Here is a 288,358-nt window from a genome sequence, read left to right as displayed (position 1 = left end):
GGTTTGAACAACTGTTTACTTGGTTCATTGTTATAGTTGTTCCCCTTAATTTGTGTTTAGTTAAAATAGAAGAATTTTGGTTATAGGTTTTGACTTATACAAATTCATTGTGTAAAATCCTGTTTTAAAACAATAAGTATCGTGTTCCAACAGATGGCAGTAAATAAACTAATGGATGAAAAATAAACGATTGTTGTATGATTTGTGTTACAGTGATTATACAAATCCTACTATTGTCATCTATGAAAGATAATATGTTCCTGTTTTTCTGAAAATGGTTTGCGTCTTGTAACTTGTAAACACTTGTCTTGGCGTCGCTCAAATAACGGATGTAACTTCAACCTGAATTATCATTATACCATTATTGCAGCTAATTATTAAGTAAAAACCATACAAGAGGAATATAATGATAGATTTATTTTTAGGTTGTTTAACATTTTGCTATATATTGTGTTTGTGGTTGTTTATTAAAAAATAATAAAATGATCAACAAAACGTAATGCAAAACGACACAAAAGATAAATATATAGTAAAATAAACGGTATCAGCATTCTGACACATACTTTCTCCCATAAGTTTGTCAACAACCAATCATGTGTAAGCAGTGAGAGTAAATATACGGAAATGGGATTATAGTACAATTTTGATCAGAATTTAAAGGACTATAACATACTAAATTTTTATCAAATTCGTTCGGGCCATTTTTTGTGAAAATCCTATTTTTCCGTTATTTTATGGGATTTTTATGGGAAAATAACATAATTTACAATAACTTTTGCGCCGTATTTTTTACAGAAATGGGATTTGTACCATTTTCTTCAGAATATAAAGGACTATATTATACTAAATTTTTATCGAAATCGTTCTCGCCGTTTTTGGGAAAATCCTATTTTTCCGTTATTTTATGGGGTTTTATGGGAAAATCATTATTAAAAATCAAAATTTCTAAAAAAAAATAGAAACTTAAAATTTTAAGGACCATAACATACTATGTTAAATAAAAACCAAATTTTTGTTCTAAAATCCTATTTTTCATTATTTTATGGGGTTTTTATGGAAAAATAACATATTTTACCATAACTTTTGAACCGTAATTTTTAGAGAAATGGGATTTGTACCATTTTGTTCAGAATTTTAAGGGCTACAACATACTAAAGTTTTATCAAAATCGTTCGGGCCATTTTTGAGAAAATTGGATATTTCCTGTTTTTTATGGGGTTTTATGGGAAAATCCTCATTAAAAATCAAAATTTCAAAAAAATGAAAAAAACGCCTGGAGATACCATGGATTAGGACCTACATACCAAACTTCATCGAAATCGGACCACAGGTGTAGTCTCTAGCTCTGTACACATCCAGACACACAGACACACACACACACACACACACACACACAGACATCACTTAGAAAACCACTTTTTTGGGTCCAGGGGGACCCAAAACGAATATATCCACTCAAAACTCAAACTCGAAAATTTTGACGAAAACAATACTTTCTCCATATACTATGGTATAGGGGGAGAAAGTAAAAAGGACGTTGCAGTAATTACTAAACAATTCTAATAACTTACTATTAAAATACAAAATAAATAATATAACCGATGGCTTGTTGTTATTTGATAACCATTGTCATTTATCAGATAACTTATATATCTATGATACAATTGTTAACATTTTTTTGAAATTTTGTGCAGCTTGGGGTTATACAAAATACTTTTCAGGTGAGAATGAAACGATGGTTATTAGTATGATGGCTCCTGTGAAAGTTGGTTAGTGTAATGACTTGTTTTAACGCGATTGCTTGGTTAAATCTCACGCAACGTGAAAACCTTTGAACTTCATTGGTGGAGGTTAGCTTTTCTGTTGAATTTAAACCCTACAATGAAATTTAGAATTGAATAGTAATTAACAAGTTATATAAAATTATATTTATTATTGTTTTTTCTTATTTATACTTAAATACATTTATAGGCCACTCAGGCATTTGTGATTTTCTTATCAAAGGTATACGAGATAGGTTTCATTTTATTGTTGTTTTAAGATGGGGTTTATCATTCTCCATTTTAAAATTTGAATGAGACACAACATACAAAAACTAATTCTGTACTTTCATCATCACAAGACAGTCTTTGCTTGTGTAAAACAAATCACTTAGAACTAAATTACAAAAGTCCTTAAGCAATATATTTTTCTAGTAATCTCTGTGCGTTAGTTTCACACCTATCTCAGTGTTTAAAGTGCATTTAAATGGCTTCTTACAGATCAGTGATTATATACAATCATTAAATAGCTTGAGTTATTTCATTGTAATTTGAAAGATAATCTAAGTACTTTTGTATGTGCAACGTTTCGATATCTGTATACAATCTTTGAAATACAAAATGGTTGTCTTCATTCTTTATGATTGTAGATGAGGAGTTTTGTTAACTTATTTCTTGCCAAATTTAAGATTTCAGAAGCATTTACACTTTAACTTACCATTGAAAAAACTCATTTAAAACCTCAAATTGAAAACGCTCTTTTTAAAATTTTCTGTCTCAAATGAATATAAATATTTCAAGTAAACTCAAAGTGGTGTTCTATTTTCCCTTTGCTATACACATTAGGAATGTGTTTTGGTGTCTTTTATTTAAAATAAACAAGCATTTACACTTCATCAACGATACTCTTCTGATTAAAGAGATTGAAGTAAAAACCAACTAGAACTTATTTCAGGTCATGATAGACCTTAAACAGAAAATTGACTACACTGCAAATATAATTGTAGGCCTTAACGGATTAAAATCAATATAAACAAATAATAATATATATTTCTGGTTTGGGTCGTGTTTAAAAGACCAGTTCAATAGGATATTTGCCAAGCTATAACGGATACAGCGAACGTATTGTACCCAAGTGATCGCCCGGGTGTGACTCTAACATTGTCGTTCCAGCGGTTGGTTTGACAAATACGTCCATACTTGGTGTATTGTAGATTTGACTTTGTAGCCTAATTTAGCATGAAATATGGGGAAATGTATAGTAAAAACTGTGGCAATGTAACAAGAGCGTTACAAGTATTATTTTAAAAGAATTTATTAGTTAATAACATTTGTAAACTAGTTATAAACACAGCAGATTGTTAGTGTCTGTTTCAACTATTTCGTGAAGAAGGTTTTTTACTAATATACAATGTTTTAAATCCTAGATGACAAAACCCAACGATAGGAATGAGCATTCGTAATTCATCATTTAAGATGATAATGCTTTGAAACGTAACTAAATAGCCTTATTATCATATTCCTAGAACAATTTCATTTCTAATCCTTAGTTGGAAAAGGAAATTTCTCATTTAAAACAATCTTTTTTCTGTTGGAAGATGATCAAAGGCAGGAATTTAATAAGTTTAGTGAAATAAAAACGAATTAAAGTCTTTAAGCTGGTTGTGAAACGTTGCAAGTTTTCGCGATAACACGATTCATCTGCTATCACGCGATCCCAGTTTGCGTTCTGAAAACTCTTTAAAGTATGAAATTAGTAAGACAGTTACCTAAAATGGAATAACTAAGCTATCTAAAATAAACATTGTCCTAAATATGCAGTACTTTTAGAAAAGTCTGCTATTTTTTAAAATCTATAATGATTGTGACAAGCTTTATAAGACAATCTGTGAACCATTGAAGTATATATCCGTAGAGTGAGGTGAAGGGTGGGACTATTGGAAATATTGCTATACATAAAATTTTAAGCTACTTAGAAACCTTTTGAAGAAGGTGTTTCGATATGAGCATTTTAATGATAGTTACAAGTATTAACTGTAGTATTAGGCCTACTATTTTTAGTAATTAATGTTAGGTTCATGCCTGCGCAATAACTGTTTAGTTGTACTGTATACAGGGGTTCTCTTATTAAATGAACCAATAGCCAAGATTTTTACCATAAGAAGGACAGTTAACTTAGTTGGACTGTTTTTACTCTTGACATTTCTTTTCTCTAAAGCTACTCGTTTGGGAGTTAAAGTATGTTGCACCTACGAAAAAATATCTTTTGGTGTACATTCTGCATCCTGTAGCTCCTAAACGACTAAATTTGGTGAGGAATTGCAAAGAAGAAGAATTTTAGTTGACTTTTAAGACTGATTTATTTGTTGCATATTATCTCTGAACTTAATTGCGTAGGAGCTAGAGGATGCATAATTTCCACAAGTTTTTTTAGCACTTAAGGTTAGACAATCTGTATGTATTCTATGGTATTACTACGTATATGTATGTGAGTTCTAAGCTACAACACCCATACCTTACATAAGGTTACTGGTATCTTCGGTAGTTCGAAGCATTTGTGATGAAGCCGTCACGAACCCTAAAATTTATATTTAAACAAGATTAATACATTGTAGACAACTCGGCCTCATAACATTTTTTTTCGGGTAAAGACTTTAACTTGAATTTAATCTTAGGTAAATAACTTAAAATTTATATTCAAACTTATAATAATAATAAGGCAAGTTAGTGAATATGCCACATCAGAGTAAACACAGATTGTTTTACATATTGGTGAATCATAAATATTTGTATAGAGTGATCATTTTATTTAGATTTCTTTTTTACTTGGAGAAGAATTATTGATTTATTTTAAATATACTGGTTATAAAGTCAATGTTTTTTAGATCTTAACTAGTATGACTCCGAAAACAATTTTCAAATAGGTAAAACATTTACGTCATAAAATCTCGAAAACATAAAAAACTGATAATATATTCTGAATAAAACCTATTATAAATGGCTTAAACAAAAGCTTGCAAACGTTACAGATAATGGAACTTCATTATTCAATGAAAGATAAAATTATGTAAAGCTCTTTAAACCCTTTTCAAGTTCAGCATTTAATATGCTCAGCCTATGCTATACCTCCCTTTATATCTACTGCATTTTTATTCAATCCTTATTATTTAAATTTAATGTTGCTTAATATTTATGAATAGGTCATTTAGTATACACGATACAACTAGTAGAAGAAACATATATTTCACAAATAAGTTACTTCTATTTTAACCATTTAATGTTTATTTTATATGTAAAATAAAAGTGTCTCTACTTAAAAGCCCTCATGAAAAATCTCCAAAAATTGGAAAAACGTCTGAATACTGGACACCTTAATTATCCAATAATTGAAATGTGTTTGGTCTTCGTGATTTACTTATCTTCTAATTAAAAGAATTATAATATGTGATTACTAGTGAATTATGCAATTTTTATAGAATTTAATTACTAAATCCTATTATTCATTGAGAAATTCTGTTGTTTTTGTAGTTATCAGGGAATCTCAAAACTAGAATACCTATTAGTTTTTTGTTATGTTTTGTGATGTGTTTGATGATGGCTGGCGAAAGGCCTCATTAAATTAAAAAAAATCATTAAATATTGGTATTGTTTTTTATTTAAAATTGAATAGAAAATTGTTTGATAAGGTGTAACATAATTAAAAGTAAGGGTTTGAAATTTACTCAGTCATAATTCCGGATACAAATTTAAAACTTTTTTCATTTACTATGTCATACATAGTAAATGAATATATATTCGAATATCAGTCTTGGTGGCAAAAATGTTTAAATTAGACGCCAGTCAGGCTTCCATTGCCAACAAATACAAAAACATCAAATTGAAGCTAATGAATACATGTCAGAACATAAAGTTTAATAAGACCTGCATTGACTTGAACATCATACCTAATTATGTTAAGGTAAAAATAAACAATAAAAGCATAGCAGCCAAAAAAGCTATACACATTGCCGAATTAAGCTGGATTAGAAATGAAATAAAATTCCTTTACAAAAAGAAGAACATGTTAAATACCTTACTTCTAAGAAAGCATATTGACCTCTTGAATACCATACACCCAGCTCAAAGTAACAAGGTCCTTTCCATCATTGATAATCAAATCAACAAGATAATTTTAAGGAAAACTAGCACACAGAAAAATAAAATAGACAAACTAGTCCAACAACAAAGCACACCTGTCGAAAAGTTCATAATAAACCATCAGTTTTTTCCAAGAGTGAAAAATTGCACGAACATTTATTTTACAGATGATGAAATGAATGTCCTAAATAAAGGCCTAAAACATAACCTCCAACAGGGTAACTGGAGTAAAAACCTAGTTTCAGAAATACTCAATGCCGAAATAGCGATTGACAAAATCCAAGATGAAAATTCCAAAAAATTTTTTAGACACATTATTGATCAAAAGATTCGTTCCATACTAACTAATAAAACACACAAGAAAAAAGTTTTGAAACACGATTTAAACACCATTAAATGCATTAAAGAAAAGTTAGTAACTAACGATTGTTTGATAACTAAATCAGATAAAGGCCAATGCATTGTCATTATGAACAAAAATGTATACAGTGACAAAGTTATAGATTTTATCAAGAACAATAACATAACTGAAGTATCTAAAGACCCGACAGACACATTCCAGACCAGGTTAAAAAATGCATTGAACAGAACCAAATCAATTTTGAACGGCGACCGTTGCAATCATCTAAAAATGATAAAACCTACAGCTCCGATACTTAGAGGTCTACCGAAAATCCATAAAGAGCAATTGCCCATAAGACCCCTAGTCAACTTCACGTCAGCCCCTACTTATAAAATTTCCAAATTGCTTGACAAACTGCTGAGAACCCATGTAAAACTACAGAATAACCATAGCTTAAAAAACAGCATAGACCTCGTAGAACAACTTTCCAATGTAAAAATACAAAATAGACACCTACTGGCTTCACTAGACATTGTAAATTTATATACCAACGTCCCAATCAAGAAGACATTAGATATTACTCGAGACAACCTGTCAAAAAACTCCGAACTTAGCCCCGAAGCAATTGATGAATTGATTACCTTACTCATAATCACCTTAGAACAAAACTATTTTTCATTTAACGACAAATTCTATTTACAAAACGACGGCTTGGCTATGGGCTCTCCCCTGTCCAGCATATTATCGGAAATTTACTTGAACCACTTCGAGAATGAATCCATTTTCTCCGACAGCAATAAACTCAGCAATAATATAATTTTTTACAAAAGATATGTGGACGACATATTCTTGGTTTTTAAGGGCAACTCTAGACAACTGCAGCTTCTGAAAAATTATTTAAATAACATATCTTCTAATTTGAAGTTTACTTTGGAAGTCGAACTAAACCAATCTTTAAACTTTCTGGATTTAACGCTTACCAAAGACAATGACAACATAAAATTCAAAATATACAGGAAACCAACTACTACCGATCACACCATTCATGCCTCGTCTAATCATCCACAAGCTCACAAAATGGCAGCTTACAACAGCTTCGTTAACAGAATGTTAAGAATCCCAATGTCACCAGAAGACTACAACTCTGAGTACCTCATTCTGAAACATATAGCTGTTAGCAATGGCTACCACAGCAGTATTATTGATAGATAATCAACAAACAAAAAAACAAAATTAGTAAACCGATTGATAAATCCAGCAACTTTGTATCTGTCGAATTCGGAGCCAACCTACACCATACCTTAAAAAACGAATTAAAGAAACATAAAATCACCTTAGCCAGTAAAACGTCAAACAAACTACAACGTCATTTGAGCCAAAACAGCCGTAAACAAAATGCTAATGATTTAGATGATACAGGTGTTTACAAACTTTCGTGCAATGACTGCTCAAAATTATACATAGGCCAATCGGGACGTTCTTTTAACACCAGGTTTAAAGAACATCTCCCTAAACCAAAACTGTCACTACAACGTTCCAAATTTGCAGAACATTTAATTAATACCAATCACAATGTCAATAGTTGCCGAAATAATTTACAAATCTTGCACAAATGCAGTAAAGGCCCTCTCATGAATGTCTTAGAGAGTCTAGAAATTTATAAAGCCAATAAAAAATCCCCTCAAGACGTCTTGAATGAAAAACTGAATTTTGGTTCAAATATTTTATTCGATAGAATTGCAAGCATTGACAACAGAGCTAATACAAGTCTTTATCAGCTGACATACCCCCTCCCCCAAGGTCAATGTCACCAACTGGACAATGGTTAGTTCTGTCGTGTCCGCCGTGTAACCTGTGTCGGTTTGTCCCGTGTTAAATGTGGCCGGCCTATCAATCGTCTTATATGTTCCGTAACTTGTGTTTTTTAAATAATGAACTTTATGTGTCAACTTGTATTTATATATTGATGAAGACTTCCGTCGGATTTTTGACTAGCTTCTACATGATGTTTTGAAAAGGATTTGACAATGGGTCTTTGTACCCGAAACTAGTCATCCATTGACTAAAATAAGACTGAAGACGGACCAAGGTACGTAACCTATTATATATGTCATACATATTTAATTATAAATATAATTACGATTATTTATAAAGCTCGAAAAATAAATGCCAGTAGTTGGATTGTATAATTCCAATGAGATCAATGCGGTTTCCATGCTCATAGCACCCTAATCATTTTAATAAATACAGAGTGATACCTTATTATCATTAGTGTGTTTCAATATGCCTGATTACAAAAAACGAATTAGGTGCATCAATTTATTTGTACTATAGCATTACAAAATTAAGGTTATAACAATACCTAAACCAATTAAAATTACACTTCATGCGTATAAGTAGTATTTATTTGTATGAAACATGGAACTAATTAATGTAATTTGTATTTAAATAAATCTAAACTATTCAGAATTAATTGTTTTAAAACCCGCACAATAATAGTGTTATGTTCCATTCAGTAGATTTTTGTTAATAGTGTTGTTGTTTGTTGTCACGATGGAAACAATGAAAAAAATGTTTAATACCTGGCCTAAACTCTAGTAAAAAATATAAGTATTCAAAAATATTTACTTTGGTGATTCTAAAACCTTCTCCTAACAAGTTGCTTGCTTGTTTCAGTTAATACACATTTTTAGTATTTATATTAGAACTATTTGCTTACTACAGTAAGAACCATTCTCATGAAAAGGTTATTTCCCTTATAAAATCTTATTAGTACTAATAAGATTTTATTTATGTTTTACACTTTATAAAGTTTCTTGCAAATAGAAATTTACTATTGTGTAATTATTTGCCAATACCTACAGTGCTTCCAGCATGATATATTTACCAAACCATGTAGAATCGATTGTTTTAGTCATATTCAGTTTCTCACAGTCGAATGGTCATAACCTGTTTAGACCGGTATTATGCAATAATTATATTGGAGTGCGTTCGACCGAAGCTACATACATCAGTAAGCTACACTATTATACGTTGTTTCCTCATACTTCTAACCAAATGAACAGCTACTATTGAAACCTATTGCTCTAGGATTTTATAGTTAGCTTTGCCTATATGGTGTACCATCTATTTTTAAACACATTTATTGGTTAAGATTTAAAAAATAATTTGCTGGATTGGATCGCGGAACAAATATACTTTATACTAGATATAATTGAAAAATGTCTTTCCTTATAAAAAAACTGATTTATGTCTAAAGTTAGTTTTCGTAATATTATCAATCAAAGTGTTCAAATAAAATGATTTAAATTATTAATTTAACAAATTAACAAAGTGTTTGTTTTGTTATTTAGGACACAAGGTAGAGTATCAGGGTTGAAAAAACTGCACTAAATTTATTTACATGAAAGTGTCATGTATTTATGTTTGTATTATGTTCCTTTCGCTAAAAATACATCAAATGCAACTTCTGGTAAAGTCCATCAATACCTGGACAGTTTCACTGTTTTGCGATTTTGATTAGAAATCTCGTAAGAAGTTAAGTTAGGCATAAATGATCAATTTTGTGACAAAAGGACAAATATGATTTTGCAGTACGTCATCTTTGGTTTTTAATTAAATGATACGGTGTTAAATGACTAAAACTTGCATAACAACAACAAACAAATTTACACTGTTATTTTACATCACGGTAAAAAAGTCATTACTTTGTGATCCAATTTTAATATGATAAGTGACAATTTGTCTCTATTTAAACCCTATGTAAAACTTGGTACTAAAAAAGCAAAATTCACAAATTAAGTACAATTATTTGATTTAAATTGAGTTAAAGAGTAACAGACCAATCCATTAGATTAAATAGAATAATGAATTTATTTCAAAATTGGATTTACACAAGCTGTGTGCATTAACCTACGAATCTCATATTTATTCAGCCGTTAAAACATAATATTAAATTTATCAAATGCTGATGAATATGAAGGTTTAGCTCAGTGTATCCACATTTTCAAATATTGTGTCAATAAACTCAGATACCATGAAAGCTTTTGTATCTGATTTAATTTCAATTTTTAAAATATTCCCTTATTCCCTCGATTGAATTTTGAGCGTTCCCTTTAATTGTGTCATCTATTTACATAAAAACTAGCGTAATGCAACTGTTATGACTGACCAGTTTTGAATAAATAAATAAAATACATTTTTTATCCAGGGTTATGGGAACAACTTTTTTGTCTTCACTAAATAACAAACATGTTAAATGATGAACAAATTTGAAACAATCTACCTAATAGCCTCTAAATGTATTTCTACATTTTTTGTCACCCCCAAGGCTAGCATATGTACTATGTCAATTAATCTAAATCGAAAGCCCTGTTATAATTTAAGTAGTTTCTAAGATTTACCCGACTGTTATTTTTATCACTGAACTTCCTATAATTATTAAACCTAGTTAACAATTCTTCAAGTTATAGTCGAAATGTATACAAAACTCCCACAAAGCACCCAAATTATGTAAGTTAGACTTATCATTTTTCAGTATCTGTGGTTGAGTGATGTGTGTCAAAAAGGATTTGCTCAAAATTCGCTCCTGTAGTAAAGCTAAATATAGTATTCTAATCCAAATAAGCCCAGTTTCATTTAAGCTGTTTCGTTGAGAAATTCACAACATAAAACCAGTTAAATCAATCGTTCACCATATAACACATAAATAAGTAGGTGTATGACCTGACCATAGGCAAAATACATGTGTACCATTCACTAGTAATAACCAAGCTCAGAAATAACTGGCTTGGACATCAAAATAGTATTAAAATATTTAAAGGCGTTTTTTTTTATTCATTTATCTCTTTAAAACCAGCTTGAGCAGCATATTATACTAAAACATTTAAGTGAGAAGGAGAAAAAACTTATAAGTTGGTTTTTTTTTCAAATGGACTGTCTACAGATGATTATTTGAAATGATTGATTGACAATTGGTTCTATGAGGGTTTTGAATACCTATTAAGTAATGTTTATCTAAAATTGACGAATTTCGTTTATAGTTTTGACTTATACAAATTCATTGTGTAAAATCATGTTTTAAAGCAATAAGTCTCGTGTTCCAACAGATGACAGTAAATAAACTAATGGATGAAAGATAAACAATCGTTATATGATATGTGTTACAGTGATTATACAAATCCTCCTATTGCCATCTATGTAAGATAATATGTTCCTGTTTTGCTGGAAATGATGTGAGTCTTATAAATTGTAAACATTTGTCTTGGTGCTGCTCAAATTACAGATGTAACTTCAACCTGAATTATCATTACACCATTATTGCAGCTAATTATTAAAGCCTCTAGTAGAAACCGTACACGCGGAATATAATGATAATTCTATTTATTTTTACGTTTTCTATTTTGCTTTATGTTGTAGGTTGTTTCAACGCGATTGCTTGGTTAAATCTCACGCAACGTGAAAACCTTTGAACTTCTTTGGTAGACGTTAGCTTATCTGATGAATTTAAACTCTAAGATGAAATTTAGAATTGAATAGTAATTAAAAAGTTATATGAATTTATATTTATTATTGCTTATTCTTATTTATTCTTAAATACATTTATAGGCCGCTCAGGAATCTGTAATTGTTCTATCAAACATATACGAGACAGGTTACATTTCTTTTTGTTTTAAGATGGGGTTTATCATTCTCCATTTTAAAATTTGAATGAGACACAACATACAAAAACTAATTCTATACTTTCATCAGTACAAAACAGTCGTTGCTTGTGTAAAACAAATCACTTAGAACTAACAAACAAAAGTCCTTAAGCAATATATTTTTCTAGTTATCTCTGTGCGTTAGTTTCACACCTATCCCAGTGTTTAAAGTGCATTTAAATGCCTCCTTACAGATAGGAGATTATATACAATCATTAAATAGCTTGAGTTATTTCATTGTAATTTGAAAAATAATCTAAGTACTTTTGTATGTGCAACGTTTAAATATCTGTAAAATCTTTAAAAAAAAAAAGGTTGTTTCCATTCCAAATAATTTTAGATGAGGAGTTTTATTAATTTATTTCTTACCAAATTTAAGATTTCAGAAGCATTTACACTTTAACTAACCATTAAAAAAACTCATTTAAAACCTCAAATTGAAAACGCTCTTTTTAAAATTTTGTATCTCAAATGAATATAACCATTTCAAGTGTTTAAAAGACCAGTTCAATAGGATATTTGCCAAGCTATAGCGGATACAACGATCGTATTGTACCCTAGTGATCGCCCGGGTGTGACTCTAACATTGTCGTTCCAGCAGTTGGTTTGACAAATACGCCCATACTTCGTGTATTGTAGATTTGACTTTGTAGCCTAATTTAGCATGAAATCTAGGAAAATGTCTAGTTTACACTGTGGCAATGTAACAAGAGCGTTACAAGTATTATTTTAAAAGAATTTATTAGTTAATAACATTTGTAAACTAGATATTAAACAGCAGTTTGTTAGTGTTCTGTTTAATCTATTTTGTGAAAAAGGTTTTATACTAATATACAATGTTTACGTTTCTAGATAACAAAACCCAACGATAGGAATTAGCATTAGTAATTCATCATTTAAGATGATAATGCTTTAACAACGAAACTAAATAGCATCATTATCACATTCCTAGAAAAATTTCATTTCTAATCCTTAGTTAGAAAAGGAAATTTCTCATTTAAAACAATCTTTTTCTGTTGGAAGATGATCAAAGGCAGGAATTTAATAAGTTTAGTGAAATAAAAACGAATTAAAGTATTTAAGCTGGTTGTGAAACGTTGCAAGTTTTCGCGATAACACGGTTCATCTGCTGTCACGCGATGCCAGTTTGCGTTCTGAAAAATCTCTAAAGTATGAAATTAGTAAGACAGTTACCTAAAATGGAATACAATTTTAACTAAGCTATCTAAAATAAACATAGGCCTAAATATGCAGTACTTTTAGAAAAGTCTGCTATTTTTTAAAATCTATGATGATTGTGACAAGCTTTATAAGACAATTTGTGAACCATTGAAGTATATATCCGTAGAGTGAGGTGAAGGGTGGGAATATTGGAAATATTGCTATACATAAAATTTAAGCTACTTAGAAACCTAATGAAGAAGGTGTTCCGATATGAGCATTGTAATGATAGTTACAAACATTAACTGTAGTTTTACTATTTTAGTAATTAATGTTAGGTTCATGCCTGCGCAGTAACTGTTTGGTTGTACGGTATACAGGGTTTATCTTTTAAAATGAACCAATAGCCAAGATTTTTACCATACGAAGGACAGTTAACTTAGTTGGACTGTTTTTACTCTTGATATTTCTTTTCTCCAAAGCTCGTTTAGCTCGTTCTTTTCCTAAGCTACCCGTTTAGGAGTTAAAGCATGTTGCACCTACGAAAAAATCTTTTGGTGTACATTCTGCATCCTGTAGCTCCTAAATGAGTAAGTTTGGTGAGGAATTGCCGAGAAGAAGAATTTTAGTTGAATTTAAAGACTGATTTATATTTTGCATACTATCTCTTAACAGATACAGACTTACCTACTTAACAGTAGCTCATATCGGAACACCTTCTTCATTAGGTTTCTAAGTAGCTTAAAATTTTATGTATAGCAATATTTCCAATATTCCCACCCTTCACCTCACTCTACGGATATATACTTCAATGGTTCACATATTGTATTATAAAGTTTTTCACAATAATCATAGATTTTAAAAAATAGCATACTTTTCTAAAAGTACTGCATATTTAGGCCTATATTTATTTTAGATAGCTTAGTTAAAATTGTTAGAAGCATTTGTGGTGAAGCCGTCACGGACGCTGAAATGTATATATAAATAAAAGTAATGAATTTAAGACAACTCGGCTTCATAACATTATTTTCAGGTAAAGACTTTGGCTTGAATTTAATTTTATGGGCACAACTTTAAGTTTATATTAAAACTCATATTATTAGTTAGGCGAGTTAGTGAATAAGTCACATCACGGTGATCACAAATTGTTTTACATATTAGTGAATCATAAATATTTGTGTAAAGTGGTAATTTTATTTAGATTTTCACTAAAAACTTGGAAACAAATTATTGATTTATTTTTATTATATTGGTTTAAAGTCAATGTTTGTTTCGATTTCAACTAGTATGACTCTGAAAACTTTTTGAAAACTACTTATTTGAAAATTCAAATAAGTAAAACATTTACGTCATAAAACAAATCTGGAAAACATAAAAAGCTGATAATATATTCTGAATAAAACCTATTATAAATGGCTTAAACAAAAGCTTGCAAACGTTACAGATAATGGAACTTCATTATTCAATGAAAGATAAAATTATGTAAAGCTCTTTAAACCCTTTTCAAGTTCAGCATTTAATATGCTCAGCCTATGCTTTACCTCCCTTTATACCTACTAAATTTTTTATTTAATCCTTATTATTTATAATTTAATGTTGCTTTATATTTACGAATAGGCCATTTAGTATAGACGATAGAACTAGTAGAAGAATCATATACTTCTCAAATAAGTTACTTCTATTTTAACCATTTAATGTTTATTTTATATGTAAAATATACCCCCGCCGCAGCAAACCTGCAGACTAAGCGAATTTCAACTTGTCTGATTGCATTTTTACTAAAATATTTCCATAAATAAGACTTATTTATTCCCTATTTAAATAACATTATATTTAACGAGTGCTTAGGTTTGCTGCTACGGGGAAGGTAAAAAAGTGTTTTTTGACCATACGTCAATAGTAAAGGATGAAATAAATAAATTGCCAAATTTTATCAATATATAACCATAAACAAGTAAACTACAATAATTTTCATTTTCTCCATAAGAATAACATGGGAATTTTAAATTACACTATTTTTGAATTTTCTCCGTGACCGTTAGGCATACAACAGTGCTTCAATATAGTAAATTATTTCTTTTTTTAAGCTCTACAAAACGGTTTAGGAAGAAATTGCAAAATCTTTTGTTTTTAGGGTCAAAAATGGGAAAACCCCATTTTTACCCCATAAAACCCCCCATAAACCCCCGTTCCCATGGTCCGATTATGCTGGATAGCAAACTCGTTCGAATAAACGTAGGATTACACGTTTGTACCAAATTTCATCAAAATCGGATCATTTTTGCTCGAGTTATCGCGCTAACGGACACATATATAAATATATATATATATAAATATATATATATATATGAATTTAAACGGATGGTGTTTTTGGTCTGTAGGGACCTCAAAACGAAAAAGTAAATCGGTCCCGCGTCCAGGTCTTACCATGAGTACTACGGTAATAGCTTATTCCCTATATGGGAAATTCGCTAAAAAGTGTCTCTACTTAAAAGTCCTCATGAAAAATCTCCAAAAATTTAAGAAACATCTGAATACTGGACACCTTAATTATTAGCCAATTATTGAAATGTGTTTGGTGTTCATGATTTACTTATCTTCTAATATAAAAAATTAAAATGTGTGATTATTAGTGAATTATGCAATTTTTATAGAGTCTCAGTACTAAATCATATTATTCATTGAGAAATTCTGTTGTTTTTCTAGTTATCAGGGAATATTAAAACTAGAGTATTAGTTTTTTTGTGATGTTTTGAGATGTGGGTGATGATGCCAGCATAGCTGGCGAAAGGCCTCATGAAATTAAAACATTCATTAAACATTGGTATTGCTTTTATTTTAAATTGTATAGAATATTTGTTGATAAGGTGCAAGATGGGTAATAAGAAAGAATTTGTTCAATTTGTTGTCAGAGATTTGATGATTGTATTGTACAGTCATAGATACAATTACAAATTTCAAACTTTTATTCATTTACTAGGCCATACATAATTATAAATATAATTACGATTATTTATGAAGCTCGAAAAAGAAATACCATTAGTTGGATTATTATTCGTAATGAGAGCAATACGGTGTTTATACACATAGCAATTATAATCATTTTAATAAATACAGAGTGATGCCTTATTATCATTAGTGTGTTTCAATATGCCTGATTACAAAAAATGTATTAGGTGCATCAATTAATTTGTATTATAGCATTAACAAAATTAGGGTTATAACAATACCTGACCCAATTAAAATTACACTTCATGCGATACTTCTTATTTGTATGGAACATAGAAATTAATGCAATTTTAGTAATTAGATTTTTGTATTTAAATAAGTCTAAACTATTCAGAATTAATTGTTATATAACACGCAGAATATAGTGTTATTTTCAACTGAGTCAATTTTTGTTAACTTGGTACGTCTGATTGAACACTAAGTACTCTGTGTCGGTGTGTTTAAAATACTTTTTAAAGCACTTTCTATTTCCAATTGAAGTAAAAGTCTATTTTTTTCACGATGAAAACAATTACAAAAGTTTTTTTAACACCTGGCCTAAACTCTAGTCACAAATATAAGTGTTCATACATATTTACTTTGGTGATTCTAAAACCTTCTTCCAAGTTGCTTGCTTGTTTCAGTTTATACACATTTTTAGTATTTATAGTAGAACTATTTGCTTATTAAAGTAAGAACCATTCTCATGAAAAGGTAATTTCCCTTATAAAATCTTATTGGTACGAATTTTATTATATTTATGTTTCATACTTTATAAAATTTCTTGCAATTAGAAATTCACTATTGTGAAATTACTTGCCAATACCCACAGTGCTTCCAGCATGATATATTTACCAAACCATGTAGAATCGATCGTTTTAGTCATATTCAGTTCCTCACAGTCGAATGGTCATCACCTGTTTAGACCGGTATTATGCAGTAATGATATTGGAGTGCGTTCGACCGAAGCTACATACATCAGTAAGCTACACTATTATACATTGTTACCTCATAATTCCAACCAAATGAACAGCTACAATTGAAACCTATTTCTCTAGGATTTTATTTATTGTCTATTATGATGTAACATCTATTTTAAACACATTTATTGGTTAAGATTAAAAAAATTATTTTCTGGATTGGATCGCGGAACAAATGTACTTTATACTGGATATAATTGAAAAAATTATTTCCTTATAAAAAAAACTGAGTTATGTCTAAAGTTTGTTTTTGTAATATTATTATCAAAGTGTTCAAATAAAATGATTTAAATTATTATTTTAACAAATTAACAAAGTGTTTGTTTTGTTATTTAGGACACTAGATAGAGTATCAAGGTTGAAAAAAACAGAACTAAATTTATTTACATGAAAGTGTAATATATTTATGTTTGTATTATGTTCCTTTCGCTAAAAATACATCAAATGCTTTAACTTCTGGTAAAGTCCATTAATAGCTGGACAATTTTACTGTTTTGTGATTTTGATTGGAAATCTCGTAAGAAGTTAAGCTAGACATAAATGATTAATTTTGTGACAAAAGGACAAATATAATTTTGCAGGTACGTCATCTTTGGTTTTTAATTAAATGATACGGTGTTAAATGCCTAAAACTTGCATAAAAACTATGTTGATTGTATAAAACTTGGTAAAACCACGTTTGGATCAAGTACATTACACGTTTAGTTGACTGTAAGCTCCACACCCACCCTACATCTCGGTTGTCTGAAGTAATTATTGTGGTTGTTTAATTATCCTTTGTGTCTCTAACATCATGTTAGTCCTACTTCTAATGTAAGGACATAAAATACATGTGAATTACAAGTGTCGCGTACTTTAAACTTACCACACACTTACTTAAGTCCTCGGTTGTCTGCAGTAATAATTGTCGTGGCTGTTTTAATATCCTATGGAAAAACTTTAATAATTATATAACAGGGCTTGATTTATACATTACTCTCATAATTATTTAATTGCTTTTAAAACAAACGGGTAATACCTCTTTGTTAAGAATGTCTCTTATTTATCGATAATAACTGTGGGAGTTTTTTAAGTACTTTAGAGATGAAGTTGAGTTGAGTTAACACAAAATCAGCAGAATAATGTAGTTCCGTAAATGACTATACGTTATAAACCGTCATATCCCTCGATGATACCATAAAATATGAGTAGGTACCCAGTTAACCGTTTAGCTCTAATGGAATAGGAAACATCCAGTTGTTACTATCAGCTAACCTAATGGAATTCCACTATAAAGTAACATTGAAACTAGTAAAACTGAGTTGTACTACGGCTCTACTACATTTAGTCTTTTAGTTATGAGTTTCGGTTTTATAGAAAATAAAATGATTTCAAACTTTGATACTAAGAATATTACACTGGTCCACGTATACATGTAGGCATATAATTTGTATACAATCGTAATCGTTTGATGCATATGTATTTAAACTATCATAATATAATGTGACACTTTACTAGGAATTTAGGATATAAAAGTAACCAACTTACTAACAGTGGTACGACTGTTAAAAAATTGTTATTTATTTATAATGGTTTAAGTACCTGCAATCAGTAATCCAAATTGCTGCTTGTGGCAACTAATGTTTCGGTTCTGAGGGAACCATCTTCAGCCCGTACAAGGTGTCGTTCAGGATATTTACCTCATCTCTAGGTCGTTATTGATTATAAAAACGCATATAAAACACATACGAACATGCACATTGGTAGATAAATGTGAAAACATAAAACTAATACAAACATAGCACAAAAATAATACAACAAAGGTATTATATAGCCAGAATTCACCTTATATGGCCTACAGATGATTCCTAAGCAGAACCGAAACTATAGTTGCCACAAGCAGCAATTTGCATTTGGATTACTAAATGCATGTACTTAAACTAATATTCAAAATGTTCAATAGTATAAATATTCAAAATAAATATAAATAAAAAACATACAAATAAATACAAAATAAAGATAAATATTCAAAATCAAAATAGTCAAAATTCGTTTCCATTCCATTATTTTACAACCACTTCCGTTAACTTTTAACATAGACTGTAATGCACAGAAGAAGAAAAACACTAAACACACTGCAGCAAAGTGTCCTACAAGATATTTGACTCTTCAATTCAACGACCAATAGGTTTTGAGTCTACTACTAATAGCCTTCGTATTTTTATTATAATAAAAAGAGTCTGACACTATTTTGTAAGATATATTAATATAATTAGAGAAGTATTTGGTCTATTAATTACCGGAGTAAATAATAGAAATCAAACGCAATTGAAACATATTTCATACTCACACATCACCATCTTTCTGTTTACTGGATAGGTGTAGATATTTCGAGGAATACTTTGAGACTTGTTTGATTGCATTTGTATCATAGATTTTCTAATATTTGTTTAAATACATTTTCTCAAATGGTTGCTTAAAGTTATCTATTTTGTTATCCGTCATACTAGACCTAATACAAATATTTTTTTTATTAACAACCTAGTTACTTTTGAGCAACGACCTTCCAATTACTGAAGACGTTGTAACTAATATGACATTATTTACAACTATAAATGCCCCTTAAATGCTTATTTATTTAATCCAATGAATAAAATCAAAGTATTTTAATACACGAGTTTGACGCTTTTCTATCTTTAGCAGCAAAGTTTTGTAGGTTAAAATAACCAAACGGCGTGCAGTAATAAAAATAAAATATGCAGTAATCTTGAGATAACTATTTTTACGTTTCCTAGTTTAAATTTTACTACCGTATCTTTGAAATTTGCATAAACCATTTACAAGACAGGTAATGATATAATGGAAATGTAAATAGCAAGAATAAATAACACAAAGACAGAAAGATGATCCTTAAAAGGAAACAAAGCTTCTGCATTACGATGAATAATGAAGTTCCATTATCTGCAACATTTTCAAGCCTCTTCCCTTAGATATTTAATATGATAAACAGTAAACACTTTCTCTCCAAATAAATATTAATGATTTTGCTCCATCAAAGTGTGAATTAGTGTTCGTTATTTTATTGTAAACCTGACATTAGTTGTGTTTGCCTTTTACTTTCTAATATACAGTTAAGGACAATGCTTTGTGTAGTTCCCGAAGGTATCTAAAAAATCTCTTTAAGTTCATACCACAGATTCAAGTTAGCTCAGTGACCTCCAAGTAGATTTATGACTTATCCTTCTGATAATTGATTAACTTTGAAACTTTGCTTGTTAAAAGCTACTTAAATTTGACATTTAAGACGGAACTAAGCCTAAGAGTTTGCAGTGCAAAAGACTGTTAGTCATTAATGACAAAGTCATTTAATGAAATTGTATTTAAAATTAACTTGGTTACATCAGTTTATCAAGTCCAACCTACAATATTGGTGGAAGTAGTCCGACCACAGTTCCTTCAGATTAGGTAGTTTTGAAATCAAATCAAATCAAATCAAAATAGCATTTATTCCACCAAAATATTTACAAATTACAAATCATGTTAGTACCATACAGAAATGTTTACAATATTGTTTGGTATTTTAATAATATAAAATTTAATATAAACATAAACATATAAAAAAGCTTTTTAAATTAGCGAAATATCTTCCACAAAGAAGGAATACCTCTGTGTGTGGAAGAGAGTCGTATTGTATATATTTATAAATTTTTTAAGTTAAGTGATGAAGAAAAAAAAAAGTTATTTTAGAAAAAAAAATGATTTTGGAATAATAGATACGCTGGAGGACTTAATGGTAAGTGAGTGTAATACTATATTAGACAATTAGTGAACCCTTCCCCCCTCCCAACGCCCAATCACCCTCCCCCCAAAGATAACCTATCTACTTCCCAATACACACACACATACAAGCTCACACACACAATCACACACACACTCACACACACTACCACACACTGATACGCTCAGCTGTCCTCGTCCCAACACCAACAAGCGGCTGGTAGCCCTAGGGTACTAGGGCCGTCAATGCTCTGTCCCTGTGGCTCAGAATCGAGAACTGCACACACACACACACACACACACACGCTCACAAAGACGCGCGCGACGTTTACGCTGACATTCAATCGTTCTTTCACCTTATCAGCTGATGTGAGTTTAGTTGTCTGACTGTAAGTTGGTCATTGTCTGTAGGTTGAGATCATTACATTTTGAGCAGCTGATCTCTCCATATTTTGTAGCCATAATGTAATTTGTTTTTTGTATTTAACTAGTGATCCAAAATAGTTTTCCCGTAAAAATACAAACATAGATTTCATTTACTATCAGTCGAAATGAATTGACTGTTACGATAGTACATTTTGAGAAGTTTTACCAATTATTTCGAACCAAGAAATAATATAGTCTAAATTGAAACGGCAGAAAGTATTTGGTCCTTTGCCATTCCAACGTTGGCTTGCAACAAAGATGTACAATAAATTTAATTTAAGTTAACAAATACAAATTAGTTTAATAGTCAGATTTTCCTAATACTGTACATATATACATAAAAACTTCTATTCAAAAAATGTTAAGACCTAGTGGTGCTAGATGCAACGCTGTTAAGAAAAACTACCACGATGACGTTTGCCACACTTTATAAGCCCATCCCGGTCAGAATGTCTATCGCAAGTAATGAGATTTTTGGCCCCTGTTTTACGTCAAAACCCTTGCACATGGCTTGCATGGGTAATTGGAGGGATGATCAAAAAACTTAATGAATTTTAGTAAAAACATTTTACCACGTTATAAGAAGAAAGGTAGTCAGGATTTCAAATAACAGAAAAAGCTCATTATGACAAATTAAACCCTTAAAAAACCGTCGCACCAAACCTACAGATAAAGCATGGATGGATTTAATCTAGATAAATTTTCACAAAGATATTCTCTTGAAAATTGCAGATAAATTTTCTGAAAGGCATTTCAATATTTTATATTTAAGGGTTAAAATTGGGAAACTTAATTTTTACCCCATTAAATGTCCTCCATAAAACCCCGTTCCCATAGTCCGATCATGCTGGTTCGCATGATTTGCTCTCTTATAATTGATGTACTGTATCACTTATTCAGTTAAGTCTTAGGGCTTACGAAAAGTGGTCATACAAGGTCTTAAGAGTGCATGCGTTTTGTACCTTAGGTTATATCTACGATTACAAAGCTTAACAAATTAAAGTGATGCAATAACGTTAAATAATGTCACATTAGTTAAATGATTTATAAAGCCTCGACACCAAACTGACGCAGTCATTCACTGCTATCCTGATAATTACCTCTGCAGTGACTCACTGAAACTCGTTAATTACATTGTTATAATTATTCTAAACATTATTTATGGCCTGGATGTAGCTACTACTGAAAATACTACGATTAAAACTTCATCATGCTACAACCACCGATGAAATAGTGTTCACTACACTACTTGTTTATGGCTTTACTAAAAGGTCAACCCTGACCAAAATCCTAGTGTCTGTTCAAGCGCTTTATCTTTCATTCTAGCTGCAATCAGATAATAACTTTATCCTATTGAGATGAATAATTGATTTCATTTATTTATCTAATTCACACATTATTGAATCCATCCCATATTTACATGCATGAGTGGATCTCTGGCATTGTAAAATTGTATAGAATAACAATTGTTGTTAAAACACTATATTATAGTTTATATGGTGTAGATATTGTATATTGAATAAATTTTAAATTATGTTTATTGTTTTATTAGATGAAAACTTATTAGGAAACACTTAACCTATTATAGTGGTACAAATATATGCAGTGGATGTTTTCAATTTGTAATGCTAAGGTTTTGTTTTATTAAACTAATATTATTACTATGAAAATAAGTATTTATCACCCTAAGATTAAATGGATTACCCGGAGTACATTTGGAATTATATTAGAGATGCACAAGTATTTCACGTATTAAATTCTTGTGGCATTCAATCCCGGCAAGTTTAAATACATCTAATTTTTAAACAAGAGGCTGTGGCGTCGAGTTTGTTAATATTGTTTTCGCTCTCTTGAACAAATGAAAATGTTTATCCTTATTTCATCTATATAATTATTCGTCTATTACTCTAATGTATAATAATATTATCTTTCGCTATCTTTAACTCTACACCTTATTTTTTTTATTTTAAATACCTACCACATTTTGGTTATTTAAATCAACGCTTCTACTCGGCTGAGGATTTCCTCGTAAAAGATTACCTATTGCTGATATGCAGGGTTTTGTTACATTTAAGTTCATATTTAGATATAATATAGGCTTATACCACTTTAAAACTAATTACAATTATAACAAGTAACTGGATAAATAAAGTGAGTATTTTAGAATGAAATGGAAAGCTATATTTGTATATTGTTCCTGTGTTCAGTTGATTTAAACTATTTGGTACATGTATGTTATTTGTAATGAAACAGTTTAGCTAATATTTATTTCAAAACTGTATGATATAAAATATTTTAAATTGTTGCTAGCTAATCGTAATAGCCAGTTGCCATTCTTTAGCGGCAATTATTTAGATTTGGAAACTAATCAATACCCCTATTAGTAATATTACCTGTCAATGCTTACTACATTTAAAAATACAGTACCTGGGGACCGAGCTTTGCTCGGAAAGTATACTCTGAGAGCTGTCTTTGCTCAATTTCGTCTATACAAATAGTTTTATTCTGTAATTAATATTTATGTTAGGTAGTATATTGTAGTTAACTTTGTTTGTATAAGCTGCAGTTATGATTTGTATGTAATGTATACATTTTGTTGTTATTTTTTTACCAATGTATTCTATATTATAAATATTTGAAAATATATTACAGTTTTTAAATTTTTGGAACGATAATATTTAACATTCCATAAACCCCTTTCGGATTTTATTCTTGAATGGTAAGGTCCATTTCAAAGATAGTCAGACTAACATTCATAGGTGAGGTATCATAAGAGGTCAACTTTGCCTAAGCAACTTTAATGCAATTTTCATACGTGAAGTATTAAAAAATTTGGTCTCCGCATTACTATTTTTTGAACATCGGAAAACTAGTGATCTAGAGTAAGAAAGTTGATTTGAAAGTTTATTTGGTAAAATCTGAAACTTGCGGAGTTGTCTCGCGTTCGAAGTTTAATACACAAAATAGAAATATAGTTCGTCCTACTCACACCTCTTTGTTCCTTTTTGTTACTACTTAATCCTCTGTATTTCTTCCGTAAATAAACACAGCTCATGTCAATTAAAAACTTGTCAAAGCTGAATTATAATGCTGTCAATCAGCTGATCGATTAAGTTTCCCACCATCCGATCTCCCGTCATATTACTCTGATAACTTTCGTTCGCACCTCGTTCGTTTTGTTTGTTCCCACCAACATTTGATTTCGAATTAAACCAAAATTTGTTTTGTAACATCATTATTTTACAAAAGCAAATTAGTTTATCGAAAACGTTTTCCGTGGATAGCGATTGTGAAATAATATTTTATCCACATTAAAAGATTTTGATTCTGATGTTTGTTTAAAAATAAACTGTAGCAAGAATTCACTTATACAGAACACATCAAATATTGGAAGAAAAAGAAAATAGGGTTGAACTAATGATTAAACATGAGGTATATAATTTGTTATTTTAGCAAATCAAACAGTATTTTATTTTACTGCGCTGTTGTAATTATACACACACACATGTGAAATGTATACTCAATTATAATATTTTGTTGTTGTAAAATTTACCATAAAATCCATCCAGGCTCTTGTGTCATGTTAGACGTGAGAGGTAATACAAACTGACCAAACAAATTACACAATCTCAGCACTAAGCTACTTCTAACTTGAGCCATTTGTATCCTTACTTTAGTACAACTCGACTTTGAGCTTATTTAGAGTGATTGAGCTTACTTATACAAGTGATAAAAGTGTGAAAAGGTTACGTCACACATCATGTGTAGTAAAAAAATATTAAATAAAAACCAAAGACACTTTTATGTTTGAATATTATTATGTTAAAACAGATAAAACCGAACAATATTTTAAACTCAAAAGACGCTTTTGTTAGTTTCGCCGCTGTTAAAATTGAAGATATTAATGTAAATTGCTGGATACAATTTTTTAATAGTTTTCACTAGATTCGGGTAAAACAACAAGTGCGAATAACAAGCGGTAAAATAGTGTAAATATTTTCCTCTAAAATCAGTACGATACTCGAACATATAAATTTAAGCTTTTCTATAATACGTTCAGCTTTTCACAAAGTACTGTATCATACAATTTTAGTCGCAACGAAATTATCTTTTACTTGATTATAGTGGTTTCTTTCGTTTGTTGGACTTAAAATTAATTGGAACATTGTTGTAACCAGATAGTACTTAAACGGATATTGATACAGCAACTAAACATGTATACATTATACAGGTAACAAACACATAGGTTCTGTTTCAGCTACAGCTTCTCGGGTTCCGGATGTTAGCTTTGACCATTGACTATATAATATACAGTCAATGCTTTGTCGAGACTCACAAGCTATAGATTTTTTCAAATGGACTGTCTACAGATGATTATTTGAAATGATTGATTGACAATTGGTTCTATGAGGGTTTTGAATACCTATTAAGTAATGTTTATCTAAAATTGACGAATTTCGTTTATAGTTTTGACTTATACAAATTCATTGTGTAAAATCATGTTTTAAAGCAATAAGTCTCGTGTTCCAACAGATGACAGTAAATAAACTAATGGATGAAAGATAAACAATCGTTATATGATATGTGTTACAGTGATTATACAAATCCTCCTATTGCCATCTATGTAAGATAATATGTTCCTGTTTTGCTGGAAATGATGTGAGTCTTATAAATTGTAAACATTTGTCTTGGTGCTGCTCAAATTACAGATGTAACTTCAACCTGAATTATCATTACACCATTATTGCAGCTAATTATTAAAGCCTCTAGTAGAAACCGTACACGCGGAATATAATGATAATTCTATTTATTTTTACGTTTTCTATTTTGCTTTATGTTGTAGGTTGTTTCAACGCGATTGCTTGGTTAAATCTCACGCAACGTGAAAACCTTTGAACTTCTTTGGTAGACGTTAGCTTATCTGATGAATTTAAACTCTAAGATGAAATTTAGAATTGAATAGTAATTAAAAAGTTATATGAATTTATATTTATTATTGCTTATTCTTATTTATTCTTAAATACATTTATAGGCCGCTCAGGAATCTGTAATTGTTCTATCAAACATATACGAGACAGGTTACATTTCTTTTTGTTTTAAGATGGGGTTTATCATTCTCCATTTTAAAATTTGAATGAGACACAACATACAAAAACTAATTCTATACTTTCATCAGTACAAAACAGTCGTTGCTTGTGTAAAACAAATCACTTAGAACTAACAAACAAAAGTCCTTAAGCAATATATTTTTCTAGTTATCTCTGTGCGTTAGTTTCACACCTATCCCAGTGTTTAAAGTGCATTTAAATGCCTCCTTACAGATAGGAGATTATATACAATCATTAAATAGCTTGAGTTATTTCATTGTAATTTGAAAAATAATCTAAGTACTTTTGTATGTGCAACGTTTAAATATCTGTAAAATCTTTAAAAAAAAAAAGGTTGTTTCCATTCCAAATAATTTTAGATGAGGAGTTTTATTAATTTATTTCTTACCAAATTTAAGATTTCAGAAGCATTTACACTTTAACTAACCATTAAAAAAACTCATTTAAAACCTCAAATTGAAAACGCTCTTTTTAAAATTTTGTATCTCAAATGAATATAACCATTTCAAGTGTTTAAAAGACCAGTTCAATAGGATATTTGCCAAGCTATAGCGGATACAACGATCGTATTGTACCCTAGTGATCGCCCGGGTGTGACTCTAACATTGTCGTTCCAGCAGTTGGTTTGACAAATACGCCCATACTTCGTGTATTGTAGATTTGACTTTGTAGCCTAATTTAGCATGAAATCTAGGAAAATGTCTAGTTTACACTGTGGCAATGTAACAAGAGCGTTACAAGTATTATTTTAAAAGAATTTATTAGTTAATAACATTTGTAAACTAGATATTAAACAGCAGTTTGTTAGTGTTCTGTTTAATCTATTTTGTGAAAAAGGTTTTATACTAATATACAATGTTTACGTTTCTAGATAACAAAACCCAACGATAGGAATTAGCATTAGTAATTCATCATTTAAGATGATAATGCTTTAACAACGAAACTAAATAGCATCATTATCACATTCCTAGAAAAATTTCATTTCTAATCCTTAGTTAGAAAAGGAAATTTCTCATTTAAAACAATCTTTTTCTGTTGGAAGATGATCAAAGGCAGGAATTTAATAAGTTTAGTGAAATAAAAACGAATTAAAGTATTTAAGCTGGTTGTGAAACGTTGCAAGTTTTCGCGATAACACGGTTCATCTGCTGTCACGCGATGCCAGTTTGCGTTCTGAAAAATCTCTAAAGTATGAAATTAGTAAGACAGTTACCTAAAATGGAATACAATTTTAACTAAGCTATCTAAAATAAACATAGGCCTAAATATGCAGTACTTTTAGAAAAGTCTGCTATTTTTTAAAATCTATGATGATTGTGACAAGCTTTATAAGACAATTTGTGAACCATTGAAGTATATATCCGTAGAGTGAGGTGAAGGGTGGGAATATTGGAAATATTGCTATACATAAAATTTAAGCTACTTAGAAACCTAATGAAGAAGGTGTTCCGATATGAGCATTGTAATGATAGTTACAAACATTAACTGTAGTTTTACTATTTTAGTAATTAATGTTAGGTTCATGCCTGCGCAGTAACTGTTTGGTTGTACGGTATACAGGGTTTATCTTTTAAAATGAACCAATAGCCAAGATTTTTACCATACGAAGGACAGTTAACTTAGTTGGACTGTTTTTACTCTTGATATTTCTTTTCTCCAAAGCTCGTTTAGCTCGTTCTTTTCCTAAGCTACCCGTTTAGGAGTTAAAGCATGTTGCACCTACGAAAAAATCTTTTGGTGTACATTCTGCATCCTGTAGCTCCTAAATGAGTAAGTTTGGTGAGGAATTGCCGAGAAGAAGAATTTTAGTTGAATTTAAAGACTGATTTATATTTTGCATACTATCTCTTAACAGATACAGACTTACCTACTTAACAGTAGCTCATATCGGAACACCTTCTTCATTAGGTTTCTAAGTAGCTTAAAATTTTATGTATAGCAATATTTCCAATATTCCCACCCTTCACCTCACTCTACGGATATATACTTCAATGGTTCACATATTGTATTATAAAGTTTTTCACAATAATCATAGATTTTAAAAAATAGCATACTTTTCTAAAAGTACTGCATATTTAGGCCTATATTTATTTTAGATAGCTTAGTTAAAATTGTTAGAAGCATTTGTGGTGAAGCCGTCACGGACGCTGAAATGTATATATAAATAAAAGTAATGAATTTAAGACAACTCGGCTTCATAACATTATTTTCAGGTAAAGACTTTGGCTTGAATTTAATTTTATGGGCACAACTTTAAGTTTATATTAAAACTCATATTATTAGTTAGGCGAGTTAGTGAATAAGTCACATCACGGTGATCACAAATTGTTTTACATATTAGTGAATCATAAATATTTGTGTAAAGTGGTAATTTTATTTAGATTTTCACTAAAAACTTGGAAACAAATTATTGATTTATTTTTATTATATTGGTTTAAAGTCAATGTTTGTTTCGATTTCAACTAGTATGACTCTGAAAACTTTTTGAAAACTACTTATTTGAAAATTCAAATAAGTAAAACATTTACGTCATAAAACAAATCTGGAAAACATAAAAAGCTGATAATATATTCTGAATAAAACCTATTATAAATGGCTTAAACAAAAGCTTGCAAACGTTACAGATAATGGAACTTCATTATTCAATGAAAGATAAAATTATGTAAAGCTCTTTAAACCCTTTTCAAGTTCAGCATTTAATATGCTCAGCCTATGCTTTACCTCCCTTTATACCTACTAAATTTTTTATTTAATCCTTATTATTTATAATTTAATGTTGCTTTATATTTACGAATAGGCCATTTAGTATAGACGATAGAACTAGTAGAAGAATCATATACTTCTCAAATAAGTTACTTCTATTTTAACCATTTAATGTTTATTTTATATGTAAAATATACCCCCGCCGCAGCAAACCTGCAGACTAAGCGAATTTCAACTTGTCTGATTGCATTTTTACTAAAATATTTCCATAAATAAGACTTATTTATTCCCTATTTAAATAACATTATATTTAACGAGTGCTTAGGTTTGCTGCTACGGGGAAGGTAAAAAAGTGTTTTTTGACCATACGTCAATAGTAAAGGATGAAATAAATAAATTGCCAAATTTTATCAATATATAACCATAAACAAGTAAACTACAATAATTTTCATTTTCTCCATAAGAATAACATGGGAATTTTAAATTACACTATTTTTGAATTTTCTCCGTGACCGTTAGGCATACAACAGTGCTTCAATATAGTAAATTATTTCTTTTTTTAAGCTCTACAAAACGGTTTAGGAAGAAATTGCAAAATCTTTTGTTTTTAGGGTCAAAAATGGGAAAACCCCATTTTTACCCCATAAAACCCCCCATAAACCCCCGTTCCCATGGTCCGATTATGCTGGATAGCAAACTCGTTCGAATAAACGTAGGATTACACGTTTGTACCAAATTTCATCAAAATCGGATCATTTTTGCTCGAGTTATCGCGCTAACGGACACATATATAAATATATATATATATAAATATATATATATATATGAATTTAAACGGATGGTGTTTTTGGTCTGTAGGGACCTCAAAACGAAAAAGTAAATCGGTCCCGCGTCCAGGTCTTACCATGAGTACTACGGTAATAGCTTATTCCCTATATGGGAAATTCGCTAAAAAGTGTCTCTACTTAAAAGTCCTCATGAAAAATCTCCAAAAATTTAAGAAACATCTGAATACTGGACACCTTAATTATTAGCCAATTATTGAAATGTGTTTGGTGTTCATGATTTACTTATCTTCTAATATAAAAAATTAAAATGTGTGATTATTAGTGAATTATGCAATTTTTATAGAGTCTCAGTACTAAATCATATTATTCATTGAGAAATTCTGTTGTTTTTCTAGTTATCAGGGAATATTAAAACTAGAGTATTAGTTTTTTTGTGATGTTTTGAGATGTGGGTGATGATGCCAGCATAGCTGGCGAAAGGCCTCATGAAATTAAAACATTCATTAAACATTGGTATTGCTTTTATTTTAAATTGTATAGAATATTTGTTGATAAGGTGCAAGATGGGTAATAAGAAAGAATTTGTTCAATTTGTTGTCAGAGATTTGATGATTGTATTGTACAGTCATAGATACAATTACAAATTTCAAACTTTTATTCATTTACTAGGCCATACATAATTATAAATATAATTACGATTATTTATGAAGCTCGAAAAAGAAATACCATTAGTTGGATTATTATTCGTAATGAGAGCAATACGGTGTTTATACACATAGCAATTATAATCATTTTAATAAATACAGAGTGATGCCTTATTATCATTAGTGTGTTTCAATATGCCTGATTACAAAAAATGTATTAGGTGCATCAATTAATTTGTATTATAGCATTAACAAAATTAGGGTTATAACAATACCTGACCCAATTAAAATTACACTTCATGCGATACTTCTTATTTGTATGGAACATAGAAATTAATGCAATTTTAGTAATTAGATTTTTGTATTTAAATAAGTCTAAACTATTCAGAATTAATTGTTATATAACACGCAGAATATAGTGTTATTTTCAACTGAGTCAATTTTTGTTAACTTGGTACGTCTGATTGAACACTAAGTACTCTGTGTCGGTGTGTTTAAAATACTTTTTAAAGCACTTTCTATTTCCAATTGAAGTAAAAGTCTATTTTTTTCACGATGAAAACAATTACAAAAGTTTTTTTAACACCTGGCCTAAACTCTAGTCACAAATATAAGTGTTCATACATATTTACTTTGGTGATTCTAAAACCTTCTTCCAAGTTGCTTGCTTGTTTCAGTTTATACACATTTTTAGTATTTATAGTAGAACTATTTGCTTATTAAAGTAAGAACCATTCTCATGAAAAGGTAATTTCCCTTATAAAATCTTATTGGTACGAATTTTATTATATTTATGTTTCATACTTTATAAAATTTCTTGCAATTAGAAATTCACTATTGTGAAATTACTTGCCAATACCCACAGTGCTTCCAGCATGATATATTTACCAAACCATGTAGAATCGATCGTTTTAGTCATATTCAGTTCCTCACAGTCGAATGGTCATCACCTGTTTAGACCGGTATTATGCAGTAATGATATTGGAGTGCGTTCGACCGAAGCTACATACATCAGTAAGCTACACTATTATACATTGTTACCTCATAATTCCAACCAAATGAACAGCTACAATTGAAACCTATTTCTCTAGGATTTTATTTATTGTCTATTATGATGTAACATCTATTTTAAACACATTTATTGGTTAAGATTAAAAAAATTATTTTCTGGATTGGATCGCGGAACAAATGTACTTTATACTGGATATAATTGAAAAAATTATTTCCTTATAAAAAAAACTGAGTTATGTCTAAAGTTTGTTTTTGTAATATTATTATCAAAGTGTTCAAATAAAATGATTTAAATTATTATTTTAACAAATTAACAAAGTGTTTGTTTTGTTATTTAGGACACTAGATAGAGTATCAAGGTTGAAAAAAACAGAACTAAATTTATTTACATGAAAGTGTAATATATTTATGTTTGTATTATGTTCCTTTCGCTAAAAATACATCAAATGCTTTAACTTCTGGTAAAGTCCATTAATAGCTGGACAATTTTACTGTTTTGTGATTTTGATTGGAAATCTCGTAAGAAGTTAAGCTAGACATAAATGATTAATTTTGTGACAAAAGGACAAATATAATTTTGCAGGTACGTCATCTTTGGTTTTTAATTAAATGATACGGTGTTAAATGCCTAAAACTTGCATAAAAACTATGTTGATTGTATAAAACTTGGTAAAACCACGTTTGGATCAAGTACATTACACGTTTAGTTGACTGTAAGCTCCACACCCACCCTACATCTCGGTTGTCTGATGTAATTATTGTGGTTGTTTAATTATCCTTTGTGTCTCTAACATCATGTTAGTCCTACTTCTAATGTAAGGACATAAAATACATGTGAATTACAAGTGTCGCGTACTTTAAACTTACCACACACTTACTTAAGTCCTCGGTTGTCTGCAGTAATAATTGTCGTGGCTGTTTTAATATCCTATGGAAAAACTTTAATAATTATATAACAGGGCTTGATTTATACATTACTCTCATAATTATTTAATTGCTTTTAAAACAAACGGGTAATACCTCTTTGTTAAGAATGTCTCTTATTTATCGATAATAACTGTGGGAGTTTTTTAAGTACTTTAGAGATGAAGTTGAGTTGAGTTAACACAAAATCAGCAGAATAATGTAGTTCCGTAAATGACTATACGTTATAAACCGTCATATCCCTCGATGATACCATAAAATATGAGTAGGTACCCAGTTAACCGTTTAGCTCTAATGGAATAGGAAACATCCAGTTGTTACTATCAGCTAACCTAATGGAATTCCACTATAAAGTAACATTGAAACTAGTAAAACTGAGTTGTACTACGGCTCTACTACATTTAGTCTTTTAGTTATGAGTTTCGGTTTTATAGAAAATAAAATGATTTCAAACTTTGATACTAAGAATATTACACTGGTCCACGTATACATGTAGGCATATAATTTGTATACAATCGTAATCGTTTGATGCATATGTATTTAAACTATCATAATATAATGTGACACTTTACTAGGAATTTAGGATATAAAAGTAACCAACTTACTAACAGTGGTACGACTGTTAAAAAATTGTTATTTATTTATAATGGTTTAAGTACCTGCAATCAGTAATCCAAATTGCTGCTTGTGGCAACTAATGTTTCGGTTCTGAGGGAACCATCTTCAGCCCGTACAAGGTGTCGTTCAGGATATTTACCTCATCTCTAGGTCGTTATTGATTATAAAAACGCATATAAAACACATACGAACATGCACATTGGTAGATAAATGTGAAAACATAAAACTAATACAAACATAGCACAAAAATAATACAACAAAGGTATTATATAGCCAGAATTCACCTTATATGGCCTACAGATGATTCCTAAGCAGAACCGAAACTATAGTTGCCACAAGCAGCAATTTGCATTTGGATTACTAAATGCATGTACTTAAACTAATATTCAAAATGTTCAATAGTATAAATATTCAAAATAAATATAAATAAAAAACATACAAATAAATACAAAATAAAGATAAATATTCAAAATCAAAATAGTCAAAATTCGTTTCCATTCCATTATTTTACAACCACTTCCGTTAACTTTTAACATAGACTGTAATGCACAGAAGAAGAAAAACACTAAACACACTGCAGCAAAGTGTCCTACAAGATATTTGACTCTTCAATTCAACGACCAATAGGTTTTGAGTCTACTACTAATAGCCTTCGTATTTTTATTATAATAAAAAGAGTCTGACACTATTTTGTAAGATATATTAATATAATTAGAGAAGTATTTGGTCTATTAATTACCGGAGTAAATAATAGAAATCAAACGCAATTGAAACATATTTCATACTCACACATCACCATCTTTCTGTTTACTGGATAGGTGTAGATATTTCGAGGAATACTTTGAGACTTGTTTGATTGCATTTGTATCATAGATTTTCTAATATTTGTTTAAATACATTTTCTCAAATGGTTGCTTAAAGTTATCTATTTTGTTATCCGTCATACTAGACCTAATACAAATATTTTTTTTATTAACAACCTAGTTACTTTTGAGCAACGACCTTCCAATTACTGAAGACGTTGTAACTAATATGACATTATTTACAACTATAAATGCCCCTTAAATGCTTATTTATTTAATCCAATGAATAAAATCAAAGTATTTTAATACACGAGTTTGACGCTTTTCTATCTTTAGCAGCAAAGTTTTGTAGGTTAAAATAACCAAACGGCGTGCAGTAATAAAAATAAAATATGCAGTAATCTTGAGATAACTATTTTTACGTTTCCTAGTTTAAATTTTACTACCGTATCTTTGAAATTTGCATAAACCATTTACAAGACAGGTAATGATATAATGGAAATGTAAATAGCAAGAATAAATAACACAAAGACAGAAAGATGATCCTTAAAAGGAAACAAAGCTTCTGCATTACGATGAATAATGAAGTTCCATTATCTGCAACATTTTCAAGCCTCTTCCCTTAGATATTTAATATGATAAACAGTAAACACTTTCTCTCCAAATAAATATTAATGATTTTGCTCCATCAAAGTGTGAATTAGTGTTCGTTATTTTATTGTAAACCTGACATTAGTTGTGTTTGCCTTTTACTTTCTAATATACAGTTAAGGACAATGCTTTGTGTAGTTCCCGAAGGTATCTAAAAAATCTCTTTAAGTTCATACCACAGATTCAAGTTAGCTCAGTGACCTCCAAGTAGATTTATGACTTATCCTTCTGATAATTGATTAACTTTGAAACTTTGCTTGTTAAAAGCTACTTAAATTTGACATTTAAGACGGAACTAAGCCTAAGAGTTTGCAGTGCAAAAGACTGTTAGTCATTAATGACAAAGTCATTTAATGAAATTGTATTTAAAATTAACTTGGTTACATCAGTTTATCAAGTCCAACCTACAATATTGGTGGAAGTAGTCCGACCACAGTTCCTTCAGATTAGGTAGTTTTGAAATCAAATCAAATCAAATCAAAATAGCATTTATTCCACCAAAATATTTACAAATTACAAATCATGTTAGTACCATACAGAAATGTTTACAATATTGTTTGGTATTTTAATAATATAAAATTTAATATAAACATAAACATATAAAAAAGCTTTTTAAATTAGCGAAATATCTTCCACAAAGAAGGAATACCTCTGTGTGTGGAAGAGAGTCGTATTGTATATATTTATAAATTTTTTAAGTTAAGTGATGAAGAAAAAAAAAAGTTATTTTAGAAAAAAAAATGATTTTGGAATAATAGATACGCTGGAGGACTTAATGGTAAGTGAGTGTAATACTATATTAGACAATTAGTGAACCCTTCCCCCCTCCCAACGCCCAATCACCCTCCCCCCAAAGATAACCTATCTACTTCCCAATACACACACACATACAAGCTCACACACACAATCACACACACACTCACACACACTACCACACACTGATACGCTCAGCTGTCCTCGTCCCAACACCAACAAGCGGCTGGTAGCCCTAGGGTACTAGGGCCGTCAATGCTCTGTCCCTGTGGCTCAGAATCGAGAACTGCACACACACACACACACACACACACGCTCACAAAGACGCGCGCGACGTTTACGCTGACATTCAATCGTTCTTTCACCTTATCAGCTGATGTGAGTTTAGTTGTCTGACTGTAAGTTGGTCATTGTCTGTAGGTTGAGATCATTACATTTTGAGCAGCTGATCTCTCCATATTTTGTAGCCATAATGTAATTTGTTTTTTGTATTTAACTAGTGATCCAAAATAGTTTTCCCGTAAAAATACAAACATAGATTTCATTTACTATCAGTCGAAATGAATTGACTGTTACGATAGTACATTTTGAGAAGTTTTACCAATTATTTCGAACCAAGAAATAATATAGTCTAAATTGAAACGGCAGAAAGTATTTGGTCCTTTGCCATTCCAACGTTGGCTTGCAACAAAGATGTACAATAAATTTAATTTAAGTTAACAAATACAAATTAGTTTAATAGTCAGATTTTCCTAATACTGTACATATATACATAAAAACTTCTATTCAAAAAATGTTAAGACCTAGTGGTGCTAGATGCAACGCTGTTAAGAAAAACTACCACGATGACGTTTGCCACACTTTATAAGCCCATCCCGGTCAGAATGTCTATCGCAAGTAATGAGATTTTTGGCCCCTGTTTTACGTCAAAACCCTTGCACATGGCTTGCATGGGTAATTGGAGGGATGATCAAAAAACTTAATGAATTTTAGTAAAAACATTTTACCACGTTATAAGAAGAAAGGTAGTCAGGATTTCAAATAACAGAAAAAGCTCATTATGACAAATTAAACCCTTAAAAAACCGTCGCACCAAACCTACAGATAAAGCATGGATGGATTTAATCTAGATAAATTTTCACAAAGATATTCTCTTGAAAATTGCAGATAAATTTTCTGAAAGGCATTTCAATATTTTATATTTAAGGGTTAAAATTGGGAAACTTAATTTTTACCCCATTAAATGTCCTCCATAAAACCCCGTTCCCATAGTCCGATCATGCTGGTTCGCATGATTTGCTCTCTTATAATTGATGTACTGTATCACTTATTCAGTTAAGTCTTAGGGCTTACGAAAAGTGGTCATACAAGGTCTTAAGAGTGCATGCGTTTTGTACCTTAGGTTATATCTACGATTACAAAGCTTAACAAATTAAAGTGATGCAATAACGTTAAATAATGTCACATTAGTTAAATGATTTATAAAGCCTCGACACCAAACTGACGCAGTCATTCACTGCTATCCTGATAATTACCTCTGCAGTGACTCACTGAAACTCGTTAATTACATTGTTATAATTATTCTAAACATTATTTATGGCCTGGATGTAGCTACTACTGAAAATACTACGATTAAAACTTCATCATGCTACAACCACCGATGAAATAGTGTTCACTACACTACTTGTTTATGGCTTTACTAAAAGGTCAACCCTGACCAAAATCCTAGTGTCTGTTCAAGCGCTTTATCTTTCATTCTAGCTGCAATCAGATAATAACTTTATCCTATTGAGATGAATAATTGATTTCATTTATTTATCTAATTCACACATTATTGAATCCATCCCATATTTACATGCATGAGTGGATCTCTGGCATTGTAAAATTGTATAGAATAACAATTGTTGTTAAAACACTATATTATAGTTTATATGGTGTAGATATTGTATATTGAATAAATTTTAAATTATGTTTATTGTTTTATTAGATGAAAACTTATTAGGAAACACTTAACCTATTATAGTGGTACAAATATATGCAGTGGATGTTTTCAATTTGTAATGCTAAGGTTTTGTTTTATTAAACTAATATTATTACTATGAAAATAAGTATTTATCACCCTAAGATTAAATGGATTACCCGGAGTACATTTGGAATTATATTAGAGATGCACAAGTATTTCACGTATTAAATTCTTGTGGCATTCAATCCCGGCAAGTTTAAATACATCTAATTTTTAAACAAGAGGCTGTGGCGTCGAGTTTGTTAATATTGTTTTCGCTCTCTTGAACAAATGAAAATGTTTATCCTTATTTCATCTATATAATTATTCGTCTATTACTCTAATGTATAATAATATTATCTTTCGCTATCTTTAACTCTACACCTTATTTTTTTTATTTTAAATACCTACCACATTTTGGTTATTTAAATCAACGCTTCTACTCGGCTGAGGATTTCCTCGTAAAAGATTACCTATTGCTGATATGCAGGGTTTTGTTACATTTAAGTTCATATTTAGATATAATATAGGCTTATACCACTTTAAAACTAATTACAATTATAACAAGTAACTGGATAAATAAAGTGAGTATTTTAGAATGAAATGGAAAGCTATATTTGTATATTGTTCCTGTGTTCAGTTGATTTAAACTATTTGGTACATGTATGTTATTTGTAATGAAACAGTTTAGCTAATATTTATTTCAAAACTGTATGATATAAAATATTTTAAATTGTTGCTAGCTAATCGTAATAGCCAGTTGCCATTCTTTAGCGGCAATTATTTAGATTTGGAAACTAATCAATACCCCTATTAGTAATATTACCTGTCAATGCTTACTACATTTAAAAATACAGTACCTGGGGACCGAGCTTTGCTCGGAAAGTATACTCTGAGAGCTGTCTTTGCTCAATTTCGTCTATACAAATAGTTTTATTCTGTAATTAATATTTATGTTAGGTAGTATATTGTAGTTAACTTTGTTTGTATAAGCTGCAGTTATGATTTGTATGTAATGTATACATTTTGTTGTTATTTTTTTACCAATGTATTCTATATTATAAATATTTGAAAATATATTACAGTTTTTAAATTTTTGGAACGATAATATTTAACATTCCATAAACCCCTTTCGGATTTTATTCTTGAATGGTAAGGTCCATTTCAAAGATAGTCAGACTAACATTCATAGGTGAGGTATCATAAGAGGTCAACTTTGCCTAAGCAACTTTAATGCAATTTTCATACGTGAAGTATTAAAAAATTTGGTCTCCGCATTACTATTTTTTGAACATCGGAAAACTAGTGATCTAGAGTAAGAAAGTTGATTTGAAAGTTTATTTGGTAAAATCTGAAACTTGCGGAGTTGTCTCGCGTTCGAAGTTTAATACACAAAATAGAAATATAGTTCGTCCTACTCACACCTCTTTGTTCCTTTTTGTTACTACTTAATCCTCTGTATTTCTTCCGTAAATAAACACAGCTCATGTCAATTAAAAACTTGTCAAAGCTGAATTATAATGCTGTCAATCAGCTGATCGATTAAGTTTCCCACCATCCGATCTCCCGTCATATTACTCTGATAACTTTCGTTCGCACCTCGTTCGTTTTGTTTGTTCCCACCAACATTTGATTTCGAATTAAACCAAAATTTGTTTTGTAACATCATTATTTTACAAAAGCAAATTAGTTTATCGAAAACGTTTTCCGTGGATAGCGATTGTGAAATAATATTTTATCCACATTAAAAGATTTTGATTCTGATGTTTGTTTAAAAATAAACTGTAGCAAGAATTCACTTATACAGAACACATCAAATATTGGAAGAAAAAGAAAATAGGGTTGAACTAATGATTAAACATGAGGTATATAATTTGTTATTTTAGCAAATCAAACAGTATTTTATTTTACTGCGCTGTTGTAATTATACACACACACATGTGAAATGTATACTCAATTATAATATTTTGTTGTTGTAAAATTTACCATAAAATCCATCCAGGCTCTTGTGTCATGTTAGACGTGAGAGGTAATACAAACTGACCAAACAAATTACACAATCTCAGCACTAAGCTACTTCTAACTTGAGCCATTTGTATCCTTACTTTAGTACAACTCGACTTTGAGCTTATTTAGAGTGATTGAGCTTACTTATACAAGTGATAAAAGTGTGAAAAGGTTACGTCACACATCATGTGTAGTAAAAAAATATTAAATAAAAACCAAAGACACTTTTATGTTTGAATATTATGTTAAAACAGATAAAACCGAACAATATTTTAAACTCAAAAGACGCTTTTGTTAGTTTCGCCGCTGTTAAAATTGAAGATATTAATGTAAATTGCTGGATACAATTTTTTAATAGTTTTCACTAGATTCGGGTAAAACAACAAGTGCGAATAACAAGCGGTAAAATAGTGTAAATATTTTCCTCTAAAATCAGTACGATACTCGAACATATAAATTTAAGCTTTTCTATAATACGTTCAGCTTTTCACAAAGTACTGTATCATACAATTTTAGTCGCAACGAAATTATCTTTTACTTGATTATAGTGGTTTCTTTCGTTTGTTGGACTTAAAATTAATTGGAACATTGTTGTAACCAGATAGTACTTAAACGGATATTGATACAGCAACTAAACATGTATACATTATACAGGTAACAAACACATAGGTTCTGTTTCAGCTACAGCTTCTCGGGTTCCGGATGTTAGCTTTGACCATTGACTATATAATATACAGTCAATGCTTTGTCGAGACTCACAAGCTATAGATGTGTTCATTAAGGTATATGGTCCATAGCACATCGTTCTATACGTTTGATGTGTTTTAGAACTTTAAATACCGGTATGTACTTTGAGTTAACTCTAAATCAAAGCAACAACGTTTCTTGACAAAATTTTCAAATTTGACCAACCTTGAGCTTTCTCTTAAAGTGCCCCAACGGTGCTTATTATTTTTCCTTTAGTTGTAAGAGGTATTTACAGTATAAACATAAGTCCCTTTAACCATATGTGTTACATACCAATACACCAACTAATTACACTATCCTCAATGACGTGTCACTACTAAGGGGTGGAAGGCTTAGTACGAGGAAATAATTAATTAGTTCCTGTATTAATCGGAACATTTCATTGCAATTAGTGGTTTGTTTGGGTTACAGAAAGCCAGTAATAGCAACGCCTGTTTGAAATTTACCTTTTAAAAATCAATCTATTCTGGGAAAATACACTTTTAAAGAACGCCATAGATTGAGGATTGGAGTTTTATAGATATCCTTTCAAATTTTAGTTACTATTATTTTCTCCAAATGGGATTTTCTGTGATTCACAAGTAACTGTAAAATAAAATTAAGTAGTATTAGGTAGATAATTATACCGTTATGTTCTAATGCAAATAATAGTGTTTAGCTAATGTCTAATGTTTAGTGTGTTTGTTAAATAGGTATTTTGCAATCTATATTGTTAGACAACAAAAGGTCACATAGATTCTAGCAAAGGTCCTGCTGCGGAACTCCGTGACTGGAAACTATAACAATGTCCACCATTGTAAACACTACGTCAGCAAATTTTGAACAAATGTTAATACAGTAACAGAACTATGACTGGTAAGCTCTTCAAATTTAAAAGAATTGAGATCCATTGCTAGAGCCTATTATATAAATCGGAGCACAAAGGTTCATATTGCTGGACACAATTTGACATCAAACAAATCTGACATTAGAGAAATTTTACGGGAGACATTTTTTAATCTGCGTTACATCAATTACACCAGTTATTTAAGATGGGGACGCCACTAGGTGCGTATTTTAACCGAAATATGAGTGAAGGATGAGTGGCGCGATTTTGTAGTCTTGTTAGTGACTAAGGTCGACAATGTAAGTTAAGTCGTTATCAAAGCAAAATAAAATAAGCTGTTAAGCTTATACGAATATAATGTTACTGAGTTAAATAAATAAGTGCTCAGAACGGCGGTATATCTTACCCCAAAGATATTATCTCTATAATTTGCTTCTAAGGTGAATTTTGCTTACGATTCATTGAAATGTTACATTAAAGCAATACTCATCAAATTTAATATAAGTAAATTATCTACTCTATAATGTATGGCTGGGATTTCTTAAAACAATACAATTTTTAAGTTCAATAGTAAAAATATGAATAATCAAGTAGATTAATAATTCACATATATGTCTGATTAAACGGATAAGTATAGTTTTTATTTATTGCTTTACTATGTAAGAAGCCAAAATAAAATGTTTCATACGCATGTGCATTTATGTTAGGTTTTTAATTCATTCATTTTAAGTTAATTACTATTAAGTTAATGCAAGTAATAATTTTAATGAACCAGAGGTATCATAGAAGATCTTTCCAAAAGACTATTTTTCTATTTCAATCCACTATTAAAAGATAAAATAATAGTACACAAATTATCTTAATACCAGAGTTAATCTAAACTCCAATTAGTTAACAATCGAACAGACACAGAAGCCAATTTTGCAACCAATAGTGGTCGGCTTTAACCAAAGTTTCGTCATGTCAGTTTCTACTGCAATACCTTTCAACCTGGCTGAAATCAGTGAATGTTCAGACATTCGAAATCGATTGGGCACTCCCATCGAAATCGATCACCACTTACCACCTATATGTATTTTCCGTCTTGTAAGTAAACAGTTAAAGTGTAAATATATCATTACAAGTGTTATTAGACGTATATCTTTTTATTTTCAGGTAGTTTAATAACACGTACGATGCTGATCATGACGTTATTCAATAATACGATAGACATGTAGTGGCGTAGTTATTCCTTCTGACCGTGAAGAAAAATGCCTAGTGTCACTTTGAAAATATTGTGTACTTAATTTTGGTACACTACTAAAAAATCTGTATTGCAATTATAATTGGCGTGGGTTCTCTATGTCATTACTATGGCAGATGGATATTTTGTAGGCTAGTATTTAATCTTTAGGGGGCCATGTTCTGTATTGAATAATTACCTCGTAACCCCTTCCCGAAGAGCTGCTAGATATTTGAAAATGGACATGTGAGTCATGGATGCCTTCAGAGGAAATTGAACCCTCCCCTCTCCTCAAATAAAATGTTAATAAAACAATTAAAACGACAAATAAAATAGTCGAGTGCCATCGTTAAAAATTATATACTGTAAATGCATATTCATCAAGTTCAGATGATTAATCTCTTACCCAGGACTAAGCTTGCACATTTTGAGTAATGAATAATTAAGGTCTATTATCTCACAGACCTCGTTGTCTCATTTGTCTCGTAAGAGTTTGATAAATATTCCTTACTTCAGTGTTGAACCTTTAAATATACAGTCTGTGAAAAATCCTTGAACCTTTTCGTTTCGGAGTAAGATTGTATTTAAAAAAGGATATTTGAGTTTAAATTGTACTTCGAATTACATGTACTGTAACATCCAATAGACAAGTTTGCTTGACACTATATTTTCTTATTTGATTTTCCAATTTCAATCTTAATACATTTCCCTTTTATTACGGGAAAATCTTTACAACACTACTCCACAAGGTAGGTGGATCCAAGTTTTTAGTGGCTTAAACAGACAGTTATGCGGCTCTTACAAAACTATCTAAACAAAGATTTTTTGAGCGTTACGTAACTAGAACATCACTGTTTGTTCGTTCTAAAAACTTAACAAAAAAGGTACACCGATAAAGTCTTGGTAACCAAATCCAAGTAGCAAGTCCTTAGATATGTTTGTTTCTTAAACAAAACTATAAGGTAATGCCAGTCAAAGTTTTGTTCTTTAAAAGAGTTTTACCCCATAAGGACAAGCTTCAATTTATTAATTTTTCTTTATAAATTTAGAACATCACAGTGTATTTTTCATGACAATTCTGACACATCCAGGCAGTTTTAATGGATGGATTTGACTTTATATCTTTAACCATAAACAGTTTATTCACAAGAGATATTTAGGGTATTTGTCAAACCAACCGCTGGAACGACAATGTTAGAGCCACACTCGGGTGATCACTTGGGTACAATACACTCGCTGTATCCGTTATAGCTTGGCAAATATGCCGCAGTATTGGAATTTTAAATATAAAAACAACTGTATAAAGGACTATCATTATATTAAATCCTTGTATATTATATTACATGTTATATGTGATACACTTATTTTGTAATCCTATTTTTAGGTTAGATAGCAAACAAAGTATTGCATAAAAATGCATTCTCTTTTAATATTTATGACCATATGACACACATTAAATAACATTACTATTATTATAGAATATTATTGTATTATCATATTATTTATAGAACAAATATTCTCAAATCACTTTTGTTCACTTTTTAAAATACAAACTTTAAGACTGTTAAAAAGTGATTTGTATTCGAGGGTGTGTAGGTTAAAAATTAATTCAAAGTGAAATGGCTTACCTTAATAGCTTACTGATATTTTATCTACTAACTTCATTCTCGTTTTATCTGTCCTTTTATCAAATAATATTCTATCTTATAGTAAAACCTTGCATTGTACATACATTTATATAAACCAACAAAAAAAATAGAACACAAATTACCAAACCAAACAAATTACACAAACCAATTAGAACAAATTAGAAAACCAATAGCTAACCATAATATGGCATTATAAATTTGTTAATTTCTTTCAATACTAAACGCAATTTGATGGTTTTTAAATCAACAGATAAGCTAACGTGTACCAATGAAGTTCAGAGGTTTTCACGTTCGTGAGATTTAACCAAGCAATCGCGTTGAAACCAGTCACTACACAAACCAACTTTCACAGACGCCATCTTACTAATAACCATCGTTTGTTTTTTCACCTGCAAGTTTTTCTCAGAAACTTTCGTTCGATTTCAAAGTAAAATTGCTTCATTGTAACTTACATTACGTAGAGTTATTTAAAAGTATAAATATTTTCTGTGTTCTAATTAACACGTGATTATAAGCTTTATGTTAAATTGATTTTATGGACATTTCTATGCCAGTTGGTAGAATAAATTGAATATTGGAATATTCTTATTTTTATTTATACGTATTTACATTAACATATTTTACTTATACACGTAACACGTTGTTGAAGGCACATGGCATTACAAAAACGTTAGACCTAAAGGGTTAAATAGTCATTACATCTTTGAAAATTATAGAACAGTAATGGATAAATCTGAGTATTCTCTACAACTCGTCATACACATATTATTTTTTTCTTTCTTTCGTAATTTATATGCGATGTAAATTGACGCAATAAATCAACATTATCTCAACCATACAGTTGAAGATATAGTTACACATCTATAATTTGAGCAGTGGCATGACAAGCGTTTACACATTACAAGACGTACGTCATTTCAAACAAGACAAGGAACATATCTTACAATGATGACAATAGGGTGGATTCGTCTAATCTCTGTCACACATTATAACTGTTTTGCGTCTTCGTGTTTCCACGCCATTGGTATTTTTAATTACTTTTTGGATCTAATTGTTTATATTCTTTTGTATAACATTTATTTTTTTTTTCTTCTGAACGAAATATAAATTTAATACGATTACTAACTTATCGGCATTGCACGTGTTATTAAATTAATGTACCGTCAAGCACAAAAAATACGTCACATAACACTTGTAACAATAAATTTACACTTATACTGTTTACTTATAAGACGGTAAATACATATAAAAGAAAAGTGGTAAGTGAATTCGATTGGACTCTCCAATCATCATCAGACCCAATAGACGAATCTCCACTTAATTCGATCACCACTTACCATCGGTTATATGTATTTACTGGCTTGTGAGTGAACAGTATAAGTGTAAATATACTATTACAAGTGTTATTTGACGTATTTTTGTGCTTTCAGATAAGAATAATCTAGTGATCGTTGGGTACTAATTCCACACTCGTTCAGTTTGTCATATTACAGTAAACGATTTTACGAAAATTAACAGGTGAGTTACCTTGGCCCCAAACCTCACACGAAGCAGGGTTGACTTGGATTAAATAACTACATTTGTTTTTATTTTATAACGAAAGGACTAACATTTCTGTAAATCATTTCAACACACATTGCTTGGTGGCAGGTATTTAAAAATGCATGTGTTTGGTAACAGGTAACGTACGTTTGATCATTAACAACGATGAAAATACATTTTATGAAAATTATTTACTTTTGTTAACACATTTACAGCCTAAATATAAATTTGATTTCTTATTAAGAAAGTGTTAGCTAACGAAACTATACTATTATTTATTTATTTATTTATTTATTTATTTTTATTTATTTTTTATATTTATTTATTTAATTATTTATTTATTAATTAATTAATTAATTAGTTTATTTATTTATTTATTTATTTATTTATTTTTTTTTTTATTTTACGGCAAACACCATTTTTACAATCGTTTTACATTGTGATACATGCGACAAGATGCTTATTACAAGCTGATAAATGTTGTACAGATATCAGTGGTACATGAAAAGATTAAAATGAAAAGATGAAAAATATGTTCAATGAAAATAATTAATGGGTACTTTCCTGTTTAAGGGAACATTCATTATTATCGATGATTTTCAATCGATATATCGATATTAACGAATTGAAACTTATCAGCTGACAACTACGATGAATAAAATATTGTTCAGTATCAATAAATAATTTAAATGAAACTGTTCCAAACCAACCTAACAAAACTAACCAAACTTGCTGTAACATTTAAAAATTCCGTTTAATATTCCCCACATGCAAGTTTGGTTGGTTATGTTAGGTTAGCTTAGAACAGTTTTAATCCATAATAGTTTAGATTTTAGCCTAAACAAGATCAGTTGTCAATTTGTAATGGATCGTAAAGGGAAACAAAAATATCGATATATCGATTAAAAATCATCGATAATAATGAATGTTCCCTTTAACAGGAAAGTACCGATTAATGTTAGTAGTAAGTAGTTTAGTTGTAAAGTAGTAGTAGTTTGGTTTGACTGATTTAACTACAGTTGTTATTAACAAAAACTGTATAAAACTCAATTTAATCATTTCATAATGTAAACATTCATATATTACATGTACAATCAAACATAATATGCCAATACTTTTACATTTTTGTACCATTTCAATTTTGTGTGAAAGGCGTTATGTTTTGATACAAAATGCACTGTGTTTCACGACAATAAGTTCCAGGCCATCTAGTTGGTATTTCAAGAGACCATGGACAATGACAATTCTTTGTTATGTTAATGTCGTATTCTTATCTCATTTCAACACTTTGTTTTTCATTACGTGCTTTATTTTAGAATCTTGTTTCAGTTACAATTTATTCACTCCGTACCACGTTGAATATAAAATCATAAGTAACGTATCGCACAAATTTGTATATTTTCTAATTAGTTAAGTTCGTATAGCCCTATGAAAATAAATTAATTAAGCAGCATTGCCCATGGGCATTTGTAGCTAAGCCACCATTAATGTTAATTAAGCCCATTAATGTTGTAATTCCATTTTCATGTTTTGAGTGAGGGTTTTAAGTTAGTTGAATTTCAAATCCAGTAAAATATTTATCAGGGATAAATAAAAATAAACATATTTATTTATTATGATTTTAAAAATACTTATTTTAATTTATTTTTCTGATTGTTGGAACAAGTACAATTTATAAAACTCATTGTAAGATGGCAGGGTTTTAAAATATTTACGAGTTCTTGTAATAATAAATGAAACCCTAGAATCAGACAAAAGTAAGAGGAAATAGGAAAAATATTAACCCGAACGTTGAGTATTATCACAAAATGACCTAAACTAAATTAATTAACAAATTATGATCATTATAGGTGATACGATAATATTAAATATAGTATGACACATTAACATTATTGATTTTTATATTTTATATTCTCATGTGATTTTCCAATATATATTCTCTGGAAACCTTAGCGCAGTTTAGAAAAGATGATTTATTAAATTGCTTCGATACAGATTCTGTACTTCTTGTATGAATCCACTAAATTAATACCTTAAGGTTAACAAAGGATTATTATTATAGAGGGTGTAATAATATTTATAAATATAGTATGAAACGAAAATAAATGTTTTATATTTTCATCTTCGCCAACAGTTTTCCAATATATTTTTCTGGCAACCTTAGCACAGTTTGGGAAAGATAAGTTATTAAATTGCTTCCATACAGATTCTTCACCTCTTGTATGGAACCACTCATTTTTTTATTTAATTCTTTGGAGCTATCAGTTAATACGAGGTAGAATGCCTACTTCAAGTGCACTGAAACTATTCAAGTTCATTACTGAACAGTAGACAATCCTTATGATTGTGATCTATTTATACAGTTAAACATAATGAGTAGGTGGGACATGCATACGAGTAATTAGTTACGGTGATGTTATTCGGTACTGCGAGTTTTGGTTGCATAAATTTGGGCAACCAGAGAGACTTAATGTGGTGCATTAATTAATTTTATATCCAAAAAGGTAAAAACATTTAAGTTTGAAATTTTACGCTTCAAAGTTATTTTTGAAAGTTAAATGTTAGTTTTACTTGGTTCATTTTTTATTTAGATTGTGTAACCAATTGATTTAACTAAATAAAAGATACGTAAATGTAGGGATACACGGAGTCTTTTAAATAATATTGATAAAAAACCCTGGGAAAATAATCATAATAACTACTATTAATTTTATATAATCGGCCCTTATTCATAATTAACTCAAATCGAATCAGTATTCCAATAATTAAAATAAAACTTAAGGGGGAATAACAAACACTTTACTTAAGTCAGGCTGCGAAACTTCGACACCTGATGGACGGTTTTGAGGAGTTAAGATATTATTGATGTTTTAACACGAGCTGAAAAAGCTTTTTGTACATAGAATTGTTGCCAATTCTATTGTTTTTTTAACTATGCATTTTCAGTAGAAACCACAATGGAACCTCTAGTACAGGTGGCTCATTTATTATTTTGTTTTATTGTATCGATTACATTGACGTTTGCAATACAATGTAACACATGTACACCCCTAGCGACCCCTGTTTCAAGTACGCTCTTGCCCCCCCCCCCCCTAGTTTTGATCCTGGGTACGCCCTTGTATAAATAATGAAACATTTATCGTCCCAAATTCAAGTTTGTTCGAAGATATTACTCGGAAAGTCTATTTATATAACGCAGGATCATATAGATTTAACTGTAAATGCTTAAGAAACACTACATTTATCACGCATTTTTGATAAACTCAATAAATTTGTTTATAGCCTAAAAAATGTGTTAATTAGCAATTTACAGTAACCCTACAAACATATATTACGTACCAATACATGAACTAATTAGGTTCCTAGCAATAGCCCTTGGTTGTCACATAGGAGAAGCAGAGGGGTATAATATTAGGAATTTAATTAAGTACATTAAACAGTTGCTCTCATTAAATTTGGTGGTTTTATTGAATAAATGTACAAATGATAGATTCGATCGTTCAAACTATCCAATAATTAAATAAATGTTATTTGTCATGCCTTTTTGAGCTTAGTGTTTGATTTAATTTATTTTTCAGATGTTATGTACAAAACCTTGTTCGAGTACCTGAGATTTATTTAATTTTTAGACTTAAATGTCATATACAATTAATTACGAACAGTAATATATAGGCTATAAATTCAGTGTAGCTGTTGTTTTTCCTTGACTATTATTTAAACGATTGGATATTAAAAAAGTTGTTGATCCTGGTTTAGTTTAATTAACGTCGTGTTAAGCAGAAAAAAATATATTTTAGAGTTTCGTTACGGATGTATAAAACACTAGTTTGTATCTCTGATAAACATTGTTCTTAAAATTATTAGTTTTAGCACAGAAGTATCTTTATGATAAATATGCAATCTTAAAATGTAGCCTACATAATAAATTACTATTTTCTATTTCTTCTGAACAATTTAATAGAAATAAGGCTGTGCTTACGATCAAACAAATAAATATCCTGTAACATGACGATAATTTCCCATATCACTTACCATAAATCCTATTCAAGATAATAAATAATATGTCATTAGCTTGTCATAAAACGTATTCTGTAATATTTCACGACTTTGACCGCCAGAGCTTGAAATCTTTTCAAATAAATCACAACATAACACAATACAAAAGAGTTTATAGCTCACTTGACAATTTAAGCTCGTTCCTCTTCAAAACTTCCCATAAACATAGACATTCTATTTATTAGGGTTTTTAGTATATAAATCACTCATTAAATAATTTCCACCAAAGGAGGTTACTTTGATTCTATTTCTTATATATGCACTGTGTAATGATGATTTTTTAACTTAAATTTAGACTAGGCGATAAAAAACGAAAAGTCTCAATAAATGAAACTAGGAAAGATCATAACGATGGTAAACACATAGAATAAGTGTCAATATACACATGTTTCAGAAACCTTCAAGTGTGTGTAACACTCTTAAAGGTTTTATTGACAGAGAAGTTAATGCATCTTCGATAAGTAAATTCTTATAGCAGTGCCAAACATACTAGTATTTGTGATATTATTTTGCTATGTCAAAGCCGTTGTGTGCAGAAGTGAGTTATTCTTCATGTGCTAATGTATTGTAGGCGGAGATGAAGTAGTTCAGAGCAGACATCTGCTTACAAGACGACTGTCGGCTTAACTGCTTTTATTTGGAGTCTAAGTGCAAATATAAATCGTCATAGTCACAGTATATTGTGAAAGATATATTGCATAATGTAATTGGTTTATCAATTCTAATGATATTTAATTTATTTTGTTCATTTTACTAAAGCATAATAATGGAATGAATAAAGGTAAATTTTCACTATAATTTGTTCCTGGAAATGCAAATAAAATATAATAAATTGTTTTCTAATATAATTCAAAACGCAATAAAATTGTGGGAAGAAATTGTTTTATTGTGTTGTTTATATTTAAATAGATCCAATAGCCAAAATGTTTTACTAAACGAGTATATATAAAAATTTGTGAGTAGCCTACTCTATTGTTTTGTTCTTTTTAAGAATATCAGCATAATCAATTATCAACCCATATTCTAAACCTACATTGTGTAAACTTATTGAAAAATACGGAAACAAGGATTTATATTTTTCGATTCTTAAGTAGGGATTGTAAGAAATTTGGGCATTTACAAAAGATCTTGCTTGTGAAAGTCACTTAGAAATTGAAAACCCATTGTTTTGCAGCCTAATATGTTTTATAAGCTTTGTAAATTATTTATTCGCATTTTAACTACGAAATACGTTTAGAATCTATAGACTGATTCAATTCTCAAACCACTAAGACCAATTTTGTCTCTTTTCCAGAAGATCTATTAAATTTGGTTTGGTTTTGACGTTCCCGAAAAGAGCTGAGAATACTATTATTTAAGTATGGTAAAAATGCTATAATCACAAACCCAACCACGAAAGTAGATCAACCATTCATAGAAGGTTTTCCACACCTTTTCACACCGATCTTTTTACATACATCGTAGCTTAAAATCATCACTTATAGTTGTGACTTGAATCCTTTAAGAGAGAAATCCATACAGTAAGTCCTATAGCTTATCGGTTCAGTTTGGTATTATTAAAACTATTTGTTTTTAAACTATTTTTTTTTTTTTATTTATAAACATTGATTTACTTGTGTTGTTTATATTTTGTAGAATAAGTAGACCAAAAGATGTTATTGAATGAAAATGTTTTAGTAAAGCTTCAAAAGATTTAATCTCAATCCTATATCAAAGGAGTTTAAGACGACAGATGTGTCGTCGTATGTGTAGCCAGGTTACCTTAATGTGGTCATTTGTTATGTTCACCCGGTTATGTAAAACACTTTTGGAACTATAAAAGGAACGTGGGAGTGAAATTGGATTTTAAGAATCTTATTTTTGTGAGTTATACTTTTGGAACAATACAGATTTTACTGTATCCCGGGTTTTATAACTTACTACTAGAAGTAAGCAGGTAAAAAGAATATTTTTATTCGTAAATACTAATTGTTTTATGGTAGAATCAAGCATTTTGGATTTAAATTGAATATAGTTTTAGTGTTCAGCGTTTTAAAAATATCTAAAAAATGATTTTAAATATTCCATTTTATCATTTAAAATTTTATATGGGGACAAATATAATTTTTATTTATATGATTATAGCATAATAATACGGAAGACAAGAAGTTTTAAATTATTTTGTACACAATCCTGTTATCATTTATTATTGTGTCCGATACATTACATACAACTAAAAATAATGTAGGCTACAGATTTCCAATATCTCAACTTAAACCAATATCAATAACTATTAAGGAGAAACAGACCAACGCGAAACATGTAGGCCTATTATAAGTGAACCTGGATATACAGGGTGTTGAAAATGTCTGGAACCAACATTATATCTGGTGAGTGGTTAAAGAAAATCAACTGACATTTTGTGTATGGATATACTATGGTTTTACCTTTCTTTTGGTGCCTTATGAAACTTTTTACCACTTATAGGGAACGTCCTGTGGAGGATGCAGTAAAATGTTTTAATAGAAGCCTATGGTAAATGATACATCATTTTAAAGGCCATTTTTTTCTGAGTAAGGAGCCGCAAGTTTCATCTCAAAAGGACCACCCTAGCAAAAATGGCGACTGTTTGAAATTTAAAAACCCACTTATAGGGAACGTCCTGTGGAGGATGCAGTAAAAAGTTTTAATGGAAGCCTATGGTAAATGATACATCATTTTAAAGGTCATTTTCTTCTGAGTAAGGAGCCACAAGTTTCATCTCAAAAGGACCACGCTAGCAAAAATGGCGACTGTTTGAAGTTTTTGAAAATAATTGAAAGCTTAATTGGTATTTCTGTTAAAAATAAGTTTAGTAAAACAACACAAACAATTTAGTTAAATGTTTTTTTTCAGTCATTTTTTAGTTCACCACGTGATAAACTACTGTACTTCGTAACTGGCTTGTAATAGCATTTAAAGGAAACAAATACGGACCATTTAAATAGCAATGTTTTTAAATTTCAAACAGTCGCTATTTTTGCTAGGGTGGTCCTTTTGAGATGAAACTTGTGGCTCCTTACTCAGAAAGAAATGACCTTTAAAATCATGTATCATTTACCATAGGCTTCCATTAAAACTTTTTACTGCATCCTCCACAGGACGTTCCCTATAAGTGGTAAAAAGTTTCATAAGGCACCAAAAGATAGGTAAAACCATATTATATCCGTACACAAAATATCAGCTGTTTTTCTTTAACCACTCACCAGATATAATGTTGGTGCCAGACATTTTCAACACCCTGTATAGGAGCATATCAAAACATAGTTTTAACGTTTTAAAACATTAAGCTTTTCCCTACTTACAACCCAATACCAATCAAAAATCCCCAAGAATTGAATTTATGTTAAATTTATGTATTTTTTTAACAAGACAAAGTTTCATAAATTGTTCAAGCAAGTTTAAAAAATGCGAACTATTTAAATAGGTACTTATCATAAATATTGTGCACTTTTGAGCCCTTACTTTAAACTTTTCATTTAGTTTTCACAGGCAAAAACCCTCAAGAGTGTCTGGACACTTTAAGGAGACAAATGTGTCTTGAGCGGTGTTGCCAGGTTACAGTAATGTGGTGATTTGTTACTTCTCTCACCCTTTTCAAAACCTTTGTAAATGGTAAATACCCCCGCCGCAGCAAACCTGCCGTCCAAGCGAATTTCCATTTGGCTGAATTGATTGTCAATTGATCTATTCAAATAACATTAGGTTTAACGAGTACCTAGGTTTGCTGCTACAAGGAAACTAATAAAGTGTGTGTTTTAAGTAAAATAATTATTGCTTAGTATAAAATGAATATATTTGCCAAGTTTGATCAAAAGATATCCATAAATAAGCAAACTACAAAATTTTACAATATTCTCCATAAGAATAACATAGGAATTTTAAATTTACCATTTTTTTAGTTTTCTCCGTAACCAATAACCGTACAAAAACACTTTGATATACTGAATTGTTTGTTTTTTTAAGCTCTTTAAGAAGGTTTGGATAAAAATTGGGAAATTTTGATTTTTGAGGGTCAAAAATGAGAAAAACCAATTTTTACCCCATAAAACCCACAAGTTTATCCCGCATATATCACCTTCAAACCAAATTTCATCAAAATCGGATAGAAATTACTCAAGTTATCGTGTTCACGGACACACACACATATATATATATATATATATATATATATATATATAAATCTATATATATATATATCTATAAGTAGATATATTCATGTCACTTCTGGGCCAAAAAAGGAGCCACTCAAAAATTAAATGAATTTTCCTATTTTTTTATACAATATGCTATATTTTTTACCCTTTTAGGTCAATTTCTAACATTTTTATATTTTTCTAGAAAAAGTATATAATTTTGATGAAATTTTCATGAATATGTCTATATTTTACATAAAATTGACTACAAACTGAAATGTTTTTAAAAACAAGTAAAATTTTAAAATTTAATGAGTAGTTTTTATACAAATTTAACTAAAACAGTTTCTTTATCTTTGAATGTTTTAATTTCAGTAATAATTAAGTTTAAATCTTTTTTATTTAATTCTTTAATTGTTTTTTCATCAAATATATTAATAAATCTATGAGGTAAATGAACTTTACATTTTTCTAATTCAACAATAATTGTTGGTCCATATTTATCTTTAACTTTTTCAAATTTTTCTATTTTATATTTTGTATTCAATTCTAAACTTTTTATTGGTTTATATTCTTTGAATTTACATTCTCCAATATTATTAATCTCTTCTAATAGATCCATTTATTACAAAAAATAATTATAAAAATTTTATAAAACAGTTAATAATTGAAATATATGAAAAGAATTTTAAATATCACACAACAGTTTGTTAGAACTGTTGTGTGATATTTAAAATTCTATTTTTTTAAATAATATCTGATGTATCACTTATGTTATCAGAAAAACCATTATGTTAATTTATTATGCATGGATCATTTAAAGTTGATAGATGTTTTAAGAATTTTAAAAAAATATCATCAAATTCTGGTTTTATATAAAAATTCAAATCTAAAAGTTTAAAAATCATTGGTAATAGTTTCTTAAATGATATATTTCTTTTTGTAAAACTGAAATATGCATTAAAAATTACTGTAATATTTCTTTTATCTTCAAAATTTAATTCAAAATCAATATTGAATATTTTGTTTAAGAATTGATAGTAAAATATCCAGTTTGTATAATTTCTTTGTTTTAAGAATAATTTTATATTTTTAGGTGTTATTTCAAAACTATTGTCTAAAATACATAATGTATAGATTTCATTGATTAATTGTTGTGTGCGATATGGTTGAAAATGATTAAATTCTCTTAAAATATTTATAAGATGTTTGTTCTTATTCTTTCGTCTATTAATCTTTTGTTTTTCAGAAATAATTCTTTTACATATATTACATCCTATATAATTTTTAATAATTGTAAAGTTATTAAAATTACGACATTTATAACATATATCCATTTATATATAAAATGTTTATATCTAAATGGAAGAACTTATTCAGTGTCATAAATGTAAGAAGAAAACTAAAAATATTAATCCAGAAATTGTTGAAATGAAGAATGGTTTGTTTAGAATTGCTACGAAGTGTTCAATATGTAAAACAAATAAAAGTAAAATAATAAAAAAGGAAATTAAACCAATAATAAAAAAGGAATTAAATAAAAAAGATAAAATAATTGAAGCTAAAGAAATTTATGCTCTAATAAGAAAAAAATTTCCAAAAAGAAAGATAGTTACATTAGGTATTGATGATTTATGGGCAGCTGATTTAATCATTATGAAAAATTATGAAAAAGAAAATGATGGTTATAAATACATGTTGAATGTTATTGATACATTTTCTAAATATGTTTGGTCAAAACCATTGAAGAAAAAAGATGGAAAACATGTATCTATAGCATTTGAACAAATAATTAAAGATTCAATAAAAATTAGCCATAAACCACCAAACTTATTACATACAGACAAAGGATTAGAATTTGTAAATAAAGAATTTAATGGAATTTTAAAGAAATATAATATTAAAATGTATCATACAGAAAATGAAGAAAAATCAAGTATTATTGAAAGATATAATAGGACTCAAAATGAAAAAATGAAAGTTTTATTTGAAATTAATAAAAATTTTAGATGGATTGATATTCTTAAAGAAATAGTTAAAGAATATAATAATTCATATCATTCAACAATTAAAATGAAACCAATTGAGGTAAATAAAGAAAATGAAAATGATTTATTAAATACAGTTTTTAAATATATCCCACCAAAAATAATTACAAAATCTAAATTTAAAATAAATGATAGAGTTAGAATAGGAAACAAAAAATCAACTTTTTCAAATAAATATAAAAACAATTGGTCAAGAGAAATATTTGTTGTTTCCAGAATTAATAATACAAATCCTGTTACATATAGTATTAAAGACTTGAATGATGAAGATATACTTGGTAGTTTTTATGATTACGAATTGAAGAAAACTAATTTGTAAAATTTTATACTATATAAATGGAGAAGGAATGTTCAAAGTGTAAACAATTAAAAAATATTAATAATTTTTATAAAAATAAAAAATATAAAGATGGATTACTTTCATATTGTAAAGAATGTGATTTAATTTATAGAAAAAAGTTATATGATAATATTATAGTAGAAGAAAAAAGTGAAAAAGTATGTTTGAATTGTAAGGAAACAAAAGATATGGAAAATTTTCATAAACATTATTATAGTAAAGATAAAAAATTTGCAATTTGTATTGAATGTGTTAGAAAAATGTTGAGAGTCACAACCCATTGTGAATGTGGTAGAGATTTAAAATGGCTTAGTTATCTTCAAAAACATTTACAAACTAAAATTCATAATAAAAACATAAATAAATTAGCAAATTCATAAAAATAATATTAATTTTTGAAAGTATTATTTAAAAAAATTACTGGTTTTAAAAAAGTTTAAGTTTTATTTAAAATACTTTATAATTTTTAAATTAACACATAAATATTTATCTTAATATTTATATTTTACAACAATAATTTTTTCAAATAAAATTATTCTTAATAAATCGTGCACATTTTTCTTCTAATAAATGGAGCGTACAAATAAAAATATATTATGCCCTTATTGTAATAAGAATATATTATCTAAAAATTATAATAGACATTATAATTCAAAGAAACATTTTGAAAATAAAACTAAATATGAAACTGAAGTTAATAACTTAAAACTTTGGTGTAAACAAAATAAAATAGTTGATTATCAAAACGAAAATTTAGATCAATTAAAAGAATTAAAGAAGTCATATGATCCAACAAATTATTCACTATTTAACAGTGAAAAATTAAAAGAAATTACTAACAAATTATCTGTTAGAAATGTTGACAATTTAAATAGAGATGAACTAATTAAAAGATTAAATAATATCAAACAAAATCCTAATAATCTAAAATATAGATCATTACAATTTATTCAAAATCTTTCAATTAAAAATGGTATTAAAATAAAAGATAAAACTAGAAAAGAATTGATTGGATTATTAACTGATCATTTAAAAAATAAACCAATTCCAAAGGAAAATGTAATAAATATTCAGGAAGTGTCATCATTAAAAGGTTATTTTCAAGAGTATTATTTAACAAATTCAAATGATGATTTAGATATATCTGAATATTTAGAATCACAAAGAAATGAAATTAAAAAATTGATTGAAAAACAAGAATTTAAAAATAAAAGAGGTCAGTTATCATTATCTTGTGAATATGAAAGACAATTAGTAAATGGTGATAGTCAAAAAACCCAAATGTATTATCCTTTAAGAAGTTCAGATATATTAAACACTGATGAATTTATTGATGATCAATTCAAAAAATTAATATTGAGAGAAAATTTAAATCAACCATCAAAAGGATCTGGTTGGTCATTAAAAAGATGTTTAGATTTAAATTTAAAACTAAGTAAACATAATTCATTAAATGGTGGTTCATATGTTGAATTACCAATTGAAATAAAAAATAAAAAGTGTTGTATAAATTTCAAAAATAAAGATGAATATTGTTTTATTTATGCAATTAGATGTGCTATTGATAAATATGAAGATAAAAAGTTTGATCATCCACATAGAGTAAAACAATATAAAAATTACTTGTATGATGAAATTTTTAAAGAATTTGATTATCCAATGAGTTTAAAAGATATAAAATTATTTGAAAAAAGATCATTTGATTCTAAATATAATTATCCATCCATGTCAATTAATGTATACAGATTTGATGAAGATAAAAAGATTGTTCCATTACAAATATCTGAAAATTACAATGCGAGATTAGATATTGATCTATTGTATATAAAAAATGATAATAATTCACATTATGTTTTGATAACAGATTTAAGTAAATTTGTTTCTACTCAATTAACAAAAAGTAATAGACATAAGAAATTCATTTGTAGAAGATGTTTAACACATTTTTACAAAAACAAAGATTTAAGTGAACATTTAATAATTTGTAAATCTCTTGAACCTTGTCGACCAATTATGCCATTTTCTGGTGAAACTGTTAAATTTGAAAATTATTATAAAAAACTTGAACATCCTTTTGTAATTTATATGGATTTTGAAAGCATTCTGAAAAAGATTAATACTTGTGAAAATAATCCAAACAACTCATATACAAATAAAATTCAGAAACATATACCTTATGGATTCACAATTTATTTAGTTTCTAGAGTGACTAATAAAATATATAAACCAATTTGTTATAGAGCAAAAACAGATGAAGAGTTGAAAAATGTACCAAATAAATTATTTGAATACTTAGATGAGATTTCAAAGTATATAGCTAAAAAATATAATTCAAAAAACAAAAAGCCTATGAGTTTAACTAAAAATGAAGAAATTGAATATCATAAAGCAAGTGTTTGTCATATTTGTGAAACTATTGGTTTTGATAATGACACAAGACGAAAGGTAAGAGATCACTGTCATTTAACAGGAAAATTTAGAAGTGCAGCACATTCAAGTTGTAATTTAAATCTAAAATTTCCACAAAATATACCTGTGTTTTGTCATAATAGTTCAAACTATGATACACATTTGTTTATCAAAGAATTAGCTAAAAAATATGGTAAAATTGATTTAATAGCAAATACTGATGAAAAATATATAAATTATTCAGTTAATTCAGGATATGGTTATGAATTTGAAGATGATAAACCTAGAAAATTTGTAAAATTCTCATTTGTAGATACATTTAGATTTATGGCCTCATCAATTGACAAGTTAGCTAAAAATCTGAAAGAATTTAAACACTTGACTAAATTTATAAAGAACATTGATATAATTGAAAAAGATGATGAAACATTTGAAATATTATCTTCTAAAGGTATATTTCCTTATGAGTTTATAGATGATATTAAAAAATTAAATTATGATATAATATTAGATAAAGCACAGTTTTATAGTTCTGTAACTGATGAAAATATTAGCGATGATGATTATAAATACTATCTTAAAGTTTGGAACAAATTAAAAGTTAAAACATTAGGAAATTATTCTGATTTGTACAATATTCAAGATGTGATGTTATTAGCTGATATATTTGAAAATTTTAGATCAGTTTGTTTAAAGAACTATCAATTAGATCCTGCACATTATTTAACATCACCATCATTAGCATGGGACTCTATGTTAAAATTAACAAAAATAGAATTAGAATTGATAAGCGATTATGATATGTATTTGATGATTGAAAAAGGTATAAGAGGTGGAATTTCTCAATGTGTTACAAGGTATTGTAAAGCAAATAACAAATATACCAAAAATTATGATCCTAATAAACCTGAAAATTATATGTTATATGTAGATGCAAACAATTTATATGGATGGGCCTTAAGTCAAAAACTACCATATAAAGATATTAAATGGATGAATCCCCATGTATATACAACAGATGAATGGATAGAAACAATTTTAGAATTAGATGAAAATGCTGATTATGGTTATATTTTAGATGTTGATTTAGAATATCCAAAGGAATTACATGATAATCACAAGGATTTACCATTAGCTCCTGAACATTATAATAATAAGCTTTGTACTACATTATTTAATAAAAAAGACTATGTGGTTCATTCAAGAAACTTAAAATATTACTTAAAAAAAGGATTAAAATTAAAAAGAGTCAATAGAGTGATTGCATTTGATCAAGACAATTATATGAAAAAATATATTCAATTGAATACAAAATTAAGAGCTAAATCAAAGTCAGATTTTGAAAAAGACTTCTTCAAATTAATGAATAATTCCGTATTTGGTAAGACAATGGAAAATGTTAGAAATAGATGTGATATAAAATTAGGTAATGAAGAATATTCATTAAAACTAGCTAAAAAACCAAACTTTAAAACATTTAAGATATTTGATACCGATTGTATTGCTTCTCACATGATTAAAGAAAAAGTAAAATTTGATAAACCAATTTATATAGGATTTTCTGTTTTAGAATTATCAAAGCTATTGATGTATGAATTTTATTATGAAAAGTTGAAAAAATTTGATCCAAATATAAAACTATTATATATGGACACTGATAGTTACTTTGTGGAATTAAAGAAAGATCCTTATAAAATTATTAAAGAAAATATAAATGATTTTGATACAAGTGATTATAAGAAAGATCATGAATGTTTTAATGAAAAGAATAAAAAAGTAATTGGAAAATTTAAAGATGAATTAAATGGTGAAATTTTAGAAGAATATTGTGGATTAAGATCAAAGCTTTACAGTTATGAGTTTGATAAGAAAAATCCAGTTAAATGTAAAGGAATCAAGAAAAGTGTTGTAAATAAGTCAATTAATATGAATGATTTTAAGAAATGTTTGTTTGATGATGTGGAACAATATAGAGAGATGACATGTATTAGAAGTTTTAAACATGAATTATACACAGTGAGAATTAACAAATTAGCTTTAAGTAATAAAGATAATAAAAGATTTGTATGTGAAAATAGAGTAGATACATTACCTTGGGGACTTAAAAATATTACTAAATGAGCGATCAACCACATGCATTAATTATACCAAAAGAAGTTTTAAATATAAATGATAACCAAATAATATATTTATATCCAAATATGACTTATGGTAAAATATTTTTATTTAGATATAAAAATTATAATATATATCAGAATAAAGAAGATAAAAATTTAAAACCATATAGAACTAAAATTAAAGAATTTATTAAAAAATATTTTTAATAAATGGAAATAATAATTATACCAAAAGAATTAATAAATAGTAAAAATGATCAAAAATTATATTTATATAAAACAAAAATATCAAATAAACATTTAGTTTATCTTTTTAAGTACAACCAATATTATGTTTATTACTTAACATTTAATTTTTGTATTATGCCATTTTTACATATAGTTTTAAAATATGTTAAAGATAGTTTTAAAGAAAATGATCAAAATATAATTAATATGTAATATTTATAGTTGAATTATTACAATTTATAGGTATATTACTTTTTTCCAATTTATTAAATTCTTTCTCTTTTATTAAGTTGTTTTATATCATTTTTAATAGAACTATATAATTTACATTTATCATTTTTATAATTTATTTCTTCAAACTCTATATTATTTAGTTTTAAAACTTTTATAAACTTATATTTTTAATTATTTAAACAAGTCACAATATTAGTGACTTGATTATTTCTTAATAAATTCTATAAAATCTATTAGTTTATTTAATAATTAAACCTTAAATAAACCTTTACAAACTTGTTTTTTTAATCAATTAATCTACTTCAAGATTTTTATGGTATAAAAAAACTTTAATAATTCTAATAAATTTCATGTTTTTTAATAGTTTATTTAATAATTAAACCTTTATAAAGTCATTTTTAATCATTTATTGACGCGTCGCGATTTTTGCGACGCGTCAAATATTTAATAAATTCCATAAATTTAATAATTTATTTGATAATTAAACCTTAAATAAACCTTTACAAACTTGTTTTTTTAATCAATTAATCTACTTCAAGATTTTTATGATATAAAAAACTTTAATAATTTTGATAAATTTCATATTTTTTAATAGTTTATTTAATAATTAAACCTTTATAAACTCATTTTTAATCATTTATTAACGCGTCGCGATTTTTGCGACGCGTCAAATATTTAATAAATTCCATAAATTTAATAATTTATTTGATAATTAAACCTTAAATAAACCTTTACAAACTTGTTTTTTTAATCAATTAAACTGGTTGCAATTTTAGTGACTTACATCTTAATAAATTCCATAAATTCAATAGTTTATTTGATAATTAAACCTTTATAAACTTATATTTTTAATCATTTAAATCTAATTTTATATAGAAGATTCTTTTTTTAATTTTAAATACACAATCGATCTTACATTTTCATTATTCAATAAATTTCCTTCATTATCTTGAATAGTAATTTTAATATTTTGAATTTTATTTATATTTTTTAAAGGAACATAATTAATTTCATTTGGCTTTTCACTAATCTTTAAACCATATTCAATATTTGGAAAGAAAGAATATAAAATTTCAGATTCTCTATGTAAATGTAAATGATCTTTATGATTTTCAATGCTAGGTTCAACTAAATTACAATGGATTTCAATAACATCAAAAGGTCTTAATTTTGGTAATTTTATTCCTTTTATTAATACATTTGGTTCAATCATTTCATCTTTTAACCCTAATAGATCAATTATGAAAGCTGTGACTATAATTTTAACAGGTGATTTTATTACAATAAAAGGACCATTGTTTTCTAATAAAAATTCATTTTCATTAAATTTATCATATTTATTTTTAAATTCTGTTAAACTTTTTGTAAATAATTTTTTTATGTCTTCTAAGGTGTAATATCCTTTCTTTATATTAAAATATTGATCAATTGTTTTGTTTTGATCAATAATACTAAAACCATATATATTTTTATAATCATTTGGTACATTTAATATAAAATTATCTGAATAAAATCCACAAAGACCAATACTATAATTTCCATCTAAATGAATTGGATGTTCTAATCTTAGTTCAATCTTTGAAGAATTGCCTATAATTTTAAATAATTTCATCTTATTTAAATGGAAAAATTTTTAAAGGAAAAAAATAAGATAAAATTTGATACATATGATGAAAAAATCAAGAATAATCAACCAATTAGATTGTTAATAATAGGATCAAGTGGTTCTGGTAAAACAACATTACTATTAAATTTTATCTATAAAAGATTGATACCATACACAAATTTATATATTTTTAGTAAATCATTAGAGCAGCCTGCATATATAAAACTACAACATAGATTTAAAAATATTGAAATGAACATTAACAAAAAAGTTGCAAATTTCTTTGGTTCATGTGAAGATATAATTTCATTAAATGATTGTAAACCAAATTCATTAATTGTTTTTGATGATTGTATTTTAGAAAATCAAGATAAAATAAAAGAGTATTTTGTAATGGGTAGACATAAAAACATATCATGTATTTATCTTTCACAATGTTATTCAAAAGTTGACATTAAATTAATAAGGAATAATTTAAATATGTTATGTATTTTTAAGCAAAATAATCATTATGTAAAACAAATTTTTGATCATTTTGTAGGTTCTGATATGTCATTTAATGAATTTAAGGATATTTGTAATGATTGTTGGAAAGAAAATTATGGATTTTTAACTATGAATTTGATATTAAAAACAAATGAAGGAAAATATATGAATAAGTTTTCTAATATAAAATTTTCTTCTAAATAAATGTGGTGTATGCTTGATTTAATTGTTGATAAAATATTTGTTATAATAATATTTGCCTTATCTTTAGTGTTTATTTTTTTTATTAAATTTACAGAAAATAAAAAATGATGTGTTTGTGTTTATTTTTAGATTTACTTATTATTTTTGTTTTATTTATATTAATCATTAGTGTAGTGTTGATTGTGCTTAATCGACATAGTTTATGTTTATGTTAACATGGTTTATGTTTATGTTAACATCATTTATGTTTATGTTAACATATTTTTTCTTTTAATAAATGGATAACATAACTGTCGACAAGGCTAAGAAGTTAGATGAAATTGAAAAAAAATTAATAAAAGAATTTAAAAATCAAATTAAAATTGATGAAAATTATGAGCAAATTAAACAAAAAGCATATGAACCAATAACATCTGCAATTGGTAAAGTAGAAAATAAAATTGGTGATGTTTTAAATGAAAATAAAAATTTAATGGATTTAGTACCTATTGTTAATCAATTTGCTAATATGTCAATACCACAATCTGAAGAAGAATTTATGTTACCTTCAAGTACTCCATTTAGACCAATAAGAGAACAAATTATTGAAGAAGAATCAACATTTATAGATCCAAATATTGTTTCACCTCAAATATTAAATAAAATCATTGGTCCAATTGCACAAAAATATTTACCTAGAGCAAAAGATGATAAATTTGGTTTGTATTGGGATAAACATAAAAAATCATTTATGATTGGTGATAAAATAACAGTAATTGATAATGATGATTTACTTGTTAATGGTAAAACATATACTGGCACTCAAGGTTTATGGAGATTATTGACATATAAAGACAAACCAGATGATAATTTATATAGTCAAGATGATTTAAATAATTACTCAAAAATTTTATGGGAAACAGATTTAATTTATAAAAATAATGATCCAAGTACTAGAAAACCAAAATCAAGTAAAGGTAATAAATATATGAATTTGATTAAATTTATTTGGGATTCTAAAGGAAATATTGAAGGATCTGGTATTAGAAAATATACAGAAAATAAAATTGAATACAGATATATTGATGATTTAAACAAATTGGAAAGTATAATCAATTATATATATGCTCAAGAAAAAGCTGGAAATAATAACTTTATCAATGAAAAAAGGGCTATTAAGGATTTTATTTCAAACAAATTAGATGAATTAATTGAAAAACCTGATGGTATAAAATATTTAAAAAGAATATTACCAACTATAACATCACCAATTATAGGTTCAGGATTATTAAATGATTTTATAAATAATTTACCATTTGAATTGCATGTACCTGGTTTTCAATATCTAGGACCTGGAACTAAGCTACAAAAAAGATTAAAAAGAGGTGATCCTGGAATAAATGATTTAGATAAAGCTGCTAAAGAACATGATATATTTTATAGAGATCATAAAGATACAGAATCTAGAAATGATATTGCTGATAAAATATTACAAGATAAAGCATGGGATATAGCAACATCCAGTGATCATGATATAGGTGAAAGATTAGTTGCTTTACCAACATCAGGTGCTATGTGGTTAAAAAGAAAATTTGGAATGGGATTAGAAATAGGATTAAAATTTTAACCTATATAAATGGAGAAAGTTAAGGTAAATTTAACTGATTATCAAAAATCTAAAATTAAATCTGCTTTTAAGAAAAATAAAAATTTTACTATACAATTTGAAATAGATCAATTTAAAAATGGTAATGATGTATTATTATTAACTAAAAGACAATTGAATAAATTAGAAAAACATAAAAAATTAAATACTGGATTAAGACTTGAATTTTCTTATAATCAACTTAAACAAATAAAAGATGGTGGTTTATTAAATGAAATATTAAATGTTGCTGATTATATTCCTGGCATAAATAGTTTAACACCAAAAGTTAGAAGAGGAGCTAAAGTAGTAAAAGACAATGTTATTCCAAAATTTAGAGAATTTATAAATTGGTTAGATCAAGAATTAGCTAATGTAAAAGGATCTGGATTAGATGAAAAAACATTAAAATATGTTAAGAAAAAAATTTCAACCCATTGACTTTAGCTGATTTAGAAAAATTATGTCAAAATATTAAGAATTTTAGAGGCGTTTTTATGAGAGATATGCTTCCAAAAACTGTTAATAAATTTGAATGTGGTGTAGTCAATTTAGATTCTTTTTCTGGTAATGGAACTCATTGGATATGTTATTATAAAAAAGATAAAATTAAATATTACTTTGATTCTTATGGAAAAATTGTTAATAAACCTTTTAAGGAAATTGTTAAATATTTAGGAAAAGACAATATATTTTTTAATGATTCACAAATTCAAAATTATAATGATCCACCTATATGTGGTCATTTGTGTGTTTTTGTATTAAATGAGTTGAATAAAAATATAAGATTTGATAACATAATCAATAAATTAATTCTTAATAAATATGGATTCATTAAATATATTTGATCTATTTGGTAGACAGAAAAAAGATTTAATTGAAGTAAAAAATGATTATATTAATTCAAAATTAAATTCCATTTTTAATGATATTAATAAGGATTTAAAAAACCATATTAAGAAAACTAATAATTTGGTTAATGCTATTAGTCTATCCAAAAATTATTTAAGTATTAATTCTAGAAGGATTGTTAATGTAAAACCAAGCATTAACGACTATGATGTTGTCATAAAATCTGAGTTAAATGAAGTTTTAAATTCTATTATTAAGGTTGGTAATGATCATTCAAAAACTAAACAGGATTTAAATGAATTGGTTAATTCATTATTTAATCTAAAAATGTATGTTGAAGATTTAGAAAAACAACTTGAAGATAAACTTGCTGAAAAAATAAGATTAGTAACTGCTGGATTAGCACAAATATTAGAAGATAAACTTAATACAGAAAACCAAGAAGATCAATAATTTTTACTATATAAATGGAGGTTATTTACTGTCTTAAATGTAAACAAAAAACCAATTCTAAAGACATTCAAACAATAAAATTAAAAAATAAAAATATGGTTAAAGCAAAATGTTGTATATGTAATTCAAAGAAAAGTAGTTTTACAAAAATTTCCTCCTAATAAATGGCTCTATATAATTCATTTGATTATTTCATTATCAGAAACCAATTTCTATTAACCAATGAAGATTGGGATATTATTTCAGAAAAATATGAATTGAATGATGAGATGATTAGATTGTTTCAAAATAAATTGAATTGGGAAAAAATTGCTAAATATCAAATTTTGAATGAAAAGATTATTACTGAATACATAAATTATCAGTTAAAAGATCATATTGATTTGATTTGTAAATACCAAACATTATCTCAAAACTTTATTGAAGAATACAAATATATGTTGGATTGGGAATTACTTATTGAAAACCAAAACTTATCTGCTAAATTTATTGTTGATAATGTTAAAGAAATTCAATATTTTAAAGATAAAAATGATTATGATACTGTTGATTAAACATTTTTCAGTTGATTAAATAGATTTCAGTTGATTAAAATTCAAAATTAATAAAATTTTACTTGTTTTAAAAAACCTTTTTCTTTCCATATTTTTTCATAAATTTTTCCTTAATAAATGGCTAATACTTATGAAATTGAAAGAGCTGAATATAAAAATTTTTATCCTTTATCTAAACTACATTTGAATGAACCAAACAAAAAAACTGAATTTAATATTGATTTTGGTGATGGATTTTGTTCATCTAAGTTTCAATTTTATATTTCAGGATCATTAAAAAAATCTGATGATAAAGACTATAGTGCTACAGATAATGTAAAGTTGATTAATAATTTTATACCATTCTTATTTTCAAAAATTGAAATTAGAAAACATAATAAATTAATTGAGGAAATTGAATATCCTGGACAATTGAGTACAATAAAAGGTACTGTTACTTATTCAAAAACAGAAGCAGTATCCAACATTTGTAATGGATTTCAATCAGATTTCAAAAAAACATTTGAAGCTGTGGGTAATCTATCACATTTTGGATTAGGTTTCTTTGAAAATGTTAATGTTCCAATATACAAAGGAGGATTCAATATATGTTTTGTTAGATCTGAAGATAATGATGCTATTTTTAGATGGAAAACTAAAAAAGTTGATGGAACTTTTGATGATACTACATTACCAGGTGTTGGAAAAGTAATTATTGATGACTTTTTCATTAGAGTTCCAATAATTGAGTATAAAACTACAAGTAAAATTCAATATATTAATGAAATAACTAAAAAAGAAAAAATACTATTTCACTTTAATCATTGGCAATGTATTGAACAAAAGACAATAACTGGAAAAACAGTTAGTTTTGATATAACAAATATTTATCGAAACATCTATAATCCAAAATTTATAATAATTAGTTTTCAAAAAGGTAGAACTAATGATCAATTATATGACACTTCAAAATTTGATAGTATGTATATTAAAAATATTAGAGTAAAATTAAATGGTCACTATTATCCTGATGAATTAATAAATCTAGATATAAATAATGGAAAATTTTGAATTGTATATCAAATGTATCAAGATTATAAAAAGGTTTATTATAACAATAGTGAAATGTATTATGATCCAACAGAATTCATTGAAAATAGACCATTGTATGTGATTGATACAACAAAAACTCCTGTTAATATTTCTGGTTCAAAGAATGATATTATTATAAATATGGATTTTGATTATGATATAACTGTTGCTAGTAAAACTAATTGCTATGTGGTTGTTGTGTCTGAAAGATTATTAGAGTATAATGTGATTAAAAATGATATAACTGAAATCAAATAAAATTATTATAAAACCACCATTTATTTACTACTTTTTGACATATTTTTCAAAATATTATTATATTTTATAAATAATGAGACTACTATTGTTAATTTAAAATTTGTTTCATAAAAAAATATTAATAAATAAAAATTTTTGATTTTCAAGGTCACAGGAAATGAATATTTTAAATTTTATTATTTAATAAATTTGTACTTACCTTATAGATATATCATACCAAATTTCATGTAAATATCTTAAAAAACAAAAAAGTTATTAAGGTTTTTAGTTTAAGGGTAGTTCACCCTAAATTGGAAAATTTTAGTAAAAACATTAATTTTTAACATAATTATTCATAATTTTTAAGTTTCAGAATTTTTTGATAATTTTTTCAGTAAAATAGTTTAATAAAAACATACATTAGTTCACTTTTCTTTGATTTAGTTCAGTAAAAGTGCACATTTTCCAACTAATCAGTAAAACACTTGAACAAAATATGATTCCGATAAAACCACTTTAGATAAAATAGTTCACTTTTAGAGAACATTTTCTTTAAAAGATAAAAAATAGTCCACTTTTAGTGAACTGTTTCTTTAAAAACATTTTGTTTTGTAGTCAATTTTATGGAAAATATAGACATATTCATGAAAATTTCATCAAAATTATATACTTTTTCTAGAAAAATATGAAAATGTTAGAAATTGACCTAAAAGGGTAAAAAATAGAACATATTGTATAAAAAAATAGGAAAATTCATTTAATTTTTGAGTGGCTCCTTTTTTGGCCCAGAAGTGACATGAATATATCTACTTCTATATATATATATCTATATATATATATATATATATATATATATACATATATAAAAATTTGATCGAATGGTGTTGTTGGCCTCTGGGGACATCAAAATGAAAAAGTAAATCGGTCCCAGGCCTAAGTCTTACCATGAGACCTACGGTAATAGCTACATGAAAGAGAGTTTGGTGTGATTCTATAGGGAAATTCGCTAAAAAGCAGGTCACCAATGGCCGTTTTGCTATTTTTTTAAAATAACCTTCCTCTCTATATCCCTTAGGGTTTTTTTTAAACAACGATATATCGTTTCATAAATGTGAATTCCACGTGAAAAATATAAGAAAAAGGTGAAAATTTGGTAAAAAAAATAGTGAATTTCAGGTAAAAATATCGAAAATGTGAAAATAAGGTGACAAAAAAATGTTAGTCAACGTGGCCTCCCACCTTGCCACCCGATTGATTGAGAGTGGTCCATCCAGGACTCATGTCCGTGATAAAAAGCTCTTTCTGGACCCAAGCCGTCACTCTGCAGGTTGGTGGGCGTGTAATGGAAGACGAGGGTCTTTCTCTTTTCTGCGTCGGCAGCGACATCACGTCGGATTGATGGAGGGGCGATCCCTATGATAGGATAGAGATTGTATCCTATGAACATACAGGTCACCAATGGCCGTGAAAAATATAAGAAAAAGGTGAAAATTTGGTAAAAAAATAGTGAATTTTAGGTAAAAATATCGAAAATGTGAAAATAAGGTGACAAAAAAATGTTGAATTCGATATACTATAACCACTGGGGCATAGTGAGGTGTTCATAATCCTTGGTTTAGACATACACCTCGAAATCATCGGATTGGGCGAATCTTTTAGCTAAGTGGTTGGTAGTGTATCCTATGAACATGCAGGTCACCAATGGCCGTTTTGCTATTTTTTTTAAATAACCTTCCTCTCTATATCCCTTAGGGTTTTTTTAAAACAACGATATATCGTTTCATAAATGTGAATTCCACGTGAAAAATATAAGAAAAAGGTGAAAATTTTGTAAAAAAATAGTTAATTTCAGGTAAAAATATCGAAAATGTGAAAATAAGGTGACAAAAAAATGTTAGTCAACGTGGCCTCCCACCTTGCCACCCGATTGATTGAGAGTGGTCCATCCAGGACTCATGTCCGTGATAAAAAGCTCTTTCTGGACCCAAGCCGTCACTCTGCAGGTTGGTGGCCGTGTAATGGGTGACGAGAGTCTTTCTTTTTTCTGCGTCGGCAGCGACTTCACGTCGGATTGATGGAGGGGCGATCCCTATGATAGGATAGAGATTGTATCCTATGAACATGCAGGTCACCAATGGCCGTGAAAAATATAAGAAAAAGGTGAAAATTTGGTAAAAAAATAGTGAATTTTAGGTAAAAATATCGAAAATGTGAAAATAAGGTGACAAAAAAATGTTGAATTCGATATACTATAACCACTGGGGCATAGTGAGGTGTTCATAATCCTTGGTTTAGACATACACCTCGAAATCATAGGATTGGGCGAATCTTTTAGCTAAGTGGTTGGTAGTGTATCCTATGAACATGCAGGTCACCAATGGCCGTTTTGCTATTTTTTAAAATAACCTTCCTCTCTATATCCCTTAGGGTTTTTTTAAAACAACGATATATCGTTTCATAAATGTGAATTCCACGTGAAAAATATAAGAAAAAGGTGAAAATTTGGTAAAGAAATAGTGAATTTCAGGTAAAAATATCGAAAATGTGAAAATAAGGTGACAAAAAAATGTTAGTCAACGTGGCCTCCCACCTTGCCACCCGATTGATTGAGAGTGGTCCATCCAGGACTCATGTCCGTGATAAAAAGCTCTTTCTGGACCCAAGCCGTCACTCTGCAGGTTGGTGGCCGTGTAATGGGTGACGAGGGTCTTTCTCTTTTCTGCGTCGGCAGCGACATCACGTCGGATTGATGGAGGGGCGATCCCTATGATAGGATAGAGATTGTATCCTTTGAACATGCAGGTCACCAATACGAGACCTTGCCGTCAGACCGTCACCGCCCACCTTCGTCTGTCTAGAAACGGGACAGCGGAATTGAAATCCGAACTGAACATCTGATCGCGGGTTTCTGTCATCACCGAGCCTGTTTTAAATTACGCGGGAACAAAGTACAGTAGCCGTTTAATGTTAAATATAAGTCTAAATATGTTAATTGAAAATTATTTCTAGAATAATTATAAAAAATTACAAAAAACTATATAAGTCCAAATAAAGATGAATTACATAAAAATCCTAACTATTATTAATTGTTGTTTACACTGTTTAAATAACAAAAGTATAGAAAGAAAAAGTTTAATTCCATGTCGATCTAAATTATAGCTAACAGGTAGGCCTATTTTCAGCTGTGAATATTTTAAAACTAGTAACATACCTCGTGTTAAAATTCCTGGCCTTCAAAATAAATTTTTCTTAAAATGTAACAATTTAACACATATATTGATACACACTCACACACACAAATAATATTTACATTTATTTACAACATATTTTCTTCATCTTGGAAACTGTAACAACAAAATGAACACAAAAATTTGGCTATTTTAAATGAGAAATATCTTATTGTGAATTTTCTATAGGCCTACTTGTTTATTTTGTTTGTTTGTCAGTGTCACAAGTTACTCAGCATGGGTCTACGTTTATGTTTGTAGGTACCAGTATCTATGTGAAAATATCTGGGATGTCAGTGTGTGTGTTCAAGTTCAAAAACTTTTATTTCAGTAAAAGATTTCACTAGCATACCACTGGGCCGAGTGAATACAAGTATAGCAAGTATTTACTTGTGAGTAAATACTTGCTGTACTTGTATTCACTCGGCCGCGAGTATTCGTCGTTCAAGTAATCTCTTGTGAATAAAAGCGACTCTTTACTTGCAAGTAAATACTTCCTAAATGAGATGGTATACTCACTGATCTATCGGAGATGAGGGTATACTTGCAAGTATGTACTCCATTTTAAAGTAAACATTATACAGTACAAGTATATATATATATATTAAATAAATAAATATAGATAAATATATATATTGTTGAAGGTCTAAGGCCTTCATTTAAACATGTAAAATGTGAAGGTTTTGCATTATTGAGACTTGTGGATGGATTTTCATTAACAAAATAGTTTGAACATAACGAAGGAATACCACAAATGTTCCATATTCAATTACCCAAGCATTATTTTGCGGAAATTACTAGAGTCACACATAATTTAAATAAGTGTATTACACTATACTGAATGTGTTACACGCATTTATCAACAAATAAATTTAAACAAGCATGGGTTATTGATAACTAGTTGAAAAACAAGTATTTACTCTTTAGGCAAGTATTTGCTGGTGGTTATTCACACCAAATTTATAGGTTTATGAGGGTATATACTTCCTTGGAAAGGCTTTTTTAGAAGTACAAGTAAATACTCATGCTTATTCACTTCTGTTCAAGTAAATACTCAAATTATGAAAATTCAAGGCAAGTAAAAAAATGTGAAGAACAAGAATTTTAACTTAGAAAATAAGAATGTGTCAGCTGTTACAATTTAATTTAATTTATAATTGATGGTTGATTATTACCTAATGATTACAAATTATTAAATATATTTTTTTTGTAAAGTTTTATTTACAATCTGTTTTAAATTAAACGATAAGTAAATATGATTACATTTATATAAATTAAATTAAAATTGGGGGAAAAATTATTAAAATGTATTATCTATACTGATATATAAAAATGAGATGGTGTCTGTTTGTGTGTCTGTCTACTACTCAATAACGCAAAAACTACTGAACCGACTGGGCTCAAATTGCACACACATGAAGCTACAGTTCCGAGGATACATATAGAACTATTCCCGCTTCGATATTGTCCTAGGGCTCTGCCCAGTGGGCTTTCAAAAATTTGAGGTGAGAGATTTAAAAGTAAATATTGATTGATGGTATATCCATGGTAACAAAGAACAAACCTACAAAGTTTAAAAATATAAACAAGCAGAACTAACTGTCAAATGAGTTTTGATTTCACAATTCCACTCCACACAGCTGGTTCAAACATATTAAATACTGCACGAATATTAAAACAGAGAGGGTAAGGATTATAAATTTAAAATAATGATGTCACTAGCCCGAATGTAAACATTATTTAACATCACTTAAATGGAGCTGTCAAACAATATGTTAAAATAATTTCATCAGTTACACCATTTGTTTATGTTTATGATCTATTATACTGAGTCTGTTCTAATATTTGTGAAATGCTGTAATAATATTTTACAGGCAATAATTCGTTGTAAAAGAAATCATTCATGGATATAGGAAATAATTAAGATTCTATAATCATTGCCAAGCCATTATCCTGAGTTTTATGAGGTTTATTTTTATTTTTGTGTAAACAGCAATATAATCCCCCTTCCGCAGCAAATTTATAGACTTAGTGAATTTCCATTTACCTGATTATAATTTCGATAAAATATGTTTAAAAAATTACCCTATTCTTCATATTTATTTCAATTTTCCTATTTGTTTCTATTTTTCGGTTTGTAACTGTTGTGATAGTTTTTTTGTTTACAGTGCAAACCATTTAACACGTTCTTTTATTGTACCTTAAAATCTATCATTGGTTTTGTATCGTAGGTAGCCTAAATAAGTACTCACAGTATGAGTACTTATTTTTTACTTATACTTATACTTTTCCCCCTCAATGAATTCGTGTATTTCACGAAGGTGTCGAGACAAAACCCACCGATTAACAAAACTCTTATCACAAAACTGGGCACTGGCATACATTCATTGTTGACAAGACAAGCCAAAACGATTAAGTACACCACGCGACCACGCGACAGACAGCATTGAATTTGACGTTTAAGTTCGGCACTGCTCGGTAAGATTCGGAAGCGTTCGGCACAGCGCAGTAGTGGGGGAAGCGTTGTTCCGATTTCAAATTCCGCTGTCCCGTTTCTAGACAGACGAAAAAAGGGCGGTGACGGTCTGACGGCAAGGTCTCCTGTCACCAATGGCCGTGAAAAATATAAAAAAGGTGAAAATTTGGTAAAAAAAATAGTGAATTTTAGGTAAAAATGTGAAAATAAGGTGACAAAAAAATGTTGAATTCACATTATGTGAAAAAAATGTGAAAATGTGTATATATGACAGAGGAACGTGAATTTCACGTTTTTTGTCACGTTTTTTTTTCACGTGAAATGTTGTGCGGTTTTTATGATTTTGTGAAAGACTTCTATAAGAGTGAAATTTGTGTTATAAATATTTGAGGTATAAAATAAAAATATACAGTGACATTAAATCGTAAATTTAATTCAGTGTATAAAAAAGGTGAATATTTGGTTAAAAAAACGAATTCTTGGTCAAAATAAAGTTGAAACTATGAAACGATATATCGTTGTTTTAAAAAAAACCCTAAGGGATATAGTAATATTAAATTTAACCCTGATTTAGTTGGACGAGGTTATCGTAATATAGCCATTTTAGGGAAACTAATGTTTTGCAGCAAAGTCTCAGGAACACATTTTCTACTACTAGAACTAAAAGATTGCATCTAAATAGTCCGTGACTAACTGGTGCTGCTACCTAGTAACGCATTGAACAACCATCTGCAGCGCCATCTGTTCGCAATTTGTGGCGACAGCTTAAATACCGGTTTTTGACTCCCCAGTCTTCAAGCACAGATAGCTGAGAAGGCTAGGGCGTGTGTCACTTGGCCAGTGGCATTCGTCTGCTAGGGTTCGAATCCCGTCCTGTGTGGCAAATTATTGGTGACCTGTGTATTTGTAGCGATATACTATAACCACTGGGGCATAGTGAGGTGTTCATAATCCTTGGTTTAGACATACACCTCGAAATCATCGGATTGGGCGAATCTTTTAGCTAAGTGGTTGGTAGTGTATCCTATGAACATGCAGGTCACCAATGGCCGTTTTGCTATTTTTTTAAAATAACCTTCCTCTTCTCTCCTTCCTCTGATATAGTAATATTGAATTTAACCCTGATTTAGTTGGACGAGGTTATCGTAATATAGCCATTTTAGGGAAACTAATGTTTTGCAGCAAAGTCTCAGGAACACAACCTGTTCTCTGCAGGTTGGTGGCCGTGTAATGGGTGACGAGGGTCTTTCTCTTTTCTGCGTCGGCAGCGACATCACGTCGGATTAATGGAGGGATATCCCTATGATAGGATAGAGATTGTATCCTATGAACATGCAGGTCACCAATGGCCGTGAAAAATATAAGAAAAAGGTGAAAATTTGGTAAAAAAATAGTGAATTTTAGGTAAAAATATCGAAAATGTGAAAATAAGGTGACAAAAAAATGTTGAATTCGATATACTATAACCACTGGGGCATAGTGAGGTGTTCATAATCCTTGGTTTAGACATACACCTCGAAATCATCGGATTGGGCGAATCTTTTAGCTAAGTGGTTGGTAGTGTATCCTATGAACATGCAGGTCACCAATGGCCGTTTTGCTTTTTTTTAAAATAACCTTCCTCTCTATATCCCTTAGGGTTTTTTTTTAAACAACGATATATCGTTTCATAAATGTGAATTCCACGTGAAAAATATAAGAAAAAGGTGAAAATTTGGTAAAAAAATAGTGAATTTCAGGTAAAAATATCGAAAATGTGAAAATAAGGTGACAAAAAAATGTTAGTCAACGTGGCCTCCCACCTTGCCACCCGATTGATTGAGAGTGGTCCATCCAGGACTCATGTCCGTGATAAAAAGCTCTTTCTGGACCCAAGCCGTCACTCTGCAGGTTGGTGGCCGTGTAATGGGTGACGAGGGTCTTTCTCTTTTCTGCGTCGGCAGCGACATCACGTCGGATTGATGGAGGGGCGATCCCTATGATAGGATAGAGATTGTATCCTATGAACATGCAGGTCACCAATGGCCGTGAAAAATATAAGCAAAAGGTGAAAATTTGGTAAAAAAAATATTGAATTTTAGGTAAAAATGTGAAAATAAGGTGACAAAAAAATGTTGAATTCACATTATGTGAAAAAAATGTGAAAATGTGTATATATGACAGAGGAACGTGAATTTCACGTTTTTTGTCACGTTTTTTTTCACGTGAAATGTTGTGCGGTTTTTATGATTTTGTGAAAGACTTCTATAAGAGTGAAATTTGTGTTATAAATATTTGAGGTATAAAATAAAAATATACAGTGACATTAAATCGTAAATTTAATGTTCAGTGTATAAAAAAGGTGAATATTTGGTTAAAAAAAAACGAATTCTTGGTCAAAATAAAGTTGAAACTATGAAACGATATATCGTTGTTTTAAAAAAAAACCCTAAGGGATATAGTAATATTGAATTTAACCCTGATTTAGTTGGACGAGGTTATCGTAATATAGCCATTTTAGGGAAACTAATGTTTTGCAGCAAAGTCTCAGGAACACATTTTCTACTACTAGAACTAAAAGATTGCATCTAAATAGTCCGTGACTAACTGGTGCTGCTACCTAGTAACGCATTGAACAACCATCTGCAGCGCCATCTGTTCGCAATTTGTGGCGACAGCTTAAATACCGGTTTTTGACTCCCCAGTCTTCAAGCACAGATAGCTGAGAAGGCTAGGGCGTGTGTCACTTGGCCAGTGGCATTCGTCTGCTAGGGTTCGAATCCCGTCCTGTGTGGCAAATTATTGGTGACCTGTGTGTTTGTAGCGATATACTATAACCACTGGGGCATAGTGAGGTGTTCATAATCCTTGGTTTAGACATACACCTCGAAATCATCGGATTGGGCGAATCTTTTAGCTAAGTGGTTGGTAGTGTATCCTATGAACATGCAGGTCACCAATGGCCGTTTTGCTATTTTTTTAAAATAACCTTCCTCTTCTCTCCTTCCTCTGATATAGTAATATTGAATTTAACCCTGATTTAGTTGGACGAGGTTATCGTAATATAGCCATTTTAGGGAAACTAATGTTTTGCAGCAAAGTCTCAGGAACACAACCTGTTCTCTGCAGGTTGGTGGCCGTGTAATGGGTGACGAGGGTCTTTCTCTTTTCTGCGTCGGCAGCGACATCACGTCGGATTAATGGAGGGATATCCCTATGATAGGATAGAGATTGTATCCTATGAACATGCAGGTCACCAATGGCCGTGAAAAATATAAGAAAAAGGTGAAAATTTGGTAAAAAAATAGTGAATTTTAGGTAAAAATATCGAAAATGTGAAAATAAGGTGACACAAAAATGTTGAATTCGATATACTATAACCACTGGGGCATAGTGAGGTGTTCATAATCCTTGGTTTAGACATACACCTCGAAATCATCGGATTGGGCGAATCTTTTAGCTAAGTGGTTGGTAGTGTATCCTATGAACATGCAGGTCACCAATGGCCGTTTTGCTTTTTTTTAAAATAACCTTCCTCTCTATATCCCTTAGGGTTTTTTTTTAAACAACGATATATCGTTTCATAAATGTGAATTCCACGTGAAAAATATAAGAAAAAGGTGAAAATTTGGTAAAAAAAATAGTGAATTTCAGGTAAAAATATCGAAAATGTGAAAATAAGGTGACAAAAAAATGTTAGTCAACGTGGCCTCCCACCTTGCCACCCGATTGATTGAGAGTGGTCCATCCAGGACTCATGTCCGTGATAAAAAGCTCTTTCTGGACCCAAGCCGTCACTCTGCAGGTTGGTGGCCGTGTAATGGGTGACGAGGGTCTTTCTCTTTTCTGCGTCGGCAGCGACATCACGTCGGATTGATAGAGAACGATCCCTATGATAGGATAGAGATTGTATCCTATGAACATGCAGGTCACCAATGGCCGTGAAAAATATAAGAAAAAGGTGAAAATTTGGTAAAAAAATAGTGAATTTTAGGTAAAAATATCGAAAATGTGAAAATAAGGTGACAAAAAAAATGTTGAATTCGATATACTATAACCACTGGGGCATAGTGAGCTGTTCATAATCCTTGGTTTAGACATACACCTCGAAATCATCGGATTGGGCGAATCTTTTAGCTAAATGGTTGGTAGTGTATCCTATGAACATGCGGGTCACCAATGGCCGTTTTGCTATTTTTTTAAAATAACCTTCCTCTCTGTATCCCTTAGGGTTTTTTTTAAAAACAACGATATATCGTTTTATAAATGTGAATTCCACGTGAAAAATATAAGAAAAAGGTGAAAATTTGGTAAAAAAATAGTGAATTTCAGGTAAAAATATCGAAAATGTGAAAATAAGGTGACAAAAAATGTTAGTCAACGTGGCCTCCCACCTTGCCACCCGATTGATTGAGAGTGGTCCATCCAGGACTCATGTCCGTGATAAAAAGCTCTTTCTGGACCCAAGCCGTCACTCTGCAGGTTGGTGGCCGTGTAATGGGTGACGAGGGTCTTTCTCTTTTCTGCGTCGGCAGCGACATCACGTCGGATTGATGGAGGGGCGATCCCTATGATAGGATAGAGATTGTATCCTATGAACATGCAGGTCACCAATGGCCGTGAAAAATATAAGAAAAAGGTGAAAATTTGGTAAAAAAAATAGTGAATTTTAGGTAAAAATATCGAAAATGTGAAAATAAGGTGACAAAAAAATGTTGAATTCGATATACTATAACCACTGGGGCATAGTGAGGTGTTCATAATCCTTGGTTTAGACATACACCTCGAAATCATCGGATTGGGCGAATCTTTTAGCTAAGTGGTTGGTAGTGTATCCTATGAACATGCAGGTCACCAATGGCCGTTTTGCTATTTTTTTAAAATAACCTTCCTCTTCTCTCCTTCCTCTGATATAGTAATATTGAATTTAACCCTGATTTAGTTGGACGAGGTTATCGTAATATAGCCATTTTAGGGAAACTAATGTTTTGCAGCAAAGTCTCAGGAACACAACCTGTTCTCTGCAGGTTGGTGGCCGTGTAATGGGTGACGAGGGTCTTTCTCTTTTCTGCGTCGGCAGCGACATCACGTCGGATTAATGGAGGGATATCCCTATGATAGGATAGAGATTGTATCCTATGAACATGCAGGTCACCAATGGCCGTGAAAAATATAAGAAAAAGGTGAAAATTTGGTAAAAAAATAGTGAATTTTAGGTAAAAATATCGAAAATGTGAAAATAAGGTGACAAAAAAATGTTGAATTCGATATACTATAACCACTGGGGCATAGTGAGGTGTTCATAATCCTTGGTTTAGACATACACCTCGAAATCATCGGATTGGGCGAATCTTTTAGCTAAGTGGTTGGTAGTGTATCCTATGAACATGCAGGTCACCAATGGCCGTTTTGCTTTTTTTTTAAATAACCTTCCTCTCTATATCCCTTAGGGTTTTTTTTTAAACAACGATATATCGTTTCATAAATGTGAATTCCACGTGAAAAATATAAGAAAAAGGTGAAAATTTGGTAAAAAAAATAGTGAATTTCAGGTAAAAATATCGAAAATGTGAAAATAAGGTGACAAAAAAATGTTAGTCAACGTGGCCTCCCACCTTGCCACCCGATTGATTGAGAGTGGTCCATCCAGGACTCATGTCCGTGATAAAAAGCTCTTTCTGGACCCAAGCCGTCACTCTGCAGGTTGGTGGCCGTGTAATGGGTGACGAGGGTCTTTCTCTTTTCTGCGTCGGCAGCGACATCACGTCGGATTGATAGAGAACGATCCCTATGATAGGATAGAGATTGTATCCTATGAACATGCAGGTCACCAATGGCCGTGAAAAATATAAGAAAATGTGAAAATTTGGTAAAAAAATAGTGAATTTTAGGTAAAAATATCGAAAATGTGAAAATAAGGTGACAAAAAAAATGTTGAATTCGATATACTATAACCACTGGGGCATAGTGAGGTGTTCATAATCCTTGGTTTAGACATACACCTCGAAATCATCGGATTGGGCGAATCTTTTAGCTAAGTGGTTGGTAGTGTATCCTATGAACATGCAGGTCACCAATGGCCGTTTTGCTATTTTTTTAAAATAACCTTCCTCTTCTCTCCTTCCTCTGATATAGTAATATTGAATTTAACCCTGATTTAGTTGGACGAGGTTATCGTAATATAGCCATTTTAGGGAAACTAATGTTTTGCAGCAAAGTCTCAGGAACACAACCTGTTCTCTGCAGGTTGGTGGCCGTGTAATGGGTGACGAGGGTCTTTCTCTTTTCTGCGTCGGCAGCGACATCACGTCGGATTAATGGAGGGATATCCCTATGATAGGATAGAGATTGTATCCTATGAACATGCAGGTCACCAATGGCCGTGAAAAATATAAGAAAAAGGTGAAAATTTGGTAAAAAAATAGTGAATTTTAGGTAAAAATATCGAAAATGTGAAAATAAGGTGACAAAAAAATGTTGAATTCGATATACTATAACCACTGGGGCATAGTGAGGTGTTCATAATCCTTGGTTTAGACATACACCTCGAAATCATCGGATTGGGCGAATCTTTTAGCTAAGTGGTTGGTAGTGTATCCTATGAACATGCAGGTCACCAATGGCCGTTTTGCTTTTTTTTTAAATAACCTTCCTCTCTATATCCCTTAGGGTTTTTTTTAAACAACGATATATCGTTTCATAAATGTGAATTCCACGTGAAAAATATAAGAAAAAGGTGAAAATTTGGTAAAAAAAATAGTGAATTTCAGGTAAAAATATCGAAAATGTGAAAATAAGGTGACAAAAAAATGTTAGTCAACGTGGCCTCCCACCTTGCCACCCGATTGATTGAGAGTGGTCCATCCAGGACTCATGTCCGTGATAAAAAGCTCTTTCTGGACCCAAGCCGTCACTCTGCAGGTTGGTGGCCGTGTAATGGGTGACGAGGGTCTTTCTCTTTTCTGCGTCGGCAGCGACATCACGTCGGATTGATAGAGAACGATCCCTATGATAGGATAGAGATTGTATCCTATGAACATGCAGGTCACCAATGGCCGTGAAAAATATAAGAAAATGTGAAAATTTGGTAAAAAAATAGTGAATTTTAGGTAAAAATATCGAAAATGTGAAAATAAGGTGACAAAAAAAATGTTGAATTCGATATACTATAACCACTGGGGCATAGTGAGCTGTTCATAATCCTTGGTTTAGACATACACCTCGAAATCATCGGATTGGGCGAATCTTTTAGCTAAATGGTTGGTAGTGTATCCTATGAACATGCGGGTCACCAATGGCCGTTTTGCTATTTTTTTAAAATAACCTTCCTCTCTGTATCCCTTAGGGTTTTTTTTAAAACAACGATATATCGTTTCATAAATGTGAATTCCACGTGAAAAATATAAGAAAAAGGTGAAAATTTGGTAAAAAAATAGTGAATTTCAGGTAAAAATATCGAAAATGTGAAAATAAGGTGACAAAAAATGTTAGTCAACGTGGCCTCCCACCTTGCCACCCGATTGATTGAGAGTGGTCCATCCAGGACTCATGTCCGTGATAAAAAGCTCTTTCTGGACCCAAGCCGTCACTCTGCAGGTTGGTGGCCGTGTAATGGGTGACGAGGGTCTTTCTCTTTTCTGCGTCGGCAGCGACATCACGTCGGATTGATGGAGGGGCGATCCCTATGATAGGATAGAGATTGTATCCTATGAACATGCAGGTCACCAATGGCCGTGAAAAATATAAGAAAAAGGTGAAAATTTGGTAAAAAAATAGTGAATTTTAGGTAAAAATATCGAAAATGTGAAAATAAGGTGACAAAAAAATGTTGAATTCGATATACTATAACCACTGGGGCATAGTGAGGTGTTCATAATCCTTGGTTTAGACATACACCTCGAAATCATCGGATTGGGCGAATCTTTTAGCTAAGTGGTTGGTAGTGTATCCTATGAACATGCAGGTCACCAATGGCCGTTTTGCTATTTTTTTAAAATAACCTTCCTCTTCTCTCCTTCCTCTGATATAGTAATATTGAATTTAACCCTGATTTAGTTGGACGAGGTTATCGTAATATAGCCATTTTAGGGAAACTAATGTTTTGCAGCAAAGTCTCAGGAACACAACCTGTTCTCTGCAGGTTGGTGGCCGTGTAATGGGTGACGAGGGTCTTTCTCTTTTCTGCGTCGGCAGCGACATCACGTCGGATTAATGGAGGGATATCCCTATGATAGGATAGAGATTGTATCCTATGAACATGCAGGTCACCAATGGCCGTGAAAAATATAAGAAAAAGGTGAAAATTTGGTAAAAAAATAGTGAATTTTAGGTAAAAATATCGAAAATGTGAAAATAAGGTGACAAAAAAATGTTGAATTCGATATACTATAACCACTGGGGCATAGTGAGGTGTTCATAATCCTTGGTTTAGACATACACCTCGAAATCATCGGATTGGGCGAATCTTTTAGCTAAGTGGTTGGTAGTGTATCCTATGAACATGCAGGTCACCAATGGCCGTTTTGCTTTTTTTTTAAATAACCTTCCTCTCTATATCCCTTAGGGTTTTTTTTTAAACAACGATATATCGTTTCATAAATGTGAATTCCACGTGAAAAATATAAGAAAAAGGTGAAAATTTGGTAAAAAAAATAGTGAATTTCAGGTAAAAATATCGAAAATGTGAAAATAAGGTGACAAAAAAATGTTAGTCAACGTGGCCTCCCACCTTGCCACCCGATTGATTGAGAGTGGTCCATCCAGGACTCATGTCCGTGATAAAAAGCTCTTTCTGGACCCAAGCCGTCACTCTGCAGGTTGGTGGCCGTGTAATGGGTGACGAGGGTCTTTCTCTTTTCTGCGTCGGCAGCGACATCACGTCGGATTGATGGAGGGGCGATCCCTATGATAGGATAGAGATTGTATCCTATGAACATGCAGGTCACCAATGGCCGTGAAAAAAAAAAGGTGAAAATTTGGTAAAAAAAATAGTGAATTTTAGGTAAAAATGTGAAAATAAGGTGACAAAAAAATGTTGAATTCACATTATGTGAAAAAAATGTGAAAATGTGTATATATGACAGAGGAACGTGAATTTCACGTTTTTTGTCACGTTTTTTTTCACGTGAAATGTTGTGCGGTTTTTATGATTTTGTGAAAGACTTCTATAAGAGTGAAATTTGTGTTATAAATATTTGAGGTATAAAATAAAAATATACAGTGACATTAAATCGTAAATTTAATGTTCAGTGTATAAAAAAGGTGAATATTTGGTTAAAAAAAACGAATTCTTGGTCAAAATAAAGTTGAAACTATGAAACGATATATCGTTGTTTTAAAAAAAACCCTAAGGGATATAGTAATATTGAATTTAACCCTGATTTAGTTGGACGAGGTTATCGTAATATAGCCATTTTTAGGAAACTAATGTTTTGCAGCAAAGTCTCAGGAACACATTTTCTACTACTAGAACTAAAAGATTGCATCTAAATAGTCCGTGACTAACTGGTGCTGCTACCTAGTAACGCATTGAACAACCATCTGCAGCGCCATCTGTTCGCAATTTGTGGCGACAGCTTAAATACCGGTTTTTGACTCCCCAGTCTTCAAGCACAGATAGCTGAGAAGGCTAGGGCGTGTGTCACTTGGCCAGTGGCATTCGTCTGCTAGGGTTCGAATCCCGTCCTGTGTGGCAAATTATTGGTGACCTGTGTGTTTGTAGCGATATACTATAACCACTGGGGCATAGTGAGGTGTTCATAATCCTTGGTTTAGACATACACCTCGAAATCATCGGATTGGGCGAATCTTTTAGCTAAGTGGTTGGTAGTGTATCCTATGAACATGCAGGTCACCAATGGCCGTTTTATTATTTTTTTAAAATAACCTTCCTCTCTATATCCCTTAGGGTTTTTTTAAATTTTAAATTATATATATATAATTATATATATATATATATATATAAATTTGAACGAATGGTGTTTTTGGCCTCTAGGGACATCAAAATGAAAAAGTAAATCGGTCCCAGGCCTAAGTCTTACCATGATACCTACGGTAATAGCTACTTCCCTATAGGGAAATTCGCTAAAAAGCAGGTCACCAATGGCCGTTTTGCTTTTTTTTTAAAATAACCTTCCTCTCTATATCCCTTAGGGTTTTTTTTAAACAACGATATATCGTTTCATAAATGTGAATTCCACGTGAAAAATATAAGAAAAAGGTGAAAATTTGGTAAAAAAAATAGTGAATTTCAGTTAAAAATATCGAAAATGTGAAAATAAGGTGACAAAAAAATGTTAGTCAACGTGGCCTCCCACCTTGCCACCCGATTGATTGAGAGTGGTCCATCCAGGACTCATGTCCGTGATAAAAAGCTCTTTCTGGACCCAAGCCGTCACTCTGCAGGTTGGTGGCCGTGTAATGGGTGACGAGGGTCTTTCTCTTTTCTGCGTCGGCAGCGACATCACGTCGGATTGATGGAGGGGCGATCCCTATGATAGGATAGAGATTGTATCCTATGAACATGCAGGTCACCAATGGCCGTGAAAAATATAAGAAAAAGGTGAAAATTTGGTAAAAAAATAGTGAATGTTAGGTAAAAATATCGAAAATGTGAAAATAAGGTGACAAAAAAATGTTGAATTCGATATACTATAACCACTGGGGCATAGTGAGGTGTTCATAATCCTTGGTTTAGACATACACCTCGAAATCATCGGATTGGGCGAATCTTTTTTTTTTAGCTAAGTGGTTGGTAGTGTATCCTATGAACATGCAGGTCACCAATGGCCATTTTGCTATTTTTTTAAAATAACCTTCCTCTCTATATCCCTTAGGGTTTTTTTTAAAACAACGATATATCGTTTCATAAATGTGAATTCCACGTGAAAAATATAAGAAAAAGGTGAAAATTTGGTAAAAAAATAGTGAATTTCAGGTAAAAATATCGAAAATGTGAAAATAAGGTGACAAAAAAATGTTAGTCAACGTGGCCTCCCACCTTGCCACCCGATTGATTGAGAGTGGTCCATCCAGGACTCATGTCCGTGATAAAAAGCTCTTTCTGGACCCAAGCCGTCACTCTGCAGGTTGGTGGCCGTGTAATGGGTGACGAGGGTCTTTCTCTTTTCTGCGTCGGCAGCGACATCACGTCGGATTGATGGAGGGGCGATCCCTATGATAGGATAGAGATTGTATCCTATGAACATGCAGGTCACCAATGGCCGTGAAAAAAAAGGTGAAAATTTGGTAAAAAAAATAGTGAATTTTAGGTAAAAATGTGAAAATAAGGTGACAAAAAAAGTTGAATTCACATTATGTGAAAAAAATGTGAAAATGTGTATATATGACAGAGGAACGTGAATTTCACGTTTTTTGTCACGTTTTTTTTCACGTGAAATGTTGTGCGGTTTTTATGATTTTGTGAAAGACTTCTATAAGAGTGAAATTTGTGTTATAAATATTTGAGGTATAAAATAAAAATATACAGTGACATTAAATCGTAAATTTAATGTTCAGTGTATAAAAAAGGTGAATATTTGGTTAAAAAAAACGAATTCTTGGTCAAAATAAAGTTGAAACTATGAAACGATATATCGTTGTTTTAAAAAAAACCCTAAGGGATATAGTAATATTGAATTTAACCCTGATTTAGTTGGACGAGGTTATCGTAATATAGCCATTTTTAGGAAACTAATGTTTTGCAGCAAAGTCTCAGGAACACATTTTCTACTACTAGAACTAAAAGATTGCATCTAAATAGTCCGTGACTAACTGGTGCTGCTACCTAGTAACGCATTGAACAACCATCTGCAGCGCCATCTGTTCGCAATTTGTGGCGACAGCTTAAATACCGGTTTTTGACTCCCCAGTCTTCAAGCACAGATAGCTGAGAAGGCTAGGGCGTGTGTCACTTGGCCAGTGGCATTCGTCTGCTAGGGTTCGAATCCCGTCCTGTGTGGCAAATTATTGGTGACCTGTGTGTTTGTAGCGATATACTATAACCACTGGGGCATAGTGAGGTGTTCATAATCCTTGGTTTAGACATACACCTCGAAATCATCGGATTGGGCGAATCTTTTAGCTAAGTGGTTGGTAGTGTATCCTATGAACATGCAGGTCACCAATGGCCGTTTTGCTATTTTTTTTAAATAACCTTCCTCTCTATATCTCTTAGGGTTTTTTTTAAAACAACGATATATCGTTTCATAAATGTGAATTCCACGTGAAAAAAAAGCAAACTACAAAATTTTACAATATTCTCCATAAGAATAACATGGGAATTTTAAATTTACCATTTTTTTAGTTTTCTCCGTAACCAATAACCGTACAAAAACACTTTGATATACTGAATTGTTTGTTTTTTTAAGCTCTTTAAGAAGGTTTGGATAAAAATTGGGAAATTTTGATTTTTGAGGGTCAAAAATGAGAAAAACCAATTTTTACCCTATAAAACCCCATGTAATGGGTGACGAGGGTCTTTCTCTTTTCTGCGTCGGCAGCGACATCACGTCGGATTGATGGAGGGGCGATCCCTATGATAGGATAGAGATTGTATCCTATGAACATGCAGGTCACCAATTGCCGTGAAAAATATAAGAAAAAGGTGAAAATTTGGTAAAAAAAATTGTGAATTTTAGGTAAAAATGTGAAAATAAGGTGACAGAAAAATGTTGAATTCACATTATGTGAAAAAAATGTGAAAATGTGTATATATGACAGAGGAACGTGAATTTCACGTTTTTTTTTTCACGTGAAAATTTGTGCGGTTTTTATGATTTTGTGAAAGACTTCTATAAGAGTGAAATTTGTGTTATAAATATTTGAGGTATAAAATAAAAATATACAGTGACATTATATCGTAAATTTAATGTTCAGTGTATAAAAAAGGTGAATATTTGGTTAAAAAAACGAATTCTTGGTCAAAATAAAGTTGAAACTTTTACCCCATAAAACATATATAAAAATTTGAACGAATGGTGTTTTTGGCCTCTAGGGACATCAAAATGAAAAAGTAATGGTCCCAGGCCTAAGTCTTACCATGAGACCTACGGTAATAGCTACTTCCCTATAGGGAAATTCGCTAAAACAATTTTTATACATTTATATAATACTTAGTACCGGCATCTAAAAAAGTATTGCGTTGATTTTTATGATCAATAATAAATTTATATGCGAAAAATTAAATACCTTAATTTATAAATAATCACGATAACATAACATACTTGGTACTTATTTAATAGTAATTATATACAGTTAACATTGATTATATAATCATACAGGGAATTATAAAAATAAAAGCAACAAAAAGTATAAATTTGTTGGTAACTAGGAAGAAAACCCGTGAAAATGACAAATCAGTACAATAATTTTGAACAAGAATATCATAAATGTTTGCAACTAAAAGTAATTTTACAATACTAAAAGCTTTTAGCTTATTACAGGAAAGTATGCAAATATATAGATGAAATATTACATGTTCAATAAATATGTAAAATGTAAGAGATTTAAAGCCAAAAATAACTGATAAAATTGAATGGTTCTCTCCAGGCCCTCTCTTTAGTAGGATACTTAGGCCGCAAAAACTACAGATGTCACTGAAATTACTTTACGGTTCTCAACCTTAAAAGCTTTGAAAGCTCTTTTCGTTTTAAGTACAGGGATATCTTTTAGTCACACATAATGCGTGAGGCGATTATTCTGATTTCTAAAAGTAAAGATGAGGAGTACTACCATGTACTATAGCAAATTTAAACAACGTTAACAACAACAAAATAGCTTTGTAAGAAGACATTCATAAACAGGATACAATAACGTCCTTATTATCTGTAACTGAGCGTTCTTATATTTTTTTTTTATTGTCTCAATACGGCATAATAATGAAGCTAACTGCTTACAGTAAACATAATTTAAGTTGTATAACCTATAAATACATAAATACTCTAGTGAATCTGAGATAGGTTTGTTAAATACATGTCCCAAAACCACTCATCCATAATACAGGGTTAGGCAAAAGTCTGGAACCCCCAGTTAACTTTTTAACGCGTTGCAGTAGGAAAACCAAACTCGGCATATATTTACAACGTTTATGTTTCGATATTTTTATTTCATTTTATCTAAACAATTTTTGCAGTCCAAACCGATCCTCATTTTGTCTGATAGGGATACTCTACCTAAATCATGGTGTATTTTTTTCTATTACAGTTATTAACCGTTATTCACTTAACAAACTAAAGTATTAAAATATTGTAATAAACACTTCTACTCAAAACTCTTTTAATTATAAAGTAGTTCAATTTTATTATCAATTTTTAAATCTTTATTTGCAATTGGCCACGTAATATCCTTACTTAATAAAATATGTGTTCAATTTATTATCTAGGATCTTTATGTTGAAATAGAGTTTTTGTATGGCTTTATTACATTTACGTATAGTAATTATTTCGTGTACGATTTTTTGTTTACTGTAACCAATAACAACATTTAATTACAGTTTCAAATTAATATATTAGATTACCTAGATATTTTAAATGAAACTTGCTTAAGAAGTTTATAATCACAAAGGATTTTATAATTACGTAGTTTAATTAAATAATCGCAAACATAAATCTTAAGACAACCCCATTGCTGGTTTGAATGTTAAACGCTAAAGCTGGGTTTTCCTAGACGCGGAGTCGGCCAGCGGAGAGCGGACAACGGAGAGCGGACTCAGCTTGTCTTAGGTAATTTAATGTTACTGTTTTCCTAGCAGCGGAGCGGAATGCCATGTTAATTTCAATTCCGCTCTCCATTGTCCGCTCTCCGCTGGCCGACTCCGCGTCTAGGAAAACGCAGCTTAATGGTGGTTTTGTAATCTGAATAGTGTTTAACAGCCAATAGGTCAACAACAAAGATCACCCTACTGCAGGAGTCCGTGTCTTGAAACTAGAACAATACCTCCGAGCGATGAGTCTGCAACTGGTAACTCGATAAATAACAAAAAGTTAAGTAGTAAAATGTAATTTATTTTAAAATACTGTCTTTGAAAGAATGAATTATCTTGGTCTAATAAGGATGAGTTTCCCATATTAAAATTATAATAACGTTTTTTGAGCTGAACATATGAAATTTAAATCAATTCTGTTTGAAGCCCCCTTTTCCTATCTTGGTTTTAGAGAGTGAAAATACACTTGTAACTTCAATACTCCAAGTGTGATCATGATGACGACAGAAATTAACTTTTAATACGACATTTAATGATACAACAGTACAACAGCTGACCAGCTGATTTACAGCCAGTGCTGCCAACGTATTTCGCGCGCATACAACTTTGTCTGCATGTTACGCGCTCACTATTTCGTGCCTTCACGTTGCAAATCTGGAGTGAGACAAAGTAATTAGAGTGAGACAATGTTAACATTGTCACACTGATGAGCTAATTGGCCACTTTGCTTTCTCAAATCAGTGAGAGAACATTTACATTGTTAGGTAACTGTAGGAAAATGTTATTTCACAGCTGCTTGGAGAAACTAAAACAGATTTAGCACCGAAAACTATTTCTTGGGGCAAAATTCTTTAAGGTAGATACTGTATTACAAATGTCAATATTATTTTGGACGAACAAAAAAGATTATATTACATTCTAATAATATTAATAAAATACCATGCATATTACATATTTCACTGCTAATTGATAAATTAGCTAATCTGCGATAATAGTGTATGCGTAACATAACACAGATTATATCGTAACACTTGTTTGCGCAACCATGCTGATCATCTAATTTTAATTAATAATATATTCAATATTTGGTACGTTAATTAACATTGACACAATTTATAATAGTTTACTTAATAATTTTTTCAACATTTTTATACGAGTCTTAAATTTAGTTTATCACTTGTAAAGCTGTTGACCACTGAAGAGAAATCAGATTAATCGAGTATAGAAAGTTAAGTAATAGTCGTCGTCGAGGGATTTGGCGGGATTGGATGGCGTTTTGGCGGCAACCAATATGAGAAATCTCTCTCCTAAGTAATGCATTTGTATGTTCACATTGAATCGTGTTGATCCAGTGGGATGCAATTTGTTAAACAAATTTCATCTTTTTTTAACCTGTATGAAATACTAACAATGTGTTTACGAAGTACTATATATATTATTACAGATCATTAAAATGCAACTAGGTAGTGTAGATGTTAAGTGTAAGAATTATTATAGAATATTGAATCGTATTTCCTAACCAGAAGATCAGAGATTTTGTCTGTTCTGTGTATTATTCTACTAATTATCGCAAGTATATTAATAATAAGTAGGCCCCTACTTAAGTTTTAGGATTTAATAATTCAGTGTTTTTTATAATCATATAACTAGCATCCAAGGATTGGTATGGGCCTACCAATTTATATATTTTTAATACCTAATAATGTTTAACACCATAACATTTAGTTTACATTCTGTAAAGGATGATTTAGTTTTTGTTTTGGTGTGTTTTAAAACACATTTATCTTGCTCTACTTTTGAAAATATGTAAAGCATTTTATGGTAGAATTGTAAAAATAACTGAAAAATACAGTAAAATTACAGTCTTTATATGTAATACTTGGATACAGTAACCAAATATTTTTGTAAATTTATAATCAATTTCAGCTTAAAGAAGTACTCATAAGCTTTTTGTCGATCAATCATTTATTTCAAACATAATTACCATAAACGTGTATTAAGTTAAGGTCTTTATGTTAGTATATTGTTAATTGGTCAAACTCTAAAGCTGAGTTAAGCCACTAAATACACACAAATGTCCCCAACTTTGAGTGGCAGTAAAGACAGATGACACGGGATTAAGCTGAGTTTACCTCAACTGGAAGCAAAGTGGACCTCGTTCGTCTTGTTGGTATCCTACTTAGTTATGTTTGTTAGATCTTTGAGATTTGTGTATTCGAAAAAAAACTAATCGTTCTGTAATTAATTTTTTTGAACTAAGTTAAATATTCTAGTTCTTGCCACTGGGAAAATACATAAAATCATCGTTCTGTTATATTTTTAAACAAGTTAAGTTAACGAAAGTGTATATGGATATCTAAGAACATTTTATCAGATAACCAGAGAAAAGGTTTAACTAATCTGTGATACATTTTATTACTAATCAAAAGCAATGAAATACATTGAAAATCAAATAGGCCTACGGATTCATATAGTAAAATAACGTATATTTAATGTATAAAATATACATCAATGACATTTTAAAACGTGTAATAACTGTATTTCAGAAATAATAATTTAAAAAAGGACATTTTATAACCATGCACCAATATTCAATAACAATCTGTTTTTGTTTCGTAATCGTAGTCTATTTATATACTTTTATATAGTATTGATACATTTTGTATCAGATAACAATACAAGTTGTGTAACAAGATGGTTTTAGTGTACAAACTTTCCCTTCTATACAAGCGGAACGGATAATTTTTCAACTCATATACTGAAGTGGTATATAGATAGTGAAAATTTAAATATATATTTTGTATCGTATTTTTTTAGTTTGTATCTAAATATAAGAGGTTATACGAATTTATACCACATACTAAGGATGTCACAATTATTACTAGGCAAACATTGTATATTTGCTCCACGATATTGCACATTAAAATCAAACACAGCAATAACACAACAAACAAGTCGACACAGGTGCGTAACAAAAGCCATCAGAGTAATATGGCGGGAAACTTCATTGATCAGCTGATTGATAGCTTAATATTCCAGCCTCAACAATGAGTCAATGGTCACCTTTTGTGTGCCAATCTGTAACTGTTGTGTTCACACCGGTATCAAAATTGTTCTGGAGAAAGTTTAAAAATTAATTACTGCCTTTAAAAAATTAGACATAGAATTAATACGTCAAACTTCTAAACCATACCTTAATATTTTTACTCGTATTTTCATATTTGTTTCATTCTTGTTTTCCATCGGGATAACTTTTAATAGCAAACCATCCCTTCTTCAACGATACTGTAGCAATTAAACCACTCAAAATTAGAGTAAACTAAAATAATTTTATTTTCTTTAAAATTACCTTAAAATAGTAAGTTTTATGTTTCAACGTTCCTTGGACAAAGAAGTTGTTCTTGGCACAAACATCTAAATTACTATACGAGTTTTAAAAAAACTTGCTTTCCCAGCCTAACAAACAGCACAGATATGGCAAAATCACTGGCTGCTAAAATAACATCGATACTTCGTGCAACAGGCGTTTCAGTTTGCTTAGCGTCATCAGTTGTGACGATTCTTCATTTGTAGAACTTATTCAATGAATCTTAAAAATCAAGTGGCTAGTCAAATTGGTATTGATAAGAATGTCAGAGTTGTAAAATACGATAAGCGTTAAAGGAAGCCTAATGAACTGAACGTATTGATATATTTTGAAAGTAACAAGACTAATAGTGATGTAATAACACATTTTGTTTGCTCCATAAACGTAAAACCGTTTGAGCGTATTTTATTTTATGACGAATTTCCATTTCGCACACCTTGGGGCAAAGCCATAAGAGAAATAAGAACCAAAGGGTCATAAAAGGAATATTTCAGGATGTAATTTATCGTGTTATGCTATTATTATAACAAAGTACATTATTCCATGTACGGAGATGAGTCTACGTAGAAGATCGTATCTATAATTGGCTACTGAACAGGTGAAATTGGCTTATGATTTATTGTGCTCCTGGTGTTCTGTAATACGTTACTTTGAATATTCACATGTACTTTAAAGATCTATAGGACTACAATATGTGTGTTCGAATGTTAATATCTTTTAACTACCTGGGTAATTAGTTTACAATAAACTAATTACTAAAATTATATCCTGTAAACCAATAAGAGAAATATTATTGGTTAATAAGATTCACCGTACAATTTTCAACACTTAAGTAGGTTATTGTTATTTTAATAGTATGATGTGATTTCTTTAGTTAATTATAATGGTTAAGTTTGATTTTCAGAAGGATCACTGGCAAAGAATACATTTTAAGGTTTCGAAAATCCCACTGTCTCGGGATTTAGTTTTAATTTATTCACCTAATTATTCACACGATATTGTATAAACAATATTTTTTATTAAAATACAGCAATTAAGACAGAGGCTTTTTATGTTTTTTTTCACAAATAGGAAAATTAAGATTCAGATGGATTATGTACACGATGGTCTTTCATTAGGTCCCTATTCAATAAATCTTTTTTATCGATTTAATGGAAGCACACGTAACTTGGGGTTTCATTCAATTAAAATAAAATGTTATTTGTAGAAAACGGATGGACATAGCTAATCAGTTTCTGTACCACTAATCAGATGTCGAACTAATATTGCAACCAATAGTGGTCAGGTTAAACCAAAGTTTCATCAAATCCGTTTCTACTTCAATGCCTTTTTAACCTGACTAAAATCAGCGAATGTTCAATGGATAACATCGATGGAATCCACTAAAATGGCCATCATTATCTGGCAATTGATGATTTTTATGTCAGTTTCATTAATAAAAGAAAATTATATTGAACTGTACTACAGAATAGTTTTGCTATAGATATTTTTACAGAAGGATTATTTGAGAGTTTTCGTATTGTAATTTCTTAGCTTGAGTACGCGTTGTTGAGAAAAATCATTTAAATTTATGGTTTTTAATTCATCGAATTTTTTTCGATTAGTATAAAATTCAAACTAATAACAAAATATGGTTTCGTCAGTTGACAACTTTAGTTCCCTCAGTTTTGTGTAGTTTTAGATTTAGAGTATTTTCATTATTTTCGATTCATTATAGCCGTACAAATCAGTGTATACAAATATTCTTGTGTGTTTTGATTTTTCAGGTTCCATCAAACACACAAAGGCACTTAAATATTCTATGAAAAAGATTGATTGGAACGTTTTCGTCAAAAAAAGTTCAGAAAAAATAATAATGAAAATTGAAGGCTACGAAGGATTGACGCTACGAGTGCGTTATTTGTTAGGTTAAACCACAATACCATATGCGTTCTTTGTACAGAATTCATTTATTTTGTACATACTCTACTGTAACTTCTGTTTATCTTCTATAAATAAATCTATCATCTCGACATCACAATTTTACAACGTAGTTTTTACAATGTGCACTTTAACATTATAAATATTTTCCTTTGAAATGAAAACTGAGAAAGCTACATTTATTATTCACTGGAATGAAGACAGCTCTTTGACAGAGACGATACCATTATACTTGAACAGTCATTATTGATGATCGTGGAATCTTATCAACCAACATTTTCTTTATTTTTTAGTAAAAATTATGTGTATGGATTAGTTTAATCTTTAAAAGTTGTAAACTGTTGATGCTATTTTTATAGGTATCAAAAAAAGCAAGTGTTACTTTGGTGTTGTGGAATTTAATAACTTTTCAAATACATTGCAAACAAAATTATTTTATCAGGCACTTTCAAACTATCACTTCGCAAAAAAGTGATGACACCAATAATAAGATTATATTGTAAGAAGCTTGATATACTGAATTTTTCCTACATGATTCATATGAAGTTTGAGGTTATGGATAATTTGAAGGTTGTTTGATCTACCTTACTATAAATAATTAAATTATTTTACATTGTTATAAAAGGTAGGGTTCTACCACGCTTTTTAACAATATTGATAAAATACGTTTTAATATTTTAAAACAATAAAGCAAATGAAGATACCTTGAAGAACAATACCACTCATCAAATGCTTAACTTTTCCACTAAGAGATCATAACTTTAAATCACCCAATTGTCTCAACTTTTGGAACCTGAGTTGACTAAGCTCTGTAGTTATTTAAGAGTCTTACAAATTTTACATATTTTATAAGTGTTATTAGATGTATTCGTTAGTAGATTAATTGATTCATTTGTACATAGTATGTATATTATATTTTCGAGTGTTTATGTTTATTTACAATATAAATAGGCTACGTTAAGCCTTGCTATTTTACTATACCGAAAATTTTGAAATACCGGGAAAACTATGTATTTTATCATTCCTTAACTTTACCGAAAGCTGCAATTAATTTACCTATTATTTCGGTTTTCGTTTCGTTATAAATAATTGAACGATACTAGATGAGTCTTCTTTCTATTTATGATAACACAACCTAACGTAACCACCGCCACGCGCTGTAAAAGGGTGGCCTCCGTATAATACCAAAGCACTGTATTTTTCCATAAATTTATTTTAAAATCTCAATTTCCAAAATAAGTTGTATTTCGTGACGTGTGGAAAAGATTTCCTTCGACATTAAAGTGTTAGCTTAGAACCGAAATACCGGGAAAAACTTAAGTAGGTTTTGTAACAAATGTCACAAAGTTCTAATATCTGCACAAAATCGCTTGAAATTTCACCAACGATAAAAAGGTTAACGTCTAGCATGGTTAGTGAGAAATTCATGCATTGGATTAGGTCATATTGAAACTTGTCAAAACTCATACTTTCTTATGTCTAGCCTTGTCTTTCGTAAATAGTAATAATTCAAGTTACGTCGGTGGTATCTTTAAGTTCCACATTCATATCCTAAGACATTTATTAAAATTTCTATTCTCAATGCTCTACATGCTCTAGTTCGGAATAGTTTTTCATTTGTTTATTTACGGTATAACCATTTTACAATAATTTAAATATGCATTCATTTGCATTCACAGGCTTGGCCTAGAGGATCGCGGAAACATCACTTAGAAATATTCTTTTGGTGATTTATGGCATTTGAACCCAGGACCTCACAGACCGAAGTCTAAACCAGCTCGCAGCCTTATACCTTAGCTCTAATGAGTAGTAAATTACCAATCCTACTTACTGAAAATTATGAGATCTTAGGAATTTTAATAGGATTGTATCATATAACAATCTAAACATGAAAAATGATACTTCAACTAGATTCATTTTTGAGTGTAATTCTACTATAAAATTGCCCATAAATATTATTAGAGAGGGTATCAAAATCAGAATGTAAATCTGAATTCAATCTGCAGATCAATCCCTTGTACGAGTCACGTGACAACCAATTACAGAATTCCACCAATAGTTGTACACAAGTAGAGTAGTCATGTGTGGAGGAATTTAATTAGTGACGTCAATCACCTTCGACTTGTAGTCTACCTTTGGACTCAACAACAGCTTTGTTGCAGACACAAGAACACCATAGTAGGTGTTAGTATGTCGAGCGAGTGCCAATACAACCTATCACGTTGTTCTTAAACCAATAAATATACAAATTAAAATAAAGTTTGCACAAAACGTAGCTTGGAAAATTGAATTCGTTGTTTGTAGGATTGGAACCGTCCCCGTGGACTATTGAGATAGAATCATTGAAACTAACCAAAGTTAAAGTTCCAGATGGATTATGTACACGATGGTCTTTCATTAGGTTATAAGTCATAAGTCATAAGTTCTTTATTCCAAAATAACAAAAAACATATTGTATTGGAAAAGTCATAAAAATAAACAATAGTAAAAACTGAAAAATTCTTATCAAGGTAGGCTAAATAATATGTACAAAGACTAACAATTTGATTCTTGTTTAATCTTTAGTCTAACAGGAATGACTGACTACATGTCAGCTGAGAAATCGCGGACGCTGTAGCAAGCCTTTTCAACTAATATGCTTTTTCAGTTGTTTTCTGAATTTAAGTAAATCAGTCTCTAGCTTCAGCTGTTGGGGAAGTTGGTTAAACAGTTTAATGCCATTATACAAAAGATGTTTTTTTAAAAAATGAGGTTGAATGGACAGGGATTTTCAGGTTGTGAGATGTGCGTAAGGAGTATGTACTGCAGTTAGTGCTGGTGTTAAATATTGACTGGTGTTTTTTTACAAAGGAAAGGGTTTCAAGGAAGTATAGTGAGGGAAGAGTCAAAATAGCAGCTGACCTAAATGATTCCTTACAAGATCGTCTTTTGAAAAGTGAAAATATGACACGAATGGCTTTTTTTTGCATTTTAAAAAGGAAGGAGGTTCGTTTGTTTTCAGATCCCCAAACAGGTAGAGCATAAACTAGATAAGGGAATATTAAGCCATAGTACACAGAAAGAAGAACTTCCGTCGAGGCTGTTGTGGCCAATGTTCGAAGTACAAAGATGCCTGTGCTTGCACGTTTTATTACGTAATCAACATGAGTTTTGAAATTTAAACATTCATCTAAATGAATGCCTAAGAATTTTACAGACTGTACGGGATGTATAATGGTTTCATCGAGAAGAAGAGACAGATTCGGATCTTTGTTGGACCTGTTTGAGATTCGAAAGTTGATTAGCTGGGTCTTCGCAGTGTTAGTTTTTAGAAGGTTATCATCAAACCACTGAAGCAAGGTATTCGCCTCGAGGAATGCCATTTGCTCGAGTGACTCTAGGGAAGGACTGGATAGTGTCAGGGAGGTATCATCTGCAAAAAGGCACAGTTTACCTTGAGCTACATATGAGAGGAGGTCATTTATGAAGAGCAGGAATAGCACAGGGCCAAGAACGGATCCCTGGGGCACACCTCTCGTTACAGGGGTTTCTGAAGACTTAAATCTGCTTTGATAACCGGTGTGATCTATGGATTGTATTTCAACACATTGTTTCCTGCCTTTTAAAAATGACGAAAAACACTCAGAAGCAACTCCTCGGACTCCCATATCATTCAATTTGGCTATTAAGAGGTCATGGTCGACCATGTCGAAAGCCTTACTCAAATCGAAGAAAATACCCATTGCGTGTTTCTTTGTGTCTAGGCCCTACACTACTTGGTTCAGTAAAGAAAATATTGCACTCGTGGTACTTTTACTTTTGAAAAATCCATGCTGATCTTTAAAAATTATATTGTTCTTTTTGGCAAAAGCCCAAAGCCTCTCCAAAACAGCCTTTTCATATATCTTAGATAAACTTGAGAGCATAGATATGGGCCTATAATTGTCACATTTCGTGTGCTCTCCCCTTTTGTGGATTGGCCTTATAACAGCAAGTTTTAGCGCGTTGGGGAATCGTCCATGAAGAAATGAGTGATTTACAAGATTTGTTAGTGGACTCACAATGAAATCTGAAAATTCTCTTAGTATCATTGGGGGTATTTAATCAGCTCCTGAGCTTATCTTATTCTTTAATTGATTAATTATTTGTTTTATTTCTGGTTCTATTGTTGGGAATAGGAAAAATGAGTTATGTTTAATGTTTTGTCTAGAAGTGGTGTTGCTTGTAGCTCTGTAATCGGAATGTTTTGTTACATCTGAAAAGAACGTATTAAATACTTCGGATACTAAGGAAGGGTCGTAAATAGTTTTTCCTCCCTCAACTTCAAGACAAACCTTATCCATCTTTCTATTCTTTGGGGCCTTATTATGATTAATCAAACTCCAAATCGCCTTTGATCTGTTATCTGCACTGTCAATTCTTTTAGATATAACAATGGATTTGGCGCTTCTTATCATTGTGCGATATTTTGATTTAAGATGGAGAAAATGGCGTCTCAAAGTATGAGAAGAATCAAGGTCCTTTGTTTCTTTGTACCAGAATAGCAGCTCGTCCTTCATTGCAAGAAGATCCTTACTTGCATGGAATTTAAAAACGTTTCTTTGCTTTGCACGGATGATTTTTTTGGGAAAAGCAATGTCAAACAAATACTTAAACTGATCATAGAACGCTTCAAATTTTTTGTCGACATCATCAGTCTCCATCATGTCCGTCCAAGTTTCTCGGCTTAGAAGGAATTTGAAACCCCCTTTGTTAGAGTCGTTAAATACTCTGGCGAATCGTGTTATTTTTGGGGGGCGGCCAGATGAGATATGTGATGGCATAATAACAGCCTGAGCGTGGTGATCAGACAAAGCCGAAACAATAACAGAGCTCTCGAATGATGAACAATCTGTAATTATATGATCTATTAAAGTTTTGGAGCCTAAAACTTCTCTAGTAAAATTTTTAACTATGTTTTTGAGGCCATACGATGATAATAAAGCCAAATACTTAGTTGTTTGAAGAGTGTTGTCTGATAAGTCAATGTTAAAGTCCCCCATGAGTATAATATTTAAATGCTTTCCTTTTAAATCATCCAATAATTCAGACACTTTATCAATAAATATATCAACTTGGTTACATGGAGGACGGTAGACTGCTACTATTAAGTTTTTAACTGTAGGGCTGATTGAAAGCGATATGGCTGCTAACTCACAAACTCCCTCTATGCAGTATTTCGTACAGTCTAGAGGTTTGCACTTCAATAATGTTTTGCTCCAGATACCAACTCCTCCATGCTTCATATGCATACGACAGAAAGATGATTTATATTCATAACCATCAATTTTTAGGTTTTCTATTTGCATAGTTTTTAAGTTGTGTTCAGTTAGACATAATACATCAGGGTTTTCTTCATTTAGAAATATTTCCAGCTCATCTTTTTTATATAACAAACCCCTTATGTTCTGATGAATGGCTTTAAGGGACGGTGCACCCTGGCCTACAGTATACCTTTGAGGAACTGCCTCCAAGGAACACCCGTTGGCTTCAGTGCTTCCCCTAAAAAATGACTGTTATGTATGGTACGGGTGAAAGGTTTTCTTTTGTGGGTAATAGGAATTGGAGTAGGTTTTGTGCTGAAAGTAGATTTATATTTTGCATGTGATGTGGAGTTTTTGGGTTGGATATCAGTATCTATTGTGGGTGATGATGGTGAGTTTGTGATGGATTTTGAACCATTGATGTAGGATGTGATAAGGTTTGCCAGGGTTACTTTACCCCTCCAGTTTAGGTGTAGACCATGCCGGGTAAAGTGCTGGCGGGATAAGGAGTCGAGTAAAACATAGTTCACGTTTTCATGAGCTGAAGCTAGAGACTGAAGTTTACAATTAATTTCATTGATTTTAACATTTAAATGTGGAAGGTCGTGTCTCTTAGGGAGAGCAACTACTAAAACGTTAGGTGTTGACAGCGTTTTCAAAACTTGAGCCAAGTCGTCTACAAACTCGCTACAGCGCCCGTTCACATCGACATTGTTGGTGCCCCCCATAATGACTACAAAGTCTTCCCTCGCCATACTTTTGGTACAATCTATTACATTTTCCATAACCTGTTTCATCTCTGCTCCCGGTTTTACATAACCAACAACATTACAATGATCTTTTAGATCCCATCTCAAGTTGGACGACAAAGAGCGACCATGGCTCCTAGGTTGCTATTCAATAAATCTTTTTTATCGATTTAATGGAATTTAGCTCATATAACTTGGGGTTTCATTCAATAAAAAAATGTTATTTGTTGAAAACCGATGGACATAGCTAATCAGTTACTGTACCACTAATCATATGTTGAACCAATATTGCAACCAATAGTGGTCTAGTTAAACCAAAGTTTCCTCATGTCCGTTTCTACTTAAATGCCTTTTTAACCTGACTAAACCATTGGATGTTCAATAGCTATTTACATCGATTAAATCCACCACAAATTGCTATCATTATCTGGCAATTGATGATTTTTATGGTAGTAGTTTTGCTATAGATATTTTTACAGAAGGATTATTTATGATGCTTATTTGAGATTTTTCGTTTTGTAATTTCTTAGCTTGAGTACGCGTTATTGAGAATAATCATTTAAATTTAAGGTTTTATTTCACCGAATGAATTTTTTTTTCGATTAGTATACAATTCAAACTCGTAACAAAATATGGTTTCGTCAGTTGACAACTTTAGTTCCCTCAGTTTTGTGTAGTTTTAGATTTAGAATATTTTCATTATTTTCGATTCATTATAGCCGTACAAATCAGAGTATACAAATATTCTTGTGTGTTCTGATTTTTCAGGTTCCATCAGACACACAAAGGCACTTAAATATTCTATGAAAAAGATTGATTAGGAACGTTTTCGTCAAAAAAAGGTCAGAACAAATAATAGTGAAAATTGAAGGCTACGAAGGAGTGACGCCACGAGTGCGTTATTTGTTAGGTTAAACCACAATACCATATGCGTTCTTTGTACAGAATTCATTTATTTTGTACATACTCTACTGTAACTTCTGTTTATCTTCTATTAATAAATCTATCATCTCGACATCACAATTTTGCAACGTAGTTTTTACAATGTGCACTTTAGCATTATAAATATTTTCCTTTGAAATGAAAACTGAGAAAGCTACATTTATTATTCACTGGAATGAAGACAGCTCTTTGACAGAGACGATACCATTATACTTGAACAGTCATTATTGATGATCGTGGAATCTTATCAACCAACATTTTCTTTATTTTTTAGTAAAAATTATGTGTATGGATTAGTTTAATCTTTAAAAGTTGTAAACTGTTGATGCTATTTTTATAGGTATCAAAAAAAGCAAGTGTTACTTTGGTGTTGTGGAATTCAATAGTTTTTCAAATACATTGCAAACAAAATTATTTTATCAGGCACTTTCAAACTATCACTTCGCAAAAAAGTCATGACAGCAATAATAAGATTTTATTGTAAGAAGCTTGATATACTGTATTTTTTTCTGCATGATTCATATGAAGTTTAAGGTTATGGATACTTTGAAGGTTGGTTTATCTACCTTACTATAAATAAATGATTTTACATTGTTTATAAAAGGTAGTGGGTTCTACTACGCCTTTTAACAATATTGATCAAATACATTTTTAAATTCTAAAAAAATAAAGCAAATGAAGATACCTTAAAGAACAATACCACTCATCAAATGCTTAACTTTTCTACTAAGAGATCATAACTTTAAATCACCCTATTGTCTCAACTTTTGGAACCTGAGTTGACTAAGCTCTGTAGTTATTTAGGTGTCTTACAATTTAACATATTTTATAAGTGTGTATTCGTTAGTAGATTAATTGATTCATTTGTACATAGTGTAGTATGTATATATTTGCGAATGTTTATGTTTATTTACAATATAAATAGGCTACGTTAAGCTTTGCTATTTTACCATACCGAAAATTTTGAAATACCGGGAAAACTATGTATTTTATCATTCCTTAACTTTACCGAAACCTGCAATTAATTTACCTATTATTTCGGTTTTCGTTTCGTTATGAATAATTGAACGATACTAGATGAGTCATACTTTCTATTTATGATAACACAACCTAACATAACCACCACCACGCACTGTAAAAGGGTGGCCTCCGTATAATACCAGAGCACTGTTTTTTCCCATAAATTTTTTTTTAATTGTCAATTTCCAAAATAAGTTGTATTTCGTGATGTGTGGAAAAGATTTCCTTCGACATTAAAGTTTTGTCTTAGAACCGAAATACCGAGAAGTAGGTTTTGTAACAAATGTCACTGCAAAAGTTCTAATATCTACAGAAAATCACTTGAAATGTCACCAACGATAAAAAGGTTAACGTCTAGCATGGTTAGTGAGAAATGCATGCATTGGATTAGGTTATATTGAAACTTGTCAAAACTCATACTTTCTTATGTCTAGCCTTGTCTTTCGTAAATAGTAATAATTCAAGTTACGTCGGTGGTATCTTTAAGTCCCACATTCATATCCTAAGACATTTATTAACATTTCTATTCTCAATGCTCTACATGCTCTAGTTCGGAATAGTTTTTCACATTACTTTAGGCTTTATTTGTTTATTTACGGTATAACCATTTTACAATAATTAGAATATGCATTAATTTTCATTCACAGGCTTGGCCTAGAGGATCGCGGAAACATCACTTAGAAATATTCTATTGGTGATTTACGGCATTTGAACCCAGGACCTCACAGACCGAAGTCGCAGCCTTATGCCTTAGCTCTAATGAGTAGTAAATTACCAATCCTACTTACTGAAAATTATGAGATCTTAGGAATTTTAATATGTAAAGGAATGTATCATATAACAATCCAAACATGAAAAATGATACTTCAACTAGATTCATTTTTGAGTGTTATTCTACTATAAAATTGCCCATAAATATTATTAGAGAGGGTATCAAAATCAGAATGTAAATCTGAATTCAATCTGCAGATGAATCCCTTGTACGTGTCACGTGACAACCAATTACAGAATTCCACCAATAGTTTTACACAAGTAGAGTAGTCATGTGTGGAGGAATTTAATTAGTGACGTCAATCTCCTTCGACTTGTAGTCTACCTTTGGACTCAACAACAGCTTTGTGGCAGTAAGTATGTCAAGCGAGTACCAATACTTAATTAATTTATCACGTTGTTCTTAAACCGTTACATATACAAATTAAAATAAAATTAGCACAAAACGTAACTTGGAAAATTGTATTCGTTGTTTGTAGGATTGGAATCCCCGTGGACTATTGAGATAGAATCATTGAAACTAACTAAAGTTAAAGTTAGTTAATATCACTAATTTATACTTAATCTTTAATAATCGTATGTACAAATTTAAATACCTTGTTTTGTATAGAAAAGAGTATAGTAGAGTTTGTTTCATCCAAAAATAATCAAGTGGAGTTGCAAAACTCATTATTTAGATTAAATGTATAAATTTGAGTTTTTTATTAAAAATCTACAGTAATGCTTCAATTTATATAACTATAAGGTCACAGTATTGTACAAAATTTTATTCTCTTAAAACACATATTTTTTACCGCAAATAAAACTATAATTTATATTTTTCAGGTTTTATTAATTAATTAAATTTAGTAAAGTAATCAATCAAACTGAGGACATTTAGGAAACGTATTAAAACAGGCAAATAAACACAATCTATTTAAATATTTTTTTGGAAATAATTTAGAATGAAAGTATTGACATTTTATAACCAAAGACGGAAGCAAGCAATGTAAATAACAATTTTTTTTTACTTTTGAAACAAACGTATTTAAATATTATCTCTACAGTAAAAAAAACTATTGGGTCACTAAAAGTCTTTTATGCAGCTTTGTTCGTATGTAAAAGCTGTGAACATATTGCAGCGTAAAATAAAAATATGCAATATTGGTGGTTATTTAAGTCCGGTCATTTTATTTTATTCATTAAAACACATAGCTTGTCCTAAAACAATACATGTTTCATTTGAAATAAGCTGTATTGCGTATTAAAGGGGACAAAACAGATGCGTATTCAAAGAATCTTAATAATTAAATCGTGAACCAATAATTATATAATTTATGCACTGAAACCACATAGGCTACATTATAAAAACGCGTATAAAAGCTCCGGATTTTTTGTTGAGGAAAGATTTCCCATTTCGTCATATTTCCCAAGTTTTGCTGGAAGAGATTCTTTTGAAAGTTCACATTGTTTAACATACTCGATATTGGTTTCCCGCGGCTTTCAAAATAATAAGTTTTCTCTTTGAGTTTCAAAATACAGTACACGATTCCTTTACTCAATCTGATAACCGATTATACATTGGGTTCTTGGTATGCGGAATATTGAATTGTGTTTCTGCAAACGTTATAGTAAAATAGTCGTTACTTTAATTTAGTAAATTATAAACGCATTACGTACTGTCAAATTACATTATTACAATTGAAGGATTCAAATTCAAATATATTTATTTAAGATATTACAAGCATAGCCTCGCCAAGTTTACAAAACTTGTCGGCGAGGACCGATAGATTAAAAAAAATGACAAACAAAGTTTACAGATTTTTCTCTATTCTTTAGTTTTGTTTTCTGAGTACAAAGAATTATGAAACTAGTTCTAAGGCGGTTTGTGGCAGGCCTATAATAGCAAGAGTATTTTGGCAGCTAGACTTGATTCTAAAAGCATTAAAAAGAAGTGTAACAATAAACAATAACAAATAAAAGTAGAAGCGAAATCTCCTATAACCAACGGCATTCATCTAGATTGATGATTTCAATCTTTTGTTGTCTTTGGATTTGTGGTCGTGTGGTGGTGGTAGTGGAGTGAGTGAGTTAAATGCCGAGAGAAAAAAAAGAGTTGCATGAGTCATGTTTGTTCGTTTGTTAGTTGAACATAACTTTACACTAAAATGCAAATTTGTTATTTAACTATTTCATAATTTTGTAGTTAATTGCATGATTATTATTATTTATTTAATCTTAGAATTACTTTGTCAAATTAAGTAAACAATGGTATTGAAACGTTTAGTAATCAAGAAATACAGGTGGATTGAGTTCTAAAACTATCATAACTCTGGAAAGGGATCCCTTTAAAATTTATATGATTACACGAACAATGCCAAAGAGCTAAGATGTACTTAATAAAAACGATATTACTCAAAATATACTTTAAATCTTACGACGGCTTAGAAGGGCCATGGAGTAATATTTTTTTTGTAAAATTTTGACTTTTAATCTCAAAATTTCGACTTCTGATCTCAAAATTTTGACTTTTAATCTCAAAATTTTGATTTCCAACCTCAAAATGTTGACTTCCAAACTCAAAATTTTGACTTTTAATCTCAAAATTCTTACTTTTAGTCTCAAAATGTTGATTTAATCTCAAAATTTTGACTTTTAATCTCAAACTTTCGACTTTTAATCTCAAAATGTTGACTTTTATTCTCAAAATGTTTACTTCAAATCTCAAAATTTTGACTTTTAATCTCAAAATTTTTACTTTATATCTCAAAATTTTCACTTTTGATCTCAAGAGATTAAAAGTCAAAATTTTGAGATTAAAAGTCAAAATTTTGAGATCGGAAGTCAAAATTTTGAGATTAAAAGTCGACATTTTGAAATTAAAAGTCGAAATTTTTAGATTAAAAGTAAAAATTTTGAGAATAAAATTCAAAATTTTGAGATTTAAAGTCAACATTTTAAAATTAAAAGTAAAAATTTTAAGATTAAAAGTCAAAATTTTGAGATTTAAAGTAAAAATTTTAAAATTAAAAGTTAAAATTTTTATATTGGAAGTCGAAATTTTTAAATCGGAAGTTGAAATTTTGAGATTAAAAGTCGAAATTTTGAGATTAAAAGTCAAAATTTTGAGAATAAAAGTCAAAATTTTTAGATTAAAAGTCAAAATTTTGAGATTAAAAGTCAAAATATTGAGAATAAAAGTAAAAATTTTGAGATTTAAAGTCAAAATTTTGAGATTAAAAGTCAAAATTTTGAGATTTAAAGTCGAAATTTTGAGATTAAAAGTCAAAACTTTTGGGATTAAAAGTCAAAATTTTGAGATTAAAAGTCAAAATTTTGAGATCGGAAGTCAACATTTTGAGATTAAAAGTCAAGACTTTGGGATTAAAAGTCGAAATTTTGAGATTAAAAGTCAAAACTTTGAGATTAAAAGTCAAAACTTTGAGATTTAAAGTCAAAATTTTGAGATTTAAAGTCAAAATTTTGAGATTAAAAGTCAAAATGTCGAGATCGGAAGTCAAAGTGTTGAGATTAACAGTCAAAATGTTGATATTAGAAGTTAAAATTTTGAGAAAAAAGGTCAAAATTTTGATATTGGAAGTCAACATTTTGAGATTAAAAGTCGAAATTTTGAGATTAAAAGTCGAAATTTTGAGATTAAAAGTCGAAATTTTGACTTTTATTGTTAAAATTTTGAGATTTAATGGCAAAATTTTGAGATTATAAGTCAAAATTTTGAGATTTTAAGTCAAAATTTTAAGATTAAAAGTCAAAATTTTGAGATTAAAAGTCAAAATTTTGAGATTAAAAGTCGAAATTTTGAGATTAAAAGTCAAAATTTTTAGATTTAAAGTCAAAATTTTAAGATTATAAGTCAAAATTTTGATAATAAAAGTCAAAATGTTGAGATTAAAAGTCAAAATTTTGAGATTAAAAGTCAAAATTTTTAGATTTAAAGTCAAAATGTTGAGATTAAAAGTCAAAATTTTGAGATTAAAAGTCAAAATTTTGAGATTAAAAGTCAAAATTTTTAGATTTAAAGTCAAAATTTTAAGATTAAAAGTCAAAATTTTGAGATTTTAAGTCAAAATTTTGGGAATAGAAGTCAAAATTTTGAGATTAAAAGTCGAAATTTTGAGATTAAAAGTCAAAATTTTGACAATGAAAGTCAAAATTTTGAGATTTAATGGCAAAATTTTGAGATTATAAGTCAAAATTTTGAGATTAAAAGTCGAAATTTCGAGATTAAAAGTCGAAATTTTGAGATTAAAAGTCGAAATTTTGAGATTTAAAGTCAAAATTTTGAGAATAAAAGTCAAAATTTTGAGATTAAAATTCAAAATTTTTAGATCGGAAGTCAAAATTTTTAGATTAAAAGTCAACATTTTGAGATTAAAAGTCAAAATTTTGAGATTGGAAGTCAAAATTTTGAGAATAAAAGTCTTTCTTTCAACACAAAAATCATGAAAATCCGCCGAGTGGTTGATTCAGAATATAAAAAAACACTGTTTCGTTTTAATATTATAGATGTACTTTAAATCTATATGCATGGGGTAAATTAAGTATTGAAACAAATGTGTATTTTTAAAACCGAAATAGATAGAAATATTCTGTTTGTGGCAATAATTATTAATAAAGGTTCCAAAATTTTTTACATCAAAAATATTTTTACCTTCCCTAACAGCATAGGGGTAGGGGGTGACTTATTTTTTTCAAATAGCAACCCTTTATGAGTGGCCCCTCATTTTAAAGGGTTTGTCAAAAGAAACACAATGACGCAAATCCGAGGTAAATATCTCACCCCTAGCCAAAATGGCGGGTATTCCAAAATTTTAGGGATAAATTTCTTCCTCGGGTTTACGTCATTGTTTTTCTTTTAACAAACCCTTCAAAATGCGGGGTCAATAAATAGGGGTTGTCATTAAAAAAATAAGTCACCCCCACCCCCTACTATGTTAAAGGGGTTGAAAACATATTGTTGATGTAAAAAATTGCAGAATCTATGTTAACAATCAATTCCACAAACAGAATATTTCTATCTATTTCGGTTTCAAAAATTAAGATTTTTTTTCCATTATTTGTGAAGTTGGTGCTTTTTCACATACAGTAAATCAAATTTCGGAATACCTGTCATTTTAGCTAGGGGTGAGATATCCACCTCGGGTTTTCTTCATTGTGTTTCTGTTGACAAATCCTTCAAAATGAGGGATTATTCAATAGGGGTTGCTATTTGAAAAAATTAAGTCACCAGGGGGTAGGGACCCCTTTTAGGGGGCGTAAAAATTATTTTTGATGTAAAAAATTGCGGAGATTTGATGTAAAAAAAAAACATGGGCCTTATGGGTTGTCATGCTGGTGACGAAATAACTCGAAAATGTAAACAGAAAACTAAAACAACAAAATGAAAAGTGTTTTATCGGTTTTATTTAGAGCGTGGGGTGAAAATAGAGAAGTCTCTACATTGCAATTTTTTGGTCGAGTTTTCGATCGACCGCTGAACGACCTCTTGTATATAATGATAATCATCGAACTATGACGAATTTAGTAAAAATATAGTACACTGAGAAATAAGAATGTGAGCTATCATCATGCCAAATTTTAGCTCAATCCATCCGTTAGTTAATCTGTGATCGAACTTCAAACAAACAAACAAACACACAAACTTTCACATTTATAATATTAGTAAGATAAGACAACTAGACGCTATAACAACAAAACCTAATCATAACGATAATAATAATATTGACATTTCATAACTTTAATTATTCTACGATTTAGTTTTTGTTTTTGTTGCTAACCAACTATTGCGTGGTTTATTTAAACTTATCTAAAGTATAATTACGGTACTTGGTATTTTCAGTCTCACTCAACCAAAATAAATTAAAAATAAATAAACATCACAGAATGAAATATAGTTTCTCACCTTATATTCTTTGCTAAGATTTCAATCAGTTTTACTTTTCTGTAGTTTCTTTGGACAAGTTGGAAATACACTGTAACAACTGTAACAACTGCATCATTAGGCTAAACGTGTTTCTATAGAAATATGTTACCTTCTTACTTCCCTTATTAATTTGTGTTTAATCTCAATTTTGAAGGAAGTTTGTGTAAGGAATATGTGACTTTGGAAATTCATTTGTTATCTCTAGATGTTAACTATAGTTATCAAGGCTTAGTCAACACGTAATAAAAATAACGTAATAAGAAATTCGAATTTTTCCATATAGATTGTTCCATATGACAAGGTTTGTTAGGTAAATTAAGAATGAGAGAATGTCTACCGAAGATAAATTGACTTTACAACTTAATTAAATCGTTGCAAAACAGAAAATAAAGATGATTTAGGGTAAAACTAATAAGTTAAATGTTTTAATAGGTTAACTAGTTCTACATTAAGAAAGAGGTTAATCTTATATTCGGCCAAAGAGGGGCTTACAACATTTCTAAACGATCGCAATCACCTATTTACATTTTGTAAATCTGTCCCTATTGTTTAATGGAATCAGAAATAAATTGCTGTTCTCTAAATTATGTATGTGTTCATAACTGGGTTAAGGCATTAATGCGATTAAGTGATATTCGACCATATAAATCATTTTACAAGATATATGTATATGTTTTTTTAAAGCACTTTTCTATTTTATCATTCATAGATTGAGTTGTCAAAGCGATTACATGGTTGCATTTAACTGTTTTTAAAACGGTTGATCTACTCAATCTCCAAAGTTTCGCGTTTTATAGATTTATTGGCCCATACTTCGCAAAGAAATTTTAATCCACTGTGGGTATCTATGATCCCACATACCAAATGCGAGATGCTTTTGAAAGTTTGCATTGTTTAACATACGGCAGTCGATATTGGTTCCCTGCAGCGTCTACGTATTTAGCGTTCTCTTTGAGTTTGAAAATGTGGCCTCTAGAATATTTCAATTTGTAGCTGATAAAGTAAACTTTGAAATAATATTTTACAAATGTGCCGGTACACAACTTGAGAGGACAAATTATATTTAGTTAACAAATTTTGTGCAACATATTTTTACATTGCTCGTAAATTTTACCACTTAATGTTTACCACTACAAGAGATGGAAAAAATACGAAATATATATACTTAATGCAAAATAAGGGATTTCTCTGTAACAATCCCTTTTCACCCGTCCTACGTGACCGATTTAAATTATTGAGTTGTTATTTTAATGCTTATGATCTAGCGAAGTGACAAATGATAATTACAATTGAATCAACATTTAGGCCTTCGCATCCCCCCCCCTAACTGTAGTTATTTTGGAGAGTGCTTTAAATTAAAGGATCCAGTTTACCGATTATTTTTTTCTATGTCAGTTTTTTAAACTTAAGTTAATTGTAGTTTAACAGCTGTTTAGGCCTAACTTCAGTTGAATGTTTCTAACTGCATAGTGAGTATATTTACAGATAGGAGATATACAGGTATAAACGTAGAAGCTATCACGGCCGATTTGAGACACTAAAGTTGAAGATTTCCGTGGAGATGTTTGTGGATTTATAGCCTAACGCGAGTCAACAGAATAGCAATCATTTCACCAAGTGTTTCCCTACGTGTCTTGTCTCGTTGTGTTTTTGTCTGGTTTATTGTTTTGATTCCCTCCCCTCTTGTGTATTGGCATTGTACATATGTATAATGTAATTTAGGTAAAAATTATTATATGTAAATGTGGGCTACATATCGATGATTTTAATATTGCAATTTTGGACGAAATAAGGAAGGAGTACGATAGGGTGTATTTCAACTTTCATACAAGTTTACCAGATTCAAATTTTTTTGCATAATCCATTAATAAAACAATAATTAATTCAAGATTAATTCACAATAAATACGCAACAATAATAAACTAGGTAGACAACAGAGCAACAATGCAAATCAGCTGATCGGTTATTAAGTAAAATAATCAGGGGTGCAAACTTATTAGCTTGCGGTTTGGATCCCGAAACAGCAACTCTATGTACTTTTAATTTGGATTGGCGTAAAAAACATTCTGTATTTTTAACTAAGACTAGCTGTAACCCGCGGGCTTTGTGGCATTTCAAGATGATCTCGTTCGCATGGCTCAATCACGTCCTGTTTGAAGTTCGTTCGCTACGCTCACTCACCTTTAGGTTGGGGCTCGTTCGCTGCGCTCACTTGCCTTCAGGTTAGCTCGTTCGCTACGCTCACTTGGCTTCAGGTTAGCTCGTTCGCTACGCTAACTCGCCTCCAGGTTGAAGTTCGTTCGCTACGCTCACTCACCTTTTGGTTGCAAATTAGCTGTTGTCATAAATGTAAAAGAAATAATAGTGCTGCACCCTGTTGGTAATCCTTGTAACTTTAATGCTATTGAACATCATAGAACAGAACCAACTTGTTTAATTGAAACAGCTGTTAAGATTCATTAATTCCATTTCTCATAAGGCTAACATGGGAAACTCCAGAGCCACTGGGGCGGAGCCGATTGGACGGATCACGAAATTGATGGTGTATAAACCTATTCCATGAAATTCTACACGTATGTACCAAGTTTCGTGGCAATCGGTTCAGCGGTGTCTGAGTTTATCACTGCCAAACAAATAAATAAATATATATATATATATATATATATATATATATATATATATATATACAAACATCCTCTTTTATACTTATAGATAGTAGTGCTGTTAATGATATTGTAATGTAACTGCTCCGATCCAAAGATGGCATCAGAAACAAGTCCACACGTCAGTTTAAGTTACCCCAGTAATTTGACATGGTTATACACCGAAGACCATATTATTGTAGTTAAATCGACCATGAGTTCTTTACTGTAGGGTTCAAATACATTCACTGGAGAGGTGAATCATCCAGAATCAGTTACTCTTAAAAGCGTATGGAATTTAAAAGTTATATGTTCTAATTGTGTAGGGATTCTGCTTACCATTAGGTCGAACATTACGAAAACAAACTTTTAGCTGAAACAGGGCTTCTATCTTCAAAGTTTGTATGTTTAATGCAGATGTAAAATATACATTATAGTATATCAGCCAGGATTAATAGGATACAGTATTAATGGTAAGCAAATAGAATTCCTTAAAATGTTATTAAACGTCAATGTTTTTTAAAGGAAAAAATGTATTATTATTAAGGTTTTTTTGCTAAACCAGCTTACTTCAAATATTTATTAGTATGAAACACCAAATCTCTTTGATCTTATGGTTTCGAGAAAGTAAAAAAATTACAAAGGTATAAGCAAAAAAAATATTAAGGCAACTATTACAAAGGAGGATTACAATAAATCAAAACTTACTTTAAGTCAATGGTTAAAACGAAATAAAATAAATATACATAGATCAACTACAATAAAAGTTTAGCGAGGAAAAAGTTTTGGTCGAATGCGATAACATTCAAAGTTAATGGGAATCAGAGCAAATGGCTCAGAAGGGACGTGAGAAATTGAAAACAATTCTCGAGCGTCGGAGTAATTTTTATACTCAGCACGGTAAATTGACTTGTGAGAAAAATTAACTTAAAACACTTCTTGGAGAGTTACACATCTGCTGTAATTGTTATTATAATTCAATTGGTTAGTGCCATTTACTGAATTAATCACAACCATTGTATAAAATATTTGCATTTTAAACTTAGCTGCATCGTTAATAAACACACTGAACATAAATGCCCAAATATTTCTAAGGAGCTCAACACAGTGTAGTGGACGCATAAGTGTAGCAAATTAGACAACCACCATTTACCCAGTATCAAAGAATGTTTTCCATTTACTTCAGACAAAATCTAAACATTTCACAGAAGTCTTATTGATGCCACTAATTAAATTCCCCAATCCTTTCCCTCTTCGGAATCACCTTCTCTCACATTAGAACTATTTGAAGAATTCTTCAAATTAGATTTTAGATCCTTAAGGGATTTTAGATACTTCCTATAAAATTTTAAATGTTCATAACTTATTTCCCTACGCTAATCTATTGGTGTAATAAAAACACTATAGCCTATATATGTTTTGAGTTGACGCTAGTGGATTTTTTACAAGAAAAATTCACAATATAGACTCAAATAAAGCTTTTAGAAAAGACGTTTCAAATCCACGTGTTTTGGATGATCCGCGAATCAAACCCGACCCTCCCAAACAGAATCATGAGGCGCTAATTATTAGGCATGAAACAAAAAATAAACAATTTGCTTTATTTACTGTGTGGGGATAGTCTTTTTTGAAGAAAATCTGTGAAAATAAAAGCAGACATTGCAAGCCTAAGAACTCTCATGAATGAATAAGGTTTCTCACTGAAGCACTGTCACATTTGATTCATAGATTTCTTTAGTTCTTTCACATCTCTATTATTTATTTTTGCTGTCAAAAGTTTGTTATAAGTTCCCTGACAAGTCAGTAGTTGTCATTTTACAGTTTTCCGCCACACAATACAGTACTACACATTATTTTATTGACACTGTTCTAGTGACACAACTTAAACTTAAACTGAAGTTCTTATTCTATCACTAAGTATCTATATCCATATATATTATAATTTATAATGAACTTTTTTGTCGGTACGCCATAACTTTCTTAATTCTTCACCAATTCCCATAAATAAGGTGTCATTTTAAAGCTTTTTTTACCTAATACCTTTCTACTACACCATAGAGATATACAAATCAATAATTTTTCATTAGCTTTCCGTAAAAACAACCAATTATATCACCCTACAAGTAATTTAGACTTTAAATTTTAAATGTTGTTTTTATAAACTTTTATTTACATTATTCAATCAACTGAAACATCTGAATTAAATTAATCAAAACAAACGAATATTTACTTCTCAAATCTGAGTGATTTGTTTTGACTTTAAATAATTCAATCGTTTCTTTTTCTTTCTAATCATTTCTTAATAATCCAAGACAATCAAAAAGATTTGCACCTCAAAAGTTGATTAATAAGCATTCCACTCTATATAAAAAGTTAAAAAGAGTTTTGCGTTTTCAAGCTTATAAGTTACAGATAGTTCAAAATATTACATGACAAGATGAGCCAGACGCAGAGAGTTTTACATCCATGACGACCAAATTACTTTGTCTGTTCTTTCTACAATAAATAACCCCGGATATGATATCAGATTATTCACTTTAAAGAGCAACTCAAAAGTAAATACCGAATGGATTCTTTAGCTTTTATGTTTCTTTATTTACGACACAGCCTTCATTTTGACATACCTACCAACCTGTTGGAATCACATCAACATTAAGATGAAATTCTAAGTAAGTCGATGAAGGTTGGAAAACGTTAAATCAGATAGCTATGACTTCCAACACACTTTTTTAATTTCCAATTTGAACTCACAACAATGAACATTTTAATCATAACTGAATCTTAGCAATGAAACAACAACTACAAAGACTAAAGGGTAAAATATTAACATTTGATTCAAATTATTACACTAGCTGTATATAATATACTGACAACTTCTATTACAACCATTCTATTATATTTAAGAATTCCATCTTCAAACATCACCTCTTATCTTTAACACAGGTTTCAATGAATGGTTATGTTGTGTCAAATTTGTTACTGACAGGAAATGGTTTATATAATTTTTGATTCAGATCTTTGTCATGGGACGTAGAACGCTCTGTTGTAAAAATCTAACGAATACGATTTTTAACTCACTATGCCCGTCTCAAATAGATTTAGGTCAAATAGACTCTCAATAGATTTAGGTGTGTCACCTCATAAACACATGCTAAAAAGCTATTATCATGTTGAAGCAGGATCCAAGTAATGTTGTGGTAAATGTTGTGGCTCACTTGGGCACATACACTATCAAAGCGACGTTAGCTGACTCGGGTCAAACTGTCATACCACGCAATAGTCCATAATCCTTTCAAATAACTGACTAAGAAGGAATTTCCCGTAAATGTTACCTTTGACATGACTTTATAAAGCACACGGTCAGACGCTTTGTAGAAAGGATTGTAATGTCAGAACCCGTTTATTATACATTCAGTTTTTTGTGGCTTTGTCAAGGGTGTGTTTTTCAGTGAAAACTATATCTGTAAAAACAAAACAATTAACACCAAAATCGTATAGGGACATATTATTACTTCAAACATAGTGTTCAAAGAGTTCCTGTAAACATTTAAAAACGCAAATAACTTAACATTATATTTTGAAAAGGTTTTGAAGTAAACAAAACCAAAATCTAATTACAGATTTTTAACCGACTGTTTAGTTTAGTGACAAATTATTTTCAATTGAAATGGAAATAAATAAGTTTTCTGATTGGTTTCCTTTGCCTTTGACAATTTCTTTTCCCGCAACTCTTTACAGACTAAAAGTTATTTGTAAATAAAAATATCTGCCTTTCATATTGGGGAAAATGGATAGCGACCAAAGTATTTAAAACTTCAATTAAACACTCCATTACTGAGTTTCTTTTAGAGTCAAAGTTGTTATTGGTACTTATTTATCTATCGTAGTTTTTTCTAGCACCAAACTGTTTTATTCTGTATTCGATCCTGAAAAGAGTGAGTGACAAATAACATATGTTTAGTATTCATTTGTTTATGTTTTTTTTGTAAATATTTACTTTTGGTTTTATAAAGATAGTTAATACCAAACTATGACTTTTAACTTATAATCATGGCGCAGTCGTAAAGTTTAAATAGAAGAAGAGAAAGTAAAGTTTAAAGATTATGGAGTTCAACAAACCAGATCCACTAAACCTATCGGAGGGAAACATTTCAGACAAATTTAATATTGCAGTCATTTGGGGGGTTTTCCATTAAGCCTTGTGGTAATACTGACCTAGAGAAAGAGAAGTTAAAAATCTTTGAGGAAAATAAAGATGTTTTTGAAGGATTAGGCTGTTTCCCGGATAAATGTAAAATCAAAATAAAAGAGGGCGCACAACCCACAATTAGTACTGCAAGGAGGCTACCTCTAAAAATTAAAGATAAGTTTAAAGAGACCTTGGACTCTCTTGTGAAAAGAGGCATCATACAACCTGTTGAAGAACCAGTAAATTGGGTAAGTAATGTTGTTGTGGTGGAAAAGCCCAATGGGTCCTTAAGAATTTGCATTGATCCAATAGAGTTAAATAAAAATATTGTGCAAGAGAAGTTCACAATTCCAACTTTGAATGAAATTTCTCCTATGCTAAACAACAAAACTCATTTCTCCATCTTAGATTTAAAGGATGGGTTTTATCATGTACGCTTAGACGAGGAATCAAGTAACCTTTGTTCTTTTGCAACTGTATTTGGAACATATAAATTTCTGAGAGCTCCTTTTGGTCTGTCTTGTATGCCTGAAATGTTTCAAAGGCTTGTAAGTAAATACTTTGGTGATATACCAGGGGTGTCAGTTTATTTCGACGATCTTTGCATAGCAAGCAGATCTAAAGAAGAAAATGATGAAATTCTTGAACAAGTGTTTGAGCGGGCTCGAAAGTACAATATCAAATTTAACTTAAGCAAGTTTCAGTACTGTAAAAGTGAAGTAAAATACTTAGGGGTAAAATTTTCAAAAGAAGGGATGTCACCTGATCCTGACAAAATAGATTCAATCAAAAAATTAGTCAATCCAACTAACAAAACTGAACTGCAGAGAATGCTCGGAATGATAAATTATTTAAGAAGTTTCATTCCAAATGTGTCTGAATTAACTGCTCCATTAAGAGAACTTCTAAAAAAGAATGTAGTTTGGAATTGGACTCAGAGTCATTCAAAAGTACTTGAAGATTTAAAAACAATTATCTGTAGTTCTCAGGTTCTCGCACCTTTTGATCCAGATATACCTGTGGAAATCCAATGTGATGCATCAAAGGATGCTATTGGCTTTTGTATGCTTCAGAATGGTAAGCCTGTACATTTTGGGTCCAGATCAATGAACAATACTGAGCAAGACTATGCACAGATAGAGAAAGAACAACTGGCAATTTGTTTTGCTGTAAAAAAACTGCACACTTATATATATGGTCTTCAGGATGTAGTAGTTTTTACAGATCACTTACCACTTGTGTCAATAGCAGTAAAACCACTTGGGAAAATTGTAAATAACAGACTAAAGAGATTGAAACTAAAACTAATTGATTACCAGCTGAAAGTAAAATACTTACCAGGAAGATATATGTACATTGCCGACTTCATGTCAAGATGTGGAATAAAAACTAACGAACCCAAAGATGTTCTAATGGATGATTTCGTTCACACTGTGGAAGTTCACGAAATAACTGAAGACGAACCTAGACTAAAACTTTTTCAATCCAAAACTAAGTCAGATAATATTTTGACCTCGGTAAGTGAGTATCTACATAACTGTTGGCCGGATCCAAAAGTACTTGAGGGTGAGATAAAACATTTTTTTTAATATCAGACAAGACCTGCAGGTTAATGATGATTTAATTTATTATGGCGAAAGATTAGTTGTACCCAAAAGTTTGCGAAAGTTTGTATTAGATACTCTACATGAAACTCATTTAGGATCCTCTAAAATCAACAAAAAAATGAAACAATTGTTTTACTGGCCAGGTATGACTTCTGATGTAATAAATGTAGTGTCAACATGTAAAATTTGTCAAAAATTTGGGAAATCAAAAACCAGAAGTCCAATGATGAATCATGATATTCCAAACAATCCATTCAGCAAAATTGCAGTTGATATTGCAGAATTTCAACGAAGTTATTATCTAGTAATTGTGGACTATTACTCTCGGTGGATTGAGGCTCTGAAGATAAGTTCAAAAAGTAGTTCAGTTATTATTTCTAAGCTTAAAGAAGTATTTTCTAGATTTGGGATACCTAGAACACTGATTGCTGATAATATGCCTTTCAACAGTATCGAGTTTAAGCAGTTTTCTCAGGAATGGAATGTAACAATCATAACAACAAGTCCATACTATCCCCAATCAAATGGATTAGTGGAAAAATCTGTCGGAATAGTGAAAGAAATGTTAAAAAAATGTCAAGAAACAAAACAAGATCTGCAGTTATACTTATTAAACTACAGAAACAGCCCAATATCTAACCTTGAAGTTTCTCCAGCTCAGCTTCTTAACAGCAGACACTTAAGAAGTAAAATTCCAATGAGAGAAGAACTATTAAAACCCAAACTTGTTGAGGACAGCATCTATGAAAAAATGATAGAAACTCAGAAAGCACAAAAGTCACATTATGATAGAAAGTCTTTAAACCGTGAAGATAGCTTTACTGAAGGGCAGGAAGTATGGGTTCAAGATGTATTCAATAAAACATGGGATGAAGGAGTAATAGAGAAGAAACTTCAACAACCCAGATCTTATTTAGTTTCTATTAAAGACAAGGGTATAAGGAGAAGAAATAATAGATTTATAAAAAAAAGATTAGGACTCCAAGCTCAAGGGGAAGATGACAAATAACATATGTTTAGTATTCATTTGTTTATGTTTTTTTTTGTAAATATTTACTTTTGGTTTTATAAAGATAGTTAATACCAAACTATGACTTTTAACTTATAATCAGTGAGTATTTTTTTTATGCTTCAAAGTTGGACCCAGCTGTCCTTATGATTATAATTAGAGTAACATGAAATACTGAGTACTCTAACTCAGAACTCTGAGTAGTCAGAAATATAGTGGTGATTACAGACCATTTCACATCGTCCTGGCTAATGAAACAAACACTGTTTAGTGAGTGATTCAATCGAATTGTCTAATGTGTTAGTGTACATTACTACCAATATGTCAAATGATTTTTCCTACAGTTACCTAACAATGTACATGTTCTCTCACTGATTTGAGAGAGCAAAGTGGCCAATTCGCTCATCAGTGAGACAATTTTAACATTGTCTCACTCTAATTACCTTGTCTCACTCCAGATTTGCAACGTGAAGGCACGAAATAGTGTGCGCCTAACATGCAGACAAGGTCGTATGAGCGTGAAATACGTTGGCAGCACTGGCTGTAAATCAGATGGTCAGCTGTTGTACTGTTGTATCATTAAATGTCATATTAAAAGTTCACTTCTGTGTAAAAATATGTTTCGTTTCTTTACCATTTTATTTGTTTTATATGGTAACTGTAGAAAAAATATAATGTGCAACTTGAGTGCAAAGTGCAATTGCCTCACTCGAGAAACCATTCCTCAATCGCCTACGGCTTGTAAGTATTTCTCTCGAGTGAGTCAACAATTGCTCACTAGTTGAACAAATAACTATATAATAAGGCAACAATTAAAAACAATCTATATATACATTCGATACAAGCATTTTTGTTTACAACTGAATTGACAACAGCTGATTTTTACTCCCTAGAGAGTAAAAATGCTACTTTGGACCCAAAATATCATGCGTTAAAAACGGCTGTTTTTGCTGCAGTATGAGGAAAAACATCTTATATTTCACCATTATGATTCAATAATCAATATTGTATACTAACAATTCAGACGTTTAAGAGCACAGACAAGGACTCATATCTTACCATGTATGTTTTCAATGAGTACTTAAAACATGTAACAACACGTTACAAACCACATTAGTAGCAATGCTCGCTGGTATTATGGCTTTGTTATGGTGAGGCACACTGATGCATACCTTCATGCACATTCCATCTCAGTCATAACTCCACCGCTGTATCATAGCTGCTGCACATGATGAATTGTTGTGTATTTCCTTTTGTAAACGGATGATTCGTTGAACATACCTTTAGCACAAACATTCAAGTTGTGTTGGTAATCTCGTCATTTCTACATTTAGAATTTACAACTCCTGTGTGTGAGGTGGTTGTTTTACGTTTAATTTAGATTGGTTGGTTATTGTTGTTAATATTAATTTTAACTAATTTGTTTACCCTTGAACAGGTGTTTTATACAAAGAGGAAAATATGTCTTTAAACAAAGTTTTTTCTTAAGAGTCTGCAATTATACTGTAAACTTTAACACTACTGTAAATATCTCGGTGATCTTATGATGGTGTGAGTAGCCAGTCAAAATAGTTCGAAATTGTGATAATTTTGTATGTACTTATTTATTATCTTGTGAATGATATGATAAGAAACTGTGCTATATTTCAATATGTTTCATCAGTAATTTGGTATTAGTACCAAAGGAGGATAAACGGAAGGTATAAACGGGAGCATATTACTCCAAACATTTCATGGCTACTGCAGAAAATGTCTTTGATAAAATAGAAACCTAAGTTATTTCTAACTCAATAAATCCCGATAAAACATGGGTGCACTCCGATGGATTATTTAAATAAAGCATTGAGTTTATTCACTCGAAGAGTTATTGTTCTTTCATTAATTGAAAGCTTTTTAAAGTTATATATAAATGGTAAAAATAGTTTTACATTAAAGTTAGTCTTTTTGGTATTTTCATTATTCAAGAGGCTTTCAAATTGTAATAAGTTTATGAGAGGCATTAAAGTTTAGTAATCCTTCGCCACAAAAGCTTAGCGTCTCATTTCCTTCCCTAAATGATTGTAACTTTTAACGAACCAACTTCAGTAGCCCTCAAGGCTTTAGTCCATCTTTCATTTGGACACATTTATTTGTATTGCGGCATGTACTGAGCTATTGTTGAAATTACTTGGATAGTTTAGAGTAATGCTTTGACCAACGAATTAGTATTAGAACTGACAAATTGTAAATCTCTGCATGAGGTGGAAATAGTTATTTAAACGTGTTTATTGTTATAACAAACATGCTGAAATAATAAATGTTACGTTCTCTATATTGTCTGTAGAAAGATCAGTTCAGGAATTTTTCTTCTGTGTCAACTTGCAAAATGTTCAAACAAACACATACTTTGTACTGCTTTCTACGGTTTACTTTATCCACACATGATATGTAGATGCACTATGGGGAGGTGAAAGCACAAGAACCCACTTCCTTTTTCTCCTTTAAAGGAGAGCTATCAGAATAATTCACGGCCTTCCCTATAAACATACTTGTAGATCTGTATTTAAATCATCCACAATTCTAACTTTTCCCTGTACTTACATTCAGGAAGTCCTCACTTTTCTAAGGTCAAATTATTCTCATTTTCACACCACAGCCGGGACACATATCTGTTTTGCAATGATTCCAATCTGAGAATTCCAGCTTCTACCACTACCTTCTTTGAAAGACATTTAACATTGTTCTAACCTAAACAGTTCAATGCTCTCGCTCTTCAAATCAAGTCTACATCAGACACGGCTTCAAAAGGTACTTAAAGTCATTTCTCGCGGGTAAAGGCTACTACAGTGTCTGCGGATTTTTCGCTGACGGACAGATCTCATGAATTTCAATTTTAATTTTGTATAAACAAGTTAGTAAATAGTTAGTTTAAGTAATTTGGCGTGGGTAATGCATGGAAATTGTTAATCTAGCTAAATAAATGAGTTATTGAGTTACTGTTCACTAGGATTATTCATTATCTTCAGTGATATCTTCATACTTATTGTACTGTACGAGTATTTCTGATTAGGGTATTATATTCGTAAAACCAAATACTGTAGGCGTTAATCTGAGAACCCTGGTGTAACTTAGCTGATACTTTTGCAATGAATAGATCATGACTGATTGGATTATTTCAACATAACCTAAAAGAGGGGGACAATCTAAGAAATGATTAATGATGATAACAAATATTTTATTTTATTCATAATTTTGCCTCTAGGATTCATTAAATAGCATAAGTAAGGTTACTGACCTGTTGTCAATCAATCCTATTGATTCTATAGTGGATTACTAGTTTCGGGTTTTTATAACCCTATTATAAATCCTTATTTGAATTTCTTCTTGTCAAAAAAGAATTACTCAGCACTTGCCATTGTCAATTTGAAAATAATTTACACATAACAAAGAAACACACATGAGGAGACATTTACTTTTACAATATGTACAATACGCAAGGCTAGCCAAGGACTAAACCAGACCAAGAACATGTTAGGCGAGAAGAAATTCAAATAAGTATTTGAAAGTGGGGTTAAAACCCCGAAACTAGTAATACACTAGAATCAATAGGATTGATTGGCGACAGGTCAGTAACCTTATTTATGTTAAATATTTTATATTTCGCTCTACATCATAATAAAACTCATTTGAACTAATGTTGTTTGTAGTTTTACAACAGTCATTTTTACAAACCATAAACATAAACTGATAAATGAAGTGATTTTACATTGTGTAATGTAGGCCTAATTGCCAATAATTTATTTTTGAGGTGTGACAATGTGTATCCATTTAAACCATTCAACATTGTATCTTAATTTTATTTTCAAATATTTGAGCAGCATTTAACCAATTCATTTGTATTCTGTACACTATGGCAACACCTCTCAAACTTATCAGTCAAACACGCTGTATAAATACAAATGTATTTAACACTCGTTCGCTTTAATCAACTCTCATTGAGCAAACACAATACTTTATTTGCTTTGACTTCACATCAAAGAGTGTCACAATCAACTTTTTTAATCCAACTTTGCAATGAAGGATCAAAACTTTAAATCATCCGATTGTCTCAGCTGTCTTTTGAAGCGTATAATTTGACTTGGAACTTTAGTTTCCTTAGAAGCAGTAGCATTTAACTTTGTCCTCTTATTAATTTATTCACAACAAGAATTAGTAAGTAAATTGAGTTCGTTTGGAGGATAAATATTAATTTGGAATTCAATATAAAAGTAGAAAAATTATTCGGGAGGGTTTTTAAATTAAGTCAAACTCTCATTTGGTGAAATTAGTCATATTTGTATCATAAGTTTAAAAACTGGGCTATATATTTGCTGTTTCATTAGATAAAATTCTCATTAGATCGAATAACAATGTCATTGGTGAAAAAATTATCTCTGTAAAAGGGTTTGATATGGTGGAATTCAATACTGTATTATTAAATAATTTAAATCCGATTTTATGTCCTCCTGCAACACCCGTGTAAACTTTGTGTTTGCCGTATAGTTAGAAAAGCACTACAATTTCCCAATTTAGTTAAGAGTCCAATAATGCATGATATGAGCACTATCAGCAAAGTCAAGCGTGGCCGTTAGTGATATGAGTCAGTCATGATTGGCAGAGATCGACAGAGTCGAGCTGTAAAAAAAAACACAGTTAAGTTTGACTCTCTCAATTTCTGCCTATCATGACCAACTGTGTAAATCGCTTTTTTGTGATTTTGACTGTACTACACAGACATGGAGTGGAGGGTTAAATAAGAGACAAGAAAGTTTACAAAATCGCTCATTTTATGGCTAAGACGTTTATGTATACTGTACATGTATATGCCGCATAAAATCATAACAATCAGAAAATTACAAAACATATGTTCATATTTACACAAACCATACCAATACATATTATACATAACAGTTACAAGTAATTCAAAATAAATACGATGATGGGACATCCCAATATGGGAGAGAAATTTCTATGTACAACTATTTGGTTATGATTGGAATATATTAATGATAAGCAGTAAAATGTATCAATCTGAATCCGAGTTCACTAGATTTGTTTTTTTCCGCTTTTTAGCTGGTTTTGTTTTTATAACTTCTTCCTGCAACAAACAAAATCACACTCATTACCAGACTGTTAATATACCAACAATAAGCTTCCACTAACTTAAAGGGGTCCTAAGTATTAAGACTTGTTATTTTTTTTTACCATTATGCTTTTAAAGTTTTAAAACAATACACTTAAATCGCTTAGGGCTATAGCGTCGCTCTATCTATTTGACTTTTTTCTTTTGAGTTTTAAAGAATATTCTAAAGGCGACTGAATTTTTCTTGGTACTTACGTATTATACGGAGGCCACATATTTTACAGCGCGCTGCAGCGGTTATGTTAGGTTGGGTTATCATAAATATATGTTTTTTTATCAAATTAAACTATCTTAACCTAACCTAACCAACCAAACTTGCTGATGGTGAAGGTTTACTAATCGAATCTAATCTGTAGGTTAGGTGGCCTCCGTTTAATACGTAAGTACCTTTTTCTTTACTGTTGTTTCTCTACACAAGGTTAAGACATTAGTTTTTTTTTTTTTTTTTTGTACCTATTACCACTAACCCTATAGATTCAGTCAAGTGGTTTTAGTCAAGTTAAGCTTAGCTAAGTTATTATTAAGTTTTAGTTTTCCTTTAAATATGATTGTGCAGCTTATTGATTAGTTTAGTACAATGAATTGATAGCAGCTAGCTTACCTTATAACAAGTACTGATACACCATAGAATAAACAGAAGTTGCATAAAACCCAAAATGTTGTCTATACTTTCTGTGTGCTCTATAGCCTTCCTGTACTTCTAAGGTTAGCTAGCTGCTATCCCTTCATTACACAAGTCAAAATCCTGGCCTAGGGCCTCTCCATAAACAGCTTATTTGTCTAATGTCATTTATATAGGCCCTAACTTCAAAGTATTGCCAGACTTACCTCGCTAGATTCCTCAGAGCTATCAGACTTGTAAATCTTTGATTTGCCTTTGTTAAAGTTTGGTTTGCGACCTCTGCCTTTGCTCTTCCCCGTTTCGTCCAACTCCACCAGGGCAAACAGGTTACTAAAGTGATTCTTCTGCGCATCTGAACACGTTGACTGGAAAACACAAAAGATGGTGTTTCAACTGATCAAGGATAATCACATCAAGTTTAGGCTTTCAGTCAATTAAAATGGTTTTAGCAAATTTCCCATAAAGTGAATAAGTTATTACCGTAGGTCTCATGACTTGACTACAACTAGGATCCATACCCAGACCAATTTTTAAATGTTTTCAATAGAGACCAAAAACAGTATTGGTTTAATTTTTGAATTCAATTCAATTCATTCAATTCAAAACCACTTTATTCATTTCCTGTACATAATACATTGAATAGTGTCAACAGTTGCTTAGGCCTAATAGTTATGAAATACATTTCTAACATAATAAAATAAAAACAAAATTTTACAAACTTAATTTTTTTTAAGTCTAAACAAAAAATACATAAATTGAATTTGTTTTTGACTTCAAAGACTATTCAACTCTTCAAAAGAAAAAATACCCCCGCCGCAGCAAACCTGCCGACTAAGCGAATTTCCATTCGTCTAAATTGATTTTCAGTTAAATATATTTTAATAACATTAGGTTTAACGAGTACCTAGGTTTGCTGCTACAAGGAAACTAATAAAGTGTGTTTTAGAGTAAAATATTGATAGCTTAGTACAAAATAAATAAATTTGCCAAGTTTGATCAAAATATATCCATAAACAAGCAAACTACAACATTTGACAATATTCTCCATAAGAATAACATGGGAATTTTAAATTTACAATTTTTTTAATTTTCTCCGTTACTAATAATTGAACAAAAATACTTTTATATACTAAATTATTTGTTTTTTTAAGCTCTTTAAAAAGGTCTAAAGATAAATCGGGAATTTTTTTTGTTTTGAGGGTCAAAAGTGAGAAAAACCAATTTTTACCCCATAAAACCCCCCGTAAAGCCCCGTTCCCATGGTCCGATCATGCTGGTTCGCGAACTCATTCAAGTTTATCCCGCTTTACACCTTTAAACCAAATTTCATCAAAATCGGACAAAAATTACTCAAGTTATCGCGTTCACGGACGTATATATATATATCTAATATATAAAATTCTCGTGTCACAGTGTTTGTCTGCAAACTTCTCCGGAACGACTTCACCGATCGTTATGAAATTTGGTGTGTAAATTCTGTAGGTATGCGAATCGGACGTAAACTATTTCCCGTTTCGAAATTCTTAAAAGGGCTCCGCCCCAGTGGCTCTGGAGTTTCCCATGTTAACCTTATGAGAAATGGAATTAATGAATCTTAACAGCTGTTTCAATTAAACAAGTTGGTTCTGTTCTATGATGTTCAATAGCATTAAAGTTACAAGGATTACCAACAGGGTGCAGCACTATTATTTCTTTTACATTTATGACAACAGCTAATTTGCAACCAAAAGGTGAGTGAGCGTAGCGAACGAACTTCAACCTGGAGGCGAGTGAGCGTAGCGAGCGAGCTAACCTGAAGGCAAGTGAGCGCAGCGAACGAGCTCCAACCTAAAGGTGAGTGAGCGTAGCGAACGAGCTCCAACCCAAAGGTGAGTGAGCGTAGCGAACGAACTTCAACCAGGACGTGATTGAGCGATGCGAACGAGATCATCTTGAAAATTAAACGTAACGGTACTTTCTTTCCATCGGTCTGTCTTAGGGGAAACCTATAACTTAGGCGATACGAAGTTCGCCGGGTCAGCTAGTATATATATATATATATAAGTCTATATATATATACATATATAAAAATTTGAACGAATGGTGTTTTTGGCCTCTGGGGACATCAAAATGAAAAAGTAAATCGGTCCTGGGTCTAGGTCTTACCGTGCCACCTACGGTAATAGCTACTTCCCTATAGGGAAATTCGCTAATAGCCTTGCTGATGAGAAATCTCTTTAATTTATTTTTAAATATTGTTTTGGAAATCTCTGATTTAATTTCAATTGGGAGATTATTATAAAATTTTGATCCCGCATACATGGGTTTTTTTTAGACTATGGTGGCCAATTGCAAGGTTTTCCCGATTTCTGGTGAAATAATTATGACTATCCCCAACTCGTTCCAAATCATGAAGTCTGTCCTTTACTGATAAAATTGTTTCATAAACGTACATTCCATAAATTGTCATTATATTTTCCGATTTAAAATGTTCTTTACTAACAGAAGTTTCAAAATCTAAATTGCAGATAATTCTAATAGCTTTCATTTGCTTTTTTAGAATAGAATTCAAATTGTAATCACTAGTTGCACCATAAAGTGAAATCCCAAAAGATATACTTGAGTGGATATATGAAAAATATATAACTTTTAAAGTTTGTTTTTCACAAAAGGGTTTCAATCTAGATAAAGCAAATAATCCCGATGTGATTTTGGCAAGTAACTTTTAAACGTGACTGTTGCATTTCAGATTTTTATCAATTACCAATCCCAAGAATTTCATGTTGTCCATACTTAGAATTTCTGTGTTCTCGAGTCTGATGATTGGTTTATTTTGATCCCCTAATTCTCGAGTCTGAAAACTAATGAAATTTGTCTTATCTGGATTAAGAAGCAAATTATTAGAATTAAAAAATTATTTAAAACTGCTATATCGGAATTTGCCTTAAGTTCAATTTCATCATTTGATTTTGCAGTGATTTTCAAATTAGTATCATCGGCATATAGGCAAAGTTCACTCAAGTCACTGAGTTGGGGAAAGTCTCTAAAGTAACAAATGAATAATAAAGGGCCTAAGATGGACCCCTGAGGCACTCCAAATTTCACATCTCTAATAGAGGATCGGTAATGAATTTTATAGTTTTTGTTGTTTTGGTGAATTAATTCTACAAACTGTTTTCTGTTGGAAAGGTAAGACTTCAGTAACTTTAATGCATTGTTCTTTATCCCTAATTTGCTTAGCTTTGAAAGTAAAAGGTCATGTGATATTGAATCAAAGGCTTTATTTAAATCCATAAATAATCCTACCACTTTCAATTTACTGTCCAAACTATCAATAATAGATTCAACTAACTTTGTGGCAGCTGTTATTACAGATCTACCACTGCGGAAACCATGTTGACATCCTTCAAAAAGGCAATTCTTTTCAAAAAAATTTACTAGTTGATTATAGATTACTTTTTCATAAACTTTAGAAATAGCGGGAAGCAATGCTATTGGTCTGTAGTTTGAAACTAAGTACTTGTCCCCTTTTTTGAAAAGCGGTTTTAATTTTGCTAATTTAAGTTTATCAGGAAAAATACCAGAAATTAATGAAGAGTTAATGATGTGAGTGATTGGTTTAAGTAATACGAATCTTGCTTTTTTTAGGAGTACCACAGGAATACCATCATATCCTGTACTAAAAGAATTTTTTAGGTGGTTTAAAATGTAATCAATTTCTTTCTCATCAACAAAGCTAAATTTAAAATTGTTAGTACTAATTAACAACAGATCATTTTCTGAACTATTTTCTGTCTCAACTTGAGTTTGCTCCATACTACATATTGAAGTGTCCTCAATTAAATCTGCAAAATAATTATTAAATTGGTTACAAACCAAAGAAGGCTCAGTACATACAATGTCATTTGATTTTAAAATTATGTTTTGTATATCCTTTGCTTTATTTCCTACTTCTGAGTTGATAATCTTCCAAGTGGTTTTATTTACATTATTTGAATTATTAATAACAGATTTATAGTAATTTTTCTTTGCAGTGTACAATCGTTTTCTGAAATTTTTGTTCATTTCCCTAGTTTTTTTAAACATTTTTTTACAATTAACTTCTCTAGCCAATTTGCTGAAATTAGTTATATTTTGTTTTTCTAACTTCAATTCATTAGAGATCCATTTTTTGTTAAAATGTTGTCTTATCAAAGTCTCAGGAAAACAATTATCAAAATGATACATAAAAATGTGATGAAATGTATCATACTTTCTTTCAACCGGTGATGAGTAAAGGTTTGCCCATGATTCAAATTCCAGTGCCCTAATAAATTGATTAATATTTGCATTGCTAAATTTCCTCTTATACTCAAAATGGACCTTTGAACCAATATTTAATTTGGTGGCTTCACTATTATTGATAATTTCAAGAATTTGACCATCATGGTCTGAGAGTTGAGTGTTGATTCCTATGACTCTGTAATAATTGCTTTCTAAATTGGTAAAAATATTATCAATTGCGGTTTGAGTTGATTCGGTGATTCTGGTGGGAAAATCAATTAATGACTTAAATCCATTAGCTTTTACAATATGCAATAATCTATTTCTATTATTGTAACTTTTATCCAACATATCAATGTTTATATCACCAACAAAAATTATATGTTTACATTTTGAACTTAGAATTTCAAGCATGGTATTTAATCTTTCAATAAATTCAATATTGTATATTGGCTTTCAATATGTATATACACAGGATGGGGCAAAATGGATTAAATCCGCTGTAAAATAAACCCCTGACCCTATAAATTTTGAATGCAACAGTCATAGTCAAATCATAGGGATTTTCAAAATGTTCAATAGTAACAATTCATCACTAAGAATCCATATCGAGAATGATCTACCTGAGCCAGATGCAGAGCCCGCTGCATACACTCCAGCTTGTACAGCTGTCTACAGCCAGTCCTCAGTCTGTCTAGGTGTCCCAGTAGTTTGTCCAGTGAAGGGTTCCCACTAGTCTTGCCTCTCTTACGTTTGTTGGGGGATGTTTGAGGACAGCTGGTTGTAAGTAGTCCAGCCACTAGTTCTGCCAATCTCTCCTCATGGTCTCTACACCAACCACGCAACACTGACACCACAAACATGTCTGTCTGAGGTCGCACTTCCCGACACAACACTTGCTTCACCAGCTCCGACGTTGGCCTGCAAATATGTAAATTATATTATACACGATCAAAGATTTTGTGTATTTTTTTATAGGCCAAAACAAAAAAAAAAACACCAAGATAAACAAAACAAACATGGGTCTCTGCCTAGTTTTCTGTCTGTCTGTCTGAATGTGACTCACAATAATGTGTCCATAACTTTTTAGCTTCTTAAGCGATTGACTTATAACTTAGTACGGGAGTGTACCAACCCCCCCCCCTCCCCCTCTCTTTTACCTGGGAGTGTTCCAAACAAATATTTATTCCCCAAGGCAGCAATCAGGTAATACCTCATTGGTCAAAAGCTGAGCTCAATAATTAGCATTGCAACATTGTTCATATTCATTGGCTGCCTTGAATATGTATAAATATAACAAAGTTCTATAAAAGGGAAGACTTATGAAAGATTTAGGGTTGTCTGCAAATTTAATATCTCCATCGAGCTTCAAGTGTGGCCAATCAAGCTACATCAAATCTAAGAGTACCGTCAAGTTATTTACTTAATTAACTACCTTTGTGGGTAAATCTTACCCCAATAAGACAAAAATAAAAATATAAAAATTTTAAAAAAAGTTTCATCAAAATTGCTACCTCAAATGTTGTGAAAGAAAATTGGTGCTCCCACTAATTATTTAAATATGAATTGCATTCTGGCTTTAGGTTTCTGTGATGAGGGTCAACCCCGATTGAAATCTAACTGATATGTTGTAGATTGGCAGGTAGTAGGTTGTGTTAAGATGAAGAAAATGTGTATAAGTGTAGAGAGTTTGCAGAAGGACGAACACATTTGCACAGGTTTACTGCGGGTGTTCAATAGTTCCTATCAAAGGCAATGGTTAGCCTTGATCATTCATTCAAAGTTTGTGAATGATTGCTTGCTGGTCAGCAACTAAGACTACTAGCATTTATCATTGTCCTTGATAGTTTTATAGTGTAGAGGCCTATTGATTTGGCATTCTCTTCCAGTCACACCGCAATCACCTTGCCGAATTCCCTTAATTTTGGTCGCTAAATCAAACGAGGCTGCTGGGCAACGCAAAGTAAAACATTGTCAAAGTTTTTATTCCCTCCATCTCTTTTTTTAACGTAGTTGCAATAGACTTCAATAGTTTGACATCTTAAACCACACAAGTACGAGCACAGAATGTGATTTATACTTGGCGGAAGAATCAATTTTCTGTTGTGACTTTGTGGTAACTTGTAACGTTTTTAAATACTATGAAAGACTAATCATACCACAGGATCGGGAACCTGGTTAAACCTCAGTGGATGAAATAGGGTCTAAGATATTATGTAGGTAGCTTGTCCGTGGCTGGAGCTTGATGGTGAGTTTCATTTAGTGGACAACCCTCACACAAGTTATTCATAGCGTATACTTACCTCTCCTGTTTGAGCATGAGCAGTATGGCCGTGAGAGCCTCAGCGTGAGAGCTGTACTCTAGCCGAGGCAGGATGGGCAACACATAGTCTATGGGGATACCATGAGCTGTCACTAACTGCCACAAACACAACTGTTCAAAAGTCTCCCACGACAGTGAGGCAGACAACACTGCTTGGAACGAGTCTCCTCTGAACATCACCAGCCTCCCTGCAACATAATTATATGACATTTTCAAGCACAACAGATAGTTACTATGTCCTTGTTAACACTAATACCGAAACCCTACCTAGGCTGACGTTAAACGAAACCCCCGGTCTGTGAGACCCCATTTAAAAAATAATGGATCCCGCTTAGAAACACACAAACCGAAATCCTCGGCCTGTGAGACCCCGCTTTAGAATACACTAACGCTGGGCTTCTGAAACAGGCATGTTATGAACAGACAACCTGTCAAGGTCACGGCACCCATGCAAAATTAACAAACGATATATCAGTAGGTAGGGAAGGAAAAGGGGGGAAGGTATTGGGGGAATGGAATCTTCCAAGTAAACAGTGTTGCCAACATGCGTTTGTGAATATTCCCGTGGGCCTGTCAGACCGGGGTTTCGGTATTACTGTTAATATAAATAGATAAGCTAATGGTAAAAACAAAAACATAGTGGGGTAGAGAGAGTAGCTGTAATTTTTTATCCCCACTTGGCGCTCCACAAGCCAATAGTAGAGCGGCTGGATAACAGTTCTGTACTTTTGCTGGAGGTTATCTAAGTGCTGTATTGATAGGAAACAATAGATTTGTTGTCATCCACTCACCTTGGACTACTCGGCAGACAAGATCTTGTAGTTGGGAGGCATCCACAGTGGACACCACTAGATGTAGTAGATGAGTGTTGCCAACGGCTACCTGAGGGAATTGTGTGTAAACAGCAGGAACCAGCCAACATAGTAGTCTCACATCTTCCTCTTGACATAACTGAAAATAACACTCAAAATTTTAAGATTTTCCGGTTTAACTCAGCCTAACAATATGGTGTTTGATTAAAAAGAGGGTTGTCAGTAAATTAAGTATCCATGAAGCTTTTGTCACAGCCAAGCAAGCCAGTTCAAATCTTAAACCAAAGACATGTTCTTTAGTTCATCAACTACTAGTCTAGATGGTTCTGACCGCAAGGAGAGATCCAAGGTGACGTTAAGCTTGCGTTGACAACTTGTCTGCTCCTCACACATCTTTCTGTTGTGCGCTTTGTCACAATACAACAGATATCATTACCCAGACTAATGACGACTGATGCTTAAAAGTCTCTTAGGCCTATTGGGCGATCAGAGAAACCTTAGTTCAATTTAGTGGCAACCTTAGTAGCCTGTATAGCATCTCGTTTTCCTGGTCAGTAACCAATGAGAACCTCTTTGGCGAATGAGTGGGGGGCATGACGTCACTCTTCTCTTGATGGAACACCATTGCCACAACGATACGAGGTGAAGCTATCGGTGTTCGTGGCGTAGTGGTTAGCATACTCAACTGATCTCCATGAGGTATCCAGATCGAATCCCACTGGTAACAGTAACTTTTTGTCAAAGATTTTGCTTAGAATGCTTACTTCTTAACTGCGCATCTTTTGTTAGAATTTGAAGCATTTAATAATTTTATTTTATGAACAGAAATATTTTTTTTATTAGTAAACCTTTATTCTATTTTTATCTTGTATATTTTTTTATATTATCAGCAAGTTTGGTTGGTTAGGTCAGGTTATGACAGTTTAATTTTATAATAACAAATTAAAAGATTAATTTTATAGTTAAAAATTTAATTTTATAATTTTTCTTAAATTGATGTGAGGGGCTCTCCCATAATCCCCCACTCCTTCGCAGAAGAGGTTCTCATCGGTTCCTGACCAGGAAACTGAGACGCTAGTTAGTAGTTTGTGATTGGGTGATAAGTAACCATGGAAACTTGTTGAATATGTCGATGAAGGGGAGCCCAAGAAAGAATAGAAGAACAAAGAGAAAATGTTCTTATCTTTTTACTCTTTCTATGAGTGTTATTAATTATTTTCTTTGTGTACCTATACGATTTTAAACTTCTGAATGTTCTATTTAATGTTTTCATCATCTAAAACTTATTTGTTTTTAACCACGGGCACATCAATGCTAGCTAGTTACTATTATTGACAGCAGTACCGGTAGCCTAACAAAGGTCAATGACTTAAAACATTATCAGTGCGGAATATAGTATTTTTTTTTTATTTTTTTATGGGTTCGCTGCATATTTTTAACCTACTAACCTTTTTAAGTAGGAGCCCATCCGATTTGATTCGAACTGAGCCTTAACTATCCGAACCAAACTGAAATGTTACCATACGCATACCTTTTGTTTGATTTAAATTGTTAAAAGTATAAATTGTTTAATTAAGGTACTCTTACAGAATTCACACAAATACACACACAAAAAGAAATATTTTTGACAAACCTTTAGATCTGCTAGAAGTCCAGCTTCCAGCTCTTTGTCTTGGGTCTCACACAGTTCTTTGTACACTTGTGACTTGCCATTGCTGAAAAACACAAAACAATTAAAGCTACTGGACACTGGCTTGTACAACATGGTCTGGATACAACAGCATTCAAGATGTAAATTTTTTTAATAGAAAAAAAGCGTCCAAAGGGTGGTAATATAGAAATATCAATGTATGTTATTCTTTGGATACCTCGTAAAATAAAAATATAAACCTTATGTTGATGGATTTAATTTGTAACAAGAGGTTCTACCCGCGAATTCACGGGTGTACAGAAGCCACCATTAAATTAATTTAATCAACTTTGACTTCATTTAAAGGGCCCAAGCTCGAGAAATTGTCGTCTAAAAGGATGTTAAAAGCAGTGGAACCTTCATACCGTACGTCCTGAGGTGGCCGAGGTGGGTACGGTTGTACCTGAACTCGCCGCTCTCCTCCACGACGTCTGTAATACTTTAATACTTTTCAATGAAATGGCCTGTTAAACCGGCCTGTTAAAGATCGGTGACAACCTCTTGGAACGAACAACACACATGGTTTGTTACTCTCATAATCATCGTGTTTCGATCACCTTTAGTCACTCACTTGTATCAAACAGCTACAAATAGCTTCACTGTCCACTTACCGAACCTCTTTTAAGAACACAAAACTAAATAATAAAATAAGTAAACAAAAATGTAAACAAACAAACTATATTGTCAATTGCATTGGCCAGCTGTTGTTCACTAAATTAATCGAATAACTTTGACTTCCAAAACATGCAAGGCGTAGCCCTTTGGAAATCAGCCTGTGGGGCAGAGCCCTTAGGGAGTTCGTCCATATCAATACTTTTCGGCAAATCTACACACTCTGAGCTTCATTTTGATATGCCATATGCCTATATTTTCACTTGATAAATGGCCTTAACCGTTTACATAAAATTTGATTGTATCACTTTAATAATATAATAGATGTTTTTTTAATGGTTTGTTAATGACATGAGGTAGCAGCACCAACTCCAACTCCCTTCTTGCTTCCTCTTAAGTCGCCCCTCTGACAGCATTGGTGTACTTAGACTTTACAGAGCAAAACAATAGGTTTAGCTAGTCTAACTAGTTTATCAACATCTAATATCCAATCTGAATCCTAACTCACCAGACCTTAAATAATAGATGTGTAGCTGCTCACTTTCTGAGCCCAGCTGAGTGTATCCTATAGTTAAGTGGTCGAGCAAGAAAATCAAGTGAAGCTGAGTCTTGACGATCCATATGTTATTACCCTGATCGTAGTAAGTGTTTGCAAAGAAAGCTGGGTTAAAAATCTTGCTCACGTTCCGCAGTCTTACAGCAACCATCATCATTTCCCGCAGTCACGGAAACATCATCATCATCATCTGTAATTGCGGCAAATGTAAAATATATTCCACTGTTGTGTAGACAAGATCATCGTCTCCCGTGGTCATTGAAGCTTGTCATAGTTTTCTGCAATGGCTGCAAACTCTTCAACATCTTCTGCGGTCTTGTAGTATTATCTTTGTCTTCCGTGGCCATGGAAAATCATAATCCCCTCCGCGATCGGAGCAAAAGCGTGGATTATTCTATTGCAAAATCTTCCCAGACGTGTTCTGCTATCGCAATAGATAGAGCTTGGCTTGGCCTCTTTTCTGTAGAATAGCCCGAATTTAGATTTAAATCCATCTATCAGATTTTTTAAATATTATAATGTGTTACAGTCCCAATTGATTCAAATGATTGGAGTTCTGATGTGAAATATTTTGTACACAACACCAGTTTTACAACACACACAGTTTTATAACTAAGATGGTAAAACGGACACATGAGTTGATCACTTACCTGTTGATCTTGCCACTCTCCTCCTGCAGGTGTGTGCTGGCCTGAAGGTAGTATAACAGTAGGTAACCTATCCGTGGTTGATGATTGTACATCTCACTCAACACTGTCAACAATGGTAACCTTCGCGAGTCGTCTTCACTCAGCTCTGCTAGATTTCTAAACAAGACAAACAACGGCCGGCCGATGCTGTCTTCTATACTGTCTTCTGTCACTGTGTCTGGGAACACTTTGCTAGTCCACGTATGTCGCAGCACACCACACAAACATTGTCCTAGACTAGCCAATGTGTCACTGTCCACCTCGTCGTCTTGTATCACTGTCTGTACCACTCTCTCCATCGCTTCACACCTGCAATTAACATATATTGTTGATACGTGTGTTGTCCACAATAAGAATACAAAATATTTTAAGATTGAATACCGTCGCAGCAAACCTGCGGACTATTTGCTAGATTGGATTTTCAATAAAACATTATCTTAAAATTGCCAGATATATTTCCTATTTTAAAAAGGTTTACCGTATTTAATAGTATAAATTAATTATTTATAAAAGTTCTACCCCCATCTAAAAAATATCTAATATTCTTGTTCCTATAGTCTGATCATGCTGAGGATAACAAAACAAAAAATATCAGTCCCAAGTCTTACCATTTGACCTACGGGATAGTTTAATCCTTATCAGAAATTCCCTAAAATAGAATAACGTGAGGTCAAAATTACTTTTAGCTATTGTTTTGTAAAAGAGATGTACAGAAAAATAGTTTATACTTTAGCACACTTATAACACACTTTTGTATAGCCTGGTATTATTATTATTATTATTATTTTTTATTTTTTTTGCCTGACTGTGGCTTATTAAGCACAATATCCCTGACTTGATTGTTTCACAGGACATTGTAATTTATATACTCACTTAGCCTCATTGTCAGTCTCACTATGTAGCCTTTCCACAGCATCTCGCAATGGTCCTTCCAGTCCCTTGCCTAACTCTTCATCCTCTAGCCATTCAGACAACGGGCTGTCTTTTAACTTGACCTTGGCTGAAACATAAACATATCATTCAAGACTACTACAGGATATAATGTTCTTCAGTCCACCTTCACATCATAGGACCTTGTCTTTAGCCGTAGCCCAGAACCGTTTTCACATTAGCCTAACTTACGTTAGGCCTAGAGGGTCACAGCATTATCACTCAGATGAAAGCCATTAGTGATTAGCAGGATTCAAACCTGAGACCTCAAGGTCCAAAGTCCCACACTCTAACACTAGACCAGCTCGCTCATATAGCTTTCTACTAGAAGTTGTTGAATATTAGAGACTCTTGAACATATTGGATGGATATTTTAATTGCTAGTTTCAGAATTCACTTTAACACATTAGGTACAACCAACTACTGTATATTATTACTCATCCCTCTAATACAGAGAAGTGTGATGGTTGATAGGGAACGTGTTAAATTCACAAATTCAAATTAATAACCACAACCTGAAAGTAAGTAAACCCTTATATCATTAAGATAAAAACAGTTATCCAGAAAAAGTAAAAACTTGAGTGTAGGCCTACTAAGGAACAAGGTAAAGTCTTCAGCTGTTACTAAGGGTAGACTCTAACATCTTGGTTAGTTAGTAGGATTATGACTCTCTGTCTTCACCTTGTCTTTCACACCTGTCTTTTGATAAACAAAAACTTATTGTATATTAAGTTACTTTTATGTTTTTCACCAATTTTGCCACTGTTATTGTGTAAGTTGCATAGGCAATTCATGTGGTGACTGCAGTGGTAAGAGTATTGTCTAGATTAGCCCTAAATATTACTTATGAGTTTTTATCATGTTCAGTTGTTTAATGCTTCCTTTACAAACATTCCAATCATAACCATTTTGCCTACCTTTGTTAGGAAAGGTCAGGATGGAAGTGGGGCAAAGGTATGCAAGGAAAAGCACATCTTAGACTGTACAAATGCTTCAAAACTAATTTTATTCTTTCCCGAAGACCCCTTATTGGCCTATAATGACGAATCAGATTGTGATCTGAAACCGAAATTATTTACTTTTATTATGGTGAAAAAAGTACAACAAAGTTTACTCAACACATTTCTAAAATAAAAATTAAGGACTAACTAAACAATAAATATTTAGGCCATTGTAACAAATTAAATACAATAATCTTACGAAATCCCCAAAACTAATTTCATGATTTCAGATTTTCTGGCTTAAGAAATTATGTAACTGATTTGATATAACCTATTGACATTTTATGAGAAAGTATTTTACAAGTACAAAAGAAAAAATCCACAATGGAAGAATTAAAAAATGAAAAATTAATATTTAAAACAAAAAAATACTAAAGATAACTTGCGTGTTTAGCTGTGTGGTTAGGCACACTGTTTTGAGCTCAACATAAACCTAAATTCCATTCCACTTTCATTGGGGGCAATTAAGGTTTTATAAGGAATAATTTTTGTATCAATATTATCGGAATAGTGGAAAACTTAATAATTATAGTATTTTGGGTTGCATTAACCGAAAGTTCACCAAAGGTTGCTTGTCCTTGTGTCCTCGTAAAAGCAATGAGTAGCATTTTACTTAATTCTGAACATTTTTGTTAAAGGAAAAAGTAGATAATTTGAAAAAAAAGACAAGGTGCAGGACCTGATGTTTTCAGGACGACTAGTATGATTGAAACAATTTAAAATACCTGACACTTCCTAATGTGGGATGTTGTACAATGAAAGTATAGACTTACCAAGAGGTATGTCATCATCATCCTCTTCATGCTTGGTGTGTGTTTCAGCCTCATCATCACTGAAGGAAGGCTCTGAATGATCGGCTCCATGGTTGTTAGACAAGCCGTCCATATGATTGGCCAAATCGTCTCTCGGTTCTTCTGACTTTACACCTACATCAGTGCAAACATTACTTTTACATTATTAAGTCAGATTATAATTCATGGTGTCTACTAAACCTGGTTTGAAAAATTCAAGGAGTTTTCCAGGAGAATTCAAGACAAATTCCTGAATTTTAAGAGCTACTATCGGAGATCAACTAATCGCAACCCGCTAATAATAATATATTATTAATATTATTATTATTTGAATTTGAAACAAAACTTTTCTAAACAATAATATTTTATACAACATAATAAAACAGTATAACTGGTGGGAAAGGCGACACCAGTTATCATCTCCCGCGATCGTGGGAATACCGGTGAGCATATCTTGCAGTCTCGTCAACACCAACAACTGATCGCAGCAAAATAGGTTCGCATATTTCATGATTACAGCGACACCAAAAATCGTTTCCCGCGATCGCGGCAACACCCGTGCCCATATCTCGCGGTTTCGGCAACACCGATAATCGTCTCCCGCGATCGCGGCAACACCCTTGACCATATCTCGCGGTTTCGGCGACACCGATAATCGTCTCCCGTGATCGCGGCAACACCCGTGACCATAGCTCGGGGTTTCGGCAATACTGATAATCGTCTCACGCGATCGCGGCAATACCCGTGAGGATATCTTGCGGTTTCTCGGCAAAACCAAAAATCGATTCCCGCGATCGCGGCAACACCCGTGACCATATCTCGCGGTTTCGGCGACACCGATAATCGTTTCCTGCGATCGCGGCAATACCCGTGAGGATATCTTGCGGTTTCGGCAACACCAAAAATCGTTTAAAATGACAATGTAAATTACAATATTGTATTGTGCAAAGACTACCTTCTTGACTAGGCGGAGGATAGCAGAACTCCTGGAATGTTTCCCGCACCATTACCCTCAGGTCCTTGTCCAGCCTGCTGTGGTCAAACAGTGCGTACAATGAGGGCAGCACTCTCTTCTCTATGATGTGCCTGAGAGATGTGTAGATACCCTGGCGTACCTTGTCACTAAGAGGAGGGTAGAAGTTTGGAATTATCTGAAAAAAAATATGTGATTGAGTTAGAGTGTGTTGTTTTGCCAAAACTTGTCTTGTTGATACAGGTGCGGGGAGCCAAAGATTTTAATAGAGCCTTTTTTGGAAAAAAGCTTGAACGACAACTTTTTATCCTAGCTTTTTATGTAATGAATTTGGCGCAGTATAAAAAATAATAAGTTAATGTGTGACAAATCTTTTTAAAATAAAATTAAGTGCTGTAGAAAAGCAAAATTAAATTTAGTTATCATAAATTATGTGTAGGGCCTATGTGTATTTATCCCATCAAATTGTTATCACAGTAGTAGTGTCTTTCACGGTCTCATGAACATCACTACCGACTCCCGAAATCGCAGAAAGACCCAATATATAAAAATTTCTCCCACAGTTGCAGACACATCGAGGTCTTCTGCGTTTGCAGAAAAATCCTGAACAATTTCTGCTGTGTCGGAAACATCATCATCTTCTTCCACGGTTGTGTCGACATCATTATTGTCTCCCATAATGAAAGGAAAATACCAAACATCTCCCACAGTCATGGAATTATAATCATTATCTACAATCACAGAAACTTCATAGTCGTCATCCACATTGTGGTGAAATCCTGAGTACAAAAATCTCTCTTTGTAAACATAATATCATCACGATCGTTAAAGATTTTCTCCACGTCGATTTTCTGACTTGATGCTCAATCTCTCAAACTTCAAGGCAGACTAAATCTACTCTCTTGCATACCTCTACTAGACAGCTTATAAATCTGGTATAATTGATGCAGATAGTTGGAGTTGGAGATAGTTGGAGTTGAATAACATAATTTACAATAGATGTTATTCAGTTCAGAAGTTATTCACATGAACCTTGATTACAAATCTCTCATGGTGATTATCAAATATGGCTTGTTATTGAGGTGTGTAACATGTGACTAGGGGTGATATAAAATCAAGGTAATTAAAAAATAACAATCAAGGGTGATCAAGGGGTTGTGAGGGGCTTGTTTTTGACTCACCCTACACAGAAAATCCAGCAGGGTGGCGGTAACTACAGGGTGAGATCTCATGGAATGATGCATGACGAGTATGCCTGGCTCTATGTTCATGATGTTGTCTCGCTCACTGTCAAAGAACAGCCAATCGTAGAACAAAGCCAGCTTGGCGTTAGCAGCGGCTACGTGGGACGTACAGGTGGTGAGTAGCCAACCAATGATGGCCCAGCGAGGTATGATGTCTGAGCACAGCAGCTCATTGGTCGGATGAATCACTCCTACTATGAACCTGATCAGGTCTATCCTCAGTGTTTGGGACTCTGGTGTGGCGAGGTACTGTGGATAGATAAATAAATATGTAAATAGCACGTTTATTGTCACATAAACGTATTACATTAAAGTATAGCTACAAGACATTGTCAAGATTGATACGAACCTAAAATAATAAAAAATACCTAGTCCTACTTAGTTTTTTTATTAGTTGATAAGTTTAGTTAACAAAAGAAAGCGCTTTGTACAAAGATCATACATTTCCCAGACAGCAAATTAAATTGGTCTTGCCGCCTACACCTCCACATGTATTTTCAAATTTAAAAGGTTGGTGGCGTCTTTTAACTTTGCATTTGCCCCTCCATTTCCCCCACATAGGCCTCAAGCATGTGCGTGGAACAATCCCACAAAGCAAGAGCGAGCCAGAACAAGATTTGAACTTTACTGATGAAATGTAGAGGCAGGTACCAGGATCCAAACCCAACAACTAAACAAATAACATAGTAAACAGAGCCATCAAATGTAGTTACCATTTTCTGGAACCAGTCCTGGTAGCGTTTGTGGTTGCCGAAGCGTACATGTGAGGTGAGAAAGACAATCTTTCGCTCCATTTCAGGTGTGAGTCGTCCCTGAAGGAACCTACGAGAGGTGCGGCTCTGCAACAGTTGTTGGACACCTAGCACACAGAGATCAGCACGACAGATCTGGTCAGTAACATGGCAGCTGGCTTAACCTCAACATTAAGACGTACCTCTACAGTCCACACAATATTTGTGGCTTTCTTAAAATCCCCACAGACCCCTACAATATTCTCTGACAAACAGTTCTAAAAAAACATGTTTGCTGCTTGCAAAGTGTGTTCATCTTAATCAGCTATTTCATTATACGGATGAAATGAATAATCACATTATATTATGCTCAGGACATTGTACAAAACCTTAGGGTTAGTCAAAATATCATGACAAAGCCATACAAAATACATCTATGTTTGAGCTAATGTTTAAATCATTTATAGGATCCATACTGTTACGGTATGAAAATAACAAGAACTAAAATGAACCCTCCAATACGAAATGATAGGTGAAAAAAAATAATTAGGACTACTCTATCTGTACTCTTATCTGACCGTGATTATAACAATTAGTTGTTGGCAGAGCTTGGCATGATATTTACTAGAGAAATAAAATGAACTTTTACATAAAAAAAAAACATCATTCGTTTAGAGGCAGTTTTTGTTAGTTGAGGTTATACAGATTAAAAACTAAATTGAGTGTAAAGAGAGTGTTATGAGTGCAGCTTATAACTACAACTTAATCACTAAAATGTCTCTAATCCCCTGATACGGTTTAATAAATAACTAAAACTGAAAACTTTGGTTATCAAAAAAAATTATGTATAATTTAAGCTAATCTTTACTAATGCTGAGTAGGCCTACTCACATTACATTTTAAATTACTCAAAATTTTGTTTGAGAAACACAATGTTTATCACGATCTATGTTTTGTTATTTCTTCACTATAAATTAACAGACCAACTGAAGTAGTTTTTATTGTAAGCCCAAAGCTATGTTCATTCAATGAGCTTTTTGTCACAGTTAACAAAGAAGATTAAGGCACAGTCTACAAAGTTTATACTTTATTTACTACACATTTTTAAAGTAGACAGTTTTTTATGTCTTTATGGGCTGATTTTAAGTTCTATGAATATTTAAAGCACTGTAACCTTGGAATTTAAACTCTTTAAGACATCATTGCTATGATTTTTGAGACCATTATTATCTAACTTAGCCACCAAATCATCAAATCTCTTCTCCAGTTATCTAGTCAACATTTATTTCATTGCTAAGTAAATTATTTACTGTTAGATAAATTGTTAGACAGAATAGAAGTACATTGACAAGTAAAAAAAAAATTTACTTAGTTAAATTGAGCGACCGGCAGACTGATGTTGGATACGCCAACTTTGTTAACTCCACCAAACACTAAAATAGCTTATTCCTTATATGGAAAATTGGCTAACAGGGTGGCCACAGAACAAACTGCAGGAAAAAGATTCACACATTATCCCGGGTTTTCCCAGCACCAAAACAAAATAGGTTTAGAGATCCAGGATTCAATTTTTTCAAGTTTCTATTTTGGTTTTGAGATTTGAAAATCATGGTTCTTACCAGCATTAGTATCAAAAGTCAGTGAAACATACGAAGTAACGATAGTCACTCACCAGTAAACGAGGAACACAGAGTCTTGGGGTTGTTGAGCATATCTCTCCACAGCAGTTCAAACTCTGGTATCCTAGCGACGTTCTGCAGCAGCCGGACCAAGTCTCGGCCAATCACCATGCAGTCTACGAACCTCTCTCTCAGCAAGGACACCAGAAATGTTGTCTCCTTCTGTCTCAACACTGCATGTTGAGGTCCAGCGTGATCCTCTACTAGCCTTAGATAGTTGTAGACCACTGACGATAACAGGATCGGATGTTTCTCTAGCCACAGCCTGCGGAACAATTGTACTCGTTATTACAGTACATTATTATCTTGAATCAAATTATTCTCTATGTTATAAATAAACAGAATCTTGTTTTTTTTTCTTTTTTTAACAAGAAAATCCCTTTAAAATAACTTATGGAGATGATTAACCATACGTAAATGTGGAGTATTTTTTGTTTGTCAAATCTGATGTGAGCAATGACATTGTTTATTATACAAGTACATGTAAGTCGCCTCAATAATTCAGCTCAGCCAGAAAATATCCTAACCTCAATGATCCATGTGGGCCTACGTTTTTCAGAACAATAATTATTAGTTGTCATATTCCAAAGACAAAATACAATGTGCAATTCATGATAAAAGTGTCTCTTTTAGTCACAATTAAATTTACCTACTTGGCAAGCTGTGTGGGTCACGCTAATCTCTTGTTTTAAAAAATTCCACTTTGCTCACTAGTTGCAGAAATGACTAAATTCTTCACTAGGCCTATACACGTATACTATCGGTTTTGTACTAGGTACACATAATCTGTAATTTCTACTTATAAATAAATATATTGGTTGAGTATAAAATAATTTTTTTATGTGTTAAGTACCAAGGCTTCTAGATTTAGTTAGTAAAAAACAGTGTAGGAATGATAGTACATCTTCCAAATTGTATCAACCTAAACTCATTCTATACTATCGGACAGTTTTGTTCTTCCCTTTTTGTCATCTCTTTTACACCGCTAAATTTCACTATTACTTGTAAGTGTATTTCAACAATGTTGTAACTTTGCAATTAGTACATTTTTGTTGAGCTTTCTACCTGCCACCCTGTCAAATGTTTTTACTAACTTAAATCATCATTGTAAAGTGGTTTACGCCGTAAATAGATTAATTTAATCATCTTTTCCGGTTCGACTCAGAGCTTCACCTTCCCTCTAACTGCCAATAATCAGCTAAAAATCAAATAGGTTTTATATCGCTATATGACTTAAGATTCTAGAAAGTACCTGTTCTCGATGAACGTATCCAACATGTAGTCGACCAGCGCAATATTGCGATGAGAAGTGTCGCCTCCAGCCGCATGCCTCATCAGGTTGTAGCAGACATTGTCAACACCTGCGACTCCCGTCCGGATCAGCTCCCTCAACAGCCAGAGTAGCTGTGATCGTGAAATATCCAACATCTTGAGCCACTTGTCCACTACCAGCTGTGACAGGTGGATCAGTACCATTGACAGACCATCTCTGGTCACCAAGGCTAGGTCCCGGAAACTCTACAAGCAGAAACACACTTTAGATACACTAAGACGAATACTATTTATACAATAGACTCCCGACTAACCACAATAATGAGTGACTGAGGGGTCGTGGGTAATCTAAATCGTGAATAGTGCAAACTTAACTTAAAATACCTGGGCAATCACTAAACATGACTTTGAATGGATGGATCAGCTTTAATAGAGGATAAGAATAGTCAAACACTTTAAATGTGGTGTAAAATAATTTTAACTTTGTTTCATATAAGTCTATTTACAAAACAACCATTACTGGAGAGCTTATGTAATAGCCCTGTAAATAAAAATGAATAAAATACAAAATGTAAAACCCGTGGGGGAGGCAAAGAGAGTTCAGAAAAACACAGTGAGTTCACAACTTATAGAGCTCATTTTTTTATTCTCTTTATTCTAAACATGATAAAAAAGGTTCCCAAAAGAACAAAATATTGTGTATTTTAGGTGTGTTCTCACTTCTGCATGTTCTACACTAGCCTACTTGTACTTTCCCCCCTCCCCGCCCTTCATTCTAAAAATCAAAATCCTGACCTAGAGCATTTCCTTGAACGAAGCTTAACTTAAAGACCTAACCTTTATTTTTCTCTCTTCCTTATTCCTTGTGTCACCATGCATCATTCTAATCTCTAACCATTTTTTCACAATCAACCTTTCCATTTCTGGCTTGTCGAATTAACTGATTTTTTTAGAAAATAAAATCCTTAGTGACAAACCTTGGCCGCGTTGTGAGGTTCGGACAGTATAACACACAGCAGTCCCAATGAAACGGCCTCCTCATGTGCCTTATCTCTACTGACTGCATTGTTAAGGGCATCATGAGCTTCCTTCTCAGACAACCCTGATATGAGGCCCTGCAGGGTGTGGTAACTTTGTTCAAACTTCTGCAACAGAACAAAGAAACATGACGAAATGATTTTGGCAATCGTACATATATAGGCTAATCTAAAAACTAAATTTATTGATTAACATCTTAGTATGTTTCAATACTGGAAGCTGAATAAATAGTGGTCAAATCAACAATAAGTTTTGTTCAAAAGAATCCCGTATGATTGTGTCATGAAATGACCCAAACATATCTTTGCTAAGAGAAGCTCGGTAATACAGTATGTTATGAAACTGACATAGTAACTGATTAATTAGCCTGAAAATATATTTATTTGGAAATCACAGCCTGAATTCCTAAAACTCTCAATTGTGTTTTAAGATGTGTCTTAATTACCACTCAATAGAAAATATTTTTTACACTGGCTGCAAAGAAAAAAAACATAAGCTATTCTCCTGCCTGAAGGATCTGACATGAATAAACTGACTTCAAAAACTTTAGAAATGGCTGGAATGCTCTCTAAATTACAAAATGTAATTGTAATCAATCTGTATTCATGTTTAAGAATTTCCAATAGGCCTATACAGTATTAGATTATTAGGTACTAATACCAACTAACAATTTACAATTCTAATTCATAAGTCATTCCTATTCTCTTAACCAACTCTCTGAATTGATCTAGAAATGTACCTAATACAATATTACATTATCATGAAAACTCATTGTTAAACTATACTATGTTATTAGATTGTGTACTTATAACAATTATTTTTGGTAGTCTGGATTCTACGGTTTAAAACCTTATCCACCAGCCATGAACCTTTGTGATTACAAATAAAAGTACTTGAAATGTTAATTTAAATTCCCAGACCTTGATATTTCTTGTAATGAATATATTTTTAACATTATCGTTACCGGTACACATTAAGTTAAATACATCCAAAAGCAGTATTATTAATTTTCAATTCCTATTAAATTTTTAACAAGAGCATTGTTGTTAGAGGTAATTTGATTTGAAAACCAATATCTATTAATTGGGACATAGGTTGGGACATAATTTAGTGTTATGAACAAATCAAGAGATGCTGTGTTGCTATGGCAACGGGTAATCAAGTTGAAGTGCTTTATATTGCTCCACTTGGGGCAACTAGTGTTACCATCTAGCTCAATGGTTTAATTTGATATAACCAAATTAGATAATTTGTTAAAGCAATAAAAACTTTCTATTGGTTCGACTTTATAAAATAATCTTTGTCAGTCTTAATTAGTTGTTAGTCTTGTCTTAGCCATTAAGATCAATCACACAAAGCAAAAATCACAAAAAATGCATATCTATGAAGTTTACTAGTACTTTGAATAATACTCCTTATTAGACTAAGTTTAACCAATACAGATAGTGACTACCATCATTGACTATTGGATAATGTTGTAGACATGCCCTCTATTTGGACCAGCCATATAGAGCTTAGTTGTGTGGGGTAGCGGAATTTTATCCACCTGGAATTTTACCCCCTGAGCAAAACTGACGTCACAAACTAGAGGGTAAACTTACGGCCACAAACTTTTGAGTTGCCCAACATGAGTTACATAATTAAAGGTAGAATTAAACGTTTCACGGTTGTGAATTTAATCATGACAAATTAAATTATAAACCTAGAGTCTATGGGCCGGAATTTTGCCCCCGGACTTTTATCCCCTTCATAAATTTGGCTCCAAATGTACGACCAGGATTTTTACCCCAGGAATTTTAACCCCGATCTTTACCCCGGAATCTTACCCTCTGTCCAGATAGAATTTGGTGAGAATAATTAATTTTGTACATAATAGGTCTCTTTATAGAAAGACGTAAAATCAGTTAACTATTATTTACGCTCTGTTGCTATTAACTGCCTAGACGTGTTTCTCTCAAAAATATTATTATTTTTAAAATAATTATTTTCGCCAATGTCTATATCTGGCCAAGGGCTAAATTTGGTGGTAAAAGTTCAGGCCTTACATCTTCAGTTTCCTCAACCTTAGTTATAATAACAGGGGGTAAAATTCCAGTTTATATTGCTTGTCTAATTTATCACGCTCTGTTTATTTTTATTAGACTCCACAATCCACGGGGGTAATATTCCTCCCGCGAACAAACTTGAGAGCACTCAGATCACTACCTCATAGTGACATCAGGTCTGCTCCGGGGGTAAAATTCCAGACGGATAAAATTCCGGCGACCCAGTTGTGTGAACTAATCACAGAATGCGCTAATGTCTAAAATTCTATTTTCTACATTTTTTTTTGTTGCTGACCAAGTAGATGGGTCATACCAGTTTCTATAGCCACAATATGTCATTCCATTAGTTTAACTTGGTATGAAATTTTGTGTATCCAACAGAAATCAGTAATTCATATCAGTACAATCTGTTGGTGGCTCACATCAACTATGACAATTTTTATTTAAAAACTGGCGACAACTTTAACATGTGGAAGGGGTGTCTAGTTGTATCAATAGTCGAAGGTTGAATTTTTCTACTTATAGGTTTTAAACTTAGCTTCGATGTTGAAAGTCTGTTTACGAATGTCCCCGTCTTGGAAACCCTCAAAATAATTTAGATTCGTCTCACAAACGATGATACTTTAGCAAACAGAACTCCCTGTTAACGTCATAATGGAACTTTTGGAGTTGTGTACTCAGTGTAACTATTTCCAAACCTTGGCCAAAGAGAGTTAATTGTACCGTCAAGATGAAGGTATGGCCATGGGGTCACCATTGTCGCCTATCTTTGCCAACATCTTTTTATGGAGGAGTTTGAGCAAAAAGCTTTGGCTTCAGCTCGGCTCAAACCGAAGATATGAGTTAGTGGAGGTATGTCGATGACACTTTTGTGGTTTTTTCTCATGGAGATGATAAATTGAATGAGTTTTTAGACCACCTTAATAGCGTTTCACCTTCCATAAAACTAACCAGGGAAGTGGAATCACAAAACAAACTCCCCTTATTGGACGTGTGCAACAAAAGCAGAAAAGCATTTGAACAGTCTTAGAACACCTGTTTACAGAAAAAAGACACACACAAGGCAGTACCTATTTAAACTTTCAATCTAACCACCAAATTTCTGTCAAGGAGGGGGTTGCTTACTCTTGGTTTGACAGGGCTAAGAGCATTGCTCCAATCAGCATGAGTTAAAGGATGAAATAAAGCAAGTAGAACAGGATTTGGCTAGTAACGGATACCCTCTATCCGTTTTATTGTTTTAGCGATAAGTAGGGCATAATTCATCTTTATATTTATTTGACGCTATTCATTGTATAAAAACTTGTACTGCGAATGAATAAAGAGAATTTGAATTGAATTGAATTGAATCCATTATAAACAAATGCAGGAAAGATAGCGCTACTCGTGAACCTTTACAAAATCGCAAGGAAAAGTTCGTCCACATGTCAATCCCGTATGTGTCAGGGTTATCGGAGAAAATCAGAAGGGTTGCAAGGAAATTTAAAGTGCAAACAGCGTTTAGGTCACAAAACACACTTAGGTAGAGTAGAGTCAAAACAAAACCCAAAAATTACACTCAGGATACAAAAAACTGTGTTTAGGGCCTACAGAATAAATTGTAATGATTGTTCCAGGCCTTACTATGGCGAGACAAAAAGACCATTGAACACTAGAATCAAAGAACACAAAGAAAACACCAAACAAGATTTAGTGGAAAAATCTAAAATCGCTCATTTTCTGCTGGTCCGAAAATCATCGTATGAATTTTGAAGTGGAAAAATCGTCTATAACGAACCTCATTTGTTCAAACGTAAACTAGAGGAACAATTAAATGTAGGTTAATATTTAGGTTTGAATAGGTAGGCCCACAAGTTAAACCAGTGTTTGATTTAATTTTTTTACGAGGTTGGCGACCTCTTTTAACCTTGCATTTGCCTGTCAGTGTTCACATGGGCTATGGTACTGTGCGTGGAATGTATCCAGCAAAAGAAGGGGTGAGCCGGTACAGTAAAAGGGTAAACTTTTAAGTAGGTACTGATAAAAAGTAGCGGCAGTGACCAGAGACCGAGCCCACGACATCGCTGCCTTGGACCCAAAGTCCGAGCCACCTACTTACCAATTTTGATTTCTTTAGTCTTATGAGGTTAATTTTGTCAAAAACTTTGAAAACTGTAAAATTTATCAAATTAAATTATAACTAAATTACTTAAGTCTGAGCTTACTAATAAATTGACGCTAAACGATTGAGTTTACACATTAATACCAGCTATGATGCTTGTATGTTCTGAATAACTTACTATGTTTAGCTAGGTATCAAACCCAGTAAGGTACCAGTCATATCCTTAATGCCAACCGTTTTAACAAATCTGCATGGATATAAGTTATAATTGATTGATTGAATAATTGATTGAATAATTATTGCCATAAAAACCAACAGTTCATGACAATAAATTGGCAAAGTAGATGATTTAAGAAACCGGGTTTTGAAAGCATTCCTTTCAAAAATCACAACTGCCTGATAGTATTAGAATAACAACAAAGAAATATTATGCTACCACGTTTATAGGTTCTTACTGACAAAACCTAAGTAATTGAGTATCATTTAATTTAGTGATGAGTAACCGACAAACCAAGGCCAAGAATAACATTGATAATTACTTTTTATGTTGTTTGTTGTTGGTCCGGATCGGTTGACAATTAATAAAAGGTTAAATTACCTGTGTCCGCCGGTCGAACCTGTAGAATCCTATTGCAGGATATGCATTTCGGCGACGTTAAATCGCCATCATCAGTCCTTAATATAAGAGCTTGGTCTTCCCCATTAGGTGCGTGAAAAGAAATTTCTAGGTGCGTTCCTGGGGAAGACCAAGCTCTTATATTAAGGACTGATGATGGCGATTTAACGTCGCCGAAATGCATATCCTGCAATAGGATTCTACAGGATCGACCGGCGGACACAGGTAATTTAACCTTTTATTAATTGATAATTACATCACAATAAAACATGCCTACCAGAATAAGTTGAAAACCTAAGTAATAAAAGAATTTAATAGTTAACCAAACGTGATTCTAAAATCATTCTGAATACCGGCGTAGCCTTGCCAGTCATTTTGAAATTGTCTTTAGTATAATTATGTAGGCCTAGGTAGAACTAAGTTTTAATTGATTTGAAGATAAGTATAAAATAGCCTACAGATTTCACTTACTTAAGGTTCACTTACTTAAGGTTCACTTACTTAAGGTTAATGGGTTTGGACCGCTTTCCCCTAAAAGCGTTTGAATTGACTTTAAGTTAGACCTAATTGTAAAAATGCCACTGGTAAAACATACACAAGCAAAAACGTAAGTTAGGCCAGAAGAGGATATTGGCTAATATAAGTAAGTCAGGAGGAAAATATATTGATTGGTCAATACGACATATCCTAGCTAAGGCCTCACAATTTTACGAGACAGTCACAAGTTTTTCATCAAACTATTAACCCTCCGAGCGTCACTCGTCGAAAAATCGACGCGCGACACACTTTGAGTAGAGTCACGCGTCGATTTTTCGACGCACGAACATCGTTTACGGCGAAGGCTCTATGACTGACTGAATCGGATTGAACTGGATCGAGTTAGGTATCGTTCTTTTCGTTATATTCTACGCTTTCTCCAGAGGTCTGTCTCTAAGCGCTTTATGTTCTCCGAGCCGATCGTAATTGTAGCAGACAGCTGACGTACGTATTTGTAAATAGCTAGGTTACCCTCGGACCGATGACTGATGTGTTTTATTACGTTTATCATTGTTTTAGTGTTAAAAATCAAAAGTAGTGATATACGTGGTGCATTATAAGAAGATTTAAGTGGTTTTGAAGGGCTGGTTGATGATCCTAAAGAAGTAGGTAGTGATATTGATGTAAATTATCAGCCAGATTCCTAGCTATGGTTAGGCTATGCATTCTTAGCTAAACGCTATGTACTGAAATCTGTTTTTTGCCCATAACTTATTTATTTGCAAATCTACTTCCTTATATTATTATATATTTGTAATCCTCATAAAATTTAGAACAAAGTGGCTATTTTCAAATATTTATAGGCCTATAATTTATACAATTTCATTGAGCGCGAACTTATTTTTTTTTTGAAAATTTTCCAAAATATTTTTTTTTTACCTAAAAAATGTTTTTGAAACAAATGTTCCTCATGTTTTATGTATAATATTGAAGCCCATGATTTTCCAAACAAAATGGTATATAGAACAGTAGAATTAACATTGTTTTAAGCTTCTCAGATCCGTTTTAATAAAACCTTGCAAATGCGCCAAAAATAGGCGGACATTAAGGCCTAAACTATGGACACTCGGAGGGTTAAAGTCTACTTACTCTTTCAATTTTGGATAGGCCTCTAGGTAACTTATATAACTTAGGCTAGGCTATACATTTTAACAAATGATTAGTTCTCTAGGCCCTATAGAAAGCCTCTGATCCTATTTCCTACTGACCACGTGTTTGTAAGTGAAAAACCTTGAACTTAGGCCTATCCTGCTTATGATAAATGTAGTCATTTAGGACAGAGCCTCATAATTTAGATTTAGCTTAGCCTGTTGGTTAGCTTTGATACCCTGCTAAGTAGAGCCTATCAGATATTTAAGCATAGATGTTAACTCTTGCGCTCCTATGCCAATTTTTAATGGTTTGTGATGAATGTGATCCATAAATTAAACTTAAACTTATGTTTAAAAGATATTGGCCAGGCTAATCCAAAGAAAATGTCAGGTTATTCCCAGTAAACCTACTTTTATCATAAAAAAAAACAAACAAAGGTAGGTCTAACTTATAGGTATTATCATCTTGGCCCTTCCTCGGTTATGGACGGGGGGTAGGCCTATCCGTCAATATCCGTTTACGTTATGAGCGGAAAGGGATATCCGTCCTGGGAAATTTCTTTTCTCTGGGCTATAGACAGATAAGTTAGCCTATATCTTTCCAAGAAAGGAATTGATAATGTACATTGTTTATCATTACAAAAATGAACATAACTTAAGTTACCTTACTGCATTATTATAAATGGGTTGTTTTTTTTGTGGTTGGCAATAATTAGTGTCGCAGCTGATTCAGCTACTATTATGCGCCATAGCCTAGAGTGTGTGAATAGGCCTACTGTGAAACTGTTTACATATTTGTGTTTTATGTATTATTTTTATCTTAAGTTATTAAGATAAAATGGCCAATACAAATTATCCAAAATTTGAAGATGTTATTGAGATACCCTACCAAATAACAGTAAGGAATAAGTTATGTCTGAGGGGGATTTCGTACTTGGCATTGAAAATAATATTTATTAGGTATGGAATGTGATGGATATGATGAACCTGAAGAACAGTCTTTACGCAGTAGAAGTCTTGGTGGGGAATGGGAATGAAGAGATGGGAGCGGAACTTCGAGTGGTTTAGAGGTTTAACTTAAATTAGGTTAACTTAACTTACTTCAGACAGAATGATAACCTACATTTTGAAAAAAAATATAGGTAAATAAAACAAGGGAAGGAATAAGGTAGAACAAAATATAGGCTATCCAGAAAAGTTATCCGTCTACACAAGAATTGGCTACTAAGATCATTGGCATTGTTCATAGCTTATATCGAGATTATCGCTACGGGCGACAGACAAATAAATCCGTCCACTTTACATTTTTTGTGTCCAAGACGGACATATCCGTCAAAATCAAATTTTATTTTCTTCATAACTTGTGTACAAAAATTAGGCCCCTAACTTAGTTCAGCGCTAAGAAAATCTTTTTATGATCCATGAATTAAGAAGTTATTTCAAGCAGAATAAATACAAACCTCAGTTAATCACTTTAGTTTTTTATTAATTTTAACAAAAAAATAAAGCTCCAGCCCTTTATTTAATTTAGCTCTAAAAAAGGTTTAAATTTGGGCCTAATGTTGGCAAGATTTGGAAAAAAAAAGACTGTCATAGGGGTGTATACATGACATAACCTCAAATTATTTAACATGTTACAGGGAAAATAAAACGTTTAAAATAATGTAAAATGTGCATTTCTAAAAAAAGATTGTAAATTTATAATATTAAAACTTAATTGAATGAGTCTATTGGCAAAACGATTTGAAAATCCCTCTTCACATACAGCGAACCTAGCGGTGTCATTACTAAACATTAACCTATACTACTCTTACAATGGCTGTCGTTAATCGACCTCAAAGAAAGAAAATTAAATGAGCTTTACCTCTTCAATATCATCTCTTTTACTCTCAATTATAGATGTTACGAACAGCCTAGATGTTGGTACTTTCTGTTGCTCCATTCTAACATCCACCACGGCTAAAAATCCTAAAAATAAAGAAATTTATCCATCAGACTAAGATTCAGCATCTTATTACCATCCCGAGAAATTTGTTCTGTGGTGGCGCGCATGAATACAGACAGGATTCGTCACATAAACAACCATTAAAATAGTACCATTAGTTTCAGCTTAATTTGAAGAAACCATCATCGTTTCTAGCTAGCAATGCCTTATTACATATTTCAAATATCTTTCCAGATGCCTACATATATTTGTGAAAAAGTTTAAATGTATTTATTTAAAAGGACCTAAACACGCCTAGGAAATACAGTGACACCATGCACGAGTGCCGAAAAATGGCTTCCTAATACAAAGTGGAATATGTCATTCTATGTTTTTTAAGAAAACATACTAACGTTTTCGAATCAAAAATAAAATCAATTGATATACCTCAACACTTACCTGTAAAAAATACAAATATTTTTCAAAAAATAAACGTAATATTGCAGCATTAAGGAAAGGTTCCAGGCTTGCAAATTGTGGGATTTTCTCTCTCGTATGGGAAATTTTGATTTGTAAAACGAAAATTTACTTTTTCATCTGCATGGTAATTTTAAAACTTTTTTACTAAGCGTTTGTCTTTGAGACACATGATATACTTACTCGACCCATGATCATGAGATTTCCACAACTCATTTTAAAAAAAATTGCATTTATTTCTTATAATCATTTAAATTCAATGATGTGTCTTTGCAAACACCTTTCATTTAGATGGTGGTAAACATGTTTATGTTGATTGTCTCCAATTAAATACAGTTCCACAAACTTATTATTCCTTTAAAAGCCCCATTTTTTTTTCAAAATAATTTTGAACTTTTCTAAAAACAGAACAACTAATAATACCGTAGGTGATGTGAAACTAATAGTATTACAAAAACTGAGGGGTAAATTCGGGATACCGAAATTATGCCTAATAATTATAAAATAAACGTAATGTGTGAAATTCACCTATCAAATTATTAATACCTTTCTATTTTGGGCATGTTCGTTGTGTTAACAATTCACTTAAATCAGAACATTTTTATCCTCTATCTAATCGTTTTTACTTACTCCTAGGCTGATTACAGTACTTATCTAATTTATTTTGTAATTGTAACATACCCAGCATTTTTTAGAATATTGTTTAAGCACTTACAAACATACCTTATAAAATCAAATCAGGCAAATGGAGATTCGTTTAATCTGCAGGTCCTGCTGCGGCGGGGGTATTATTTATATATATTCAATCGCAAATTAATACAAGAATTTTTTAAATATTAATTCGCTATTTTTCAATATACGGTACAGAAGATTTACCATTGGCTATAAGTAGACTAACTAAAGGTACATTTTTGAGTTTAACAATTAATTACTAACTTATCGTGTACGAATACAAAACCCCCTAGATTATTTTTTAGAAAAACTGCATAAAATGTATTTTAAAACTGTATTATACACCAACTATTTAGTTAGTAAAGCCCTCCTTTTAGTAAAAGATATGCAAATATTTTAAACGCCTTCGGTTATAGCTTGAGATTGCTTTACGGTTGTGTGTTGCGTTAGTGTCCTAATTTTAGAAGGCGCTACACAGAAAATACCGAAAGCATACAGTTCTTCGCGCTAGATAGTTAGATAAATCCAATTTCAATGAGTGATTATTGTAAACAAATGTCTAGACTTAGACTAATAAAAATATAACAGGGATTACAATTAAAAAGTACTGCTGTAAAAATACTGTATAACTACTGTAGTAATTTCTAATCCGTTTTAACGTATTGTTTTATTAACACAATTTTCGTGTAAAAAAAATTGTATTCGGAGAACAATTTTTTTTTTTTTTTAATTAATCAAGAAAAAGTTCCTTTTGCTAATGATTATCTTTTCAAATGTTTTAGAGATTAAAAAATAAACAATTTAATATAGGTACATATCAAAGCTTTGTTGTATAGATAAACTGGAAATTTTAAATTCCCATGTTATGCTTAAGGAGAATAAGCAAACTAATGCTAAACTTGCTTGATAATATATATTTATTACTAATTAGGCAGGTTAAATAATTTATTTCATAACAAAGATATATAAAAATTACTATTTTTCCATTAAACACACTTTTATTGCCATCCCTGTATAGTAGCAAACCTATTAGCTCATCAAACATAATGTTATTTTAAGTAGGGAATAAATATGGCATGTCTAACGGAATATATTTTACTACGAATCCAACCCGACAAAGGAAATTCGCTTAGTTTGCAGGTTTACTGCGGCAGGTGTATTTAATATTAGTTCGAAAAAGTTACATTAATAATTAACCATTTAACCTTACCTAATTAAACAAGACAATACTTTTACACATTTTCTGTTATATTTTGCCTAATTTTGGTCTCCTGTTCAGTACCATAATAATACAGAACTATACAAGTCATGGACATGGCATTTCCGTTGAAGAATAGCGGTCGTTGCCTACCGCGAACGTAGAGATAAGAAACTCCTTGTCAAGTCAGCAAATGCATGACTGACTGCTGCTAACAGCAGTGCGGCTGATGACGTAATAGGATGTGTTACAGACTGTTGATATCAGCTGTTGACACAACGCACCTGTGTCAAGTACAGCCAATCGCAAACGTTAATTTCGTTTTACTCTTGTGACGTAAGCGAAGTATGTAATACAGCAGCGTAAATCTGGATAGAAGTGGTTTTTATCGAGTTCCCTTGGTTTTCCATTATGGGAAATAAGCAAAGCTAACCGTAGATATCATGGTATGACCGATTTTTTTCGTTTTGATGAGCGCAGAGGCCAAACACGCCATTCGTTCAAATTATACAGTAATGTAATTGCGAACCAGTATATTTATTTGGACTATGGCAACGGGGATTTATGCATTATAAAACTGGTTTTCCAATTTTTGAACCTCAAAAACATCAGTTTTGAAATTTTTTTTAACCTATTTGTTAGAGCTTAAAGAAATGACTTAGTATGTTGAATCGATGTAGTACTTTTAATGGTGTAGAAAATTTAAAAAAAAAACTTTAAATCCTAAAATCCTATGTATCATTATGAATAAGTAAACCAATGTAGTTTATTTGATTATGCAATTGTTATTTGTTGATCAAATTTTGCAAAATTACCTTTATTTACTTAGGTACTTACATTTTACTTCAAAACATACTTTATATTACCTTACATTTAGCAGCAAACCTCAGTACTCATTAAGCCTACTGTAAGGAAGAAAATGTGTAATTTCTTAAGAATTATTTTAGCGATAATTCAGTCAGGCAAATGGAAATTCGCATAGTTTTGCAGGTTTTCTGAGGCGTGTAACGTCGTAAAAATCATATGTCTAGACTAGACGGCTCTATTCAATCTAGAAGTAAACACTCAAACTGTAACATATCTTTTAATAGTTTACTGACAAGATAAAATAAAGGTACATCGTTTTAAATTGAAATTTAGAAAGATACACATAACCCCAACACCTAGATTAGTTTTAATAGATTGTCTATGCCTTAATTGAACGAATAGAATCTTAGGAACGTGTTTTACCATTAATCAGTTATTTTTAAAAATCTCTTAGAAAACGTAAATGTTTCAATTCCGTTAAAGAGTTCTGTTGACATTAGCAATAATTTACAGAAATGTAATCAATCGACGAATGAATAGTTTCAGTTATTCAATTTCACAACAGGGAGTTGGATGCTGAACTGGTTGTTTAGAATATGACCTTGTTCCCCGCTCTTACAAATACAAAGAGTTAAAATATCTTTCAAACAAATACTCGTAGGCTAGTTCGCGTTTGTGAAATGTACAATCATTGATACTGTATAATTTGTACAATGCAAGTTAAGATAACACGCCGTAACATTTCCTTGTTGTTGGTACAATAACAGCAAAGTTAGTTTGATACTTATACTGCATTTAATGAAAGAATGCTGTAGTAATATTAATCCAGTTAATTAAAATATATGCACATTAAAAATCTGTTGCCAATACAGTACTGAATACTCACAATTTCAATTGGGATCTGTCCAAACATTCTAATTTAAAAAAGTTAGTAAATATGTAAATGTAAGGTAGTCAACGCCCAAAGGTCATTCATTGCTGGTTTGTTCTTAAATATTCGTGTTTAGTCGCATGGAGGCCTTGGAAAAGTGAATGTAAAAGGTGAATCTTCCTCTCGTCTCTAGTCACAATCTTTTACGTTTTATACTTTCTCTTCTTGACATCGACCTCAAAACGTTTAAGATAAATAGTCAGCATAGGGAATATTCCCCAAGAATATTTAAAACGTTTATGATTTTTATTTTATGTTTTATTTTTACCACTACCAGAGGTAACTAAAGTTAGAAGAGATTATCAATGTCAATCTGGCTGTGTTTTTTTTCTTGGAAACGTAAGTTTTTGTTTACTGGGACCCTCCATGACTTTTGAAATGTTTGTGACACTTTACTTAAAAATTAAGTGTCTTTCTATGAAATAAGTTGAGTTGGAATTAATTGTCGGTTGAATTATGGTTGACGAGTTTATCCTGGTATTTTCACACAATAAATTAAATTGAAGTACCGGTATTTCAATCGGCAACTTAATAAAGGTTTATCATTATTTCATTTATAATGTCACACTATTGTAGACACTAAACGCATTCTAGTATTGGCATTTACATTAAGTATTGGCAAAACTTCATAGATATTATATCTACACCTGTAGTGTGTTTATCATTGTTCATTTCCCCTCGCCAAATGGGTCAATTCTCAATGCAGCGGACGCAAGTAGATATTTGAATTATCGCTCTTTTATTCAACAGTCGGTGATCGATTGGGAAATATTACCGTTTCTTTCTAAACGAGGTTTTATTGAAGAGTCCGGAGTCCCTTAAAATATCACGTAACAGATAGTTTTTCTTGTCTCAATTAATTCAAAGTCGCTTATACGCTTCCGATGTTTACCAAGTTTAGTATATGAGTACTACATGATGTAAAGGTGAACAAAATGAATAAAGTTATAAGTGCTGAATTAAGTACAATTTAGGTTTGTAAAGGGGGGGGAAAAATAAGCAAATAGAAAATGATGTGTTGAAATTTTTCTGACTTAAATATCAATGTGTTCAACGTTTCACCTTTTCTTATTGGATAAAGGCGTATACTGTACTCAAATAATAATCACGTTTAAAGAGAAATTTTGTTTAACATAAAACTAAATAATATACGAACAATTCAAAAATACAGTAGGTAAACAGTATTTGGAGAAATTCTACACCATTACCGCCTTCAATTTAATTGGTAAAGGCATATAGCAGTCGCAGTACAGCCAAGCGCTGCTGTAGTAGAAATATATCTGAAGGCTCTTTGTTATCTCATTATTTATACAATGGCTTTGTTTAGTACATTTCAGGAAATTGGTTATAGCATCTTGAGGAATGTTATAAACAAATTACTTGCTCAATAATACAGTTCCAAAACAATTTTTTTCATTACAATGTCTCAAAAACAGCTGTCTTACGGAACGTTTTGAGTCCCTAATGATAGCTTTTTGTGGACTAGTCCCTAAAATTTTACTACTCGAATCATATGGTTACGTCAAAGCTTATCTCGAAAACAAATCAGCTGTTCTGATCCTTTAAATGCTTCAACAAAACTTTGTTTGTTTCTTACATAGCCTGATTCATTCAGTGTTACTGTATTTTGTATTTTCTGCTATAATATGACAATGTAAATAATGTAATAACAATATTGTTTGTAACATTGTTAACAAAATGTTCGTAACATTATTTTTTCAGTAAACATTCAGGATCAGGGCCCCTTCAAAAAATTAATACCGCAATGAACAATTAATACTACTCAAAAAAATCTCAGTCAGTGTATAATAGGGTACCGGTATTTAACTATACTCCCACCCCTTTTAGCGAATTTCCCTATAGGGAAGTAGCTATTAACGTAGGTCTCATGGTAAGACCATAGATTAAAAGAAGTAGACATATATGTCTATACTCCTTTTATCTATGGTAAGACCTAGACCCGGGACCGATTTACTTTTTCATTTTGATGTCCCCAGAGGCCAAAACAAAATTCGTTCAAATTTTTATATGTATGTAACTATATCAACAAAGGAGGAATTATGCATGTATTATGTATATATATATATGTGTGTGTTTGTCCGTCCGGACGACAACTTGAGTAATTTTTGTTTGATTTTGATAAAATTTGGTTTGAAGGTATAAGGCGGGATAAACTTGGATGAGTTCACGAACCAGCATGATTGGACCATGGGAACGGGGTCCAACGGGGGGGGGGGGTTTATGGGTAAAAATGGGTTTTTCTAATTTTTTACCCTTAAAAACACAAAATTTTTCAACTTTTCTCCAGACCTTTTTAAAGAGCTTAAAAAAACAAATAAGATAGTAAACCAAAGTGTTTTTGAACGGTGATTGGTTACGGAGAAAATTTAAAAAAAATTTAATTTAAAATTCCCATGTTATTTTTATGGAGAATATTGTCAAATGTTGTAGTTGGCTTGTTTATGGATATATTTTGATCAAACTTGGTGAATTTATTTATTTCATACTAAGATATTGATATAAAAAAACTTTAATTGAAAATCAATCCAGGCAAATGGAAATTTGCTTAGTCGGCAGGTTTGCTGCAGCGGGGGTATTTTCTTTTTTCATAATTGACGTAAAATTCACAGACGTTTTACAATTTTTTAATATTTTGGACCAAAGAGTTTTGGATATGATTCCTCAAGTTTATCTTACATCTGTTTACAAATAAGTTGTTGTTATGTTTTTAAAAATAGAAACTTTTACTGTTGCTAAAAAATGTCTCCATTATTTAAAACTAATTAATTAAAACTAAACAATCATTCTTTATCACTATCGGGGCAAAAACTTGCACAATTTATGCGGTCTAGAATTTATCATCATTCTCTCCAACAATCAAGGAAACATTGTCATCATTTTCTGTGATCACGGCCAAATCTTGAATATATAAGCCTTTAGTGTACACATGATCATTGTCTCCTGTGATCATGAAAAACTCTTCATCCTTTTCTGCAATTGCAACAAAATCTTGAATATCTCCCGCGGTCATGAAGAAATGATCATAGTCTCCCCATGGTCACGGAAACTCAAAATTATCTTCCGTAATCGTGCGAAACAGAAAAATTTGCTTATTACAAAACTTTGCAGACGTGTTTAGTAATTGCAATTGTAAATGCTTACCAGGACTTGGTATACTTCATGTAAAATAACCTAAATTCCGGTAAAATTAAATTGACCGAATTTTTAGCGAATTTCCCCTATAGGGAATAAGCTATTACCGTAGTACTCATGGTAAGACCTGGACCCGGGACCTATTTTCTTTTTCGTTTTGAGGTCCCTAGAGACCAAAAACACCATCCGTTCAAATTCATATATATATATATATTTATTTGTGTCCGTTAGCGCGACAACTCGAGCAAAAATCATCCGATTTTGATGAAATTTGGTACAAACGTGTAAACCTACGTTTATTCGAACGCGTTCGCGAACCAGCATGATCGGACTATGGGAACAGGGGTTTATGGGAGGTTTTATGGGGTAAAAATTGGTTTTTCCCATTTTTGACCCTAAAAACTTAAAATTTAGCAATTTCTTTCCAAACCATTTTGTAGAGCTTAAAAAAACATATAATTTAGTATATCGAAGCATTGTTATGCGCCTAATGGTTACGGAGAAAATTCCAAAAATCTGTAAATTTAAAATTCCCATGTTATTCTTATGGAGAATAAGTAAACTGTTGTAGTTTGCTTGTTTATGGAAATATTTTGTACAAATTTGGAAAATGCATTCATTTCATACTGAACTATTACATTTTACAAAAAAATACCGTTTTACCCTCACTGTTGCAGCAAACCTAAGTACTCGTTAAACTAATGTTATTTAAATAGGGAATAAATGTGATATTTTTAAGGAGACATTTTAGTGTAAATCCAGTCAGGCAAATGGAAATTTGCTTGGTATGCAGGTTTACTGCGGCGGGAGCATTTATTATATACGAATCCGGGGTAAGGTCACAACACAACTGATTTGGATGGTTGGAATTCTATTGTACCTTAAACATATCATGACCACAACAATATATATAGCATAAAATGATGAAAAATAGGGTTTTGCCGCACGATAGATAACTGTTGTCAGGCTAGCCTGTTGCCGCAATCTCCTTGTTATTTAAATAACACTTAATTTTAAACGCTTTTATTTAAATAACACTTTAAATAACACACGCACGGCTGAACGGGCTCGGGAGTGCCGCCGCAGTCCCGAGCCCATTCAGAACCGTGAGCACGGTGATAATTTTACTACGTAAATGTTTCGTGTACTACGTAAATGTCAGTGTCGTGTTTTTGTGTTTTTATGTTTATGTGGTCAGACTATGTTTCTCAATATAAAATATTTGACGCGGTAGCTACACCAACAATGCAACTAAGTATGGAATAACCTGTGCAACAGCGGAGCAGAAGATGACCTAAAGGTCGAAACGTGCGTCCTCCATAAATATACTGGATTGATTGACGTAAGTTGTAATTATTAATTTTTTCCTTTTACATATTTTTTTTACATTTATCGATTTATTTCATTTGTCAAAAATACAAAAAGATATTCTTAAAATCATTTAAAACTTTACTCAATTCTGTTATTTCAGTAATATGCCCAAAGAAAATTATGACTGACTGCTGCATTTAACACATTTCAGGGTTCAACGACCTATAGGGTTTAAACAAAGTCAACACAAATACTATTACTATCGTTTATCATGTAACTAAAGTACAATTCTCAGATTAGATACATAATTTAATACAGGACAGAAAAGAAGAATACAACACTTAAAAAATCAGTACTACGTGGTCACACATTTAAAATAACTTAAATATATATATATAACAATATGTACATTAACGAACACACTGGAAATGCCAAATGCTTCTATTGCCCCTGTAGTAGCAACGTTTCATGTTGTTGCTCTTTTACACCACAGAGTAGACTATTTGCCTCGAAAAGAACCTCAAATAGATCTACAAAAACACTGGAAATACCAAGTGCTTCTATTTCCACCCCTGTAGTAAAAATAAAATATTTTATATTTTTACATCTTTAAACCACAAAGCAGACTATTTTCCTCATTCACTTGGTGATAACCCCCCATAGAACATTTACTGTTGATGCGGCATCATAAAGTATGGGTACTGGGTGGGTGGAGGTGCCGCTGGAGCTTGCTGATAGAACGGGTATTGCCCTGGAGGAGGCATCATGCCTGGATTGGGCACCTGCAACACAAGTTGACAACTTTATATTTCATTGCAGATTTCAAAATGTAATAACAATTAGATTTTCCAAAATCGGTTAATTTTTATTCCAAAACTAGATAAAAATTGAACGTCTAATTTTATCCATGTTAAGGCCATGCCTAATAAAGACCTTTGCATTTATATTTTTACACTGAGAAAGACCACAGACCGCACAGTTTTAAAGGAGTTCACAAGATATTTTAAGATTTAAATCAAATTTATCTAAGATATTTTTTTAGATTAAATAGTGTATAGTAGTAGTATATAGTATATAAATAGTGTACAATTAGTAACAAGAAAGTAATGTTAGACAACAAGTGTTTGGTGATGGTGTCTACTGACCGGTGGAGGTGGTGGCGGTGGTGGGGGAGGGTAGGCCCCGAGGCCCTGCATGTGGAAGGGCAGGTTGGCATTGTACAGCTGAGGCTTGGACGAGTAGTGGTTGAATGTTGGCCTCTCTTGTCTGGACATGTTGCCTCTGTCAGGCTGGGCCTGTGGAGGTGGAGGCTGGTCACCTGCAAACATACACACTAGTCATCACGTTCAACAACTTAGTGACTTGCAAATGTATTAGAAAATAAATATTCTTACAACATTCTTAACACATTTTTTAACTCCAAAATTAGACCAGGAAACTATTATCATGAAAAAGCAAAACCATCAACATCAATAACAGATTTTTTCACAACAGTTATTACAAAAAATATGTTTGAATAAAAACAAGAAGTGCTTTTACTGAATTTTAAATACACAAATGAACTAGCAAGCACGATATGATATTGTAAATTAGTTACTGGCTAAGACCAACTGATCCTTTAGCGAATACCATTCAAAGTCTAAGGAACAAGAGAAGCTGGATGGGTTCAAAACTCTTTATATATAACTATCTTCAATTTTTATAATGCTTGAAATGGTCTTCTTGACACATTAATTACTTTTAAGATTTACAATTGACATAACTAAACCCCTTAGGCTTTGATCAGATTCCAAACTAGTTTTTTTCTTTACAAGGCCATTCAAAAATTTACAAATCACTACAACAAAAATATTAATTTTATTCACAACACAGAATATTGATGTTACTTAATTAACAAATTCAGAAGACCCGCCAAATAACTTACTTCAACTAATGTGTTTAAAATGTAGCTCATTTTGAGAAAATAACTACCTCTGTTTTGTTGATTCATCTGTTCGGACGAATTCTGCCAATTATCTGTAAAACACATTTGTCAGATTAAAACCTAAAACACACTTTACCACATGTAATATACCATCACATAAGGTTGTAGATGAAGCTGAAAATAAAACATAATGATTAGTAAATAAATAAGAGTGTCCAGCGTAGAGTAGAATTTACCAAATAAAACACACAATACTGAAAATGAACAACAATATTAAGTGCATTCATTCTAACTTAGCCATTCTGAATGAGTACAAAACTTTTATTACTGCAAAAAGTGTTTTAAGCTTCATATAGTAGTTCAGCATGGGAAGATGGCAAATGAATCAAGAAAACATTTAGTATAATAATTGGGGATTTAAAATGGATAAACTAATGAATGATCTAGAAGTACAGAATAGACTAAATGCCGCAAAAAAAGTCTCTATGCATGCAATAAATTAATGAGCTCAAAATTATTATCCCACACAACAAAATTACGTCTGTATAAAACAATAATCCGACCAGTAATTTTATATGGCTCAGAGACTTGGATCCTGAACAAAAAAGAAGAAAGAAAAATAATAGTTTTTGAAAATAAAGTATTGAGGAAAAGTTTTGGCCCAACGCTAGAAAATGGAGAGTGCAGGAAGAGGCACAACCAGGAAGTAGGAGAAATGTACAAAAATGCAGACATCATCGGAGAAATAAGAAGTAGGAGACTAAAATGGGCAGGACACATACTAAAAAGAGAAGAAGATTCAAACCTGAAGAACATTCTGAGGGGAACACTAGAGGGACGAAGACCCAGGGGACGACCAAAGACTAAATGGTGGAACCAGGTGCAACAAGACATGAGGCGGCTGGGAATTGGAGAGGAGGATGCTGAAGAAAGAGACGGATGGAGGCGCTGTGTTGCCGAGGCCAAGTACCGACTGGGGTACAAATGTCCAGGGCAGTAAACAGTAAACTAATGAATGAGAAAATATGTTGACAACAAATTATCGGAGACTGAGATTGAAAAAGATGTATAGAAGCCAACATTATGTTGATGTTGATGTGGTTTGATACCTATTTATTTGTTGTACTTTTATTTAAATACAAAAGACGTAACGAGGCTGTATAAAGAAATTTTAAAATGGCTGAATTAAAGGAGTCAAAGATTACCTAATAAACAATTGAGTAGATCTTCTCAAAATCAAACAACTGGTTTATAAAATGGGGTTTTTTTTTAAATGTTTGTGTACCTAGTTTCAAAAAGGCACTTTTTGTAACTACTCATTCAAAATGACTGATCTAAAACACATAAAATGAAATATTAAAAACAACTGGCGTTACACTTCTTGTCATAAAATATTACTGATCACATCAAACCTGTAGAGAAAAATAAATTAGTAAAACTTACAACTAAAGCATATTATTGTAAAACTTTAATTTGTTCAAATAATTTGGATAAAACTGCCGACCCGAAAAAATCATTTACTCAACAACAACAAAGATAATGAATTTGAACAATTTTGGAATAGTCTGTAAAGTTAAATTGTATAGTATGATTTAAGAGATCAGCACTGTAAAAATGATTCTTGATTATAACTGAACCTTTTACATAATACCCTTGTGATTGCCTTTCTTTGCCAATGGTTGTAAGCACGTTTTATCTAGCAGCATTGATCAGCATTCACAAACATACGCCAGCAAAAATCTTGTTTATAAATTCAAATTCCCCCATTGCAGCAACCCTGCAGGCTACAGGATAACATAGGAAACAGTTACTGTGCTTAGCTCAATTCACAATTTTTTAACATTAGTCAATAGATTTAAACATTTTAAAGTTTTATGCCAAAAGGTGAAAAATGTCTATTGGCGAAGAAAGGTATTCAAAATTGTATTGACAAATAATATAGAAAATAATCAAACTATACATTTTCCTTACTAATTTCTAGTCAGGCCTAATCTGTATTCTGCTAATGTATTTTCTTAGTATCAATGAACGGTTGATATTGATTAACAATAGAGGTTAAATGATGAAGCTATGAAGAAGTAAGAAAATGTAATATATATTATTTTTATAATATTTGAGAAGTTTTTTTATGGTTTGGCTTTTATTAAATATTGTTAGACAAATTTAACAAGTTTTGTGTAATGACGTTTAACATTGGCACATAGAATTGTTTCTGAGAAAGTTTCCTGAAGCAATATTCAAGGTATCTTAAAGATTTGTGATGTGACATTGCAGAGTTTTTGTTTGTCATCGTGATGTTTCAGAAAATCCTTTTTTTACATTTGACTGTTGTAACAAAAAACGTTTTGTAAAAATAATGTTATAGATTATTGAGTTAAGTAATGCAATAATGAAAAGTTCCTTTAGACGTTTGGCTTCAATTAGTCTGAAACCCTTAATTTAAAAAATAGTAGAAGATTTAATATTAATGTGTAAAATGTCATTGCCACCCAAATAAAGACTAACTAGGAATTTAACATTCAAATGGGTTTTTAGTGCACTCTTAAGTTTATTTATTTTATAAATTTTCCTAGAAATATATCCCAATTCAAACAAATCTAAAATCTCTCAACTATTATTAATTCTTAGTTTTAAACACTTATTTTGTATTACTGATATTTGTACAAAAACTATAACTATCACAGGGTTCACAGCAAATAGCTCTTGACACGTAGACTCACTATGTAGAATAGTGACACAGGAGTAGCGATCTGACAGCTGAAAACAATCTTGTTAGTGGACGCGAAGGCAACGCCAGTTGTCCTAAGTACAAACCTGGAGCCCCGGACTGCGGCGGGGGTGGCGGGGGCATCAGTGATTTCATCTGCGGAGGCAACTGAGATATTCCGGCTGCGGCTGCATTCTGTCCGGTCACTCCGTTTCTGTTACAATCACAGCATTGTAGGTTAGGTTACAACAATCACCATCACAATGTGATGCACCTTATACCATCCTGTGGTGGCTCTGCTAAGGATCGATTATGTCAGTTTGTACAACTTATGCTAATCTTATGAAATATATTGTTATTGGTTATCCTATTTTATATTCTATTATCGTAAATTACCTATTTGAGAAGTATTTTTTAAACTAGTATCTGCTAGTTATTATACTGAATACAGTATAATAACAATTATCTAAACACCAAGCACCTAAATTGCCGATTTTTGGTTACAGAAATAATTTTAAAACCCTAAGCTACAGTATGCGCAAAATAACAAAAATCGGTGAAATTTTGACATTAAATTTGGATTACTGACTGAGGTAAGCCATAGCCTAAAAAGTCAACAAAGAACCGTTTGTAAAGAAGATAGGAGCCAAGATCGCGGCAAAATCCTGAACATTTCCTGAAGTCTTGTAGACATCATATTGGTCACTTTCAGTCATAGTTCAACCTAGTTTCTTCTTGGTGCTCGATCACTCGAGGAAACGTTCGTTTTGCCTCAAAAATTTGAATGAACTTTTTTTATGAAATACCTAGCATTTTGGTAAAAATCTAATTATACTAATGGATTAGCCAAATGTGATGTGTTCCCAATTAATTTGTATAGTTGGAGTTCCACAGTATTTGTAAAAGGGATTGACATACAGTACTCTTTAAAGTAGTGATACCATTTTTTTTATTATTATAACAAATTTTCTGAATGGATTGGTTATACTACTCCAACTCCTGTCTATATGTCCTTCCATTAAGTATTTTTGAGGTAATAAGGTGTTTTTCTAGTAAAGAAAAAATGTATGCAACGATGATACATTCCAAATTGCCAATTTAAGTTTAAACCCTTCTTAACACATTAAAAAACTACCTTATTAAAGAAGAATAAATGAAGATCCAACAACAAAAATCAAAATGATATTTTTAGAGGTGTGCTAAGCCGCACATTTTCAGTCAAGCCAAACTCAAGGAAATATTGTGATCATCTCTAGCAAGGGTGGAGATATCATCTTCGTCTTTTGTTTGGGACACTGCAAAATAGAAGATATCTTCCTCAAGTACGGAAACATTATCACTGTCTTTCGCGGTCCCGAACAAATCATGACAGGGTGTCCACCAGGCCAACCAGAAAAAATTCATGAGTAATTCATGAGTAAAAAAAAAAAAATCCAGGTAGTTCAGGTCGTACTTTTTATACTAAAATTTCCAACGTGTTTTCGCTAACTCCCGCAATGTTGTTTTATCGCTAACACAGCTCGCTATTTTAGTTATCGGAAAGAGCATTCTCAGCTAAGAAAAAAATAATTATGATTGCTGTAATATTGCCTGACACAAGTATTCAATTTTTATATCTTACTGATTAAATAATCCAAAAATTAAAAACTAATCCTTAAACCTGCAATTAATAACTTCCTAAAAATAGTTATATGTCGATACAAAAAATTTATCGAATCTCTGTACAGACACCTAAAAAATATATTCTGAATACTGATAATTTCAATTTTACCAAATTTTATGATAGGATAAATACACTACACCAACCCCTGGCTTTATGTACTTTCATATAGTATAATTTTGGAGTAATGGGTTGTTTTCCAAGTGGCCTACAGAAATAATAATGCAGAAATTACAAAAATTGCACGTAGCCAATTTATGTTTTGAACCCTTCTAAGCACATTAAATAAATAGCACGTTAAAGGTAGATTAAGATATTACAACAAAAATTTAAAAAATACTTTCTAGAAGTGTGCCATTTTGAAATTTTTGGTCAAGCAAACTCGAGGTTATATTGTAATCATCCAACACAGTCGTAGAGACACCATCATCGTTTTCTGCGATAACTGAAAAATCCTGAATATCTCACTCAGTAACAGAAACATCACCACTGTCTTCCGTGGTCGTGAAAAAATCCTGATATTGTTCAGCGGTAACTGAAACATTATAATCGTCTCCTGCGATCACAGTTAAGTTATCATAATCTTCCTCGATCGTAGCTTAATTCAAATAATTTACCGCGGTCAGGCGGTCATCATCGTCAAGCAATATTTTTGGACATCATCATCGTTTCCTGCAGTCACGGAAACGTCATCGTCGTCTACCAATGTCACGGAAAAAAATTCCCGGTTAAATACAAAATTCACGCATAATTCCCGGTTTTTTCCCGGTTCAAAAAAATCACTCATAATTCCCGGTTTTCCCGGTCGGTGGACACCCTGCATGACCATGTCCCGTGACCGTGTAGACATCATCAACAACTCCCGCGGTCATGGAAACGTCATTGCCGTCCTGTGTGATCGTGGCAAAATCATTTAACATCACCCGTGGCCGTGTAGACATCATCATCAACTCCCACGGTCATGGAAACGTCATTGCCGTCTTGTCTGATGGCGGCAAAATCACTTAACATCACTTGCAGCTGTGCAGACATCATCATCGTCTCCCGCGGTGACGGAAAAGCCGTCGTCGTCTTACACATTCACGGCAATAGCGGTAATTTTCAGGTCATGTGGGTGTGAAGAAAATCGGTAACAGAATCGACTTTTGACGATTGATTCTCAATACCGATACCAACAGCCAAGTATTGTTAATATCGAGAATCGACACATTCATACTTTAAAGATACAGTAGGCTCAAATTATTAAATTTGTGGTCAATTTTATTAAAAGCAACCTGTCGGCTACAAAACTCCAATCTATGGACATTGACAAGAAAACAAGATTGTTGGTAATCCAACGGTGTATTTTAACTGGTGTGGATATTTTATCTTGGGACCAATAGAAGACAGTAACATTTATCCATAATAGTTTTCATCAACTGTCGATTGAGATAGTTAAAAATGATAACCATGAACGCATATTATCTAATCATCTAATTTATGATTTGTTACGGTTCCCATCGTTAATTGTAGGAAGTTTATTGTATCCCAGTTATTTTGATTTTCTCCACTTGACTCAAGTGATTACTTTAAACTTTTAAATCTTTATTACAAGAGAAATGTATATACAAAAAACAAGGTAACACCAATCTAATATAGACCTATGGGAAATCTTCCAATAAAATGGTATTGGTATATTTTAATGTTTTGACATCCACAAAAGTTGGTACATATTGATTACACAGAGTACCAATTATAAGATAATTCATAAAGAGAAAGAATAAATTATATGAAGACAGGTTTTTTAAAAGTTAAAAAGGTAAGCATTGTATCAGTTTTTATTTGGGTGCACCTATTACTGCAGTTATATTGGAGGGCAAAAATGGTATGACTCAAGATACAGTCCTGTCAAACACTTTTAAGAGAGATTATTAAATTTCTAAATTTATTTACAGCCAGACCTAACCTAACCCATACTCCCTTATAATGAAAATATAAACTACAACACGATGAGAGCTTTTTCTTGCTGTAACTTAAATCAAATCCATTTTTTGCCATCAACATTAAATACATGTGTAGCAACGTCATACAGTTTTCATCACAATATTTTTCATTCCTTATGGTCTACAAATTCCTCGACATTATACACACATAAATCACACAAAATCTTTCTAATAGTAAATTTAAATTTTTTATTTCAAGAGATTTAATGTGAGCAGGTAACATATTATACAAGCTTTTGCCAAATTCACTTAAGTTAATATCACTTAAGTCACTTAAGTTCGCTTGTGGTCATAATTAAAACCAACATTAGTTTTGACGGAGAAAAGTATGGACTTTACCAAAGTGGAGGGAATTTTATGAGACTCCAGCTGACTTGGGACATTGACTACAGCTTTCTTTATCATTGGACACTCTGTATAATCAATAACCACTCAGATCTATGGTTAACTTTCTAAGATCTTAACTGTCTAAGACATATCACAAGGAGTATTATCTGGTGTGGCAACTTTGGGTTCATTTGGTGCAGTGAATTAAATTTAGTAAAAACAATTGTATAAGCCTACATGCAGGTCATGAACAGATAAAGAATGTTTTCAAATCCAAATAATATATAAAAAAAAACATCTTGCTTGAATGGTTAATATTAAGCTTATGAAAAGTGAACAAAGTAGCCATTTTTTTGTAAAAATTAAGCCTCCTAATATGCCTTTTATTTTCTTTATTAGTTAAGTGAACTGTACAATAATATACTGTGTAGGTTTCATAAGACAAAACTTGTAATCACAATCAATAATTGGTGGTGACATTTAAAATTTACAGCACAATAATCAAGTCTCTGATCACTAATGTACCCAAAGGCATCACACCACCAATTAATTGTGTTTAAGTATACAGTTGAACCTCTATAAGACGAATTTCAAGGGGTACGGGGAAAATTCGTACTATAGAGGTATTCTTAATAAAGAGGGTCGTTTTATCGAGGTTTAATGCTGCTGTTATTCTTCTTATAGAGGTTTCTCCTCGCTCCAAGGTTTCCCCAAAACAATGACTGAGGAAGGAGGATGGATGGGTGGGGGTTTCATGTTGAGACAAGCTTCTGTTTGTTTTGAAAACTACGTACTATGGAGGTTAAGATTATGATAAATTCGTCTTATAGAGGTCACGTTCGTCTTGTAGAGGTTTTGTGCTAAGAATATTCGTTGTATAGAGGTTAATCAGTCCTAGCCCATGTCACAAACAAATTCGTCTTATGGAGGTTTTTAACTTAAATACTACGTTGTATGGAGGTGTTTTTAGCATTGACCTATATGAAAGTGTCAAGGGGATTAAAAAAATTCGTCTTATCGAGGAATTCGTTTTATAGAGGTTCTTACAAACGAGGTTCAACTGTATAGGCATGCAGACTTAAAAACTATCTTGAAAATTTCTATTCTAGCGGGAATAAAACTAGGCCTAGTTGAAATCAAAGGCCATGTAAACAAAAATTATATTGCTTTTAACCATATTTAATTAGTAAGCACCAGTAGATAATAGGTTATCAGGTTATTGTAATTGTTATGAAAAATAATCATAAAAAATGTGATATTTAAAGTTCAAAAGTAATAAAATAACCTTAAAAGTTAGGTATTGCATTGCAAAAAGTTGTTAAAAGTCTTGTGTTTTATAGTTTATAGGATATCCCCATATTTTTTGTGGATATTTTGCTTTAACAACTTAACTTAACAAGTTTTTTACAAGCTTTTTGACATTTTTGTGACCTTTGAAGTTTGATTACCTATTAAAACCAAGAGATATTTAACAACTTTTTGTGTTTGCTTAGTCTTAAGTTTGTACTTATGATTATTTTATTGCTACAAACGCCATTGCGACTCCAGAAGCTGAAGCAAAGGTGCAGAATTAGTTAACAAAAACATCTTCAACAAAATGGAACACATTACAAAATTGTGGATGACACAGTACAAAATGAAGTAACTGGATACAGAAAGATACTGGATGTTCTTTATAAAATGTTTCATAGTGACTATAAATGTTATTTTAAGAGATTTTAGGCTTCAGTATGGTGGACTATTAGATATTGTCTCAGAGGTAAACATTTTTACAATTGGTATAAATGTATTGGCAACCACAAGTTCTAAATATAATTGTAAATGTAACGTTATGATTCATGGTGAAATTTAATCAATTTTTCAATTCCACTCCAGTTATTTTATATTTAAAATTTCAAACAAATAATCAAAATTAGCAATGCAAAATGTTTAATCAGATATCCAACACTAATAATAATTTTGGGTAATACAATTTGATAAGAGGTAGAAAGTTTTTTTGTAGCAATCATGGTAAGTAATATTTTTCTGTTATAGTCAATGGTAATTAATATCTTTGACTATTAACCAATAGTCAATGGTAATATATGTAACAATCTTTGTTTCTACAATTTAATATACAATTTAATAAAAGCCTAATTTAATTTAACAAATTGTAAACAACCAATTACAAATCCACACTCAAAAGTGAACATCTCATCAAAAGTAACATTGATTACTGAAAATACAGATTAGTTTAATACAAATCACCCATACAATTTTTTTAAAGTATGGATATAAAAATTTCATGATTCCAAAAAAGTCATGCAATGAAATTTTGCTCTAGAGGCGTAATATTTATTGTGGGTTCCATTGCTGTGGCAACACCATCTGAAGGAAGATTTTGTTTATTCTCTTGGTATTTATTTCATTAACTAACATAACTCTTGTTTCCGAGACTAGCAATTGCACCAGATAAATCAAAGTTGGTTTAACTCACCCAATTGGAGCAGCCTGTTTCTGGGGGGAAGCAACCGTCTGTTTGGGTGGTGGAACTGGTTGGGGCGGTCCCTGCGAAAACATATGGTTAATGTACAGTTGGAATAAAAAATTATAAACAAGACTCTAATTTCAGAATTCCAATTTCCCACAATTATTGAGTACATATACAACTTTTAGGATTTTTTTGTGGGGGGGAAACTCCTAGCTGAGCGGCGAAAATTTAAAACACACGTAGACATGAGTGTCCTAGTTGCCCGTGCTATGCGATGGTCGGCAGTGCGGCAGTAGTTCTTAGACCTCAAGCATTATGATGTGACAGGTTTATCCTCAAAATAAGTATGAACATTTGTAGTCTTCAAGGAGAAATCTCATATAAATACACTGACCACGTGATCTTAGGTTTCAATTGCCATCCTTGTGTATTTTTGTATAATTAAGGGTAAGCCCTAGATTACAGTAGAGATGGTAGAATTTACCAAAATGAATGCCTTTCTGTAAAAATTTCATTATTAGGTGTTCTAGTATCCAGAGAATTCCTCTTCAGGTGAGTTTAGATCAGTCAAAAACTAAAAGCAAAATAAGCTTTTATACTTGAACTTCCTATAACTTAAAGAAGTAATGTTTTGAGTATAATGTCTGTGTACAATTTTGTGTCTCTTGTGCCCGATTGGATTCATATAAGCCTGCTTTTAGAAAAAAAAATTCCTTAAGTATTGGATTATAAGCAATATTTTATTATAAATCATTTAAATTATGCAGCAAGAAATATATTGACCAGAAGATTATTTTTGATGATATTTCAAAATGCATACCTGTAAAAATGCAGGATCGAGAAAAAATTATTTTGCCACGATTGTGTTTGATGTTTACAGGTTCACCATGACCACAGAAGATACTGTAATCTCCATCTAGCTGTGGCCATGGAAGATCTTCTCGAGTTCGCTGTGACCGCAGAAAATGTTCACGATTTCACTTTATAAATAACCACGGAAGATGTTCAAAATTTAGCCGTGCTCAAGGAAGATGATCAACGATTTCACCGTGATTACAGATGATGTTTACGATTTCTGACAAGACCACAGATGTTCTTGATTTTGCCGTGACAGCAGAAGATCTTCGTGAATACAATGTGACTGTGGAAGATGTTTATGATTTCACTATGTGTATGATATTATTAGCCATATCAACACAGGCAGTAGTATTATAAATAATATTTTTTAAATCAATACATTCCAAAGCAACCCGATTTTGGTTCGAGAACTGAGGGCCAACATTTTATACCTGACCTGGCCCGAAGTCAAAATGTGTGGCCGACTCTTATTCAGCAAACTTGTTAAAGTAAACCTAATAGTTCACCTGATAGTTGTTGGGTGGTTGAGATTCCCCTTCGTATTTGCGCTTCTGACCCTGGTGCGGATGTTGGTTGTGTGGAGGAGGTCCCCGGTTGGAGTTCTGTTGATGTTGCGGGTGTTGTTGTTGATGTTGTTGGTGCTGTTGTTGCTGATTCTGCTTCTGCTCCCTCTGTTGAGACTGAGCGTGGTTTTGTTGATTCATCTGTTGCTGTTGTTGAGCACTCTGCTGTATCTGAACATTCAATGTAAGTTTGTGTCTTCAAGCAGCAAAAGTGATTGAATAATAAATAGGCAAATTAAGAATCATGGTGGAAGAAAGCTAATCACACGATAAGGTTACAAACACAATCTAGGTTTAACATTTAACCCTAGACACACAAAAAATCCTTATTAGATGCTTTATTGGCCTATTTTAGGGTATTGATTTAGATTTGTAGCTTGGTACACTTTTTTATCCAGGCAGAAAATATATTAAAATAAAGAGAAAACTATTACCGGGTAGCTTTAATATTGAATATACAGTGTGTAAATTAAGTATTGAAACAAATCTGTATTTTTTAAACTGAAATAGATAGAAATATTCTGTTTGTAGCATTGATTCTTAACAAAGGTTCCGCAATGTTTTACACCAAAATAAATTTTAAACCCCTTAAACAGGGTAGGGGGTGACTTTTTTTTTCAAATAGCAACCCCTATTGAGTGACCCCTCATTTTGAAGGATTTGTCAAAAGAATCACAATGACGCAAACCCGAGGTGGATATCTCACCCCTAGCCAAAATGGTTGGTATTCACAAGTGCAAAAATAATTTTAAAATCACTTATTATTTGCTTTGGCATAGGCAATTTAGAATTTTATACGAGAAATAACCATGATTTACAGAAAAGTAATTTTTGGATAGCTTATACAAACAAAGACAAAATCAGACATTTCCGCAGACAACAACAAAATGTTGTTAGTCATGAAACGACGACAGAGTGCAGCGAAGGCAGACAGCTGGATTATAAAATTCTAACGTTCAGATCCATCAATTCAAAAGTAGCTCGTCAAATTTTGATTAAACTCTTGTTTTACTATATGGGACTTAAATTTAACCTTGCAATAAAACACAAATGAAGTTTTTAAAATTTAAATATACCTGAGGAGTTTGCTGGGGACTTTGTGACATGTGCTGGTTCCCCTGTTGAGGCTGATTCTGTTGCTGAGCCATTTGAATCTGTTGTTGATGACCTTGTTGCGGATGACCTTGTTGCTGTTGCTGTAGGATTTGTTGTTGCTGCTGAATCTGTTGTTGCTGCTGCTGTTGCTGTTGAATATGTTGTTGTTGCTGCTGTTGCTGTTGAATATGTTGTTGCTGCTGTTGTTGCTGTTGAATATGTTGTTGCTGCTGCTGTTGCTGTTGAATATGTTGTTGCTGCTGCTGTTGCTGTTGAATTTGTTGTTGCTGCTGCTGTTGCTGTTGAATCTGTTGTTGCTGCTGCTGGTGCTGTTGAATCTGTTGTTGTTGCTGCTGCTGCATTTGTTGCTGTTGTTGTTGAATTTGTTGCTGATGGATTTGCTGTTGCTGTTGGATTTGCTGCTGCTGAATTTGTTGTTGCTGCTTTTGTAGTTGCTGTTGAGCTTGTTGCTGTTGTTGCTGCTGAGATGGTTGATGCGGTTGTGATTGTTGTTGCTGAAGTTGAACCTGTTGTTGCAGTAGCAGCTGCTGTTGTTGCTCGACTGGCTGCAACTGAACTCTAGTCTGTTGCAGTTGCAACTGTTGAGTCCCGGCTCCCCGGATCAACTGTTGTGCTATTGGCTGTTGTAGTTGAAGTTGGACCTGTTCAATAAATGCACATGATTTAGAAAATATGATTAGTATGGTTGCTTGCGTAGCATAGTGATGAGTGTCTTTGAATCAAACCTATAAGTTAAAATTATGTCTCTGAAATAGATTGATTCTGGAACTGGTTGACATTCATTTTGGCAACAAATTTATGATAAACTCCATCAAAAACAGTGGTTAGATGCTCTCTTCACATAAAGATTTTTCAAAAGATTCTGAAGTATAAATTTTGTATAATAATGTTCCAAGGTAAAATTTTGAACAATGCTGAACAGTTTTGCACCTAAACAAATTCATTAGCGTTTCCAGAGTAAACTAAATCACACACCTGTGTCTGGCCTGGCTGCAGCAACTGAGGGTTGATGAGTTGGACTCCAGGCTGTAGTTGTATCTGTACAGGAGTAGTCAGACGCTGAGGGTTGATCAATCTAGACACTCCAGCCTTGCCAGCCTCCCCTGGCTGTTGGTACTGCAGCAGCATTGTCACCTGCTGGAACATAAACACAATTGTAGATACAACATTTAGAACCATTGTTGAAAACATATAGAAAAATACCATTGGTGATTGGCTAAAATTGGTCTAGAGCCTAGAGTAAAGAGGTTTTAATCGTTGTCCACTACACCACCAAACCCTTTCAAAATAGGCTACAGTACTTGGTTAACAACTTCAAGAATTGGTAGGAGTACAGCTGCTGTTGTGGTATCAGCACTTGAGTCAACTTGGCTAACCTAGCCTAGCCTACATTACAGTAAGGTTGTACCTGTTGAGGCTGCTGCATGACTAGCTGCTGTGTGCCATTAGGCCCAGGTATGAGCTGCAGCTGAGCTTGTTGCTGACCTTGTATCAGCTGCTGCTGTTGTGGTATCAGCACTTGACCACCAGCTCCTCCTGTCTGGATGTACTGCAACACATAACATAGAGATTAAACTTGTATAAACACTCTTTAAACAATTTGATGGATTTTACAAGTTCCATACTACTTTGTGAGAGAGGTGCTGAAAGACAGAAGAGAATTTGTTGTTGATTACGCCTAGTAAATGTTGGGGGCCTGCGGGTCCTTGATATTTTAGGGTTTGGTCAGGATGGTCTGAGAGATTGATTTTTAAATCGAACCGAGCATTAAATTTTGAAAATCCAGAGAGCAATTGCAAAGATAGTTTTGTCGTGAACAATTTTCCTATAACCGCTGAAGATGTTCAATATTTCTTACCTCAGATTTTTTTACTTTCCGGTGGCTGCGGAATACACACACGATTTTGTCGTTAACGCAACAGATGTTCACCATTTGGCCATGACTGTGGAGGATAATCATGATTTGGTCAAGCCGCAAAGAGATAAGAGTACAATGAATACAGTATTTTAAAACTTTTACAAAGCAATCCAATTTTGGCCTAAGACCCACCCAAAGGCCAATACTGTTTACCCAACCCTACTTAAAATAACAAATTTGTCTCTAGCACTCTTGCTTGGTGAATACAGAAGTAAAATAACAAATTAATGTGGTAAATGTTTTGAATCCTACTGAGTGTTTAGAATAAGGTGAAGAACCTTTGTTAGCATGTTGTGGGGAGCCAGGACTTTTGTCAGGTTCACTATAATTTCCCAGACTGACTAGGGCTTACTCCTTACTATAACTGACAACTAGGGGTGTGCGAGTACTCGAACCTTCGAGCTTTTTGGTCGAGCTTTTCATTATTTGGCTCGGCTCGAGGCATTTTGAAAAAGCTCGAAGTTCGAGCCGAGCTTTTAATACTAAGTCAAAACTAAAAAAAAACGCTTAATTTGGGTCGTAATTGGAAACAATGTTATCACAATTCTACGTTGTTCAAGCATTCGAGGTTTGATAAGCACGAACCTCAGCTCAGTCAAGACGCAATGATTATCGATCGTAATTTTGAGGAGATAGTAAAGAGACAAACTACCACCTATCGCGTTGTCTTTCTAACACAGCTATTCGTATCGTAATATACAACGCAGTGCGAGTGCGTGATTGGCTCGTCGCTATGGCGACACACGGTTGCCGTGGCAACCTACAGTGCGCACTGAGCACTGCGCCTTGTGTGGGAGGGGAGATTATACCAACAAACAATTTCAGGAATTCTATTTTGGGACGGATGAAAGATAAGGAAGAAACAAAAAGTGGTCACGTGTGCAAATGTAGTGGGCGACACAATAAGGATGTAAACAAGTATCAATCGTCGTGTCGTTGTTCCTTGTTTGTTTACTTTTTCAGATTCCTTATCAAACGCCCCTATCTGCTATCTCTCTTTCTCTCTCTGCTCTCTCTAACAATGTACTGATTAAACAGATTGTGGTTGACGACTTTTCTACTTATAAGTTTCCCTGCGGTTATTTTAGTTCAATCAATCCCATAACCTTTCTAATGTTTATCAAAATAATTAATTATCTGTTTTGTATTTTATTTCCTTTAAACCAATCCCTATTTACCATCTGTATTTTATAGAATAAAATGTTTGTTTATAAAGTTTGACTGGCCACACAATTTTGTACCTATTTTATTTTGTTTAAAGTAACAGTTACTTTGATCATTATTTAAATATCAATAAGTGGTGCGTGCTGTAATGAGTGCTTTTTATTATCAAAATAAGTAATGGATTATTAATTTTTGATAATACATGGGTCATTGAATACCATAATGTGATGTAGTCTCCTATTTGTAACTTGCAAATAATAATAATTGAGAGTTAATCCTGGAAAATGAAAAATAGTGAATGCATTCATAACCCTGTTGTCAAAACAGCACCGCGGGTGTAAGGGTTTATTGTTTCAGAGGCTAGGGTGTTTCAAGGACAAAGTGCTGGGCCTCCCGGCTCAGGGGGGGAGGGGTGGTGGTGAGACTGAGAGAGAAATGGGGGAGGAAACTGGTTTTGGCTATTTATTGATTAGTTCACCGACCCTTCTAGATAACAGAATTTAGTGACAGTGTTAAATCATCGTGTTCATTATTTCATTTCTTGTTTACTTTGTGTGTTATTCTATTAATTTTAGTGTTTTGGTCTATTTCCTCTATATGTCAATTATACAGGGTGTCTCAGACCACCCGGCCGGCTTGTATAGCTCCAAAATGAAAGCAAATGGAAACCTAATTGCAACTGGAACCCCCTATTTTGACCCCAAGGAATTCAGCTAAATTATTTTCAACCCCAAAAAAGCACCCCAAAGGGCAGATTTTGGGGGGTGGGGGTGGTTTTTGGGAAATTTTCAAATGTAAAGGGGGGTCGTGTTATACCTCATTTTAAAGGTCCTTTAGTCCTGAGTATTTTAGTGGAAAAAGATTTAAATTATCTTCATCCCTATTTACAGGGTGTTCAAAAACGTACAAAAAATAGACCTTTGAACTACTTTTTACTGTAAAGAGGTGGAATTTCGTGGGGGGTTCAAATTTTTATAACACTTTAATTGCTAAATGAGGTTTCAAAAAACTCCGGTTTCAACCCTTTTGCTATCTTTTTACTTATGTTACGCATTTTCAAACTTTTCGAAGTTTCAAAAGCTGTTATCTCAAAAATTTCAAATGGCAACATGGGTTTCATTACAAACCACATTGTAGTCCTTAAAATTTGCTACAAATTTTGTATTTAATGTTTTTTGGTATATTCATTGGTTAAAGACATATAGCGAAATTAGTGTATTTTAATGTTTTATTAAATGGTATTCAAAGTGTTTGCTGTTGTAAATGTACACGTCTAGGTCTCAATTAAAACTAATTATGTTAAAAAATAAAAATACTACCCAGATTGTTGATCTTGGAAGATTGATAAAGGAAATAACACAACTGCAAATATTCTTAGTTATTTTACAATTCCATGGCTCTAATAGTGCTTTGGATGAATACTGTCTATAAATGCTACTTGTAAATATTAAAAAATCATCATGAAATCAATGAGCGTGTGTGTGAAACTGATCATGTTTGATCAAATAAAACAAATTTTAAGGAACTTACTGGACCTGTACGAGAGGTGAATGCATCTGCGGTAGTAAAATACCAATACAGTACGTAAATAGCATAGTGGAGAAGAAGTACTACGTGCCTATAAACAGAGTTGGGGTTTGCATGGAACAAAATGGAAGGCAATTTAAGCATTTGTAGAAGTCCAGCGGTATGTAGGCTATTAATGCTGATTCAAACAAATTATTCAATTCAAGCACTATTAGAGCCATGGAATTGTAAAATAACTAAGAATATTTGCAGTTGTGTTCTTTTCTCTATCAATCTTCCAAGATCAACAATCTGAGTACTATTTTATTTTTTAAGACAAAATTAGTTTTAATTGAGACCTAGAGGTGTACATTTACAACAGCAAACACTTTGAATACCATTTAATAAAACATTAAAATACACTAATTTCGCTATATCTCTTTAACCAATGAAGATACCAAAAAACATTAAATACAAAATTTGTAGCTAATTTTAAGGGTTACAATGTGGTTTGTAATGAAACCCATGTTTCCATTTGGAATTTTTGAGATAACAGCTTTTGAAACTTCGAAAAGTTTGAAAATGCGTAACATAAGTAAAAAGATAGCAAAAGGGTTGAAACCGGAGTTTTTTGAAAGCTCATTTAGCAATTAAAGTGTTATAAAAATTTGAACCCCCCACGAAATTCCACCTCTTTACAGTGAAAAGTAGTTCAAAGGTCTATTTTTTTGTACGTTTTTGAACACCCTGTAAATAGGGATGAAGATAATTTAAATCTTTTTCCACTAAAATACTCAGGACTAAAGGACCTTTAAAATGAGGTATAACACGACCCCCCTTTACATTTGAATATTTCCCAAAAACCACCCCCACCCCCCAAAATCTGCCCTTTGGGGTGCTTTTTTGGGGTTGAAAATAATTTAGCTGAATTCCTTGGGGTCAAAATAGGGGGTTCCAGTTGCAATTAGGTTTCCATTTGCTTTCATATTGGAGCTATACAAGCCGGCCGGGTGGTCTGAGACACCCTGTATATTTTTTAATATATAATTTTACTTTTTACTTTGTCTCTTCACCTTTTTGGATCCAAACCAATCATGTTCTTTTTGATTAATACGATTCATAAAACAAAAATATTTTGTGCATGTAAAACAACAAGAATAATCACGTGTTTTTATATTTATTTATTTATACAAAATGGAATAAAATATTCATAGTAGTTACAATATACATATTTAATCGACTTGCTAGTTGTTTTGTTGTCATTCAAGATAGCGCTGTTCTGTTATGAAAGACAATCTGATTGGCTCAGTCTGCACTGCATATCTCGTCAGGCCTTCAATCATATCCTCATATCCTTTTATTTCTTGCATCTTAATTTAGTTCAGTTCAGTTCTTATCGTGATTATCTACTATTTGATGTCTTGACAATTCTCAATGTTTTTAGACATATTAAAATAATATTGTGTTTATTTAAAAATTGACTGAACATTATTATTATTATTATTATGCACTTTTTGAAGAAAAATGTTTAATAATTTATTTTTTTGATAATGTTCAGAATTCAGAATTATGTTTGAAATTCCAGATAGGGTTAGTTGCAAAACATCTTTTGCTGAAAATAAAATCATAACACTCTCTAATATTTTCATTTTTTACAATTTAGTTTCCGTTAAAGAGAATCTGAATAAATTTGTTCTTTGCAACTCAACCCATGGGTATATCACCAGACAATCAAAAGATTTATATATTCCTCAAGCCAGGCTATCAAAATTTATCAAAAGTTATAAATACTTGCAAATAAAACTATTTAATAAACTTCCAATATATTTTAGAAATCAGGAAAGTATTCATTTGTATAGGTCAAAATTATCAGATTGGCTTACAAGTCTGTGCTTTTTATTCAGTTGATGAGTTTTTGCAGAATGAAGATTTTTTAACGCTTAAATGTGAGGCCAAGCAGTCTTGATGATTCTTTGTTCTTGTTATGGTCTTTTCCCTGTTAATTTTAAAGTTTTTATTATTACTGATGCTTTATCCTTTTAACTTTATTTTAACATTTTCTGTAGAATATTTAATATTTTATTTAACATATGTAACAAAACATGTTGACCTTGTCTATTGTAATGTTTATATTATCAAACGACAATAAAGATTTATTATTATTATTATTATAAGGTGACGCTAGGAAAAGCTCGGCTCGAAAAAGCTCGAGCTCGAAAATATTTTAAAAAGCTCGGCTCGGCTCGGCTCGAGGTTGAAAATCACTATTCGCACACCCCTACTGACAACTAACCTTATTGTTCCTTATTTTGACTATCGCTACCTACAAATCAATACAAAAAACTCCATACCAAGAAATTTACATTTGCATTTTGTTTTTGTTTTTTCTAAGAAATTTTAAACTAATTCAAAATTTTAGGACAGTAGGCCTAACTACCAGCAATATGAACTATAGACTGGGACGGGTGGCGTCGTCCTGTTATCCAGCTACTAGGTCACGAATTGTGGATATTTATAGGGATGCACTGTGGATGCGATGCTCCCTGGTATGGATTAACGTCCGCACTAGTGAGTACTACGAATATCCACAGTACTATCCTGATAATTAGACCATTTCGTAAATTACAAGGAATAAAATGTGGTTCGGATTCCACTATAAACTGTAGGTCCCTTAGTTGCCATTAGCTGTATGGACTATTAATTAACAGCTGTGTCTAAGGAACATGTTGGCCTTAGTCACTAACAAGACTACAAGATCGCGCCACTCATCCTACACTCATCCTTCACTCATATTTGGGTTAAAATACGCACATAGTGGCGTCCCCATCTTAAAAAATTGATAATTGATTGATTGATAATTGATAATTGCATAGACGACTTTTAGCACAATTGCTTGCTGTGTATTGTGGTTGATGGCTCACCTGTATGGGGTAGGTGGCCTGGGTGATGAACGCCTGAGTCTGGCTGTGTTGTGCTGCAGAGCTGGATACGGAGACAGGAGGAGGTCCAAGGTGTGCCTGCGTAGTTAAGGAAGGCGGAGGCTGACTCAATACCTGCATACACACAATAGTACAGAAATCAGCTAAAAAAATATATTCACACACCACTGTGGTATTAATGATCTACCTAAAGAATACAGTAAAACTCCTCATTTTCAACCCCCACGGACCAACCCCTTGTCTAATAACACATTACAGGATTAGCTTATGAAGCCGAAATTTCCTTAAATATAATCAAGGGACGCATAATGTCCGTGTTGTCGTTTAAACCCAAACAACACCACTGAAAAGTTTGTTGTTGCCAGGAGGCTAAAATAACTGAAAGATTGATTCAAATTAAAGAGATACTGTGCCAAATACGAGTTCCGTAAAAGAGAAAACCTTTTTGCAGGTTATCGGTTTTTACATTGGATTGTACACTGATGAGTTGATATTATATGGTTTTACAGTACAATACTTGGTTTGCTCCCTGACCTGTTGGAGAGCTTGACTGTGAATAGGCAATCCTGCGATGGGAGGAGGTTGTTGAATTCCCTGAAACAATCAAATGTTTATATACTCTTTGTATGTGAAATTCTCAGTATTAAATACAAAAATAATTGACATTGTAATAATTATAATTTAAAAGTGAGTTGTCCGTGTATGAATTCAGATTACTTTCTATACTATAAAAAAGCACAAACTAATAAATCAAAACTCAAAAGAAATATTATAATCATGAAGATTAATTTTTATAGGACCAAGATGTTTATAATTTTGCCTTGACTGCAGTCGATGTCCTCGATTTAACCATGACTGTAGAAGACGATATTGTACGTGACCTTTCAAAATTTCTGCATGACCATAGCATGATTTACGCATGACATTCTGGATTCTGTTGTAACTGTGGTGTTCACAATATCACAGTGACTGTAGAAGATGTTCCTAATTTTTTTGTGACGCAGACGACATTCTCAATCTCCCCATGAGAGCAAAGACACATTGTCGCCCTGAACACAAATAATGTTCAGAATATCACTGTGATTGCAGAAGAGGTTGACGATTTTGTTGCATAATCAAACCGTGAGACATTGCCTACCTGAGTGAGAGGTCCTGTATGTGAAGGTATATGTACACCTGGTGGTGGCATTGTGACTGTCTGTATAGGCGGGGGCTGCTCTATTATCTGTGGCGGGGGTACAGCCATACTGGGTGGAGGGACACTCACTAAGCCACCAACTGGAATCAATATAATACACAGTGAACACAATTAAAACAAGCTGGACACATATCTACGAATGAGGTAAAACTGATCATAGTCCTCGTTTCTACATAGTTAAAGAGGCAAAATTCTTTACCATTCAAACAAGTTTAGTCTGACAAAATGTATAATATTTGTGATGTGATTTTGCTACTTGAGAATTATTTTTATGGTTAAAGGTTAAATAGGTTTGATCATATTTGTAAATTGGGAGATAATAAGTAACAACTGTACCTTGACCAGGCAGAGGTAGTATCAGCCCAGGGGGTAGCTGGTCAGGGACCTGCAGAGGTCCAGGTAACTGGGGGTGTAACTGGACAAACTCTTGCTGTATAGTCTCTACCAAGTTGAAGGCCAGTTGTCTGGCAGCCTGCAGTACCTCTATCTTTTGATGTCTAAGGACAAATAATATTTATTTATTACAACAAGATACGATAGCTAGGCCTAAAGATATATTACTCAACAGTTACAATGACAATTAGTAGAATATTAATATATTAGGCCTAAAATAAAAGAAAAAAGTACACTAAACAAGATAAACAATATAGACATTGTAACCAATGAAATATACTGGTATAAAGAGGTTATATAAAATACCCCAGCCACAGCAAACCTGCAGACTTGGCAACAAAATTCCATTTTCCTGGTTGAGTTTTTACTAAGATACTTCTTTAAAATGACATATTTATTCCCTAATTAAATAGCATTAGGTTAAATAAGAACTTTGGGTTCCTGCCTCAAGGAAGGCTCAAGGATACTTACACATTATGGTATGTTATTTTATATATTATAAACACTGTCCTCTATATGAGAATTACTTACTCCACACAGATGTGCAGAGGTTCTGGAGACTCCTGGCCGCCCAGACCAGACTCTGGGTAGCCACTGGTACGTCCCCTCAGTGTTACTACAGCACCTGTCTCATTACTGATGTATTGTAAGTTGGCACCACCAGGGCCCAGCACCTTGCCTCTCACGTCAAACGTGGCTGGAGCATGGTCCAGACCCACTATCACTTTTTCCTGGACAGTAAACCACTTAAAATCATCTAAATAAACCCATTGTATTGATATAAAGTTATAGTCCAGTGAATAGAGGTTAACTTACAAACGGTCCGGTAAGTCTAAATTTTTTATATGCTGTCTAGGATGGTAAGTAGGTGTTTAAAATGAAAAATGCACAATTCTCCCCCCTCCGCACCCGCCGCCATATTGAAAAATCTAAAAAATCGGTACTTTCTAGAGATTTTCACCTATATCTCCGTTTCGGTGCGTTTTAGCAAAAGATATGTAATGTCAAAGTTGTAGAAAATTAAATTTCCTATAATATAAGTATAACGTAACAATTTGGTTCTAAGTAGTGATGGGTCGATTCCAAAATTATTCGATTCCGATTCCGATTCTGAAATTTGGGATTCGATTCTCGATTCCGGGTTCGATTCCGAATACCATGGTTCAGGATGACAAAAAGGTTTTTAGAAATTAATTATTAAATAAAACCCAAACATTATTAGAACGAAACACACAATTTTAATGAGGATAAACACAATAATAATAATAATAATAATACAATAACAGTGAAATCATCTGTACGAATGAACGTAAACCGTAAAATTAAACCTACAGCACATTTTTTCAAACATTTTTAACAATGACTTTTACTTTTAAATATAGGCCTAGAGCTTATAGGCCTACGCTACAAGTTTACAATTACCACTCAACGTGAACAAAACTGATTTTAAAAATAATTTTAAAGGTTTTTAGAAATTAATTATTAAAACCCAAACATTATTAGAACGAAACACACAATTTTAATGAGGATAAACACAATAATAATAATAATACAATAACAGTGAAAGAAAACGAATGAACGTAAACCGTAAAATTAAACCTACAGCACATTTTTTCAAAAATTTTTACAATGACTTTTACTTTTAAATATAGGCCTACAAGTTTACAATTACCACTCAATGTGAACAAAACTGATTTTAAATATAATTTTAGTCCTACCACTGGGATTATAAATTGCAATGCAGCATAATAATTGCAATTTATTTTAAGACTGGTAGCCTACACATGTTGCATTTAACAAAATATTGACAATGGTAGGACTAATATTTGTAATATTCTATTGGCTAAATAAAAAGGACGATCGCTCTAGTCTCGTTCAGTAGTGACGTTTCGGGACCGACGAATACGAATAGAAGTGTTTTGTTAGACTTTGGTAATGAATGGTAGCTCAGCAGTCGGCTCTGTTTAGGGATGAGCATCGATAGTCGATGTTTTCGCATCACCGATTTTTTCTATCGATTTTCGTTGTTTTTCACATCGATGTTTTTGACCAAGTATATTGAGATATCGATGCTTTCCGTTACTGGAGAGTACAGAGACCAGACGAAAAATTGAAGAAAAAAATCTATGTCTTAGTCCCAAAGGCCAAAAACATCGATTTTTTCACAACGATGTTATCGGTTACTGATAACATCGTTGTACCGATGCAATGCTTCAGTTAGTAGCACGAATACTAGAAAAATACCGGTATGGATCATGAACATAAACAAATGACGTCGTTGGCCCGAATCCTATACGAATAGCAACATATGTTTTGAACATATGTTTTGGGTTTGGCAGTTCCATTTAAGCAATGTGAAATAATGTTTATTTTCGGGCCAAAAATGTCATTTGTTTATGTTTATGATCCATACCAGTATTTTTCTACTTTTCTAGTATTCGTGGTTAGTAGCCTTGGTACCGCTGGTTGATCTAAATCGATGCTCATCCTTTCCTTGTATGTCTTGTGAGCTGTGACGCAATGCTTACTCGCTCCAGTCCAGTTTGCCCGAATCTCCAATTCCCATCGGTTAACTGTTTCTCATTGTACTAAGCCTCTGTATTGAGTTCGCATCTATTATTTCATTTGCAATACGCTCGCTCTAGTCTCGCTGACTTAGTGACGATACGACCAGAACTTGTTGTTTGCTCAGAGTTGCAAGCAAATCATTAGCAATCTGAATTTATTTTGTTTCTTTGTTGCTTTATATGACGTTTGTGGCTGATTTTAACCAATTTTATGAAAGAATCGAAGACAGTTGGAATCGATCCCAAACCCACGGAGATTCAAATCGAATGCTCGATTCGATTCCGGCGGAATCGAGAGTATTTTGGAATCGAGAATCGGAATCGGCCCATCACTAGTTCTAAGACTTATGGATACAAAAATATAAAAATTCTTTTACAATAAAACGTCAAATTTTTTTGTTATTTTGTCAAATTTCTATCAGTCCAAGCAAGCTAAAAAGACTGACACAGGGAACGTTAAAAAATTGCAAGAAAACGTTTTATGGTTTTATTTGGTAGTGTTGGGTCTGTAAAGTGACATACTAAAAGTTGCCAAAAATCGGGCTACAGGAAACTTCCTAAAATCACGATTAAAAATGGTGTGTTTTCCCAACATTGTACAAATTTGAAAAAATATATACCACATGCATATTTTACTAAATATTTTTTTAGATATTGACTTGGGATGACCACTGAAGTTTATTGGGTGACTAGCTGTAACCCGCGGGCTTTGCCCCGTTTAACTTCTTAATTTTCAAGATTATCTCGTTCGCATGGCTCAATCACGTCCTGGTTGAAGTTTGTTCGCTACGCTCACTCACCTTTAGGTTGGAGCTCGTTCGCTACGCTCACTCACCTTTAGGTTGGAGCTCGTTCGCTACGCTCACTCACCTTTAGGTTGAAGCTCGTTCGCTGCGCTCACTTGCCTTCAGGTTAGCTCGTTCGCTACGCTAACTCGCCTCCAGGTTGAAGTTCGTTCGCTACGCTCACTCACCTTTTGGTTGCAAATTAGCTGTTGTCATAAATGTAAAAGAAATAATAGTGCTGCACCCTGTTGGTAATCCTTGTAACTTTAATGCTATTGAACATCATAGAACAGAACCAACTTGTTTAATTGAAACAGCTGTTAAGATTCAATAATTCCATTTCTCATAAGGTTAACATGGGAAACTCCAGAGCCACTGGGGCGGAGCCCGAAAGGATTTTTGAAATAAGAATATGCCTATATGTTAATCGGGAATGTGAGCTATCATCATGCCAAATTTCAGCCCAATCCGACCAGTATTTTTCGAGTTTACTTTTCCCATACACACATACAGCAACCACCTCTTTTTTATAATAGTATAGATAAGTACTTCATTTACATAGGGAACTCATTTTTGGCCGCCATCTTGGATCCGCCATATTGGATATAAATATAAAAAGAAATTAAAGTAATGATAACGTTGTAAAACATCATTACAAACTAGATTTCCACGCTGATTTCAATGCCGAAATCCGTTTTTAAATATATATTTACGTTTTGAAGATATATTCAAGGGAAGCGAAAACTCTCCCCCATACATTTCTTAGGGATGTTTCGTACATTGAAGGTTTTTAAAAACCAATTTTCTTATATCTCCAGTTCTTATCAACGCTTGCAGTTCAGTCTAGCCTTAAAATATTCTGTGATGGGCTTTCATTTGAACTATTGATAATTCAAATCAGAAAGAGCTTGGTGATGTATTAACAACTCGAGACTTAATAAAAAAAATATTTCTAAAAAGCTAAATTTAATATTGTTTTGGGGATTGTAGCTCCGCTAACTTGTTCGATTTGAATGATCAATAGGTCAAATGAAAGCGCTTACATCACAGAATATTTAAAGGCTAGACTGAACTGCAAGCGTTGATAAGAACGGGAGGTAGGCTATAAGAAAAATGGTTTTTAAAAACCTTCAGAGTACGAAACGTCCATAAGAAATGTATGGGGGAGAGTTTTCGCTTGAATATATCTTCAAAACGTAAATATATATTTAAATACGGATTTACACATTTAAATCAGCGTGAAAATCTAGTTTATAATGATGTTTTACAACGTTATCATTACTTAAATTGTTTTTATTTATATCCAATATGGCGGATCCAAGATGGCGGCCAAAAATGAGTTTTCTATGTAAATGAAGTACTAACCACCCAATAAACTTCGGTGGTAGTCCCAAGTCAACATCTCAAAAAAATATTGCATAAAATATGCATGTGGTATATATTTTTCAAATTTGTCCAATGTTACCGCCATTTTTAAACGTGATTTTGGGATGTTTCCTGTAAACCGATTTTTGGAAACTTTTAGTATGTCACTCTACAGACCCTAAACTACAAAATAAAACCATAAACCATTTTCTTGCAATTTTTTAACGTTCCCTGCCTCAGTTTTTTTTAGTTTGCTTGGACTAATAGATTTGGCAAAATAACAAAAAAATTTGAGGTTTTATTGTAAAATTTTTTTATATTTTCGTATCTATTAGTCTTATAACCAAATTGTTATACTTATATTATAGGAAATTTAATTGCCTACAACACTGATATTACATATATTTCGCTAAAACACACCAAAAGGGAGGTATAAGCAAAAACTTTAGAAAGTACCGATTTTTTTGATTTTTCAATATGGCGGCGGGGGCAGAGGGGGGAGAATTGTGCATTTTTAATTTTAAACCTACTTACCATCCTAGACAACATATAAAAAATTTAGACTTAACGGACCGTTTGTAAGTAAAACCCCCTATTTTTGTCTCTATTTACTGGACTATTAGTAATTTGTCAATTCTCGATACCAATTCTCAAAACCACCGACTCTTGGATACTATTACAAGTACCATAAATACATCTAGATTCGGACACCGTTTTATAGTTGTCTCATAGTTAAGTTATAGCATAGATAAAACATACTCCCCCAAATAGATTTCTCATCCTAATGGAACAGCTGAAGACAATTTTACTGTTAGTTCTGTACGGTTTATGTAGAGGTCGTGTTTTGTTTACAATTTGTTTCCCGTTATTACAGTCATTTAAAACCTCGTTTAACCAAATAATACGATCTAATCATAAACAATAACTTGTCTCCTAGTTATATAACCAAACAGTAAAGCACAAATCAAAAAATTAACCCTAAAATAATAGAAACAAAATTTTGTTGACACTAGCGCCCAGTGTCACCGTACATGAACTGGACACGAAAAACGTGCGTCAAAATTTACAATGGGATGACAAGTCTACTTGTGTTGTTTAGTCTATGGTTATAGGTTCTAGTCAGAGTAATTTATTCTCTGAATAGGTACAATTTGTTACCATCATACATCTCAATCGTCAAATACCAAAGGAACTCATTTCTTTTTTTTAAATACCATAAAATATATTGATTATGGTATATATTACTCACCATTCCTGGAAAAGAGGTCTGCATAACAGTTGGTATGACTGGAGGGGGACCCATCTTGAACTTCTCTTGCTCCATAACTTCCTTAATCAATGAGTCGATTCGCTGAATGGCCACTGAGGAAAACATTTTGGCTATTAGTCAACAGTATTCAGAACCAGCAAGACAGACATGTGGAAACAAATTGTATTGTTGTTTTAGCTAGAGGTGCTATACATTGCTGTTCTGTACCACATGCCCAATTTTATGTGTTTTGTACCTGACGACCTAAAAATTCTGTTGATAATGTTTCTTTACCTACTTGCTTGCATACTTGTAGTTTCTGTCCGTAGTCCAGAGGCAGGAATTGGACAGGTGAATAGGGTAACAAAACAATATTAATAAAAAATAACTTATATAAAAATCACATTCTAGGCCAAATAGCTCCGTTTTGTGAATTTAGAAAACCTTCCATATCATAGAAACCATTTTTTGTCAGGAAAGATTTTATTTCTGTTTTTAATTTTGAGATTTTTTTTTATATTTTGGAGTTGTTTTGACAGTGCCTGGACAAATTTTAATCCAGAATAGTGGGGTTTTTGTTCAAACAATTTTAGTCTGTGTTGTTGAACATGAATTCCTTTGTTTCTGGTGTTGTATTTGTGATCTAAGAAGTGAGATTGAATGGTGTTGTTGTTTTATGTAAACTACTGCTTCATAAATGAAAATTCAAGGGATAGTTAAGCGTCCAAACTGGATGAATGCGTCTCCCTCAAATTAATAACTTGGATTAATAACTTATCCCTCAAAGTTTATCAGGCTACTGATTTGAAAATATTCTATTGAGTTGGATAGGGATATGCTTGTGATAGTTTGACCTGAATATACACCTCACTTTTTACAAATCTCAGCACATATCAGAGATAGCCTAAATGAATTTTCGACAGGTTGCTGGTCCCCAAAACCAATAAGAATTAAGAATCACAATGGGCACCCCTTGAATGCTATAGGTTACAGACAACTCCATTGGAAAAACTCCAAGTTAGCCTACAATTTTCTTTAAACAATATATTACTGTACTTTTACTTATTCATTTATCCTATTTATGTTTTTGGCAATCACACAGATTTAAAGATCTGATAGACTAGTTTAAATAAAACGCCATAGCCTAGATCTTAAAACTACAAAATAATTGAATTTTAATTAGGCTACTTGAAAAAAATCAAAAGTTCACATGTTCGAGAAACAAAAATCAATTTCAGCGCAAGTTCTAGCTAAAATAATCTGTGACAAAACAATTTCAATCGTTCACTGAACTAATCATTGAAGGATCATACATTGGAAACTTGGAATGTATCATATTTTATGAAATGATCTACTGCCTAATTAATTGCTAACTGCCTACTGCCTAATTGCATTTGATAAAATGGTTCATATGTTTCTGATTATGGACAAACAACTAGGTCAACCTAAGCGGTTTTGAACACTTACAATCCAATGATTGTTTGTTAGGTCCTTGAATGAATAGATACAATGGTCTCTCGCCCTTTGGAAGTTTGTCCTTGTCCTCTGGGTTAACGTATCGTCCCCTTGTTGAAATTGAAGCTCCTGGAGTGAAAACATAATTATAAAAGTTTATTAGGATTTTTAAGAAGGATAGCAGGCTTACCTGGATGGGAAAGAGAACAAACTGGCTCAAGAAACGAAGAAACACAAAAATTCACACTAAGAAGTACCTACATGCAAAACCTTTAAAATATTCACCGTCACTGACAGCAATTTCAACCTAGGAACAGAGTTTTTCAGGCCCATTGGTCAGACTATTGTCTATTTTTATATGATATATGTAAGGATTTGGTTATGGCCAATAGGGCTGTGCATACTGGCAATAAATCAAGACAGGTCACTAAATAACATATAAATGGAAAAGCCCTCAATCACTGATTCTCGAACTTCCAGACTAGCAAGGAAGCTAAATTTCAGTTTTACCCATTTTTCAGTTGAAAAATAGGAAAGTTAAAGAGTTTTCATAACGGATTTACAAAAGGGTTATGCCCTAAAAACCCTTAAAAATCCAAAGTTTTTTTGCCATTTTGTTTATCATATACAGTAGACTCCCTCTCATACGGACACCTTTTAACCGGACACCTTTTAACCGGACATCGGTTTAACTGGACTACAGTCGACGGAAATGACATCTCTTTAACCGGACAATTATTATCAGCACATTGGTTTAACCGGACTAGATTGGCAGGAAGTGGGCGGGACTGTAACGACTGTTCTTGTGGGAAAGATTTGAGACCAGTGATCACATGTCTAAATACGATGCTCTCCTAAATTTAAGTCGAATATCACCGTAAACGGTCCATTTTAATGAGTTTTTGGGGACGTCGGCTTAAACGGAAAAACCGTTATCCGGACTGGTCTCGGTCCCGAGGAGTCCGGATAAGAGGGAGTCTACTGTACTATCTGTTTGAAACTTGTTATCTACACCACATGTTTTTGTTTATTTTTCATCAATATTGATATTCTGTGTCCTATACTATAATACGAGCTATGTCTGTTTGTCTGTCTGTAATATATATCTTGGAGTCCAGCGGAAGGATTTTGACTAAATTTTGGAATTAGGGACTCATAGCCCTAATAACGTGATAGGTGACAGCCACTGCCTCAGGAAAATTCGGATTTCGCTACACAACTCATTTGAAAATTGAACAATTTAACCTTGGCCTTATGTTGGTTGAACAAAATAACAAGGAAAAAGTAATCAAAAGAATTGCCACTACTCACATGTTTTTATAAAAAGCCATCCACAGTATACTAGCAAATCACAAAATACAGTAAAAAGGGAAAACATGTCTTGAGCAAAGATTACACTGAAGATTACTCAATATAGGGGAAAATAGTTCTGTTCAAATACTGATTATTTTACTAAGCCCTCCCACCAATTAATTGGCATAAAACTATTACCGTATGCTAAATTCCAATGAAAAAAAAAAACAGAGAAGTAATATCTCAATTTTTTTAGAAGTAGTATCGAAAAAGTGAAAAATCATTGCCACAAGACATGTTGAAACTAATATGATTTTGTTTATATAATATTTTTTATTTGCTGTCTGTAGTGGGAGTAACAGTTAAACAACGGGTTTCAATGACTAGAGGGGAGAACAATTCTGTGCGAGTACTTAAACTTAAGCAAGATCATAAAAATGTACCTTTTTTAATTCTATGCTTTTACATTTCAGAGTTTTTATTATTTCAGCGATCAAATATCTGTGTATGGTTTGTAATAAAAATGTTTTTTTCATAAATAATCAAATGTATGTTTACAATATTGTTTTATTTTAACTATTAAACACTATTAAACCCAATTCACTACAATCAAGCAAGGCTTGGTCCCCCGGGACTTTCTTTTATTTGGGTTTCACTGCAGCTTACGTTTGAATTCCATTTGTGCTACAATTCTTTATCTTTTGGTTGCCCATATAGAATGGGGTTTGTTCTTAATTTATGTGCTTTTAATTTGATTTCTTAAAAAAATATAGATCTTGATTTATTTTGTCTATACAAATCAAGAAAATACAAAAGTTCTTTTCAGATGACTTTGGGACAAACAAAGGTGGCATATTGTCTATTTATTTAACACTTGAACAAGTAATCTATTCAATTGATAGTTAATTTCTATTTAACTAATGATGATTCCTAAAGTTTACATCTCTATTTTACAGGTAATGGCTTTATTTAACAATTTAAAAGTTTACCCAAGTGAAGAGCAGGCAAAACAGTTGGTTTTATCATAAATTATTGGGTTGGAATAACTTCATATCAATTAACAATCCATGATTCACATTCATCTTAAGAGTGTTGGGTGAAAAAATAAATGTTCAAAATTTTATTTCCATTTGGATTAGGTATACCGGTAGCCTATTAGAAATTAATTTAGTTTCCAAAAATTTATTTTTATATCCGATTAGGTATGATATTGTAATCAAATTTGAAATTGAAATCATAACCAGGCTTGAAAGTGTTCAAACAAACGTAGGGGCTGAAGCACAGGCCCGACAAGAGAAAAAATTTGCTATTATATCTTATATCAATTATCAATCATTGATAGATGAATTTTGAGCAAATGTTTTATCGTGAAATTTTAAAGTTTTACTCATTAAAATGTAAACTTGTTGTTTTAATGTTGTTAATGTTTAATGTTGTAATGTTGTTTTAATGTAAACTTGTAACATTACAATAAAATTTAAAATATCAACACACAATATTAGTTAATACCCCATTTTTGCTGAGGGTAGTAGGGATTTATTTGTTGAAATTTTTAAAATGGTTAGGCTAGTAATAAAGTTTAAGTAGCCTAAGTTATTCTTTCCTTTTACCAGTAGATTTGTACTTTTATTTTTGGAACTTGACTTCCACAGCCAAATAGACTAGCTGCAGTACACCCCACTAATCACAGTGGTGGCATCCACACCGATTTGGGGATCAACTGAACTCATTGCCAGGGTTCCCTCAAGTCCAGCCTTAATCTGACAACCTATGTGTCCGTGCTGGGGTCAAGTATACCAATAACTTAAACAACTCTTCAAGGTACTGGAGCAATATAAATATAAAAACAAGAGAGCATTAGCAATTGAGATGGGAACGCCAGGCTAGATGTGTATTTTAATCCAAATATAAGTGAAGGATGAGTGCAGAATGTTGTGAGATGATCTGTGCAGCTTTGTTACCGGTACTGACTAAGATCAGCTGTTTCATCAGTAAGGATAATTGATTTAAAGTCCAATGATCAGGGACAGCTGGGTTTGGTTTCGAATCATCAAAAAGCTACGGTACTAACTTTTCTCAGGATCAAACCGACGACCATTGTTAGGCGAGGACAGTAAACGACTCAGCTACCCAGCCATAGGTTATACAGAGGATGGGAGAGTTTAAGTAGTAGGTATGAGAGCCAATCAAGAAGAAACATAAAGATCAATCGGTTTTTGTAATAATAATATAAGATCACATTTTAGGTTAAAATACATTGACATGGTACCTAGGCCTAAGTTACCTGAAAAGTGGTTGATTTCTTCCTGGGTGATACCCTTGGTAAGGAGATTCCTTGCAGTCACTGGGACATCGTTGATCTCAAACTCAGTTTGAAATAGATCAGTTGGTGCTTTGTTGGCATTAACAAGCTGAAATAGATAAGATTATAATTACTCGAACGCAATTTGCATTAACAAGATCTATAAAAATGCAGTGAATGTAATAGGTGTTTGACTAATTAAGTATATACAGTAAACTAATAACGTAAATCTATACAATTGAAATCAAAATTTTACCATCTCAGATCTATATGAAATTTGGTACGGTATAATTTTACTAAGCACACCCTATAGGGACTAAGAAAAATGACTTCAACTTATTATCTCAGTAAAAAAATCATGTCTCCAGTTAAAAATTAAAAAATAATAAAGAATCCACCCAATTTTGAAACTTAAAAGTGCTCTAGCACATCTTTGTCATTATGTAGCATTTTATAGGCCTAATCCATTTTTAAATAGGCCTATACATTCACAATAATAGAGGTCATTGTAAAGCAGGAAACCCACTGGTCCGACACTCTCCGACACGTCACCTTCCGTCAAGGCTCCGACACCTTCCGACAAAATTACTTTGCATTATTTTAAATGGACTGTAACCCACTAGTCAGACACGACACCTTCCGATCCGACACGTCACGACAACAATGCTCTCTGGGGCATTCTTGTCGGATGTCGGATCCGTCATTTCTCCACTCTGCGTGCACCAGGCCTAGATTTACTGTCTAGCTTTGTGTGTGATCACAATATATATCACAATAATATGTGGAACGGATATGAAACATGTGATCACAAGAGTGTGATGTTTTTGTACAATTATTGGTTACAGAGAAAATTCAAAGAATTTTTATTTTAAAATTCCCATGTTATTCTTATGAAGAATATTATAAAATATTGCAAGTTTGCTTTCTGATGGATATATTTTGATCACACTTGGTAAATTTCTTTATTTTATACTAAGTTATTAATACTTTACTAAAAACCACACTTTTTTACCCTCCCTGTAGCAGCAATCCTAGGTACTCATAAAACCTAATGTTAATTAAATACACTTAATAGAAAATCAATTTGGTTAAATAGAAATTTGCATAGTCGGCAGGTTTGCTGCGACGGGGGTATTATTGTTTACGTTTTGTACTGTACTTTTTGCTAATTTCCCTGTAGGCCTAGTACAGTAAATGTTACCGGAATTATCAAGGTGGGTCTAGGAAGGTCATTGGCCATTGTAATCTCTCATACTAACAGAGATCGTCATAAATGTTATGGACTTTTTTCATTATTTGCTCCCTAACTACTTACTACTAACTACTAACTTCTTGCTTGTGAACAGTATGTGATCACATGTTCCATCGCAACTGGCACTGTTAGATTGGTGGTGTATTTCTCGTCGGAGGCCTACTGTCGGAGACCGTCGGCCCAATGGGTTAATGCCTTAAAATTGCGGAAGGCGTCGGAAGGTGTCGGAGACTTGACGGAAGGTGTCGTGTCGGAGAGCGTCGGACTAGTGGGTTTCCTGCTTAAGAAATAATATTTTCCAATTGCAAATTGTAGGTAAATAATGAAAATTTACCTTACCGTAACATTTTTTAAAAGCAATGCTTTAGGCCTACATTTTTGTTTTCTCGAATAGTCTTTGTGTAGATATTATTATGGTATAAATTTCATAATAGGATTAGGGAGTAGCCTATATTGAATAATATTAGCCTAACTTAAGTTAAGTTTATAAGGGAAAAGTTTGAACTATGTTTTAGGCCTGTGGTTCGTTTTATATTTTCAATACTTACAATGGGGTTTGGTTTGATTTTTCCTTTCTTAGCTAAAACTGCGTCTACCCGAGCTGCTGCCTCGACAGCCACCTCGAGACTACTCTTGAGTTGGTACATAGCACTGCAACATCACATAACAATGTTTCTAGCTGTAAAATGCATTAGGCTATATTTCTAAAAGTAAAGTGGGGATTAAAGTAATAGGCTATGTCTTTTATTGTAGGCTACAGCAGAAACAAAAAGTGTTAGGAAAAATTGTTGGACAGATTAAGGATCCAATATTAGTTACGTTGAATAATTAAGATAACCATATCCAAGGAACAAGAAAACTTGTTGTTGGGTAGTAGCTCTAATATGTAATTTAGGTTTCTTTCAGTAGGGTAGACAATATAGGCTACTGCAATCAATGTCCATATCGAACCAAAACTATCAATATTTTCAATTATACAATCTATTAACTTAGTTACTCTAGGCCTACTTTGAAATCAAATTAAACAAAATGGTTTGTTTGCACAAACAAATATCATTTGTTTGTATTACAAATTTGAGCTATCATTTTTTCAATAGCCTACTTTGACAAACGTGATTGATGTTAGCCTTTCGTTTACATGTTTAAAAATATGCAGAGCCCTTCTACCACCTATGAACACCAGCCGCTACTGATTTTTTCTAGCCTAAGTGAATTAAACCCAAGCCCACCAGGCTAACTTAAGCTTAGCCTCATAGATAGCTTCTAGGGTAAGTTTATTTTTCTGAAAGGGCCACACTTTTAATTAAGTTTTGGAGTCATGATAACTTAACAATTTAAACTTCACTTAGGCCTACCCTACCAACTACCAATTTAAACATGTAAGTTACATAAGTTGGGTAAACAACTTAAGTAAAATACCCAGCTTAAAGAAAGGCTTACGGATATTATAAAAATATGCTTGGCCAAAGGCTTGTTTTAAGACTGAATGGCTCTAAGTTTAGTTTATGCCAATTAAGATCGATATGGGCCTGTGTGGCTCAAGGTCCAGAAGGTATAGAGAAGTTTGCCACTGCACGCGCGTAAGTAAGGTGCGGAGTCGCGTCTTTAGTAGTCATAAGGAAAACTACCTATGTTTAACTTTGCATAATAAGGTGACCATGGGAACCTATAACTTGGGCCTGCTTGATTTTTACATCACCATAAACTAGATTTTTACCGCAAACCATTTTTACATTAGGTTTTGTTTTCAGAAAAAGTCTAGGCCTAGTGTTTGTTGATAAATGACTTTAAAAAAAGAGGGTAAACTTACTATAGGCTAGTCTAAAGGTTCCCATGGTTACCTTAAGTAACTTATGAAACGTGTGTGTAGGCTAATTACCGCCGTATGTTTGTTAGGGTACACTTCCATATCTGTTGGCACTAAAAACCGAATGAGTAATATTGATTATTTGATTGTTTAATTCCATATATCGTTTGGATAGTTAGGAACCTTAACTTACCTAACTAACCAAACGATATATCGAATAATCGATAGGCCTACTTATCAATCGATATTTCCATTCGGTTGTTTGTGCCAACAGATTTGGAAGTGTAGGCTACCCGTTTGTGATATTTTCAGAATGGTGCACCGCGCTACCGGCCCATCCTTACAACCTTCTCCAGAAATGCCATCTAACTTTTTTAAATGTAGGCCTAGTTATTTAAGTGTATTAGGCTATTGTAGGTGGTTATGTACAAACAACTATGTTATCTAACACTGGGTTTTAGGTTACCAATCACTAGAAATCGTTATCAAACACTAGGGAAAGTGTAAACATTTCAGAAAGTATTTTTTTTAAACTTACTTAAACCTAATCAGTATCAGGATCAATATGGTATTTTTTTTACTCACTTGTGATAAAAAATAAAAATTCTATGACATGATGAAATAAAAAAATGAAGTTATTAAATTATGAAACATTGGGTAGGCTAGATTACCTACCCCAAAAACTCAACTAACCCTGCTGGCGAAGGCTCTCTTACTTTAGGCCTAGGATGAAAGATTGGGTTAATAGAAAAAATTTTGGGTACACTTCCGTATCTGTTGTCAAAAACAACCAAATGAAAAATTATTTGATTTATCGATTATTTCTTTCGATATTAACTTAGGTCTTTATTATTTTTGGTTTAGGCCTAGTTAGGTAAGGTTAACCTAACTAACCAAACGATGTAGGCTTTCAAATGAAATAATCAATATAACTATTCGATATTGGTAATTATTTGGACGTAGTGACTACTCGCAAAAGTGAAATTTTTGTTTTTCATAATGACCTAAATTTCACGCTGAATCCGAATATGACGTTTTTATTTTTCGGAAAATACCGGAAATTCCCGAAAAAAGGGAAAAACGGGAAAAAATATTTTTTACTCAAAATACGTCATGTGGGTACTCAAAATACGCGGGATATTGTGTAGATTAAGAATATGCAAGAATTTTTTTGATCCGATGAAAAACACCGGAGATAGGGCGAAAAAACGGTGAATAATCGGTTAGGTTAGGCTTGGTTAGGTTAGGTTAGGTTAGGTTAGGTTAGGTTAGGTTAGGTTCGGTTAGGTTAGGTTCGGTTCGGTTAGGTTCGGTTCGGTTCGGTTAGGTTTGGTTAGGTTTGGTTAGGTTCGGTTAAGTTTGGTTAGGTTCGGTTAGGTTAGGTTAGTTTAGGTTAGTTTATCAATAACATGAGTATTGTAAGTAAACTAACCTAACCTAACCTAACCTAACCAAACCTAACCTAACCTAATCTAACTCAACCTAACGTAACCTAACTCAATCTAACATAAACAATAATAATAAAATAAAGACCAGCTGATCAGCTGGTATTTTAACACAAACAAACGTTAAACAAAAAATCTAAAATAACATCGCACATTTTCGGGTTAGGTTAGGTTAGGTTTGGTTAGGTCAGGTTAGGTCAGGTTAGGTTTGGTTAGGTAAGGTTAGGGTAGGTTAGGTTAGGTTAGTTTACTTACAATACTCATGTTATTGATAAACTAACCTAAACTAACCTAACCTAACCGAACCTAACCTGACCTAACCAAACCTAACCTAATCTTACCGAACCGAACCTAACCTTATCTAACCGAACCGAACCTAACCTAACCTAACCTAACCTAACCAAGCCTAACCTAACCGATTATTCACCGTTTTTTCGCCCTATCTCCGGTGTTTTTCATCGGATCAAAAAAATTCTTGCATATTCTTAATCTACACAATATCCCGCGTAGGCCTATTTTGAGTACCCACATGACGTATTTTGAGTAAACAATATTTTTTCCCGTTTTTCCCTTTTTTCGGGAATTTCCGGTATTTTCCGAAAAATAAAAACGTCATTTTCGGATTCAGCGAGAAATTTAGGTCATTATGAAAAACAAAAATTTCACTTTTGCGAGTAGTCACTAGCCTACGTCCAAATAATTACCTCGATATTTTAGTTCGGTTGTTTTTGACAACAGATTACGGAAGTCTAGCCGGCCTAGCCTTTGGATGATATAGGCCTTGCCTACAGATGATAAGTTATAGGCCTAGCCTAGCTAGAATTAAGAATTATTTAATAATGGCCAATACAAAATGGGGTACTATGCCTAGCTCTTGTCAAATCCCATCCTCAGCAAGGAAGTTTTAACATCAGCCTCAACACAGGCTTTACCTAGGCCTAGGCCTAGGTAACGTACCTAACTTACTTATGGTAACTTGTTTTCTTAATTAGCCTATAAAATAGGCACTGTTAAGTTAAGTTAGGTAGCCTATGTTAAGTGGGCTACAAGTTAAATTTTGTTGACTACTCACTCAAATAAACATAGTTTAAAATATTTAAATGAAGGGTTGTATATTGATTGTGTTGAAAGATCAGTTGGTTGCGGGCCACAGCCTAGAAATCTAGGTTTAACTAGAGAAAAAGATATGTTATTGAGGACAATGTATGACACTTTTTCACCGTTAATACAGTAAAACACTGGCACTAAATAATTTACTACTGATATGGATTGTTAGAAATTAATTGTACTGCAAGCTCAAGCTAAAAAAAACTGAGTGCTTTGCTTTGCTTTTCATTTCAATAATAGGTTTTTCGTCTTTCTTTCTGTGTTTTGTGTTTCTAGTTTCTTTCGTTCTTCCACTTTTTTTTGCAAAAAATGGCCGGCTTTGTTAGGTCTTGGTAAAAACAATGCAGCCGCGTGGTTCAATATTTTAACTTTTTAATTTTGGTTGCTTCCTTCGGGCTAAGGGAGTATGTTTAATCTATGCTTCGGGTTAGTATGGCATTGTCATCTGAAATGAACAGTTTTTTGTTTTTTTTTTAGGTTGGCGGCCTCTTTTTACCTTGCATCATTGACTATAGTCAATGGTTTTAGTTAATTAATTAACGTGGTCTACTGTAGTACACAAAGGCGAAGAGCGAAGGGGAAGAAGGGGGTTGTGCTGGATAGCTGGAATTTGCTTGCGCATGACACCTCCCCCACTTATAAGTTTACCACTCAGTAACGAGAGGTGTGCGCCAGGGTTCCGTCCTCGGACCGACCTTATTCCTTCTATTTGTAAACACTTACCCACTTGCACAAACAAGGCAAACGTTTGTATGTTTGCCGATGATATATCTACTGTATCCAGTCATTCGACAGAAACACTTGAACAATCGATTTTTCTTGAATCTAATAGCCTGCTCCAATGGTGTGAGGATAATCATCTTGTCCTAAATGCCAAAGAAACCTTCTTTTCCAATTTAGCAGTTCAAATCATCAAACCAAAAAAAAACAAGGGACATTTAGCTTACTGTTGGGTGAAAATGAGATCCATCCCTGTCAAGAGGTTAAGTTCCTTGGTGTGGTCCTTGATGAAAATCTTAACTGCCACAAGCATATCAAAAATGTCACGACAAAAATATCAGTAGGTATTTCCATGCTTCGTATGCTTAGCCAAACAGTAAACTCAGAAGTCCTCCTGTCTGCTTATTATGGTCTTGTATATCCATATTTTTCCTATGCTGTCCCTGTCTGGGGTAGTGAAAGTGAAAAGACTAAGTTTCTTTTCCGACAACAATTGAAAGGCATCCGCATTATATTTTCTACCCAAACGTCAGTCCTACAAAGACATTTTCAAAAAAATCCGAATTCTAACCTTTCCATATCCATATACATTTTTGAAACATTATCCTTCACCAGAAAGAATATCTTCTTTTCGTTCACATCTCAACAACAGATATCCATTTCGCAATTCTTCCGACCTTGCAATTCCTAATCACTCAACGTCATTCTTCCAAAAGAATTTTCAATACAATGCCGTCAATTATCAATTATTTAAGATGGGAACGCCACTATGTGCGTATTTTTACCCAAATTTGAATGTAGGATGAGTGTAGGATAAGTGGTCTTGTTAGTAACTAAGGCCGACAATGTTCCTTAGACACAGCTGTTAATTAATAGCCCATACAGCTAATGGCAACTAAGGGACCTACAGTTTAGAGTGGAATCCGAACCACATTTTCCTTGGTATTTAACAAATTGGACTAATTATCAGGATAGTACTGCGGATCGTCGAGTACTCACTAGTGTGGACGTTAATCCACACCAGGGAGCATCACATCCACAGTGTATGCCTATAAATATGCACAATTCGTGAACTCCTAGTAGCTGGATTACAGGACGACGCCACCCGTCCCAGTCAAGCTTTTTAATAACCTTCCTCCTTCCCTAAAGACCAAACAGGATTTAAATAGTTTTCAGAAAAAACTAAAGAATTTTTTGCTGGATAATGCGTTCTGCAGCGTTTGTGAGTTTTTTGCCCTAGAACTGGTAGTGTAAATACAGTAGCATAGTTGACCGTTTTAATTTATATAACATATTTTTTATGTAAATATTGTAGGCTATTTTATTTTTTTGACGTAGCTTATGCATTTTATGTTAATTTTGCTGAATAAACGACTTATGACACAATGACTTATGAATGTTTATTTTGTTCCTTACTTCTCTGTGATTATGTATACATGGTTGGGTTGGGCCTTGAATTTTCGTATAGTATTGTTTAGATTTTAATTCTATCGTCGGTGGTATTATTATTAAATCTATCTCTTTAGTACTGTATCCGTCACCATCTTGTTTGTCCTTCTACAACATGTTGAAATGAAGAAGACAATTGTCTGCTGCTGTGTTGCTGTCATATTATTTAATTTCATTATTCACAACACTAGTTTTATTGATTTCGAAATCAAAAATTTTGCTCTCAAATTGAAATTAATTAAGGCAAAAATTATAACCCATGACGTATTCTTGTTTGCTTGTTTAAATGTGAGGCGTGCTGAAAAATTTTCATTGGAACTCAAGACTTTGTGGTCTGTATAAATACTGTGTTTCCTATCACGTGTTAAGTAAATATCATGTAATATTATTTTAACTATTTGATTAGGGCCTACTTCTAATAGGTAGGCTAGCCATACGTAACTTATTTTAATTTTTTTTTTTCATTTTGTCACAAAATCCAAAATTTTGACTAGGCCTATACTAAGTAAATTTCAACTAGCCTTATGATAGGCCTCCATTACTTAAGCCTACAACATTAGACTTCCTGTAATCTTTGAACGAGTTGGGTAAAAGGTCTATGCCTAGTCTAAATGTTACAAGACCTTGCCTTATCTAGGATTGATAATTGAATTGATAATTGATGCCCTAGGTTACTCAAACTTAGTTGAAGAATCCTCAGAAGCCTAAAACATTCCGTTCAAATTTTGGACTAGGCTTATGTAGGTAGCCTAATGTGACTCCATGAACTTGTGAACATTTACAAATTTTTAATAGCCTAAAATGTGGGAAAATGTGTTTTAAGTTAAGTGACTCTTGGTAGTTAATCTGGACTAAGAGGCTAAGTAATGCCGTTGTTAGATAAGATTGTTAAGTTAAATTAATTTGCGATCCAGACCATTCCAGCTATGGGATAGTCCTAAATTTAATTATTTATCATTTTTCTTTGTGAGGGATACAGTAGATTTAACATAAAAAAATAACTAAGTAAATTTTTTTCAGTCTCATTGAGAATTGTTTAACAAATTAAGTAATAATTAATTGCAAAATTCTTATCTACACCAGATTGTTCATCCATGAGTTAAGTTTACTTTGCTTCAACATGGTTGTTTCGTTTCTGTGTTTTGTAGGCCTATTTCTTTACCATATTAATATTTTAACATAGACAATGCCAGCTATTCAATCTAGGTCTTCGGGAGATAAGCTCGCTCATCAATGAATTAGCAAAAACAATGGTTAACATTTCGGAGGTTATGTTGAAAAGGTTGAGGTGGGAAACACAAACATTCAGCATGTGAACCACTTCATGATCATGATCATGAGCAGTGTGTTATTAGAAGCCTGGCTTTATTTGACCCTGCATTTGATTATGAAGCTGAATCCATCCTACCTTGATTTTGTCAGAGGAAACGGTCATATTGATTATCAGTACTTAAACTACCGGTACTCATCGTTATCGGTGATGGGAGCTGTTTGATATAGCCTATATATGTAGGCTAGTGTACAATCAAATTTTCTGTCACAGCTGTATGACTCATTCCCAGACTTTTATTGCTTTTATCAGGTCATATACTGTATCCTTCTTCAGGGATTTAAAATAGTCCATTTTGCGACGGTGTTGTCAAGAAATTCACACGTAAAAAACATAACCAGTCTACATCATTAAAACTCCGTTGTAAAGGCCCGTTCACACGGGGCGAGTTTACAAGCTACACGCCAGCGTGTAAGAAGCCGGCGAGTTGGCGAGTGTGCTTGTATTCGTTCACACGGAGCTTGTCCACTCGCCAACTCGCAGACGTGTAGAAAGACGCCAGCGAGTCGGCGAGTGCGCTTGTAGTCGTTCACACGATGCTTTTTCCACTCGCTCAGTAGCTGGCTTGAACCAAATTCTCCAACATCTTTGAGTAACAAGCGCACAAGCACAAGCAACTGTGTTCACACTGGGCTACTTTACACGCCTACTCGCGCAAAAGCTGGCGAGTTGGCGTGTAAAGTAGCGGCACCGTCAACTTTTTCCAGAGCTTTTTTACAAGCAGCTTTTGAGCGAGTACGTCGTTCACACTGAGCTATTTTACTAGCTGCGTGTAAAAAAGCCGGCGTGTAGCTTGTAAACTCGCCCCGTGTGAACGGGGCTTAAGACACCATTGTGCCAAAGTGGGGGACAGTTCACGGTCATCTTTATACAATCTTATCAGAATGTTTTTGTTTGGACGAAGAGTTTAATATTAAAGTCAAGACTACTTAGTATTTGTTAACGTTAAATACCAAATTTTGGTGTCTTGATATGTCTATTTCTTTGTTTGTATCATTTAAATACAGATGAGTTAGAGCAGTAACAGAAAATTTGGTTTGGAGCTCCTGAAATAGGGGCCTAATATAAATATACAGTCAGGTGATTTATTATTACAGTCAATCATGTCAATAAACTAACATGATTGACATTTTTTTACTACAAAAATCAATATCACTGTTTAACCACTGGCCAAACAGTCCTTTTAAGGACTAAGTTACTGCATGTATTATTATGGAAGCTACCTAAGCAACCCTATCCAATCTCAGAATAGTGATACCCTTAGATGGCAACTGTTTGCTGAGGGTTAATTCACTGTACCTCAATATCCCTTCCCAAACAACAAATGTTGACTCATTTAATACTTGACAAAACTATATTGATTCGTACGGTACGTCCAGAGTGCACCCGATTCAGATTTTCGGCATCAGGAATGGCACTTGCATTTTAATGGAGGTGTCCGCAGTGGCTGCCGGTTTCCAAGTCCGCGCGCAGGCACCTGCTTACCGGAATGAATTCTTCATTCTGGTTTCAGATTCCGATTCAGATTTTGCTCGTACGCATACTATATAGTTAAATAAATTACGTTGTTATTAACATTTTTTTTTCATTCTTACTTTTAGGGTTATCACTAAACGGTCTTCAGGATTTTTTGTTTATGTAGGTTACACCACTTTTGTACAATACAATGTCCAAAATTTTAATAATAAGTTTCGGTGGTTTCGGGCTCCATTCATCGCAATATAGAAAGAAGCTCTATCAGTTATAGCTATAGGAAAAGAGTTATATAATATCATGAACACCATTTTTTACTGGCTGTAACTTCACAACATTTTTAGACGCTATAATTTAACACGTTAATTCCTCATCCGACAATTCCATAACAAGGAATGACTTGCTTCTTTGCAAACCGGGTCAGTACCGGCGGCGTATTTCCTGCTTCCACTGTGGCCACCAACAAAATATCTGACTCAGATTAACCACGTGCCGAAAATCTGAATCTGAATCTGCGTGCACTCTGGACGTACCGTTAAATGTGTGGTTGTGTTTGATGCTTATCTCTTGTATATGTTATGTAGGTTGTTATAGGTACAATGATGAGACCAAAAGGTTTTACCGGTACTGTTAGAGATGCGCCTGAACTCATTGACCTCGAATCAAGTGATGAAGAAACAGAAAACATTAGTGTAGAAATTGTTGACTTGGATGAATCAGAGGTAGTTGAAGAACAAAGAAAGGATGAAAATCCTCCAGGAAATTCATCAGATACAAACGTTAACCTTGGTCCGGTTGAACAAAAAATATTGAATTCGAAAGCTTCGTCTCCTTGCTCTAGTTCAAACGATACCTCAAAAAGTATTGAAAAAAATATTTTAAAACTTAATGACTTAGAAGAATTGGTTGTTGATTACATAGGGGAGTCAGAAGAACAAGTTATGGGAACGAGTAGGCCTATATTAGATGACTCAGACATTATTGTCATTGATTCAGTAAAGAAAAACTCTCCTACTAAACAGTTTTTATTCAACACAAACACTAGGGATGTTCTCAAAGACTCAAATCGACAAGTTAAAAGAAGAAAATTGGCTGACGAAAATGTTAGGGACGTAGAAGTTGTAGAAATAATTGACGATGAAGTCATTGTCCTGGATGACAGCATAGTATTAACAAATTCTAATGAAAATCCAACCAGTGTTAATACATCATCGAGCAGTGCTCCAGCCATTCCGCCTTTTCCAGAGAGTCAACTAAACGATCAAGATAATGTGGTTTCAAGTAAAAATCTGTGTAGAAATAGTCAAGACAATAAATCTCGAATTTCAAAAAAACCAAGAAAGAGAAAAAGAAAGTCTGCGCCTCTCACAGGCAATCAATTAAAAGATTGCAATGTGGTTAACTTAAACGAAAATCAGTGCGAAAAAAGTCTAGAAGATAAATCCCAAATTGCAAGCCAACCGAAAAAAAAATTTAAATTGGCTTATCACCGGCCAGCCCATCTTGTCTCTCCTTTAACTCAACCTTCGACTTCCATCCCCTCCGCCAAAACAGAAACAGTCACCAACATCTACAACCCTAACGCACAATCTGCAGAGAAACGTTCGGGACTGAGGCCGATCGTCATTGATGGCAATAACATTGCCATTAGGTAAATGCTTTGTTTTTTGTTTTATTTTGAATTTTTAACTGATATGGTTGAAGTACTTTAGAGTGTTGAATTGAAAATAAGAAAAGTAGATGAGTCTAGGAAGGTTTTCCTATACACATTACTCAATGATACGGTAAACATTAAACAATTTTTTTTCTTCATTATAATTTTAGTCTGAAATATCCTAAGAATTATTCTTAAGACTGGACCAAAATATGCTAAGACTTAGTTTTACTTTGTGAGGATGATTTATAAAAAGTTTTCAGTGTTTTAAAAATCTGTCGAAGTGTTAAACAGAGGATATATTTTACTAGTCTTGGATTTTACACTGCAGATTGCATTGCAAAAAATGTGCTAATGATGAACCAGAAAAGTAGGCCTAGGCTAAAAATTTAGTTTTGTTACTTTTACATTATGTTATTTTTACAATAGCCGTGTTAGAAATTTTTTTTCATTTTAAGGACAAAGGTAAGACGGTGCCATCGATCTCTATTATTACAACTGGATTGCGCGCTGTACTGCTCAGAGATACACACATATCGGTCCGCCGCTCCCCCACCACGTAAGGTATTTACTGTCCTCTCTCTTACTCATTATGTCTTATGGCGTTTCCGCGTTTGCGCTCACAAATCACGCTATTTCTCTGTTCATAGTGGCTCGATTGTCAATTTTTTTACACAGTTGTAATCTGCATGAAACTGCGGAGATTATGGTATATGCTTTATATTAAAATAATCCTTTTTTAGATTATATTAATTCTTAAATCTACTAAATTAATTATAAAACTGTTATCATTGCTAATGGTTAATTAACGTAATTTAGCATACACACTTAATATGTTTTTAAAGTTTGATCCTATGTTTTAAAAGCATTTAACGTGTAGGAGAGGACCCATGCTGATCCGCAGCTTTAAAATAAATATGTTATCCAAGAAAATCTAATTTATGATTTTTGATTGAGTAAAACAGTATCTTGAGCTTAATGAAATGAAATGAAATGAAAATCCTTTATTTCAACAGGCAAAGTTAGGGCCACATGGCCTTTTCTTACACTTAACCTGCATACATAATTATAAATATAAAATAGAATATACAATTTAACTCATTATTTACACAAAAACAATACTTTTTTGACAAAACGAAAACAAAATGTCTAACAACAAAAAAAGTCTCACACAGCCAGTCAGCAATTACGCAAGTGCCAAGAGGCCATACGCTCAAAGTACATTTTTTTCAGTGCCGCCACGAACCGAGGATGACTATCAAGCATTTTGATGGATAAAGGTAGGTTGTTCCAAAGACGGCAGGCAGTTACAACAAAGGCCCTGTCATATGCTGTACTCCTATGATGAGGTATGCGTAACGTGAAAGATGCAGTGCGTGAACTCCTCAAGCTACCTTCGGCAAATTAATGAATTCAACTTAACTGATTCAAACGATCAATAAATCATATTAAAGCCTATACGTTACTGATTATTTTGAGTCCAAAACATATAAAAATAATGAACAATACTGGAGCTATATTGATTTTTAATCATAGAAATGTAGCTTGTCCCCGTCCCTAAATCAAGTGTAATATTTAGTTGTTTTTTTGCTTTTGTATTTAGGTCAAGTTGTAACAGTTTCCTTAGTTCTTTTAGGCTTTTTAGGCTTATCTAACGGTAAATCGCGTGATTTCAATGCAAGTGTAAGAACAAAGAGACGCATTGAAGTTACTATGATCCCGTATTGGAATAGGGAGGGGGCACACGGGCATTGTCAAGGTATTAAAAGCACTTTACCCATCGTACTGTCGACAGAATCATTGATCTTCCTCATAATGAATATATACTCACACATTCGCATCTAATAGTTCAAATAAACCTTAAGTATTCAGCATCAAAATTAATATTATTATTTTATCTTCCCAATCTCATTACTAGTCTACTACATTACTAGGGCCTACTCTCTATTAATTAGAGTAGTGATGGCAGCGATACCTCTTGAAGACCCTTGACTTTTCTCACGACCAGGACAGAATACGGCAAATCTCTACGTGCATACCTTTAATTTTAGACCTCAATCATTGAAATCGGTCGGGTAAAAGAGCCAAATGAACTCGGAAAAAAAAACCTAGTTTTTTAAATATATAAGATTTTTCATATCAGTAATAAATTATGCGTCATGCAGCTAACTTAACCAAAGTCATATATTTGTTCAGTTGGAGTGCCAAATGAAACGAGCCCCAAAAGGTTTAGAATAGGTTATGAGAAAAAACTTGTTTACGAAACAAACCATTTGTGTATAACAATAATATTTCAATACAATACAATTGTAAAGAATTTACAATTTTACAATTTACAATTTCCCATGTGTTTTGAACAGTATTAATTTGTGCAACTTTTGCCGAAGACCAAATTCCCTTATTTCCTAAAATGTTCCTAAATATGTTCCTAGACTCACAATTAATTGTGGCAATCAATTGTATAATTTTGAAAACTTAAAAAACTATAAAAAAATTATGACAACTTCTCTAATCTCTGATGATTTTGTCATTATTCATTAAATCAACTTTAATTGGGTTTAAAATGATTTGTTTATAAGTACAAAGTAGTATGCATTTAGTAAATAAGATAGCCTCAGACCTCAGTATTTTAAGAGGCTTAATAATAATAATTTACTAAAAAAATGTATTACGCCAGGCACATTTCTTGTTTTAATAATAGTACAACGGGTGAAGTGCGTCTCTTTGTTCTTACACTTGCATTGAAATCATGTGATTCGCTGTTAAATGTGTCGACATAGGAGTTGGTTAAATAAGCCTAAAAGGCCGAAAAGAACTAAGGAAACTAATAAAACTTTACCCAAATACAAAAGCAAAAAAACAACTAAATATTACACTTGATTTAGGGACGGTGACACGCTACATTTCTATGATTAAAAATCAATAGCACCAGTATATTGTTCATGATTTTAATATGTTTTGGGCTCAAAATAATCAGTAACGTACAAGCTTTAATTTGATTTATTGATCGTTTGAATCAGTTAAGCTCAAGATACTGTATTACTCAATCAAAAATCATAAATTTGATTTTCTTGGATAATATATTTATTTTAATGCTGCAGATCAGCATGGGTCCCCTCCTACATGTTAAATGCATAAAAAACATAAGATTAATCATTAAAAACATAAGTGTGTATGCTAAATTAAGTTAATTAATCATAAGCAATGATAACAGCTTTATAATTAATTTAAAAAGTGGCAATAACAAACCGTATTTAGTAGATTTAAGAATTAATATTTTCTAAAAAATAATTATTTTGATATAAAACATATACCATAATCCCCGCAATATCATGCAGATTACAACTGTGTAAAAAAATTGACAATCGAGCCACTATGAACAGAGATATAGCGTATTTTGTGAGCGCAAACGCGGAAACGCCATAAGACGTAAGAGAGAGACAGTAAATACCTTACGTGGTGGGGGGAGTGGCGAGCGGTCGGACCGAAAACCCAGCACACAGCACGCGTTCCAGCTGTAGTAATAATAGAGATCGATGGACGGTGCAGTCATGTTATTGGTTCATTCCACGGCTTGTTAATTACTTCAAAATTTTAATCCGATCATGGTGTATAACTCTTTTTTTTGCCTTGAACGAAAGACACAGTTTAACTATGATTTTTGTAAGGATATCAGGCTTGCCAGATTAGGAAGGAGTCCAAACTGGCACTGGAAACGAGAAAAAAAGGAAATTTCATTGTTACTGACACCATTTTTAACTAAAGAAGTTTGGCGTTGGAGAGAGTTTTCTCTAAAGAGGAACTTCAAATCTCTTACCTCAGGAAACTGCTGTCAGTGGCAGTGAAATATTCTAATATATTTTGTATACTGTTAAGTTTTGTGTTTCTTTTTACTGTTAGGGCTCTTTGCCATTCAGGTAATCCCCAAAAAATCCCATAAACTTAGGCCCTTTTCCCATCCCTATAGTTCTCTGTGGTTAAACTAAGATGAATACGATTACAATATCTGGAGATGTAAAATACCTGGACTTTAATAACTACAGGCAAATACCCAGATATTTACAACTCTGGGTAAGTATATGGATATTTACAACTGTGGATAAATACCAGTTTTTTATAAATACCCGATAATTATTCCGCTAAACGCACAAGTTTGAATTTGGTATTTTCCCTTTTGGTAATGTGTTTATTTTGTATTTTTCATTTTAATGGATCAGATTATTGGCAAATATGACATATAATTTCAATATTTTATGTTTAAATCTATTACTAAATGTTTTTAATTGTATGTGCCCAAATTTCTTAAGATTATACAGCAGACGTAAACAGAACTATATCCAACAATGTTGATGTGTAGCTAAGGGTATATTGAACAAGCTTATTTTAAACTAAACATGTTAATTGGAACATCCCACATTTAAAACCACCTTTTTCATTTTCTAGTTTTAATTTTTATTACAAAACCATTTTGATAGAATTGTTGGCAGTAGGGGTAATATCGTTCATATCTAGACCTGTGTAGATTTTATTCATGGATTTTACTATTGGTAATCCATCTTAATAGTTTTGTAAATTTACTTAGGCTACTGTAATCATTTTTTACATGTGAATAAGTTAATTGAAAAAATGTTACCAAGCTTAGTATTTTTTTCTTTAGGAAAGTATATAGGTTATATGTTTTTATAACATCAAAAACTTTTTAAGCTGTTTAATTTTTAAAGTTTTTTTCAGTACTTAGGCCCACAAATGATTTTTTTATATTACAGTATTGGTCTTCCAGAAAATTGATAAAACCAACGATTAAGTATAAAAAATCAGAATTACCCACTTTATCAGTGCCTGCATATTTTCTACGAGTTTTTAATTCACCACATGTCGCCTATTAAGCCCTTTTACTAACAAATGACCATAATTTTTTACTAATTTTGACATGACAAATCCAATTAACTATGCAAAACACTGTTAATGTTTATACTTTTTTATAAATACCCACACTTTTGGGTACAGTTTTCCAGGCCTGGGATAAACACCCGTTTATTAATACCCAACCCACTGGGTATTTACTGGCCCACATTACTACGATAATTTCATATTACTTTTAGCTTTAAAATTTCTCTAGGGGATTTCCTAAAATAAGAAATACATGTTTACAGTAGTTTAAGATTGTGTTTGTACAAGTTTACCAATATAAATGGAGAACCATCCTCAATATGATTGGCAGTCATGGCAAGGGGACGTTCTCACTGGAAGGAATAAAAATCTGTGTCAACTTCTTTGAAAAACGCGGTCATCGGCAAATCAAGGTGTTTCTCCCTCAGTACCGAAAACACAGAGGAAACCACGACGAGATTCACCAGATGGAACGCAAAGGTCTTGTTGTCACAACTCCGAGTAGAAAAGTCAACGGGAAAGTGGTTGCCTCGTACGACGACAGGTGATGTTTTAGATTTGATATGTGGGATGTAAAAATAGCAAATATTTTCAATTTATTGTAGCGTGATATTGGGAGTGAGCTGGTCACGTGGTAAAGCATGTGACTTTGGTCCCCGAGGCCCCAGGTTAAAATCCCGCCAATCATCGATGGATTTTATCTGTGATGATGCCGCGACCTCTAGGTCATGCCTGGAGTAATGTAGAAAAGGATTTCCGACTATAATCTGGTTAAAATTGTTATTGTAATTATGTTTTGGGGTAATAATTAATCCTAGTACCAGGGAGTTTTAGAAACAATCTGTATAAAAGTTTCTAATCCAAAAATATTTTACAACTGATACTGATACATGCAGTCAAAGACCTGGTTAAAGACAGCGTTAAAATATCCATAAAGGTTTTCAACTAACGGTAAGTTACTGTAAAAGTTTGTTCCGTACTGTCAATGTTTTCTGGTTTTAGATTTGATCAATATGTACTTTCTGTCACATTGCAATTTGATATGTTTTATATCAACAGTATAACATTTAATTTTGACGCCACCAATTTTCAGGTATATCGTCCAGTATGCTGCTGAGTTTGGTGGTGTTATAGTTTCTACTGACAATTATAGAGATTTGCTAAACGAGAACCCCAGCTGGCGGGAAACAATTGAGAATCGGTAAGTGGTGGGAAAGGTTTTCATTCAAACAAATAAAAACCAGTGAAACTGGCACAAGAAACACAACACTTATTGCTAAACATTATTCCATTGATATGGACTCTTTCCCATTCTCTGCTACACTCACAAAAAAAGACCTAGGCCCTTGTGCTATATGTTGCATCCTAAAAAGTTATTAACTTAAGTCCTACATAACATAGCTAAATCCTAGGACTTCTGTAATTTTAATTTGAAGGTGTACTTTTTTGTTACACTAAGTTCAAACAGTTTGTAGTGTATTGTCATTGTATAACATTTTCCAGTGTGATTTATTGATGTTGTTTGGGTTGGAAATATTTAAATGACACTTTTTGGTCACTGCAAAGCATGAATATGGTAAAGGATGTAAATATTAGTCGATTTAATTAAGGTAGGTTTTCATAGCTGCCAAATACGGTTTGTGGGATTGTTAATGTTGTGCACATTAGCACCTGTGCTTATTAGCAAGGACATTAGCTGCAAGGATATTAGCTACAATATTCTATTGCAAGGTTGGTTTATGCGTCAGTTTTTAGTAGTCTAAGTCCAAAGATTGTCTCTTTTTAGAACGTTCTTGATATCAGAATTTGTGACGCTCTACAAATTCATGCCCCATAAATAGTTCTAACATTTTAGTCCTAATTGTTTATCCTTAGAAGAAACAAAATGTAATTTGGTACAAAGCTGCTAATGACAAGGATAAATAAATGTCTTATTTGAGACAATTGTTTTAGTTCAAATTTTAGTTTATTGAATTAAATCCTTTAGAACTAAAGCAATTTTGATCAAAAAGAAAATAACCACCAAACCAATTAAATTTGTTAACACAGTCACTGTAATGACAATTCTTTTTTACACAATAAGTTCTACCAAAAATTGTCACGGAGCTTGTCTTGTCGCTGCAGCGTGCGGGACTGCCTGCTCTCGGAGCATTTGCCTGTCTCATAGGTCGCCGTGGGATACCGTCCCTGCTGAATTCGGTAGTAGGAAAAGTAGCGTTTGGTAGTGTACAACTTTTTTCTAAGTTCTCCAATTATTGTTTGTCCACAGCTTGCTGATGTTTACGTGGGTCGACGATCTCTTAATGTTTCCACAAGATCCATTAGGCCGAAACGGACCTTCATTAGATGACTTCCTCAAATTTCCTGACTCGTAAAATATACAAATTTGTTAGTCTTCGGAAGATAATCCCATTTTTGTTTAGGCCTACAACCAATTGTGCCAATTGTGTATAGTGTAACGCTCAAATTGTTTATGAGTTTATTATAGTTGATATTCAACTTATATGCAGTGTGAATTCTTGGTTTTTTTTTATTTGTTTACTTATAAGTTATTTGAGAAAATATCTATATGTGTTGTATATAGTAGATTCGTATGTATTGAAATATTTTTGTAACTGAAGACCAAAATATTTTTGATCGAGAAAACACTAGGAAATGATCTCAAATTAGTAGTGTGCACTTTTTTTTAATGTATAGGCTATATTCATATAGAAAAATCATTTATCTGTGGAGGTACTTTTATTTATTTAATTAATTGAAGTGTACAGTTAGTTACCAAATGTATGAACGATTAAACAGATTTTTAAATGTTTGATACTTAGATTAAATATAATATGCACCCTTATATATAATACATGTAGGCGATTTCTACGAAACACTACTCCTCCGTTAATAATAGACGGATTTTTACAAACGATGTGTCAAAATTAAGTATTGTTTGTGTAGATTAGATGCCCCCTTTCACCAAAAGTCCTCGGGCTTTGCCCCACAGGCCATCAAAATCGCAATGTATTTCTTATGAATAAAGATTTTGTTTACTTTAACGGACGAATAATTTGTATTAATTGTATTAATATTGTGCTGTTCATAGTAATACATAATACACAAGAACATTCGTTTTCAGTTTTGATAACTGGAGTGGAGTGATTTTTTACATTATATTTGAGTTGACTCTTTTAAGTCATCAGAAAGTTATTTGTTTTGAAATAACGCCCGTAATACTTTGCATTGCTTGAATTCGAGCAACAGGTGCACTAGTTTCTTTTTATTCCCTGTTTATATTGCAACAAATCAGGGATGGTCAAGTCATTGTTACAGATTTTGAATCTCGAATCTGAATCCGGAATCGATTATCGCCATTATTTAATATATTTTAAGGTTTTTGTACAAATCTATTGCTTACATGATTTTTTAAACTATGCCAGAAACTTTGTTATGATTACCCTCCTTGGTAATAATAACAATGCTAACTAGATTTCTGTCGGGAAAAATACAACCTTGAAAAAATTTGTTATTAAGTTCTGTTAGTTACTACCTTGAACTAACTCACGTACACCTGGTTTGTGGGAGCGCAGGCTGTGGTCATGGTGGGTGTATCAAATATTTAAGTCTGGTCCTAAAATCTCAAATATATTTTAAGACCCAATTGATTTGTGATTGCGTTTCCACACATCACTATACCAAATAATGTTGTATTATTTGTGAATTGTGTAAAAGTTCCAAGTGTGTTTTTTTTAAATTGATATTTTAATCCAACATATATTTATTTTTATTTTAACCCTCCCTTCCTAAGTAATTATCCAATATAAGTGTGGGTGTGAATTGTGTACAAGTTTAAATTTGGTTATTTATCTATGTGGTACTTGGTTCAAATATTTTTTCCTTAACCCCCCTGTTGTTAATGTTGTCTATTAAGTTTCAATAAATCTTGGATAAGCATTTTTTGGTTTTAATACCTTTTTTTATCCAATTTTATGTAGCACACAAAATACAGGAAACAGTATAAAGAAAATATTAGGGTGTTCAGGGTATGATAATTGACAATTGTATGTTGAGAAAAAAAGTTCCAAATTTCAAACCCTTTTTTTCTATAGTAAGATCAGTGTTTAAAATCAAGTCTTGTAACAGTCTAATAATATTTTGATCAAAAGCAAAGTTAGTTTACCCAAGGAAAAATGACTTCAGTCCTGAATGTCAGCATTAAACCAGAAGCCTTTAGTTTTGGAAGTTAAACCAGGCTGGTAAATAATGCAGGTTATGAGCTCAAAAGTGTTATGCCTTGCACAATTTAGCCTACTGTGAAAAACTCAATTTTTTAAGAACTTAAATTCTAAGGGACAAATCTTTTAGGGTAAAAACACAGTGGAGCCGGGCAGGTCCCATACTCGCACATACGCAGATCCCCGCATTACGGCTGGTTACCTGGAGGGTAGCTGGGACATACACACAGTGGCGCTCAGTACAGTTGCTTGTCAGCTGCCGATACTAATATTATCACTTATAATATTAGTAGGATAGGATAAACTTATGTTTGAATCCTAGTTCATTTGCTATTTCATTCTACAGATCGTAGAGTACGTGACGGTTGTGGTGGTGACGTGTGGTTGTGGTTATGGTGGTCCAGATGGGCTTGGTTCCACAAAAGCACACGGATAAAAACCTCTGATAATAATTTGTCTACATCCATTATTTTATTTCATGTAAACAAAACAACAACCAAATAAATCAACTAAAACAAACAACACTCCGTATACAAAGAATGCGCAGTGAAAGGTCCTGCGTGGAACTTGCGAACTCGAGACGTGGCTGTCAAGTTAATATTTTCGCATGCCCCAGTCGAGCCTTTCCCGCTTGCAGCTCCCAAACAATCGACTTGGCAATTCTTCTAGCTTGCCGCCTAGCTTACTGCTACCATGTCGGCTACCTGCTAGGCACGACTGTGTGCGTACCCATAACAACGCGTGCTTTAATTCTACATCGAAATAAGCGAGTAAGCGACCAGCCAGGCTACCAGCTACCTGCCCTGCTCCACTGTGTTTTACCCTTAGGGATGATGTTTTATACTTAAAAAACGAAATAAAAATCACCATGTCATTAAAGTAAAGACATACCAGTGCAAAATGGATACAATGAAGTTGATTGACCATCAATAAATTTATTCAGTATAAATATTAACACAAGTGCCATGGTTAGAGTGAGCGTGTTTAACAAATATCGACAAATGTATTATCTCTTAAACCACTTTGGGACTTTGTTGCTCTTAGGACCGCTAGTTTTACTAGTAGAAGGTAATTTTGATTCTTTGGTGCTACTTGAAGGTTCTGAGTCTTTTACAGATTCTTCCATTTTTACTTCATCAGCATTTTCTTTCCTCCTGCAAAAAGCATTTTTAGCATATTTAAATGTTTTTTTTAACACCTATTTTGCATAATACTGGGTTTAATTTCTATGAGTACAGTAGTATAGTATAGGGCTGGGAATGATCAATTTATTATTAAAAAGCACAATGACAGCAGGGTCAGGATTGAACTGACTTCTTAAATTACTTAACCGTAAAAAAGCCTGAGGTCAAAGGTATGAAATAAATAAGGCATTTTTAGTTAGGCTCAGTATATGGACACTTTTTATAAACAATGAATTCATTTTTAAGGCTAAATTGCGAAAAAGCCAATACAGTAAAACCAGTTTTAATCACACCTCCATTAAATTGAAACTATAAAAAAAAATACCTTATAACCGTTTTTTAAAGTAGGTAGCCGTTTCAGTTCAGTTCTTAGAATTTAAAAATTTCACCTAACAGCATTGTTTTCTTTCATAACAGTATGAAAGAATGAAAGTATTCAGTATGAAAGTACTCAAAACAACATGGGTAACGGACCAATAAGGTTCAAGGCTTAAGAGCAAAAAAGTAAAATTGTAATGATTTGAACTTCAACTAATCAGCTGTTTAGGCCAATTTAATTGTTGAGTGGTGCAATTGTGTTTGTACAATGCGTTGCATCGCTGTCAGTGGCAATGAAGGTGTAAGCGAAAACACAACCTCTCTTAGAAGTTATAAGTAGTGATTTTTAGTAATTAAAACACTGTCATAGGTAAAGTAGTGTACGCAACTCACGTAAATAGTGTTATTGACACTTGTAGAAGTTGATATTTTATGCAATTGAGGCCTTTTCCGAAAAAAGGGCACATAGGCCTATGTGCCCTTTTTCCGGAAAGTAGCTCAAACGAACCGCCATATTGTACTGTGTAACCACAGTCAATTTTGTTTAGTTATCTCAACAGTTGGCTCCCTGGAATATTTTTTCCTAACAATGTGTACAGCATATAACACATTTTGTTTATCATATAAAAACATAAATTAACGACAAATTTTGAGTAATTAACATTTTGAATATCAAAAGCTGAATAGTAACACAATTAGATCTAAATTAAAATTATTTTAAGGTAATGTTAGGAAAAAATGTTGATTATGCAATTACAAGAGGAATACTTTACGTCTCAAATACTCAAAACTGCATTTTGGCCTATGAGCCCTTTTTCCAGAATAGGCCTCAATTGTTGCATATTTACTATAAAGTGATAGGAATGACAACTAATTGTCCATCATGGAGTGTATTAATTTTCCAACACCAAATAATGGAGCAGAAGACAACATGGAACTCATAATGTAATAGTGATAAATTAAATTTCATAAAACAACTTCAGTTATTGGAAGGAAGAATTAGAATTATTGGTGTAGCCAATACAGTTTGAGATTTAGGGATGACAGTAAAAAAACCTGACTTTTAGAACTATTTAAAGCAAAACAGCATTTATAAACTTACTATTAATTGACTGAAAAAGGTTATCCGAAAACGACCTTGTCCCCTTTATTTAGGTTATTTGGAGTTTTGCAGTATTTCAAAGACTAATCACTAAAATTTTACTAAATTTTACTAATTTTTTTTTTTTTACTAATTTTATTAAATTTTTTAGCCTTATGGCTTAAAGGCCTACCTATGATTTAGAATTAGGGACAAACTTTGCAGTTCCCATGTATATTGTACAGCCTACCATAGTGATATAAAATACCGTTTTACAGAGCAAAAACTTTGAGATATGGGTTTGGGCTGCTTTCCAAAACCTATATCTTAAATTGTTTATTTAAAGTGTTTGGATACATTCTCTTTCTCTACGATACCTCCTCTGAAAAATTCCACTAGCGTAGACAACAAGGAAAAAAGAGATTAAGAAAATAAATTAGAGGCAAGACCTTACCTATAGTGTAAAGCTGCCTCAGAAGCTTGTTTGGGACTTGTGAGAGAAGTCAGGTATGAAGGTTTAAGGAAGGTTGTTTCCTCACTTGTAGGGATTGCACCAAAGTAGACCAAAGCTCTTGGAGTCAACTTGGCCTCAACTAAAGTAGACTCTGGCTTCAACACACACTTCGGAGGTGCAGTGTCTGGAAAATAAACATAAGCTTGAAACAAATCTTTCTGCAAGAAATAGGTATTTGAACTGTAATCATGCAATTTTTTTGATAAAAGTAGAGATTTTTTCAAGAGGAATGGAACTTATTTTTAATTCTATAAGACAATCAACTAAAAGGTCAATTATTAAAGTGAATGCCATGGATTGTGTTTTTAACTTTGGATTTTTTTCTGTGAAAACAAAATGGTTTAACAATGGTAATCATAAACAATAAATCATCCACTAGTTATATAACCAAAAAGTAAAGCACAAATCATGAAATTAACTCTGAAATAATAGAAACAAAATCTCGTTGACATTAGCCACCATGTCACCACATGAACTAGAAACGAAAAACGAGCTTCAAAATTTACAATGGGATGGGAAGTCTACTTGTGTTGGTTAGTCTATGGTAACATTGACTGGATATAATGCTCATCCATTATAAGATGGCTGATTCAATGCTGAAAAAGTCAGAAATCTTTTGTTTGACCCAGCTGTTCCTGATCATTGGGCTTTAAATTAATGATCCTGGCTAAAAAAAACAGCTGGCCTTAGTATGTGAGCTATAAAAGGCATCCCACTCTAATTGATTTCACTCATCCTTCACTCTTTTAGCGAATTTCTCTAAAGGAATGTAGCTATTACCATAATAGGTCTCATGGTAAAACCTAGTCCCGGGAACGATTTACATCATTTTGATGTCCCCAGAGGCCAAAACCACCATCTGGTCAAAGTAGGCCCTAACTCTAGTAATATTTTTCAAATTTTTATGAATTTGGCTTGAAGGTGTAGGTTGGGATAAAGTTCAATGCGTTCGCGAACTAGGATGATCGTACGATGGAAACAGGGTTGTATGGGGTAAAAATTGGTTTTACTCATTTTTTACCCTCAAAACACAAAATTTTCAAATTTCTCTCCAGACCATTATGAAGAGCTTAAAAATAAAATAAATTTAGTACCATATGTTAAAGAATTTTTGGACGTTTATTGGTTAACGGCAAAAATTTAAAAAAATTGTATATTAAAAATTCCCATGATATTTTTATGGAAAATAAATATTGTAAACTGTTGCAGTTTGCTTGCTTATGGATATATTTTGATCAAACTTGGTAAATTTATTTATTTTATACTAAGCATGTTTTTAAGTAAGTACCCTTTCTAAATCTCTCCATTCCAGCACTACGATAGGCATTTTGGACATTTGCGCTGTGAATGTGCATCTATTGGCAAGTATGCGCCGGAAATTCTGCAACAATCGTTCCAGTTTTGCATTGGTTTGGATCCAGTTTCGAGCATTCCAAATGGTGCCGCTAATTGAGACTCCCACCGAATGTGAAGTGTGCACTGTAATTAGATTTTTAAGTGCTAAAGGTGTGAAAGCCATTGGAATTCAATGACAGATTAGTGAAGTATATGACGAGAACATTATGAGTGTAGGAAACTCATCAGATAATGAGGAGATCGTAAACCGCCTGTTCTCTCTCACGTTTTTACCGACTTTACGCACCAATTCATCAGTAATGACAGATGGCCACTCAGTGCATTGCTCATCATGAACGTTGGTGCGACCGTCTTGAAATGTCCTTACCCATTTTCGTACCATCACGTCACTCATAATGTTCTCGCCATACACTTCACTAATCTGTTGATGAATTTCAATGGCTTCTGCACCTTTGGCACTTAATAATCTAACTAGAGCGGGCACTTCACAGTCGGCGGCAGTCTCGAAATTGGCGGCACCATTTTGAGTGCTCGAAACCGGATGTAAACACGGCCTGTTGTTGCCAAATTTCTGGCGCAGACTTGCCAATAGATGCACATACACAGCGCAAATGTCCAAAATGCCAATCGCAGCGCTGGAATGGAGAAATTTAAAAACGGTAGGCCTACTTACTTAAAAAACATGCCTCATATTAATATTCTACTAAAAAACAGATAGTAGGCCTAAAGAATAGATAGTACTTCTTCTGCAGATAGGAAAGATATGTTAAAATGTGTTTTTTAGTCTTATAAATTAACTCAGCGACACAAAGATTTTGAAAAAATTATATCGTCAACAGCACAAACCTATTCAGCAGTTTTACTTTGATTCTTTTATGCTGGTACTTAAGACCAATCTGTTAAGTAACTTCTTGTTTAGCATTTTGTGCTATTGCCTGAATACCATTTAAAATACCTCCCATAGATCTGATGATAAATGTGACTGGTAAAAATCAATCTCCATTCTCACACTTTTAACATTAGGCCTACAGTATTTGTATCGGTGCATCTATTCCACTCACATTTTCAGAACACATATTTTATGGTATTTGTATAGCTAGATGTATTATGATAACAAAAAAATAAGTAAAATTAACTGAGTATTTACAAAGTTGGAACTGTACATCTGGCGAGTGAAGGAACTGTTTGATGAACTCCACCACTGTCTGTACGTTGTCTGAGTGGTTGAACACGGCTTGAAGCACGAGACGGTCGGGGAATTGTATCCTTAGAACTGTCTTGGTGTACGAGTGAAGCCGTTGCAACATGGCCATGTTTTCCTCCATCTCTCGGACAGCCTTTGTGCGGAATGGCGAGTTCTCCATCATCTCTCTGTTATTTATAATGCTTTGTCAAAGGGGAAGATATAACTATAACTTAGTTATTTATTGCAATACAATTTTAAATGAACTTGGTAAATCCTGTACATTAAGAAATAAATGGAAAACTGGTTGAAACCGGGAGTGAATAGCTTTCTAACCGTAAAGTTTACCATTCTTAAATAGGCCTACTTAAATTCTTAAATTTTTCTTTGGTATGGAAAAATAAATTGTATTTATATACTTAGATTGTTATAACAATGTCTTAAGGAGGCCTACATGACAAGAAATTCTATATATGGTTTATTAATTAACTCAATATTATTTAAGGTACCGGTAACACAAACTTTTAAACTAATTTTAAATATTTATTTAACAAACCTATTTTCTTTGAGTTCCTTAAATAATGCACGAACATCGTCTTTCTTCAGTTCGAAAAAGTCATCGGGAAGTTCCAAGGGAGGAAGAGGTTCACCAGCTTCGGCACTAAATAATATTGCATTTCTATCCCCAATCTGGAAAACACATTAGGTACGGTATTAACCTCTTTTAACATAGCCTACTTAAGGCTTAAAAGGGTTTCCTGACATAAACACAAGAGGAAGGTAAGTCACAGAAAATAGAGTTTTAAATTACAAAATAGTAGGCTATAAAAAGTTTAAGCTAAGCACAATTCAAATTATCAAAAGGGGGTAGCTGACATCAAGTATCATGTCAGTTTTAATTTGACTTCACTTATTTCCGGGTTAACTTATTTCACTAAGTTACAGCAGTTAGGTAAAAAAAATCATATTACTGATATTTTTACAAAATAACTTAGCCTAAGATTGTCTCATTGCACACTGAGGACTTACGGTAATCAATATTTAGGGTAATCCACAACCCCCTTATAAAAGAAACTTGATGAGTAAGCCTAACTACAATACCAGTAGGCTACTTGAGGTATTTTGCATCTAAGGTACGTACCGGTAATGTAGGCTGTGGTAATGTAATGAGATATGGAGAACCATAAACGCAGAAAGGGTGAAGACCCTTCAACCAAACCAACATAACCCTACTACAGGACAACAGGAAAATCACAAACAAAACTGAAGTTACAAGTATTTTAAATGATTTCTTTATAAACCCAATAGAAGAACTAAATCATAACAAAGTGAACAGCACTACAGACATTGAACAACTCGAAAACACAACCAATACACCATCTCTTTTAAAATTCAAAAGCATACTGTATCAAAAGATAAACTAAAGAAATTTTTTACCCATATCAAGTCCAACAATGCTGCGGGCTACGATGAAATCACGGGAAAGCTGCTTAGGTACTGCAGAGAAGAAGTAACAGAACCTTTACTCCATATAATCAACACCTCACTCAACAAAAATCAAATAGGTACCTAAAAACTTAAAAATCTCTAAGATTCACCCAAAATTTAAAAAAGGAGACAAAGAAAATCCTGGAAACTATAGGCCCATATCTAACCTACCAACAATATCCAAACTATTAGAAAGAGAAATATACGACCAAATCGTTAATCACCGTAGAAACAAACAACCTACTCACAAACTGTCAACATGGCTTCCGGAAGAAACTAGGAACAAATACCGCAATTGCAGAACTCTGCGAAGACATATAACAACTATCTGGGAAGACAGAAAAAATGCATTGGGACTTTTCTTAGAGTTAGTCTTAGTTCTTAGACCTTCCAAAAGCGTTTGACTCATTGGACTGGGATATACTTCTACAAAAGCTCAAAAAAGTAGGTACATATTGAAGGAGAAGCATTGGCACTAATAAAAAACCAGGTATCTTGACCATAGGTACCAATATGTTGAAACCGATCAGCAAGTGAACAACATAATAATATGTAGCATCCAAATCACCACTTAAACAGAATACAAAAGGCATTCCTCAAGGCTCCATACTTGGCCCACTTTTCTTCCTCATATACATAAATGATGTACCGAACAAATTATCAAATGAATTCAAATGTATTTTATTTGCAGACGATACCACCATAATAATACCTACAGATAGAAATAAAAATAACCAACAACTCATAACCGCAGCAGTAGAACAAGCAACAACAATATGCAACAACCTAAATCTAAAACTTTATACCAGTAAAACTACACACATTAATTTTAAACCAAGTAACAACCTAGAAGATGAAAGCGACTGGACCAACATCAGTATCACAACGCAAGAAACCACTAAATTCCTGGGAATAATTGTTGATAAAAATTTATCCTGGCAGCAACACATCGAACATCTGTGTAAAAAAACTGGCCTCTGCACACTATGGCATCAAACGAATTCGCACCGTAACCGACGAAGAAACCTACAGAATAGCCTACTTCTCGCTTTTTGCTTCTCACCTGAGTTACGGAATTGCAACATGGGGGCCATCATCTGCAAACAATATGGACAAACTACTTATCCTACAAAAGAAAGTACTGAGTGAAAATTTAAAAACGTACGTTTTCAAGAAAAGCACTTTTTTCCCCTTTTTTCAGAACTTTTATTATTTTTTTTATTTTATTAACATTTGAAGTTTTATAAAATGTCCATGGTAACGCAATATCTTTGGTAGTTTTCTTTTTAAAGAGCATCTTTAGTAGAAAAACACAAAATCCTGTCACGACCATAACGGACGTTTAAATGAATATTAAAAATAGTTAATATTATTTTTATAACTATGTTTTGCTATAAACTAATTTACTTTTATGACCATTATACAATAAAAAGGTCACTGAACTTTTGGTATATTTGGTCTTTCTAGAACAAAATATAAAAAACTCAAAAAATAGAAAAAAGCCAATAAAATCTATTTAAGTTTGTATAACTCCCAAAAAACTTACCTGAGACCCGAAAAATCGTTATGTTTGTAAATGTTGTGTATCCACATGGGTTAATTTATTAGTTTACAGTTTGATTCCGTTTATATTTGGAGCAGGGAGCTCAGCCAAAAGTAAAGTAAAGTGGTGTGGGATATTCGTGCGGTACAGGTGCGCACTAATTATGCTAGCATTCTATTGTGGGAACGTTAGTGATGGGTTATGTATATGTCAGTATGTATGTCGACGATAGGGGATTTTTAAAATTTGCCTGGTGATGATCTTGGCGGTATTTTGGTACTATTGGTGTTATATTGGTAGTGTTGGGCTGGAATCTAAAATAGTGGGCTTAACGCTGGGCAATAAATTTACTAAAATTAGCGTGCCCTCGGTGTTGGAATATCAGAGGTCGTTTGGCACAGCTTCAGGGAATAGTTAAACATAGTGGGAGTGTGGTTGTGTTGTACCAAATGTGGTTTGAGGTAATTCTGGAAACCAGCATTTGTGTCACCAGCCCCACCACCTTGAGGTTAGATATGGTCGGTCCTTGTGAACCACCAACTTACAGTCAGAATCCGTCAAGGCGTGAACCAGACAACAACTAGCTGGTCATGATTCTCCCGCTGATATTAGCAGGTATGTGGTGATAGGCTAATAGGAGATTTACATTGCCCGACCCTTGGTTCAGTAGTAGGTAGCCCTCCCTCTAAATTATACCCTTTTAATAATGGGGATTTCTCTGTGATATTAGCGTAGTCATGTATTAGTAAGATATTATAATTTGTATTTATCTGCTTATCCGCTTAATAAATGAACCCAACTAACATCACGCCCGAGTATTTATTCTGGACACCCCACCCACTAGCGGATACAACATATAGAGGTGTGCTTCTTTTGTGTATAAAACATTGAAATATGACGATATTTTAATTTTTGAAATTTTTATGATAGAAATCATAAACGTGATGGTCAGGGACAAGCGGTACGGTCGTGAATTGTCTGGAATAATCTAAATCTTTCTAAACAATCCTCCAATTATACTGTTAGTTATAATAAAACTATGTGTTTCAATTGAACTAAACTGTTCAATTTACAATTATATTAAAGTTATTGTCACGACCAAACACACTATAAATCCATAAGGCTGGATTGGTCGTGAAAAAACCCGCGATGGTCGTGAAACTTTGGTTGTGAAATTATGTGTTATTTGGCTCTGTTCTGGCGGTAGCCCTGCACCTCATGTTCGAGGATACAAAGTGGACTTCTAGTTTAATCTAGCAATTGAAATATCTTATAAACAAAAATTAACACCATGTCTACTTCATCGAATGACTACGTACGGTCATGGACACACCAAAATTACAAAAAACACAATCTTTCCTTTACTAATCTTGTAATTCCTCCTTTCAACTCGAAACGACCGGCACTATAATCCTGACGTACACCCCGAACTAGTCTCTAAAACCAACTGACTCCATCGACGCCAGGCTTGCCACTGTCGTGCTCCAAAGTTGAAAATTTTTCCCAAATGGTTGTGACGCTAAATCGAGGGACAGACTTATTTTGTCATGGTAGTCAGTCTGCAATGACAATAAAATTATAATATGCTCCTTTTTTGTAAGTTTAATAACCATTGATGACATAAAAATATGGCTTTATATATTTCGGCATGAATAATTAGTCTAAAAACAGCATGAAAGTTGGAAAATGTACCTAGGGACACGTCATGGTCGTGAATTTTGAGACTTTAAAAATACGAAAAAAATACCTAGAACCTATTTAAAACCAAAAAAATGTGTGTAACATGTTGCCCCCGTCCCAAAAAATATTAAAACACATAATAATAAACTACAAATCCAGTATCTACGAAGTAAAAGGCCAGGGACATGAAAACGTACGTTTTTAAATTTTCACTCTACTATGAACGATATGCAGGACACACTATCTGGAACATTGTAGATCCCTATTCATCCAGCTCAAAATCCCCACTGTTTTCTCACAATATATTCTAGAAACCATAATCCTAGCAAAAAAATCCAATCCAACACTCCGGTCACATTATCATAATCACAACACCAGACACAAAAACAATATAAACCTGCCACAACACAGACTAAAAAGTTCAGCAACACCCCAACATACAGTTGTCGCAGCTAGTCTGGGCGCGCGGCCGTGCTAGGGTGCGGGGTGTAGGGGGAGTGTTTATTGCTCATTTCCAAAAACATCTGGCCCACACGGCTGTCTGGGGTTGTTCAGCGCCTCACTGCTGGCTTTGGCATGGGGGACGGTTAGTACACAAGGGTCCGCGCGCCCAGACTAGCTGCGAAAACTGTACACAGAACCTAAATACATAAATCTTCTGCCAGAAAAAATTAAAAATATTTCAAATCATACCACATTTGTAAAGACACTAAAAAATTACCTTATAACAAACCATATTACTCAACAAAGAAATACATACATGAACACACTTTTACACACTTAGGCTACATTGGGCTAGCTGAAAGGCTGCCAAGAAGATGAAGAAGGAGAAATTTTGACGACTCCCCGATCTGAGGATTGTGGCGAAGAAAGAAGAGGTAAAAGGTAAAAAGGCTACTTCCTCATTTTAAACATGACTAAAAGTAAGGTCAAATTAGGTCTCCCTCAGGGGTGCCCACAAGGGGGGGCTGTGACGCAGACTGCGTCATTGAAATTCTTGGGGGGGGCTACAAAAATGCAAATGGGGGGGGGGGTGGCTAAAGCTAATTGTAACAGTGTTCAACGTGAAGACAATCCAACATATATTACGAAGTCGCCAGATAGAAAGTGGATTAATTAATGACAATAGTTATATTTTTGAATTCAATTAGTTAAAATAGGATATTAGGATAGTTTAGGATTCGTCTAGAAAGTTATTATTCAAGATTAGCAAGCCGTGAGATCTAAGAGGGAGGGCACGGAATGGCTCAACTGCTGTGATAGATAAAGATAACGCGTGGTACAGCTACACACAGACACGTCCAGCTATACCGCGACTCAGCACAGAACGCTTTGTTGACATAAAGCTCGTTAAAATACAACAATACTTCACACTATTGTGTAGATACTCGATTACCTGAGTTAAAGGGAGGGGGAGTAATGGAAAATACGGTTAGTATAAAACAGATGACAATCCCATTAAACCGCTGTAAACAGCCATTAACGTTACGATTTGCATTCTTATAAACGAAATTCAATATTGCTCAATCATTATTATTGTGCAATAACATTATTATTGCAAATTTCAAATCATTTATCTTGGTTCAGTTGTACAAACGGCAACGTTTAAAATTATAGCCAACTCAAACTCAACTAATAATTAGACAAAGACTGCATTGCTATAAATAACGTAAATATTAAAGGAACCTTTAGAAAGTATTATAAGGTTCATGATAGACGGATAGGCTACCAATAGGTGCTGTATCACAGCATAGGAATTGATAGATAAGTGATAAAAAAGTGTAAAATTATATTTAGAGATAACTAATAAAACACTCTTAAAAAAGAATGTAACGAGAACAATCTTGTTATTCTTTTTCTTTGTTCTTCTGTTCTTTAATAGGTTTCTCTTCAATTCATACACAAATTCAACAAGTCGCCATTTAGGCCTACTCATTGCCCAATCACAGCCTTACTAAAATTACCATGGTTACTAATCACTCAATCACAGTTTACTGAGCTATATCGTCATCATTCCCCAGCTGTTGTATCTGAAATCTGTTGTAACATAGCGCACAGCAGACAGAAGTGTAAAACAGAGCAGACGATTGTTGGCGCAAGCGTTGTTTCCATTTCATTTTCATCAAAGGAGCTGTGATGTTTCTAAAGGGAGGGAGAGGGGATCGTTCTATCAAGAGAAAGACGCTGAAAATTCGTTAAGCAGAGGTTACGAACGCTATATGGATATTGTGGCAATAAAAAATTCCTTGATTAGGTGACTTATAAAACTCTAATTTTATATATATATAGAAAAATAAGTTTTCCAGTCCTGTACAACACTGACAACACTGATTCACGGTCTTTTCCGATTCAAAATTCAAGTACAACTTGATACACACAGAATCTCCGGTTCCCGACCTGGATGATGGCTAGTTATTTAATTTAATTTACAGTTACATATTAGTACCCGTGATAAATCAAACCCGTTATGTAAGCCAAAGCCACACGGTTATTAATCTCACTTGGTTTTGGATTTGCTTACAAACGTGATCGGAAATGGTTAGGGCCTACACAGTATTCGTAAACAACATTTATGTAATCATATCAGTGACAGCTAGAAAAATTAATATTACAATTAAACCATTAGAACCATAATCGGTACTCTAGTTTTCTTTAGAGTAGGCTGCGTAAAATGCCTTCTGGGCCGTGACAGACGGACATAAATTGAGATAAGATATGTTTCAACTTCTTCAATGTATAAAACGTAAAAATAACCCAAAATATGTATAATTCTGAGCAATGTACAGACAAAACTAAAACTTTATTTATATAGATTAACTGGGTTTGAATTTTAAATATCTAAACAAAATTATAACACTTTTATAGTTTTACAAATAGTGCTGGGCGGGGGAATTATGTTATGCAGTAAATTATCTAAGGGAACTTTTATGTTGATTAGGCTAGGATCGTTTGTGTCAACGGATATTCTCATTACAGTTTACTATGTCTACCTTCATAGTTATATATCATATGGAATTATTGTATGGGGTAATGACACCAATGTTAAGGATTTTTTAATTGAACAAAAGCGTGCTATTAAAGTCATAGCAAATGTTGACAAGAGGACTCACAGCAAGCCATTGTTTAGGAAATTCAACATACTCACTGTACCTGCTATGTATATTTTTTAATGACTGTTGTTTGTTAAAAGAAATTTACATACTATACCTACAAATAAAATTGTTCATAACTATTTCACTAGAAACTGTAACTCACTTAGAATTTCCCAGTGTAATTTAAAAATTACTCTGAATTGTTTTGTTGAAATGGGAAAGAAACTGTATAATTCTATACCCTCTCATTATAAATGTTTAGAATTTGACTGTTAAAATGTCTGTGTTTTAAATTTAAACTCATCGGACTCCCTTGCTTGTGCAGGTTGAATCAGATTATGGTGTTTGATCATGTGCCCCTGCTCAATTTTATTTTATATCTTTTATTTATTGTACTCTCCCCTTCATTATGGATTTATTTTGCCCCCTTTAATTATCCAAATGAAATAACTTGCTAATTTAGAAATGTTACCCCTATCACTGAGTTCCCTGCCCTTGGATATTTAACTCATCCTACAATCATCTTGTAATCTTATGTATGTGATAAAGATTTGATTTGATTTGAATAACGTTTCTCATTTGTTGTGTACATCATTTATGGTGGGGGGGGGGGCTGTTGCTCAATTTGGGGGGGGGGGTGCGTCATGAGTCTAGGGGGGGATGGGCACCCCTGTCTACCTACTCACATATTTAACACCTTCATCAACATTGGACTGCTGAAGACTAGAAGGGCCCTGGACTCCTTCCTCAGCCATCTATAAAATTTGAAACAAGATTAGAACACAGACAAGCATATTAGACATACACCATACATTGAACCATAGTAAAAGTTTTCAAACAGGCCTAACTTACCGGTACCCATTTGTACGAATTGCTCTTACCTCTAAATCTTACGTCTCGGGTGGCCAGATCAAAACTCCTCTTTTTATGTAGCTCTCTAAATGTGTAAATTTGTATACACGCCACAAGATGTGGCTTTCCTCTTAACTTAGGAGAACTTTGTAGGCTGCAAAAAATTGCTATTGCTCCAATTATTCCCATCCTTGGTTTTTCTTTTTAGCCTATTAAGCGAAATAACTTAGGCCTAACGAGGGTAACCCTGCATGATGCCCATTTTTTACCCACAGAAACCACTGGGTAAAAAAACTCACTGTTTTATCCACGGTGTCCACTGGTTTTTTATAGTGCAAATTGGCCGAGCAGGTTAGGCTAAATCGTTTAGTTAGAACTATGTGGTCAAGTCCAAATAGGCTAACTCTCACATTCTCGGCTTTGCCTCACACGAGAAATTGGTAAGTTGTTATTCCTGTATTCAGCTTTGCCTCACAAATATTAACTTACTTGAGCGGCAAACATTAACTTACATTTATTAAAAAATAAATGCTACTTTCGGTACTAGACCAAAGCATTTATTGCAGTACCCAATCATTAGTACTGTATTTGAATTTATAACAGACTTTCAAATCTCAAAATTATACACTTATGAATTAATTAGGCTAAATACTAGCCTAGGCCTAGGCTATTAGTTAAATGTAAAGCAACAAAAAGCCAATGCGAAATTATTACAAAAATAACTTATTAAAATATGCTTACTGTAGTTGAAAGTGGAACTATACAATGCAATTATAATGCATAAATACAAGTCTAGTAGCCTAGTATGTTTTCTGTGGTAATGTACAGTAATCAATCACAAAACAAACACTACATTACATAGCATAAACATAAAGCATAAGCATAACCTAAAAAAACAAACAAAACTTATCCGTAATCGGGATAATTGTGTGTAAAACAGCTGCTTCGCTGCTTGACCCTTTTTCTCTCCAATATAGTTTACTATATTGTATAAAGCTTAGCTTAGCGTAGTAGCCATGAAGCTACAACTTTTTATTTAACTTTATTTATAAGGTTCATAGTTATAATCTATGATATAATTCAAGCTCTCAAATTCAAGAAAATCTAAATAAAAGCTCCTAAACAGTTTGTTAAATAAGAATTAAATGTGCAAAACTACGGGAAATGTCTTATTGGTCTATATAAAGAAAATTTTGAGAGTCGACGTTTTCCCAGAAACTTGACCTAGGACCTTTGAACAATTACAATTTTTAACCACAGGACATGTGGCCTTTGATCTATGCCTATTGTTCTGAACTTGGATTTTTACCTGTAACCTTTGACCTAGTCATTTGGTCTGAATTTTTACCTTTCATTTGACCTGGACGTTGACCTCTTGCATTTGACCTGTGAACTTTGATCCATACCTACATGTGAATTGAGACAACATTTTCACGAGTATTGATATATGTTTTCTCAATATTACTAAAATTATTGAGATGTCCAATAAGTAATTTAAAATATACTACGTCGTTTTCCTTTCATTAATTATTATTGGTTGTGAAGGTGACAGAAGAAGGCTACAGCAAGAAAGGTCCTTTATACTAATTAAACCCTTAACTAACACACCCTTGTCAAATGAAATATAATCTTTTCTTAGATTTAACATCCATACTTTCTTGTGTTTGTTAGTCTATTATATTACTCTAGCGAATATAAAAAGTGTGTTTACAAAACCGCCAATATACAATGGTACTACTGTATATGCAATGCATCTTAATGTTATATAGATAATATGTAACGGGTTTCTTAAATTTTGTATGTTTATAATGTATTTTAGATTTCCTGCAGAGTACACCTTAAATATAGACCTAACTATAGTCTATTCAAGGCACCCCTAGTGGAAAACATCAATAGAAATCAATAGAAAAAATCTATTGATATCACTAGATGCTTAGTGATATCAATAGATGTTCATGGATATCATTACAAGTAAATACAAACAAATAGACATCACTGAAAACTTAGTCAATACATATCACTAGACATCTATAAACATAAAATATATCAATATAGATCATTAGAGCAAACAAATCGTTCATTGATATCAATAGAGAATATTTTTTAAATATGTTAGATGTAAATATAAATCAATAGACATCAATACGGGTAAATAAAATTCAAAATATCTCTAAAATGTATCACATACCTATGAGCATTATGGATTATACAAAATATCAATGTAAAGTGGTTAAATAAACAGGAATAAAAATGTTATTTTTTGAAAAAAGGAAAAACTTTAGTTTTAGGTCATAGACGTTAGCTGAGGTACCTAAAACTCAATATAATTTTAAAATATATCATTTTAAAATTGTTGTAAAACAGTTACAACTTGTATTAAATCTTATTTTTTAAACTGCCAAAAACTGATTGCTAAATAATTTTAAAATTGTTATAAAACAGTTTACAACTTGTATTAAAACTAATTTTCTTAAACTTCAAAAAACTGATTGTAAAACAATTTTAAAATTGTTGTAAAACAGTTACAGCTCGTATTGAAACTTATTTTTTTCAACTGCAAAAAACTTATTGTTAAACATTTTTAAAATTGTTTCAATCTTATATCAACATTGTTGTAATATGAAGTTTAAATAAAAATGTTTTAAAATTATTATACAACAAACTTTCGACAACTTTTAACAATTTCTTTCCTAATGGGTTATTAGGGATAAAAATTACTCACAAATTCATTATTGAATTGAATTCCTTATTTCTAGAAATCAATAAAAATAAATTGATTGACACACTATTCGCATCACCCAAGTAGCAAGAAAACAGTTTGAACTGGTAATAAAACAGTTTTGAAACATGTTAAAGCATGAAACATGGTACAGTACATGCTTGAAATGACACAAATGCCATTGAAAAATCTTTTCAGTTTAATTACACAGAGCAAAGCTTTGCTCTGTGTTTAATTATGAGGCCTAACACAGCTTCTCGCATTCAAAGTGGCTATCATTACTTAATCAGACATGAAGCGTCCGTGGCGTAATGGCTTAGACATCCGGCTACCATGCTGGAGTCCCAGGTTCAAATCTCGGGAACACCTAGAGCTTTTTGACAAGAATTTTTTTACTTTTTCATTTTTATTTTATTTTTAGTGCATAGTAGATGTGATTCAATGTGTTGAAACAAATTAAAAATTGTTTTTTAACAAGCTACAAATTATTTTCAATTAAGCTAATGACTCGGATCCTATATTTACTTGTATTGATATGTATTGATGTGTATTGATGTGTATTGGCCCAAATACACATACGTATCAATACGTATCAATATACAATTTTTGTATTGATATATATTGATCACTTCCACTAGGGACGCTGTCTCAAGAGTATTGTTTTTGTGTAAAATCAATTAAATATACGATAATTTATCTAAATAAGCTGTCCATAAATGATTTGTGTATTCAAATACTGTTTAATAAACGCTGGTGTTTTGGTGTATACTGAAACTACCTAAAACTTATAGTTTGGATTTCACTGTAAAATCCTTTCTTGACAACATCACTATACACACTCGCTGGACTCTAGTTTTAGTTTTATAATCACTTGACATGCATTTTACACCTACAAAAAAAGAACCTCTATCAGTAAAAAAGATGCGTAAATTAATTAATACTCTGGAGTTTCCAAATTCACGTTGCTACAGCGTATTTTACTCACATATCTGTTTGTGTCAGTTAACCTATATCTAGATAAGGGAATTTGAATTGTAACATATAATATTGATCACATATTCGATGTTCTCCATAAATATGTTAGAAGGAGCAATACTCTTTAATTTAGAGGACACTCCACAGCTCGCAGTACGAACCTTGCAATAACGTTTCTCAATACAGTTGAATACGTTAATTGCATCGTCAATAGGTGAAAGATGTCTTGTTGGCTTCATCGATATCGATCGTTGGCTTAAGCCTATATAATAACTCTTTAGATTTTTCAATGCAATTAATACAATTTAAATATTTGATACCTTTTTGAGAAATACAGATTTGAATTTTCATAGTGACACAGATTTGTCAAAGACTTCGCTTTGCACCATTTGCCACAAACAAATACAGATTATTGGCAAAGACTAAAGAGCATGTACAGAGAATATTACGATATTACCAAAGGAGAGATGTCAAGAGTTGTAGATCTTGTCCAGAGTCCCCGGTATGGGAGTTCAAATTTCGTCTAATATTGCCAGAGGAAATGATGACGAATAAATACAACTATATTTAAGATGTTTAAGAAGTAAACAATGCCAATTTGATTAGAAACTACGATGAGTAATTTTGACAATCACATATGGTACGAGGTACGTGGATGCTAGGTTCATGGTTTTTGTATTCAATTTTTTTTTTACGTTCTCACAAGTGGTACTGGATTTGCAATTAACTGGTTCACCACTCAGGCTGGTTACTTAATAAATACGTATATTAAATAGTCCAGTATGGTTACTCACTCATAAAATGTTCGTAAAATGAACTCAAGATTCAAGATCATTTATATCCAAAAAGAATACAACTAGCCTAATTGTGATAAAGTGACTGTTTTAGTATAAAAACATATTCCTCACAAGACTGATCGCGATCGCCTAAGCCTGAGGAAGAGACCATACGTTATCAATAAAAAAACTAATGAAATAATGTCTTAATACAATTAAATTAAACAAAATGAAAAAAGGCCTTAGTGTAAGATCTTACAAAATCACCAGGATATACGGATTTAGATAGTAAAACGATTTTGTAAACTAAATTCAAATTCGTTGCAGATAGGCCTACATAACAAATAGCGTTTTGAAACTATGCGACAGCAATTTTAAAAAGGTGTCATTATTAAAAACCTTAAGTACTTGTAGATATCTGAGTATCGACTCCTATTTAGGTCCAATCAAACATTAAGCTAAGTCTTCTGGCTGTGGTATATTATTAGAGGAATAGATGGCACGCAACAGGGTGGCTAAGGTGGTGAGGTAGGTTGGGGGGTTGGGGGTGGTGAGGGTGACCAAACCAAGATACACCACCTGTAGAACTCAGTCGGGCCGCAGCGTGCTATGACACCCTCTCGTGAGTGACCCTTAGTTGTTTATTAACGCCCAACTAATCAACAAGGTAAACTCATCTTTAAAATAATATTGTAACACTCAATTTTTTTGTCCTAACCATGGTGGTTTTAAAAGTTTTTGTCATAGATTACTGGTCCAACTACAACCCCAGGTTACAATATATTGTCGCAATTTTGTTGTTATTGTATTTTTACAATATAGGGTACCTGCTTATGGGCAGCATTATTTAATTAATAGCCTAGTTAAAAATCATGTGGCACAAGTTTTTCTCGCTTGAGAATGTTATCATTTATGTGTTTTAAATACGTAGAACCACAGCTTTGTTGTCTCGGAACCACAACTGGGTCACAAGCGTTCACTTTGTTAAGATTAATAAGTGAATCCGGCGTGATTTGAACCCTGGACTTCAGGGCAGAAATACTCTCTCTCTATCATCATTATTGGTATCAGTTAACTTTGCGTTACTTTGTTACGAAGATACGATTTTTACTAGCTAACTTTTAACCTCTACATCAATCGCATCCCGAAATGGTAGGCTATATACCATGTAGTATAATGGTATAGTGACAAGGTTTTTGATCAATCTTTTCTCGAGGATCCGCGTTCAGAAGATGCTACAATTTTCCCGTCTACTACAATTTAGATTAGATTCTCTAGATAAAACGATACCCCCGCTGTAGCAAACCTGCAGACTAAGCGAATTTCCATTTACCTGGCTGGATTTCTACTAAAATATACTCTGAAAATTGTCATATTTATTTCCTATTTAAATAACTTTAATGTTAATGAGTACCTAGGTTTGCTGCTACAAGGAAGGTATTGAGGTGTGGTTTTATTGAAATTTTGATAGCTTAGTATGAAATAAAGAAAATTGCCAAATTCGATTAAAATATATTCATAAACAAGCAAACTACAACAGTTTATTTATTCTCCATAAGAATTAAGGGAATTTAAAGTTTTTTTAATTATCTCCGTAACCGTTAGGCATACAACAACGCTTCATTATACAAAAATATTTCTTTTTTTAAGCTCTACAAAATGGTCTGGAAAGACATTGTGACATTTTATGTTTTTTTTTAGAGCCAAAAGTGGGTAAAACCAATTCTTACCCCATAAAACCCCCCCATAAACCCCCGTTCCCATAGTCCGACCATGCTGGTTCGCGAACTCGTTCGAATAAACGTAGGTTTACACTTTTCTATTATCTATATCTATAGATATATACGTTGTCAATGCACAGTCTTCGCTGGGGTAGGGATATCGCTAAGTTGAATGGCTCCTATACCAACACCTAAAAGTTTAGAGAGAAAATTAAAAGGTGGAAGTTTTATACTCTTAACTAACAAAGAATACCTCTAATTAAGAAAATTACTGAATTAAACTTTTACTTTATGATTAGAGACAGGTTAGATAGCAACAAGTTATAATAGCTGAGCGCAACAAGTCATATAATAATTTATTATCATCGTGTTTCTTTCATAATCAAATCATCAAAGAAATGTCATAATGTAACAACCGAACGACAGTAATAAGTTAGTATGACGGCGATTGCAGATGTTTAATAGTTTTTATTAAATCAACTTTATAAAACTTGGACTTATGCGACCTCGATTATTGGCTGGAATACCCTCGAAGAATTTCAGATTTCGACATGTCAGGAGGGCATGTTGAATCTTCTGTTGACAGCTGTTTTGATTGGTTCCCATTGTGGTCAAGTTCATATCTGATGTGATTTAAACTGTGCAGGCCCTGGAATACCTCAATTTGATTTGTATTGAGCTGTACGCGTTGATGTATTCTGGTTATTAGATTTTCTTAAACGAAGAGATAACATTAACACTTTTATATACATGTTAATACCTATTGCATAATTTGTAATATTATTATTTTAATACATGCATGGTTGCTAAAAAAGAAATTATACCATCGGTAATGTCATTGTTGTTGTAGTGAAAAATGCAATGTCACACGATATCCACCAACACATTTTGATAACAGAGCAATAGTACTTTTATTAATCGAGTCGATTATTTCTCAAACTCAGCGGATGAATCTTAATGAAAGAATATTTTGTTTCTTCCAATCCCCGTCAAAAAGGTTGTTTCCAAATTTTCAATGCATGCATTTTGGAGCTAAAGTAGCTATTTTCTTCCTAAGGAGGAAAAGAATTAGCTTTAGTCGTGCATAGTATAGCACAACTAGAAGGAATAAAAAACATCGTGGTATTTCAGTCCAGAGAGCCGTAACCCCCCGGACTGGGGCTGTTGTAGGACCAGGTCCTCTTCAGCAGTGACATATTTAGTGGATGTGCTGGGAATTGAGCCCGTCCCTCCCGCACAGAATCCGGAACACTAACCATTAGGCATAGAACTATTATTAGGCTAGTGACACACCCTAAAATGAGAGCTTATTACGAAGGTAAAAAATGTACAAAATTAACTTTTTGAAAATTATTATCTTTTAACCAAGGGAAGAAAATAATATATTAAACACACGATATTCATTCATTGGGGTCTGTGTCTGAACTGTGTACGAGGTAGTGGTGCAATCACTCGGCTTTGAAGAGTTCAGTTAGCTATACTATATTATATTGATGTAGATTTAGTGCTCTTATGGCAAAATGCTTATGAGCATTATGCATTGTGGACACGAACAGAGAGCTGTTTAAAAATCATATCATGGGGAGACCTAAGGAACGCTTCTATTATGGGGCAGATTTAGTGGGATTTAAGAGCAAGAGACTTAAGACGGAATTTTCAGGTACCCGGATTCAAACTCTGTTTCATTGCTAATGCTGCTTAAATAATATACAGTATGGAGCATCGGAGCTCAACTTAGGCTTTAGATTGACCTATATATAATACCAAAACGTGTCATCTTAGGCAAGAATAATTTTCTCCGTATTGGAGAAATTCTTTTATTTAAAGACCTGCGATACTTGTGTATTACAATCATTTTTTTAAAATCACAAATTATCCATATTTACATGAGCAAGTGTAATAATCATCTGTTGATTTTGTAAAAAAAAAAAAAAAAACTATATGGCATGCAGATGCAAGATACATAAAAATAGATTGGGTGTGTGTGTGTGTGTTGGGTTGGCGAACAGGAAATGTTAACAGTTAATTAGGTCACCATTGTAACGTCTAAAGCTTCTCTCATTCGCTACATTACATTGTCATCCCTCAGAGCGTTCAACGTCAACAGCTCCATTTAATACATTCACATTCCTCATAAACAACAGTGTTAAACATTAAATACAAAGTATACTATAGTTTGCTAACTCAGATAGAAGTGGCAAGCAGTTTGAGAATCGCGAATTGATTTCGTCCACATTGGAATTGAGGTTCTTCAATGGTTTTCGCATGTTTAAGTCAAATATTTAATGTTTTAATTATTCACTCAGACAAAAGTTTTATGTGGTCAAAGCTTATCAAAATTTATTTTAATATTATAAAACTTTAATACTGTTCTATGAAATGGCGACCATACAAAGTAGGTATTTTAAACCAAGTATATGAATGGAGATGAGTGTAGGATGAGTGGCGCGATCAGATAAACTGTTGTATTATATTTCTAAAAGGTTAAAATTTAAAAATGAAATCAGAATACATCAATTCATTGTATAACAGCAGGTTGGCCTCGCCAATGTTACAAAAATTGTTGGTGAAATCCAATTAGTACTATAAAAAAACTTTTTTAAAATTATCAAACAAATCTACTTAAGATTGCTGTTGGCACTGTTTTGTTTAGTCATTTTCGTGGTTCTTACTTTAGACATCTTAATAGAGAATCAAAGCACTTGTAAATTAATACCAAGCACCAAAATAAATACATAAAAATTTAGTAGCTTTAAAATTAAAATTTTCCTGTACACAATTTCATCAGTAGATTGTGCCACTTTTATAAAACATATAATATTTCAACAAACATTAGAGTATGTTTTGAATTAAACTTGTATAAGATATCAAAGCAAAGTAAAAATGAAAAAAATAACAAATTTTAATTTTGTATTGACGATGTTAAAAATAACCTTAAGAGATCATTGCAGAGTTAAAACGACTCGTTTGTTACCGCATAGGTCAGCACGGTTCGAAATCTTTGGAAACTCTTTTAGTGTAAATCGGTTAAACCTATATAACCCTGGTTTGGAGAGGTACATTGTACGAGACCTATAACATTATAATCAACAACAGGTACATTATAATCAACAATAGCTTATAAAACACGCGTTGCATATCGTGTCAGTTACAGTTAGCGATTGCATTGTTTTGTATTTCACATACAATGTTGGTTAACCATTGAAAACCATTGTTGGGAAAGGAAAATTGTGTGGTTAAGTTAAGTAGCGTAAAGTCTATATAGTTACAACTCAATGTAAATACCTCCAAATTTGAGGATGAAACTATAATTTAACTAGGTGGCGTTCGCAGAGGCATCCACAAAATTGAGCGGAGTCATCAAGGGTTCATATTATATTGTTTTTGTCTTACTGCAGTAAAAACAGTATTTTTTCATGCATGCGCTGCGGGTCTAAAGTAGCATTTTTAATATTTAGGGAGTAAAAATCGTTTTTAGCCTCTATGGAGTAAAAATCTGCTGTTGTCAACTCAGTTGTAAATTTCGATTGTAAACGATTGCATGTATCGAAAATATGTATCGATTTGTGCTTCGTAATCATTTTAACATATTACAGTCTACAGTCTCTTCCCGTAGCATTTTAGCATTGCAGATACATTAATCCATTCCCAAACTCAACACTGCTCACCTTTACTACTTCCTTCACCACACCCTACGTCGTGGACCTGTTTCCCTCTCTTCCCATAGCATTTTAGGATTGCAGATACATTAATTTAATTGCCAAAGACAGTTCCCACACTCTGCGCTGTTAGCCTTACTACTTCCTTCACCATTTACTACGTCATTGGCCTGTTTCCTTCCTTTCTCATAGCATTTAAGTATTACAAATTCATTTATCCATCTGCTCAAACGGTTCCCCCACTCTGCACTGCCAGCTTTTACTACTTCCTTCACCACTTACGTCGTGGACCTGTATTCATCGCTTTCCATAGCATTTTAGTATTTTAGATACGTTAATCTAATTGCAACAAACATCCCCACTGTCCGTACTGCTAGACTTTACTACTTCTTTCACAATTTCCTTTGTCTTGGGCATGCTTCCATCCCTTCTCATAGCATTTCAGCATTGCAGATACATTAAAACTGCTACAAACGGTTTCCAGTTCCCACACTCCACACTGCTCACCTTACTACTTCTTTCACCTGTTTCTACGTCGCGGATCTGTTTCCCTCTCTTCCCATAGCATTTTAAGATTGCAGATACCTGAATCTAATCGTCATAAACAGATCCCACACTCCGAACAGCTCGCCTTTACTACTTCCTTCGCCACTTCCCACATCGCGGACCTGTTTCCCTCCCTTTCCGTAGCATTTTAGGAACGTTGTGACCTTAATCTAATCGTCATAAACAGTTTCCATACTCCAGACTGTTCACCTTTACTACTTCCTTAACCTCTTCATACGTCACGAACCTCAAGCTAGTGTCGTCATTTGATTATAGTACCTGGGGACCGAGCTTTGCTCGGGGAAAATCATTAGTTCACTCTGAAAGCACCGTAGTATTAAAGATGCATAAATCCACACACACATCTACATCCTACACAATTTCCTACGTCATGGATCTGTTTCCCTCCATTCCATTGCATTTAAAGATTGCAGATACCTTAATCTAATCGTCATAAACAGTTCCCACACTCCGGACTACTCGCCTTGACTACTTCCTTCACCACTTCCTACGTCGCGGACCTGTTTTCCTCCCTTCCCATAGCATTAGGATTGCAAATACCTTAATCTAATCGTCATAAACAGTTCCCACACTCCGGACAGCTCACCTTGACTACTTCCTTCATCACTTCCTACGTTGCGGACCTGTTTTCCTCCCTTCCCGTAGCATTTTAGGTTTGCTGATACCATAATCTAATTGTCATAAACATTTCAAACACTCCGGACAACTCGCCTAGACTACTTCCTTCACCACTTCCTACGTCGCGGACCTATTTTCCTCCCTTTCCATAGCATTTTAGAATTGCAAATACCTTAATCTAATCGTCATTAACAGTCCCCACACTCCGGACAGCTCACCTTGACTACTTCCTTCATCACTTCCTACGTCGCGGACCTGTTTTCCTCCCTTCCCGTAGCATTTTAGGTTTGCTGATACCTTAATCTAATTGTCATAAACATTTCCAACACTCCGGACAACTCGCCTAGACTACTTCCTTCACCACTTCCTACGTCGCGGACCTATTTTCCTCCCTTTCCATAGCATTTTAGGATTGCAAATACCTTATTCTAATCATCATAAACAGTTCCCACGCTCCGGACAGCTCGCCTTGACTACTTCCTTCACCACTTCTTACGTGACGGACCTGTTTCCCTCCCTTCCCATAGCATTTTAGGATTGCCCATACCCTTATCTAATCGCCATAAACAGTTCCCTCACTCCTGACAGCTCGCCTTGACTACTTCCTTCACCACTTCCTACGTCGCGGACCTGTTTCCCTCCCTTCCTATTGCACTTAAAGATTGCAGATACCTTATTCTAATCGTCATAAACAGTTCCCGCACTCCGGACTACTCGCCTTGACTACTTCCTTCACCACTTCCTACGTCGCGGACCTGTTTTCCTCCCTTCCCATAGCATTTTAGGATTGCAGATACCCTAATCTTATCGTCATAAACAGTCCCCACACTCCGGACTGCTCGCATTTACTACTTCCTTCATCACTTCCTACGTCACGGACCTGTTTCCCTCTATTCCCATAGCATTTTATGATTGCCTATACTACTTCCTTCACTACTTCCTACGTCACGGACCTGTTTCCTTCCCTTCCCATAGCATTTTAGGATTGCAGATACCTTAATGTATTCGTCATAAACAGATCCTAGACTTCGCACTGCTACCCTTGACTACAATGTATCGAGTAATCTTAAGTATAATCTTTGCTCAATATTAACAAGTGATGTTTTTCCTTTTGTACTGTATTTGTAATTTCCTAGTATACTGTGGGTAGTTGGCTTATTATGAGCACATGCTAAAACTTCAAATCTTTTGTTTACTTTTTACTTGTTATTTAATTCAGCCAACATGGTTACCTAGCAACCCATAAGACTAATGTTAAAAAAATGTGATTTTCAGTTTCATTTTTCTACGGATTCCTGAGAGACTTTTTTAACGCTATATAGATGTTGGCACTCACCGATATGGTCTTTATCACCATGCAAAATTTGAAAACGATTGATTCAGCCGTCTAGGAGGAGTTTGCGTATTACGAAATGCATAAAAGTCGACGTATAAGAGCTTCGCTCGCTTCGCTCGCTCCGCTCAATGAATTTAAGGTCTTTATTTTTTGGGCCTGAAGTTAAATTATCACATTTTATATTTGCCGATAAAAACAAGCAACATTTTTTTAAGCAACAATTCTATAACATTTAATTTAATTTAAGTGATCATATTTGAAATAACCTCTTGGATGGTTGATAAAATCGCTACCTCAAATTAAAATAACAATTACGGAGGACAGAGATGGTAAAAGAATATAGAAACTTGACATTTGATTTTTCAAATAAAGTGTGGGCTGGATTTCATTTTCAAGCCCACTCCATGTCTACTCATTACGTTTTTAAATACTTAATTAGTAAACTTGGTTTTTAAAATCCGGCCCCCCAATCTATTTTTTTTTTAGTTCTAAAAAAGGTTCTACCCATTACGTATAATTTTCAACGTTATTTACGTTTTCTGATTTAAACAGTACAGAAGCTAAAATTTAAAATCCTAAGACAGTCTATAAATTATTGATAAAAAAATTATCAATATTGCTCAACTGTAACTCAATCAAAGAACTACTTAACCTCAAAAATATCTTTATTTCTTTAGGCTGACTGTTTACTTTACTTTTTTACATCTACAAATATTTTGTGCAATAAATATAATCGGAATCGCTAAAAATTTAATCTAGATTTTCTTCGCTTACACAAACTTTTTGAATAAATAAACAATGAAAGCCATCGCATCTGGAAACTACAATATGCAACAATATTCTTCCGGGACAGATTCGCAGCTACACTTGTGAACTTTGAAACGTCTCCCTTCAACTCAATTTACCTAAATATGAACTTCTTGAACTTTAAATTATGTGGATAAAAGATATGACATGAAGATAATATCATAAATTCAGATTACCCAAAGGAAACATTTCCTCACGTCTTGTTTGTCAAAATTTAGTAAGATAGAGTATTCGTTTACCATGCTTAGTATAACTGAACAAAATTATGTATCTAGTCTATATAGAATACAGGGTTAGGCAAAAGTCTGGAACCCCCCCCCCCGTTAACTTTTTAACGCGTTGCAGTAGGAAAACCAAACTTGGCACATATTTACACATAAGAAATTGCACTTTTTCATCAAAGTTACAACTTTACCCCAGCCTCCAAAATGGGGATTTTGGGGGCAGCCCCAAATTTTAAAACGTAGACACCTATCATGTGACCCCTCATTTAAAAGGGTTTATCGAGAGAAATTGAATGGCGCAAACCATAGGTCAATATCGCACCCCTAATAAAAAAGCAGTCATTTTAATATTTTAGATGAGCAAGCAAGATAAAGTCTGGACAGCCCGTGGTTAACTTTATAACGTGTGGCAGTGGGAAAACCAAACTAAGCACATTTTTACAACATAGATAAATGTACTTTTTTATTAAAGTTAGAACTTGTACCTGGCCCCCAAAATGGGGTATTTTGGGAGCAGCCCCAAATTTTCAAATGTAAACACCTATCATGTGACACCTCATTTCAATGTTTCTCAAGCCAAAATAGCGCAAACTAGAGGTCAATATCGCACCCCTAATCAAAATGGCAGACATTTTGAAATATCCCCTATTACATTTTTAACAGGTTATAGGAGGAAAACTGTAGGGACTTTATCATACAGTCCAGAGAGAACACATCGAGCAGGTTGTAAACAGTAGGTTTAATATTTAATTTTTAAAATTAATGCTAAATTATAGTCTATCAAATATCCATTTAATGGCTGCCATTTTGATTAGGGGTGCGATATTGACCTCTAGTTTGATCTAGTTTCTAGTTGGTTGCTTTAATTTGTCTTGAGAAACCCTTTGAAATGAGGGGTCACATGATAGGTGTTTACTTTTGAAAATTTGGGGCTGTCCCCAAAATATCCCATTTTGGGGACCGGGTAAAAGTTTTAACTTTAATGAAAAAGTGCATTTTCTTATATTGTAAATGTGTGCCGAGTTTGGGTTTCCTACTGCAACGCATTAAAAAGTTAACTGGGGGGTTCCAGACTTTTGCCTAACTCTGTATATAGGTTAAGTAAAATATGTGTATGTCTGCCCCCGATCCCAAATGAACCTTATAAAATGTTATTTCGGTGTGTTGCTATCTTAGTAGTTAGCGTCACGGACGGGTTCGATTCCCGGCACACACACAAAATATACGGCCTTGGACGGCGTGTACCTCTGATAGTGTACTATATCCATTAAGAAATGTCAGAAGCGTAAATAACATGAAAAATTGGTCCACATATGAATGGAAAGTACAGTAATATGTATTAAGCGGCCCACACACTACACGTACATGGCATGCCGTGCCAAAAACAGACGAAACGTGCAAGTGTGGTGTGAACACCGTGCAATCATGGCGTGCATTGGCATGGCACGATGGAAATCAAGACGAGTTTGATTTTTGGCGTGCCATGCCAAAGCAGAAGTGCAAGTTTGGTCAAAAGGGGTTCGATGCCAAACCGGAGTTTTTTCTGTTTTAATTAAAATGTTTTGTAAAATATTTACAAATAAAACATACGTCGGCCTAGTATATCCATTCGCTCAAAACTAGCAATCCAACAAAGAACCCTTTGATTGATATATACCATTGGTTAAAACACCTTTAAGCTGTGACTAATTCAATTCAATTACTATTTATCTTATACATTTCCTGATTATTTCCATATTTTAAAATGTATCCACTTCTTATTGTAGTCTTTCACTTTCCTACTTTAACATTTTTACATACCTATTTAGTACGAAATAAAATGTTGAAAAATTATAAAAGTGATATATATTTTCAAAGATCACTGTTGTAAAATTCCGGAACAAAGTCAAACGTCAATTTATTGCCTCATAACGTTATTACCAAAGTCAAAGCGTCCATCACCTATAATGGCTTTTTTACTTTGCATCTTTTTGTCACTGGAGTGGCAATATTGCTTATTGCTCACTGGAGACAAAACGCCATCAAAACTGCTTTTAGATCCAGCTAATACATTCTCAACCGTGCTTTATGGTATAATGTTAGTATTATCGCGAGTTGATAGAAAAAGTATTTCCTTCACAAAACTCTGCCATTTTATGTAAGTTTATATTTATTCGAAGTGTGATTCTAACTGTGTTCCATCAACTCTATTAGATTTGAGCTACGATCTTGATTAAATATACAAAGCGTGTTCTAGAATGGATTAAAGCGTCATTTATCCATGTTATTTACCTATCCATTATTGTATTACTCCCTTGATTCCCTACATTTGACCGCTTTAAAATACCGTTTGGATATATCGGGCTAAATTGTTTTTTAAATGACACGTGTTTCATTTAGAATTACACTTGGGACCAGGTGAGAAAAACTGAGCTACGTTAAAAATAGTAGATGAAACAACATAATTTAGCCATTTGACTGTAAAAATGGGGCCGAGTCACATTTTCTATATCTCCTTCTATTTGTTGATGTAGCTTAGCTACTTAACAATAGGTAGGCCAAATTAAGATTTTAATATAGTTTTATTATTTTATCACAATTTAAATACGAGTTTATATTTTATCGTTGAGTTATTTTTGTCAACCTGATAATTTGTCGGGGTTTTCTTCCACTACCGAAATCAAAACCATTTTAAATAAATCAATTTCAAGTTTAGCTTTTTTAGTTTTCAAATGACTCCATGCAGACAAAGTTGCATGCTAATTTTGTCTAGCGATTGAGTTTGGAGTTGAAATTTTGTTTGCATCATAGCAGTTGTAAGTATACATTTAACACACACTTCTTCGAGAAATATTTTATTTTATGTTTATTCAGTTAACATCATAAACATCCTGTATATTAACAGTTTTTTTGTTAAACCTTTGATTAAACCAGATGAACATAGAGCTAATCTAGCTGCTTACAACATGTTCAAAGGGATTTCCGTTTGGATCGCAACCCAAGGGTGAGTTTTAATTAGACCTAAATATTGATTCAAGACGGTTATGGAAATAAAAGGCCAAAGTATAACATATTATAAAAAATTAAATCAAAAGTTGAAATCGTGATGAAGAATGACTTTACGGAACGGAAATTGATGAAATATTAATTGAAAGTACCAACATATTTATTATTTTAGTTCAGAACTTTTAACATTTCCTTACAATCAGCTGTTAAGTACTAACTAAAGATAATAGAATGACACTTTTGAATTTATTGTGAAAAGATCATTTCACAAGTGCACAGTTTACGGTGGTAATGTCATTTTAAACTCATTTAAGTTATCAATGAGAGATATCTTATATTTTTGACAGACATCAAGATACGGTTGTAGTTAAGTGACGCGGATATGCCAGTTTGTGAATGTTTATCAAGTGCATCGAATGTGCGACCAAGGTAGACGATATTCCTGTAGTTACATCAATTAAATATGTGGATGTGGGGTAAGTGTTTTGTGATGCTAAAGAATAAATCTTAGACGTATTACTTTTATTTCATTCCGATCAGATACGTATTAATAATTCAGATATCCTTTATCAGCGAACAAATCCAATTTACAAAATCACACGTTTATTTAATTTCAGGCACATTCCTAACGCAATAAATTGAAATTTTATTACAGTTAAACGTCACATTTTTACATAGGTCATGACAACATTCAGAATAATTTTTTGTACTTTACGTTCAAGCACTACTCACAATAAACAATAATATTTTGCTTGCAAATACTAAAACATCAATTATTAAACTTAATAAAAATGAACATAACGAGAGAAAAAATTACAGTGTTGTATTTTTAATTAATATACTATCATGGTTTGATCTCAAAGTTTTACCTGTTGGTTCTTTAAAGTGTTTGGATCAACACTTCCAACTTAAACGAGTTTCCTAATGATAGTTATAAATTCTTGTCGACGCTAAGCATCATGTTGAAAGTCTGCTCAGACAATCTAGTTTACTTACAAAGCGCTCACAGGAAATCGCGTCTCTCCTCTTTCAAAGTGAACCGTTAACTTCAAATGAGAGAAAGAAAGTTAACACGTGTTTTGTAACGGAACAACTAAGTTCGATCCCAGACACAGATCAGCACGAAACGGGGTTTACATTTAAAAATAAACAACTTCTTGATCAGCATTGTACGTGTTATTAAATTTACGGAAAGTGAATAAAAGAAATGTCTCATAACACTTAAAACACGTATTAACGCTTATACTGTTATTCACAAGACGGTAAATATACATAAAAGTGGTGATCGATTTCGATTGGACGCTCCAATCATCATCAGACCCAATAGGCGAATGACATTTTATTTACTTTCCGTAAATTTTAAAAATTACATCGTCTGCATAGATTTAAGAAATTACCAAGTGTAATTAGAATTTTAAGTTGTTATTAGTAGTTTGATTGTGCGTTGTTGATATACTTAACCCAATAATATGACTCAAACTTAAAGCTCTAACCACTAATAGTCACTCATAAGATTCTTGAGAAAATACCGATTGATTTATGGCTAAAAAGAAAATGTACTAACCTTTTCTTATAGTGATATGTTTATAAGGGCCTATTCTGTTAAAATGTGGCTTATAAAATTATGCCATGTCAGCAACAACCTTACCATATATACACTACAGTATAGTATACATGGAAGATATTTACAGTCAACGAAAAATAGTTAGCCTACAGTATTTAAAAAAGGAACCCTTAAAGAATAATAAACAAATATATATATATATATATATCCAAAGATCCCTGTTCTGTAATTTCAGAACAAAGTCAAACGTCAATTTATTGCCTCATAACTTTATTACCGAAGTCAAAGCGTCCATCACCTATAATGGTTTTTTACTTTGCATCTTTTTGTCACTGGAGTGGCAGTATTGCTTATTGCTCACTGGAGACAAAACGACATCAAAACTGATTTTAGATCCAGATAAAACCTCCTCAACCGTGCTTTATGGTATAATGTTAGTATTATCGTCAGTTGATAGTGAAAAAGTATTTCCTTCACAAAACTAAGTAATTTTACGTAAGCTTTCAACGTTATTGAGATTTATTCAACGTGTAAAGAAACAACTGAGTGTCATCAACTATAAATAAAAAAATAATCTAATCTCACCCTTTGGTTGCTCCAATGCATATGCGATAAGCCATATTTTGCAATTTATTCTGCTACTTTATTACATAATCTGTTAACAAATACAAAATTAGGTTTTTGTATCGATTGGTTACTGGGTACGAGAAAAAAATAAACCAAATATGAACGCAAACCAATTTCTGACAGGATTAGTTAAATAAACACACGGCTGGGTAAGGGCTGCCAAAACAACTCTGACCCCACAATTTTGATTTCCCTCTAGATTTGTTGAAGTACATACAATATTATCGTGACTTGATAGTACGCAAACTTCAAACGTATTGCATTATATTTACGAAAGGGAATAGTACTGTCTACATATATAATTTAACTTGAGGTCGTCCAGTGGTCGAAAAATCAATCAAAAATATGTAATATTTAGCAATATGTAATTTTTGTAATTTGTATTATTTTTATCAACTCAATTATCTCCCCACACTTTAAATAAAACATGTGATTGAAATTTCTTCCATTTTTTTATGTTTTGTTTATATTTCGTTGTTATTCCGTCACCAGCATGGCAACCCTTAAGGCCAAAGTGATTTTTTTTAAATTTTAAATTATTTTTTGTGTGCTTATCTTTGAGCCTATTTTAATTTATAAAGGGATTCTATACAGCTACTGGAAAATATTATAGTTCTAACAATATGCGTAGATTTTCCCTGTGACGTACACGAGCTGTGAAAAAAGGTTTTAAGAAACATGCTTGTCTATTAATATATAAATAACTTCTTGATCAGCATTGTACGTGTTATTAAATTTACGGAAAGTAAATAAAAGAAACGTCTTATAACACTTAAAACATACACAGGGTGTTTTTTTTTTAAACTTGCATCTTTTTTTATCTAAAAACTGCAATAGATAGAAATATGCAATTTGCGGGAATCATATATTGAGGTAGGGGGCCCAATTTTTTCGAATTCAAGGTTACATTCACATTCCCCCCCCCCTTTCCCCCATGTCCCCAACTTATTTTTTTTTAATAGCAAGGTACCCCTTGTGACATATCAAATGATAAATAAATTTCACCAAACATTTTATTTTTTCATCCTCTTTTCTTTGATATTTTTACAAGGGTTACCTTGCTATTAAAAAAAAAATAAGTTCCGGGGAGGGATGGTGGTATATCTCACAAATTTATAAACCGATTTTTATTTTTTTTTCATCAAACATTTTCTTTTTTCATACTCTTTCATTTGATGTGTCACAAGGGGTACCTTGATATAAAAAAAAAAGTTGTGGGCAGGGGGGAAAGGGGGGGAATGTGAATGTAACGTTGAATTAAAAAAATGGCCCCCCTACGTCAATAGATGATTCCCGCAAATTGCATATTTCTATCTATTGCAGTTTTTACATAAATAAAGATGCAAGTTTTTAAAAAAACACCCTGTATTTACGCTTATAGTGTTACTCACAAGATGGTAAATATACAAAACAGATGGTAAGTGGTGATCGATTTCGATTGGACACTCCGTCTTGTGAGTAACAGTGTAAGGGTAAATAAATATATGTTTTAAGTGTTATAAGACGTTTCTTTTATTTACTTTCCGTATTAATATATAGATAATTCTAATTAAAATTGTTACAGTGATATTGTCAACATTAGAATAAAATTAAGCCAATATAATCTGTGGGAAATAATTAAATGCCTAAACTTTGAAGAGCAATATTACAACTTACAACAATGAAAAAATACACATTTCTAGCAATAATTGAAGATGCAACTACTTGTGATGCAACTACTTGTGATTTAGTAAATAAAAACTTTCTTCGCTGTTAAATTATGTAGAATTAAGATGTATGAGGGTTAATGATGGTGTGAAATAGTAATATATTCCTAAATTTGACGTTGTATACATAAACACAGTAAGCTAGTAATTATCATGGTAGTCTATTTAAAAGTTAATATCTTGATGTGATTATATAAATATCTTACCACAAAACATTTATTTGTCTTATAACAGGACATTGTCATTACTACTTATGCAATAATTAAGTCAAAAACTTCACATGCTTGATTCAACTGAATTTATATCCAGCATTTCAAATTTATAAATATCTTTCCATGATATAATGTGTAAATATTGAAATACCAAGCACAAAATTGGACTAGATGGTAGTAACATCAACCTCTGTCTGATAATAACCCTATTTGTAGACAGAATAATTTCTGTTTTTAATGTACGTATAAACATTAGGAAGTAGGAATATAATTAATTTTAAATATAAATGTTCAATTTTACTATGCGTTCGCTATAGAAAAATACCGGGAAGCTCAGAACGTTATGTAGTATTTTTAATTTAATTTGGATCCAGTAATGGGTACCTTGAGTTAATAAAAACGCTAATGGAGGTATTACAGCGTTAATAAACACTTTAAAGTGAATCCTGCAAGAGGTATTGAAATGTTTGTTAAGGAATATTCCAGTAGAACTTTTTAATATCTAGACTTTTTAGAATTGTATTATTTTATCTTATAATACGAAGCTTTACCTCGTTAAAAGGTAAGTTACTTTGAAGTAAATAATCTAAGTTACACATTATAGAAAACTATGCAACTGTACTAAACATCTTATAATTCATATTTGTAACTGTTAACGAGTTGGTTGTAACAAGTTTTAATCAGTTTCTCATTAATCTGAAGAGTGAACAGGTTCAATGGTATTTCACGTGATTAGTTCTGATTGGCCGAGAGATGCAAATTGTAATTAATATGAGGATTAGCCGGTTCGTAAATGTAGGCTTACACTAAACACAAGTATATCATAGCTTTATGTTACCTGATTACCTGATTACCTGATTACCTTCTTCTTAGCCTGAGACCAGTAACACACTGGATAAGCTGCGTCCAAAATCATTTATATATATATACATATTTACAAATCCTATTTACTATTTACAGAACTTCCAAGATGGAGTTATAAAAAGTATAGTTAACTCCCAATTAAAAGGTTTATTAAATAAAATGAATAATCAAATTAATATTAAATTCTATAGTAGTTACAATTCAATTTACAGAATATAGTCTAGTTATAACCTTTTACTGTATTTCACTATACAGAAAAGGCTACCCTAAAGGGAATTATTATAACTACAGCGTTTGTGGTATGACCATAATCTGGTCAACTGTATTTTCGAATAGAGCCTGCTTAGAAGAAAGGACTCACGTAAAAAATCTCTGAAAAACGGGACGTGTAAACCGCTTATATTGGAATGAGTTTTCGGTCCGTTTTAACGAGTGTTTTGGTGACGTCAGTTTAACCGGAAAACCCGTCAACCGGACTGGCCTCGGTCCCGAAGAGTCCGGATAAGAGGGAGTGTACTGCAATTACTATTTATCTTATACATTTCCTGATATTTCCACATAAAAAATTTATCCACTTATTATTGTAGTCTTCTTACTTTCCTACGTCAACATTCTTTACATACCTATTTAGTACAAAATAAAATCATGAAAAATTATACATGTGATATAAATTTTCAAAGATCACTGTTGTGAAATTACGAAACAAAGTCAAACATTAATTTATTGCCTCATAACTTTATTACCAAAGTCAAAGCGTCCATCACCTGTAATGGCTTTTTTACTTTGCATCTTTTTGTCACTGGAGTGGCAATATTGCTTATTGCTCACTGGAGACAAAACGACATCAAAACTGCTTTTAGATCCAGCTAATACCTTCTCAACCGTGCTTTATGGTATAATGTTAGTATTATCGTCAGTTGATAGTGAAAAAGTATTTCCTTCACAAAACTCAGTAATTTTACATTAGTTATTTAAACGTTATTGAAATTTATTCAACGTGTAAAGAAACAACTGAGTGTCATCAACTATAAATTAAAAAATAATCTAATCTCACCCTTTTGTTGCTCCAATGCATATGCGATAAGCCATATTTTGCTATTTATTCTGCTACTTTATTACATAATCTGTTAACAAATACAAAATTAAGTGTTTGTATCGATTGGTTACTGGGTACGATAAAAACATAAACCAAATATGAGCGCAAACCAATTTCTGACAGGATTAGTTAAATAAACACACGGCTGGGTAAGGGCTGCCAAAACAACTCTGACCCCACAATTTTGATTTCCCTCTAGATTTGTTGAAGTACATACAATATTATCGAGCCTTGACAGTACGCAAACTTCAAACGTATAGCAATATTTTTACGAAAGGGAATATTGCTGTCTACATATTTAATTAAATAATTTATCCAAGGGTACCTACCTGTTTAATATTTTAACGAATTAGTTGAGTTTTACAGTATATCCAAGAAATTAAGTGGTAACAAACTAACATATTTAATAGTAATTATTTAATTTAAAATAAAACTGCACTCATAGTTTATAACTTTTTATCTTTATGAGGCCTTTGTCAGCTATGATAGCATCATCAGACACATCATAAAAACTGATGTAAAATGCCTCATAAAAATAAAAATTTATTGGTGCAGTTTCTAGTTTAAATTATATTGAAACCAATATTAACAGTTCTTCTTGAAGTGTAATTATTTGTTGAGGTAAAGAAAGTTCTTTCAGGAAATGTGGTATGCCCTGTTTAAAGTGTGACAGTGATATTGTCAAAATGAGAATAAAATTTAGCCGATATAATCTGAGGGAAATAATAAATTCTTAAATTTTAAACTTTGAATACAACTACAACAATGAAAATGTAAATGTTTCCAGCAATAATTGAAGAGATGCGCAGCTATTTTTGATGTTGTAGTCATAGTTATATGAAGTAGAATTAAGGTACATGAGGGTTAATAATGATGTGAAATAGTAATATATTCCTAGCTTTGACATTGAATACATAAACACAGTAAGCTAGTAATTATCAGGGTAAAAGTTATTATCTTGATGGGATTAGATAAATATCTTTACCACAAAACATTTATTTGTCTTATAACAGGACATTGTCATTATAATATTAAACCTTATAAATACTTTACAGGGAAGTCAAACACTTCGCATGCTTGATTCCACTGAATTTATATCTAGCATTTCAAATTTGTGAATATTTTTCCATAATATAATGTGTAAATATTTAAAAACTAAGCACAAAATTTGACTAGATATTAGTAACATAAAACTCTGTCTGATAATAACCCTGTTTGTAGACCGGATAATGTATGTTTTTTATGTACATATCAACGTGAAAACAGTAGGAATATAATTTATTTTTAATATAAATGTTCTATTTAGGTATCTGTTCGCTGTAGAAAAGTACCGCGAAGCTCGGAACGTTTTGTAGTCTTTTTAATTTAATTTGGATCCAGTAATGGGCACCTTGAGTTAATAAACGCTAATGGAGGTATTACAGCGTTAATAAACACTTAAAAGTGAATCCTGCAAGAGGTATTGAAGTGTTTGTTAAGGAATATTCCAGTAGAACTTTTTAATATCCAGACTTTTTAGAATTGTATTTATTATATCTTATAATAATACTAAGCTTTATCTCGTTAAAAAGTAAATTACTTTAAAGTAATAATAATCTAAGTTACACATTATAGAAAACTATGAAACTGTTCATACTGTATTTGTAACTGTTAACGAGTTGGTTGTAACAAGTTTTAATCAGTTTCTCATTAATCAGAACAGCGAACAGGTTCAATGGTATTTCACGTGATTAGTTCTGATTGGCCGAGAGATGCAAATTGTAATTAATATGAAGATTAGCCGGTTCGTAAATGAGGGCTTACACGAAACACAAGTACATCATAGCTTTATGTTACAATTCCATTTACAGAATATAGTCAAAAGTACAGCCTTTTACTGTATTTCAGTATACAGAAAAGGCTACCCTAAAGGGAACTATTATAACTACAGCGTTTGTGGTATGACCTCAATCTGGTCTACTGTATTTTCCAATAGAGCCTGCTTAGAAGACAGGACTCACGTCAAAAATCTCAGGAAAAAACGGGACGTGTAAACCGCTTATATTGGAATTAGTTTCCAATCCAGCTTGATATGCACTCTATGTACTCAGAAACTAGTTAACTAAGAAGATTGTTAAACGAAGAATATTTTTAAACAATGAAATAAATTAGAAACAATGGAATCATCTTTCACAGCTATCAAAATTACCAAAACGATTGCAATCTATACAGCTAAAACCCGTAAAACATTGACATTGTTTGTTGCAGTAGAACGAGGTTTTATTCACATGGAATGTAAAATTTGTTACTTTTTTATTGTAAACTAACTCTGATCACCAAGAGATAGATACTACAGGTATTCATCGTCATGACTAACAGGAACATCATTTACAAGAAGACAAACTTGCGTTGAAATGCCTGCAGTTTTCTTTATGAAAAGTAGGATCTAAAGACAATTGAACAATCACAATTTAACAACTGATCAAGTTTTTCGTGCATTTAAAATTCCAAACTCTTTTCTGTGTTTCTATTTTTTATCAGTTTGATTGTCATTTCCTAAAACAAAAGTAGAGTAAAACAATCGATGAAAAACAGTGACGGTGTTCGACAGAACTGTTCACTTAGTATATTTAGATCTGTAACCCAGTTTTGCCTTGCAGACACCACATGGCAAATAGCACTTTGGTCGTTGGTCTACTTTTTGTCTGCAACTGATGATCAACAATGTAATGGATTGCATCTGTCAAACTGAATTTGATCACGTAATTTATTTCTTGGCACTTCTATAACAATTGGTTTTATAGAACACATTTTTATTTGCAGGTAATCAATTACCTTTTGAACTTTATTTATTTATTTATTTATTTATTCATACCAACGGTCAAACCAATACATAAATATGACAAAGCATTATGACTTAATTTAACCTTAGACGCATAACATTAGAACTTTAACAATACTTTAACCAGGCTTTGACTGTCCGCCATCTTCTACTATAAGAACGGATTCTTCTGACTTAACTTGGACTGTCCATTAAATAATTCCGTGGGTTTTAGGAAAGTACAAAAGAAGTGTGTTTAATTTCTGTTCGAATTATTTCAATAGATGTTTAAACAACAATAGTTTTTAAATTATGATATAAAAGTGGTGTAATTAGACAGTTTATGTTATTGTGTTGTTGTCCGAAAGTAATTTTTCTTTCGGTGGTAAAAGTTATTTATTGTATTAAGTGAATGATCTCTCGATTCACAGGTACTTTAGAGTTTGGAGGCAAATATCGTTTTCTTTCTGTAGTTTGTACAGAGTAATATCTAAAGCTAAATATGACGTAATGCCTTAGGGAGTTTTAATGTTACATATATTTCTGGGCATACATTTTTTTACTTAGGCTTTCTACTCTATAACTGAGTAGGAAGCCTAAGTAAAAAAATTAACAGAAATTGTAAATAATAAGAGGTTTGGTTTCTTTAGTTCCTTGTGTATTTCGTTGGGCTGAATCCTAAGTCGTCTTAGATTGCCGTCAATATGTAACATAAAAAATAAATTTCGCTTTTTAAAAAGTTTGTATACTTTATTAAGAATAAGAATATTTATTTTTCCTTTTGACAAATTAACAATTAATACAATGAACAATTTCTTACAATGAATTTATTTTTCCAATAATAATGAGTTTTATTACTTCTGTTGACTTTTTTGGGAAAACATTTTGCTCAGTAAAAACGTCATGATTAAAAGTTTACCTTGCGAAACAAAATTTGTTTATCACCCGCTGATTAGCTTTGTCTTTGGTTCGAGCCAGGATAAAATGCATTCTCTCTTTAAGGCTGGATAACAAAGTTTTCCCATTCCATTATCTCCGTTTACCGCTGTATGTAGGTCACCAACCTGAGGGTGTGTAGTTCAGGAAACGTGGTTGAAAAGTTAAAGCACAGAAACTACTGAATGTCGACGGTGTTATCTTAGTTTTTTACATTCTCAGTGCACTTGCTAGTAACACATAGAAACATGGAGAAAACATTTATTTGGCTTCCTCGAAAAATATTAAATACATTAAGGTTTTTTGAGTAGTTCTATTAGGAACAAATAGTTAAAAAATGTATGATGTGGACTATTTGTCTAAAATATAAGGTGTTAAACAGAAATTGATACTTTTCATGTTTACTTATTGACTGATTACAATTCCAGGAGTATGTTAATGTGACAGTGATTATCACCTATAGCTTGTAATTTTTTCACCGAAAAAACGGCAGATATAAATTGTATCGGTTGGTTGTAAAAATTAACTACTTTCCAAAATATTCCAATGTTTCAATGAGAGATGTGTCAAATATGTATAACAGAGATGGTGAGGTAGGCCTGCATTTAAAAATTTGCATCATTTTAGTTTTGATCATTAATCCTTGTACCTACTATAAACTTAAAAATCTCTTCACAAACAAATTAGATACGGTTGTATGTTATTTTTATTTGGGAAATCTAATAGTTAAAGCACGATTATTACTACACTATGTAAAATAATAATAATGCAACAGAACTGTGTAAATGGTAAAATTATCTAACGTGAAGTATCTAACGAGATTTTTTACACAAAACAAAGGAATGTACAAATGACAGCTACAAATGACTGTCGGCCATTATTCGGGCGATTAATTTCCCATCCACTTCTTTATGTTGATGTTTGCCTGGTAACTACTCTTGCATATTTAATTGGTCTTGAATTTTATATTTCTCTGTCCAGGAAAACGAGGCATTTCATTTAATGTTTTTCATTCCGTTTCTTGACAGAAAGAATCTCCCTCTACTAATAAAATAGCCAAGTATCTATCGAACACAATAGATTTATGAGACTTGTAGGATTTCTTTCTTGGAGTAATGAGACATTAATTTTCGTACCGGGACAATATAACTTATAGTTGATTGAATTAATGAAAACAATATTGTAAAATGAACCCCTGGGTTTTTTAAAGTGGTATACACAATCATAAGTATATATCAAGTATATCGCGATTTTAGATATTATAAAATAAGTATACGTCTCAATTCAAAAATACTCGATGAGTTACACCTAAATCGTACTATTCTCGTACGTAATGACATGAAACTAAACTGACTCGTTTTGAGGTAAATTTACGTCCTTTTTAACTTAGCTTGAACTAATTTTTTTTAGGTTTAGAATTAAGTTTTTTGCAACTAAATCAGACTAAATTCAATTTGAATCAAACTCAGTTTTAGTTTAATTCAGTTTTGTTCTATTTTGGTTTCACTCGCTGAGAATCGATTTTCTCAAAGACATTCGGTGAGGTGTATACAGCAGGAGCGCGTCAAAGGTGTATTTCTAAAGGCGGATGTGGAATTACTTAAAGGGTCTTACCTCATCTTAGAGAATATTACCTCAACATTGTGGAAGTTTTAACCTTTATACAGCATACGTGCAACAATATACACTTAAATCTTTATACAATATCCTATACTCTAATACGAGCAATGTTTGCTTGTATGTATGTATGTATGTATGTATGTATGCTTGCTTGCACAAAGATCTCGAAAACGGTTCCGACGATTTTCTTCAAATGTTGTAAATAGTTTAATTCTGGCCTAAAAACGAGTTTACTGCAGTTAGAACTGCCAACAAAAATCTAATTACGTAGAAAAATGAAACTGAAAATCACATTTTTTTAACATTAGTCTTATGGGTTGCTAGGTAACCTTGTTGGCTGAATTAAATAACAAGGAAAAGTAAACAAAAGACTTGAAGTTGTAGCATGTGTTCATAATAAGCCAACTACCCACAGTATACTAGCAAATTACAAATACAGTACAAAAGGAAAAACATCATTTAGCAAAGATTATACTGAAGATTACTCGATACATTGTAATTGTAGTCAAGGGTAGCAGTGAGAAGTCTGGGATCTGTTTATGACGATTAGATAAGGGTATGGGCAATCCTAAAATGCTATGGGAAGGGAGGGAAACAGGTCCGTGACGTAGGAAGTGGTGAAGGAAGTAGTCAAGGCGAGCTGTCCGGAGTGTGGGAACTGTTTATGACGATTAGATAAGGGTATGGGCAATCCTAAAATGTTATGGGAAGGGAGGGAAACAGGTCCGTGACGTAGGAAGTGGTGAAGGAAGTAGTCAAGGCGAGTAGTCCGGAGCGTGGGAACTGTTCATGACGATTAGATAAGGGTATGGGCAATCCTAAAATGCTATGGGAAGGGAGGGAAACAGGTCCGCGACGTAGGAAGTGGTGAAGGAAGTAGTCAAGGCGAGTAGCCGGATTGTTGGAACTGTTTATGATGATTAGATTAAAGTATTTGCAATCCAAAAATGCAGGTCCGCGACGTAGGAAATGGTGTAGGACGTAGTAAAGACGAGCTGTCCGGAGTGTGGGAACTGTTAATAACGATTAGATTAAGGTATCTACAATCCTAAAGTGCTATGGAAATGGAGGGAAACAGGTCCATGACGTAGGAAATGGTGTAGGACGTAGTAAAGGCGAGCCGTGTGGAGTTTGGGAATGGATCTATGTGTCTCCAATACAGTACTAAGACTGCTTTCAGAGTGGACTGATGATTTTTCCCGAGCAAAGCTCGGTCCCCAGGTACTAATATATAATGTGATTTGAAATGGAAAAGTAAAACTATGAAACACCTATTAGCATGTTAGATTTTTGGAACTACCAACACGTTTACATTAAATTAATTGTGAGATTGTTGTTGTTAATTATGAGATTGTCAGTTTCGCTGTAACAAAACATCATTTTGACAAACACCAAAACAATTTCACCTCTGTTACTTTTTACAAACAAAAGTTGAACAAGCCTATTGTAGTGGTTTATTTTTGTCTGCTATGCGATCACTAGTTTCGTATGTATTCTGAAGCATTCACAGTTTTCTTGGTATTTTGATAGAGAATTACTGTATACAAATGAGAAACAGAAAATGTCCTACAATTTTATTGATGTTTTTCCTTTATTTAACACCATAGACAACAGACAACACTTCCAAATTTAATAGCAGACAATCAATTACTGGGGTAATTAAGTAATCAATAAACATCTACACATTTTGATTGCTCTTATGATCCACTTATTTATTCTTTATATAAATATACAAATCCATATTTTTGCACCATCTTAGGAATCAAAAACCTCCAACAATTGTATCATTTTTCATTGCAGTTTATTTGGCTAAATAGAGAGTTAATAAACCAATTATGTGTTTCTCGTAATTTAAATAATAACCTTTTACTGTAAGCCCTAAGTGGTGAGCTACTTAATTGAATAGCAATTGATTTAATTAAAAGTTTTTAACTAAAAGTTATTTAACTTAATGGGAATTTATTAAATAAACTATAACTAAGAGTAGTTTTACTAAATGGTGAGCAATATTTAACTAAATCAAGTGTGAATAACTAAATGCAAATAAATCAGGTTTGTTTGGCTAGGTTGAGATAAATAGCTAACAAGGGATATCTTGCACACCCAGAGTAAAACATTAGTGTTATTGGATTACGTGAACTAAAAGAACCCTAATCAATATTTAAGTGGTAAGAGCAGTAGAAAAGTGTAGATTGGCTAATCTATTAAGACCATCCGTTAGATGTCACAACTACTTTACTTACTGGTCAAACGTAACCCTGTAATCCTTTATATCTGGTGTCTGTATAGCGGAATCATATTATTTCATCAGAATATACTAATTGACGTTCCATTTTGCCACAAAGACACAGAGCTAACCTTTTAGTACCTTCTGTAATCCCGTACGTAGAAAAGTTTTTAGAGTATATTCTTTGACGCAAAATATTACATAAAAGAATAATTATTGTTTTCTTAGTCTTCACCAAAAATACAGCAGAAAACTAAAATGTTGTGAATTATATGTAGTTGGTAAGAGCAAATAAATCCATCACTTCAAATAGTCAAATAATTTTTCTTTGCTTGCTGTATACAATTTAGTAATATAGTCAGGACTTAAATTTGCAGCATCAATTTAATTTTTTTTCGTATTAATATCCATGAACCTAAACAAGTTTTAGCTGTATTTATTGAAGTTTCATATGATTTATTTTGTGATTTTTTATTCTCGACGCATAAGGTATAATGTATTGCCAATTATTCTGTAATTTGTTCATATTAATTCATTGTTATGTTGTTATCTTCCGTCTTGTTGTTTTCTATAGTTATTTTTCTCTACTAATGCGCTTAACTAACTTAGTTGTCAAATATAAATCCTGTATTTTTCCTGTAAAAAATGGTGAATTAGTTTATGAAAAAAAAAACCCAAGAGAAATCACCTCTGAGTGAAGTGTAGGCTTCCCAGTGAATAGAGGTTCTGTAAAATACAACACTGAAATAAAGACTTAATAATAAATCAAGGAAAGTCTGAGCTAATAAAATATTTACAGGAAGATGTGTATATCCTCGTTAGCTCCAAAAACGTACAATAATTTAAGGAAGAAATTATAACATTGTGTCATACTTTGATTTTAAAACTGTCAATAGTATTCTAACGTATGAAAATTATGAATAAAAAGTTTATGAAATAATCAGAAACTGTGTAATCATATTTGTTTTCAATTGACATTATACAAAGTCTCATTTAGTTTAGACAGCTTAGTGCATACAGACTAAACGGAACAAACTAGTCGTTATCGATAAAACTGTAGTCAGCGGCTAAAAGTTGTAAAAGCTTTTATACACTATGGGATAGTGTTGCTACAATCCCGTAAACCAGTCCTTGAGTGTCGCGGCCAGATATGTTTACAGTCACTCTGGAAGATACACATCAATAAACACAATTTTCCACGTAGTTTTCCTGATTCTCTGACGACAGACATGAAATAAAAGGAATCAGCAAACTAACACGGACTTCCTCCTTTTTGCTTGATGTTTAAAATTGAAAACAATAATACTTTTTGAGAAAAAGTATGTAAAACAATTAATTATTTTGGGTTATTTGAGGTGAGATTTATCAGCAAACTTCAGAAAATGACAATGACTTTTGAGCCGTTACATCGTTGGCAGTTGTGACATATTTTTAAGGATTACGCCGACTTTAACAAACTAAATATTAATAAACTCATAAAAGCCGTTTTGATCAAAAGTAGAATTTGTAATAATCTACACACACACATACACACCACCACCATCATTATCACGGATGCACATTGCACAGATATCACTTAAAAATTTTTCGTCCGTCGTTTCCAAAACGGACATTTTCACTCTAAACTGCAACTCAGAAATGTTTACTACATAAATACTATCTCTCAACATAATGTATTAGGAGATCAAGTAAAACTAATTTTTTTCTATCAAGCGATATAAGTTTAATCGTATCATTTCAACTCTTGTAACATAGTTATGGGAGAATGAGATATAATTGGTTTGAAACAGTAATAGATAAACAAAAGACCACTGGGTTATACAAGTGGATAGCAGTCACGTAAGCCAAGGGATAATTGAGTGATCTTAAACAAACGCTCTAATGACGTCGTACACAGCGTCAGAGCTACAGCGCTACAGCGCTCGCCAGTGTGACTTTAACCAATGAGGCTAATTATTTGTGATTGAATATACAGTATCAAATACAATTTATCTAATTAAACCATCCAAACATTTACCTATCCAGTTTAAGTTGTTTAGCTTATTTTTATTTAAACAGTTACAAATAATATAGTTTATCCTAAGGGTCTAAAATGACTCTTGTCGATCTACTCATGTTTGTTATTGAATTTTAGCAAGCGTACCCTTTTACCCGTGTGAGCTACATTTTTGTCGTACTACCACCATTCATTGAGCTAACTTCTTCACTAAACGTAAATGTCGTATATTATCTACCTTTAGCACAGAAATAACCCCTTCTAGTTTTGCTATTATGTACGATTGGTCGTTTCTGATACAATGTGTACTACCCCGCCCACACAAATAAATTCATATTACACAACATAAATTATAACTATTTTCTTCAGCTAAATTGGTCACATTTTAACAGTACGAATATTAGAATGGACACGGTATGGATCATAAAAAAATACAAATAACATAACTGGTCCAATAGTAACATGTTAATGTTAAACCTGTCAAAACGTCCAAACCAGCTGTTACAGCTATTAGTATAGACATTCCGGCCAGTGACGTCATTTGTTTATTTTCATGACCCATATGGTTTCCGTTCTAATATTCGCGCCAGTATGTAAATCAACAGCTGATGTCCTCAATTCCAGCTGATTGCTTTTCTCCCTGGGGAGTAAAGAAAACTATCGATGATTATGATCGAACACGATAATAAACACAAAAACGTTGTTGACGATCGCATAAAAGTTTTATACATTGGGACTATTTTTATCAGCAAACCCAGAGAACGGATTTTAGACATAAAACTATAGCTGACGTCCTCGACTAAATTTGTTTATTTTTTGCCCTAGGGAAAAAAACTACTTTAGACCCGCAAAGCGTTAAAAACCGCTTGTTTCACTAGTATAACGAAAATAGATCACTAGCTAGAAAGCTAGGAACAGGTCATTTGTTACTATTGGACCAGTTATGTTATTTGTATTTTTAATGCTCCTTCAAATTGTACCAACAATTTACTAATAACAAAGCTCTTCATTGACAAAATATGTGTAAAATTAAATAGAGGTTTTCAAATAAAAATGTAAAAATATTTTTTTAAGCGAAAGTTTTAATGATGAAACGTTGTTAAAAATATACCTCAAAGCCTAAGAAATCCGTAACAAACTTTCTCTTTCATTTTCATAATAACCAATTATTTTCCAGGTCATGGGGAGGAATCTCAGTGATCTGATCCAAGAAGAAGTGAGTATTTTTAAATTACAAGTTTTTAATAATCTACCCTTATTTTAAAACACCAAATAACAAACATTCCATAGAAAATGGTATTGAAAATTGTATTTTCCAACAACTGCTTTGAACTGCCTTTAAAGAAAGAAAGAAGTGCATTGCAGAAGTGCAATGTCTAGTAAAAGGACGATTTGCTTTAATAACAAAGAAACACATACGAATGTAAAAATATACATATAAATTATTTAATAAATTACTGTGTTGTATCAGTGAATTTTAAAAGTAGTAGAATTATAACTGATCTAATGTATTACCTGATAAAATGTCAATATTGATATAAAAAATAAAAATATTTTTCAAGGGTTATTTTTGTCTTAAACTATCCTTTTTAACATAAGGATAGTTAAAATTGGTAACATAAGGTTTTCTAAAGGGGTTCAAAGCAATCATGTGTATGTAGGTAGAATATATGTTCACTTTTAATAAAACCATAAATTCAGACACTACGACCGCAGAGACAGAAGATTCCGTGTGACAAATTTCTGTGAACTGACGTGAAGTGTACGTATGAAACCAACACGTTGAACTCACTGAGTGTGACGATCAATAGAGTAGCGTGTTAGCCACACGTTGACCTTCGAGTTTAAAATTAAATTCAATTAACGCACAACAGTAGCTGTAACTCATTTCTCAAGTTAAATATTGCTTAACTTGTTAACTAGCAATTTAACACTGAGGTTGCTATAAATGTTTTGTATAATTAAATAGTTTAATTTTTTATCGAAACAGTAGTAATTTAAGAGTTGATTTGTGATACATATTTTGCAATCTACTTTACCTACGACAGCTTTTCAAACTAGCCATTTCAGTTCAGTTCTTATAATTGAAAAGATTCACTTACCAGCATTGTTTACTTACTTAACAGCATTGTTGTTTTACTTTACAACACGATTAACGGACTAATCCGGTTCAAGGATTGATAGAAAAGAAGTAAAATTTTAATACTTCGAACGTCAAATTATCAGTTAGTTGTTAAGACTAATTTAATTGATAAAACAATGAGTGATTGTTTGGAACAATAAGTCATTAAATCACAATCAGTGGCTATGAGAAGTTATAAACGAAAACATAACCTCTCTTGAGAAGCTATGAGTGGTGATTTTAAGTAACGGTCGTGGGTAAAGTACTGTAGTGTACGCAACGTAATTAGTCTTAACGCGATCGTTGCGTAAACTACTATAAGAAAAAAAATATGTTTTTATATTGGTTTTAAGGTGTGTTATACGTTTACGATTTGGTATTTGTTAAGAGGATATTTAAATTACAATGGTATTGCGTGTTTTGCAAGCGTACACATTAATTATAAAGAAGGGAGCGTTATATTTATTGATGTTACACACAAACAGTTCACGGTATGTAAACAGCATTTTTGTACAATACGCCTTCGTTATAAAATCGAGCATAATTAAAATGTACACAAAAAATAATTTGAGTAAAAGCTATTCAAATAAAATTTTAAATCACAATATGAACCAGAGAAATTTAAGTTCTAATTATTTAATTATTTTTGTCGACGTCTTTTGCAGATAGGTACTGTTGGTTTTATAGTAAAAACTAATGAAAATTATTTACAAAATATTGCTGTTATTATTTACTTTGCTTTTTGTTTAACGGTATCGAGGACTTAAAGATCTTATAAACTTCCTTTACCTTCTTCTCAAGACCCTCGTAAGTTCTGTGTTAGACCTAATAAAATAAATTGTCTGCCATGACAGAAATACGTTAAAAAGAGACTTAATAATTATTGAAGCAGCCAGCGGGTGAGAAAATTGTGGGTTATTTATAATCCAGAACCTATAATACTGTAGACATTTTAAGATGAAAACATCACAAATCCAACATTTTCTGATAAAAATAAATATATTAGTGTTGTTTTGAAAACATGAAAACACAAACACAAACATATACAGAAAAATGACACGTCAACATGGAAAACAAGCAGATTTTGTAAAAAGACAAGTCCTTTTAAGAAGAGGGATGACACTCTTTTACACTCTGAGGCAGTTATGGAATAGTTTGGTTTATGAAAACTCCAAACAAAATAACGTTTACAAAATTGAGCATTTGTTGAACAATGAGACGAATGGGGAACTAATATCCATTGACATCTTTGTAATTTTTTTCTTTATACATTTTACACATGAACTCCCACTTTGTTTTTGTAAATGTTGCCTATAGTGTTTATATAATTAACTAACTGTTTGTGGCAGTGACTAGGATCCGAACCCACGACATCGCTGCCTTGGACCCGAAGTCCGTGACGCTACCAACTGAGCCACCGACTCACCTACACAGTGTCAATTTCCAAAGATGTGTAATCCAACTAAATTTATTTTCAACAGGATACCACTGAAGGACTGGTCGTTCCCCAGGAGGAGCAGTGTCTTAGGCAGTCCTCTAGGTTAGGATTAACTTGTCCAGCTACATGGGACTCCATACTGTGTTGGCCTTCAACTGACCCTGGGACTCTCGCCTCTCTACCTTGCTTCTCTGAACTTAACGGCATCAAGTACGACACCACCAGTGAGTAGCTGAGAGACTAAAAATAGTTAACCTGTGTCACTTCATCCAAGCTACTACCTTCCATTGTCAAATACATTCCAAATTACACTGAGTTGATGTAGATTGATGATTAAAATTGGGTAAAACCCGATCCGTCATATGGTGGTTGTGCGATGCAGTGTTTGGACTATGACAGTTACATCACTGGTTGTCCTTTGATAATGCAAAGTCATTCAGTTCCGTACTCAATGACTCTCTGGAGTAATGGAGTATGGCGTCCTGAGAACATTCAGTTTGTATTTTTCGTATTCTTGGAGGAATAGGAGGAACCCAATCTAGAGCATGTACTGTGCTGGGAAAAACACGAAGAACACATACGAAAACACATACGAAGAAAAAGCTGGATGTATTAGAATTTAACATTAAATAGGGTGTGGAGGAATGTCCATTTTGTTAATTTATTTTCCTTTTTAAGTTTTTGCTTCCCAAATTACTTAAAAATTCAACCGTACATGAGGTTACCAAAATACGTGGTTGCCAAAATAGTCTTTGTTAAAGACTTAATGGCAACCGATTTGACACACTTAAGGTGTCATTGTCAAGCCCTAAAATATACGGTATGCTAAAGGTCGAAAGAATGTTTTTAAAATTTACAAACAAAAAGGAACTCAGGCAGACAAACATTTTTATCTACGACTCTAATGTCTTTACATCCTGAACCCATATGCAATTGGTTGTATGGCCACCCACAACTTATTTTCTTAAAAACGTTTACCTGTGTTATTTTTTCGTTCGTATGATTTGAAGACTTTCTGACGACCTCCTACAAGCGACAACCACACGTCCTAGAGACACGTCCTTTCTGACACCATGTGTGTCGATACCGATAGACATTAAAACGAAAAATGATAACTTTCACAACAATGCATTTAATTTATATTCATTGCTCCCATTCTGAAGGTTGTGTAATATTTTAGTTATTCAATCAGTATCAAACCACATTTCCTCGGCCTCCTAATGACCACTCATCTTACCCTACTTCCATACTGATCCAGAGTGGATGTTTACAGAGAACGCGACCAGATGGTGCCACAGCTCAGGTGTTTGGGACAACTATACCGACTATACGGCTTGTCTCAGCCAACTAGAGTCTCCCTCCAACCCTTACTCAGGGGTAGAGATGGCTACCAACATCTACGCCCTGGGATACACCGTTTCTCTCGTAGCCCTAGGGATAGCCGTCTTCATATTCCTCTTCTTCAAGTACGGTAACAAATCGTGTTTGTAAATGTAAAATTTTTCACTTCCATTATTTTAAGACAGTGACACACACATAGGTGCGTATTTTAAGCTGGATATTTATGCAAGGAGAGGATAGAATGTAAGATGATCTGGGTAGCTCAGATGTTTCTTTAGTCAAGATAATTTGGGTAAACCATTATCAGGGAAATATGGATTAAGTTTCGAACCATTTAAATGCTACTGCATTCTCTCAGGATTAAACCGTCAACCATTTGATAGGAAGGCGAGCACTATAACCACTCAGCTACCCAGACAATCATAGCCAATCAGGTAAAGCTGAATGTTTATAACGGGTTTTAAACGTGAAGTACGAATTCTTTCAATGAAACTGATGAACCTGGCATGGAACAGTTTGTACGTTACCCCTTATGGTAAGCGATGTACGTTTTGAAAGGGAAGAATTAATGCTACTTGTAAGTACTGAGTTTTTCCTAGTCAACGGAAAATGCAATTATTCGTTACTATTCTGCAGTTTTTAAATTAATGAATCTCGATCCCTTTATAGGTATATAATACCCCCATAAAAACAAGGGTTTCGAGTTTCTAACAACCATAAAAACTCTTTTTGAACAGCCTTATAATGAACAGTTGTAGATTGAGGTAGGCTTATGATAGGTATACCATATCAAAGCTGGATAAAATATTCTTGGTTGGAAAGTGTAGTTGTATAACATAGTCTATATTCAGCGCGTGGGGGCGTATGAGTGACTCATCTACGTGTAATGATGTTATAGCTTCAATTACAATAATTCAATCGCGGCACTTGCATCGCACCCTCCCACTACAACATTATATACTTTGAATGGAATATTGAGCTAAAGCGTACTTGGAGTAAGCATGAACACGTTGTAAACTCTATGCGTTAACCTTTTGTTAAAGTTTCATTATTAACGTTCAAGCTGAGCCATTTGATTACTATATTTTTTATTTTTGAAAATAAAAACTACTCAGTTAAAATGTATTTTAGTAGCTAAAAAGTTTGCGCATTTCATAGTTGAAAATATGAAATAAAAATATTAACTAACAAAATCAAAATAACTAGATTGGAATTATGAATGTTAAACATGTACTCTCGTTTTAAAAGCAACAAAAAAGTTAATTTAAAGTCTAAAGTATGTGTTAGTTCTTTAGAAAAGTTTTTGGATTAGTTTACCCAGCGTTAATTATTGTTAATCATTAGACTTTTGACAAAAAATCGTCAAATTAAATTGGATTTTTACCGTACATAAGCGATTGCAAGACAACAAACAGAAAAAAAACAGGAAAGAATAAAATATCCTTAATATCCTTTTATTCGTGATCTACTTATTTGAGTTTGAATTTATAATTGGATTCTAAGCGTATGTTTTCAAACTATTTTATTTTTAATACTAACGCATATTATAGCTCAATCACCGAGTATGGACGTTTAGTTAATTGGTCAAATGGTCCCATTATCGGGCCTCAAAGTGACCTTTGATCATTAACACCCACCTTGGCACGGACCAATAGCAACGAACATACATCACAGGGACAGTAGTAACTCGTATTTGACTTTATAGAATTTTTTTTGTGAAATAATAAATACAGAACAATATTGTCCAAAACTTAGATTTCCTCCAATCTTTTCAATAATGACGCAAAATGTACCGATATTTTCTCAGAGACTTATCCATATTCATTTAAATAGTTTATTTTAGTAGCAATCATAGACACAAGAAGTATAATTGAGTCAATTATGTACTCTACCAGCGATGTAATTAAACTAACTAGATACATCGCTTGGAGGATGAAGAGCTTCGAGATAGAGTCTTACTTTGAAGTTGAAGCTAGGCTGCTTAACCCATGTCAGAAGCGTTTTCATTCTGTTTCGTCTATTATAATTAGTTTATTAATTGTTTAACGTAAGTATGCAGAATTTTTACCATAACATAAGCCCCCAAAATATGTTGAAGTACCTGTAACAAGCATTTGTGCTTACAGTTCCCATTTATCATGTGATTCGTCGTGTGTGCATATTTTATGCGTATATAAATCGACCATGCCTGAATTATCTAGAAGACATTCATTCATTGTTTCTTTAACACCTTATAATGGACGATTTTGAGACTAAAACTATAGTAGCGTCACAACTTAACACAAGGCCAGGCAAGGTCTCTTTGGGTTTCTTTTAAATAGTCACTTACTTCAAACAAGCTATACAAATCAATCATACGTAACATAAGTATATGTGTGAAACTATGGTACATATACACTACCATTATTGTGGAATCTCCCAGTAGACTGATCCAAGATTTATCAAATATCCCTCACCCTCAGTGGACCTTCCTGAGCTGACGGGAAACATGACACGTGAAATTCGTTGGCTCAATGAGGTGCTTCAGACTAACTTAGCCTTATTTTACAACTAAATACCGTGGCTATTCAGCTATTTGCTAATTGATCTTTTTGATATTGGTGTTTAAAAATATCCTTAAAATGTTTCCATATAATTTGTCATTTTGTTGTATTTAAGTAGCAATTATTTAAATGTTTGCCATTTTGAGAAGAATTCGTTTTGATGATTTTTTCGCAAACAGTTTATTGCCATTTTTAATTCGATACAAAATTTCACCTTTATAGTTTTAGAGATATACATTTAAAATACTTAAACACAAAAAAGGCAGACGATGCTAACGAAGCATTTTTGGAAGCAAATGTTGTACTAGATTTTCGTTTTATTTTGACCCATCTAACCATTTCTCTGAGACTATTTACTTACGGGACACCTTGTGTATGAATATATTTGTAAATAAATGCTTATACTCTACAATTATAAATATTAATAAACACATAATGTAAAATTTACTTTATAAAAGGGGAGCAACCTAGTCACCTTCATTTATTCTAGGATTACTAGACTTGAAGTAAACAGCAAAACAAGTTTTGAAAAATAATTATAAGTCTACTTAAATACAGTAATTCGATCTGCTTCTTTTTATTTTATAAATTAAAATGATTGTCTGGACGTCCATTGTGACAAATCACACTACACTGCCATGAGATAAATTATTACATTTCAGTTCCATCGTTTTTGTGTTCTTACAGACCGAAGTAATCAATAAAGTTTTTTTTTAAATAAAAGAATAAAGTAAATACAATCAAGAAACCACAAACATACTAATCTATTTACTCGCTACAGTCAACGTATTGCAACTAAACTAAACTAAGAGTCGCAATTATCAATAATACTAGAATAAACCTTTTCCTACCCAATGCATGGAAATGATCACATTGCAAGGCTTGTAAACAGTACGCAAAATAGCTTATTGCAGCTCTAGTGCGGTAAAGGATCATTCTCCCTAATCGTATGATTTCACAGTCATCGTTTCTAGACCAACTCTAATTCTATATTAGTGTAAGATGTATTTGTTATGTATTTTATTTAATTGTGTTCCAGAGATCTGCAGTGCTTGCGTAACAACATTCATACCAACCTGATGTGCACGTACATCCTAGCAGACTCCATGTGGATTCTCAACATGATACTGCAGGTCTGTAAGACCCAACCTAATATTCAATGCAATCTCAATATACCATTCGATAAAAGGGTCGTCCCTCTTTTACGGTGCACTGGGGTGATAAGGTCAGTTTAGTTATGTGTATGATAAAACAACTGATATTTCAGACCTCAAATATACGTCCTTAGAAGTGTCATACGTATTTTTATGTACTTAAGTTTATGATAAGGATAAAAAATAAGGTATACTTACTAAAATGTACCTTTTTAGAAACGCGTGAACAAATGGAACGAATACTGATTGATACCTTAATACATGTGTCTCTTACACAAATAACTCAATATTAAGATTTTTATTTTCGTAAATTTTATCTTGTATGATATTATCATAATTTGATATAACCTAACCTTAACCATCCTAACCCGCTGTGGCCGTTTTTTCAAAAGGCCCCTAATATAAGTGTAAGATTTAATCTTTTGTTAGATGACGAATTAAGATTTTAATAAAACAATATAGTTTTTATTTTCATGTAAGTGCGATTGTTTGGCCGTCATTTTAAATGAGTGTTATTTCTTAGTAACAACTTAAACTGTGATTTTTGGTTGATAGATTTCGATTAAATTAGTACATAAGTTTAAACTTTTCTAGAGAAGGAATGGGGCTAAAAATATTATTTTGAGTTGATTTAACTTATTTTTTACACAAACATTGATATTTTTCTATCTTCTTATATCTCTTGTTTGCTCCTATGCTGTTGTAATAAATAAACAAGCCATTGTTTATTTATTAATTTATTAACTCAAGCAAAATGCTTAAGTTCATCCGACTGATCATAGTATCGCTCTTAAAATAGTTGCAGGTTTTAAATGCATAATTTTGAAACAGTTTAGAACATACTTAGTTATGGTTATGTTTAAAACATTGACCGTTTGGGTTTAGATTAATAATTTGTTTTGTAAACAGTCTCCCCAATTTTAACTCAATTACTGAAGTTATTAGTACGTAGGAAAATACGAGAATATGAATATTTTGTCATATTCTATCAAAAAAAGATACACAATTCCCTTATTTTATTCAACTTTGAAATTTCGTCATAGGAACTATCTTTTGTATAATATAAAGTACTATTTATTAAGAAGAAAAATAGTACTTTCTCTCTTTCGATTTCAAGCTTCAAATCAACAGCCAAAGAAAAGTTGACAATCTTTCATAGTGAATTTCAAATTAGGGAAATTAACAATTATAACAGTTTAAACGTTTAGCACCAAGAAATCTGGGGGTTATCAATTAATTGAAGTGCAGATTTACTTATCATCACTGGAGTTGGGTTAATGGAGTTGGGAGCAATCAAAGAAAACTTTACTAATTAGGCTTGACATAAATCCTTTTTGCAGATCAAGACTTTTAAGTATCTCTTTTATACTACTTACAAGTTTAATAAAATAACACTATTTCTTACAGTATAAATATATTTAAAAAAATGAAAAAAATATATAAGTTAGTAATGTCGATGTTAAAATAGTAAAAGAAATATTTGATTTCTTTTCAAGTATATAAACATATACGCACAACGAATCGTTGCAACTAAAAAGTAATTAACATTAATTTTACTGTCTTGGACAAAAGTTCACATTGATTACAGCTCTCTATATAAAGTGGGCTGTAAATTAAGTTATTTGACATCCTACTCCTTTGTGTATTCTTTTAGATTCCGTTGTTTGGTCAAACTGAAACCCACAAAAATGTGTTTGATTAAGAACAATAAATGTAATTTTACTTTTAATCCTTTTTAGGGGTCTATCAACAACGGGTTGGCCGCTTGCACGATTTTCTTCTTGCTTCATTATTTCTATCTTACCAGCTTCTTTTGGATGTTCGTTGAAGGTGAGTTTTGATGAATAATACAACAACTCATACAATACTACTCAATTCAACTTAATACAACTAATTTTATAAAGGTGCCCTTTGATGATAAATCTGTGTATATAATTATACCATTAGGGTTTCTAATACTACGTGGATGTAATTTAATTTGAAGCATATTGTTGATGAGATGTAATTACAGACTAAATATTTCATTGAATAAAAAAAGATTTTTGAAATTTCTGTTTCATCCACCCATTTTTGATTTACGTAAAAGGTCTCTAGCTATAAAATCTTCGAAAATGAAAAATCGTATTCGAATTAACACAATAAAGAGGTAAATACTCACATGTCCATATAGGTTAAATTATAAGAAACTACCAACAATTTTACAGTATTCTGCTACAAATACATAAATATTTTAAATAATATTTGTAGAAAGTTTTTGAAGTGTGCTCAGTTAGGTAAGGTGATCTCAGGGATGTTGAGGCGTAAAATACGATTATCCCTCTATAATGCTCCACTTCGCAAAGCGATGTATTCGATCTTGATAAAACTGATTATAGAATATACTATCAATCTTTATGGTTATTTGTTATTTATTACATACGTACAGACCCAATGGAATACTCTAAACCAAATTTAAAACAGTTCAAATTAAATTTGACGTAAATAATTAATTAATTATAAGTTTGTTAAAAATACGGTGAGTGAGCAAAGCGTAGGAATATTGTAAAATAAAAGGCAAAATTTATTTTAAAACAATGATACAATGATATAAAAAACAATTATTAAATTGTATCATTGACTGCAATGATTGCACCCTGCTGGTTTATTTTCCTTTTGTTCCCTTTAGTGTTATCTAAAACGAATGTGCCGTTTGGAACAGTCTGATTGTAAAAAGGATACTACTATTCGTTATGTATGTTAATTTGCAATGGGCGTGTTGACGATAATGATCTGGGAACTATTGTGGGTGGCTGCTTCAAATTGTTATAGCGTATATAGTTAATATTTAAAATCTGTTTACACATTATATGAAACCATAAGAAACCAACAAATATCAATGAAAGTATTTAGGGTACTACTGAAAATATGTAATGCAAAATAAATTTTATAACCTTTAAGATAGTTTTATACATTTCGTGGAATAATATTTAAAACATCTAAGAATAGGTCACTAAAAGTAGTTTGAAATTGTAACTACTAACTATATTTTTACATCGTGTTAGCTTTTTGAGAGCTTTGGTATAACTTAAATAGCATTAATATTAAACCCCCTGCTTAATAATTTTATCATATTGTTTCAGGCCTTTATCTATACCTCCTGGTTGTACAAACATTCATAAGAGAGACTGTCCGGTTGAGGTTTTACGCAGCGATAGGTTGGGGTAAGTAATCTATCTTTTATAATTTGTTATATTTTTATCTTCTATATTTATAAAATGCAAATTATCACTCAACCGCTCACTGACTCACTGATCAGTTTATCTAAAATAGGCCTTAAACAAACTGTAAGAACTCAACACCTGGCGTGGGAATTTAAAAAAATTACTTATGATCTAGTTATGCAAAAAAAAACTTTTAAAGAGATTTCATCAGCGCTCTTCCCCATTGAAGAGGGGAACATATATAGTTTATTTTTATTTAACCTTTGGACAGCTTTTCTAATAAAAACCATATCGGGTCTTGAAACACTACATAGATAAATATTCCCGCCACAGCAAACCTGCTGACTAAGTGAAGTTCCAGTTGTCTGAATTGATTTTCAATTCAATTTAAATAACATTAGGTTTAACCTAGGTTTGTTGCTACAAGGAAACTAATAAAGTGTATTTTTAGTAAAATATAATAGCTTAGTATAAGATGAATAAATTTGCCAAATTTTATCAAAAACAAGCAAACTACAACATTTTACAATATTCTCCATATAAGAATAACATCGGAATTTTAAATTAACAATTTTTCGAGTTTTTTCCATTACAAATAACCATTTATTTTTAACAAATAACCGTCAATGTTTAAATAGCTTTGTTGGTTTTATAGGAACTCCTATGTTCATCGTATCAGCTTGGGGGATGGCAAAGAGTTTCCAAATCTCTGATCAAGAAGAAAATCAGGTGATTAAAATGCATTTGAATGACAAACAATTTGAAACAAACGGACGTGACTGTATTCAACAAGTGTTCTAATCTAGTTCAACTACAGCATTAAATGAAAACTAGAGTTTATATAGTTTTAAACAAAAACACTTTAATGATAGAAGATTTGTAGCACAGATTAAATGCTAAAGTGTTGTATTTTGTTACACTTTAATCAAAATCAGATTTAGATATAAGATGAAAGTAAATAAATTTTTTTTCCTTTAAAAACTACAGTTAAAAGAAAATTCTTAGGGGTCTAGAAGAAATAGAACAACATCTTTAAAATTTGAAAATAATAAAAAAATATGGAGAGTTAGGCTTTTTTAAACTAGCGATTTTCAATAAGAATAATAAGGTTATTTGAAAAGTAAATAAAAGGTTGAAGGAAGTAAATTATAGGTTCTATTATAGGAAACTAGAGGTTCAGAAAAAACAAGCTATTTTACATAATAAAATAACGTTTTAGTAAAGGTATACTATTTTTTGTGCTTAACAATAGTTAGCAAAATTATACTTGGGAAATAAGAAAATAAAGCTAGGAAAATCGAGTTTTTGGAAAGGAAAACCAAGGACTTTATAAAAGTAAATCTTAGGCGGTCTAGAAAAGAAAATTATTTAAAATAATGATAACCCAGGTTTAACGTACAAAATTAAGGGATTTTATAAAACAAAATAAGGGTTTTAATATTAAAAACTGAAAGTTACTTTTTTATAGAGCCATAGCAGTGGAGGAGGGTGTAGCTGGATGACGCCTCACCCCTACGACTGGATCTATCAAACTCCGGTGTTCACAGTGCTGGCTCTTAACTTGCTCTTCCTCATCCGCATCATGTGGGTATGTAGCATCATTTGTAGGCTTTAAACACATCTTTATGTGTTTAAAGCCTACAAGTGTTTAAAGCCTTTATGTGCATAAACTGATCCATCAAAACCATAATAAAGTGTTAATCAGACAAATGCAAATTCACTTGTAAAATCTTACAATAGCCTACTTGTAGGTGCTGATCACCAAGCTGAGGTCAGCCAACAACGCGGAGACTCAGCAGTATCGAAAGGCCAGCAAGGCGCTGATCGTGCTGATACCACTGCTGGGCATCACCTACATCCTGGTGATAGTAGGCCCCAGTCAAGGTGTCACTGCACACATGTACGCCGTGCTGCGAGCCGTCCTCCTCTCTACTCAGGTTAATATTTAATCTTTTATTAAATAGACAGTAGGTCTATATTTAATTAAAATGAAAGGCAAAAGAGAATCAAAATAAATCCATGTCCTACTCAACCCATCTAATCCTTCTCTTTCTTCCCCTCTCCTCCTCCATCTAGATCCTTGCTCCTTCTCTTCCTCCTACTCCTCTTTCTCCTACATACTAAAAACTCAAAGCAGTATAAAGCAAAACAGTTGTGGTGTTGTATGAGACTGTTTAAAAACCAGTATTAAACTTTTACAAGGGCTTTTAACACCTTTTGTACCGTGATCAGCTATGCAGAGCGTAAAGAAAACCACGATACCACAAAGCTATGCTTTGGTTGTGTTGCTAGCCTAGTGGTTAGCATCTCGGACTTCGGTGCGGGAGGGACGGGTTCAATCCCCGGCACATCCACAAAACTTTAATGGGTTTGGACCGTTTTCCCTTAAAAGTGTTTGAAATTACCTCATTACAAAAATGCCACTGGTGTAGATACGAGAGAAAAAGCTACATAGTATCTACTTAAACAATGATTATTGAACAGTCCAAGTCTTGGTACTTATTCTAATAAACTTAAATTTGCTCTTACAGGGACTAGCAGTGGCTCTCTTCTACTGTTTCTTCAACTCCGAGGTTCGGAATACCCTGAGGACACGCATGGATCGGTGGAACGACGCCCGAGAGCTCGGCACTGGACGGAGGTTCTCTAGGTTCAATTACACCAAGGACTGGTCTCCACACACCAGGACAGAGAGCATCCGGTAGTCATGAGCTTTTAACACTAAGTTTGTTGAGTAACATAAGGGCACTGAAAGATGGGAATGAGATGTGGATGGTGAATTTAAATGTCTTAAATAAAAAACCTAAACAATAACACGTTTATTATTAATTTACAATCGAAATTTAGGAAACTAAGCTGTTAAAAATAAAATAAGATAAAGTGGAAAATGATTTATTATTTAAGGCAACGTTAGGACATGTCCCTTTTCTTATGCTTAACATGACTAACCTATAAAGAAATAAAAGAATTTAAATTACCGAAGCAATAATGTAACTTAATCTAGTTTACACCTTCATACTTCATTATTATTTTACATTTCTGACAAAAACAGGTATAAGCATCCAAGTAGATTAAGAAAGCACATACTCCAAGAAGTGATCACGAAGCTCAAAATGTAATACAAAGCTCGTAATGTAATAACTCACGCACACACTCAACACTCTCAACAGCAATCGCGCAAAACATAATAGCCCTAGGCAAAGTCATTCAAGACCATCTGCTCAAAGTAGATTTATTAGTGCCGAAAATTAAAAAGGATATTTTAAATGGTGGATATGTTTTGAAATCTGTAATTACAATAGTAAGTGTGGGGTAATCGAAAATCATTTCACCATTTAAGATTTCAAGGGGTTCTCAAGGGTGTTATGAATAAAACCCGAATGAATTATACAATTAGGGTTTTATGCAATTATTTAGTGTAAACCATTCTCGTAACATAAATTATGGTTCCTAAAATGCATACTGACACCTTCTTTGAATTTTCATTCTAGTTTTACAACAACGTGGAACATATTCTCGTATGTTTATTTGTATGGATTATTTTCGACAATGCTCCAAATCAAAGTTTTAGAACTTTCGATGATAAGCTATAGTATTGATGGTCCATTAACATTTAGTTTAATTATTAAATCCATGAGTTATAATAATAAAGCTGTGGTAGATGGAGTTCCTGCAATGTCTATAGCCCAATTCTGTTTCAGCCTTTGCCAAACGGTGAATTCTGCCCCGGGAAGTTTTCGGAAGCGGGAGTCCACGGCGAGTGAGACCACCCTGATGACCGTGGTAGGGACGGGGTCTGGAAGAGTCAGCAATGGGTCTGTAGGAGCGACGTCTCTGGTCGTGCGAGCGTCCGGACCTCAGGGACAAGATGGCGGTGACAGCGTCTAGGAGATCTCTCCTGAAGAATTGCAGAGGAAGACCCAAACAAGACGAAGAGTAGGCATGAGAGTCGTCTCTCAGAAACGAAAACATAAGGGAGAATCCACTAAGGAGTTGGAAGACTTTTGTTGGCACCTACTGGAAGGGAAGCATCGATGTATTTTTGGGATTGGGTGGACTATGATGACTAGAGGACTGGACATATGCAAGGGGAACCTATAACACTAAGACTTGTAGTCATTGAGGGACGTAGATTCAAAGAAAGAATTTACCGAAAGACTGAAGGAAACTAACACATAAGAAGGGGAATCTTTCATCCAGGCTCGTGGCCAAATCAGAAAGTTCTACTGAATGCCAAAATAAATTCTTTTTACCATGCTAGAAGGAGTTAGAAGACAGAACCGAAGAAGTAGAGTGAGGGCTGATGGATGTTTAAACCACACTAAAGGACGTGTTTCCCAGGGTGTTCATTGTCTATGGAAGGTTTTCGAAGGCAATAACCCGAAGGAATGAGCAGAAAATTCTTTTAAAATGTTAAAGGACGTCAAACTACTCATGGGCACACACGCTAGATGACCGAGGGGAAGACGGTTCAGCAGACTCTTAATAGTAGTCACGCAGAGATCTGGAAATGTACAAGATAGGAATCCTAGAGTAAGTACTAAAAAGCTCCTAAGCATTTGGAAGGAAGAAAAAATTGCAGGCAACTTGAGGAATTGATGCAGGATATTCAGAAAGAGGAGTTACAACAAAGAAGAGGAAATCAAGAAAGGATCTACTTGACTATAGAAACATTTTTCCGACGTTCTATTGATAAACAAATGCAATATACTTAAGGGAAAATATGCCAAAAAATACTACTACTGCATTGCATAATATTTTTAACGATCATATTGAATATCAAGTTTATTGTAAATTACTGTAATGTTTTGTCATGGTTAATAGAAACCGACGAACGTGAAAAGTATACAGTATATTTTGGTATTGCTAACCTACTATTTTTAGAATGTATTTAACTTTCTAAATTAAACACATATATTATTTGAGTTTTAAAATTTTAAATATCTGCAGTTTTGAAACCAAACATGTTAAAAAATATTTTTTGTCAAAAAATGACGTGTCTTTTTGTTATTAATTTATACGCTGAATTTTAATTCAGAAAAAATCCATTATCAAGTTAAGAAATAGTTTTGAAAAAACAATATGGTGCCTGTACAGGTATCAGTTTATGAGTTATGGAATTTATAACGTGATTTTTCAGATTTACTTTGTTTCAGGAATAATTCCATAAAAGGTCGGTAGAGTTCAGGATTATTGACGATACAATTGTAACATATCTCGTAATGTAAACAAAATCCATTACATTATTTTAAGGATCAAACCATAGATAAAACTAGTCTATGATCAAACGTACTCGTATATACGCAATGAATATCCACGAAACAAAGAGGTTAGGTGAATCAATAAAGGTTATTGGGATTGGGAGTATAACTTTTTATTTTCCTAAATCGTATCTCTGCTCTTATTTTCCACGTATTCTTGTTGTTATTTATCGGATGAATCGTACTGACAGTATTTGTTTGCTTCACCGTGAAGATCAGTGTATTTCTGTTGTTGTATTTATTAATTAAAAAATACAAGATAAACTTCATATTAATGTCTAATATTAAAACTGCTAAAAACTATGTCTAGCTTAACGAATAACATTTTATATTTTTTTAAGAAATTGTATACGTTGACGATAGTTTTACACTGAATAAATACTATGCATTTGTGAACTGAATGGTATGCAATTATTCATTTTATTTTCTAACCCATATTCATCCAAGGTGCTGTATAAAGTAGCAAATGCTATGAGTTATAACTACTGCATAAATGGACACTATTGGCGCAAATCAAAGTATAACAGTAAATATTATTGTATGTTTGAAACTGCAGAATTCCTATTTTATAGATGCATGTAATGGATTGTATAAAAATGTCTTTCAAAACTCCAGCAAAGAACGATGAGTTTCAAGAGCCCTCTACACTTGACGTTGCGTCAACCGGTCAACCATAGATTTTCAGCGTCCATTAGTCTTGTCAATGACCAGAGACCACTTGTGGCTGTTGTTTGTCAACGTTACTCACTCAATGGCATTGTTGTAAAACTCTAGACAAGACATTAGGTCAACAAAAGTTTATTGTATAGCCATTACTAGCGTAGTTAATTTGTCAGGGATTTGCCCTGGTTTAGAGATCGTACTGTATCAATACATTGAAAGTTCACTGAAAAAGTTATATACAGGGGGTTGGTTGGTTTGTAGTTAATAAACGAGGAATTTTGGTGACTGTAAAGTAAACCTATCGAAAGACCCTGAGTAAATTACTAAAGGGGGGGTTTCACTTTGCTGATCTAATTTGCTGGGTTTTGCTCTTTGTGTCTAATCTAATTTGTTAAATCTAATTTGATAGTAAGTAGCGGTATCGCTACTTACACTTGATTTGCTATGGAACAGAAAACCTCTACCTTTAATAAGTGTAATTTTTTAAAGAGTTACAATTTTTCGGGAAATTTAAATAACAAAAAGAGGGTATAATACGGGGTATGTAATGATATAAAAATTATTGCATTCAATAGCAAGATGACTAACCACTATTGTTGTAGTACGAGCAATTATTGCTAAGATCAGCCTCAGCTGTCTGAGCTTGCTACTAAGCTGCGTTATAGCTACTGATGTTCCATTAGGACCACTGTTACTACATATGTTACTACTATAATCTCGCCTCAAGCCACATAATTATCCTATAATCGGATATTATGTGTTAATAAATGGTTAATACAATGAAACCATATGTGAACCATACGTGTGGGGTTAGTGAATTTCCAACAAACCACGTTTGTAGTAAATTATTTTTACTTTCTTTTTCTTCAACCTGACGAGAAAAATATTAGTTTCCTTAGTAGTTTCATTTTTATTAATATACATCTCAAACAAAGCCGTTTTCAGGGAGGCTTTAATTTTCAACAGTCATAGTAACCAACTATGGGAAGGTATAAATCTGAAATTATAAAAATCGGACAACAAGGCTTTTCTGTACGTGAATTTAAATTTTCGAAAATTTAACATGGGCCTTATGGGTTGATTGGTTGCCATGACAGCATTTTCAAGATAACAATTAAAAGGTAAACAAAAATGTCATAACATATGTTTATCGACAAATTATCTAAACTAACACGTTACAAGTGCAGAACAAAAGGGAAGGAAAATTGCATTGATACCGTTGAGTATAATTTGCTACAAAATGAATAACCAATTAGGCAACTGCACCTTTGACCTTAGATACTACTAATAAGAATAAGCATATTATTGATGTGATTCAAATATATTATAGTCTTTAAAAAATGCAAACAGACATCCCATTGGCCGTACGTGGACTTTGGAAAAGTATTGGATTAATATGCTTGCTCCACTCAATATTGCAAGCAGACAAACTTCATTGTACACCTACTTATAAAATGTAATCTTATTATGTCATCTTCCTACTTAAAAAATGGAAATCGATGTTTTTATCTAATCCAATAACCATCCCTAGCAACAAGACTGTATAACTCTACAATATATGAAATGCATTTCGAGGAATGTTAAATTTTATTTGATAAGTGAGGGGTGATAGGAGGAATAACAACATAAAACATATAATGTACAATAAACATAAACGCATTAAGTAACTGGTCCAAATCCTACAACATCATTTGTATATTATGTTTATGATCCATACCGTTTCTGTTCTAGTCTTCGTAGGTGACAGTTTAACAATTCCTGTAAAAAGATCGTAAAACTATAATTGTGGTCGGAAACGATTACTCAGAGGTGAAGGTCAATACTAGCCATTGCATGTCACAACACAACCGGGGTATCGAATAATCACATTACCGTTGACCGCTACCTGCATTGTACTTCTGTGACCTACAAGTCAACTTTAATCTATACTTAGTACATTAGGGGGTTTGATGCTGGCACCTCCCTTGATGTTTCTAACAATATTTGTATTATGAAATAGACTTTAATATTGTTTAGATTTGTGTTACTTAGTTTTCAACGGAAAACAAAATATGTTTACATGGGATGATGGTAAGAGTAGAACGTTACAAGATTGTGGCAAGTATGAAAAGACGGGTTGCCAATATAAGTATAGAAAACTATATATAATGAATAGCCTATGCTAATAAGGGAAGCTAGCAATGTATTTAGAGAAATATACAGTAGATATTCGGAAAGTGAAAACATTGCCAATGGAGACAGATAAAATTAATATGAAGTCGATCCTGTGAAATTACAAATTCCCCCTGTCTTTCCCTGAAGCTATTAACTAAAACGACATCAGGAAACATTGTTTTTTTCGAATCGTATACTAAAACTACTGTACTGATAAAAGTATCTATAGCTTACGAAGGATTTTTCACGATTAGTATTAATTCAATGGCAAACCTACATTTTCAGATGTACTCTACATCTGAATGTCTGTTAGAAGTGGTCAGTTATGATAAATTGAATTTTAGTACTCTACTAAAATTCAGTTTATCATAACTGACCACTTCTAACAGACCCATTAAAATTTTTAGAACCTTTAGTTAAAACACAAGATATATACAGTACTAAAATATATGTTCAAAAATTCTATCATTGAGAAAGCCCAAAAGTAAGCAATGTATACATTGAAATGAGTTAGAGTATGTATGTAAACTGTGAGCTATGTATACATCACGAATACTAGAACAAATACAGTATGGATCATAAACATAAACAAATGCTGTGACTGGCCCAAAGTTACCATTTTTTATCATTGCTTAAATTAAACTGTCTAAGCCATATGTTAATGTTATAGTTTAATGACTATAACCATGTATAACAATGTTAATGTTATGGTTATAGGTTCGATTCGGACCAGTTACATCATTTGTTTATGTTTGATTCATACCGCTTTCTGTTCTAATATTCACATCATACATTTTTCTTCGAGTTAGACAAGAAAGTCTTCTTTTTAGACAGAAGAAAGTGAGCAAACAACTCGAAGACCTATGGACGCTAGGTCAACAGTGAGTCTCATAATGTGTCTGGTGAAGATAGTTTGTCGATCAGCCATACATTATGTGACGAATCAAGAGACAAACGAAAAATGTCGTAAAAATACGTCAGACTATCAAAATCATTATTATTTACAATTAGATTAAAACGACAAAACCGTCCACCTTATATTGCACGATGTTTGGCAGTAAATTTTAACTTGGCCGTTTCTTAATTCATCCCTACATTGCCATCCCTACCAGCACAAGTCAATGAGACATTTTTTTGTAGTTTGGCTTTTATTGGTCACTTTATCGACGTTATGGCTTACTAGAATGTTTTACATGTAATAGAGGCTATGTACAACACGATGGACTTGTAAATTGTTAAAATAATACGAGTAATCTTAAGAGACACAATAAAATATAGAAAGCAGCTTAATGCATCCTAATGATTGTATTCCATATAATGTAACACTGTAAAATAGTCCCGTAAATATACATTTCTTTGGGATCTCGTTTTTTTGTGTATATCAAACTATCTAGCTTACATAAAAAATGGCATAAGCTATTTACCCGTAAAACCACGTCTTCATTGCAAAAAGTGTGTTAAGCACAGTTTAAGTTTTAGTACTGTAATACGTATTTTAAATATTATAGGTTCATTGACGAAGTCTTCTTAGAGCTAATTTTACTGGTAAATCTAGTTAAAAATATAACAAACCTATCAATTTAATTACTAAACTCACGTAAAAGTCACTAAGGAAATACTCAGTACCGATAGGTATCAGTGGTTTTTTAATAAATAATGTCGAAATATTATTTGAAATCGAGACTTCTTAAGTTTAGTCAAAGTCCTTATTCATGTTTACTAATATGAAAATTCACATCACTCTACATAAATCGATATAGAATTTCGCTAAAACTAAGTTTAGGGAATCATGGCTATTGGAGTAGAGGAAGGACTCTTACTAATCTTGTCGTCGAAATCGATCACATCTCTGCCATTCTTCGCTCAAGAGGTTCATTGTTTCATTGTTTCAGAATGTAGCATGCATCATGTCATAGAGATGCTTCCTAAAAGATTCATATGCAATATTTATTAACACGTTAAAAGTATTTATTTTAGAAAATTGTTATTTTGCACACAGCGTAAAGAATATTTAAATCAACACAGAACTAGAAATAGTTGTAGCATAGAATCCTAAAATTTAAAAGAATAGAATAAAAATATAAATAGAAGAATAGGCTAGAATATAATGCAATAGAATAAGAGTGTTAAATATAGGCTACATCCCCACTTACTGAAAATGTCCGGGGTATGCAAATTTGGTTGTCGATACTATCATGTCGATATTATTGTCAGACTTTAACCTTCAACATAAATTATCAATCAATATAGTGCAAAGAGATGCATAGAGGGGCTATGCCTAGGCAACATAAGCTTAAAAATACAGTTTTAATCCTTAGTATATTACAATAAGAATACTCATTTTTATTTCCATTTGCGATTTTTTCATGAATATCAACTCATTATATGTAATTAAATTTCAAACAAAGCCATTCATTGTAATTGTTTTCAGAATTCGTGCCAGGTAATATTTGTGGTTTCAGTTTGCAAAAGTTTAACCGAAACACGAGAGGCTGTGTCAGAAGTAACCAAGTTAGGGTAATATGATCAGTAACATGGTTACAAATTGACATGTCGCCACCCCGTAATGCATTACATTTCCCCGTGAAAATGAAAATATTCCTACGCAGGTGTAAATGAAAATTTGTCATCCAGTAAACAACATTTTCCTGCTGCTTTTTGTGGAGACAGAAGATAAGGTAACAGTTTTTTATGAATTGAATATATTTTTCTAGCTAATTCAGGTTATAACAGCTAATTCAGGTTTGACAGGTTATAACAAATGAAGATGGAATGAAGTTAGAAACATAGATATCATGTTTTGAATGCATAAATTAATTATAGTTGGCCCACCACTGAGTTATGAAAATTGTGTTATTGGTCAATTGGGGAAAAAACAATTATATTCTAATTGTTAGGATATAATGGAATTATGATATTAGAATGATGTGTAGTGTTTTAGTTTCAATAAAAATAAGGTAAAGTTAAATGCATAGAGGTTTGAGGATTGAGATACAGCGTAATCTTGTGAAAGAGGTGTCATCAAAGTTTTCATATCTACAAATTTTGTCAGTTTACCTTCTTCAAAATGAATAAACACTTGTTTGATCTTGTTTAATAAATACCCCCTCCGCAGCAAACCTGCCGACTAAGCGAATTTCCATTTGTCTGAATTGATTTTCAGTTAAATATATCCTTATATATAATACGTGAAGGCGATTTCTACAAAACACTACTCCTCCGTTAATAATGGACCGATTTTTACAAACGACGTGTCAAAATAAGGTATTTTTTGTGTAGACGCCCCCTTTCACCAATTCCTGTAATAAAAATCCTCGGGCTTTGCCCCACAGGCCATCAAAGTTGGAGTTTCTTCCATAAGATTAACATGGGGGAATCGAAATATTTAATTGTCCCCACTTATTTGAGAGAACGGCTGGGCGTAGAAACTTGGTAGAGGTGTCCAAAGAAAGGTCTTGGTCTGTAGATGAGTTATCAAAAGAAAAACTAATCAAAATCCCTTAGGACTCTGCCCCAGAAGCCTTTAAAGATCCCTTTACAGAGTTGTTTACATTTTGACCATGTGAATAATACTTTTTAATGAAACAGCTGTTCATTTTTAAATTGTATTTCAAACAACACACATTTATTGGGAGTTACTGAATTCTACCAAATAAGTATTTGCAATGTTATTTTTCTGATTGTAAAATTGATTTTCTTCTTTATCATGTCATGTTTTGCAATATAACGTTCCATTACGTAAGCAATGGAAAATCCTTTTATCACAGCAATTCTTAAATTATTTCTTATTGAACTATCTTATATATATTGTACGGGTTGGTGTCTGCCTTATCGCCACTTTTGCCTACATTTTATCATATTATTCAACACATATGAAATATTTATTAAGAAATATCTGCTCTTATCGTGTCTAATAAAATCCAAACATAGAAACTTTGTCTAAAATGGTACCCATCTTGACAAATTATTTGCACCTGCCTATATTACGGACTTTGGCACGGTTTAGTAACGTTATTGAAAATAACACGACATTTTGACTGTAAAAGATGGTACAGAGAGAAAATACGTTTTAAGCAGCTACTGTCATGACAGAAAGGTCATATTCCTTTTAAACTAGATCACATAATTCTTTATAAGATACGTTGATTAACCATATGTAAACGTCAATATATACGTAACAGCCAATTTACAGTATTTTTGCTTTTTGGAAATGTCCCATTGCTATGTCATTTGCATTATTTGTTGCCTATGAAGCCGCACGACCATATAAACGAGGAGGCCCCTAACAGTACAAGAATAAAAGCCAACTTCACTTCAAGTATTCCACTACATCAAACATTCCGTAGAGAGATTATATTGACAACTTTATGTTATTTATAAGGCTGAGACAACTAACTGACATCCCCCATGTCAAGGAATTCCAGCTTCAACAGTAACCCCACAATCAATAATTTCTCAAAACTATGCTAGAGGGTGCATTTATTGGCACAGAAGTACGATATGAAATGACGCGACGTGACGAAGGCAAAATCAAACTTAAGCTGTACCGGATATACCTCCCTTTGAAGTTAGAATATGTCTTCCAAAAAAAGTTTTCTTATGAAATAAAATCATATTACACTGATGAAATCACGAAAGTGTTTAACTACAAAAGATCCATCAATACCTACGATTTTAATACTATTTAAACGTTCTTCCAAAGGAAGATATACCATATAACATACTAATAATAACTCCGATGACGTACGGTATGGGGAATATTTTATTCACTGAATGATCAACCAAATTTGGCATCTAACGAAATTAATGTCATTATTGTTTTTACACTTATTGCTAAATGTTCAAAATATGTATATTTCACCCAATTTATCGCAGTTAGATGAATTAACGTAAGCCTTGAAAGTAACCGTCGATTTCGACGGGTTTCACCTAGTTTTAATAACATTAGGTTTAACGAGTACCTAGGTTTCCTGCTACAAGGAAACTAATAAAGTGTGTTTTTGAGTAAAATATTGATAGCTTAGTACAAAGTAAATAAATTTGCCAAATTTGATCAAAATATATCCATAAACAAGCAAACAACAACATTTGACAATATTCTTCGTAAGAATAACATGGGAATTTTAAATTTACAATTTTTTTTAATTTTCTCGGTTACTAATAATTGAACAAAAATACTTTTATATACTAAATTATTTGTTTTTTTAAGCTCTTTATAAAGGTCTAAAGAGAAATTGGAAAATTTTGTGTTTTGAGGGTCAAAAGTGAGAAAAACCAATTTTTACCCCATAAAACCCCCCGTAAAGGCCCGTTCCCATGGTCCGATCTTGCTGGTTCGCGAACTCATTCAAGTTGATCCCGCTTTACACCTTTAAACCAAATTTCATCAAAATTGGACAAAAATTACTCAAGTTATCGCGTTCACGGACGTATATATATATATATAAATCTATATATATATATATATAAATACATATATACAAATTTGAACGAATGGTGTTTTTGGCCTCTGGGGACATCAAAATGAAAAAGTAAATCGGTCCCGGGTCTAGGTCTTTCCGTGCCACCTACGGCATTAGCTACTTCCCTATAGGGAAATTCGCTAAAAACCATCTTTTATGTACTTAAAATGTATTAACCCGTTTTAAATATATTCAATGTAATATGTTATGAGTAAAAGATATTATTTGGTGGATTTAAGGGATTGCTAGAATGTGAAGTTGTGTTTTAGAATTTAACTTTTTTATTAGATAAAACGTATATTTTTCAAATTTCATTACTTGCACCATTAACAAATATCCCAAGGTAAATGAGTATTCAATAATTCATCAATTTAAAACCATGAATGAGGTTTGTTCTTCTTGGTGTTTTTAGATTTACTAAAAAAATATCACAAAAGTCCACCTTTCCTAAATGTGTATACAGTATTTCTTTACTCGATGAACCCTATAACTTGGGGTCGGCTCGGACCCACCTCCGAGTCACTGTAATTATCACAAATCACAATGCTTAAGTCCATGGTAATTAACTGGATTTGATCCCTGGTCTGTGAAGGATATACAAGACTGCTGTTAAAAAACAGCCTTATTTTATAGACTCCATATCAATAGA

General features: G+C 32.5%; 5 protein-coding genes across 10 annotated transcripts; 2 read left to right on the top strand and 3 right to left on the bottom strand.

Moving 5' to 3' along the window:
- Positions 1 to 122,515: 122,515 nt before the first annotated feature.
- Positions 122,516 to 152,505, bottom strand: LOC129003836 (integrator complex subunit 3). Its single transcript, XM_054432160.1, has 16 exons — positions 152,349 to 152,505; positions 144,034 to 144,201; positions 143,037 to 143,302; positions 141,778 to 142,049; positions 140,088 to 140,233; positions 139,312 to 139,623; positions 138,113 to 138,308; positions 137,140 to 137,292; positions 135,309 to 135,435; positions 134,397 to 134,744; positions 132,522 to 132,603; positions 130,868 to 131,027; positions 130,057 to 130,264; positions 128,377 to 128,674; positions 123,718 to 123,876; positions 122,516 to 122,844 (listed from the first exon to the last, which is right to left on the bottom strand). The coding sequence occupies exons 1-16, from the start codon at positions 152,424 to 152,426 to the stop codon at positions 122,773 to 122,775; spliced, it is 3,045 nt and encodes a 1,014-aa protein (XP_054288135.1). The 5' UTR covers positions 152,427 to 152,505; the 3' UTR covers positions 122,516 to 122,772.
- Positions 152,506 to 161,208: 8,703 nt separating this feature from the next.
- LOC129002480 (putative mediator of RNA polymerase II transcription subunit 26) lies at positions 161,209 to 200,493 on the bottom strand. 3 transcript variants are annotated; one of them, XM_054430316.1, is made up of 19 exons: positions 200,275 to 200,493; positions 196,499 to 196,601; positions 194,681 to 194,807; positions 191,116 to 191,232; positions 189,649 to 189,761; positions 184,214 to 184,413; positions 183,626 to 183,786; positions 183,230 to 183,369; positions 182,626 to 182,685; positions 182,074 to 182,205; positions 175,973 to 176,113; positions 175,540 to 175,701; positions 174,525 to 175,205; positions 173,392 to 173,619; positions 172,034 to 172,104; positions 165,696 to 165,802; positions 162,929 to 162,973; positions 162,103 to 162,275; positions 161,209 to 161,739 (listed from the first exon to the last, which is right to left on the bottom strand). In XM_054430316.1, exons 2-19 carry the CDS (start codon positions 196,595 to 196,597, stop codon positions 161,626 to 161,628), a joined length of 2,871 nt encoding a protein of 956 aa, XP_054286291.1. In that variant the 5' UTR covers positions 196,598 to 196,601; positions 200,275 to 200,493; the 3' UTR covers positions 161,209 to 161,625. The 3 variants fall into 3 exon arrangements, with proteins under 3 accessions (XP_054286291.1, XP_054286292.1, XP_054286293.1); XM_054430317.1 differs by having other exon boundaries at positions 175,540 to 175,698; XM_054430318.1 differs by lacking the exons at positions 161,209 to 161,739; positions 165,696 to 165,802 and having other exon boundaries at positions 162,202 to 162,275.
- Positions 200,494 to 202,636: 2,143 nt separating this feature from the next.
- On the top strand, positions 202,637 to 214,327 carry LOC129003096 (NEDD4-binding protein 1-like). Of its 2 annotated transcripts, none has more exons than XM_054431332.1 (5): positions 202,637 to 202,810; positions 205,876 to 206,932; positions 212,157 to 212,369; positions 212,919 to 213,026; positions 214,095 to 214,327. In XM_054431332.1, the coding sequence occupies exons 2-5, from the start codon at positions 205,881 to 205,883 to the stop codon at positions 214,198 to 214,200; spliced, it is 1,479 nt and encodes a 492-aa protein (XP_054287307.1). In that variant the 5' UTR covers positions 202,637 to 202,810; positions 205,876 to 205,880; the 3' UTR covers positions 214,201 to 214,327. The 2 variants fall into 2 exon arrangements, with proteins under 2 accessions (XP_054287307.1, XP_054287306.1); XM_054431331.1 differs by having other exon boundaries at positions 205,866 to 206,932.
- A 2,640-nt stretch (positions 214,328 to 216,967) lies between these two features.
- LOC129003776 (tether containing UBX domain for GLUT4) lies at positions 216,968 to 231,213 on the bottom strand. 2 transcript variants are annotated; one of them, XM_054432072.1, is made up of 6 exons: positions 231,078 to 231,213; positions 230,171 to 230,239; positions 222,238 to 222,371; positions 221,646 to 221,869; positions 219,083 to 219,266; positions 216,968 to 217,199 (listed from the first exon to the last, which is right to left on the bottom strand). In XM_054432072.1, exons 2-6 carry the CDS (start codon positions 230,237 to 230,239, stop codon positions 217,052 to 217,054), a joined length of 759 nt encoding a protein of 252 aa, XP_054288047.1. In that variant the 5' UTR covers positions 231,078 to 231,213; the 3' UTR covers positions 216,968 to 217,051. The 2 variants fall into 2 exon arrangements, with proteins under 2 accessions (XP_054288047.1, XP_054288048.1); XM_054432073.1 differs by lacking the exon at positions 231,078 to 231,213 and adding an exon at positions 230,366 to 230,384.
- LOC129003775 (diuretic hormone receptor-like) lies at positions 225,275 to 279,795 on the top strand. Of its 2 annotated transcripts, XM_054432070.1 has the most exons (12): positions 225,275 to 225,327; positions 263,549 to 263,587; positions 265,975 to 266,155; positions 267,205 to 267,397; positions 270,855 to 270,948; positions 272,709 to 272,799; positions 274,089 to 274,169; positions 274,825 to 274,898; positions 275,638 to 275,757; positions 275,921 to 276,106; positions 276,701 to 276,870; positions 277,871 to 279,795. In XM_054432070.1, the coding sequence occupies exons 2-12, from the start codon at positions 263,552 to 263,554 to the stop codon at positions 278,055 to 278,057; spliced, it is 1,413 nt and encodes a 470-aa protein (XP_054288045.1). In that variant the 5' UTR covers positions 225,275 to 225,327; positions 263,549 to 263,551; the 3' UTR covers positions 278,058 to 279,795. The 2 variants fall into 2 exon arrangements, with proteins under 2 accessions (XP_054288045.1, XP_054288046.1); XM_054432071.1 differs by lacking the exons at positions 225,275 to 225,327; positions 263,549 to 263,587 and having other exon boundaries at positions 266,039 to 266,155; positions 267,205 to 267,402.
- Positions 279,796 to 288,358: the final 8,563 nt, after the last annotated feature.

This window comes from Macrosteles quadrilineatus, unplaced genomic scaffold (genome assembly GCF_028750875.1).
Source record: "Macrosteles quadrilineatus isolate MER2022 unplaced genomic scaffold, UCM_ALF_1.0 Scaffold_9__3_contigs__length_116548681, whole genome shotgun sequence".
NCBI lineage: Eukaryota > Metazoa > Arthropoda > Insecta > Hemiptera > Cicadellidae > Macrosteles > Macrosteles quadrilineatus.
The sequence above is the reverse complement of the archived record's forward strand: the minus strand, read 5'-3'. Positions and strand labels throughout refer to the sequence as shown.

Coding starts and splice junctions, on each gene's coding strand:
- LOC129003776 (XM_054432072.1), bottom strand. CDS start 230,239: ATGGCTGAGGAAGGAGTCCAGGGCCCTTCTAGTCTTCAGCAGTCCAAT. Junction 221,870..222,237: donor AAGGAACTCAAAGAAAATAG/GTTTGTTAAATA, acceptor TATAAATAACAG/AGAGATGATGGAGAACTCGC. Junction 217,200..219,082: donor GAGGCAGCTTTACACTATAG/GTAAGGTCTTGC, acceptor TGCTTTTTGCAG/GAGGAAAGAAAATGCTGATG.
- LOC129003836 (XM_054432160.1), bottom strand. CDS start 152,426: ATGGAGCAACAGAAAGTACCAACATCTAGGCTGTTCGTAACATCTATA. Junction 138,309..139,311: donor TGCTGGATTTTCTGTGTAGG/GTGAGTCAAAAA, acceptor ATTTTTTTTCAG/ATAATTCCAAACTTCTACCC. Junction 134,745..135,308: donor GAGACTGACAATGAGGCTAA/GTGAGTATATAA, acceptor TGTTAATTGCAG/GTGTGAAGCGATGGAGAGAG.
- LOC129002480 (XM_054430316.1), bottom strand. CDS start 196,597: ATGTACCAACTCAAGAGTAGTCTCGAGGTGGCTGTCGAGGCAGCAGCT. Junction 182,686..183,229: donor ATACAGGACCTCTCACTCAG/GTAGGCAATGTC, acceptor TGATTGTTTCAG/GGAATTCAACAACCTCCTCC. Junction 175,702..175,972: donor TCATGCAGCAGCCTCAACAG/GTACAACCTTAC, acceptor TTTATGTTCCAG/CAGGTGACAATGCTGCTGCA.
- LOC129003775 (XM_054432070.1), top strand. CDS start 263,552: ATGGGGAGGAATCTCAGTGATCTGATCCAAGAAGAA. Junction 263,588..265,974: donor GTGATCTGATCCAAGAAGAA/GTGAGTATTTTT, acceptor TATTTTCAACAG/GATACCACTGAAGGACTGGT. Junction 270,949..272,708: donor TTCTCAACATGATACTGCAG/GTCTGTAAGACC, acceptor AATCCTTTTTAG/GGGTCTATCAACAACGGGTT.
- LOC129003096 (XM_054431332.1), top strand. CDS start 205,881: ATGATGAGACCAAAAGGTTTTACCGGTACTGTTAGAGATGCGCCTGAA. Junction 206,933..212,156: donor GGCAATAACATTGCCATTAG/GTAAATGCTTTG, acceptor TATGATTGGCAG/TCATGGCAAGGGGACGTTCT. Junction 212,370..212,918: donor GTTGCCTCGTACGACGACAG/GTGATGTTTTAG, acceptor ACCAATTTTCAG/GTATATCGTCCAGTATGCTG.